This window comes from Dermacentor variabilis, chromosome 2 (assembly GCF_050947875.1).
Source record: "Dermacentor variabilis isolate Ectoservices chromosome 2, ASM5094787v1, whole genome shotgun sequence".
Lineage (NCBI taxonomy): Eukaryota > Metazoa > Arthropoda > Arachnida > Ixodida > Ixodidae > Dermacentor > Dermacentor variabilis.
The window spans coordinates 62,626,791-62,885,276 of record NC_134569.1 but is presented as its reverse complement, the minus strand read 5'-3'; the positions used below and the strand labels follow the sequence as shown (position 1 = coordinate 62,885,276).

At 47.3% G+C, this 258,486-nt stretch overlaps 4 protein-coding genes and 1 non-coding gene across 9 annotated transcripts; all 5 read left to right on the top strand.

Annotated features, from left to right (window-relative positions):
• Positions 1-11,328: 11,328 nt before the first annotated feature.
• Positions 11,329-115,087, top strand: kkv (hyaluronan synthase-like protein kkv). Of its 2 annotated transcripts, none has more exons than XM_075680785.1 (15): positions 11,329-11,488; positions 52,220-52,436; positions 94,708-94,946; positions 97,154-97,326; positions 99,061-100,031; positions 101,687-101,780; positions 102,645-102,850; positions 103,661-103,740; positions 103,922-104,030; positions 105,240-105,604; positions 107,379-107,579; positions 108,708-109,102; positions 109,731-110,439; positions 111,080-111,829; positions 112,963-115,087. In XM_075680785.1, the coding sequence occupies exons 2-15, from the start codon at positions 52,342-52,344 to the stop codon at positions 113,385-113,387; spliced, it is 4,812 nt and encodes a 1,603-aa protein (XP_075536900.1). In that variant the 5' UTR covers positions 11,329-11,488; positions 52,220-52,341; the 3' UTR covers positions 113,388-115,087. The 2 variants fall into 2 exon arrangements, with proteins under 2 accessions (XP_075536900.1, XP_075536901.1); XM_075680786.1 differs by lacking the exon at positions 11,329-11,488 and adding an exon at positions 17,995-18,237.
• A 15,778-nt stretch (positions 115,088-130,865) lies between these two features.
• Positions 130,866-220,394, top strand: LOC142572003 (chitin synthase chs-2-like). Of its 3 annotated transcripts, none has more exons than XM_075680784.1 (5): positions 130,866-131,099; positions 200,655-200,907; positions 210,216-210,388; positions 215,233-215,819; positions 219,842-220,394. In XM_075680784.1, the coding sequence occupies exons 1-5, from the start codon at positions 131,097-131,099 to the stop codon at positions 220,356-220,358; spliced, it is 1,533 nt and encodes a 510-aa protein (XP_075536899.1). In that variant the 5' UTR covers positions 130,866-131,096; the 3' UTR covers positions 220,359-220,394. The 3 variants fall into 3 exon arrangements, with proteins under 3 accessions (XP_075536899.1, XP_075536898.1, XP_075536897.1); XM_075680783.1 differs by having other exon boundaries at positions 200,655-200,911; XM_075680782.1 differs by lacking the exon at positions 130,866-131,099 and adding an exon at positions 185,798-185,941 and having other exon boundaries at positions 200,655-200,911.
• Positions 220,395-221,449: 1,055 nt separating this feature from the next.
• LOC142572002 (chitin synthase chs-2-like) lies at positions 221,450-244,532 on the top strand. 2 transcript variants are annotated; one of them, XM_075680780.1, is made up of 12 exons: positions 221,450-221,616; positions 222,724-222,808; positions 223,370-223,542; positions 224,696-224,775; positions 226,551-226,665; positions 229,982-230,349; positions 232,401-232,601; positions 233,563-233,957; positions 235,648-235,925; positions 236,620-236,930; positions 242,633-243,337; positions 243,998-244,532. In XM_075680780.1, exons 2-12 carry the CDS (start codon positions 222,806-222,808, stop codon positions 244,141-244,143), a joined length of 2,775 nt encoding a protein of 924 aa, XP_075536895.1. In that variant the 5' UTR covers positions 221,450-221,616; positions 222,724-222,805; the 3' UTR covers positions 244,144-244,532. The 2 variants fall into 2 exon arrangements, with proteins under 2 accessions (XP_075536895.1, XP_075536896.1); XM_075680781.1 differs by lacking the exons at positions 221,450-221,616; positions 222,724-222,808; positions 223,370-223,542 and having other exon boundaries at positions 229,977-230,349; positions 243,998-244,365.
• Positions 234,738-234,926, top strand: LOC142573511 (U2 spliceosomal RNA). Its single transcript, XR_012826347.1, has one exon. It is a non-coding gene; the product is annotated as a U2 spliceosomal RNA (small nuclear RNA).
• A 2,973-nt stretch (positions 244,533-247,505) lies between the features above and the next one.
• On the top strand, positions 247,506-256,957 carry LOC142572001 (uncharacterized). The gene is made up of 4 exons (XM_075680779.1): positions 247,506-247,886; positions 251,817-252,083; positions 254,208-254,434; positions 255,036-256,957. Exons 2-4 carry the CDS (start codon positions 251,826-251,828, stop codon positions 255,751-255,753), a joined length of 1,203 nt encoding a protein of 400 aa, XP_075536894.1. The 5' UTR covers positions 247,506-247,886; positions 251,817-251,825; the 3' UTR covers positions 255,754-256,957.
• Positions 256,958-258,486: the final 1,529 nt, after the last annotated feature.

Below are 258,486 nucleotides of genomic sequence, written 5' to 3'. Positions count from 1 at the left end.
AAAAAACAGGTTCGTGGCAAAAAATAAAATTGAAGTAAGCAGACCGGGGAGCGACTCGCATGTACTAGAGAGAAATTTATTTACAGAAAGGCAGAGAGGTCGGCCTGAGCTATAACTTGCTCTGGCCTGCTACTCTACTCTGGGGAAAAGGGACGGGGAGGGAAAGGGATGATGATGATGATGATGATGATGATGATGATGATGATGATGATGGAAAAAGCAAAACCAACCCGTTCAAGAAAGTAAATGTATCAAGTCCTATAAAGGAGCCGAATTGGCAATCGGGACGTCTGCACACACACACACACACACAAAAAAAAAAAGATCCACGCTGAACCTTCTATGAGATTTATCCGAAACATGCGTAAGCATTTCGCAGTACTGACGTGCTGTTAAGACATGACCGCGGGACTTGGCTGAGAAACCCGTCCATCACTCCTTCAAGGATTTCGTCCACGTAAATTAACGCTGTCCAGTCAGTATGTGATCGAAGTAGATGGAACCGACTATAGCACCGGCGTGAATTCCGAACCACACATTTAACGACCCCTGGTACTGGTGCCGAGTGCGCTTTACCCAGTGTGGATTGGAGTCACTTTAATAGCGTGCATTATGCGAATTTACCTGGGCGTTTCTGCAAAGGTTGGCTGCATCTGTGCACATGATGTTACTCAAAAACTGTGGTGGCTCGTCGGCTTTTGTGAGCAACCGATTAAAGAAATCTAGACGATCGCGCAGGTCCCTATCTCCCAAGCATTGGTGCTGGTTAGGGCGGTATGAGCGAAAAGCCGGGTCATTTAGAATCCTCCAAACTGATGACTTGGAAATTGGTACCTGGTCGGCCACGTACCGCACGCTAGCATGACGGTTCGAGGCCATAAATGCTAGAACATCCGTGCGTAGGCTCGTAGGTGCGTAGGTGCGTAGGACTAGAAGATGGAATCCTCCGTCGCTGTTTCTGGAAGCTGCCGGTTTGTCTCAGGTTTCCATAATTTCAGATTATAGTCGATGCGTTTGTTCTATGCCGCCACACTTCCATGACTGATATACCTTTGCAGCCTTCCTCTTGCTGCAATTTGCAGCTCCCAAGCTGTGCTCCCGAGGCAAGGATCATGTTTTCCTTCTGTTCATTAAGAAAGGCATGACAAAAGGCCCTTTTAAACGTTTTCTCTGACGTTATCAATTCGCTTTTGTGATGATAGGCTTTGTGGCAAAAAGAAAAAAAAAATCATCCGTGCGCTTTATCTACGCTAAGACAACAGCTACCACAGCTTGTTTCCAACTAACACCAAACGCGACATGTTACTTCAGCCAGGGCGCGGCAGATAAGGAACTAGCTAAATCACGATGTTTTTCCTTATTTCCTTTATTTCGTTCTGGCTAACGCAGAGGGAGTTCGTTCGAGGGCGCTGCTTTCCGATGCGGGTGGAAGCGCAGTCACGTGGTATTTTTCAGATTTCGCGCGGTTAATTTATCAGTCGGAATAAGTGAGCACACAATTAGCGCGTCGCTCAAAATACCACAATTAGATGTCCCTTGGCTGTGCCTACAAATACTACATTGACACTTTGATAATTACGATAGTACTTCTCGAGGAGGAGGAGGAAATAACTTTATTGTGCGCCCTGCGAGTTGGTGGGGAGGGCCAAAGGCCCCGCCTAGGTGACGGCCAGGAGTTCCTGGGTCCTGGCGGCATCCTCGGCCCGCTGGACGGCCCATAGTTGATCCTCAAGGGCGGGGCTGAGCAGCGCGGCTTCCCAGCGCGTGCGAAGGCTGCTGCTGAAGGCCGCACTCTCGTTATTGTTATGTATACCTCGGCATTCCCTTAATACATGCTCCGGAGTGGCTCTGGATTCACATGTTTTGCATTTGTCCGTTGGTTATACATCCGGATATATGATGTGCGAGAGCGCAGGATTCGGACACGTCCTAGTCTGTAACTGCCGCCATGCGACAGACTGTTTTTTTTTGTCAATTTTGCGTGAGGTCGCGGGAATATGCACCTCTGTAACCTATAGTGTTTCGTGATGTCATTATATGTGGTCATTTTGTCCTCCCATTCCCACTCATTTACTGCACCATCACGTCCGGAGGGTGTCGGGGCGTCACTTGCGACTGCGGCTCGTTCCGTAAGCCCTCGAGCCGCGTCGCGTGCCGCCTCGTTGTTTCCGTCCTCCGCGAGGGTGTGAGCGGGTGTCCAGGTGATGTATATCTTTCTTTTGAAATTTTGGCCTCCTGCAAGAAGAGAGCGTAGTGCCTCCTGGGAGATTCGGCCGTTGGCAAAGTTTCTTACTGCCGTCTGAGAGTCGCTGACTATCACGGTTGCGTTAGTCTGAGCTACTGCGAGCGCTATGGCTACTTCTTCCGCTATCGCGTTACTTATGTGGTGCGTATCGTCGCGCATGTCTTGCACCGTTTCTCCCTATCGATTACGGCTGCCGTAAACCCCCGTCTGCGACTGTATCGAGCCGCGTCAGCGAACACTGCGCCCTTGTCGCTGCCGAATTTCTTCTGTATTTGCTTCGCTCTGTTCTCTCGTCTGTCCTTATTGTGTTCTGGGTACATGTTCTTTGGTATGGGAGGTATTACCATTGTTTCCTTCGTTTCTCTTGGGATCTCCACCTTGACACCGTGCTGTGTGTGGTAATCTATGTCTAATCTCTATAGGATGTGTCTGCCTGCTCTAGTCTTAGAGAGTCGTTCATATTGTGCCGTACATTGCGCTTCAATGAGCTCGTCTACAGTGTTGTGTAGGCCTAATTGCAGCAACTTGTCCGTACTGGTGCTGATCGGTAGTGCTATGGCTAGTTTGTATATTTTCCGAATGGCATTCTAGTTTGATCTTTTCCGCGACCTGCCATTTTAAGTACGGCGCTACGTATACTATTCTACTTATTACGAAGGCCTGTATTAACCTGATCGTGTTTTCCTCTTTCATCCCGCTATGTTTGTTTGTTCCCTCCAGTCTTCTGAGGGTTTCTCCGTTGTTGCCCTTGGCTTCAATGAGGAGCCCCAATACCCTGATCATATCGACCCTGGGTATGGGTTTCCCATCGGCCGTCATCGGTGAGATTTTCCCTGTAGTTGCCTGGTTTGCGACCTCTGCGAGTCGGTCTGTACAGCAACAGCTCCGATTTCTCTGCCGAGCATGTTAGCTCTGTCCCCTCTAGATATTTTTCGATTGCTTCGACCGCTGTTTGAAGCGTTTGTACTATTTGCCCGTCACGTCCGTTTCTCACCCATAGGGGGATATCGTCAGCGTATAAGGTATGATTGAGACCCTCAATTTCTTGTAGCTTGGCTGGCAGCCCAATTAGCGCCACATTGAATAGCATCGGTGATAAGACCGAGCCCTGTGGCGTACCTGCGCTGCCTATCTCGATCTCCTCCGAAACTAGGTCCGCTATCGTGATCTTTGCTTTTCTGCCCGGTAGAAAATTGCGTACATAATCGTACGTCCGTTTTCCCAGTCCTAGTTCTCCTACTCTATTTAGTATCGTTGCACGTGTTACGCTATCGAAGGCCTTTATAGGTCCAACCCGAGAATTGCCTTTGTCGATCTGCCCTAATCGTATATGATCTGATGTTTTAGTTGTAATAGAGCGTCCTGCGCTGAGAGATTTCTCCTGAATCCTATTATCGTGGGTGGGAGCGCGTCCCAGTCTTCGAGTTAGGTGGTTATCCTCGCTAGGACCACGTGCTCCATGAATTTCCCCACGCAAGAAGTGAGAGATATGGGTCTCAAGTTCTCAATTTGCAGTCGCTTGCCCGGTTTAGGTATTAACACGGTTTGTGCCGTCTTCCATTGCTGCGGAATCTGCCCTGCCTCCCAGCATTCGTTGATATATTCGGTTAACTTAGCTATAGATTCATCGTCCAAATACCTTAGCGTTTTATTCGTTACCCCATCTAGTCCGGGTGCCGAATTGGTATTGAGTTTATGTAGGGCTGCCCTGACCGCTGACTCGCCGATTTTGTTGTCTAATTCGTCATTTACCTCCCCTGTGTAGTCAGGGTGTATGACGGGCAGCGCTTGCGAGATGTATCTTTTCTCGATTTCCTTGAAGAAGTCCTACTCTGTCCCTCGGTACGTTTGTATTAGCCGATTTATATTTTGCCTATGCGCCGACTTGGTCCCCTCCGGGTCTAACAAATATCGAAGGATGTTCCACGTTTTTGCCATTCCTATCTGGCTGTCCATGTTGTTGCATTTTTCCTCCCATTGTTGTCTGCATAGCTGCTGGGCGTACTGTTCTGTGTCCCTGTTCAAGTTGGCTATCTTTTTACGAAGCGTCCGATTGTGTTTTTGTTTTTTCCATCTCCGTTGCAACCCTGCCTTAGCTTCCCACATGTGTAGAAGCTTACTGTCTACGTTCTCTAAATGCGCCTCCGGCGGGACCATTTTCGTAGCTGCTGCCACATCTCCCTTTAGTTTTGCGGTCCATCCCTCAAGACCTTGTGTCGTGTCGTCGGCATCCTCCCTCATTTTCCTGAATTTGTCAAAGTCGACAATCTTAAGTGGTTTACCCTTTGTCTTGCGCGGTCCTGCCCTTACCGTTATTTCTAGTATATTGTGATCGATCCCAAAGTCGTGTTGCGTATTTGTCCACTGCGTGTCCCGTATGTTCTTGGTGAATGTTAAATCTGGCGTAGTATCCGCGCAAGCGCTGGTACCTATTCTCGTGGGAACCGATGGGTCGGTCACGAGGGTCAGGCCTTCCTGTTGCGCGTCTAGCCATAGGTTTCTGCCTTTTTGAGTTTCGATTTTTTAACCCCATGCCGCGTGTTGGGCGTTAAAATCGCCTCCGATCACTATCGCTCGGTTGGCCGCATATGGCTAGGGTGTTTTTAAAGAGCGATCGAAATTTATGGTGTCTGCACTTTGGACTGCTATAAATATTTGATACAAAGAGACTGTCCTTCGTTTTCCGCATGGGTATGAGTTCTAGAAGAGTGTGATCGATTGACTTAATCTCCGTGTCGTCTTATTATTCACCTGCACAAATAAATGAATGGTATGACATTGCAGACATGAATATTATATGCAAAGCATGCAAAAAGGAGATATGCACGCTTGAACATATGCTCTGGGAGTGTGGGTCGCTCGGCCCTGGCATTTCCCGGAATCGGTTTTTAGGAATGATAAGATCTCCAGATCATATCCCTCAAGTCCTGGCTGTCCAGTACGCCCGTGATAGGGCTAGGAGGCTTGACCTCCCGGTCCCAACATGGGACTAGCCAGGCGGGTGGCAACACCTTGTACAGGACAAGAATAAAGTTTTTTCCTCCTCCTCCTCCTCCTCCTCCTCCTCCTCCGTGTCGTGTTGAACGACCGCGTGATTTCGCTTTACCAACGTCGTTAGCGCCTTCGTCTCCCCTTTGGCAGTACCAAAGGACTTGTAACCCGACAATTTCGCCAGCCCGTTTGTTTCCTGCATCATTATAATATCTGGGTTTTCTTTGTCTTTAAGGTGTTGTTGCAAAATGTATCGTTTTCGATCGTATCCTCTACAATTCCATTGCCGAATCGTGTATCTAATTCGTCTGTCCATGGCGGCGTTACAGGTTCTCCAATCCCTCTGCGGGTACCGGGGGCCTAGTGTACGGCTTAATGGCCGTCTTAACCGGTCCCCCCCCCTACTTGTTTGCGGTCCCCATATTGCTAGTTTCGCTTCGAAGTCAGCCATCATTTGTTGCACTTGCTGTAGTATCGCCTTTCCTAGCGCCTCTATCTTTGCCTCTATCTTTGCCTCAAGCCTCACTTCCAGTTGTTCTAGTTTAGTTTCAAATTTGGTTACTCTCACCAAAGTACTCTAACTCGAGTACTTCTCGAGTTAGATAATTAATTACAATTGCCTAATTAAATCTAAGTAATGAAAAAAAATTACTGGCAGCTACACCACTGTACCGGAAACAATATCCACTCGGTTTTGTTAGAGTAACGCAATTGCCTGCATATATTTATGACCTCTGCGTGCAAGTGACAATGGTTCCATCTTTAATAAATATTGTACATTATTAGAAGCGTTTTTTTTTTCATGAGTCGTTAGCATTGCTTACTGGAAACAGACGCAATACAGAGACACATCTCATTCACGCGCATTTCACACGCCGTTGATAGAAGAGTCTGCTGAAGGGGTCACTGAAGTTTGCAGGTTTTCTTCAGGGTCAAAAAAAAGCACGGAAAGAGATCTGAAACGAGGTGAACATACAACAACATAATCATTCTCTAGGCATAGGCTGTCCATACCTTGAGAAATAATTTTCAATTGGCTACCTCCTTCTTTTAAGAAAACGTAATACTATTTGTAATGTGTGTATATTTAAATATAGTGTGCATGTGCATGGTGTTTACAGCGGAAATATAAAACAATGTTTAAATGAGAAAATACGGATGAGACAGCCGCCGCTGGTCCTTATAATGCGTTTGTCCTCCTATATTCAGGAATTGCAGAAATAAAGCGAAATTATGAATTAAAAGCCGCGCGCGTCCGCGCCAACAATAATGCAGTACGCTATTACGCACAATAAAATTTTAAGTGAGAAGGTCGAGGTAACTCAAAAGAAACCTCAAATGATGTGGGTGACAAGACCCTAGTATTGTCATTTTACGTATTTTAGGTATTTTTTAGGTATTGCCATATTTTAGGGAGGGGCTCTGCCCCCTTCGGAAAACTCGTGAGGGGGCCCGGGCCCCTCCGGAGTTTCTAATTAAGTTTCTTAAACTAATTAAATTTCTAACTAATTACACTATGGCCTATATTGCACTTTACAAATTGTAGCCGTGGAGTCCGCAAGTTCCAGTTAATTTGTTAACAAAACGTCGTTTCAAGCACTGACCAGTCACTGGAATGACAATGCATTTCTCCGCAAAGTTCGGGAATTGATACCTCGAAACTGGCGCCGTCCTCAGAATTCGTTCCTAGTGGATCCGCCATGCAAAGTCCACCGCTAGAATTCGTAAATTGCAATATGGATCATAAAATAATTAGCTAAAAAGGTAATTTGTAAATTATTGTTAATTAGTCCATTTTGCATTTCAATTTTTTGTGCAAGTAGTGTCCGCCACTTCGAGTACACCGGCTCATAGACTAGAATAGAGCTATCTGCTACAGGCAACCTTTTCAAAATTTTGAAAGTATGTTCGCTGAAACACCCTGTATATATGTGTACGTTTTTCAACAATGTATGTTCCGCTGTGACTTACTCCAGAGCGCGGCTCTAACTGCGTCAGAAACAAAAAATAATACCACTAAAAAGCAAAGGAGAGCCTACAAATGCATACATTCGGAATATGGCCTATTGATAGCCGAGTCCCGCGAAACAAGGTCTGGCTCTCCCTCTTGCATTTTTAAAAAGATATGCCATTGCCTGGGCTTGCCGTCGAAGATTTTCACGAAGCCCCAAACGCGCTGTAACTGCAACAGCAGTTACAGACGATGCACAGTATACAAAAAGCTACACGCGCGACCAGTGTATGCGATGCTGTGCCCAAACACCGCAGATGCTCAGAGCACAAATGCACGCTGACGGAGCAAACGCAATGCGATCCTCGTCGAATTGATGCCCTAGAATATTTCTGACCTCGGCGACCGATTGGAGGCGTGATGGGCAGCTGAACGTTTTCCGGGCTAGATGTTACCGAGACGAGGCCAGGCCCGGTGCGCTAAAACATTAGCTAAAGCGTTAGCGTCAATGCAATGGGAGACACGTTTAGGCGTTTTACAGTCTTCAGAAGGCCTAATTTCATTATTATGATGGCTTGTGCGTTTGTATTTGCTTAAACATAAATATGCGGCATGCATCATTACCACGAACTCGCTTTACTGTGACAGCAATTAAAAGCTCCAAATTCAGTTTGATATGTCCGTCCGTCCGTCCGTCTTTTCCGTGACACTGCTGATGACAGCAGCCGCAATCGCACACATCAAGCCGTCGTCGTTGGTCGCGTCGTTGTCAGGGCACCTCGTCATCCCCAGCTTCGCCGTGGTTATAAGACGAATGAAACACAGTCGCATGCAGTAAATGAGTTCCGCGCTATAGAAATCGTTCAGGTATGTGGATGCTATTTCATCAAATCAAGCAAGGAGTTCTCGGTCTCTGTGTCGTGTGATTGAGCAGTTGGATTCCAACACAACATTCAATGCCAAGGACAGCAAAGGTTGTTGCCAACGAAGGTCACGCACGCTCATCCAACCGTGGCCGAGGCGCTTCGACAGCATCTTGAAACGGGCCATCACCCACGAGGAACGTTACCTCATACAGCTTACATGTCAGACACCCATGACGCCTACTCGAGAAATTTGCATTTGGCGCTTCAATGAACATCAGTGTAGGAAATTCGGCTTTATAATGTTCCGTCGTACCTCTCGGCGCATTGATCAAGGCTGTGAGCGATCATGTCAATCATGGAAGTCTTAGTGATCGTGATACCCTGACAGTGCAGTCGTCGTCGTCGTCGTCGTCGTCGTCATTATCATCATCATAATGATCATATTTCTATGTCCCCTTCAGGACGAAGGCACCTCCCAGTGATGTCAAGTATATATCTCTGTCTTGCGCTAGCCGATTCCAACTTGCGCCTGCAAATTTTCGAATTTCATCAATCCACTTAATTTTATGCATCCTCGACTGTGCTTCGCTTCCCCTGGCAACCATTCTGTAACTCCTATGATCCACCGATTATCTGCCCTACGCATTACGTGGCCTGCCCAGCTCCATTTATTATCCTAATGTGATCTGGAATACCGGATATCGGTTTGCGCTTTGATCCACACCGCTCTCGTCATGTCTCTCAACGTCCCACCAAACATTTTTCGTTCCATCGCTCTTTGCGCGTACCGTAATATGTTCTCGAGCTTCTTCGTTAACTTCCAAGTTTCTGCTCCATATGTTGACATCGCAGTAGAACAAGTCAACTTCTCATGGCTACTCTCCTTTTCCCCTCCCCTTCTTTCTTTTTTTGACAATATACGGCTGTGCCTAACTTTCTGGACAGTTGAAGTGGAAATTATTTTATTGTAAACAAGTCGAAGCACACAAGATGTGTGCATGATTCGATCCAGTGCACATTAAGAATTTAGAAGATGTTAAGTCTTCGAGAAACATTGGTCCATTATGTACGCGTATGTTACGTCAAACACACTTCAGGTGCTTCATTAGGAACAGCTTCTGAAAAATGTGCATGGCTACCGCACTGAGAGTGCCATTAACATGAGAAAGTTGAAGTGGATTCTACGTGCGTAATCTATAGCGACGTGATGTAATATTACTCAAATTTATTTTGTGTTGTTCCACGTGTCGAATTTTATGTCATGAATGAGGAACGCAACTACTCTGATTCTTACACCACGTAGCCATAGATTAAGCACGTGGAATCCACTTCAGTATCCACTTCCACTTGACCTTAAGTATATATATATATATATATATATATATATATATATATATATATATATATATATATATATATATATATATATATATATAACGATACGTTCTTTCGAGCGGAGTTCCCGCTTTCCGCGTAAGCAAAGTTCATTTGTCTGATGAAAGGCTTTAAGTAAAGCTTCATCGGCCCGTTCAATACTTAAATGCTAGGCACTAAGAAATGTTACTTGAAAAGTAGCTTCACATCAGTGCCTCATTTAATATCACCGGTGTTGCAAATCCGAACCCTGTTGCCGAAAAATAAAATCTAATGAAGAAAAACGGAGACATGGCTGCTACGAAACAGGCCGTAAAAGCCAGCACGAGCTCATAGGCACTTCACAGGTGGCAAATATTCAACGAAGGCTTTCGCTGTCTCAGTTCTGCCGAAGGTCGCCAAGCGAGATATACAAAATCTTACTACAAAATAAATAAATAGATACGCGTGAAATAAATGGAAGAAAAAAAGATGAGAAAATGCAGTAAATGTGATTGCAGTCTATTTGAACAGGAACGGCTTTTTCCTCCTCCCTCCTAGCAAACCTGTTCGAGCTATTTCATAAATATCATTCTTTTTTTTCCCTTCCTTTTTTTTTATTGTCGTTTTCTTAAATAAATAGTGAAGTATATGCCGAGCACCGTATGACGCTTCGTTAGCCTCACATCACGTGGAAATTTTTATGAAAAGGTTAACAATTGAAGATCTTGAACTCGTTAACCAGACTGTACTATATCTTACATTTATTGTCTTCACTTTAACCCATGTGAAAATCGTAAAAAGCCTGCGCAACCTTGTCGCGTCAGTGGACTTTGTTTGATTCGATTTATTTGATGATACTGGACGTGTTTTACTAATGTGGTCTTCTTTTCACTCTTCTTTTAAGCGCCTTAAAACAGCAAAGCACTCTGGCGAGATTCAGCATGCGCGACATCAGTTTCGTAAGTGACAGTGAAGGCTCATTTTTGTCACTCTGCGCATTCTGATATGAGAATGCTTATAGTTTCGAAGGGCTCCGCATGTCAGTCTATATAACGGCATGCTTGGGCCATGTTCTGAATCAACTACTTTCGGGGATACTTTCACTTGCGCGGCGTATCGTCCAATGCGACGCCTCATTGAAGCGCCGAACACATGCACTACGAAACTCCATGATGAGAAAATAACGGTGATCAGAAGCGTGCTGCTTCTTTCGTCATATGCATTTTCACTGCCTTAGCCAACCAAAACGCACTGAAAGTGATGCGGCCAAAACTGATTCGTTGACAATACCGTCCCTGAGCAACAGATTAACTATATCCGCGCTTCCTTCATCTTCGCTTTCATACTTCTTGCAATATCGAAAAGAGTTTGCTAATTTGTTGACCGACGACCACAACGGATCCGCTCTCCTCTTCTCAGATGAACCCTGCTTTATCGCAGTGCCAGTTATAGTGAACGGCTCTGGCCCCCCACTGACAACAACCTTACAGTACGATCGCTTTCTCCGGCGGATACTAGAAGCGTTCGCGCATGTTCCACGCTGGCATCTCATCGAAGACATTCCCACAGTAGAACCACTTTCTCTCGCAGACCCCGAAGCTTTCGCGAGAGTCTTACCTTCGCGGCAGGCGTACCTTAGGGAGAGAGAGAGAGAGAAAAGCGGTGTAAACGCAGCAGTGGAACAGCCGCAGCTCGTTTATCGAGGCGGCTCTATCAGCGCTGGCGCTCCGCTCCGTAGCCCAGGCGCGCGTAGGAGCCGGTGCAACGACGTGGTCGCGCTTTCTCCACCGACCACCGGACCACCACACCGCCTCCTTCGCTATCGCGAGAAAGAAGTAGAAGGGGCCGCCTGTTGTCTCCCCCTCGCTGCACGCCTCGGTGACGTCACGAGCACTCCTCGCGGCGACCCCGATCTTCGAGTCGCCCAGTCGGTCATGAGCGCCCGTGGAGCAACCAGTTTGCCGAAGCATCCCTGAGTGCTCCCCCCTTCCTGCGCTCGCGCCGAGAAACCACTCTTTGGATTACCTTTCCGGAGCGGCTGGCCATCGCTCCTACTCCCGTGTCCAGCGCGAAAGCCAGGTGAGAGCTCATCTACGCGTGTGGACGCCGCCGAGGCGCGACTTTGTGGTCTCGCGGGTGTCCGTGCGCGAAACCTGCTGTCATGTGAATGCACAGCTGTCGCCGGTTTCTCAGTCAGTGTCAGTCGAAGCTATACGACTCGTTAGCACGGTGTCAGCCCGATGAGCACGGAGTACAGAGGGTGACAACCGCGCCTCCTTCAAAGTTGGAACCGGATGAAGGTACGGTCACCACCCTGCGGTGATCAGACGTCGCCGGTGTGCCGCCCGTCGTTGGGCTCAAGCGACGACCGCGTGACTGCGTCGTCCATGTGCGTACACTTCATGCATGGCCTGCCATTCTTGAATGTACCCTTTCGGCATTTGCTAGTCTTAAAAGCTCTCTGATTAATATTTCAGTAGTGATAGCTGCATACGCCGTCGAACTGCAGTGTGGGACGTGGAGCAGACCGACAGTCGCGTCTCCTTTGACGGATAAAAACGAAGCGAGCGTGCGCTAATGGTCACCGCACCACTTTCGTCGAGTGACAGGTGATCGCGAATTTGGCTTGGCCACTGACATCGAGGTGAAGTTCTTTTAGCATACAGCATGGGCCGAGGATTGCTCCTCACACGCCGATTATCGCTAGTACGGACCGGACGAGACCAACGCATATGCCATCATTGTCCTTTTCAGTCATTGAGTCGTACAGCCCTGTCATCTTTAACTAAGCAAATAAATAAACCTCGTCATATTGCACGACTTTCGGTATGTATAAGTAAGGGTTATTATGTATAGCACTATGGCCACAACGACAGAGCGACCATGTCAAAACGCATTTGTAAACGGTGACATGAATACCAGTTTTTTGGCCGCATACGGAAAGCGACGTCGAGCCGGAGCCATTGCCGGCATTTGCTACAATGCTAATTTCGTGTGCAGCTAGCCGTACCCCTCCGCCCGCGCTCCATCGTCGTTTCCCAAAGTTCAGGAGCCGATTTACGGCACACAACGCTAAGGAAAATAAAGCTTTTATATTTTTTTTTTTGGCTAACAGCGAGTGACAAGAGATTATACACTTACCGCTCGTGCACCTTGGACGTCAGAAATAAATTGAAGTTTGATAAGTGTACATTAAAACACATTTTCCGTAGTACTGTGCACACGCAGAACCTATCAACAGTCGGCTCAACTTCTTTTTTTTTTTTTTTTGATACTCGGGGTAGACAGTTACTGCTAAGTTTGGGCCCGCTATACATAACGCCCCTTATTGCGAATTGATTTAACTTGTAATTCCCTGTAAGCGGGTGGCAAATATGCAACGACCGGCGCTACACAGCCACCACAGCTGCCATACAAAGCGCTCACGAAATCTTCGAACCAGCGGAAATTCAGGGCCTGTATTTACAGAAAACATATCTTGTGTAAGAGCGCTTTCTTATTCGCCGGCACCCGTCGCCTTATGAAAGTGATCGAACAGATAACGATGCGATCGTGGCAGTGGTGGCCAATCGCGGGCGGCTGTTGTGCAAGAGAAGTTGCGTGGATATGGGACCCTCAATTTAGCTTATCTCGAGGAAGGAATGCACCTGTTGTGTGTGCTTCTAGTTGGGGAAACATCCTTATTGCGAGGTCTTGCACTATAATATAGTCTTTGCCTCTGACAGCCAGAAGTTACCGACAGCCAGAAGTTACCGAATTAACCGTCTCCCTAAGCGCGGAGCAGAGGACAATTGTGGCTTTTTCGCTTGTTGAAATAGAGAATTCAGCACGTATATTGAATTGAATAAAAGGCAACCGAAGCATGCAGTCAGGTTGACTCGATAAAGGCCCGCGCGTTCAGCTATAATCGATAGCTAGAAGGCAGTGCGACAATGACTGAGTATTAATTCTACCATTCAAACGCATGCGTCAAATATTTTATTTGTTAACAACGAGTCATTCCCACAGGCTCACAGGGTGAATTAACATTTTGTTTGGATTGCTGACATCGATTCTGAGACTCAATCCTCAGCCATCAGCGCACGTGGAATGTAGGGGGCTTTTTGCCTCTGTCGGCAAGCTTCGCATACCGCAGTAGCATAGAGAGAGCGCAAGTGAAAGACGGAGGGAGCAACAAGCGTAATGAATAGCTGTTCGTAAACTGGGAGAGGAACATTCAAGTAAAACGATTGCAATTTCGCTGGCATTTATACGCTAAGAGGCATTAGGTACGTATGCTGCTCGCCTCATTTCATGAATGAATAAATTTTGTTCTGTATGACAACGGCAGCACGGCTTCGCCAGCTTCGTCAAGCTGAAGCATCCATCGAGATATGTACCGATTCTTTGTAGGCTTAACTTCCCTTTTAACCTGGCCTACTTGCATTTAGCTAAAAGAAAGGCAACTAGAAAGAGCAAACTGGTACGTGTAAGTGAAATGTTGGCAGCGTAAGAAAGGAAGAAGCGGAGAAGGAAAGGCAGGGAGGTTAACCAGTTTAGCTCAACCGGTTTGCTACACTAAGCATGGGAGCGGGATGGGGGGATGAAAGATGGGGAGGAGAGAGAGAGAGAGAGAGCACATATTTATACGCAAAGTATACTTTGCGAATAAATGCCAGGAGACACACTTATTTCGATGCAGAGAACAATGCAGTATCAATATGAACAAAGTGACTGTCGAGCTAGAAGCCCAGCAGAGGAACTTAACTACGGCCGACGCGCATCAGTCTAGCTATTTCAAGCCGCGGCGATTGGTAAACGTAGAGCGTAATATGCTGCATAAAAAGAAAATATTGCTTTATAAAAGCGCCAGATGGGGAGATAAAACAACCAACGCCAAATGCAAACATACATAGCAGTTCCCTCCTGAAATGAAATAGTGTAGCAAGGTCTCACTTTTCGACCCTTACGACATGCGCTGAGTGGCATTTGAAGGATTCCTTGTCTAAGCGTTGCGTAGCCACGTAGATGGCAACTTAGCGCGCTCAGTCGATTTGGCTTCAATATACCTGCCGTCGCTGTCCTTTGTTTCAACACATTTATTTTTATTTGTAACCGTGGAGTCCGTCCTGTCGCGGCGGCAAATATCACTTACTCGAGACGACAAAAGGCTCAAAAGCAGGCCTGCCGACAAAGAATCCATTGTCACGGTATAGAAGGTTTACGCATGGCAAATGAGCGCCCGCTTCTAGTCTTGTATGCGACCCTTGTCACGATCTTCGCGCAGTCGGAGGGGGCGACAGTTTGCTCGGCAAGTCGGGCCGTAAAAATGCACGCGCCGGAACGGTGCTCGCATATATATGCAACAGAGCTCGCTCGCACGCGACCGCATTCTCTGACGCGAAGGACAAGGCTCGACCGACTGACTCCCCGAGGAAAGAAAAAGAAGCGACATACGGTCGCAATAAAGAAACAAAAGAACGAAAAAGGAAAGAATTCCGAGGAGTGCGCGATCCGGAGGCGCCACGGGTTTCGCATTCTCCGCGTTATGCGCAAGGCGGCATATATCTTTGGACCGAGGCGACAAACACAGCGCGTCAGAGTCCAGCAAAGGAGAAGCGCGATTATTCGCGCCCACAGCTATAAGCGTGCCGTGTTCGACGACACTGGCATCCGGGACTACGCGGTTGCCTCGGCGGCGTCGAGAACGACACGAGGAAAAGCGAAGCTAACGGTGTCGCATGCCGCGGGCCAGTTCGGGTTAGCGGATCAACCAGTTCACCTTGAAGGGTAGTCGTGGCTAGCCAAGAAGGGACACTGCACAGCTGGACTGTTCGCTACAGAGTGCGCATAGAAAGCAGGCTGCTCGAGAGAAGAAAAAAGAAAAAGAAGGCCTTTCACGTTGAGACTCTTGAGAGGCGAGAGGCACTGCGCACACGAGAGGCTGCAGCCATCCGGCAGGTACGAGACGACATTCCAAGAGGGACGCGTAATCCGGCGTCTGTGATTTTCGCCGGCTGTGCTGATTCGGGGGAGAGGGGGTGAGCGTCGCCACAAAGGCGCTGAACCAGAGCGAACGAGGCCGTTGCTGCGGCGTGCCGGGTGCGACGGTGATGACCCCATATACGATGATACACTCTATACGGTATACGTGTGCATGATGGTGGTGCTACTTGACTGTGCCCTTTGCGTTTACTTTCGCACTGAGGCCAGCACCGTGTCAAACCACACGTGCCCTTCCCTTCGCTTTTCCCCGCGGTTACTTGCGTTTTCGCAACATGTGTACGTACTTGTGCGCCCGGAACCTGCGTGGTGCAGGGTGCTTGCTTTTCTTTGCATTCCGGGCCTGTTTGGCAATGACGGTAGCCGCGACGCTGCCATTTATAGTGCCCAGGTGGCAATGTTGAGGTAATACTACACAACTTTATTCCCTTCGCCCTCTTTCCGCCATCCACGCTCTTCCCTGCAACTATAACTGCTACGCGCGCATCGCTCGAAATCACTGACTGCTTAGGGCCACTTATTTTCTGTATTACTAAAGTCATGTGGAAAGGCTACATGTGACTCCGTTTGTTGCGTCTTATACGGACTGATGTGTTGTGGGACAAGACGGCGCTGGAGAAATAGCGATAGAACGGTGTGGAAATATAACCCGCATATAACGCATGTGATAGAGTATACATATACTTAAATATACACGGAACCTCATGGCGACGGCAAAAATTTGCTTGTATTGTCCATATAATTGTTATCACAATAATAACAGCTCTAGATTTAACCGTCTATACGCTTACGTACTGTAGACGAACTGAAGACGGCACGGAGACTAGACCAAAGGTGACTGGTAGCGAGTCGCTGTGCTGAAAGCAATGTCACTCTGTCGATCAGCACACTCACTTTATTAATCTGGCCAATGTTATCCGTCTGTGAAATGCGTGACCCTCGGATACATCGCAAAAGCACGCCCGCACCGCGTGCATATATATATATATATATATATATATATATATATATATACAGATGGCACTATAGTGGACATCGAACTGTCTTCGAGCTCTTGCGTGCTTCATGTATAATATAGCGGCCTTCAAGTAACCTTTAAGACGAAAAAAAAAAATCTGCATATTATTTTTTAGGCACAAGCAAAACTTAGCGCAGCTCCTCAAACCGAGGGCGGCATAAAGGAAAGCAACTTTCCCTTCTCTGTGCAGTGCGGCATGGCAACCATTCCTGCTTCATCGCGCTTATTATGCCTCTCTCAAAAGCCACGCTGCTGTCGATACCAATAAGTATATCAGCTTATCGACAAAAAGCATGACGTAAAAAAAGAAGACGTGTTATCGGAGCGATTCACGTGATTTCCGCCCTTTCTATTCACAATTCAGAACTCAGTGACCGCATGCATTGACCATAGAAGAAAAAAAGAAAGACAGTCAGAATTCAGATAGCTACACACTTTAGTGCATCCTTCTCTCCCCTTCTCTGTGCCCTGCAGAAGAAGCCTATTAAACCCCCTATGATTTTCCTTGGTTAATGTTTACTCACAGCGAGGCTCTTGCACTCCAGAGACCCGTCGGCACGTTGTTTCCGATCTCTACCGGAAATAATCTGTTTTCAGAAGACCAAAGAAAACGCATGCGTGCATATTTAAAGTGGGTGCAGTCAGAATACTGCAGTGATCATGGGTTTTCATTTGGAAGCGAACGTCCCCTCAGGGTTCGGCTCAATACCGCTTGGTGTCGGCAACTGTTTCCGTGGCAACCGATATGAATACATTGTTACGTGCCTTTGTATATTTGTCCGACGTCAACCGGATTCCGAATTTCAGGAATCTCGTTTTTCAAGTAAAGACCGCAAGGAAAAAGGCCTGAAACATGTATGGCAAATTCTGTTGCTGATACTATAGTGCGTGTCATCGCGAACCCTGTAAGTAGACCGTCTAAGCCGTTAGCTATACCACATGGGGTCTAATTGTTTGATCATCCAAACTGCTGAATTAACGGCTTGGATATCATTATTTGATATCATTAGTTGATGTTCTAAATATAGAACTCTTATTGAACGTATAGCACGAAGAGTTTAGCTCACAAAGCAATGCGGATTTCGCGAATATCCTTGAACTTGCGGGCACTTACACCGTCAAGGAAGAACCCCACCTGCTACATTACGATGTAGCACTGCTCTGGCTGCGACCTTCGTCTCGCGTCAACTCGATTGCAATATTCGTCTTCCTTCTCGACAACGTCGCGACTAACACACCGCGGTCAGCAGACGTGAGAGATCATAACCAACCACACGCCTATATGCTTCCTCGCGCTTCCTCGTAGCGACACATCATGGCTTTCACGACCATTTCAGCCGCGGCTTCTCGTTTTCTCCCCGGCCTTCTCCCCCACTGCGAGCCCCCCACGCATTCCTATATTTCAGTTCTCTCTTCCTTTCAATCTGCGCGTCTCTCCTGGCACTTTCCCAGCCGGAGGCACGCGGGCGCATCGGCTGCTTGCGCATCGCGGCAAATGACATGGGCGACAATAGAAGAAAAGGCCGTTCGTTCTCCGCGGGCGTGTAACACATGGCGCGTCGCGTTATGCGGGGGTGCACCGCGTTGCCTCGCAAGGAAGGCGGCTTCCAGCGTGAGCGAAGTGTGCGGAGTGCATCCGACTCGGCCTCGTGACGGTGGCGGCGGGGGCGAACAAGCCCCGCACGCTGCCTGCACTGCTCGCGAAGAGACTCCGAGGCCTCGCCTCGTGTACACGATGCCGTGGGACGAGGCCCCGGCCGCCCGCGCTCGGTGGCTTCATCGCAGCATTCAGCCAGGCGTGCTACGTGGGCCCATTGCGTTTGTCTCAGTGAGTATACACACATATATAAGGAGACGGCGACTGGAGCTTACTGCGCAAGCCTGGTTGTTGCGCGCGCCGCGAAGCATTTGCCTGGCGCCGAGGCAGCTTAGCGCTCTTCCGTATGCGCCGTGTGGTGAGGGCCTTCGCGGATTGCTTGCCGCGTAGCTTCCTTTTTGACCCGGCAGACCGATAGCTTTGCAAGTGTCCTTGACACTTGCAGTAGGTTGATTAGGCTTTGTTACGGAGGACTGGTTGGGCGATTCTGAAGCTGCGCAGTGCTTGACTCGCTGGCTGCCGTTTCCTCAGTCGACTAATAGTTCTATGGGCGACTGTGTGTAAAGGTTCAGCAATTTCAGCATCACTTTTTCTTCGCGATCGAAGGTCCTGTTTACAATAATATATAATTGTTAAGTTCACTGATCAATCTTAAGGATTAGCCAGGGACGTGAGCGGTTATATATGATCCATCGTCCGAGACACCATTAACGGCTGAGTAGACCTAGGTGTATAGGTAGCATATGGCAGCTGTGATGACACCGGAAGCGTACAAGAAGGAGATAATGAGAAATAAAGGACACGTGAGAAGATAGAGAGAAAGAAAGTATGGCCCATTTCAAAGACTAGGCTTTAATGTAGCTGGCGCAAAACTACAGCTCTGCATCTACTGTATTTTTGGCGACCTCAGTCGATTGGTCCACGGCGTTTACGTGAAAAAGAAACCGAAAACCAGAAGTATATATAGCACACTCCAGTGGTCACCCGCAATCGAACGTGTAAGGAGTCACCGGAAAACCTTTGTCTCGCAGAGCGCCGTTTCCGAAGCACCTCTCGAAGGGCCTCTTTCAATGGGCTGATAGCGTTGCCGGAAGTGCCGGCGGAACGAGCCTTATGCCATTGCGGGAACCACGGCAGTCTCTCTCTCTCTCTCTCTTTTTTTTCTCCATCCGGAATAGCCGTTACTTCCCGACACTTTGAAACGCCTCGCGAGCTGCGGCACCGTATAGTCACAGCGCTTTAAGCTGCGTCGATGCTGCAGCGCTGCTTCGAGAAAGGAGGAGAGGGAAGGGGGGTAAAAGGGGTCGCCCAGATTCGTCATTGTGTTGCGCCAGGCGGTGTACCGGTGGAACGGTGCCTCTCTCGCACCGATGTGTATAGGATCGCGTGTAGGCGGACGTAGAAAGACAATTAATCCTCACTTGCACTCAATTATTAGAAAGCAAGAAAAAGAAGGGCTCCGAGTATGCTTCCTTCGGTGACTCGTGTCGGATGTCACAACAAGAAAAAACGGGATCACCGAACTTGCATTTGCTCGCACAACGTGTGTTGCTGCGTAGCTGTAGGTGATGAGCATGAGTTTGCAAGCAACGCAGTCATCTTGCTGGTGTCACAGAGACATTTTAAGAAGCCACTATTGCGTCAATTATTCCGTGATGGTTTGCCTGGCCGTTCTGTTTTTCGCCTGGCTTGCTTTCTCTTTTGATAGCTGTGCATACCTTTGGTAAACGTTGATTGGTGGAACTTCCACGTGACGTGTTACAACAGCGACATGTGCGCACGCGGGCATTGCACGAGCACAGATAGAAAAAGAAGGACGAAACATCACAACAATGTGTGGGACAGTTTGATGTTGCCAATACACGGTTGCTTTAAGCCCTATACAGGGTGTTTCTGGGAACGCTTTCAAAAATTTTCAGAGGTTGCCTGTGGCAGATATCATAATTCTATTTCATGAGCCGGTCTACTCGAAGCGCTTGCACACAAAAATTGAAATGCAAAATCGACTAATTAATAAAAATTGACTAATACAGTTTTTGTCTAATTACATTATGGCCCATATTGCAATTTACGAATTCTAGCCATGGAGTTCGCAAGGCGGATCCACATAGAACGAATTTTCAAGATGACACCCGTTTCGAGTTATAAATTCCCGAACTTTACGGAGAAATGCATTGGCGTTCGAGGTAATTTGTTAACAAAACGTCGCTTCATGCACTGAAGCACACAAGTAACTGGAACGCCAGTGCATTTCTCCGCAAAGTTCGGGAATTTATAACTCGAAACTGGTGCCGTCCTGAGAATTCGTTCCAAGTGGATCCGCTTTGCGAAGTCCACTGCTAGAATTTGTAAATTGCAATATGGTTCATAAAATAATGAGCTTAAAAGTTAATTAGTGAATTCTTGTTAATTAGCCAATTTTCCATATTATTTTTTTTGTATGTAGTGTCCGCTGCTTCGAGTAGACCGGCTCATGAAATAGAATTATGATATCTGCCACAGGCAACGTTTAAATATTGTTGAAAGTGTTCGCTGAAACAACCTGTATTACGTAGATGTTACGCCAATCAAGCAGGCTCGTTGTCGAGGATTGGTTTTGACTGACACATGATACGTTGCTCTTCACTGTAGAGAAATATTGTTTGAGTGCTCAGCCTACAAGTGCGAATATGCTTCACCGTAGTTGTTATTGCGAGCCGAGCACACGAGGGCTTCAAACGCAATATTACATTCATCAGTCGTGCAGCCTTGTTCGTAGCGATAAGCTTTGAGTGCCGCATGATATACGCCGCTGTTCGTCACAAAGAAAGACCGTTTGGAAGCTCAGCCTACAAGTACTGCTTCGCTTCAACGTTTATCGCAAGCTAAAAAAAATAATATTGATTGTGGAGTTTTGCTTTCCAAAGCACAATATGATTGTAAGGCACGCCGTAGTGAGGTAATTCGGATTATTCTGGCCATCTGGGGTTCTTGGTGCACCTAATCCGAGTACACGAGCGTTATTGCATTTGTTTGTTGCAAGCTGATCGCTCATGAGCTTCGTGCATGATTTTAAATTTCGCGCTTTATGACCGAGCAGACTCGCTCATAAGAATTGGCTTTGAGCGCAGCCGACAATACGCAGTATACCGGATGTCTTTCTTTTCCCTTAGCTGCACCAAGTTTTTAAAGATTGCCCGTAGCATACAACACAATTCCGACCCTTGCACTGAATTACTCATTGCGGCGGCCACTGCTTCTACGAGAAATCGAAATGCTTACCTAAATAATTAACACAAATACACTAACTATATTTTGAATTACTTACAATACGGCACATATTTCAATTAACTAATTGTAGCCAGTGACTTCGCAAGGTGTATTTTGGAACGAATTCTCAGGGCTGCGCTGTTTTCGAGATGTTAGTTTCAAGGTGTCCGACGAAATGCATACGCGTTCCAGTTACTTCTGTGCTTCAATGCACAAAACAGCGTTCCGCAAAAAAAAAAAAAAAAAAAAAGAAGAGAGAGAAAAAGTAAGTGGAACAACAGTACATTTTGCGGCAAAGTTTGATGACGCATATCTCGAAACCGATGTCATCCTCAGAATTCCTTCTAAGGCGATATGCCTTGCATACACCCTAGCTACGATTCGGAGATTGAAATATATGTCGTAAATAAATTAAATAAGAAAGTAAATTAACCTAACTATCATCATTATACAATTAACCATTCTCATTTCTCGCATAAGTGGTGGCGGCCTCATCGAGTAATTTAATCCAAGAGTTAGAATTGTGCTATCTGCCATGGGTAATTTTTAAATATTTGATGCAGCTATACGAAAGACACCCTGTATACTCCTCACTATAGATGCTGCTTGTGAATTCAACCTAGAAGTGCTCACATAGCTCACAACAGAGATAACTCGGAGCTGAAAGCAGAAGACTCATTGCTTCAAATATACGAACTAACGATTTCTAGTCATTACAGGTGAAACAATAATATGGACTGATGATAGAGCGCTGTGAGCGTCACAGCGGATAAATGTAATAATAGGTTTGTTATTACTGTTAAAAAAGAGGATAATAAATAAACGTAAGGCTAAGCGAATGTGGGAAACAATGTTGGTCCATGCTATATTTAAGGCGGCAATAACAATGTCGAACGAAGAAGTGATCTGCATTAAAGTAACACTCACGTCGTAAACGAACTAAAAATAAATTAAAATATTATTTTGCACTACATGTGCTGTATACCAATTTATGTAACAACAAAAGCGGCAACTGTAGGCATGCTTGCGACAAGGTTGTCACGAAGGCGTATAGTTTATTTCATTAGCCAGCCTTACGCGACAGCGCTAAGGTGACTGACTGTCTATACCAGGAAAAAAAATACAATGCGCGCATTCGTGCTTTACGGGAAAATGTGTGTTTCGGCTTGATACGAACAATTACCTATATCTCGCTGTCCTTACTATAATGGGAGGCATTTTCTCTCCTCGATTCGATGACTTACGGCTTTCACACGCACAAGGGACCATTATTACCGTCGACGCTTCTCCTTAACCATTTTTTTTCCCTTTAGCTAGAACTCCTCGCACAAGAAAGCGAGGTTGTTCCGGCGGCAGCTTTGCCCATCGAGTTTGACTTACTCATCGATCACAACGGCTTGGGTTTAGTGCCACGTTGGAATCTTAGACTCTCGCAGGAAACACATACAATGACGAGCCCTTGATCTTATCGTGTCGTGACTCTGTGGCATCAGCAAGCAATTTTTTTAATAACTGAAACTATGTTGATTGAAAGAGAGAGAGAGAGAGAGAGCAAGGATAGGAAAGGCAGGGAGGTCAACCAGAACAGCATCCGGTTTGCTACCCTACACTGGGGGTGGGGGAAAGGGGAATAGAAAGAGGAAGAAAGGGAGAGAGTAAGCACTGAGTACTTGTGGGAGGGACGCCATACACAAGGACACTATAAACGGCCTCTTAAGCCGGTGCACTTCAAGTACTGCACTAGTGCGCGAATCACTTTTCGAGCCAGTGACGGGTGTGGCCACGGTCCGAGTATCTTTGACTCGGTGAACGGTCTCGAGTCCAGTCGGCGTAAAGTTGCCCGCAGAGAGAGGCGTTGGACATCGTAGCGAGGGCAGGTACACAATAGTTGATTGAAATAATGTACCGGAATTGCATAAGGGAGAAGTGCGGTACAGGCAGGCACTACTTGAGAAAAAAGGAAAAAGAAAATGCGACGAGTGACTCCCATATTGAACAGCGGGAACCAAACGTCTTTGTTAACGCATCCCCTTTCTTCGAGTACTTCCAACCGGTACGAGTATACACGTGTCCCCCTGTCTGTTTGCGTGCGTGCATGTGTGTGTGTGCGCGCGCGCTGTGTGGTGGTGTGGACGGGGGAAAAGTGAATCGCCCCTTTGCTTCTCGAGCCTTCTGGAAGAAAGTTCCTTTCCAGAAAAAAAAAACCCGGTGACGGCTCCCTCGTTGATCGCTCTGAAGACGTGTTAGACACGGTGAGCGATTTTTAGCGTCAGAAGTTTAGCGACCCCGCAGGTCTAGTGTGGACTCAACAACGACGACTGACCTTGAAGTTGGTGGCATTGCTTCGCAAGGGAAAGTCAAGAGTCGATGCACGTCCGTTTTGAAAGTAAACACTCGCCTGCGTTGTTTTTTTTTTTATTTATTGATTTTTTGTGTTTGCTCTCCAGTCTACTCTTTCGTGTGTAAGCCTCGCAGCGCACGTTAGAGGTCATTACTCCACAGAAGCAAAAATAGTATGAAGAGTCGAGTGAAAAACGCGGCGATAACAAGTGTTGAGGCGAGGGAAGACGGTATACCGGTCGCCTCGTTGGAATGTTGCCATGTTCGGCTTAGCTTTGTTGAGAAACGCCAGGCGAAGGTAAATACGTTGACAAGCCACCGCGCGCGTATGAATGCCGTTCCGAAAGAAGAGTTTAAGGAGAGGGGGGGGACACGCCGAATGCACGCGACACTTGGCTTGCGCTAGGGCTGAAGAAGATAGCGCCAACCTTTCGTTTCTCACAACGAACCACTTCTCTATCCACTACGGAGGCAGTGCATGACGGAAGCTTCCGTTTAGCTGTGGGTACTTTGTGAGTCTGTCGTACTTTTCTGCTGCAAGGTTTTTAACACTGCCGCACTGTCGTATGAAAAGGCACTCTGTCGTGCGGCATACTGCAGCCTCACGCCCTGCTGCTTAACGCAAGGCGGAAATATTTATCGTACGGTGGTAGTAAGGCATGACGTAGCCCTGACCTTCTATATGGTTTAACTTTGCGTTGTCGGTGTGATAATCACACAGTTTGTTACGGGGTTTCACAAGGTGCTGATTCATAAGTGCCCAGTCAACCAGACCCGCGTGTGCATACGATATCACATGTCTTTGAAGGCCATCAACGTGACCCTCACTTTCTTCCCGTGTCTTCTTGCTTTCTGAAAATAGAAAGGAAATAAAGCAGCATTCGGGACAAGTTCTTTTTTTTTACAACATTTTTTCGCTAATATTTGTATTCGTCGACTTCACTCGAAATTTTGGCCATGCGCATCATCCTAGTTTTCAAGATGACGATGTTCATGGACGAAAACCAAAATAGACAATAGGAGCTCTAAGCTGTTGAGCCGGAAAGAAGTAAAGTTTTTCACTTCTTTTTTTTTCCTTTTTTCTTAATGCCAGCTATACCGAGAAGCTGTTCTAATAGAGAGAGGGGAGAAGAGAAAAATTATATGGGAGAGGTTGGAAGGTTAACTGAAAGATAAGTTCCTGGTTTGCTACCATGCGCTTGAGGAAGGATAATAGGGGAAATAGAAGCGGAAATACTCGACGAGAAAGAAAGCAAACGCGTGGAAAATAAATGTAGGGTGTGGTAAAAGCGTAGAAGTACATATCAACGCCTCTATAACAGGCCACTCGAACTTAGAAACTTCAACAGGGCCTTGACCGACTTCTGGTGTGACGACCGCATTGGGCAGTTTATAATGCCACTGAGAATCACCAAGGCTGAACGTTTGGCTAGTAGGTGCTGCATTACCAAAATTTCCTGACGCAAGAGACACGGACAGATCAGAATGGACACCCACAGCGCTGATTACCCTTATTTCCCTTCCCTTACCCAAGGCCAATGAGCCATCCTGTGCAATAAAATTTTACTCGCTAACTTACAGCGCCGAACTAGCAACTGAATTCCTATCGCGGATGTGCGGCGGGATGCTTGTACAGACTGCATTTTTGTGATTTGGTCATCATTAGGAAACTTTGGTCATTTAGGATGCTATAGAAAACTGTACTTTACAGTAAAATCACACAGACTTGAGTATGCACCGAGTCAATTTTATGGACAACTTTCAATCCTTAACCCGGCTAATTTTGGAAAGGGAGAACGAAGTGTCCTATCGAAAATTGACAGTGCATCGAGACAGAGGCGGCAATGACAGGACGCTTCAAAGCCTTTCGAGGGCCGCTAGGTGACACAATTTAGTGATACTAGATTAGTAAGTAGCGATATTTCAATGCTATAGCATTCGTTAAGTAGATAATAGGTCGATTTTATCGGGGGCGGAAACTTTCATGGCCCGCCGGAAAGCGTCGTAAACGTAAATTACACCTCAGCAACGTGTCGGACATATGAAATCGGGGTGTACCTCACTTTCACGTCACTAATTGTTGATGGCTGGCAGTAAATCATGAAAAATTAAATGAAAGTTAAGTTGACAACGATTCTGGTGACGTCATCGCGGACACAATTATGGCGAAAGAACTTTAAAAAGTCCCTCAGCGGCAATCTTCTCCACTAGACGGTTATGTTTGATTCCACGCATAAAGACTGACCATTTCAAAGGAGGAGCTTGCCAGCATAAGCTGACCTACGTTAGTTACACGAGCGCGTTAGCGATGATTCATTTGAACACCCGTCACGATCCATCGCTGTTGCTGTACTGCCAGGTACAAAAGATAAAAGAATGGCCTCGTCAAATTTTCAAAGGCGCTTACCGGGGTTAACAGACAAAGTTGTTAACCAACTAGCCCAGTTGTCTATTCTGTTACAAGATAAAATTGAGTTAATTCTTTTCCCTTTCTTTCTTTTGCGTGCGTATGTGCGAGAGAGAGAGAAGGGGGGGGGGAGCGCGTGTAGAGGAGCACGTTGGTTCAGCCTGAATGTGCCTGCAGGCCGCTTATTCCTTTCATTTAATTCTCATAAAATAAAATAAAGAGAATTTTAGCTTATATTATAGGAAGCCAGACCAAGCTCAGCAAGAATCATAGCAGGTCACATCCATTTGTAAAATGATTGAAAACACATTATGAACTTGTTTGGAGAGAGAGAGAGCACGCCTGCCACGAGCTTATTGTTGTAATGTACACTCGTGTATAAGTCACCGAACTGGCAAAGCTTTCCGTCCGTAAGAGCTGTTCCATTCTGACCGGCCGCATTCGCTAATAAGTGCAACATCGCGAATGGCTGGCACATGCTTTTACAGACAGTTCTAGCGTAAGAGCTCTTCTTCCTTTCTTTCTTTCTTTCTTTCTTTCTTTCTTTCTTTCTTTCTTTCTTTCTTTCTTTCCTTCTTTCTTTCTTTCTTCTTCTTTCTTTTTGTGAATACGGGCCCCAAAGTGCTAGCGCTCCTACTTAATATCCGTTTAACCAAGAAGCTCGCCAACTAAAGCTTACAGCGAGATTACACGTATATGCTACGCACGCCTTCCGCCCTTTCGCTGCCACCGAATCAGATCGGTTGTTGCTGCCCGCGACACAGCTTTGCGAACGAGACATCGGCACGGTGCATAGTGCACGCACTATAAGCTGGTGTGCACGGCTCCAGCGTTTATAACGAGAGAATGAAGCCTCGTGCCCGTAAGACACAAAGGGCTGCCCACCCCCCTTCCCCCCTTTCCGAGCAGCCAGGCAAGGCAGCCGGCTGGAAGAAAGACACAACCGGTTCGCCGCGGCGTGCCTTATTTCTCCGCTACAACGTCGCTCTCGCCAGCGCCGTTATCTCGTGCGCTGCGCTCGAGACGTTGTCCCTGTTTCCCGGTTGTTTTTTTCTCCACCCCGCTTGGCCCACATAGGCGCGTAGACGGCTGGATCGCTCCTCCTCCTCCGCTGGGAGAGGACAAGGCGCATGAAGGAGCATTCGGTTAAGAGGTGTGCGAACGATTTTGGTGAAGAATGAAAGGGTGGATGGGAACCAGACGGGCGCTCACTCCTGGGAGAGTTAGTTGGTTATGTACAGTGTACAGCGGAATTTCGATGATGTAATCGCGAAGGATGGAGCAAGGTCCTGTACTGAAGCACTCCGCATGGAGGCCAATAATTTTTATGCCTTTTCGTCATTGTCCTTGCGGAACTGATTGAATATGTCCTCCTGGGTCGTATATGAGTCAACCCAGAGAGCCATCCGCGCGCTGCATGAAATCTCTGAGCAAGGCAGGCTTAGATTAGCTGATGTAAATGTGTACTTACGATGTGCAGCAAACCGCAATTTCTTTTTCAAAGCGCGAACTTGAAGGGAAAAAGAAATTTTTTTTTCGTCACTATAGCTATTAATGACCTAGGTAAACGATCGTGCTACCATACGGGGAAAATAACCACAGCTACGTTTCAATGTAGAGGGCCGCAATATTTCGTTGATATATACTTGTCTCGCTGTATTAGTACTCCGAAAGCTTTCACGGTCGGTGATACTCACGTCCTATTGAATCTTAAATCTACGAATTTGTACGTACTAGGTTCCTAGAGTGGCTTTGCTGGTCCCCATACCACCAGTTTTCTTCTCCCTTTCCCCCTGAGAAGGGTACCAGCCTAGATGAGTTTTACTTCCGGTCGATCTCTCTTCGTTTCTTCAAATAAGTTTCCCCTTTCGCTCTACACAGAACTGTGGGATCCTTACTAATTTCGTAAGAGAGAGATGGGGGGGGGGGGGGGAGGGGGAAGGCAGGGAGGTGAACCAGACGAGTTTCTACCGAGTCGCCACGGCTGGTTCAGTGACAATGTCTGAGCGACTCCGCGTAAGGTATAGAGTCGAGGTGTCCTGAATCGTTCGCACTAGGTGGGTTCCGCAGCGGGCTCATAAGTCTCGTCGTACGAAATTTTAAGCATTACGCCGCCATTAAAAAGCGGCGGCCGTAATCGGACATCGAACCTGCGACCTCGTGTTGAGCAGAACGCCGGAGCTGCGGAGGCATTACGACGGGCCACGGACCGAAACTAAAGCCGTCCGTCGCCACCCTCGGCGTTCCACGTGGATCGGAGAGCGCCGCCCGTGCGCGGAGGGTAAACCGAAGTCGAGTCAACAGAGCTTCCTCGTGCTGGCAGCGGTTATAACGACTTCTGCCCTGCTCGAGGTTCGCAATGTAAACTATCAAGGAGCGCTCGTTTATCGCGACGAGCGTGCACGGCTATGTATGACGTCGGTGTGAACATTTTCAGAAACAGGACGCCGGAGAAAGAAGCGACAAAGCGCAGTCCCGTCTGGCGAGACGAATTTGTGTGTGGACATGAAGCAGTAAAAGAACACGGGACGCAGTAATACGCGGGAGACCACCCGCGAAACGGAGAGGTTAGCATGCAGGTTACGTAATGCTTTTGGGTCGGTTCGTTGTCAGCGCATTTCCGGTTGGATCTGGTGTTGTTGAGCCCGAGGTAAAGAAAGAAAGAAAGAAAGAAAGAAAGAAAGATGAAATAATAAGCGACATATTCAAGCAGGCGTGAAAGACAAGCCGATCCATCTCGTTGCTCCGCAGAACAAGCACGAGGGAGAATGTACAAAAATCACGTGCAATGTTTCGCAGCGAGAAACCATGCCGAATGTAGCAAGAAACGCGCGTGGCTTGACGAACCTGAGCTTTTCTTCGCGTTGGGATACTTATCTACAACATTTATTCTCGCTGCGTGCGCCCGTAATCCGCGAATGACAAAAGTTCGCACATTTAGCCTGAGTTCACGCGCACGAGAAGAAGGGCGACACAATCGTCGAACCACTGCCGCCGAGTCGGTTGACTTGCACCTAGCGACCTCCATTTTTTTTTATATCCTTTTACAATCCCCCACCTTACCAGACAAACGTTGAACGAACTATTGAATGCATTAATACCCTGCAGCAACAGGTCAAGAAGGTGCATTAGATTCACCCGGCACTTCTTGAACTCGGTTCGCGGAAGTTCAGTGCCAGTTCCATGCTCATGCATAACCAGACCCGGCATCTGTATACACGAGCTCTGCACTATACCTCTCCCGCCGAGTGCACAGAATAGAACTCGCTCTGCGCAAACCCTGCTGCACTGGGCGAAACGAATGGCGATGTGCAGACAACGACATGTCGTATGCTAGTGTAACGAATAGCGAGGCGCAGCACCTCTCGGGCTGTAGTTCTGGAAGTGGAGGCGAATCGAATGGACCCAATAAATGTAACGGATGCCCGCAGTATCGAGCTGGACCTGCTGAGACAGGCAGACCGCGAATGCCTGCAGGGTAATGTTTACGTGATGTGTTCTATAAGTCGATATCGACCGCTTGATAGACAGCTCAGCGGATAGCGACCATTTAGGCTTGTTTCAGTCTTACGAAGCCGCCAATAAAAGACATGTCCGCGACGACAGCATCGGAGAAACAATGCAAGCTGCGTTGGGCTGTCCAAACAAGATAGCGGCGCTGAACGTTGTGTATATGTTTACAAACTCGAAGTGAAATTTAGTCGCCTGCGTATAAGAGAACGCAGTCAGATTTTCTTATGCGTTTAATGTAAACTACGTTGTGTTTTCCATATGATTGCGCATGCAAAGCGTTAAAATACAGCGATCAATATATCCGCTTTTTTCTAGGTTTTTCTCGTCGACGCACGCAAATTGGCGTCAATCAAGTCCTGGAGACGTATACACCCAATCGCATGAGTCAGCAAATCATGCATTCTATTTTTTTTTCTTACCATAAAGTAAGACTAATAAATGAAGCTACGAATGAAGAGCTTGATAACGACTGCTGCACGGAACAGGCAGACAGAGGGACGGAAACAACGTCGTCTCGGCATATGGTCACGTGATGGGCGAGCGAGAGCTTGCGTGCTGCGCGTCACGTTTTACGCATCAGTCTTTCCTCTCGGCCCGGATGTGCATGCATTTGCGTTGTTTTGAGTTTATATACATACCCAGAGGGTCACTGATCTGTCTTAAATAGGAGGTAAGTGGCGATGTGCGGCCTGGAGGAATAGTACAGAGTGTACGGACACACGAAAACAACGTTGTAGTGCACACGACTATGAAGCGAAGCCAAGGCAGATCATTCGTTTAAAAGTATAAACCTCATACAAGCCATCTTGAGCCCGACAGCGACAAGCGACGCGACGGAGGTGGCTGTCGCGTTCGATCGCTCGTCGCGTATACAAGTCGAACCCCACGCGAGCGACGACATTGAGGGACGTCTCCCCGGTGCTGCCGGCATGATGGCAGCAAATACGCGCCGAAACTGGCGTGACGAGTGCTTTATCAATTTAAGTCGATGTGTTTTACCGTAAAGAGCAGCATAAAGTACTTCTGAAGGTCTTGCGAAGGTCTTGCACGTGTCCAAGTTTGGTAGATTGCTCGTTCCGTGCGACAGTCGGTAGTACCCGCCGTGGTTGCTCAGTGGCTATGGTGTTGGGCTGCTGAGCACAAAGTCGCGGGATCGTATCCCGGCCACGGCGGCCGCATTTCGATGAGGGCGAAAACACCCGTGTACTTAGATTTAGGAGCACGTTAAAGAACCCCAGGTGGTCAAAATTTCCGGAGTCCCTCGCTACGGCGTGCCTCATAATCAGAAAGTGTTTTGGGCACGTAAAACCCCATAATTTAATTTTTTTTAACAGTCGGTAGTACTTGACTGATGTACATCCAGTTCCGGCTTCGCGCTATTGACTAGTCGACGAGCGACGAATTCTAGGTTTCCAGAAACGAGCGATCGAGCGAGAAGAACGAGCGATCTGATCGCGCGACGGCCCTTTTCATCGCTCAAAACCGTCGCTTGTAGCCGTCACGCACAAAATCGCTCTCGTGGGGTGCACACGAGCACGCATAAATTCGTTCGCAATTACAATAATTTCTTATCGGGCTAGTCGGTGAAACATGGCTACAGAGGCGACATGAGTGAACAGGAATACATTTCCTTCACGTACATAGCGATCATTCGCATATAGTCTGTAGGTTCTAGGTTTCCCCCATCCAGTGGTTGCATGCATTCCTACATCGAAATATGCGCGTTGCATAGTAGAAGTTGAATTTAAAGCATATTGATCGACTCTATTGTGGACAAAATTTATCATACATGTACACAATAAATTAGGCGGATCTAGAGCAAAAATAAAAATTACATGGCGACCTCCTGTTACTAGTGTATTAAAATTCGTAACTTAATGCAGCAGGTAAGGGGGGTGAAAGCGTGCATAAGTAAAAAGACCGAATACAACAGGTTACATGGAAAGTACAGAACTGTGAAGTAAATCACAGCGTTGCTTCAAGTTCACACTGCGTCAACCGTGCGTCCGCAAACATCCCTATACCGATTAAGAAAACAGTATAGGTATACCAGTTTCTTTTTAATGTATAATAAGCCACAAATGCGTTGCTACTTCTTTTGAACTGAACGATGGGCACTCCGTAGCCCCGAACCCTGCGCAGTCCGTAGCCCCCCCCCCCCCCCCCTCCCGCTCCTCAGCATTTCTTTTATCACTTCTACCTATCTCTTATGCCTGATAGACCGCACCATTCACTGTGGTGTGTGATCAATCAATCAATCAATCAATCAATCAATCAATCAATCAATCAATCAATCAATCAATCAATCGATACATACATCCATAAATTTCTGCATGCGGTGCCTGACTTTTTTTTTACCAACGTCACAGAGCTTTTCATTTCGCCGTCAAGCAAGACTGAATTATTCTTCATGAAACCCTATCTGGCAACTCTCGCTCAGCTGGTCAAATCCTGCGGTGGACACAATAAAGACCAGCCGCTCCCCTGCGCCAAATCGTATAAGCGCCGAGTCCGCTCTCAGCCCGATAACGTAACTTTCCCGCGCCATTATGCTCGCATATACGCGTCTCGTGTTCCTTCCTAGCTTTCAATGGGGTCGTCCACCGCGATAAACAAAGGCTGCTGCGACCCGCGAGCCTTTCTCTCGGCCGGGGTGGGTCCGAAGGGTCGCCTTAATGCGCCACTCCCGCGTTGCGAAAGGGAGAGGCACAAAGACGCGCCTCTCGCGACGGCCGCACCTGCCCGGGCGCGCACGCATCGTGGCCACGCGGCAGCGGCACTGCATGGACCGTCGGAATGTGGGTGAGCCGAGAGCTAGCGCGGCACCTGTCAAGCATCTCGAAGTTCATCCCCCGTCGCGCGTGCGTTAAGCGTTCAAACACCCTACAGTGTTTGTAAGAGGGCGCTTGGTTTTTCATATGCATAGCACCCTCGCTATTAAAGGGTAAGGTCGAGTCGCTGATGGAGACGAATGGTTTCTTGTTTGGCGGCTTTTTTGAGGTGAGTGAACACTATGATAGCTGGGGCTGGCGACGCGAAAAAATGCATGAAATAAACTTGAACAGCTATTGCTGTCAAACGCTTTTGTCAGATATTTCAATGTGCATCAGTTAGTCCGAATTAATATAGTTTTCAGCTGCGGCTCCACGCATCGCAGGTGTGCAGTTCGAGCGCTTTGTCGTCGCAGTGATTGCGTGCATGTGCTCTAGTTATATCTTCCTCTCGATCGCTATTTATCTTCCCACATCCGCCACCCCGCCACAGCGTAGGGGTGGCAAACTGGATTTTTGTGCTGATTGACCTCCCTGCCCTTTTTTTATCCTCGATTTCTTTAACGGAGGACCAACATGACACTTTCAACTTTTTTTCGCATTTAATGAAGGTCCTGGATTTCGAATCCCAAGGAAATACACAGGCAAACCTCAGGACCTCTAAATAATTGAATAGATGACTTATCTAAGAATCAGTATCGATCTCGTTTCCCAGGAGGTTCTAGTACTTCCTGTAGTTCACTCGATTGTCTGATATGATGCTACATCAAGCAACGTAAGCGATGACCAAGCGAGCCGAAGATAGTGTACGCATGAAACATTAATTTGCAGGCTTTCTTTAGAATTTCAAGGTGACATGACGCCCACAACACTTACGAGACGTGTTCCCTATAATGTGGGGCTGCCCAGTGGACGCACTATTTCACAGCACACACACACACACGCACATATTCACATATTCTAACACACACGCGCTCTCATACACATGCAAACACACATATACTCACACCCATACATACATACATACATACATACATACATACATACATACATACATACATACATACATACATACATACATACATACATACATACATACATACATACATACATACATACATACATACATACATACATACATACACACGCGCACAGACGACCACGCACGCGCACACACACACGCGCACAAAACCTTCAGTTTAAACATGTATTTAACCGAACTATCGCTCAAGCAACACACGTCTACGTACAAGAAAAGAACACCTCTTCATCGGTGCGCGAAGTATCCAGCGCACAGCTGGGAGTCCGAGAAACCTCTCCTATATCCGGTGTGCAAATAATCCGCAGAAAAAGCCTGCTCTCCGCAACGCAAGTCATCATAAACGACGGAGCTGGGCTCACCATTTTATCGCGAAATTGTCGCAATATCTTTACGGCTATTCCAGGCTTCAGCCGCGGCCGTGAAGATGACGTCTCCGGTGACGTTGCTCATCGTTCAAAGTTCATTGCCGCCTTGTGGCCTCAAGCGTTGTTTCGCACCTAAGTCTCCGACCAATGATTTTGTCTCGGGGCAGATCGTATACAGCTCAAAATGCGGACCTGAGAAAACTTTCTGCACGGTAGTTGTACAGGCCGCCCGCGGAACTCAAGTTTGCGCATTATACTGTATCACGCGCTAAATAAGATAACTGTCGCTGTGTGAAGGCGTGGTAATCAATGCCTACGCAGACGTGCAGAGAAATGTGCCTGCACATCCCTAAGTAACGAAAGAAAAAGAAAAATAGCAATTCTGTCGAGCGATACGTATAAGCATAGATGTGAGAAGGAGGCATGTTCCCATTGCATAATAATTATGCGCATAACCACGTGTGCGCTTCCAAAGCATAATCATGTCAGTTCTCTTTCACCATCCTAAATTGTGCCTCTACGATTCGACACTTGCATAGGCTGTGGTCCTAAAGGAAACATTAGGCACATCATTTTGTAACATTGCCACATTAGGAACTAAAATGCGAGCAGAACGAAACAAATAGCAAAGCGGAAACAACGCGTAGCCAGCAGACGTGCAACTGTTTGGAAAGATCATTCGGTGGTTGCAGCACAAGGTGTATAGACATACGCAGGTTGGCACAGACTATGGACTGAAATTGATTGACGCATGCGTCGTTTTACTGCTTCTTCCCTTGACGTGCTTATCTGTTTCTCAGTGCTGTCATATCACCATGACAACCTCGAGGAGCCATATTGGTGTCATTTTCAATGAGCGCGCCATTATTCGGTCTTGCTTTTAGCATCTGTAATGATGTCTTACGACTGGCTTTTGGCAAACAGCGAATAAATTTGACCTCCAGAGAACTTTCGAAATCATTTCCTTCAGTTTCTCTATCTTATATTTAAGTCTAAACATAGCACCCACTCGACAACGAGTGTCAGGCGAACTAACAACTTTCATGTCTGACGGAGGCTGATGAGGTCACGAAACTCAGCGCAGTGACCGCTATCATGGCTTGGGAACCTCGTGCATGCCAGGAATGAGTCTCTATAGTAAGGAAAAGAACGTGTCTTGCGCCATTTTTTTTAGTTAATAACGAGAAAAAAAAAAGAAACAGCCTTCTACATCAAACAATCTGTCACCCACGAAAAAAAAGAAAGTGCCACGTGAGGGTCTCGGGACAGTGATTTGGCGGTTCATTAGACCCAGGGGTCCGAGCGACAGATGCGGAACGAACGCGAGGTAGAATGTAGGCCACCAAATTCTAGACTGCACTCCGCAGTGAAGAACAAGAAGCGAAATGAAGCCCTGGCAAGGCAGGTCAGCACGCGCAAGCCGGCGAAGAGGACCGTATCCACCTGCGCGTCGCGTTTACGAGGTCGTGAGCGCTTACGCCCGAATGCCATCACCGCGGCCATTTCTTTCCTCGTCCCAATAACGAGGCCGGAGTATCTGGAGAGATTTCAGCCAGGACGGTGCTGGGGGGCGCGCGATCTTTTCGACGACGGCGGACCGAACAAACACACAACACCGAAATAAAAGCAATGCACTTAAGCACCTGGGAAAAAGAAAACTCCGCGATCATCAACGACGAGCCTGGTTTAACTTTTTGTTTCCATTGTTTTCCTCCTTTATTTTCCTGTACCCGCAATGTCTATGACATACTCATTGTTTCGATTACTTTCTACTGAAGTACAGTTCCTTCTATGCATTACATTCCGTCTACGTGCAATATGGTGCATCTCACTGAATTTTATGTTCATGATGTGCGCGACGTTATATATTTAGTTCCAACTTTTTAAAGCTAATAGCGTAATTACGACAGCTCTTCTAACGAAAAACGCTTAGGATATTAAAAGACCCGCCGTGGTTGCTCAGTGGCTATGGTGTTGGGCTGCTGAGCACGAGGTCGCGGGATCGAATCCCGGCCACGGCGGCCGCATTTCGATGGGGGCGAAATGCGAAAACACCCGTGTGCTTAGATTTAGGTGCACGTTAAAGAACCCCAGGTGGTCGAAATTTCCGGAGTCCTCCACTACGGCGTGCCTCATAATCAGAAAGTGGTTTTGGCACGTAAAACCCCAAATATTATTATTATTATAGGATATTAAAGCTCCCAGAGCCCTTGTGCAGGCGAGTATTCAAGAATACTTTTCACCCTCTTTTCATTTTTCGACAAACCGAAGCGCGCTACTCTATGCGCAGAAACTTGCAGCAGGGCAAGTTCGTCGCAAGGCGCAATAAACGCGACGTATAATCTTTCGTGAAGCGTGGTCGGCAAAAAAAAAAAAAAAATAACGTTGTCTTCAATGCGCCGTACTCAATTTTTCAAGCACCACGAAACACGAAGGAGGAGTGCTGATTTCCCAATCTCCTCGGCGCGTTTCTCTGGCTTTACACCTTGCGAAAAACCCAAACTTCATTGCATTCGGTACGCATTCAAAGCCTCCAATGAAGACGGCTGCGTTCGCTCTTCCACGCTTCAATCGTGCAAATGCACTTCTTCAATTCACACCGCAGTATATTGAAGAAATGCTGAAACACGATTCGCTCAGAGTTAATGCATCGCTGTGTACAGGATGCATGGTCGGAATCAAGTGCGAACAAAAGGAAAAGAAAACGTGGAACACTTTTTGTGCGTAATTTTTCGGATGATTGCGATGTGGCATCTTGACAACAGGTCAGAATACATGTTGCAATGCTGCGAAACGCGCTGCAATACTGCTGCTTGCTTATACTGCAAGTGCTTTGTAATGTTGCTTCATATTGTTACTCCTGAAACCCTTTCTGTTGATACCAGCGGTTCATTTGACACCATGGTTCAACCGCTTACCGATTTCTGAGCAAAGAAGGGCATATTGGTGCCCAGACGAGTTGTGTACGTGACCGATGGAACAACGCCGTTGCGGGCCCTAAACTGTTCTGTCGTGCCCGTATACTACATCCGAAACACACAAAGCTCGCTGTCTTCGACGACGACACGTACAGTTCCATTACGGTCGTTAGCGACGAGACGAATTGCGGGAATGAACAACCCATCTGCCACCTTGAACCAAAAATTCAGAGCATGGTCAGCGAGTCTCTGTCTTCACGTCAACGTGACGCCTTAGTACAGGTGCTATCCCGACGTGCTTCCGCGTTTGACTTCTTCCAAGGTGAAAACCGTACCACTCCTCTATCTGCGCGCGCACGCCATCGGATTGACACCGCCTCAGCTCACCCTATCCGGCGGAAGCCTTATCGAGTGTCTTCATCGGAACGGAAGATTATTGTTGAGCAAATGCAAGATATGTTTAAAAAAAAAGGTCATCCAAGAGTCACCGAGTCCGTGGGCAGCGCCAGTTACCCTCGCGAAAAAAAAAAAAAGGCTCTTGGAGGTTTTGCATTGATTACAGGCGGCGAAACGCGGTAACAAAGACAGATGTGTACCCCGCACCTCCACCAAAACCGTTACGGATGATCGCGTGTTTATTTACAGATGAAGGCTGAGGGGGGGAGGGGGGAGGGCAGAGATGATGGATTGGGAAGATAGCCGTTGAAATACTGATGCTCGCCGCAGGGGTCGTCGTCCTCTTCTTCTTCAATCTCTTGTTCTCGCCGCGTTACAATATATTATGCGGCAGCGTCATTCCATATTGTATCAATGTTTTTGTTTGGACTGCTGCTTTGAGTGTTACCTTGAGTTATTTTAACGGTTGTTTCTTAATATCTCTTTGTGTGCACTCCGTGCTGCAAATTCGTTTCGCCGCAGAAATTAATTTATAGGCGTCTGTCCGTGCCTGACATTTCTTTTTGACCGCATTCTTCGCGCCGCTATACCATGGCATATATAAGCACCAGCTCTCCCAACAACTGCACACGTGTATAAGATACAATGTATAACAACAGCTATGTGTATAAGCGTCTAAAAGTTTACTTGAATGAGGACTCTTGCGATTAGGAAGCGTTATATACTTATACTGCTTCCTAATCACAAGAGTAGATCGCGCCGTACTCGCGCGCCACCATGTCGACAAAAAATGAAGAAGGAAGAAACAGACCATTACATCAACCGGCTCACCATCCGTGAATACGGGCGAATGTGGAAAAGTACGTGGTCTGGCTTCTTTTGTATCGCTTCTTGGGAGCTGGCTTGATTATACGGTAAACCGGGCGGCGTTTGCGCAGCCCGAAGTCTGCTTTTTGGACAATGGAAAAGAGATGATGCAGCTAAACGGCACTAACCGCGGACGACTGTTTGTACCTCTAAATGTAGGATAAGGAGGAGGCGGAGGAAATAAGGAAAGAAGGCAGGGATGATAACCAAGAATGCGTCTGGTTGGCTACCTTACTCTTGGGTACCGGAAAAAGGGAATTGAAATATGAGATAGAGGGCGGGGAGGGGGAGGAAAGCTGTGGTGAGCTCGCGCACGCACACGCAGGGCCTGGGCGAGTCAAAGGCGTTCATATAGGCCAGTTAAGAAAGATAAAAGTGCCTTCACAGCTTTGTGGGTCAACGAGCGATGGGGAGGGTCTTAAAGTAGTACCTGCACGGACAATGGACGATCGTCCAGTCATCGCCACAGAAATCTATGTTGTTCGATGTTCTCTTCGCCGCCCCAGACATCGCATGCAGCACTGTCGGTCATTCCAATCAAAGTATGTGCACGCCTTCGTGAAAGTCACTCCCCACCACAGCCGGTATAGAAGCGACGCCTCACGTCTGTGAAGTTCGGGTGCAGGTCGGAGTTGCAGTGAAGGATTCAGTTTGTGCAACCTGGGGCGCCTCAAATTTCGAGTGTTCCACTTTGTTAAATAGAGTTTGCGTGCCAGGTGACGAAGCTACCTTGCAGAGTCGGTCCTGGAAAGAGGAATTGGTCCGCTGTGTTGTTCATGACGCGCCTCTCGGGTAGCTTTGTCTGCTTGATCATTTCCACTGATACCGCAAAGGCCAGGTAGCCACTGAAAAATAATTTCGTGGCCTTTCTGTTTGACGTCACGGTGAGGTTTGACAATTTCGTATGTTAGCTGTTCGTGAGCTCCACGTCGGAGAACTGACTGCATACTGCGTAAAACCGGTCTCGAGTCGGAAAACACGGACTCCCCGAACTGACATAGTCACCTGTTACCCGTTGGAGGAATCGGTGGATGTGTACAGCTGAATAACCATTGCCCCGGACTCGGACGCAGAAGTAGTGTAAGCAAGCAGTGCTTCTGATATTGCAAGCGGGAAGTATATAGTCGCGAAAGCAACGAGCAAGAAAAAAATAAAAAAAATAAGAAGAAGAACTGGAGCTCACATGGCCAAAAAAAAGGAACTGACGTGTAAGAGGGCGCATTAATGTATCATGTATTCTCTGGGCACATGTTTCAGTGGCTGCCAAGTCACTGCTGCGTCACTGGAAACGAAGACTCCGATAATGCCGCTCGGGCAGCTCTTGAAGACGCACAAAAAGAGGCCATACCGCTTTCACGATCCCACGCAGCTAGCAGACTTCAAGTGCTTGCACAGGAGATCACGCTTTCTCTATGGTGCACAGCCAGACCAACCAGAGCAACCGTCAATACCGCCTTCCCTCTTTGATGCATCTCTATATGCCAACTGCACTCCGCCAAAGAGAGGCGACTCTGCTTTATCGCTTATGGCTAGGGGTGGCTTTCACGAAATCGCACTCATTTCTTATTGGAATGGCCGACAACGCTCTCTGCAATGCCTGTCTTTGCGAGGAGACGCTGGGACACATTCTGTGCGACTGTCCTGAATATAATGTTCAGCGACAGTCCCTGGCATCCGTTCTAGCGCACCTTGACACTAGACCATTGACCCTCGACACGATTTTCACATGCCGCCGACAGAAGACATAGCAGGTGAAGGCGACGAAGGGACTACTTCGGTTTTTGAAACAGACGGGATTGGACAAGCGGCTGTGACAGTGATATCACGTACCATGCCAGATTGATGGACTCTAACGGACGATGTGTGTGTGCTGTGCTATGTGCCCTCTCTCTCTCTTCCCCTTCCCCATCTTTCATCGCCCCCATCTCTCTCCCATGTGTAGGGTAGCAAACCGGTTAAGCTAAACTGGTTAACCTCCCTGCCTTTCCTTCTCCACTTTTTCCTTCCTTCCTCGTTCCTCCGGGCACATGCCTGCTTGGCACCACCAAAGACTTCCTCTACACAACTAGTAGGTGTTCAGGTTTCCATACCATAATTTGTTTCTTTATATCATATTATTTTTTTAATTATTATCTATGTCTGTAGGAGAGATTGGCATCATGGGCGATGCTTGCTACTCCTTCTCGCGGTACGTGGCAAACGGTACGCAGCAAATATAGGTCGGCTCAAACAAACAAAGAAGCAAACAACACAGAAACGTGCAGTACACTGTGCCATGCCTGCTATATACTACAGGGATCACAATCAAATTTACATAGATATGGCTCCTGTCAAGTGTTAAGTTCAACGTCCGCATTCTACACACCCTCTACCATCTTGTTCCAGTTTGTTGTAAGCCGAAGCTTAGTCCTTGCAATTGTTTTCCGTGTGAGCTTCTCCGTACCCGCCTTTGACGACAAGCAAATATTTTATTATTTTATAGGTATCTTAATGAAGATGTGTTTCTGTAGCGAATATAACTTATAATTTTGTCATCTGTTTCTTCTCTTAAGACGCGAAAAAGAAAAACGGCCATACAGTAGTAAATAAGTAGACAGACAATATCAATCAAGTTTTTTGTAGATTTTGCAAGCAAGCGCTGTAAGCTCACGACTACGCACACTGCGATAACAGTTCGTTCTGACACACGCGTTCCCGCATCAGAAAGAGCCAAAACACAGAGTGCATATGTTGTGACTGGTTGTAAAACATTTAGGCTTGTCATTTTAAAACATTTTTTTCGTTGTTCCTAGATTCATAGTCGCGGCAGTGGGTACAAACTTCAGGAGCCAGTCGTAACTCCCGCAAGTGGAGCAGAACACCTTCATTCGCGCATCTCTACGTGAAAAGTAGTAGCCGGCGCCAATTAAAGGCGCTAACATCTTCTAAGCATAAAATAATAATAATAATAATAATAATAATAATAATAATAATAATAATAATAATAATAATAATAATAATAATAATAATAATAATAATAATAATAAAACTCGTGTCAATGTTAGCACGACCAGAGGGTAATACTTATAAACCTTTTCTTGTGCAGGAGCTGCTGGTCACCATATCGTTAGCCTTAGCGAGCAATATGGTCGATATTACGATAGTACAGCATTTAGCTGTTCGTGTGAACCTCTCTAGCGTAAAATGAGTTTTGTATATCAGGATCCAGGACAGAAAGTGTTATAAACAGAAACAACTCGGCGGAAGCAGACCGAACGTTTCCTATATAAAGCATGTATCGATAAAGAACAAAAAAATGTGGCTGCCGGCGTACTATCTGCGAACCCAGACTGGTTGTATAACCAACCGAACCAAACCTAACTTCTGCTCATCCTATTTTTACATTCGCGCGCTAAGTGAGAACAGCGGAGCGGTACTGCATCATCACATTCTTCGTGAACCGCGCAATAGCGTGGCGCCGACGGACGCCTAAAGAAAGCAACGCAAACGTCTGATCGTCACGGCGGGACTTTCTTCTGTAGCGGCAACAAACACACGCGCCGGTCGGCTACAACGGCGCTTCGAAGTCGGCTGGCGGAAATAAAACTTGGCCAAGCCGTAAGGTGCGTAACGGGGGCTTACTGAATAGCTTTCCCCTTTCAGATTCGTTTTCCGTGTAAGCATGCACAATTGCGCCGACACGTAAGGCACGAAATTTGCATCCGCGCAGCCTCACGCACCCCGGATTTGACGAACCCATCCTTCGGATGGAGACAGAATTGCCGCACGCGAAAGTAGGTATTGCGAGGTGCGTTATTCACGGAAATTAGCGCGCTTATATATGGGCCAGAAAGCGCAAGAAAAATGAATAGAGAAAAAAAAAAGAAAGAACGGAAATAAGCCAAACAAGAACAAAGCGAACAAAGCGAATAAGCCAACAGCACAAAGCGAACAAACGTGACAACAAACAAAAGCGAAAATAAAAAGGTACAAAAGTTTAGCGTGCAAAGCGGCGAAACCTCGCACAAGACCCGTGCACGCTCGTCTTCGCTGCGCGTGGAGACGTAAAAAAATAGAGAGAGAGAGGCGGATGGGGCCGAAAAAAGTAGGCCTCGCTCGTCGCCGTCAGCGGCACAAGAAGGGGAGCTTGTTCGCGCAAAACGAGGGCCATAGCTGCGCGGGAGGCGTTACTTCTCTTTTCCTGCAAGTCGAAAAAAAAAAGAAAATGAGAAACAAGAAAGAGAAAAGAAGCGGGAGTGATTCTGGAAGTAGCATGCGCACCGCCGCCGCGACAGAGATGATGTCCTGGTCCGCGATGCGATGAAAGATGCTGCTATGGATGATCAAAGAAAGAAGTGAAAAAAAAAGAGGTCGAGACGGAATCGGGCTGAACAGAGAGGAAATCTTGTCGGGCGAGTCTGCGCCGTTCGAGAGCTTACGAGACACCCTACACGTAACCGCGTGCTGTAAGTTGCACTCGGAGCAGGGCGGAATAAATGAAAGAGCGTCTCCTTTTTTTATCTGCTCGGTTTCTTTTTTTGCTTCTTTTCATCTAGCTTAGCACATACGAGTAGCTTAGCACACACGAGTAACAGCTTCCTAGAAAGTCACAAAGGCGAGAACTAATGATGAACACAATCGACCCTGTGTGAAAGAGCTAATTGACTAATTGATTGATTGACATTTGTTACTTTGCGATAATCGTCTAACAACACTTGAGTTCCAGCCCACAGGTATGGTCGTGCTGACCCTTAAGATACCGTTACTCTCGACATTCAACGCAAAATCCGTATATATGTTTATCCACAAAGTGTACAACATGTCCATAAACAGTGCCTATATAGACGATCAACTCGTGAAGTCACGCAAATTAAGTAATGCAGAACAGTATTCTTGAGAATGTCACTAGGCAGCACAAACTGCACAGAAAGCCAACAGTCACTGTTGACAAGGAATGCGTATGGGATTTAGCGGGTAATATTGCAAAAAGGATATCGAAACCACGTTTTTAGTTATGTTTGCTTTAAAATTACATAAAGAAAATAATGAAGATGGCGCGATAGAAACGCGCCGATTGTTAATCAGCTCCCACTTGTGATTAGATATTGCCAATATGAAAGCTGCGCGGCACATATATAGTACTGCCGAAATGGAAAATCTTGAAGTGGGGCAGAATAACAGTTTATAAAGTGTCAGTCTGGGCTCTACCGTAACATTTCTACGGGTATATCCCATGGATTCATTTCTTAATGTGTCATGGCGTGAAGTTCTCCGACCTGTGTCTTCGCAGAACGCGTCTGCAGCCAAATTTGACCGCTGGCCAACTGACCTCAAGCAATGCATGCTGACCGTGTATCGTGAAAATGCATCACTGATAAGAGCCCTACGGCCATGTTCTTCGCTTCTGGTATATGAACGTCTAGCTCTTGCTGGGAGACCGAACAGTCTGCGGTGCACGTTAAGTTGCAACTACATAGAACGCATGGCCGACGTATCTTCAGTGGTGTGGCGTCTATCGGCGCGTCCATTGCACGCCACGCGATAGCCACGATGGCTTCACGACCGCGTTTACGAACGTGACCAAGACGAACCAACTTGCTGCAAGGACTGCAGCGGGATCATCGCGTAGCGCGAAAAATAGACGAGCCGATTTCAGGTCAAGTCTGTAGACGTCAGACGCACAGTCCCGCCGGAAATGCCGGCGCTTCTAAAAACACCGCTCACCAGATATAGACACCGTGGTCGTCTTACTTCCGATGGAATGCACACTGCCGCCAAGCGATGAAAGCTCAATCCGAACGTGCAACCGCGCCCGCTCCACGACGGATACAACCAGGACATTCTTGCTTCCTCGCCTCCGGCGTGACATTAAGGAACTATCATTGACAGCTGCCGTAGCCTGCACGCGGCGTGGTCTGGTCAGGGTTTTTTCTCACGCGTCACGCCACGCGGCCAGTTTGGCCACAGCGATTCGTGAATGTCTGCATCGGGTTCACGGTCCGTTAATTCCTGGGCGCACCGAGTCACACCACTGCAGTCGCATTTCGCACGCCGCACGCGAAAGAGCCCGCCGTGATGTCGGCTGGCTCGCCGGGTCCGCGCACATTAGCAAGGCCTCGCGGCAACGGGCGGCGCATTCAAAGAGGTCAGTCACGGTGTACCGCTATATGAACGCCCTTTCTTCCGGCTACACGAGAAAAAAAAAAGCGCCGTCGCTACGCCTAGACGGTAAGGTCGATCGCCGACGACGGCGAAATCGTTTATTGAGAACGATGCGAATTAGTCGCACAGCGTCGGCTCCATCGCAGCGCATGCTGCGCCGGCGGTGCCGTGCTCTCGGAACGGTGCGGCAACGCATCGCGGTCGATGGCGACATCAACCTCCACGCCGTAGTTGCACTCATGGGGACGCAGCTTAAGGAACGCTGAGGCGACCCATTGACTGCGCATGCATATTATGCTCCATGCCACCATCGCAGTGAAAGCAGTTCTGATATAAGAAAGCAATTGAACCTGGCCATGCGCTGCTGCCTTCTTTTCTGGGACGTGTGGACATTTGCTGCCTCTTCCTATTCTTCTCTAGATGTGACGTGTCCCTGCTCCCAGGAAGAAGGCCAGAGCTTGCGCTGAAGGCAATCTAATGCGAGCGCTTCCTTCTCGCTAATATCGCAGCCTTCTACATCCTTCGGGGTAATGAAAGGAAAATTTGGCGTATCGTTGTTTCCATAATACTCTATTGTTCTGCGCACAGTTGACTGAGTGCTGTATTAAAGTGGTAGCCGCACAAACTGATGTCGAAGGAGACCGGGCTGGCGAGCAGCAAAACAAGTTTAGATGTTATTCCATTGCGGGCATGTAACGACAACTGCACAGGTTGAGAGAGAGAGAAATTTTATTTCTTAACAACTCTTAGTCTGAATCTTTACCGTTGGAGTCTATCTGTGTACCCGGTCTTTGTGCTGAGTCCAATTGTCTGGACCCATTGACCTATTTTATGCGGGCCATCGGCAATATAACCACAGTGTGTGGAGCGTAGATGTTGCGATGGAGCGGTACAGCTTTCCCAAGCGTAGCGAAGAGAGGGTGAAGTGCTTCAGCGAGTCTAGTAAGAAGAAAGTGCTCCAGGCCTAATCTCAATGAGCACGACGTGCTTTGGGGTATTTACCACATATTAGGCACCCCAGTTTTCCAGGTCTGGTTGTAATCTGGCATTGTATATATCATCGTTGAGTAATCATGGACAAGCGAAAGTTGTAAACAGCAAGCCCGCTTGTTGAGCCGTCTTTTTTTTATTCTTAGCAAATCATGCGACTTTGCAAACTACTTGGTCAAAGACGAGTGAGGCTGTCACACTTTCCCGCCAAAGGAGACCATGCCACGGGAATGCACCGCGCTCTCTATGCTCACGTAAATCTCCTCTACCGCTGCCACAGCTGAGTGCACCCTATTCGGATCAACAAGCTGAATTAAATATTTCGGATTCCGTAAAATAATAACGGGATTCAGTTACACGCATGCAAAGTTTCCGTTCGAAATGGGTGCGCGACAACTTCATTGAATATCCTGCAAATTGATGGCCTGGGAATAGGCCGCGCCGGGCGCAGCAGAGGAATCCTGTCTGTCAGCGGCGCTCCACAGTTATTCTGTGCTTCTTCTGGCAGCCCCAGTCATGCCACATCTTTGTAATTTCTCCCGTATGTTTCAGACATTACACCCTTTGTCATCCTCAAAATTTTCCCCTCTTTCCGAATCTCGGTTCTCTCCCAGCAATTGTTTTTATTGACTAGGTTGCTGCTATTCGCAATCAGCGAGGTTTTATAATTTCCTGCGACACTACCTGTTACGCACTGCGTGGTAGTTTCACCTGCATATCAAGCGCGGAGTGTTCGGTATCCCTGCAATCTGTCGTCCCGACTTTCTTTTTTTCTCTGGGCGCGATCTGGAGCTCTGCCCACATACCTTTTGCAAGCGCTTTTCTTTTTTCCTGCGTACTTCTGGATAATACTATATTACTCCTAACAGTCTCACTCTAAAAGGTGTCTATGTAATTAAATTGCATGCGCTGTGTTTACGGTGTTTCTCAAGTTTCACGAAGGGGAAGCTAACCCAGGCCCTTATTCAGACACACAGAGAAATTGTTCTTTCGCTCAAACTGTTCTTAAGTGCAAATACCAGCGAACCGTGAAGTCAGACACATTATTAGTGAAGGCAGACGGCAAATCGCAAACAGCACTTACGAACGAAAATCTTTGTGACTTTGCCCTCCCCCTCCGCTCCTCAAAAAACAAAACAAAAAACATGTATTCACAATATTTTCTTACGTAACGTCCACGAATGTTTATCGGCGTGGCGACCTCCTCATTATCGCGCCGATCTCTGTCATGAGTTGCGGCCACCCACACGCGGTCCAATCCGCAAACTCTCTTACGTATTACATGCCTAATAAATAATGAAAGGCACACAGCTGTTGCTGACAGCATGGACTTCAAGCGTTTGAACCTGTGTATTGATGCACACATGCTACTTGCTTTCTTCTATGGACTAAAAAAAAGGAATGTGACAAACCGTCCATGAGACTCATACACGTGAGACAACAATTCAAAAATGTTCAATGCAACGGAATTTTATAGGAAGCAAGAAAATACATACGAAGCTAAAATACAGAAAGGAAACGAGGAAACATCTCCTGTTTATTAAGCGTACTAGGAACCTTCACTTTCAGCAGCTCTTAGTTCATAGCCAAAATGTCTGCCTAAAGTAGTCATTAGCACTGCGGGTATAAGCTCGAAATTTCTGTAGCTTGATGAATAAAGCAATGGTCCAATCATCATGAATGCAGTATGGTATTGTACGCACTGCGTACCATGTTACTATACCAAATCGCACTGGGCATGGTGTAGTGACACTTAAAGCAGTGACAGGCTTGCCATTTTACACAGGAAGTTATTACAAGTTGTACTCTGTGACATATACTCTTAGCAGTGCCAGAACGAGTATTTCGTAATATATGAAGAAGTTGCGTAGCCGCCCTTATGCGATAACCTTCGCTAGTTGAAGAAGCGGTCGAACGGTGAACAACAGCTCTTTAACTAAACAATTCCGAAACTATTCGTCTGGCCCGCCAACTCAGCGACGGCGTTATATGCATTCTGAACGCGATCCTTGAGAAATTAAGAATGCACAGCACAAGCCTGCGCATGCGCACGCTCCTGAAATATCGGTTACTTGAGCTCGTGCACACAATTTATTTACGGTGAACTTTCCGCTTGAGACGCTAATGTGAATCATTCAGAGATTAATAATTACGCAGAAAACCGCGCACCACATCACGCCCATTCATGCAGTAAGCAACGAACTTCCTCGTTCCTGCGAAAGGTACTTTTTTTTTTATCTTCTACATCCGAGCGAATGTGGGTTGCCTGGGCGCAAAAGCATCGCGGACTGACAGCGCGCCTGGGATTTAGAACTTCCCAGCTGGTCGAAAGACGATGATTTGGGAGAGCTGATGAAGAACGCCGCGAATCGAAATGCGCATTACAGAATGAACGTTCTAACATTGTCCTCGCATATATACTATAAGCGACCACTATGATGCTTTGATGGAAACAAGCGTCCGTTCGGAGCATAGCGAAACTAGCCAGAAAGAGAACAGTCTTGAAGAGAGAAAGACAGGCCGGGCCGAGGTGGGACGCCCGGTTTAGTACCGGCTTGGAAACATTCGTTCCCACTGCCTGCTCGAGCGTGGAGCACGCCGTTGGGACGGGCGCCGAGGTTTCCGGGTTGTGCGCGCCAACCGCTCTTTCTTTGCCGCCGCGTTTGTCGGAGAAATGCATCGAGAAAAACGTTTGCGCCTGTGTTGTGCGGCACAGAAGTGGTGGAGGACTTGGGCGAGTCACTGCTCTGTTTGAAAATGTAATTTAAAAGAAAGGAAAGCTGCCAGTGAAAAATGGAAAACACAAATATACTGCACCACCTCGCTATAACGAACCTCTAGAAAGATAAATTTTTCGCTATAACGAAACTGACTAGTAGGGTGGAAAGTCCGACGTAAGTAATAGGTGCTTTTGCTAAACACGCCAGAATGCGGCGTGCAACTGGCGACACACAAGGGGATTCTTCCTATAACCAATGCCGCCTATAGTGCGTTAGGATCCAGTTGTAATAAAATTTTTCATATCGAGAAGGGTATCTGCACAAATGCTGTTCAGGGTTTCAACTGCAAGGCGAACAGCCACGCACGTGAAAATACAGCACATTCTGTCTATATAGAAACTTGGTATAATGAAATCACAGTGACGTACAGTGAACGTAAACATAGTTCTGCGGTTGTTGCAAGCACGTGTAAGCAGTATGTAAATGAAGGCACAAAATAGTATCACGGAGGATAGAAATATTGATGCGTGCAACGTTACTCTATATGAGCTACTATGATGTATAGATGATGAGAGCGTATACGCTGGGAATAACGTTAACTCAATAATCATCTCGAATGCGGGCTGTAATAAAGCGTTAACTAAGCGACAAGCGTAAGTACTGCTAAAAAAATCTGACAGTCGGCAAACAGCACAACTACACATGATATATGACATTATTAAAGCATGCCTTGCGCCCGATTGCCTTTATACGCTGAATGGACGGTAACGCCCCTTCTGTGACTAACTCTACCTGTCGGATATCGATGTCAAGCCAAGTGAAATTTCTGAGGGTGTACTTGGAACGCAGTACTGTGATTATTATACGGCGAACCATGACGCAGTAGAAATAACAATCAAGAAAGGATATAGGCGTGTGCACACTAAAGTCGCTTTCATGCAACAAAATCCTCTGAGCGGAAAGACCACCTACTTCGCACTTAGCCCATGCGAAACCAACTCCACAAAAGCGGCGGCAAAACAATATCAGCCGCAACTGTCCAGGAGATTGCCAGTCATGATTATTATGCAGTCAAAATGCCACCGACAAATTGGCATACTTAACCTTTTATGTTCACAAGAAGTGTTCTGTCATTACGTGGGAGCGATATTCACTTGGTTTCAACAACGTCCTTGTCTCTCCTCTTTCCAAAATTTATAAGCTGTTAACAGACCTCAAATTAACAGACCGCAAGCACGACGACCGAAAAGGAAGCACAGTGTCCAAGTTCTTGACCAGACGGAGGGGCGCCACAAAGCCCAATCGGTGATCCGCAAATGCGCCGCGCACACACACACACACACACACACACACACACACACACACACACACACACACACACACACACACACACACACACACACACACTTGTGTGCGGGTTTGTGTTGGCGTGCGTGCGTGCGGGCAGGCGGGCGGGCGTGCCTGCATGCCATGTGCTATAGGGCATTATCGCTGTGCGAACAGCTGCCAGTCGCCGGAAGGAAACAAGAACGAAAACGCGCGAGGCACAGAACGCCTGCGCGCCGCCCAAGTTAAAGGCAGCCCAAGTGCGCCGGCACCGCCTCGCGTTGGGGGGAAACATGCCTGGGAATCGAGGTTAACCGCTCAACAAAGAAACTGGACTGCGCGGCGGCAAGGCTGCGCGCCGCCAGCCGCCGTCCACACCCTTCGACGTCGGCCGCGCCGGCCACAGTTGCTTTGCGCGCCTTGCGTCAGCGGCGCGCGTCTTGCTCGTCAAGCGCTTGCGCGCGTGCATGCATGCGGGGTATATACGTGCAGTGCACGATGGATTGTGATTGTGTGTCTACGCTCCTTCCTTTCCTTATCTCTACTTTGTTACCACTTTACCTCCCCCTCCCCTCTCTCCCCAGTGTAGGGTAGCCAACCGGATCTTTTTCTCTGGTTAACCTCCTTGCCTTCCCCTTTCCTCTCTCTCTCTCTCTCTGTGTCAGTGGCCTTCGCCCTCCGCTAAGGGATTCGAAGTTTCGAAACCGCTATACAGGTCATGGGCTAGGTTGTGTTTTGAAACTCTCTTCGCGCGGGGACTTTTTGTCCTTCGTTCGATGCAATAAAGTGTTTGACGCAAGCACGTCTGTAAGAATGACCGACAGCGGGGCGGACTTGATTGCGTGACTCCGGAACCAGCGCGGACACAACAACGCAAAAGAAAAGAATAGAATGACACAAGATCTTGATCGCTTTCTCTTGTCTTTCTTCTGGAAGAGAGGTTCGGTCATTGGACAAGTGTAACGCATACTTCAACGTTTTCTCCCGTGCTACAGTGCGGAGCGTCGAGTGCTGCTCACCTGTCTTTCCCTTTCGCTATTCATTTAGCCTTAACGCTGCCCATCCGGAGGTGGGTATGCAACCGTAGTTATCTCTTACTACCCTCTCCGATCTCCTTCCCTTTCTTCATACCGTCGGTTCCTCTGGCGGTGGCCCTTTTAGTATCGACTGAACCCGCCCAGCTTACTTTTTCGTCTCCTCCAATTATGCAGGAGATGCAAACTATAGAGTCAGATTCCAGCCACGTAAGCCCCGCGTCGACTGGGTCATTAACAGCCTCGCGGTTAATCTTCGAAAGCGAAACTACGGCCATCCGCCATAACTCGCAGCGACTAAGCGCGGCCGGCCAGGTTCTGTCTTTCCGCCCAGTCCGCGCGGACACATTGAAAGACGACCTCGCGGAGCCTTTCGCAATCTCTTATAACATGCAGAGCTCTCTCTCTAGCAGATCAAGAAACGCATATGTAAGACGTTAGTACCAAAACTATACGTTATCGCCACTACGGATCTCCTTTCTCGGTCTGTAGGTGCATCAAGCGCGGTGCACACATAGCCGGGACCGAGCGCACGGCAGCGTCGAAGCGATGGGGGTCGGGTGCTGCTCCTACAAGGACGCGGCGTTAGCACGAGCCTCACCCGCGTGTGCAACGGCGAAAGTTTTAAACGCAGAGCGAGTGGCGCAGTGCTGCGTGCAAGGTCTTTACAGAACCATACTCCGGCTGCCGCGCGTAGCCCCCGCGGCGGGATTTCCATCTCTCTCCTCCGCCCTTTTCCCATCTGCGTCGGGCTAAGCTGCTCGCTTATCCCTCGGCTACTGCAGGCACGAAGGACCTCTCGCCGTGCGCCGCTGTCTGACAGGGCGCCGCACGCTTTGCTTCCTTTTTCTTTGTTGCGTTTTGAAGCTGTTTCTTTTGTCTGGCTAGAAAAGCGCAACACCCTTGCGTCCCCTGCAGAGCTGTTGCGATAAACGCGTGCTTCGACTTCGGAAGAACTCGCGGCTCTCTGTTTTCCCCGTTTTCCTTTTCTCGCGCTTAAAACCAGCTCTCTCTTTTTTTTCGAATGTAAGAGGAAATTCTTGAAGTGTGAGTATAGAAAAATTAAGGCTCCGATGCTCCGATTCGAAGCCGGCTCAACACCATACACAAGCAGTCAGTATATATATATATATATGGAGCCGGCTCAACACTATACACAAGCAGTCAGTATATATATATATATATATATATATATATATATATATATATATATATATATATATATATATATACTGACTGCTTGTGTATAGTGTTGAGCCGGCTCCTAATCGGAGCATCGGAACCTTATATATATATATATATATATATATATATATATATATATATATATATATATATATATATATATATATATTCCGATGAGAATTCGGACATCCTGCAATATGTTTATAGTAAGGATGTGCGCCTGCCACAGGCGTGGTGCAGCAGCGCCTACTAAGGATGACCGACGTTTTATGCAGTGGTAGGGCCCCGCTGTTCCTTCTGCTCCCGACGCATACGACCAGGTGGAGGAAGTTCAAATAAAGGACTAGTCTGGCTGCGAATAAGGGTGAACCCAAAGCTGGCGTTTCTATACCAGAGACTCGTCGTTCTGCAAGACACGTGGTCTTGTCGGCGCGTTGGCGCCAGACTGAGGCTTCCCCCGCTTTTAGTTGTCATTGTGTTCTGTGACTATGAAAAAGATTACATCTGAAGGAGCAAGGAGAGGAGGAGGAGACAAAGGAGAGGAAAGACAGGGAGGTTAGCCAGTGTAAGTACCGGCTGGCTACCCTGTGCAGGGGAAAGGGGCAAAGGGAATAAAAGGAGAAAGAAGAAGAGGGGGGAAATGCAAAAAAAAAAGAGAAAATTCACACAGTAACGCGAAACTACGCGCTACAACGTTCAAAGGCGGTCGCACAATTCGCAGTTCCTTAAAAACTTCAACAAAGCCCTTAAGGCCTTGAGTGCCGAAGCCCGTCTGGACCAATGTCCTAGAGCTTTTTCCTCTGTAAAGGGGCGATTGTCCAGTTTTGCGAGAGCGGCAACTGGCCCATTAAGAGCCTATACGAAGGCAATTCCGCAGTGCCCCTGATTAAAAATGCCCACATGAACGCGTATAGTGACCACGTCTCGCGGTGCTCTTTTCCTGCTGCAGCGGGGAGACGGAAACACTCGTGATGCGGTGACATCGGCCCGAACCAAGGGGCGCCGGACCCCGCTATAACAACACCGTCGCAGGAGGGGTGGCAGCGGGCCGCCCTCCGACCAGGTGGCGCCATGAAGACCGGCACCAAGGACGGCCTGCTCTCGGACGAGGACAACTCCTTCGACGAAGACGACGAGACCACGCCGCTGAACGCTGCCTACGCCAGGTGAGCGCAGTGTTCGAACGCTTCGGGATTACCTTCGTCCGAGTGCGCACTGCGTGTTCGGAACGGTGCTGGGCAGAGATGCTTCGCAGAGTGCGATGACTGGATAAAAAGAGGTGCGCAAGACGCGCATCTAATCATTCTTTCTTCCATAATGTTTAAAACAAACGACACAAGACACAGAAAAGAGGATGGGACGCACACGGCGCTGACTTGCAACTGCGTTTGTTGGAAAAGCACGATTGCTTTATGAAGCCTTACATCAAGCGTGCGCGCATGCTCAATGTCGATAAAAGCACTTGTCATTCCCAAAACGTTTCCTCGTAGTCGCGGTGAAATCAACACCTTTGTTCACCCCAGTGCAATAAGCCCATCTCTTTCGAAGACAAAGGCTACGAAAGGCTGACTAACACAGCCACTACCTTTTATCATTATGTGAAATGTTTCCTCCTATTATTTTGTACTGCTATCAATATGCACAAACAGGATTTGTGTGTAATCAAAAACAGCTTACACTCAAAATTCGAAACAGTGCTTTGTCAGGTTTGTAGATTTCTTGTCAAAAGAATTCTGGTGCTCCGCTAGGCTCACATTAATGCATCGACCTGTCTGCCCAACCTACGTAAGGCCGCAGGACAAAGGGATTTGGTAGACAACGGCAATCCTACAGGGTACGGGCTTTTTTCCATGGTTCATTTTACAGCGTGTGTTCTTTCCTCTTCTCTCTTTCTTTGGACAGCTGATCCCACCTTGCCAACTTTATTAGTAGCTGAAAACAAAACTCTTACACTATATCTGGCCCCTACTTTCTTTATTTATTATTATTATTACCGTCCCTGTGTTTCTAAACTTGTTAGCTTGTTAGCTGTCACCATGGTGGTTAGTTAAACGGTTTATAAACAGTGTATAAACAAGAGAGAGAGAGAGAAAGAGAGGAAAGGGGAAAGGCAGGGAGGTTAAATTATCTACTATGACAGCCTAGGGGTTCGTGATCCGCGAGGCAAAGAGAAGCTGATCTCCCTGACTGTCGCGAAGTAAACCTCACTGCCCTCTGACCCTGACGTGTCGGGCAGGCCACCCTTCGCGCCATGAGGTTGGCGTTCCTTTGAATTACTGTGAACGTAGCTGAATGAGCGCATAAGCGGCTGACACGCTGAAAAAGAAATCACCCCTTTGCCTCTCACTAAAGCGCCGTAATGTGGCACAGTGATATAACCAGGAGTCTCCAGGCGTGTCTACAAGTTAATCACATTATTTATTTGAATCGCAATACTGATAGCATAAGATGCTGTTCTTGAGCATATGCCACGCGTCTGAGGTTTTAGAGAGCTTTCCAACATGGCGTAGCATTTTGTGATTATATACATCTCCCACACCATAAACTAATAAAATATATTGAGCTTGGAACACATGAGCCATAACTTTAGTTGAAGTCTTATATTATGCGAGGTACGGACAAAGAATTCCAAGACATGACGGGAAAAACAGAACGGGACAAAGTAACAGGAGCAAGTTTATTCGAGCGAGCACAAAGTGTTGAGTATCTGAATGCTGCTTCGCCTCACAACTTGCACGAATAGTTAAAACCGATATCTAGTCAGAACACATGTGTAATAGCATTGTCTGACATACATGACTGGCGCTTTGACTTCCTAAGCGATGGTACCGTTATGCGCGTAGAAAGAACTTATCCGTCAAAGTGGGAACACGAACACTTTGAACATGCATGAGCCACACTTCTTGCACTTGAATTTCAGCTACACTGTTTTCCCGAATTTACTTTGGATGTCCCGAAAAATTAAGAATTCTCGCTATTGCCCAGGTTTTCTATAATTATTTCAGCAATGTACGTGCTTGTACTCACTTTGCCATTCAACTGCAGATAATCTTCTAGTCTTGGCCGGCAGCACTAGTGGTTCCCTCTGACTATGAGCTCACGGCATCACAATCACTTGTGCTGCAAACTGTTTTTCATTCTTTCATTGTTCATTACTTCAACATTGCAAGAACTGTGAAATTAGCGAATTTATCGGATTCTCATCGTGTGTCATGCGGCGCCTGTCACAGTGGTTCATGACGGCTATGCGTCCGCTTTCAGAACAGCTCTAAACGGAAAGGTTGACCTTACCGCAACGATATAGTTTTATTTTCATTCCAGGTACTCACCTAAGAAATGTCAGACGTTTGCAATAAATTTCGTCTGATGATTGTTGCACCTTGACACGGAATACTAATAAAAAAAGGGATGACGCACGGAGTTCTACTGTACCACGCAGGGTGTGCCATTCAACAGCTATCGATGAGGTGGCTATCATGTCCCGCAGTGTTGCATACAGTAAGCCAATGTGAGGAACAAAAGCAACATCTCTTTAGGTTTTTTACACACTTCCTAGCTCGTTCACCCCGAGCATTATAGCGCCACCAGGTGTTCTGAGCTTTCGAAACACGACGAAGACGTGGGTACGTATGAAGCACGCTAGATTTGAGGCTGGTTGTTCGCTCCGCATAAATTGCTGACACTGGCACGCTATTGTATGCGCTTGTCGTGCGGGGACACACTCACGCAGCTTGAAAAACTAATGATACGTACGGGTTTATATCGAGTTCAACCCCGAGGCTGGAACACGCAGGCCGTGGTACAAATATCGGACGCTTCTGTTTAAGAAACAACTCGCGAAGAAACCTGACATTGAGTGTGCGCGTCCGCCAAGGGTAGCGAATAGCGATGACGACTTGGACGTAAAACCAGCGCTCAGCTCTTTACCTTTCACCTTTGTTGGAAGCGGAGCTCTTGTTCTCCGCCGACCTTAAGTTTATCTTGAACGAGAAGCGGCACAGGTTGAGCGGGCAGTCGCTTGAGGTGTTCTTGACAATTTGTTTCAATGGCAGCGAATAAAAAACAGCATGTGTTTTGTTGGCCAGAGCACGATGAATACCTAGATACCAATAAAAACAACTAGAACGTATATTTAGAAGCCAACAAACACTGACACCAAGGACAACATAGGGGAAATTACTTGTGCTTAATAAATGAAATAAGGAAACGATAAATTATTGGAAATGAAAGTGAATGAAAAAACAACTTGCCGCAGGTGGAGACCGAACCCACAACCTACGCAAATGTTGCTCACATAAAATCTGTTCTATGCCAAGGTTGTGGGTTCGGTCCCCACCTGCGGCAAGTTGTTTTTTCATTCACTTTCATTTCCATTAATTTATCGTTTCCTTATTTCATTTATTAAGCACAAGTAATTTCCCCTATGTTGTCCTTGGTGTCACTGTTGTTTGGCTTCTTATGATATGACTAATAAAATTCGGGCCCCTCGGTTAACCCCTTTTCTTCTCGTTTAAGATCGTATTTTGGTGCTTCATGCACTGCTCTGAAAAGTGTCCCGATTTTCTTGGAGTTCTACATCCAGACCTCATCCTCATTTTAGTAATGTTTGTGTCCAGGTTTTTCCAACTGCACAGGTTACCATTTCAGTGCGTGTTCTTGGGAAATATAACTTACGTAAAAATATGGCCCAAATTGTCGTACGTGTGTCCTCTGTAGTGCTTGATCACACCAGGACTGTCAGCTCCAATTTCACCCGCAGCTTCGCCGAATGACGCGAAGTCCGTCAAACTGAAACACGCGCGAAGCTGCGGGTTCGCTCGCCAATCGAAATACCAGATGCCTGCAGAGAAACCACCGCACTGCATTTCACCCACGGTGGGCAGACTCGATTGGCGATAGGGCGACCAAGTAAACAGTCGCCCAGGACAGCAAAACCGCGGCGCGCAGCGACGGGGATTGCACGAAACGACGGCGGCGGCACTACAGCGCGGGCAGCGCGGTTCGATTTGCCTCTCGGAGGTCATCACACTTGACACGCACATGCACGGCAGACAAAAGGCACTCTCGCTCGACCTGGCCTCCCGACTCAGTCCGCTGTCCGCGTGTTCGACAGGTCGAAGCATAATTTTTCGCGCTGCTGAATAATGACGTAACCTTCCGCTCGGAACGCGTCCTCGTAATAACCTCTCAACGACGACGACCCACCTTTTCCTGCTGCATCTTGACAGCCGGCCGTTCGCGGCGAGTCAGAGTGGCGATCGCGCCTGCCAGGCGACCGGAAAGGGTTGTCAGAAGAGTCCAGAGCAACAAGTGTGTGTGTGTGTGTGTGTGTGTGTGTGTGTGTGTGTGTGTGTGTGTGTGTGTGTGTGTGTGTGTGTGTGTGTGTGTGTGTGTGTGTGTGTGTGTGTGTGTGTGTGTGTGTGTGTGTGTGTGTGTGTGTGTGCGTGCGTGCGTGCGTGCGTGCGTGCGTGCGTGCGTGCGTGCGTGCGTGCGTGCGTGCGTGCGTGCGTGCGTGCGAGCGACAGAAACCGAGGTAGAGAGACAGTTGCGGGAACGCGCGTGGCGTTCCCGCAACTGTTGGGAGTCGCGGGAACGAGCAAAGGCGACCGCCTTGAAAGAAGACGGAAGGGCACCCGCCGAAGCGCGCGCACTTTCGCAAAGCCGCCGCCGCCGCCGTCTTTCGCGCTCATTTAGATTTCACTAACCCTCGGTGCCGACGGGTGATGGACGAAGAGCTGAGGCGGACGTTACCCACCGATCCACCCACACGAGGTCGTTCGTCATTTCGCACGCACAAAGACGCACGCGCGCACACGCACACACGGCGCGTTTGTACTGCACGACTAAGCAGGTAGCCTGGCTAAGAAACACTCGCGATAGGCCGCGCGGGTTTTTACCCCTCAGCGCATAAAAATGCGCGGCGCGACCGCGCTCGTGCTCGCGCTAATTGGGAGATTCCGTAAAACGCGTCAGTGATTTATACTGGTCGTTTCTACGCTTATATATGTGCGGGTAGACTCGCTGAGGATGAAACCGCAGGAACCTCTCGAGACGGCGGGTAAGCTTAAGGTCGCGTCCTAACTGAGTACTGCGAAGCTTGGGAGAGGTCGAGTGTTCCACTTGGTGGGCGGGTTAACGAGGGTCGGCGGGAATGGGCCTTGATGGGCTCTTTCTCGTTAGACCCCCACTGACCCTTTCAGGGATCAACAGCTCTCGAGGAGCCGTTGGCGCCAGCAAGATAGTGTAACCTGCCCACGTGTGGAAGATGACCTCTTGTAGCTCATATACTAATGCGGCTATAGTATAACGCGAACTCAACGCGCATTTGAAAGACCCCTTCACAGTGCGGAGATATATAGATTCTCCCATGACGACAGCAAACGCCGCCCGCATTCTCAGAGTATCTACCGTTGTCAGTACTTTATACCCGAATACAAAGCTGGCATGTGCCTGCATAGAGACTCACTCGGGAACCATGTACAGTTCCAGTAGGCAATTTCGCAAACGTAGATTCCAGTCGAGCGTGCACCGATGCGTCGATCTGCGTGGCATTTAAATGTCGAAATGAATGCCAACGTTTTCTATGACTCGATAAACCATAGTTAAGCACAACGTAAGAATAAGGCATAGCAGATATGAAAATACAGAAGAGAAAATTAAAGCAGGCGGAGGTGATGGTTGACTGCATGGCTACGTCTACGCAGAATTTGTTTCAACATAGAACTTACACGAAGAACAGGATGACCGTCGTGTATATGCTGTTCCTTGACAAGAAGTCATGATTATTTAGATGCAGTAAATTACATACGGCAAACACAAAGAAATAGAAAATAGAAGAAGTGCCTTTGTCGCCTTTGGTGGAAAAGTAATGTGGTGTTAATACGACCCGTGAAATAAAAGAAGCTTAGCATTATGAATCTTGCAAGTCACTAACAAATTACCTGGATCTTTTACCGCGCAATTCGTCCCGGTTGCCCAACCGCACTTGTACGGCTGCATTCAGCGTGAAACATTCTTTTCACAAGAAGCTCTAACAGTGCTGCAGGCACTGAAGTTGGGATTTTTTTTTTTTCTCGCGGTAAGTACTATCGGGCTTTGGCGCAGCCCGTCACTGAAAAAAAAAGTTTCGGCGCGCACTCTGAGCTTTGCGAACCAGGAAAGAACGAGAGAAAAAGAAACAGCTGTCCAGGAGGCTAATTTTTTCCTTGCAGAATGCACTGGCATTCGAAACTAGTTATAACGACTCAGGCAGAAACACCGTCGGTTGTCTTTACCCTCGTTTTAACCATACCGTTTCGGACAAAACTTTTCTTACTCGGTGACAACCTAAGAAATTTGCAGGAGCTCCGCCCACAAGGCGACGCTGTACCTTCTCCATATGTCTCCGCGCTCCATGCAAACCATTTCTGCCACTCTCCCGATTTTGACAGCAAAGCTGTTCATGGCTAAAGTTCCATGGATCTTTCATGTCCGTCAACAAGTCTGCGCGTGCAAAAAAAAAAAAAAAACTCAGCTCCAGAATTTGATGCAAAATCGCTTCATTCTATGCAAAAGCTTATATGTATGTCTCATCAATTCGGTATGCGTTTTCAGTAGGTTAGTTATCACTAGGCATCATTTTCAAGACCAGTGCTCTGATGTAGATAACATATTTTTTCACTTGTTTACGGGGGTGTGAGCCATACTGATCGTCTTGCAGAAGGTGGGAAAACGGTTACATACATACATACATACATACATACATACATACATACATACATACATACATACATACATACATACATACATACATACATACATACATACAAACATACATACATACATACATACATACATACATACATACATACATACATACATACATACATACATACATACATACATACATAAAGGTAGTGCAATACCGGGCCGATCAAAACCAGACAAGAAGTAATTCACTCACTTTGCGCTCAAAGAGTTTGGTTTGAAGTGCGACACCAATCCAAGTCCCTCAACTACCCAACAATTGATTTTATTCATTATAGATTACAGATTACAGGTTGTAAAAACAAATAATATACAGAAGGAGGTCCCATAGTCAATGACTGTATCGGGACCTCCTGTTATTTATAAAAATGCGCTTTCTAAAGCAACGAAGTGAACTACATTAAAATCATATATAAGCAAACATGGAAGAAAGTAAGTACTGGAGAATGCAAAACAAGATTACGAGTTAGTTACAAGAAATCTAACGAAGGAAATTATACAATTGCAAGGAGCAAATGCAGTAAAACCAAATGAGCTAAACGAATTGAACAGTAAAGGTAATTTTACCCAAACGTGCAAAGATTTAACTTTGGCCAAGATTCTCTCTATAAAGTTACAACTGAACCGATAAGCGTATATCGCAGTATTTACAAGGCTTCCGTCGCTAACATTACCAAATAACGGAAATAAATATATGTACACTCTTGTCCAACCATACGTGATGCGCTATAGATTCGCTGGTCATCCGCCTTCAGAGAGTGGTGCGGACCCTCTATTTTCGTAACGTTCAGGAATTTGAGCCCGTTCTACGATTTCACGAATATTCTCGTTTTATTCATTTGTACTATTTTCCGGTCTGTCATACTTGTGAAATTTACGAATCTTTAACTTCACAAATTGGCAGATATGCAGTTAGCGACAGATTCCAATATACAAAGTTGCTCGCCTCTACCGTGACGTCACGTCCATGAGCGGAGTTAAGTGGCTGGCGTACTTACGCAAATTCTGTTTGAGTTGGACAGCGGCGTGCCTGCCCTGTGCTGGATTCATAATTAAGTTGTAACATACTATAGAGAGAACCCTGGCGCCACGATCGTTCTTCTGCCATGAGAATAGTTATTTGGATTTGGTGCCTGTAGCATCAAAAAACATTGAGGTATTAGCTATTATGCTTGAAGGCTTCTAAATTTCCAATAAGTCGTGTTTTTACAAACGCATTAAGGCGATAAGCTTCTGCGCGCGCGCGTAATTATTGTAAAAAGTTGCATTTAAACACAACATTTTTTAAATCATCGTTTATCGTTTAAAGCATCGTTTCTCAAACACACCGAGCCATTTGAAGCCAGAATGACACACTTAAGGCAAAGGCGTGCGATACACCCATCATTCCCATTGCTGGCTGAACGGCCAGGCTTGCAGCTCCCGTAGACAGTGGCGTCGGAATTCACTCTTGTTATATTTTATGGAACGCTCTGCGGGCTCAAGCACTTCCGCTTCGTTCGAAAAAGGGCTTGACGCGCACGTGCTGATGCGGACACCCAGTCGACATCCTCACATCCCACGCGCTCGCGCTTTTACCTGCGCGTTGACCGCGAGAGCCCCGCCGCAGCGCACACGTGGCCGTGCACGCCGCACACGCAGCAAATTCTCCCTGCACTGCTCTCGCGCACGCGCGCACCTTGCCGGCAGGTGGGGCGCCGCGGCTCCTCGACGCCCTCGTGCAATTGCGGTTCACCACCCTTTCCGCGTTCGGCCGCACGTATGCTCTTAGCGGACTGAGGCCCGTCAAGTGCAGCGTGAAGCCTCCGGGAGGAAGGAAGGTTCACGTCGTTTCGCACTTGGCGATATCGGCGTCTTGATTCGGTGGGTGTTGCCCGGCAGGCGCGCGCACGTCCGTCCGTCCGTCCGTCACATCCTCGGCGTGCATGCATTCCGTTCGCTCGCCTCTTGATCGCGCCGCGGCTACCGCGCGCAGGGCCGTCTTTTGCTTCACTTCGGACTGCTCTCAATCTCTGTCGCCATCTCCGTATTCCCCCCATCTCGACTTGTTCTCGCCTTCTCCTCGCGTCCGCCAACAAGCCCGTCGGTCTCGAAAGAATTTGCGACCGACGCTACCCAGTGGCTCACTTCGCATCGCAGCGTCGTGTGCTTTTAGTTGCACCGTGCTCGACGTCGTCCCGCGGTCGTGATCGGCGCTCCTCTCCGAACACAATGGCGCCGACGAACGAGCGCGCAGAAGCAGACGACGCTCCGGTCAGTAACGCTGCCCTATACCTCGAGAGATTCGTGGCGAGATTCCCTGCGAGAAGTTTCGCATCGTGAGACGCGACAAATTATAGCGTTCACCCACTGGCGCCCCTTAGTGTTGTGGCGTGAAAGGGGAGTGAACGCGCGGAATCTGAGTGTTTGTCGGCGTGCCTCTAAATGTGGAGTAGCGAACGAAAGGCGCCCTGGTGACCATCGCGGTTCCAGACGAATTTCGCTCCGAGCGTTCTCCTTGACGCTTGCCCACTGCTTCTCTCGCAACGAGGCACGGCTACCCTCTTACCACCGAACGTCCATGCATAGAGACTATAAAAAGCGCCGGAAAGTGTGCCATTGTATTTGCGCCCCAAATTGGCACGTACCCACTATGAAAACGAGTTCGGTAGCGATGAGGTGGGAAAAGGAAAATGTTGTCCTCTTATATGTACGTTGGTGCTACGTATTGTTCTATTACACAGTCAAGTTTTCATATCATGTGCTCATCTCTGCAGATGCAAAGTTTGCCACGAGGTTTCGTAGACCTGTGGCCTCTTTCTTTCTTGCTTACTTTTTTTCCTTCGATTCGATGCAATTAAAGCTAAATTCTAGGGTTTTACCTGTGAAATGGCACATGCTGAGAGGCCCAGTGAGGTGACTTGTGTAGTCCCACTTCGTCTCGGCACCGTGACAATCATGTACTCGTGCATTGTGAAATAAATGCATTGTCACTGCGAAAACCCCGGTCTAATTGAGGCACGCCGTAGTGGAGAGCTCCGGATTAACTTCGACCGCCCGGGGTTCTTTAACGGGTAACTAAACTTAAGTTTCTGCATTTCCACTCCATCAAAATGCAGCCGCCGCGGTTGGGATTAAACCTAAGAACTCGAGCTAAGCAGTGCAATGCCATAACCACTAAGCTACCCCAGCGGCTCCCATTCGATGCTCTACGAATCACCCCGAGCTAACTTGTCACATGTGACGAAGGTTGTCATGCGAAGTGGAGGAAAGTCTGTCGTATGCAGAGATTTTACAAACAAAAGAATTGTGCACACTGTACTAGCGAAAGCGTGATTAATTGGACCCAGCCATGCAATCTCGTCGTGTTTGAGACAGATTTCAAGTGCAACAGAGTAGTGCTAATAAGCCTGTTTTCACTTTCACGTCTCCGGCGAAACTTTTTCTCCCTCTGAGTTGCGTTCCTGCAGATTTAGGTGTGTCTTTAAACGCATTTCGCAGTGATTATCCCATTAACGTTCACAACGGCCTGCCTTGAGCATGCTTCCGACTATAGACAAAGGCACATCACGTATGCCGGAAGGCATCCAACGCCTCACAAATTACTTTGTAAGTGCTCCTTCTTGTAAGCACATAACACCAATTAATCCGTCACTGTCACTGCCAATGCTCCGAACGCGCCTCACGACAAAAGATCAAAGGAGTTGAATGCTAGCGCAGCAAGGCAATTCATGACCTATGTAATAGACAACGTCGGCCTCTATAAACGCGCTTCAATCACTTTTGTTGCCGCTGTGCCTTACACCTACAGTAGGGCGGATCTAGCAATGAAAAATAGAGGCACTTCCGCGGCGTACTCAATCACTCTTTACAATGCTTGTACTACCTCGTCGAATGTGCATATATTTTTTTTCCTTTAGGTGTTCCAAGCACAGTACTACGTTTAGTTTCCCGAGAGGTCAACCCGGATATATTCAGTGCATCCAAAAGCTGCTGTACTAAAACTGGACGTTGTTTTTACCGACACTGTTCGTGAAGCGAACACTTAGTTTCATCTCTGGACTGGTATCGGTCTGTGGTACTGAAATCAAAAAGTTTACATGCGCTCCGTTTCGTAGACATACACAGGTTTGCTTATCGTGACTGTACAATTCCTACCACAATTTAATCCGCAGCCGATTATCGTTCATTATTCCTTCTCACGCATAATACGCAACAGACACCTGATGCTTTAGAGTTTCGACAAACAATTACGTATAACTTACATCTTACTCGAATTTGTGAAGGTAGAACACTGTGGCAGTGTAACGAGGCTAACGTTTTACCGCGTACAAACTTGAACGAAGACCCACACGGGCGAATCACGCTGCGCTCAGACATACGCCATCGTCCTACGATATCGAAAACAACACTCTCGAACGATGAATATACTTTCACTGTGCAGAGCAGGAAGACGGTGGAGCAAGACAATACCTCGTTCATGCATGCAGTCAACAACGAAAAGTAAAACGAGGGGGGGGGGGGGGGGGGGTCCGGAAACAAATTCAGACGAACGAAAGCGACGTCCAGCCCGCTTGTTCGCATGCTAGCCGCGCTGTAGCTCTGATGGATTACCCGTTGCTTGGCGCGTTTAAGAAAACTAATGACCTCTCTCTCCCCTTCCCCCATCTTCTCCAACATGTTCGCCGTTCTACATTATATTTTTTTTCTTTTGTAAAGTGTTTCTTTCTATTTCTTTGCTTCGTGGGATAGAGGAGTTGTCTGCGCACACGAATCGCATGATGCGAGTCCTGATAGATGGGGCAAAGGGGGGCGAAGTAGTCGATGAGAGGGAGGCGTGGAGGGGGAGGGGAGAGAGAGAGAGAGTACGCGGGCAGCACTCCTCAAGAGGCGGTTCCGCGGAGGCGCGGAGCGGCGAAGAAGCAACGCCGCGCTGCTGCCGACGACGACAGAGACGACAACGACGACGAACGAGGTCGCTCAATCTGGTCATCCGCGAGGCCGAGGAGGAGAAAAGGCGCCGGGAATCCGCGTTCAACGCCGCCTTCTCGGTCGCCGCACGCTCGGGCCGACACGAATTTCGACCGGCCCATCAGGGACGCCGCAGCAGCCGTACAAGGAGCGGCGAAGACGTGCGGGCTGGGCTGCTCGCCGCACGCATGCATCAGACACGGGTGCTCGCCGAGGCGCAACAACCTGTTCCTGCCGCAGCGTGTGCGTGTGCACCAGCACCGAGCCAGCGGATGAATCACAAAGGGCGCTGACTGGCGCTCTCTCGCCGTTCGAGGGCAAGTCAGTGCTGCTGCGAGATGTAATTGCTGAGGTAGATTAAAGAGAAAGTACAAGAAGAAGAAAGGTGATTGCTACGTCCGCACGAGAGCCCCTTGTGTTTAGAGAGGAAGTATAAGACGGGCATCAAAAGAAATACAGAAAGAGGGAGAGAGTGGCAGATATGCCTGCCGTCAAAGTTTGCGGCTGGTATTATCGATAGTGCTTGCAGCCGATGAATAATGACGGCCCACTCCCTAGCTTTGCCATACAGGACGAGTCGCCGAGAGATTGAAAGCAAAACAGAATGACAGCTAATTGCTTTTCTTTCTTTCTTTCTTTTTTTGACGCACACAGGAGCCCGGCTCCATGTGATGATTGTGATGATGCGTAGGCGCGCCGCAGTGACGCATGTCCGATTTGCAGCTCGTAATTCGATACGACGGCGTCGAGCTGGCTCGAAGTTCCTTCCCGAACCGGTGTTGTACGACGTTGGACCCTGTCGACACGTCACTCTGCGAAGGGCGAGTTAGAGACGGCTGTCCGCGGCAAGAAGGGCTGCGCACACGGGTGGCCGGGGAGCAGTACTTAAAGGGCTACAAGAGGAAAATGAGATGGGGGGGAGGGGGGGAGGACTTAGTTGAAGAGCCGCACCAGACGAGTGCGTCGCATGTATTAGTGCAATTGACTGAGCGTCATTCAACGTCCTATTCTCTCAATACAGAGGATCTGGGCTCAACATTTTACACACCCCATTTCTTTAACGCGCCCATTGTTTTACACCGATAGCTGTTCCACGGGCTTTGTGTCGGGTTTGGGCGCGTCCAGGACCAGGTGCATCGTGTCCAATGGTTGGGCTATACCACATATAAACCAGACTTCAGGCCAACGCCAGACTTCAGGGCAACAGCAATGCACGGACTGTTCGAGCGCCGCCGCGAACGTTTCTGCAACTCATGCATACGAAATATTCCGGTGTCACTGGTCTGAAATTTGGGCGCATCTGCATTTCTGCTTATTTGTTCTCGTCCTTTTCTGGAAAGGAAGGGTTCCTTTGACCCCTTTCCCCTACTTAGAGCCTATGCCTCACGTGCAGATTAGGCGTATGAAATCATCATCATCGTCATCATGAGTGTATCCCAGCAATATTCAATCAATCACCATTGTTTTGAGTAAGCCTACTCCATTCTTGGCCTGTAAATTTCCTAAAATCCCTGTTAATTATCTGCCACCCTCAACGGCGCGTTCCTTCCATTGACACTGATTCTGTTGTCTCCAATAGTATACATATGCTTGTTGTCTGCTCTACGCATTATTTTTTCCCCTCTTAATCTCAGCTAAAATATCAGATACATCAGATCTTCTCTCCAATCCGTAGCGCCGCCGTCCTCCTGCAGCTACACTTATCATTTTCAGTTACATCGCTGCTGCTTTATAGGTTATAGGTAGGAGTTCAGAGTCATTGTCCTGACTGGGCAGCCGACCGCAGGATGCATATGTGGACGAGGTGCGTGGCAGCTGGGCCCCTTTTACGGCTGCACCGTCCGGAAATATTTTTCATCCTTATCTCAAACTGTCTTATCTGCTTCCCGCGCTTGTTTCTTTGTCCGATCATGCTCTCCCTAGCGTGGTGCGCGACCTTGCCATATTTCTGAGAATAAAGTACGTGTGCCTTTCTCTTTCATACTTGCGTCCGACGCTCGTTCCGACAATCGCTGATAATAACCGCGTACGCGATTTGAAGCCAGCAAGCAAAGCCACGACAGGCTTTTATCGACGTCCGCGCATCGTACAATTCGTACGCCTAACCCATCAATGCTCTAATTATCCCGAGTTCAAGACCTTCGTGCAGTTTCAAACCCCAGGCTGTGCTGAGAGAGAGAGAGAGAGAGAGAGAGAGAGAGAGAGAGAGAGGAGAATTCAGGAAAGGCAGGGATGTTAACCAGTCAATAGTCTGGTTGGCTTCCCTACACTGGGGGATGGGAGAAGGGGAAGAGAAAGAAGGGAGAGAGAAGGTGTAGATACGTGTATACGGACAGCACTTCAGTTAGAGTCGCTCGAGCAAACCAGAAGTTCTGAGAAAACACAAAAGTGCCTTCACTGCCTTCTGAGCCGATGATCGGTCGGGACGGTGCTCTAATATGGTCTGTTCACTCAGAGGACGATCGTCTAGAAAACTTGACAAGCAAAGCATGACAAATCAATAGCTAAGGTTTATTTTATATAATTATGGTCATCTCAACAAAGGCCGCAATGCTACACATGATATATGTGTCCCGTAAGACTATGAGCACGGCGTATCTTGTTGAGTAGTTACATAGTATGTTATGCGAGTACGAGTACTTCCGTTCGTCCACTCATCTGTAGAACTGTGAACATTGTATGTGTTCTCGGCAGCTACCAAGTGATCTTACTTATTCATGCAACTATTCATATTTGTCACGAGGCTTCTTATCAGACTATTGCCTGAGACTCCCTCAACCCTCGTGCATAACTCTATGTGTTCATGCTCTCTGAATGTATTCAGTGTTTTTTTTTTAATTTTGTGATTTCATATTGTTTTGCACGTGAAGAAGCGCAGTCGGTGCCACTTAAAGGCGCCAACCTGTCCTGCGAAATTGTCATTGAAAAAATTTAAAGAAGAAGTTACCCTGTTGCTCTACACAACTAATACGGTCAGTGCGACAGGAATATTTCTCGCTCGCCTGCGGCTGATAATAATGCAAGAGTTAAAACACCGGCATTACCGGCTGTAATAAACCTCCTAACGAGACAACCAACGAACCAACACCGACACTGTCCATAACAAATAGGTTACGCCCGTGTCACACCACGCTTCGCAAGAAACGCTGTTGCGCGTCTTGATCAGAGGCTTTTCTTTATTGTTTTTTTCTAGACCTGCCAATTCTTTGAAGATAGCAGAATCAAAACAGACAGTTCACTCTTTTCTTCAGAGTTCAGTGGAACACATCTAGTGCACATTAAATCAATTACAAGGCCATTCGTGAGTTCAGGTCATGTAAGAAGTGGCCTTTCGTGATTGACACGTGGACCTGTTTATCTTTTTCGGGTGAGCGCTTTTCACCGTCTAACAAATGTTATCGCTCAGCGCGGGACGCGCCTGCATGTATCGGAAGTTTCTGGAATGCTATCGATGGTTCTATCCGCTGTCTGTTGTCACCGAACCTTGCGTAATCTGATTGCATCTGTGCGCGACGTGAATGGTGTAGAACTTTCTGGAGGACACGCGGCCACCAGCGATTTCTCCGGAACGTTCGGTGGCTCGTGTATAAAAGCCGACGCGCTTGACCGGCAGATCATATTTTCGACGATCGCCGACTCTGTTCGCCGCTACCGGTGTTTTTTGAGTGTATCCTGTTTTTGAGGGCGCAGGTTCGCCCAATAAAACGCTAGTTTCGCCATTCATAATTTTGCTGCTGTCTTCGCCGTCACTACCACGTGACTACATATATATATATATATATATATATATATATATATATATATATATATATATATATATATATATATATATATATATATATATATTCTGTTTATACTGTATGTACAGTAACTCTGCCCGATGATGATCATGATCATGATCATGATTTATTGGCATTCCCTCTGAAACGGGGCGGTGAAAAATAGTCACCTAGCCTGGTTGGTTTAATCAGGTATGCTATACGGGCTTTTATCTAACATTTTTGCATACATCTCCTTAATATTTTCCTTAAAAATCTACCTTGTACCGCTAGCTATGACGGTAAAAAGTCTGGTCGTACAAATCTCTTCCCTGCTTATTTTCCACCAATACTCTAAATGTCTCTTGCTTATCTATCCTGCTGACCGGTTGGCGCTTCCATCCACTTTAAACCCAAGCGCTTCTGGATGGTCTACGCTACCTACGGGTCTCACTGGATGAATGAATCCCTTCGCATTACATTAGGATGTGCAGAGTGGTCTCGGATTCTTGCTGCAGCGTACACGTGCCTCATCTAGTTCCGAATATTTACTCCGGTATGTTTTTGTTCTAAGGCAACCGGCTCGAACCTCAGATAGCAAGGCACTGCCCTTTGTGTTGTCGAACACAATTTCCCTTCTAATGTCTTTGTTCCCATTCTTGGAAATCTCCTTTTTGTTTCCATTCCTTGCATCCAGTTAAATGTCTCTGTTTGGCTACTTATAGAACTCCTGGCTGTCTGCAGATTAAATTACCTTGTACTCGGTCTCCAACTTTCTTGACCTCTTCCTCCATTCTGTGTCCGCGCTTTTCAAGTACAGATACTTGTGCACTTTAGCTGCCCATGTATGTTCATCCATGTTCCTGAACCCAGCCCTGGCTTGAAACGCCCCCTGGCCTCGAATGATCAAAACGTGCGATTAACTGGACTGACATATGTTCACGCCGACGAAACTAAATATCGCTCTTATCACTTTCAGATGACAGCCACATCATCATTTCGTGTATGTCTGGCGCATATCGTCGACACATTCACAGAGATGAAAATAAAGAAGAAAAAAGAAAAGAAGCGCGGGAATTTGCCAAGAGTGACAGAATATTTTATTGTTTCGATATAAGCCTGTGCTAAGCCGTGAGTACGAGGCTTGTGTCGAATAGTACCTGGCGGAAAACGTTAATACTGATAAGGAGCCTTCTTACAATAAAATTTGGAGAAAGACCTATTCTTGGTGGTGTCATTTATGCGTGAAGCTTGATTCGTGCCAGGGCAGGCTGTAAAACTGGGCACTAAGCCCTAAAGGATTAACCCAGGCGAATCTGTCATCGACACCTATCTGCGTGCATACGTGTGCAGTGCGTTTTCTTCATTTGTCCTCTTAGTGGGATTATTTACTAATTTGATGTGGTGACACGTTCCTCGACATTTCTGCCAATAATGAGGCCACAGAGCTAGCCAAGTTTCTTTTCTTATTTTTCTTTTTTCTTGTGTAAATGAAAATTTCCTTTTTCAACGAAATCGAGTAAAAACTATGAAGTAGTGGCGGCGAATAAAGACGTGTCAGCTTTTTACTCTTCAATCCTGCATCTGGGGGCAGACAGAACCTCAGGTAGGATACACGCTTGTCTTGCATTAGATTTTAGGCTAACGCAACTGCACAAACTGCGCAATTTGACTGGCAATAAAATGTTACTCGTATCCGCCAACACATCCGCAGTTTTCTCAAAAATTCCAACAGAGCTTAGAGAGAGAGAGAGAGAGAAACAGAGAGAGAAAGCAAGGAGAAGAAAGGCACGGAGGTCAATTAGACGAGCGATCGGTTTGCTACCGTGCACTGCAGAAAGTGAAAGTAGGAATAGAAAGAGGAAAACTTAAAGCGCAATGTAACCAACCCATATTTTCAGAGAAGCGCTCCTCAATAATACTGGTGTCACACGTACTTGTTCACTGCACGTTCACTCGTAGTGAGCGTGCAATGAACATTTGTTGAAGCCATTGTAGCGCAGTTAAGACAAACCAACATGCTCAACTAACCAACTTGCCCGAGAAGAAGTTATAGTGACTACATTAAACAGCGGGCAACAACAGTTGCTCGGTGGGCTACGTGGCAATGTGTAGTGCAGTACTACAACTAAGCTTTAGCCACTCGGCCTCTTTCATTTTTTAACGTGCACCTAATTCTAAATATACTGACGTTCTTGCATTCCGTTGGGTTCGGAATGCGATCGCCACGCTGCAACAAATCAATCATGTCAACTCATATACGAAGCATGCCATCCGGGAAATCTAACGCAACGTGGGCATACAACACAAGAACCTTACAAGCGCATATTATTACAGTACCATAAGAAACAACAATTAAAAAAAAATTGAAATTACAATGCGACCGCGGACGCACACTGCGAAATGTCACTTTCCGTAAGCCGTGTTGCGTTTCGCCTGCGACACGTGGTTTTGCCGGCGCGACTGCGGCGGGGCGGCAGACATTTTGGCCCGATCGTCGTCGCCGCAACACTCATCGCCAGGTGTTTCCAGGCGCGACTGCGGCGATGCGACCGCCTAAGGATCATCCTCGCATTCCAGTCATTGTGCCCGAAACAGGCGATGCCAAAGCAGGGATCTCATTCCAGTCATTGGGCCCGAAACAGGCGATGCCAAAGCAGGGATCTCGTTCCAGTCATTATGCCCGAAACAGGCGATGCCAAAGCAGGGACCATCCTCTCATTACAGTCATTGTGTCCGACCGGCAGCGCCACGACAGGGTGCTACGAGATCGTGCTCGACCAGGTGCGACGGCATCGCTACGACAGTGTGCGTCACCATTAGCCCATTGTACATTCACGTGCTCGTCTTTTGAGGGGTTCCTTCTTGCCCTCAACTGCGAGAGTATAAAAACAGCTGCCCCCGGACGCCAAAAGGGGGGCTCCGATTTCTTCTGTTGAGTGAAGTGCTCTCCCGTCTCTCTACTACGGTCAAACCTGACCGCCAACTCTTTGCGATGTTAAAATAAACAAGTTGTTTCGTTGTTACCAGTCGACTCTTGCTTTGCCGGGACCTTCGGATGCTTCCAGTTGTACCCCAGGCCGCCAGGCCAACGCTACCCTTGGGGCTTGCGACCCAGGTACAACCACGGGCGTCAGCGCCGAGTTCCCAACAGATCGTACCAGCAGTCGGATCCAAACATCTGGTTGGCAGCGGTGAGATCGCCTCCGACTTCAAACAACTGTCTGCCAGCGGTGAGATCGCGACAACGGAGGCCAGCAGCGAAGAGATGCAGTTGACTGTATGCTGAGCAGCTCAACGACGATCCGGGAGCAGTGCAACGAGCCCTGTGTGACGACTGGTTGCCTGCAGCGGAACGACTGCGTGGAATTCCTGGCTGCGAGGTTTGGTGAGTGCGGGACTTTCTTCTTCTGAGCTTTGCCAGGCTTTTGTTAGTGTCAGAAACAGAGCTGGTAATTGTGGTTGTCGTTGCTGCCGGGTTAGTTTGCGGCAAGACAATAGTAAGCAGTAGAGAAAGCAGCATTCAGAGCAGCCATGGATTTGAAGTCGTTGCGCAAACCGAAATTGTTGGAGCTTGCAAGAGAGTTGGGTCTGGATGTCTCAGACAAACTAAGAAAACCTGAACTGCTAAAGGCTATTCTTGAGTTAGAGGCTGAGGATGACGAGCTGTCGGAATGCCTTGAGACTATTGAGGAGAGGTCAAAAAGACAGGAGCGCGAACTTAAAGAGCAAAAAGAAAAAGAAGAGCGTGAACTTAAAGAACAGAAAGAAAAAGAAGAGCGTGAACGTAAAGAACAGAAAGAGCGAGAGCAACAAGAGAAAAAAGAAGAGCGCGAACACGCTTTGGAAATGAAGCGTCTCGAGGTAGAGATGGAACGCGCTCGTAATGGAAGTCAGGCACACGGTGCAGGAGAACGAGTATTGTTCAAAATGACTGACCTGATGCGGCCGTTTAAGCTTGGAGAGGACATTGGTTTGTTCCTGGTTAACTTTGAGCGAACGTGCGAGAAGCAGGGGTTCTCTCGGGAAACGTGGCCACAGCGCTTGCTCACTTTGTTACCCGGCGAGGCGGCCGACGTAGTCGCTCGCTTGGATAGAGAGAAGGCAGAGGATTTCGACACAGTGAAATCGAGTCTTCTAAAAAAGTACCGGCTGTCTGCGGAGGCGTTCCGTCGGAAGTTTCGGGAAAATGAGAAAGGCAGAAGTGAGTCATATACAGAGTTTGCGTATAGGCTTATGTCGAACATGCAGGAGTGGCTCAAAGAAGAGAAAGCGTTTGGTGACCACGATAAAGTTCTGCAGTGTTTCGGGCTAGAACAGTTTTATAGTCGGTTACCGGAGAACGTGCGATACTGGGTCTTGGATAGGCCAGACGTTTGTACGGTGGCTAAAGCCGCTGAGCTAGCCGAGGAGTTTGTGACGCGTCGGGCTCGCGGAGCTAAGGATGGTCAAAAGGGTGAATTTGGCTCGAAGTTCGAGAGGCCGAAGTTCACACCCATGAGAGCAAAGGGGAACACGCGTAGTGCGGATGCGAGTGGAAGCAGTGCGACCGAACCTAAGGAGACGGCGGCAGCCGAAGCCGAACGCAGAAAGCGGTTCGAGATGAGGCGAGCGGGCGTTTGTTATACGTGCCAGAAGCCGGGTCACTTTTCGGCGCAGTGTCCGGAAACAACACCAAAAGTTGTGTTTTTTTCAATAGGCAGCACTGACGAGAACATGAAGCTTCTCGAGCCTTACATGCGAGACCTCCTCGTGAACGGGAAAGAGTGCCGAGTGCTTCGCGATTCCGCAGCTACGATGGATGTAGTTCACCCGTCTTACGTAGAACCCCATATGTTCACGGGCGAGTGCGCATGGATCAAGCAAGCCGTGGAAGCTCATAGCGTGTGTCTGCCAGTAGCAAAGGTGCTTATTGAAGGACCTTTCGGAGCGCTTGAGACAGAGGCGGCAGTGTCATCTATGCTGCCACCCCAGTACCCGTACCTATTTTCAAACAGGTCCGATCACCTCCTGCGCGAGAAGGGGCTTTTGTTTGGTGAAGCTAGTGTTCAGGCCTTAACCAGATCGAAGGTTCGGGAGCTCGCTGCAAAGGCGGTAGTTGCGGGGCCGACGTTATCAAACAACGAAAAAGGGTCAGAGGCGCAGCAAGCTGATATTCAGAGCACGCCCGAACTGAATAAAATTGAGTCTGTAGCGTTGAAGGCGCCAGATACTGGAGAGGAAAATCCCGATTCGGGAAAGTTAGAAGAGCTATCTACTGATTTGCTCATCGCGCCTACGTCAGACGGACTTGATAGGTTGCTAAAAGTCAGCCGGTCGGCTTTGATAGCCGAGCAAAAAAAGGATGGCAGCCTGGAAAACGTGCGCTGCAATGTCAAAGAAGGTATCGCCAGGAAAACTGCGCGTTTTGTGGAAAGAGGTGGAGTCCTGTACCGGAAGTATCTAGACCGCCGAGGAGTGGAGTTCGATCAGCTGGTCGTGCCTCAATGCTATCGTCAGGATCTGTTGCGCTTGTCACACGGGGGTTCGTGGTCCGGACACCTAGGAGTTAAGAAAACTAAGGACCGTCTCTTGCAAGAGTACTATTGGCCAGGGTGTTTTCGGGACGCAGACCATTTCGTGAGGACATGTGACACTTGTCAGCGGGTGGGCAAACCAGGGGACAAATCAAGGGCGCCGTTGAAATTGGTACCTATCATAACGGAGCCTTTTAGACGGCTCGTTATTGATACAGTGGGACCTCTGCCGGTAACAGCCACGGGGTACAGACACATTTTGACTGTGATCTGCCCAGCGACAAAGTTCCCTGAAGCAGTGCCGCTTAAAGAACTCAGCTCAGTTGAGATAGTTAATGCACTTCTGTCCATATTTGCGCGAGTTGGTTTTCCTGCGGAAATCCAATCAGATCAGGGCACAGTGTTTACTAGCGCTTTGACGACAACTTTTCTCGAAAGGTGTGGGGTAAAGCTGTTACACAGCTCAGTGTACCACCCACAGTCGAATTCCGTTGAGAAGCTCCACTCCGTCATGAAGCGCGTGTTGAGAGCGTTGTGTTTTGAACATCGAACTGACTGGGAGCTGTGTCTGCCTGGGGTGATGTTTGCTTTAAGGACCGCGCCGCATGCGGCTACGGGGTTTTCGCCAGCTGAACTGGTGTACGCTTGTCCTTGTCTGTCTTCCTTGTGTCCGTGGTTTTATTTGCGCTAAGCTACCTCTTCAAATACGGTCGCTCGCTTCGATCTCCGCTTCGCAGGCTTAGAGAATCATGGGAAGGTAGGGGCGACGACCCAGTCGTGGTGGAGTACGTGCTTAAGCTCCTCGAACGCTTAAGAAGGGCACAGGAGTTGTCAGGTGAAGCAATGGCAAAGGCCCAGCAGAGGGCCAAGGTTTATTATGATCGGACAGCCAGGGCCCGTCGTTTTGAGGTTGGCGATGAGGTCATGATATTGCGCACATCGCTAAACAACAAACTAGACGTGCAGTGGGAGGGCCCAGCGCGAATTGTTCAGAAACTGTCGGACGTTAACTACGTGGTAAGTCTGCCAGGAAAGCGGAAAGCACAGCAAGTTTACCACTGTAATCTGCTCAAACCTTATAGACAAAGGGAAGCAGTGGTGTGCATGATGGTAAACGTTCCTGAAGAGCTTCCGGTCGAGCTTCCGGGACTAGGCTCAGTGACGAACAGGGAAGACAACGGTCAAGTCATTAGTGACCTTATCAGTAAAGCACCGCTGTCGCCTGAGCAGAAAACCGAACTACACCAGCTATTACAAGAGTTTCAAGGTCTGTTCTCTGAGAGGCCTGGTAGGACTTCGGTACTTACTCATGATATAGAACTTACCTCCCCAGAGCCAGTACGATCCAAGGCGTATCGGGTGTCACCCCGCCAGAGCGATATTATGGAGGCTGAGGTAAAGAAAATGCTACAGCTCGGTGTTATTGAGGCAGGTGAGAGTGATTATACCTCCCCTTTGATTTTAGTTGAGGTACCGGGCAAGGAACCTCGTCCTTGCGTCGACTACCGCAGGCTTAATTCCATCACTAAGGATCAAATTTATCCGATCCCTAACATCGAGGAGCGCCTTGAGAAAGTTAGTAGCGCTCAGTTTATTTCCACCCTAGATCTTGTCAGGGGTTATTGGCAGGTTCCACTTACAGAAGAGGCTAGTAGGTATGCGGCGTTCATTTCACCAATGGGAACATTCCGTCCTAAAGTGTTGAGTTTTGGTTTGAAGAACGCGCCATACTGTTTTTCAAGTCTCATGGATAAAGTGTTGCGGGGACAGCAAGAATTCGCTTTACCGTATCTAGACGACGTAGCGATATTCTCCGCATCCTGGTCTGAGCATATGACACACTTGCGGGCAGTGCTAACCCGCCTGCGCGAAGCGGGCTTGACAGTCAAGGCTCCTAAGTGCCAGTTAGCACAGGCCGAGGTTGTCTACCTCGGTCACGTGATTGGTCAGGGTCGTCGCCGCCCCTCTGAAATAAAAGTGGCCGCTGTGCGAGACTTTCCGCAACCGCGCACCAAGACCGATATTCGGTCGTTCTTGGGTGTCGCCGGCTACTATCAGAGGTACATCCCTAGGTACTCTGATATCGCGGCTCCCCTGACGGATGCTCTAAGAAAAACAGAGCCTCAAACAGTCGTCTGGGACGAGACAAAGGAAAGAGCTTTTAGCGCCCTAAAGAGTGCCCTAACAAGCCAGCCTGTGCTACGATCGCCAGACTATACAAAAGGGTTCATTGTTCAGTGCGATGCTAGTGAGCGAGGCATGGGCGTTGTACTGTGCCAACGGGAAAATGGAGAAGTAGAACACCCCGTCCTGTATGCTAGTCGTAAGCTGACCAGTCGTGAGCAGGCGTATAGCGCCACCGAGAAAGAGTGTGCGTGTCTCGTGTGGGCCGTTCAGAAATTGTCATGCTATCTAGCCGGCTCGAGGTTTATCATTGAGACGGATCACTGCCCTCTCCAATGGCTGCAGACCATCTCTCCCAAAAATGGCCGCCTCCTGCGCTGGAGCCTCGCTTTACAACAATATTCCTTTGAGGTGCGTTACAAAAAGGGGAGTCTCAACGGTAACGCCGATGGCTTAAGTCGAAGCCCCTAACGTAGGAATCAGCCTCAAAATTGTTTGTTACTGATGTTTTTCTTCCTGAGGCAGGATTTTTTTTTAACATATTGCTTTTGTTTAGTGTTTCAAAGTGATGATATGCTTTCTAGTGCAATTTTTCAATTTGTGGACGCGTTCTGAGTGATGCTAGACTACTGTAGGGAACTAGGCAGTGGTATAAAAAGGGGAAAGAGCCTGGCAGGGCTTAGTGAGGGTTGTGCCGTGCTTGCTGACTGAGCGGTTGAGTTTCAGCGTAGTTCTAACGCTTGCCGGGAACGAGAACAAAAATGTGAACTCTCCCGAAGTCACTTTGCAGTGTCCCGTGCGAACCTGAACGAGAGAACGAGGCCTTCTCTGTGCGCTGCGCTCAAGAAACGTCGAGGGACGCCCGACTTCGGTTATGAGCATCATCGAGCGACATCCCTCCGGACAGCGGATGCAGTCCCCTGTCCATCGGGATCTCCTTCCCCCGGCGGGGCGGTCTGTTGCGTTTCGCCTGCGACACGTGGTTTTGCCGGCGCGACTGCGGCGGGGCGGCAGACATTTTGGCCCGATCGTCGTCGCCGCAACACTCATCGCCAGGTGTTTCCAGGCGCGACTGCGGCGATGCGACCGCCTAGGGATCATCCTCGCATTCCAGTCATTGTGCCCGAAACAGGCGATGCCAAAGCAGGGATCTCATTCCAGTCATTGGGCCCGAAACAGGCGATGCCAAAGCAGGGATCTCGTTCCAGTCATTATGCCCGAAACAGGCGATGCCAAAGCAGGGACCATCCTCTCATTACAGTCATTGTGTCCGACCGGCAGCGCCACGACAGGGTGCTACGAGATCGTGCTCGACCAGGTGCGACGGCATCGCTACGACAGTGTGCGTCACCATTAGCCCATTGTACATTCACGTGCTCGTCTTTTGAGGGGTTCCTTCTTGCCCTCAACTGCGAGAGTATAAAAACAGCTGCCCCCGGACGCCAAAAGGGGGGCTCCGATTTCTTCTGTTGAGTGAAGTGCTCTCCCGTCTCTCTACTACGGTCAAACCTGACCGCCAACTCTTTGCGATGTTAAAATAAACAAGTTGTTTCGTTGTTACCAGTCGACTCTTGCTTTGCCGGGACCTTCGGATGCTTCCAGTTGTACCCCAGGCCGCCAGGCCAACGCTACCCTTGGGGCTTGCGACCCAGGTACAACCACGGGCGTCAGCGCCGAGTTCCCAACAGATCGTACCAGCAGTCCGATCCAAACAGCCGTGAGATCACAAGCAATCGTAAACCTGTCATGCATGTTTGTAGCGAGCGGTCTCGATTCCGGAGGGTTTGATGCTTCCTGGTTTATAGTCAGCTGCTTGCTCCTAAATTCACCTACTACGTGTCGCCATCGGTCAAAAGGATGTTCCGCATCCGCTGCCATAGTCATAAGCGGCTCCGGCTGACGCGTCTCAGGCTAGACCTAGTGCACATAGCATAAATACCCAAGGGTGTGGACATCGAAACAGCCGCCTTCGTAGCACAATTGGTAGTGCAGCACACACGTAATGCGGAGGTTGTGGGTTCGGCTCCCGCAGGCCGTAAGATGCTATATATATATATATATATATATATATATATATATATATATATATATATATATATATATATATATATATATAACGTGCACCCAATGCACGTTACACGAGCATACCGCACTCGTCAGAACGCGGCCGCCGCAACAGGGATCGACCCCGCGACCTCGAGCACAGCAACGTAACGCCATAGGCGCTGGGCTACCACGCCGGGTCATTTGACACCTTGCTCGCGCTGACGTCGCGCACATGGTGACCCCCCACAACCCCCGCCCCCCCACCCCAAAAAAAAAAGAAAGTAAAGAAAGCACCCGCTTGCGTGTCACGTGTGGCGCATGCCCTTTGGACGGTGCGTGTATACAGTCGTGCATGTCAAAAATATTTACAAGCAACAATGCAAGTAATGAGATTTAAAACTTGTTACGCACCCCTAACGGGAAAAAAAATAGTTCGTGGAGCGCATAATCGGAGAAAATGAGAAATTCCAGTACATCCAATGCACTCTCCCTCGAATTGAACGTGAAGAGCGTGTATACACCTCCTTGTGCCAATATGTCACTTACGTAAACCAGGATAGATGACGAAATCATGCGGAAATTTAAAACAAATTCATTATTTTCTTTTACAGATTTTACGCTTCAATACATTTGTCGGGAAGCGGGGCGTCTTAAGGCACTTTTGATTAAATATACGTTGCAATACTGCGCATAAAGCATTAGGCGAGTTAGGCAACAGAGCCCAACGATGGATGATCAAATATGTGCACTCATGTAGCCTGTTCTCTCCTTTTGTTCGCAACAATTTGATATCCGGCTAGTTTCTAAAGTGGGTGCAGGTTTTTTAAGTAAACAGAACATGAAAGTCTGCTTTTTGCTTCCGCACCTGTACAAAGAATTGTCTGAGTTCAGGCACATAGTCCATATGTGTAGACCGCAATGAATATGACAGAAATATGCAAAAACTTCGACCACTTTTCTAATCAGGCATCTTGAATATTCAAATGGTATGAGAAAGCTAAACAGTCGAAACAGATTATTTGGTGCCCGAAGGAGATATGGACGGCAGGCAGGCCTCGTTTATTGACCCCAGTCGGTGCTCATTGGCATCGAAACAGGGCAATCAGGAAAGCGACGACTCCAAACTGCGAGTTCATTGGAGGGGTCGCAGATTATGGATCACGTGGTCACCGGTCGACGATGGATGTTTCCGTTGCACGTTCCGCGTTAATGGGATGGCGACCGCGATCAAGAGGGCCATAATGTTCTAGTATATAAATGATTTACCCAGCAGAGGGTGCAAGACGGCAAACACAAACTCCATTCGAGTGGTCGACACTTTTCACATCACGCATTTTGTGTGGCAGTTTACATCGCAGCACGCAATAGCGTCATCTAAGAGTTCCGAAGTGCAGTGAGTGATCGTAATTGATTTCCAAACTACAGCAAATTATTTGTTCTCAGCGACCTGCTTTAAATTCCCTGCCCTGATTTGTCCGTTCACAAGCTGCATTATAATGATGCCGTCTGTAGAGAAGGAAGATTCAGGATTAGTGTTGATTGCTTGCTGGAGGTGCACCTATAGTCTGATAAAAGCTGCCGACAATTGCTCCACCCAAGCGCCAGTTATTAGATACAGCAGCGCCTGAAGCCCGCCACATTATACATGGTAACACAAGGGAATACTATAATGACGGTCGAAGTATTTCAACCGGCGTGAAACGGGCTGGGCACCATGCATTCCCCGTGCGTCCACGCGGCTCACCATTTACGCTGTCTTTACAGAACGACTGCAGCGGTTCGTTCTCTCTTTTCTTTTTTGACGCTGCAGGCAGATTCACGTACTGTGCCATCACCTCCTCCACTCCCTTCGTCGTTTCGCAATATAAGGCGACGATGACGACGATGACAATAACGGTGATGACGATGGCGACGAGTATTTACGGTTTTACCGTTTAAAAAAAAATATAGAGCTTAGGGTTCCGCTGTCTGTTTTATCACGTGCGGTATAGCGTCTGGCGGCAGCTGCCATATCTGGACCGTAAGATTGGCAGCGTAGCAAGCGCCGTACATAAACGAACCTTTATGCGAGTTCCACCGGGGCCCTCTCCTTCTTATTTTGCCGGTCAACACGCACGCCACATCGACAAAACGAGTGAATATCGCAACCGCCGCGCGCGCCCAGCTGGATTCAAGGACGCCTCTGCCACTCGGACCACCACGGCATGCGGCTTGTCCCGGCAAGGATGTCGTTCTTGCGTAATAAAAAATGAAGGAAGGAAATAAAGGAACGGGGCGACCGAGGCGCCTTGCCCACCACGTGTTTGTGCGTGCGTCTTCATAATGGCGGAGGACTGGAAAAGAAAGTAACGTGAACGGAATGAGCAATAGAGGAACGGCGAAGAGAGCCGAGCCGAGTGCCGATGTTAACGACGACAAGGAGGAAGACGAGTAATGAAACCGAAGACGCTGTACGGCAAAAAAGAAAGAAAAAAAAAAGCGGTTCCCGCTATACGTGGGCACGCGTGCGCGCGAAGCAATAGAGGGATGAGCGCAGCGCCGTTATAGGCACTTGTCCAACGAACGTGACGCCATGCGTCTCTAACGGAACGAGCTTTGCGCAGGCGGCAATTGTGGCGTCGTCGACGGAAAAACGGCACCGCCCGTGCTCGAGCATAAACGGGACGGAAATAAAGACGGCGCAGTTGTTTTATGACAGAGCTTTGTTTTGCGCTCCCTCTCTTTATCTCTCTCTCTCTCTCGTTAGTACTGGCAAGAGCTAGCTTATCGCGTATGCATGCAGGCGCCTATGCACGAAGGCAAAGTTCCACACTACGGCCAACGTTGTGTGAGAAAGCCACCTCCCGTTTCTGTCTTGCGAGGCCTATACGCCAGTCCTTGTCGCAGTGGCACGTAGGCAATGTGCCATCAGGCAATGACGAAGTTGTCCTCATTTTAATTTCCGGAATTTTCATTTGCCGGATGATCTATTACACGAATAACGTTTATTCATGTTCCTATCGTTCGGCGTCCCTCAACCTTCCAGCGCGCTCGTAGAAAAGGGGCGGGCGTCTCTTCAGCTATGGAACTACTTGCTTGAGCTGGCTTTTTGAGACAGTCTGTGATAGAGCGCTGAGCGAGTGAGAGAGAAACAGAAATGGGGTTGGAAAGGCAGGGAGGTTACCCGGAAGAGCTGAGAACTTTCATGAGTCTCCGACTAATTTCTTAAGTTATTCTCCTTGTCTTAATATTTTCCTCCCCTTCCCCGAGTACAGGGTAGCCAACCGGGCTTAATCCTGGTTTAGCATGTGAAACTACTGTCGTTACTACTTATAACGTAATAACTATGCCAATTTCACATGACATACCCCAGTGTGCATTGTTATGATTTGTGAATTATGACTTTTGATTTCTTTCCCTTTCTGATTCCATTTTTTGTGCCCAGAAAGAACAAAAAAGGAAATGCGAAAGGGAACTTTAAATTATCACTTTATTTCCTAAGCACACGCATAAATGGATAATGTCAAGTGACATGCTCCGTCTCTCGTAGCGGTTCTTCTGGTAATGAGTTTAACTTCTTGTATGGTTGTGGCCTTATGCACCGGTTATGTCTGCTCGCAGTGGTAAAGCTAGGACATCATTGCGCTATCTCCGACATACAGGATATAGACAACACCGCTAACCCGTCAATATGCAATATGCTCATTTAAGAACGTTTAGAGGTATTCCCGAATAAACGAATACATAAAAAATTTTTTGTTTGTTTATTTGTTTGTCATCTGTTGATGACTCATTATGGGAGATTGGCCAAAATTCAAATGGAATGAGAAGATCTCGATTTCAAGACTGTCGCTTCGTCGTTGTCATTACAAGATCTAAACAGGTTACTGGCGTCACCGCGAAATGCACCTTTCCATCAATGAAGCGTTCAAGCACAGGGTTCTACTCGATTTTACTTATCTTAAACGCTTTACAGCAGATATGCGTGGGCTTAGGAAATAAACTGATAATTTAAAGTTTTCTTTCTCATTTCCTTTTTTGTTCTATCTGGGCATAAAAATTGGAAACAGAAAGGAAAAAGAAATAAAGAGTCAGAATTCACAAATCGTAACAACGCACACTGGCGTATGTCATGTGAAATTGTCGTAGTTGTTACGTTATAAGTAGTAAGGACAGTAGTTTCACACGCTAAACGGGACATTGTCACTTCTCCTCTGCGGCACTGCGGGTCTGAATACGCTCTACGCAACGGCTCCCGTATGAACGTCACTCGCAGGTTCTTTTCACACCGCAATGCGCCATCGCCAATTATTCTCCCAGTATGACTCTTGAATCAGTCTAATTAATAAGTTTGTTAGCACCACATGCCACGAAAGTGCCCTCGCCGGTATCGTGCGTGCCGGCACGCTCGCAGCTAATTTGAACGACAAGAACGGGAACCGAGGAGCTCGACCTTTGTTAGCCACAACCATATGAAGTCAAAGACAACGAAGTCGAGGAAAGCACGGCGAAAATGGCTGCTTCTCTCTTTCTCTTCTAATGACATGCAGAAATAACGAGAAAAAGGGGAAACGGAAGTGGACTAGAAAGCGGTGGGAGCCAAGCCAACGCCTTCCGCGTTTATCGTGAAATGCCTCCTTCGTTATACGTGTACGTGGACGTACTAGACGTGCCCCAAGAAAGTTAGCCATCGCAGCTCACGGCGGCAGCGGTTTATGGAGACCATTTTAATAAGCTTAGGCGTCATGTAGTAGTTCGTGAACTTGGGAATTGTTTCTTTCCCGCGACCGATTTTGTTGTTCTTGTTGAATTGTTTCTTGACTCCCGCAATCCCCGCGATCCGCCATTCCAGAGACTTCAAAAGTGCGGCCTCCTGCCCGCCTCTTTCTCGTCGCGGCCGGAATGCGGACCGCGGCGTGTGAGCGCTCGGGATCGGAGGCAATCCCGTCGTTCGTGGGCCGCCACCTTTCAGCTCGAGCTCGGAGGCAGCGGCGACGTGGGCGTCCCGTCAACTCGACCGCAGCTCGTTAACACCGTTTGCTCCCGGTCTCTTAGCAAGGACGGGAACCCTCGGTGAATAAAGGTCCCGCAAAGGTTCGCGGTGCGGCCATCTTCGCAGACGAGCAAGCAGGAGCAAGTACATATTCGCACGAGCAAGCACGCAAACGCATACGTGGTAAAGAAGAAAAAAAAAAAGAAGAGGAGAAACGTTGCCCGAAGGCGCGTCGCGCGCGCTCGAAACGCGTGGGTTTGGACGGGTGACGGCCGACTCGGGAGAAAGTGCGCTCGCTCGCCGGCTGCTTCGCCGAGGCCGCACCCGGACGGTCCCCTCCACGCACAGCCACCGTGACCGCGTCAAACAACCGCGAAGGATCACTAATCTTTGACGGCACGGATGGCGAGGCGTGTGCGCACTGCCTAGGACATGTCCCTCTGTACTTTCTTTCATTCGTTTATTTTATTTATTTATTTTAATAATTTCTTTTCTGCTTTTCGCACTTCGCCCGCGACGGCACTGGTACGCAACATCCTCACTATTTTTTTTTTTTAGTGTTATTTACTGAATTTCTTTCCCCTGACCGCTCCCTTCGTGTATTGGCGGCTCTGGCCATACGCACTTTACACCACAGCTGAGCGGATGGTCTCAAACTTATCGGGGTCACAGTCGTGTTAGGTTACGTGACTCAGAAAACACTACTTCAACATGTGAGAATTGTCAGAACAAAACAGTGAACTTGGCGAGCAAGGAGGGCGCGAGAGGATGAGCGAGTGTGCGTATGCGCGAATTGTGAGCATCGAAGTGAGCACACAGAGCGAATTGAGCGAGCGACTGTGTTAATCCTGAACGCGCTCCTCAACGAGATATGAGAGAACGAGATAGCGACCAGCGACTTCCCCTGTGTTTTTTAAGGCAACGTCTTGCTTGGCGATCTACCGCTGCTTTTCCCTATCGGGTTCATATATAGCTTCTAGACTGTTTCGTGAGCCGATCTCGATAATAATAATAATAATAATAATAATAATAATAATAATAATAATAATGCGCTCCGGTGCGCTGCGCAGCGGTTCCCGAGTTAAAATGTCCGAACCTGCGCAGTCACGCCGTTCACCCAAAGGCACTGCAGCGAGTACGTGTGCACCCAGCGACTACTTATCCCAGGAATTTTCGAGGAACGCTACTGAAGCGCAGTGCCTCGAGGTCGGCGCTTTCCTACACTCGGAGAATAGATGATTGCCGGAGAACGGTGATATAGAGCAGACCAGTCAAGGCGAACAGAAAATGTGCGGCACGTGATTTACCCCGTTTGGCTGGCTTACAATTGTGGTCAGTGATATACACATGGGAATCAATCAATCAATCAATCAATCAGTCAGTCAGTCAGTCAATCAGTCAATCAATCATCAATCAATCATCAATCAAACAATCAATCAATCAATATGTCTGTCCGTCCGTCCGTCCGTCCGTCCGTCCGTCTGTCTGTGTCTCCACTGACCATTTATAGCAGCCTCGTGTGAATCACGCGTAATTAACATAGTTGGCTCTGATGCGCGACCTTGCATTTGTCGCACACGACCTGCATCTTCAGTTCAAGGTCGGTTGTGCTCTCGCAAGCTTATTATCGATTCCAAGCATGCTTGCTTTTCTCCTGGAAGAGTAAAATTGCTTCTGACTCGTCTTTGCAGACAAATGATCGCACTTTCCGACTTCGTGACGTGGCTTAAATGTCGAATTTAAACCGTCGTAATGACGCGGTTAGATTTAATGCAGGTGTCGTTAAACGTTCACATCCGATTCGCTTATTCTCGCGGCTCGTTCGACGTGTAATTTAGTTTCATGAGTGTTGCACTAAATTCGCGAACGTAATTACCGTGCATCCTTTACGGCCACTCCTTTACGCCACAGAGAAAGAATGCATAGGCGGGCATCCAGGAGCCTTTCTTTATGGCAGCGCAGAGTCCGTGTCGAATATACAAGGCCTGCGCGACCCATTGCGTCGCCCGCAGAGTTTGCTGCGGAAATATCACACACACACAAAAAAAAAAACCTTGCCTGCTGCTGACGTATGAAGGTCGACCCTCGCAGATATCTTTCTGCATTTAAATTTTATGTGCCCCCCCATCAAGACTGCGCGGCCGGTGCGAAACCCAGGCAACTGCAGGCGTTAAGCGTTCAGCGCAAGATGTTTACGACGCTCCTCGGAGCTGTGAACCCTACCGACAAAGGTCGGCGGAGTCGTATGCAGTCGAAAGAGGACGGCTCGATAAAATTCCTGAGAACACCGGCTGCCGCTTCCAAAGAGAGCCTTGAAGATTAGATAATGGGCGGCGGGCGCGCGATAGTATAAACTATCCTGAGAAAACTTTCGGCACGCCCCGCCTGCGCAAGTCGTTACACGAGCATCACTCGCCGCGCCGTGCATTGTCGCTCGGCAAACGACCGTTTCACGATTATAGACAGCGCGCCATCGGCGTCGCCGCGGGAACGACGCTCGTCGACCAACGCCGCCTCGGCAACGCTAAACGCCTAAAGAATGACGCGGCCGCTACGTGTCGTCGCTGCATTGTATATGCAATGCCGCGCGAAGCAAGCAATTGCAATTCGCCTAGTCCGTATATAGCCGCACGGTTTCCCGGTCACCGCGAAGGTCGCAGCGGCGCTCTTGCGATGGCATATCTCGTGAATAATAATAATAAAAAAAAAATCTTGCTCGGACTGCTTCACGGCAGCGCACGTGTGTTGCGCAGTGTTGAGCGAGCGAAAACGGTACGTCCGCGGTACAACGCGGCGACTGAAGATGTCGCACTGCAGCACAGGTTTAATCACCTTCAATAATGCGCGTCGTACAACAACAACAACAAAAACACCACCACCACCAACAACAACAACGACGACGACGACGACGACGACACTTTATTCGTATCCAGGAAAGGGGTGGTCAGGCATATTGGGGGCGAGGACTACCGTAGTCGCCATCCGTCGGAAGCGCTTCGCTTGCGTAGCATGAGGGATAATGCGGCGCGCCCCTGCGACAGGTGCGACCGTCGGCGCTCAATAGAAACACCAAGCGCGAGCCCTCCTGGACATTTCTGTAAGTACTCGCGAAACGAGGGAAGTTTTTCACTGTCAGAATAGTAATCTTGGACAAACAGAAAACACAGAATGGTTTACGGTTTAAAATTGCCGCGCGAGTGCCCGCTCGAGGCATTTTGCGTGCATTTGAGAGCTTCTTTCACGCTCGGAAAAAAAAAAGTGTTTTATGTAGCACGTATTGAGGAACAGAAAGCCGTATCGGGAGTTTTTTCACGTTCCTCCTCAATTTTCTCATTGACACTTTTCCTCTAAGTATAATATTTGAGAAGCTAGTTGAATAATTAATAAGGACTACTTATCTAATTAGGCAAAAGGAAAAAATATAATCGAAGTATTTCCAAGCGACGGCAAATAACATTGCCTTTGTTCTGTCTAGCTACGTGACATTCGCATATGTTTAAAGTTTGGCAACAGTTACGTGGGACACCCTGAACATATATATATATATATATATATATATATATATATAGAACAAACAGAGAGAGAGAGAGAGCAAATGATAAATGATAAGTAGGGAGGTTAACCGATTAACAGGACTGAGCCCGGTTGGCTGCCCTACAATGGGAAAAGGGAGAAGGGGACGCAAAGCTTAAAAGAAGAGAAAGTCCACTGGGGATATCATTCGGTCACTCAGTTCGGATCACAGACGCTGACTCAATCCGGTAGCTTTCAAATATCGCAGCAGCACTTTTGTGGCATTTTGTAGCTGCGATATGCGAGGCCACGGTCCCATCTTGTTCAAGGTGAATGGTTTTATATCTAACTGATTGAGAGCTGTGCAGATGTCATGTCTTTCATTTCTAAAAGATGGGTAGTAGCACAGTAGATGTTCTATAGTTCCCTCGACACCGCAGACATTGTACTAGGCGCTATCAGCCATTCCAATCAAAAACGTATATGCATTGGTGAATGCGACGCCCAAGCGTAAGCGGCACAGCATTGTTTCCTCATTATGCGGAAGCCCTGGTAACAGCCGCAGTTGCACAGATGGATCGAGGGAATGCAATCGATGTTGAGTGAATTAAGGTGTGTGCGACTTCTCCAATGTCATACGGTGCACTAGCTTGCTTAAGTGTTGGGCTGCGTCAGTCCGCGATAAAGGTTCAGAAACAAGAGTTGCTCCTTCGTGTGCTTTCTCAGCAGCTTCGTCAGCGAGGTCGTTGCCGGAGATACCGCAATGGCCAGGCAGCCACTGAAACACGACGTCGTGTCCTTTCGTGATTATGTGATGGTGCATTTCTCGTATCTCCGACACGAGTTGTTCACAGGACCCGCGACGAAGAGATGACAGAAGCTTTGAAAAATTTTGCCGACATGCCAGAAATAAGTTCCTTCTAGAGATATAACTTATCATGTTTTGACATTTCCTTGTTTGCGGAGATTGCTGCTACACGAGCAACAATGGTGTACGCTGCGTCACCGCCGGTCGTTGTCGTAGTAGCTGCCCGCTAACAATCACCGTTATGTCGTCGCCTCAACGATAAAATACCTACAAAAAATGAAAGAGTGCATTTCAGTGAGCGAAAGCACTTGGTACATTTTGCGAAAATTCGTTGATGATCCAACTAACTTCGCATCCAGCGAGACGTCGACAAACGCAACACACCGCTTCATCCATGCATCCAGCACGAGAAATAATATGGTGATAAGCCACTCCAGAAGTGAAGAAACGTTAAGCGAAGGCGGCAGTAAAGCGTCAAGCACAGCACATTCGAAGTACACGTGGATGCAGAAATCGTGTTCATACATTGCAAATTCCTCTCGCGACGTGGTGTCAAAAACATGGTACGTTAACTTAGACGCTAATGAATGGCTCGCATCACTGAGCCGTTCTGCCTGAAATTCAAAACACTAAAGCGGCACAATGGTGAAAATGTACAAGCAATGTTCCACTATAATTCATCTTCAGTGGGAAGGCTACCTTGTACACATATCCACATGTTACGTCCGTATGCGCCCATCAGGAGTAATCTCTGCTTGAAACCTATAACTCGATGTTGAACCCCGTATCAATCAGGAGTGCGCACAATGGGATTGACGCCACTTTGCTTCGTGCCGAATTCTGGACCCACGGGTGACGATAGCTAAAAGGTTGACGCAGGTGACACCGGTATTGACGCAAGCGGATAGAGATCTACGCAGGAGAGGACCCGATTTTATTTATATTATAATAAAAATCACCGCCCAAGCTCCCCGCCACATGGTTGCCCAGCGAAGCCGAAACATGCGGCCCCGGTGTTTGTCACTGGGTTAACCCTGGCGGTCATCATGCTAATCACAGTGTGCGGCATGTGAAATAAACGCTGTGATAAACCCAAGCCAAATGTTTGCGCAACCTCATTAAGAAACACAAAGACGTAACCAATAATTCTGAAAGACTTTAATGAACTGTCAGGGTTAACCCAGTTATAAACACCAGGACCGCACGTTTCAGCTTCGCTAGTTAATCGTGTGTCGAAATGCTTGGGCGGTGATTTGCTTTCTTTTTTGTTTTTTTCGCGCATGTACATGGGGTTACAGAGGAGTTTTCGGCGTACAAGCGACAGACGGACGGACGGATCGGTTAGCCACATGCAGCTTCGCTGTAATAGTAAAACGTGTATCGGTGCTTTTCGTGTTACGTGCGTTTCCCATCCTTGCCCTTCCGCGCGCCACAATTCCATATTCGCAAAAGTCTTCCGCGCTTCTGGCTGTAAACTGCAAATCGCTATGTTCGAACCTGTGTTATTTCTCGCCTTCTGCAATAATTTGCCGCTTCTCGACACACCGGTTTTACTCCCCACTACAAGCTCTTTACCTCGACAGGAGGCAGTCTGAAACTCTGAACCGGCTACGTGTTCCTTTATTTATTTATTTTTCTCGCCTTTTTCCATCGAGTAAAAACCGGAGCTCCAAGATCGTCGTCTTCTTTGGCGCCAAGGCGACGAGCGAAGCTCGCCGCGTCTATTGGAAGGCGCGAGGGCTCGGCTTCTCGACGACCAAGTGCCCGTCTCGTTCCATTCAACCAGGGCCTCGCTGTAACCCTTACAGACCGATGTAATCGAGTCTTCAGAGGATAGAAAAAGGAACAACTAAAGAGCCCGGCCGGCTGCTGGCATATACGACGGCGGCGGGCTTCTCAGTCGCTCTCAAGGTAACCCAGAAGGTCCGGCGAGGCGAACCGGTCGGCGAGCGATTCGAATCGAGGTCAGCCGATCCAGTCCGCTATGCGACGTCGCGACCTATGCGGCGGCGATTCGTGCGGGCGTGAAAGGGGGAGAGGGTGGCCGGGAGAGATCTTTGAAAGGAAGTAGAATATGGAGGAGAAGGAAAGTGGGGGGAGGAGGGAGAGAGAGAGGTATTCGCGCAAGTTGTAAGGACCGCGGGAAGCCAGCGTTGTAGTGAAGTGCGCAAGGCGCGTGGTATGCGCGGGAATAACTGGACACTGACGCGCCCATGTGGTGGCGGCGCCCAACCCATTCGCCTGTGCACTGTGCGTTACAGATAAAACTGCCGCTTGTCCGGTGTGTGTAATTCACGTATACCGGTCTCCATCCGGTTCGTCCGGGGCACGGCTCCCACGCGGAACCGTATACACATACTTCGCTCGCTCGCACGCTCCCTGCCCTCGATAGATCGACATGGTTATACAAGCTTCGGTTACGCGCTTGTCTTATTACACGCACGTCAGGTTCGTCCACGGTGGAAAACTTGGTAGAAGTCGATGAGGACCGCCATTAACATTCCGAGCAGTGGCAAAGGGAAAGTTTCCGCGTGGTAAATCTGCCTGGCAGCGATTACCATAAGCCGCCGAGAAAGAGAATTACTTCAGGACAGGAAGAAATGGGGACTGCATTTGCACGAATACAGGCTGGGCACTTTGTTCGTATGAAGGTATGATGAAGACAAAGATAAGTAAGGAGTGAAGGAGATAAGTGGAGCATAATTTAATGTAGTGCAATTTGACCTCTTGAGAGATTGGGGAGGGAAAGAGAGGGCAGCGGTAGTGTCGAAAAAGAAAAAAGGAAGAAAAGAAAGAAAAGAATGACGTGGCGCATCACGTTCACGCCAGTGGCGTCTGATAATTGGAATGGAAAGTCGGAGAGGTTCCCGTCCACATTCCGAGTGTTCTTTACATTGTATGCATATGTGCTAATATCTTCCACTCCTGTAGCGACCCTTCGACTGACAGTATTGATAAATTAAATAGTGTGAAACGAGAACGAAGGTGCACACAACAATAATTAAGGACTCATTACATCGTGCGTCATTAATGGAGATGAGAAAACTCACGTACTAAGTTATTTCCGCAGGTAAAAAATTTTGTTCCGTGTATAATGCTTCATTTGTCGCCCACCCACACTTTGTTTCTTACACTTATACCCACACTTTGTTATGGCAGTGCGATATCATGACATGCGAAAGCAAACGCTTTTAGTAAGTGTTTCTGTCCTCCAGCTGTTCACCTTCTCTGCATAAGCGGAATATATATATATATATATATATATATATATATATATAATGGAGCAACAACGACATGAGTTCGTAGATTCGCCGTAGGTACACTCAATAATGCGCGTGTCGTCTCTTAAATGTCCCGCTACCTCTCGACACTGCCACTGATTCATCAAGGAATGTCGCACGATCAAGGGCGCCAGGATGTGCGGACACCCACAGCGTTAAATTTCAGACTGTCTATATACGCTGTAAGACGGCGGCTCCAACTCGTCCAAGCCGCCGTCCTCCTCAGCTACCGAGTCACATTTGCGCGTCTCTCTTTCTGACGCTGGCTGCCTACTGAGATGACATGCTCGCCGTGCGCGGCCCTGTCTGGTCAGCGCTTCTGCAGCCGCCGTCGCTGATCGTGTCGTGACCCAGAGAAACACACACGTGTACGCGTGCAGCGCGGAGGTCTGTGCTCACGAAACTCTCGACGGGCGGTGCGTGAGGCAGCTGCCAAGCGCGGCTCGCCGCGGTCCGTAATTAGTGGCGCTAAAAAGAAGCCCGGTACCACGACACGACCGCCGCCACTATGGCCGACCACGAGACGTCTGCGCAGCGTGGTCGCACTGCGGGACCGTCGACGGTGCCGTTCCACTTCTCTCGTCCGCAGCCGAAACACGAAGCCCCGGCCGAAGGAGACCCGGCTACGCTGCTTCCTTTCGGAGATCTTTCTTTCTTTCCTTTCTTTCTTTTGTGCTCACGTGTTCCTCTCCTCGACAGAGCCTCCGGACCGCTTGTCCGCAGTGTCCCACTTCGCTCAAGCGGCGCGACACCGCCAGGAGGACCTGTCACAAAAGAACTCGCTGTCGTCGCCACCGTGCGAGTCGCGAGCGTGTTTCAAAGAACGCGCCGTGTTGTGGCGGCATAGCCGTAGCCAGTCCCGAGAGTGAAACTGGCGCGCTCATTGTTGTTTTGTGTCTCCCCAAGATAAAGCAGAGTCGTCGTCGTCGTCGTCGTCGTCTTTGAGGCACAACGCGGAACGAGCGAGAAAATGGCGCTATAAATGAGAGCGAAGGCTCTGTCGTCGAGTGCTCATCTAAACCCTTCCCTCCATTCCCCTCCCCTGGTGCTTTGCCTTGCCTGGGTTATTGCATTTGTCAGTATACGCTCTTGTATACGAAACAATCGGACAGTGACAGCCCCGTTATAGGAGCGGTGCCCGACACTGCCTACACAGTAGAGGAAGTGACAGGGAGCAAACTTTGTGCCTCGATAGCGCTCGAAGCCACGCCGCAAGGACAGGAGCGATAATCTCCCGTAAAGCATGCAAGCTGCAGGAAAGTCCCAGGGCTGGGAACAACGAGAACTGTTTGCACACGATCGTGTTAACATCATGTCTGATAAGAAAACATGAAGTGTTGTGACTTACTGTTGACAAATTCACGAGAGCGGAGAAGGGGTTAGAGACCTCCGTTTGTTTCTAAATCGAGTGAAGCATGTACGACCGCTCTTCCGCCATCCCGCAATGCGCTCAAAAATCGAGTAGATCGCTCGAGTCTGACTTGCGCTATGAGGGGTGCCAGAGCGTCATACACACGGAGCCAAGACGGTGTGTTGAAGTCCACTTAGCGTTTAATATGTGCACGTTTGTACGTGCAAAAGCGACGAGTGCCTTTTAAGGCTGAACTTTAGCTTACCTAAAACACCTCAACCATCACCACGCGGAAAATGGGGTTTGCGCGTATGTCACTGCAATATCCGACAAAAGCGCTTGCAAAAGTACCTCAACTCATAAAACGAGTTGAGATTACGGTGTTCTGACCTAACGTATTCAATTAAGCACAGATTCACAGTAATAAAGAAAGTGGCTGAATGAAACATATGCAGCTTATATCCTACTAAGCGCGGCAAAGCTAATGACGGCACGAACTGACTTACACGAGCGCTACACTACCCAAGAGAGGTTTTAGTAGTGCGTAATGCGAATATATGAAGACAACGATAACCGAAACCAAAAATTATACGCACGCATTCCAAAATGCACGAGAACTAGTGCAGGAAACAAATAGTACGATAAGAACGTGCTCACCCACATGTGATGAAAAACTGCTGCGCCGTCTCGCTACTAACGCTTACGTTGCTAAGTGTACAAGCGTATGCAAGTTTGCATATGCAAGTAAAATTTTTGCATGCCTTCCCTTCCCCTCCCCCTACACACCTCTCACGCGAACACCCTTTTGGGTGGACCTGTTCCCGAGTGCGACGCCCTGCAACTCAAGTCTCGAGAGTTTGATGGTAGATAGTTGCCCGCTTCAGGGGATAAGAGTTGCTTTCTCTACAAAGGCTGTACAGCCAAAATTGACAGAATCAGGTACGAGAACAATAGCCTCAGAAGTCTAACACTGAGAAAAGCCAGAAATGCACTTTCCTTGTTGTTTTTTCCGCGATACGTAAAGGCTTGCATACCTGTACGAACGATTGTAAAAGCGTTGTACACTTCCTGGTCTCTTTGTATTTCTTCATCACTTTGTTCTGCTCCACACTGCAAAAGGTAGGCAAAAGCGATTTAAACCTATTTAGTGTTCGCGCTTTCGATAATCGACGTTGTTCTCCCTGTTATTTTGGAATATTCCGCGGAGAAAAACTAAGTGTGGCTCAACTTTGCCCAGCGCCTATAGAGGGACCACGAAGTTGTCGTTGTTTCAAATCAAATCAAATCAAATCAGTTTATTTTCATCTCAAGGATGAGGGCAGGCTCGGGATAAAAGTGACATCAGTCACTTGAGGGGAACCCGAGCCTCCCTGATACATGGAATGCATTGAGGACAGACGAACAAAATTCGTTCATAGCAAGAAGGGGTTAATATTTACAGCTCGTAATACACATAGATTCATCATGAACTGAAAATATAGATATACAGATTCCTTTACGGTTAAATTATACAGTATAATACATGAAGACAAATTCCAATATACACTGAAAGTTTAGTTAGTGATAAACAATATTGCATTGATTTCATGATAAAAGGGCTTCCCTAATAACACGTATGCCACATTTTTCAATTATTATCTTTTCTTTAATTAATTTGTTTAATAAAACAGGAACAGTGAAGCGGAGCATTTGTCGGCCAAAGTGTGTTCTGCACAATGGAATGATCCAGTGTTGTTGGTGACGAGTAGGGTATGGGATAGTGTACGGTTCAAGTTGAAAAATATCCAAAAAAGCTTGATTGCTATTGAGCACGGATTTTTTATATCTTATTGCTAGGTAATACTCGTAAAGCTGATGAATTGGGATAATGTTAAACCGCTTAAATAATTCACCCGTATGTGCATAGTAGTCAACATTAGCAATGTGCCTAATCGCTTTTTTCTGTAGTTTGTATAGTCTATTAATGTTCGTTGCTGTTGTACTTCCCCATACCAAAAAACAATAACTGACATGCGATAAAAACAAGCTGTTATAAAGTGTTATCTTAACGGAAACTGGAAGCAAGGAACGCAGTCGTGCAAGTATGCCTACACATTTGGAAATATTAGTTATTAGTTTATTAATTTGTGGTTCCCATGACATTATACAATTAAAAAACACTCCTAAAGTTTTAACCGTCTCTACAATTTCAATCGTCGCGCTACCTAAGCGTAAGGCATCGCGTGGAGAAGTAAGCTGCATCCGCGAGTGAAAAATAACTGCTTTTGTTTTTGATGCGTTAATGACTAACGAATTTTGCTCACTCCATGCATACAGGTTCTCTAATGTAGTGTTGATAAGTGAAGTCAATGCACTCATATCATTACCGGTGAAGAAAATGCTAGTGTCATCGGCATAGATTATATATTTAGGTTTGTCATTAATTTTTACAATGTCGTTGATGTATAGGTTAAAAAGCAGCGGCCCTAAAATGCTACCTTGTGGCACCCCAGTGATTATCGGCTGAAGAGAAGAGCAGTAATTGTTAATTTTTACACATTGCGATCGGCACTTAAGATATGATTTCAAGAGTGAAAGTGGGACGCCACGAATACCATACATTTCTAGTTTTTCAATTAAAGTGTAGTGACAGAGACGATCAAAGGCCTTGGAAAAATCTATAAAGATTCCAATGCAGAGTTGCCTATCTTCAAAAGATTTTAGAATTATTTCTTTTTGGGCTAGTAAAGCAGTCTCAGTCGACCTGCCCTTCATGAAACCGTATTGCGATTTTGTTATTATGTGAAATTTGGTGCAAAAGTTTATAACTCTTTTAAAAATAATTTTTTCAAAGCCTTTTGAAAATATCGGTAATATGGAGATGGGTCGGTAGTTCCCAAGGTCATTTTTGTCTCCCTTTTTATGTAGCACAGTGACAACAGATGTTTGCATTTGTTTTGGAAAACAGCCTGTCGATAAAGACAGGTTATAAATGTGAGTGAGCACAGGAGCTATAATATGGATTACATGCTTGATCGGAGATATCTGAAAACCGTCTATGTCACGTGCGCTGGTGTTCTTTAGTGTAGAGAACGTTAACACTATTTCTTGATCGTCAGTTGGTGCGAAAAAGATGCTGTTCGTTTCTGTAGTCTGTGCACGAGTTACAGTAGGCTGTAATTGTTGCTTTGGCTGTCCAACGTTTATGAGAAAGTGGTTAAATTTTTCAGCAAGCTCTAGATCTTTAACAACGCGGCCATCTATTTCTATTTCCGTAATTCCTGGGCAAATAGGGGTCCTGTGAAGTAACGTATTAAGCTTCCTCCAGATGTTCGCGCTCCCATTGCATGATTCGGTCCTCTTCTAACGGCGCTTCGTCTTCCTTGTGCGCAGCCGCAGGAACAGCCAGGACAACAAAGGATGGGACGTGTTCGTGGTAACCCCGAACGCCGAGGAGGACGAGACCGTCAACTCCAAATGGGTGGACATCACGCTCAAGGTGCTCAAGGTGGTCACCTACTTCATCACCTTTGGCCTGGTGCTGTCCTCGGCCGCGGTCTCTAAGGGCACGTTGCTCTTCATCGTCTCCCACATCGCTAAGAGGACCGTGCCCGTCTGCAGAAGCGGCCTCGGTGAGCAACCCCGACGGCGTTGAACACGCAAACACAGCTCCCGACTCGAGACATTATGTAACGGCTAATGTCTTCATGATCACTGCAAAAATTTGCTCTATACAGAACAAGGGCTAAGGCGCGAGCAGTATCACGAGAGGGTCGGATATATCATGTCGTATATATCATATATCATGTTGGAGCCACGTTTGAGAGATAACAGGCAGCATTAACCTGACCGTCTAACCACTGACGGCTCCGCTTGCAGATCCTAGAAATAAACCTCTCGATGCTACCTTGATGAGCCCTTCGGTGAGTCCCTTGATGCTACCCTGGATCTACCGTTGTCGTATAATTAGTGTGAGCGCTTCATGTGCATTTCACCTTCCTCATCTGTACATACTCGTCATCACCACTTGGGGCCGTAATATTGGGTGACTCGCTCGCTGAAATAAAAGGAAGACCGGGGCCTAACCGTTGTCTCACAAGCGGTGGAGGAGCTGGGTATGTAGAGACGAGGAAGATGAAATGCACATGCGGCGCTCACAGTAGGGAGGGGGTCAAATGGGGGGGGGGGGCAGGGGGGAGTCAAGGGCATCGTCGATTCCCGGCACCGGGTATACACGCCTTCGCGCATGATCTCATTCAGTGCTCTACAAACGACGCAAAATTGTACAGAACCGTCCATCTTCTGGACTATCACAAAGACGACGACCAAGAGCTTGATGACAGCCAGATAATGTCGCGATTGAGCGTGTCGTTGACGTTTTACTCGATGATCTTCCGCTCCGCGGACGACGCGCGATCTGGGCGGCGGCGTACAATGAAGCTGCCGTCGGTTTCAATGCGATGCACTGCGACGGAAATGCAACCGAGAAGCTTTGAGTGGACGTCAAATAAACATGTGTGTTTCTGAAGCAGCACGAAAACGTCTTCTTTCTGCGCAACAGTGAGATCCTCGTCTACTGTGGCTGCTGAAGCTACCGTATCAGGAGGTGACGGCAAAGGCCTCGTTTCTATGTGAAGGGGAACAAGTGTAACAAGTTCGGCGTCCGTAAAACAACTAACAGCGGTGCCTTGGGGCATCGCGATCGGTGAAAGAGTTGGATTAAATGCCGTGACTAGCGCACTTCTGTCGTGAAACCTATCCTGTGAACCACCGTTTCACTCCCGTTGAAGTTCCATCTGACCATTGTTGCCGTGGTTCCGAGATTGTTCACGCTTCGCGTCCCAAAATGTTGCTCGGCGTTTCTTGCCAGCCTAATTTGCGGCCGGGCTGCCCGCTTCAGCGCGCGGGGGAAATTAGTGTGAGCGCTGCGTGTGTCTTTCGTCTTCCTCATGTCTGCATGACCACCACTTGGGGCCGTAATAATGTCTGGCTCACTCACTGAAATAAAAGGAAGACCTGCGGCCTAACCGTTGTCTCACAGTATTACCATTTCCGTATTGTCGGAACACCGAAAAGGCAACAGCGAGAATCGGCGCTTTGGGTGGCATCTTAAGAGTCTGAGCTGAAACAAAGCTCACAAAACTATAATTATTGCAATGACGGACTATCTGGTACTTAGCTGTTGTGGCAAAGGCGTCGGCAGCGATATAAAAAGTAATATGTAGTTTCTCTTTCCTTTGACGAGAGGAGTCGTGCAACAAAAAAACGTTTCCACAGCGCTGCAGTTGAACAAATTGGACATACGATCTCGCCACCGGCGCTGTTTCTGCCGCCCAATCGGCGCTCCCATATTTCGTAAACAGCAACACGTGTATGGGCAGGCTGAAACTCGACATGGTTATTTTACTCTCATAACTTCGGCGCGGTACCGAAATAAAAAAACCCTGGGTTACCAAAGCAAATATTACGCTAGTAAACGCTAATAATAAATTAGCTCAATATGTGGAAAAGGGGAGTGAGAAGAAAAGTTGATGTGAAGTCATGCTTATCCTAAAAGAAATCGTAGCATAATGCTACGCGAGAACGTTTTTCAACAATATTCTTTTACATGGGCAGCAAATAATATCAAGAAAGAACAGAACTCAATCATTTACTACGGTACTGGACGTTTAATGGGCGATCTTGGATTACAATAGAGAAATATTCAAAACAAGCTGCGGTACAAAAATACCTTCAATATTAAGGGAAGCTGCAGTTGCAATATATGTAAAGGAGACAATGCTGCTGAAGATTGTCTAATACGTGCAGATATAGCTCACCCATTCCATTTTTGTTACAGCCGTTGACCGCGACAAAGATCATGAAGCAACAATATCGGACATCGAAAAGATTGCCTGGCTGTGGGTGCTCTTCTTTATACTCATAATCCCGGAGCTGTTCACACTCTTCCGAAGCAGCAGGATATGCGTCTTCAAATCCTACCGGCGGCCGGACAAAAGCACATTTTTCACAGTAAGTAGCACGCGTGTCTGTCTTGGAAAACAAACGCGAAGTTGAGTGCATGCAATCCTGTCATATTTTTGAAAACATTGTCGTGGCTGCACGGTTTTAATCACTTTGTTTTTACCACTTTGTCGACGAGTGACGCTTCAAGGGAACATAGTTTGGTCACTCGCACGACGCAAGCTTTCTAAAATTGTCCTAGCATCTCTAATTGCAGTCACAGACCCTTCTTTACGGTGGCAAGCGCAAACTGGGCTTTCCCGCAGCTACACAAGAAGGAGACAGGCGGAACAGAAGGAACGACAGAGTGGTTAACTGAACTTTGTCCAGCATTAGAAAGAACTATATACACTAACGCGTAACTGTTGTGAACGCCATGAGAACAACGGTATACCTGTCATCCTCGATATGACGTCTGCCACATTTCTCTCTCTCTCTCTCTCTCTCTCTCTCTCTCTCTCTCTCTCTCTCTCTCTCTTGAGACCGGTTTAAGCTGGTTGAACTCAAGAACGTTTTCACTGGTAAAGCATCTGTGACCGTGGCGACCTCCATGACCGGCGCAAACCACAGTCGTAGAAGCGCACTGCAGTTCTTAAAGTGCGCCAGCCTGCCTGACCGTCTGTGCATTTCCACTGTGAATCATCATGTGTGAACGATGCGGCAATTCTCCCCCCTTTTCCTATCCACCATATATTTTCCATTGACCTCCGTGTAGCCTATAGCGAACCAGATATTAGTCCAATCGACCTTCTTATCTTCCTTTTATTTGCTTTCCTTCTCTATCCGAGTGGCCGGTATGTAGATTGATAACTCAGACACTCACAAAAATATATTTCGTTTCTCCGCTCCCACACCACTAGTGACATATTGCACATGCAAAGCTTGATTGTCACTTACGAGCTAAATACACTTAATTGAATATATGACTGTCAAGGAGATGGACTTCATGTTGACAGCTCGGTGCTCGGTGAAGGAGACAAAAGAGCTGCAATGAATGGAAAGGTTAATATGAATCTGTAGCATAAACACACTTTGCAGTAAAGGAGGCTCGTGGTGCAGTCAATAGAACTTTTCGCTCTCGAGTTATTTCGTTAATTATTTATGCTAATCGCGATTACTATCAGGCCATTTCTATCTCTAAAGTATGTATCAGGAAGAGCTATAGGTTTGGGCATGTTGGTATTCCATAACATTTAGGTTTTTAGCGCACAAAAAGGGACGAGAGACTGTGTCCTCGTCCCTTTGGCGTGGACACGTGGGGCTGTGTCTGCTTCGTACCTCTGTCTCTCGTCCATTTTTGTGCGCTAAAAACCTAAAAGTTAGGTATCAGGCTTACAAGTTGCCCAGTGGGTCACCAGTGCTTCGCTGATCTCAAAGAGCGCATGCTTATACAGCCTCACGACATTACGAAGTACCTGAAGAGGTCAATGTCAGCGACTTCAGCGCCACCAAATACTTCGCGCGCAACTTTGGCGAGATCTCAGCGGGCTACAGTATTTTGGAACAAAAGCACAAGACGTTTCCTTTTTCATGTTTAACTTACAATCCCGAAATGGTTCCTTCTTATCCACTTGTTGCAGTTTAGGTGTTAGGTGATTCGTGATTCTCGTTTAAGCCCCTGAGTGAATGGTTGCCATAGACTAGAGAACAAGAACGAACAAGGCATAACCTAGCCTAACGTACATCAATGGTCAATGAAAATTCGTGAGCACGTTCCCAAAAAATTTGTTTAACGCGCCGCAGGTGTTCCTCATGGAGACGTTGCACACGGTCGGGCTCTGTATGCTTGTCTTCGTCGTGCTGCCCGACCTTGATGTGGTCAAGGGCGCCATGCTCACCAACTGCGTCTGCTTCGTGCCGAGCTTCTTCAGCATGCTGTCGCACTACAAAGGCGAGAGCAAGCGCTTCGCCAAGCTCATCCTGGACGCGCTCAGCTTGCTCGCGCAGGCGACCGGCTTCGTAATCTGGCCCTGGGTGGTGACCGGACCGCGGACGTGGGCCGTGCCCATCGCCGTGTTTCTCACGTCGTTCCGCTGGTGGGAAAACTACGTGGATCGGCGTTCTCCCATCCGGTTCGTCTCCCGGCTGGCCGAGATGAAGGACGACTTACGGAAGAGCCGCTACTTCACCTACATCTTCGTCTCCTGCTGGAAGATTATGGTCATACTGGGCTGCATGACGGGCTTCATGAACCTGACCCTGGACAACGTGCTCACCATTTTCCGCAACTTCGCCTCCGGTTTTCGCACCCACAAGATTGACGTGGTACAGGTGCGGAGTCATACACTGGGTGACCTTCCCGACCTGCCGACTGCGAGCCCGCTGGACGACGACGTGACCATAGTGGCCAGCGAGTGGACGCCTATTTTTGTCGCGGCCATCCAGGTCTTGTCCAGCCTGCTCTGCTACGTGTCAGCCAAGTTCGCCTGCAAGATCTGCATTCAGGGCTTCAGCTTTGCCTTCCCCGTGAGCTTGACCATTCCAGTGTCCATATCGTTGCTCATCGCGGCCTGCGGCATGCGCACGGAAGACGTGTGCTTCTTCGAGAGCTACATCCCCAAGTACCTCTTCTGGAGGTGTCCCGCCGGAGAGTTCTTCCAAGAGTTCATCACCACTCAGCACGCCTGGATATGGCTCGCCTGGCTGTTGTCGCAGACCTGGATAGCGGTGCACATCTGGATGCCAAAGTGTGAGAGGCTCGCCAGCACTGAAAAGTGAGTCGTGTATCTCAAACGCTCTGTACGAGTGCTACAGGACCTGCTCGCAGCATTTTATGAATCGGTGCATACCTGAATATAATGTGTAAAACGACAGCGACACGAAAAGAAGGGCAAAGGACGAGCATGTGCCTCGTCTTCCGCATTATTTTCAAGTATGCATACATTCCAACAAGCCCAGCTGTCTTAATGTACAGTATTTAACTTCTTGTCCAACTGGCTCTGATTTGTGTCAACTCTTTAACAGCGTTCGTCCTGGTCCTTTCTATCGTGTTGCCGTCGTTTTCCAGGATGATTTCAATTACTTATCATTTCCAAGTGGCCCAGCATTCTGCTGCACTGAAATATTCGTGCAACAGTGCCAAATATGAGCAACCTCTGTGGCATGTGCCATCGCAATGGCCAAAGCTTTTGCTATAGTAGGAATTTTAATCACTAAGCGATAACATGTTAAACTGCATGCGCTGTAAAACATTTTACACCCTTAATGGAAGGATGCCGCATAAGACACCCACGACACACCCTTATTTTTTGCATTCTTTAAAAATGTAGGGCGAAACTCTGTCGTAAATAAAAGGTGTTACAGCGTGTATAAAGGGAATATTTCACAAGTTACATGTTATAAGGGTGTTAAGGGCATTTTATTCGGCAATGCGTAATATTGACGATGCCGTTACAGAATTATATCTGTCAATCTCTGTCCTGGGGCGATGTTGGATTAACAGTTATATGTTTCCCAATAGAACACGCAAGCGGGCACAATAGATTTATCAAATCTCCATGGATGACAGTATACTTATGCAACACAGCTCACCGTTCCGAATGATACCTTCCAATGTATGACTATATATGCCTATTGCATGACTTACTACGTCTCACGACATGATCTGCAACTTGTGCCACTAAGCTTCAGAACTATCTGTTCCTAGTTATGTGCATAGTTATGTGCTTAAAAACATTGTTGCCGTATCAAAAATTGGTGGATGCTACGAGTTTGCGCCAAAATACAAATATGACTGCAAAGTTCCCTTGCTTTCATTTCCTTTGACCAGTATTATATTCAGTCTGAGGATAGGTCTTTACTCACAAGAAAGGGGAAGAGGCTAGCTATCTGTGCATTATTTTGCTCCGTGCGTGTTGACGGTCATTTTGTTAAATTTTATACCATTCAACTTGAAGAACATGATTTTGCATTTGCACCTGTTAAAACCTGACGTTATGAAGGGTGTAATGAACGTAATTCCACCCTCGATAAGGATGTTCCTCAATGCGAAGCACTAATTTCGAGGTGTGTAGGGGTCTGAGTTATATACACATAAAAAAACACCGTTATGGGTGAACATTGACCTGCAGTGTCGGAACTCCGTTAATGTGATTATTAGGCAGAAGTTCGTGTCTCGCGAATGCGTATATCCGACAAATTTCACGTTTGGAACTGACCATTTCTAAGCAGTCCCTAAAGCCTTATGGACATCACAGTTGTGATAGGGAGCACGTAATGAAGAAATAGGTAATGTTACGCAGCGGAAAGATGTGTAACAAATCCTATCGTCTCCGTACAAAACGTAAAGAATGTAATTAGCAAACTTCCACGCGCGCGGTGACAATTGCGTTCCTAAGAAACTAACGATATGTGTTGCTTCTCCTCCCAGGCTCTTCGTGAACCCAATGTACTGTGGCGCCTTGATCGACCAGTCGCTGGCATTGAATAGGAGGAGGGACGACGAAGGTGAAATCAAGAGCGACGTAAGGAACACTTTTTGTCTGTATTCCTCATCTTCTATTAATTAACTTATTTATCTACTTGTTTGTTTGTTTGTTTGTTTGTTTGTTTGTTTGTTTGTTTGTTTGTTTGTTTGTTTGTTTGTTTGTTTGTTTGTTTGTTTGTTTGAATAATCACACTCGTCCTGAGGGGACTTTTGTAGGGGTAATTGAACATTTATGCACAACAATATTGCACTTAATATTACGCGCGTGATAGAATATTATAGCATCAAATGTACCAGGCGCTAGCTATACAGAGATCCTTATAACACGAAGGCACCAAAACAGCCACAAATACAAAAGAGCACTCAAGTACACGCACGAACTAAACAATGAGCGTATTGCTACAACTCATACATGGTTTCGCAAAACTGTGAAAATTTGTCGCCACAGAAAGGCATTTATGCACACAAATATTGCGCATGACATTGCATGGCGTGATAGAATGTTGTAGTGTCAAAAGTACACAACACTAGCTATGCAAAACCCCCTGTAACACAAATTTATAGACACAAATAGGAAAAGACAGTAAAGTACAGACACGAATACAAAGACATAAGGACAGATATAAATACAGAAGAACAGTCAAGTACACACATGAACTGAACATTGAGCATGCTGCCAGAACTCACAACTGGTTTCGCAGAGGTGTGAAAAATCGTCATCACTGACAACCTCAATGACCGCACGGAGGAGTCGATTTCGATAGCTTATGGTGCGGGGAAAGCCTGCATTCCTGAAAGTAAGCGTGCGAGATGGCATGGGGTATCGGTGGTAATTGTTTGCATTGTCATGTGTTGTGAAATCGCAGGCAAGAATAAACGTTAATTTGCACCTCTCTTGCAGGAACTTGCGCTGGACGCACACGACGACAACGACATCTCGCAGTACTACGAGACGATATCGATCCACACCGAATCCTCGAGCAACCAGAACGGCAGGACAGCGTCGTGCGCCAAGACTGCCGATCACATCATTCGAATCTACGCCTGCGCCACTATGTGGCACGAGACTGCCGAAGAAATGATACAGATGTTGAAGTCTGTCATAAGGTGTGTGCATGCGTGCGTGCGTGCGTGCGCGTGCGTGTGTGTGTGTGTGTGTGTGTGTGTGTGTGTGTGTGTGTGTGTGTGTGTGTGTGTGTGTGTGTGTGTGTGTGTGTGTGTGTGTGTGTGTGTGTGTGTGTGTGTGTGTGTGTGTGTGTGTGTGTGTGTGTGTGTTTGTGTGTGTGTGTGTGTGTGTGTGTGTGTGTGTGTGTGTGAGAGAGAGAGAGAGAGAGAGAGAGAGAGAGAGGGAGTGAGGGAGGGAGGGATGGAGGGAGGGAGGGGAGGGGTGTTGATTGAAGTGGCGCCGCTGGAAGGTTGAAAATCGACTCCTCAAGTACATGATTTGCGCCTGTATGTGGTATTTGTTTGCTCGTGTCCTTGTTCTATCCGCGCTGTTTAACCTCAGTTCTAAACCTCAGTTCTCTAAATGATTTCAGCCGTACGTGCGGAAAGCGCACGGTACTGGAAAGAATCGGATGTAAGGAATCGGAATCGGAAGTAGAACTGAAATTAACGAGTTTATGTAGAGACCGCTATCGCACTTGCTTCGTGCCCTAACGAAACTATGAACGAGGTAGTTTCGAGCGGTAGAATTGCTGTTGGTTTTAATTCTGCTGTTTTCTGAACTGCTCGAATCAACTAGGGATTTATAGAGAGATGAAGAAAGAAATAACCTTCATATAGTACAAAACCGTTTTGATTTCAAGAAAGAGCGGCTTTAACAGAGGAGAACTCAATGAAAATTAAGAGAAATTGATAAAGGCAGTACTGTTGTACCTACTATTTAAGAAAAAAAAAAACCTTAATTCTGCGCAGGATGGACGAAGATCAAAGTGCCAGAAGGAATGCTCAAAAGTACCTGCGCATCGTCGACCCAGATTATTACGAATTCGAAGGTATGCGTCTTTACTCCTCCTTATTGATGTCAGATGTGCCTATGTTTGTGAATGTGTGGACACTCTCTAAAAGAAAAAAGAAAATGAAACTCAGATGCTCAGCTTTTAGTCAAGTTTCACTGTATGATGCTTGTTCTGCTTTTCTGTTTTTTTTTTCACGCTCGTGTACTCTTTATTTCAGTCCACGTCTTCTTCGACGATGCCTTTGAATTGAGCGACGACAACGACGAAGAAATGGTGGTAAACCGATTCGTCAAGCAGATGGTGCGCGTGATCGACACAGCTGCTAGGTAAGCCAGATTCCTAAAGTCGGGGCGTTTCACTCCTTCATCCCACGAGTATTCCAGCGATGCGGACGCTAACACCTCGCATGATTAGTGCGGAGAATGTGCCGGCATCTCTCACTCTTTTGAGGAACGACTTTTTTTCTGAAGTATCAAAACAGGCAGACATTATTTCGGATTGCTGTCACTAAAGACTTGTTCTTTGTATTTGTTTACGTCGATGACGAAGTGAGCCCGCATTTATTTTGAATGTGGAAAGCGTCTTGCCTTAGTTCCTATTTATTGATCTTGCTTAAGCAAGGATTGTCCAAGTGAGAAAAATAAAAGCGACAAAGTCATGTTATTGAATATAATTATCAGGCTTGTTAAATGAGATCTTTTACATTCTAAGAGCCAACTCGAGACCTACACACCAGAAGACCATTTTTAAAGGTAAATTATGCCGAGTTGCGCCATCCACCTTTATAAAGAAACATATTCCACAACTGCACTTCGTTATTCACGCTTAGATCGTTGAGCTAAATTTAAATATCATGTAACTTTTTTCCTGTTTGAGTGAGGAAGCAAGCAGTTCGTTGAATCTATTTTTGTCAGCATGGATTAAGCAACGCTGCGTGTGTTCGGCAAAACTGTTGGCATTAAGCAAATGTAACTTAACTTTCCTTTTGCTTCATTATTACTGCTTCTTCATGCTTTCAGAACACCAAAGCAAGAAAAGGTGTCTTGAGCTTTCCTGCATTACTTAACCATGTGAAAATATTTTGTAATTTTGCGATGCGCTTCGTTTTTTCCGAGAGGAGCTGTCGGCGCCGGCTGCTGAAGCTGCTGCAAACGCAGCGTCGTTGTACCTTAATGGCCATCGGCAAACGCACATCACGAGCAATATGGGTGAACGAATCCTGAAAGCGCTTTAGCAGCGGTGATCTTTTCGGTTCGCAAATTACTCCATCGTTCAGCAAAGTACAATGCTGGGTTAGTTGGTGCATAGCTGTCGATGTTTGTGGCGCAAAAGGTGCCGGCAAAGGAAAGGAGAAACGGAGAGGAAAAGCGCTCGTTCTGTCCGTTCCTTTCATTCTTTTCTTTTGCTATAACATTCTGAGTCACAAACAACGACAGCTCACTCGTTCTTTACCATTATCATCATACAGCACTCTCCAACGCGCCTTTCTCCATCACTCTGTCGCTCGTTCGCTCACTCGTCGTTAACACACGCAGCAACGTCCACCAGTGCAACATCCGGCTGAAGCCCCCCAAGAAGCTGCCGACGCCGTACGGCGGCCGACTCGTGTGGCAGATGCCGGGCAAGAACAAGCTGATCGCCCACCTCAAGGACAAGGGCAAGATCAGGCACCGAAAGCGCTGGTCGCAGGTCATGTACATGTACTACCTGCTGGGCCACAAGCTCATGGAGCTGCCCATCGACGTGAGCCGCAAGGCGGTCATGGCCGAGAACACCTTCGTTCTGGCGCTGGACGGGGACATCAACTTCCGGCCGCACGCCGTGCAGCTGCTCGTGGACTTGATGAAGAAGAACCGCGGCCTGGGCGCCGCCTGCGGCCGCATCCACCCCGTCGGCACAGGTATATAGTGCACGCGCTATAGATTTGCAGCGACGTATAGAAGTGGGGCGAGCGGGTCGCTTCTATAGTCGCTTCCAAGTATCCGAGTTACAAGTATCCGAACTCGCTTCCGAGTTACGAGTATACACAAAACACGGGAAATGCGGACAGGAGCGCACTGTTACCTGAAATGTGTCTTTGTCAAACGTGCAGTGTGGCCAATAAAAAAAAATGAATGGTCGTGCCGCATTATAGACAGATGTGGAAATACTACATGTGTGTATCAGAGATTATAAACGCGCAGATCTTGAATGCCCCTCGAGAAACCTCCCGCGAGCTACTACTTATGTTGTGCGCGTGATATCATAACGGTGGGCCGGTGGGCACCCTAATTTGCGAAACCCAAACCCCTTGGTGACACTTCGGAAACGATAAGGCGGCAATGGGTCTTTCTTCCAATAGTTCCCATTACGCGTTTCACAAGTTCGTCAGCATTTGGAGCGCTGTGATGCAGCGAAAAGCCGGTTACTGAGAGCGTATATACTCAGGTTGCTGTGATAATTAGGTTCTTTAACCCCCGGTCACATGTTATCATCGCTGACTGACGTCAAGGCGCTGATAAGCAACAACGTGTTGTTTCTGCCGGACACAAGCGGATACTATTCATTCGAATACTGCACACGCTATGTCTCTCATAAAACGAAACGAGAAATGTTGAATCTTTCCTACGTTATTAGCAGACGAATAATAACAATTTAATTGATTGCAGACAACTAAGGAAAGCGAAAAAAGTAAAATTGCTGCACCTGTACCACTAACAGTGACACTAGCTCTTAGTCATAATTAGTTGCGAATATATATATTAATATACATATATATGATAGCCACGTGAAGAAAAGAAAAGTCTCGAAATGCATATTTGCGTTTGTTTTAATACAAGGAAGAGGTCAGTGATAATTTGCGTCAGCAAATTAGACCAAATAATGGAAGCGCTGTAGAATCCACCTAAAACTATACAGTGCATATATATATATATATATATATATATATATATATATATATATATATATATATATATATATATATATATATATATATATATATATATATATATATATATATGCAAGCACACTTGGTGTATCGGAAGCGAGAACTAGGCCCCTAATTTATAATGTTTATAATTTTTTATTCTACACCTCTTCATCAGCATCTTAATTTTGTATAGACTCTGATGCTTTCTGGCAGCTTTTATGATTTTTCAGATTTCAGAAAAGCGCAGTACAGCTATACACGGATAATAAGCGCAAAGCTTATTGTCATCTTGCTTGAGGGAAATTCGCCAAAAGATTCCCGACCACCACGATGTTAATACATCGCGCATGGCCTCGTCACCGGAACCTCCTGAGAATGCTTTCTTTTTTTCTGATGCACAATATACCGACTATTCCCCATGTCATACTTCACAAGCGGACCCAACACGATCTTCCCAATCGCTCGGGAATGACGAGAGTCGAAAATTGCACACGAGCACCCAATATGTCAATACTGTATATAGAATAGTCTACATGCATTTCTGCGGTCGACGCAGGTCTAATCCTTCAATATGGCCCATCCCATATCAAGGCAATCCTGGAGCCATAAAGAACAGGACTAGGCGCTAAATAAACATGTCGTTCTCTCTTCGAATAAATTTGTCTGTAACGCGCGCGAGGCGCTGAATGGGTAACACGAATTAATGACTTGGAATACTTCCGTACGCAAAGTTTAATCCCGTATACTCGCATGTTCCCTGCAGGCCCCATGGTGTGGTACCAGAAGTTCGAGTACGCCATCGGTCACTGGCTGCAGAAAGCCACCGAGCACATGATCGGCTGCGTGCTTTGTAGCCCCGGATGCTTCTCCCTCTTCCGTGCCAAGGCTCTGATGGACGACAACGTGATGCGTCGTTACACCACCCGCTCAGACGAGGCTCTGCACTACGTGCAGTACGATCAAGGTATACGCTACGCGCACATAGCCGTGTTAAGGCAACAGACAATGGAGCCAAGGCAAGCACGAGAGAAAGACGCTATTTTTTTTCCTTTTTTTACGTTGTTGTTGTTGTTGTTTAAATATGAGAAATAAGAGTGTAGATCGAAAAAATAAGGTAACTTGCTGCTGGTAAGGCCGACTCCACTTCTTCCGCATTACGCGTGTGATGCTGTACCGATTGAGCCAGGGTGGATCCTCCCGTTCACAATCTTGGGTACTCGTGTATGTGTACTACGTCTGTCCTAGAGTGGCGCTAGCCAACAGTCTCAGGGCCAGAAATGTATTGGGTTCCCTATTTCTCATTCATACGCGTACATGCGTGATGAAAACGCGAATCGAACATACGCAGAAACACATAAGTCGTTTACACAAAATGTGTCAATGCACTTTGCATTCAGTCGCTTACCTCTTCCGAAAGATGCTTAACGACCAAGCTCGCCAGCACGCGTGAAGATTAACAAAAACAAAAAGAAAACGAACGAACCAGCAACTATAATGAACCGGAGTATCACCTACGAAACGTAATCCGGCTCTGGGCGCCTGCATGCGCGGCACGTTAGACGGCAAATCACTTGACGTAAAGCAATGGAACGCGTAAGCGCCAGCAGCATAGCGCGTAATTCCAGAAATAATAACGAGAGAAGAGAAAACGCAGGGAGGTTAACCAATATCACACTCGGTTGGCTACCCTGCTCTTAGAGAGAGGATATATTGAGAGAAAGATAAGACGCAAGATTCAGTCAATGTGCACATTACGCCAGAAACAACAATATCGTCACATCTTGTAAGCATTTGACGAGCAGACAAAGCACCGTCATTTAATATTCCAAAGTTTTCTTTCAAATGACAGTTAATTGTGAAAAAAAAAAATAAAAAAGGCAAGGATTACAGCATCACTGAGGTCCTATAGCTCGGATCTCGAGAACTCTAAGTTATTCGTACGCTAATCTTGTAAAATAGCTCGTAATGTTTTCCATTCCAACCCAATATTTCGGGTCACGAACGACGGTTTCCGAGGCTTCCGTTGTATGCGAAGTGTAATCGTAGCGCGCCGCAGTATTGAACGAACGACGTCACATCTAACGTTTCGCAGGCGAGGACCGTTGGTTGTGCACGCTGCTGCTGCAGCGAGGATACAGGGTCGAGTACAGCGCCGCCTCGGACGCCTACACGCACTGTCCCGAAGGCTTCGGCGAGTTTTACACACAGCGGCGTCGCTGGGCGCCCTCGACCATGGCCAACATCATGGACTTGCTGGGAGACTACAAGCGTACCGTGGCCATCAACGACAACATCTCGTTTCCCTACATCATCTACCAGGGCATGCTCATGGTGGGCACCATTCTGGGTCCCGGGACCATCTTCCTCATGTTGGTCGGTGCCATGGTGGCTGCCTTCAAGATCTCCAACTGGATCTCCTTCTCGTACAACATCGTGCCCATCTTGCTCTTCATGTTCATCTGCTTTACCACCAAGAACGACATCCAGGTGCGCTGCTGGTGCTCCCTGAGCACTGTACTTCGAAACGTTGAATATTATGTGGCTGGAACACGAGGGCTCTGCACACAGGCTTCATCACTGGAACATGCACTCGTATACCGAGAAGCAGAAATTAGTCGCGATTTTTCCAGGAATCGAGTCTGTCTATTATGTGCTCGAATAACTTATGTGACGTATCTCGCAGGTGCACATGCTTATAGAAACGAAGTTTATAGAGCGAAAATAGTTTCTCCGAGACATTTTCGAGATTGTAAGTGGGAACCTAAAGACTAGGGCTATTAGCGTCCAGACACGGTACCATAGAGACATAATTGGGCATTCCGAAATGGGCCAATATAGTTCAACCATTCGTTAAAAACATTTATTAGTCCAAAAAATTAATGAATTGTTAATATACACGTCTGGTTTTCGGGAACATGAGAAAAAGAAAGAATTAGAGCAGCTTGCGATTGGGAAAGGAGACTATGAGTGCACAAATGTTGTACATGTTCTGACACGGCTCCAAATGCAAGCATAAAATTTGCGCTTAATTTTTATTGAATCGCACAAATGCCATGCAGAAAGTGTTAAGTGCCTGACGCATCCCTTTCTTTTTGTGCTCTCGTTTGCTCTGCAGATTATCGTGGCCCAAATAATGAGCGCCTCATATGCTCTGCTCATGATGGCCGTGCTCGTCGGTACGGCCATCCAGGTATCCGAAGACGGCGTCGGTTCCCCGTCGGCCATTTTCCTCATATCTTTATCGAGCAGCTTCTTCGTGGCCGCGCTAATGCACCCGCAGGAGTTTATGTGCATCGTACCGGGCCTGCTGTACTTCCTCAGCGTACCGTCCATGTACCTGCTTCTGATCCTGTACTCTCTGATCAACCTGAACGTCGTCACCTGGGGTACACGAGAGGTCCAGACCAAGAAGACCAAGAAGGAGATGGAGGAAGAGCGCAAGCTCGAGGAGGAGATGCAGAAGAAGAAGAAAAAAGGCGGTCTCTTGGGACTCCTGGACCTCAGCGGCAAAAGCAGCGACGAAGGAATGTTCGGACTTCAGGGGCTCTTCACGTGCATGCTGTGCTCGAACCCAAACAACCACGAGGAGAAGGTACACCTGGCTAGGATCAGCGACCAACTCGACAACCTGAGCAAGAAGATCAGCAGCATGGAGCGCCAGCTCGAGATCGTGCACGGAGTGCCGCCTCCGAGGCGCAAGCCAGCGGCTCACGGACGCAGCTCCCGGCAGTCGGACGGAGGCCTCTCGGTGCTCAACGAGGACGCGGAAGAGGACGGCAACGAGTACGGCAGCGACACGTGCGGATCGCTCAGCGAACAACTTGGTGAGTGCTTTTTGGCGCCAGCTGAACATGAAAGCGCGTGCGGTGAGCCGTCATAATTATAGCTGTCAATAACGTTATGAGAGAGCGACAGCAATTAGAAATATCGTATAGCTGATGTCACGTATAGAAATGTTACGCGTGTTTAAATACCACAGCCAGTAACTGTTCCCGCAAGTAGGCACTGCCACATCGAATCAATACATTCAGTTGCAGTGACCATATATATAAATACATACTTGCGCAATTCTAAAGTCGTTAATATGACAATTTCGCGCCCCCAAACTGCATGTTATAAGTCATATTATATTGCCTGTGTATAATGCATATAATGCATTATATATTGCCTGTGTATAGTGCTTAAGATGGCGGAGTTGGCTTGCTTGTCCTAAAGTTGCATATAAAGTGCAATAAGCAACCATAACTTCTTGTTGGTAATTACGAGATATATAGAGGTCACATTTCGCGTTACATGTGACAATGAAGGCAGCCTTACGAAGTCTTTTCTCCAACTGAAATGTTCTCTCCCTGTTGCGGGCAAACGAAGTAATTTGAATCGGAGATTGTTAATCGCCATAATGTTAATGCACACCAGGGCTTGACGAGATCGTCCGGATGCGTTTTTCTTTCGCTCTATATATAGAGCCTCGCCAGGAGAGAGATGACCTGATCAACCCCTATTGGATTGAGGACAAAGAGCTCAAGAGAGGTGAAGTGGAGTACTTGCCTGGGCCCGAGATCCAGTTCTGGAAGGACCTGATCGAGAAGTATTTGTACCCCATCGACGAGAACAAGGAGGAGCAGGCCCGGATCGCGTCCGACTTGAAGGAACTACGGAATCGAGTGGTCTTCGCCTTTTTCATGCTCAACGCACTGTTCATTCTCATCGTGTTCCTGTTGCAACTGAACAAAAAGCAACTGCACGTGAACTGGCCGCTGGGCGTCAAAACCAACATCACCTTCATTCCGGACACGTCTCAGGTGGTGATCGAGAAGGAACACCTGCAGCTCGAGCCCATCGGCCTCATTTTCGTGATCTTCTTCGCCGTCATCATGGTGATACAGTTCACGGGAATGTTGTTCCATCGTTTCGAGACTCTGTCGCACATCCTGGCGTCCATCGAGCTCTCCTGCTGCCACCAGAAGGTGGAGGACGTCAGCGACGACGCTTTCATCGACCGGAACGCCATACAAATTGCCAGGCAGCTACAGAGGCTCAAGGGTATCGACGAAGACGACGAGAACAGTGACGAGTACTTAGGTCCGGAACGACTAGAGCGCCGCAAGACGATACAGAACCTCGAGAAGCGCCGTCACCAGCGAGCCAGGACTGGAACATTGGATGTGGCGTTTCGGAAGAGGTTTATGAGCATCAACGCCGTCGATGCAGAAGGTGAGCGAACCTGGTAGTTTAAAAGTTACCACTTTCGTTTCTTTATACGCTACGTGCATCCCTTACAAGAGTCGCTTGCTTTTAATATTCCACTGCAGTTTAGTTTCGCAGACAGTGCTTTTATCAGCGCCAACTGAATCAGTGAAACCCACTTTTAAATTACTAGATTAAATTTGATAAACCAACACAACGGTACCAAACGATTCAATATATGAGGCACGTTGTAACATTTCCTGCTTTCTGGCATTTGTAAGCACTTTCATCTTTGCTCTGTTATAAATGGGTTGCTGTGGAGAGGTCGAAGTAGAAAATACAGCAGATATTTTATGGAGCTAACGGCAGAAAAAAAACTATTGACGTACAGCAAAGAAATTGAAGAAATGTTAAAGTGAGAAAAAGAAAGTGCGGCTATCACAACGCACATTATGATATACGTCACTGGCATCCGCATCATGGACAGCACAAATGTGGGTTGCACTTTAACTTTTCGTGAAACGGTCCTCCGTGTGGTTTGTGGCGGAAGGTCTAATTACGCAGCTTAACTAGAACATTTTCCACAGTACAGAACGCAAAAGGTGCCGATGCTTCACACCGCCATACAATCGCATTGCAAAGACTTACCGAACCCTGCAGTACACAGTACACGTCATATCTCAGTGCTTGCAGCGCACCGTCGCTGAGCAAAAGGCCAACGGTTCGCTTTCTCACCGTGGCCCCCGCTTTCCGATAAGGGCGGAATAGAATAACGTGTGGCTCTTGACTTTGCGTGCACATTAAACAACAGCAGCTGGTCAAAATTAACTCAGAGTCAACCACCATGGCTTTTTCGATGGTCCCGGAGTAATACTTCTGGATGTCAAAACCAAACCCAAATCCGTCAAAGAGATGTTATTCTTCTGCGGTGGATTCGCCATACTGCCGTCAGCCTTTCGTGTATCCCTTCATGTCTTGGTTCTAGCTATCCCTTTACCATCGCGTGAGACCAACCGGGATTTAGTCCGGTTAGGCTTTTTCACTGTTTCATTTGTTCGGCTTTCTTCTTTCCGCGACACTGGCGTACCTTTAAACGACAAGTTCTGCATAACCATCCCGGGAATTTTCCACTAATTTGAATTTCGCGCTCCCGCTTTCAGCTCACGCAGGGACGCCGGTGCTGAGCGGCCTGCGGCGCTTCAGCCGGAACCGGGACACCCTGCGCGCACTGGAGGTGCGGCGAAACACGGTGCTCGCCAACCACAGCAAGATGCAGACGCTGGGCGCAAAGAACCAATACTCGGCCGCTGCCGCCGCCGCCGCCGCTGGCACCGGCGGCGGCGCCCCGGGCGTGCGTACGCGCCACCGAAACAACAACGTCCCCGCCGACCGCGTGTTCGCGGGCGCCAACGGTGAGGGCTACACGAACGACGCGTACGAAACGACCACGCCCGACGAGGACGCGGCGGCGGCGGCGCGCCAGAGTCTACGGCTGCAGGTCTACAACGACCGCAGGAGCAGCGTGGCGAGCTACGCCGAGGACTCGGAGAGCGGGGTGCGCAAGCCGCGCCACAGCCACATGTGATCTTGGACTACGTCTAGAAGGGACTGTTTTCGTGTACTAATTATATGGCACCCGGCGGCGGGAGTCAATGCTCAGCGTCGAAAGTGCTCCGGCCGAGTGTCACGTGCTTCCGTCGTCGGAACTCGACGGACTTTCGAGGAGAGGACTCGGCCAACCGTGTACGCAGTGACTGCAGCGCACCAGTCACGTTGTGTTCAACCGCGTATTGCGACAAGTGTCACCTGCCAACAACTCGCGATGCTTTAACGTCTCGGCAGATAACCGGTGGCTGACCTCTCGTTCTGCTTGAGTGCACGCGCCGCTTGAAGAAGGCTTCACGATGGTGCACTCTCCGTTGTGTGCACCATCGGTGGTGCGCGAGGAGGCGAGATGGTCATCAGTGATTAAAATTACCCGCTTAGAATGCATGCCGAGCTTGTGAGCAGCACACCCTTAAATCGGGGCACAACAGGTTCAGAGGCTGGCCGAGAGATTCTCGCGTACAACTCCTGAGGAAAGTTCGTGTGCAACGAATGCATTTTGATATCCCAAGGAGAGTGAATGATGGTCGTCGGCCTTGTCGTGACTGCAGCAGCCATCAATACCCAAAACGATTTGAGACAAGCCACGAGAACATTAAGAAACATATCTAGATTGCTCAAAGCAAGCAAACAAAAACATCTCGGTGTACTTTTTTTTCCAAAACCGAGAAACGCATTCGGGCTGCCGAGCTTGAAGTGTCATACTTGTGACAAAAACAACTCGGAAGTTTAGTTCTTGAAAGCTTCCGCTGAAATGAGAAAGGTGAAATGCTCACGGCACGTTATAAATGAAGGAAAATGTGACCTACACCTCGGCACAGAACGAAAGGTTAATCTTACAATGTCTCTCAAAAACGTGATAACACCCGTATGTTGCGGCTATTCGCATTGTTTAAACGATAACTTTCAGCTTTCCGCCTTTCGTTTCAAGCAAATTTTCTCACTAAATTACGAATACATTCATCTTTCAAACGTAGCTCAGTCACCGGTTATGAAAAAAAGGCGTTCACGTGACCATGTGTTCCTTCGTGCCCTGCCCAACACACCGAGGAAAATAACGCATTTCAGGCATCGAAGTCGATGTCACAGTCGAATTCACATGCTCAGCTAGCTTTCAGTGCAAAGTTAGCCTTCGGTACGGCGCTGGAGCGCCGAATATGCTGCACCGGTGAGGAACCAACCTGCACTTGTGAGAATTCCTCCGGGCAAGGTCACAAAACATCAAGAGGCGTTTCGAAGCGCGCAGCGCAGAGAATGCAGCTTATAAGACTCGAGAAGACTTTTAACGTTCAAAGTCGTAGATTGTATAAGTCGAGGCTTAAAGGTAACGCTTCCGAATGTCAGCAGCTGTTTGCCATGTCTTTCTTGTTAGCTGCGAATGGCTCCGACTATTAACACAGCGCATAAACGCTAGTGCTGAAGTCTCTTGAAAAAAACACACATAGGAGCCTTCTTTTGGTTAAATTTAATGTGTAATCAATGTTTCGTCATAGAAAAACAAGAATTTAGTACGGTTATGTGTTGCCTTTCGAGGCATGTTGATCCGTGGTCATGCCTTGAACGACGCTCGTGTCCACACGCAGCCACTGTTAAATATTGCACCGAAACTCTGTTCATATCTTTTTTGCCTGCCCCGAAAGGCCCAGAAACACTGGGTGAATAAACTGATCACTGCCCTGACCTCAGATTATATCGCAAGCGTGATTCGTCCAGGTCGGGCCGACTCGGTCTGGACAGTGGGAAATAAATGGAAGTGGAGGGCATGCAAATATATCTTGCTTGGTCCAAATGGGTTCTTGCCCCACTTCTGCTGGCGTGCTGTCAACGTCAGCGGTATCAGATGCAGAAGCAGTCTACTCCACTGAAGTGATCTCCAATGTGTACTCCGTCTGGCGTGAATGGAAGCAATTACACGACTGCATAATTTAAATTTTATTTCGACTAGCGTTCTTGGGAAACTTCACTCAGTTTGCGATATGTTTGTCCGCGTCTCACTTCCTTCACATACCGCGTGTCCCAAGTTGGCCACCAACTTTGGCCTCTAGGTATGTACTGGCTGCTGCCTTACCGAGCAGACGTGAGCCAGCGGGAATGTGTCCGAATGGACACGTTCGGCACTGCGTACACGTCGTGACATTCGTGTGTGCCCGCTGTTGACCAATCCCGCCGAAATTAATGTTCCAAGTTGACACAACGGGTGTCAATTTGGTGCAGCAACGAAATTTTCTTGTTAGCAACCTTCAAACGGCAATCAAGCAGACGCAGCGCGCACCTGGTGGCTGTCGCTATGACGTATAAGTCTCAGCACGCCGCCTCCGAGATTTTTTACAGCGTGCCAAGGGCAGCCACGGGCCCCACCTCGTCTCGGAGGTCATGCTAGCTCATGCTAGCTCAGCTAGCTCACTAGCTCATGCTTCACTTCCGGTGAACGGTAAATGGTAGTGTTTCTTTTGTTTTTTGTATAAAAAATCAGCTGTCTTTGCGATCTTTTCGTGACTCTTCCGCTCGCATTTCAAACGTCAATTCTGGCACGAAGGCCTGTTCTATACCTACACTATATTAAACTATATACGCTCTTTACGCGATCCAACATTTCGTTGCAGTGGGCATTTAAATGTATTAAAACGATCGTGCCCAGTCCGCTTCGAGCGCGACCACTCAATGAATAGCTACAATGGCTACCCATAGAAGCGTCGCCGCTGGATGGAGCAGCGTGTTCAGAGGGGAAGCGCCGGTGAGGAGCCCGACGCCGATCCCCGTGCCTCTTTCGGTGAGCCTTCGTACCGTCTCCGTGTCTCGCCCAAGAAATCTGCTTATCCGCCCAGGAGTTCGAAGAACGCAAGCGCCGCCGAGTCGAAGCCGCTCTCCACCGCTATGCGGCGCAGCCGGTGGAGGCCTCCGCTCCGCACTATGGTGCAAATGCGGGCGACCAACAGCCAACGCCGCGCCGCCGAAACTGTCGGAGACCAAAGTAATCATCATAACATGTAAAACATACCATAACCAAATACGCACCCGTCATGAGAAATACTGCTAATCACATTAACATCTCCAATCATCCACAAAGAATGACTGCGTTGCTTTTTTTTTATTCACAATTATTAACCCTCGAGTGAATTTCGCTTGCCCTGGCACTATTTCAGCTAACACTAGAGCCTGCATTTTACAAACGCAGCCGTACAAAATTGCCGCATAATTGGAGGGAAGTTATACTGATCGGCAGAACTTGCATGCGGGCCATAGCACTGTGTCCCAGACACAAGTGGGGGGGGGGGAGGGGTTATCATAAAGAATATTTAAAAATCGCCTGTGGCAGAGTGGGTAATAGTACTCCTCTACCACTACCGCCTACCCCCCAAAGCAGCGGGAGACGCTGCTGTCCAGCTCTCGCCTCTCGTACCAGGCCGTGTTGGTTGAGAGGGCGGTCGCAGCCAAGACGGCGCATGGATCCTCGTGAAAGGGGAACACTCCTACAAATCAAGCCATCCTCGCGCTCATTAAAGTTGTTCTCTCTCTCTCTCTCTCTCTCTCTCTTTCCTTGAGCAGGATTGCTCGAAGCGGCAGACATTACTCGCCCGAGAAATCAAAATGCATTTACGAATAATTTCCCAAACAAATTCACAAAGTAACTATGAATTAGTTACTTTATGTCATATATTCAATTTACTAATTGTAGCTGGTGAGCTTGCAAGGCATATCCACTTAGAGCGAACAGTGAGGATCACACTGGCTTAGAGATATGAGCCGTCAAACTTGAGGTAAAAGTTTACTGTTGTTCCACTTACTTTTCAAAGAAAACCTCGTTTTAGGCATTGAAGCACGAATGTAACTACGCCAATGTATTTTGACTCCAACTTCTGTAATTGATTGAATTCTGAGACCTTACGTGCCAAAACTACGATGTGATTATGAGGCACGCCGTAGTGGGGCACTCCAGATTAATTTTGACCACCACGGGATCATTAATGTGCCCCCAATGAACGGCAAACGGGCGTTTTTGCATTTCGTCCCCATCGAAACGTGGCCGCCGCGTCCGGGATTTGATCCCGCCACGTCGTGCTTAGCACACAACACCATAGCCACTAAGCCACCGCGGCGGGTTACTTCTATAATTATTATTTCGAAACTGGTGTCATGTCATGTCATCATGAAAATTCGTTCCAAGCGGGAACGCCTAGCGAACTCACTGGCTACAATTCGTTGATCGCAATTTGCGCTGTACAGAAATTAATTTTAAAGTTAATTAGTGAGCTTTTCCTAATTAGTTGACTATGCATTTAGATTTCTCGTGAAAGTAATAACCAGCTCCTTGAGTAATACAGCTTAATGACTCGAATTATCGTATATGCCACAGGCGATTTTTCAAAAATATGTATGATCTAAAAAAGTTCACCGGCGATTACAATGCTCCCTAGTGCGAAATTTGAGCGCATATGTATAAGTGTTCTCAATTAGTTCTATATTAGCTGGCGCGGACAATCTGTCTCGTGTGGCACGTTGCAGACGGAGCGAAGTGTGACGCGACTGCATCGCTAATCGGGAGATCGCGAGAGGAAGCGCGTGGGCGCGATTCACAGCAGCCGCCGCAGACAACCTCCGCTCATGCAGCGCTTTGTCCCCATACAGAGGACGCGCGCTAGCCTGGCGCCATCTCGTAGCCATAGTCGCCGAAAAGCCCCTCGAGCGCGGCTCTAAGTTTTTCTTCTCACGCTTGCACCACACCTTCCTCTTTTACTTTCCTCCTCGCGCTCTGTTCGCTCTCGTCGCTTTCTTCATCCCCCGTTGCGTTCCGAGTTCGCTCTCATCTTTCACTGTGCTCGTTCGCTCGATTACGACGTAAGTACGCCGACGCTCGCCGCAGGAACGGACGCCTACGAGCTGTGCTCTAAAAAACAAACAACGGTATAACGTTCAAAGTTATAACATTCAAAGCTGGTTCATTCCCTACCAAGTGCCCCTACAAGTGGGCTCGATCATTTTTTAAGCTTCATTCAAGTAATATTAAGATGATTAGTACGACACAAAAAGAAAACTTTCCCAAAAATATTTGAGGTGAAAAAAAAGTTTGCACAACTGTGAGCCATTTGAATGTTTTCATACCGTGCCGAACCAAGAGGGAAAACAACAATTGTCAGAAGTCAAGTATTTTTTTTGTCACAACACTTACATTACCAGAGTGGGCAGATATGGGTTTATAAAAAACAATTTAGACATTGTTTTATTACTTTTTTTTCTGTAATTTACTCCTCAAAATGACAAACGTACAGCGCTTTTTAGAAGCTATGTGCCAGAAAATAGTTGTATACGGAAGCCCCAGAATACTTTCACACAATTTCCCACACAGAATACTATCTGCGAAATTTCGATGTGTGTCTCAATGGTGCGCAGTAGCTCCGCAAGACCATGCTGAACTTGGAAGACAGCCTTTTGGCCAATGTTTACGCGTCAATAGAACAGAGTAGCGCTTCTTGTAAAAATCAGACACATAGCCGCCATCATAAAAAAAGGACATCAAATATTTCAACAGAAATTTTTAAAAATGATATCTTTGTTTTACCGAAGAAAAATAACTCTGATGCTCAGACCCACATCGCAATTTGTTATTGTAAGTTGGGCTGCACTGCACACATTTATGATTAGAAAACCGAATCGGATTGAAGCACATGGCACTGAAATAGTGAAGCTGGACTCGCCGTTTCCGAAATAAGGACCAAAAGACACATTCCTTTTGCACATTGATGTTGTCTGGCTTAGAGTTCCCGTTTCCAGCAAAATTTTTGGTATACAGGATGTTTCAGAAGACGCGTTCGAAATTGCTTAGATAGGCAAGATGAGATTAGAAAGCAATTTCCTCGGCAATGTATTTATCACAGAGGCATACGTTCTGAAATAACGCAAGATCATAATTAAGAAAGCAATAATGTGAACTAGACTAACTTCATAATCGAGCAAGGGCATGGCTTGATAAGGACGCTCGATCTATGCTCGCCCGACGGTGAAGCGCACTCGGGTCATTCACGGTCGTCAACGAAGGGCATGACAGTTGCGATGTTCGTCATTATAATTCCGGTTTTGTGGGTATTATGGGCCGGAAATCCTTAAACTGCAAAAGTTCAGTGGTCCAACTCTTGTATGTCTGAAGGGGGCTATGAGCAGACCAGATCACGGGCTTCAACACTTGCGATCAGGACCAATCGTTTGGTTCTGCCGGATATAAAGTTTAATTGGTTTAATTCTCATTATTGCGTGTTTAATTATTGGGCCGAGTCATTTTGGAATGTATGCGTCTATGACAAAAACAATGAAGAAGTAGTCGCTTTCTTATGCATCTTGCCAATCTTTACAAAATTTCGGATGCGTTCTCTGGAACATCCACGGTATACAATATTGTGCTGGAAACGGGAACTCTAAACGAAATCAGACTATTGTGTGGCACAACCGTGTTGTTTGGCCCTTATTTCGGTGAACACGAATCCAGCTGTATGAGAGAGAGAGAGAGAGAGAAATTTATTTACAGAAAGGCAGAGAGGTCGGCCTGAGCTATAACTTGCTCTGGCCTGCTACTCTACTCTGGGGAAAAGGGACGGGGAGGGAAAGGGCTGATGAATGATGATGGTATAAGGAAGAGATGCGTATATACAAATTCACAGAGTTGTGGTATCTCTAAAGGCGTGCGTCCAACCCAGTGGCTTGGAGAAAAGCTACAGCGGCTCTTGTTACCAGGGCTGCGCTGGTTGCATTAGGCCAAGGACCTAAAAGAAACTCGTCCGATAGCGGTCTCTCATGGATGTTTGCTATGGAAGAGACAAGTTGCTGTCGTTCTTGCGCGTACGCGGGACACACGCAAAATATATGTTCAAGTGTTTCTGGCACCTCACAGCATTCACAGTTTCGGCTAGTATCACTGGCACCTATCATATTTCTATAACGGTTGGTGAATGCGACACCAAGGCGAATCCGGTGCACCATGCTCGTGTGGTTTCTATTGAACTTGTGAGGCATACGAAATCTCATTTCTTGGTCCCATTTGTGTAATCGCTTGTGTCGTCGATCTGGTTGGGCCCAGTGTTCCAACGTAGAGTTGTGGTTTACGCGACGAAGTAGGGCGTTTGTGTCTGTTCGTGAGAACGAAATACGTACTTCACAAGCATTATCTAAAGCAGTTATTGCTTCAGCGTCTGCCGGTTCGTTCCCTATCACGCCACAGTGTGATGGTATCCACTGAAAGGTGACATTGTGGCCATTTCTTGTTGCGTGGTCGAGATACTCTGTAATTTCTATAGCCATAGAATAATACGGGCCCCGTCTGAGGACACAGTCAATCGTTTGCAGAGCTGGCTTGCAATCGCAGAATATCGTCCATGCGTGAGGACGCTTCTCGGAGAGAAATCGAACTGCTTCCCGGATAGCAACAAGTTCTGCGGCAGTTGATGTTGAGCTATGGTCTAGTTTAAACCGGCGAGCGATGATCATATGTGGAATGACGAAGGCTGCAGTGGAGGCATATGGCGTGACAGAGCCATCGGTATACACATGTACAGTATCTCCGTACTCTAGAAATGTGCAACAGGGTGAGTTGCCTGAGGCCAATAGATGCAACGAAAGACTTTTTAGTAATTCCAGGGATCTGCAATGTAACGACAGGTTTAGGCAGAACCCACGGGGGTGTTCTCGGAATACAGTCGGGCGAGAATCTCGACGGCAAAACACTCTGATGCCGCGATATAGTCATTGAAAAGCTGGAACCTGGGTGTGTGGTAGGGAGCGACGACAGAGGATGGTGCCTGTGTCGGGTCAACACGCGGAGGTACATTCGAAGAGGCTCACAGAGCAAGTACACCCGAATAGGACAAGCACGAGCTTCCGCTATTGTTCCATTGGTTGACGTACATCGTGGGAGGCCCAAACATGTGCGCAATGCCTGAGCTTGAATGCTCTCCAGCGCGCGCACACAACTAGGTCCCATGCTTGAGAGCGCCGGCATGCTGTACCGTATATACCCTACGAATAGTGCTCGGTACAATTGGAGTAATGACGACTCCGAGGGGCCCCATCTTGTTGCTGCCACGACGCGAAGGACGTGAACAAAACTCTTCAGCTTTGACTTCAGTGCGGCGACGTGTCTTGACCAAGATAATCCCCGGTCTATGACTAAGCCAAGGAATCTGTGGTGTGTAACCGTAGGTATCGCTACGCCGTCAACAATGATCGGATACCTGGTCATTCGTTTTCGCGTGAACGTAATCACAGAACATTTTTCAGTTGAGAGTCGGAGGCCTTGACGCCGAAGATACTTAGCTGCGATTGTCACTGCACGTTGAAGCCTAGCACGCATTTGGGGACAGGTGGCTCCAGATGCCCACATGCATATGTCGTCGGCATATGTGCTAATCATTACCGTGCTAGGAAGTGATAGGAAAGTACCTTTGGTCTTTCCTATCTTACCATTGTTCGCATATGTCTTCTAAAAAATAGCATATCTTTGTCATTCAAGGAGCAAATTACATAAAGAAGAGTAATAAAATAGTGTCTAAACTATTTAAAGAAACACCTCTCTCAACTATTATATAGTAAGACTTGTGATAATAAAAAAATATTCAATTTTCGGCAATCGTTCTTCTCCCACCTGGTTTGGCACTGTTTGAGAAAATTCAAATGCCCCACAGATGTGCAAAAAGAAAAAAAAACCTTTTTCCCGTCAAGTATTTTAGAGAAAGCTTTTTATTACCGCAATAGACATTTTATATATTTCTTTTATAAAGCCAAAGATGGTCGAGAGCACCCGTTGGGACAGTTGACATGGTGTGGCCCAGGTTCATAATAAAATTAGTATGGGAGGACATTTTCTAGTGCATCCTGCTTTTTCTATCAATTTCTTTGTTCTTTTCACTGAACTGACCCACTTTGGCACAATTTTGGGGATCGGAATTTCCAAGAAAGTGATAAGGAAGCTAGTATTATTCGCACCACCACGAAGATAGCGCCACAGCACTTTCGAGTCCTGCTTTGTCCTTATCATCTTCAAACATGCCTGTTGGCCGTTGTACAACCTGACACCTACAACAATATATTTGCGCTGAGCTTATCTGCCACTCCTATACGATTCGAGCGACTCAACCACAACTGCTTGCATACGATTCCTGGAACAGTGGGGGCCTCGGCTATGAGATGAGGCTACTCCTTATCTCTTGAATTGCTCCATCATACAACAAACAGGGTGCAAGATTACATATCAAATAAGCTTTTCACACAAGCACCAGGACTTATTACGCAACGTTTTTGCAGGAAGACTATGACGTAAGAAACACATCTCACTTATTTGCGGCACACGGTTTTGGCTGATTTACCGTCGTAAGAGTTGGAGGACAATGCCACCGCTGGCGACGAGTTGAACGGTTTAGACGTAGTTGAAGGGAGGAATTACCCATCGCTGGCATCCAGTTGTAAGGGTTGTAGTCGGGCATGAACTATGTGGTAGCTGGCCCGTGCCGTCGTCCAACTCACCCACGCTTGGGACTTGGTTGTAGGGAGGAACTTTCGGGAAGTAGGAGCACAGGATTTATTTACATATTTACATTAAAACGTGAGATACATTTCAACAGTGTAGCATGACTCCCAAATGGAGCACGCAAGACGAAGCACACAGCACACGAGCTCCAAGCACCAAGCTAGCAGCCGACAAACTGCTGCTTAAAAAGACTCTGTCCTCCCTAGATCCCTAGGGGAGGGAAAACTGCTGTCCAACCTTCGTCCAATCGGACCGTCCACAGTCATTGGGGCGTAGTCAACCCGCCTTTGAGGGGGAGGGCTCACACACTCACATACGCGCTTTGGATTCCCAGAACCCACCAAGTTGAGCGGATCCTCGTAGCCAGATTGTCACGCTTGACCCCAGCCGGCGTCTCTTAAATGCAGAGCTTTCTCCGGCAGCCTCCACGACTGTCAGCAGACTGCGACTGCGCGAAAACGCGCCGCAAAACACCCCTTTCCGAGTAGCTCTCTTGCTGCAAATAGACCACGAAGGCGACAGCGAACCAGGTAACAATACACGGTCTGCCAAACGTGGCTTGATTTGCAGGCGCCGTCGACTCGATGAAGGAGGCGCATGGTTGATTAACTTTGCTGTGGTTTCCGGTTGTCCGAAGGAAGTGCGTGGTCGGTTGACGTTGCCGGCGTCGCCGGTTCTCTGAAGGACGCCACCCCCGCGGGTCGATCGAAACAACTGCAGCTGGCTAAGATAGGTTTGCAGAGCAGTACCCCTGCAGGCTGATCGTAACACCGTCTGCTTTACAAATCAGTTAACTTGTAAAAAACGCTTAGATACAGCAAACACGTTCGGCATTACCGTAATGCTCATTATACGGGGCTTCGACTGCATTGCAACATGCCGACTTGTTCTAAGCAATATATGACCTACTAAAGTGCATCTTTTCTTCATATCTCTAATAAAGTATGATGTATATGGTAATCCTATAACAAACGCGATAAATTTGATTTGAACGGATTCTGTTGTTTGTGCCCTAACGGTTCTGTTCCCTTCGTGCGTCCACCTGTGCATTCATAGTTTCTAAGAAACCCTTCGGGGTAAGCGGGCACTGTTCGTCACCAAGAGGTCAAGCCACGAAGCAAGGATCAAGCCAAAGACAGCAACCTCAAACATCTCCCCGTCGATACAGCACTGAGAGAGAGAGAGAGAGAGCAACGAGCGATATCAAAGCATGCCACGCTGTAAGTGATCTTGTTCTAAGAGCTCATTCATCGGTCACCACCTTCCTGCTAACGGTTTGGTTGAGAAGGTGGCAAGCTCCACTCACCACAAGTGGATCGTGGGCGAGTGATTACTAGGCACAATGATAGCGCTGTTCATGAACAACCGCTGTTGCACAGCGACGTTAGATTACGTGGCCAGTTTTCTAAACCTCAGCCTAGAAAGAAGTGGTAACATCATCGCCGCCTACAGTAGTGCGCGTTACCGCAGTCCTTAAGTGCGCGAGGCGGGTTTTTATGGGGAAATTTTGACGGTGAACGCCAGCGTACTTCGCAGCACATTTTCGGGAACGTTCTCACGCATCTGATGCTGTGTATATTATGTATTCCTGCTACATGCGCTTTCAGAACAGATAGTCTTGTAATGCCGACATGAACTGTCGTCGCACAGATAGTCGGTCAAGGATTTGTTGACCTTTTTACGTGGCAGTGGCCTATTAGAAATACTATAATGATCCCGTCCAGTCCCCTCCTTTCTTTCTTTTTTTCACGGCTTTCTTCTTGTCCCCGCTTTTCTTTGAATGAGGTTTTATTATTAATAGACAAGATATAGTACAAGGCAATAATATACAGGAGGAGGTCCCGAGGTCAACGACTGTAATGGGACCTCCTGTACAGTGTATTAGTAAAAATATAAACAACAGTTGCAACAAATAGTGTAAAATATTCAAAAAGATAGCAAACTTAGTATTGCTTTAGGTTTGGCAGAAAGCAGTAATCCGTCTTTACTTCCCCTTTCCCTTCCCTTAGTGCAGGGTAGCAAACCGGAGGCTTTAACTCTGGTTAACCTCCCTGTCTTTCTCTCATTGGCATCCCTCTCTCTCTCTCTCTCTCTCTCTCTCTCTCTCTCTCTCTGGTTATTGGGCATTGCTTCATTACTGGACGCCGCAAAATTCCACAACCTTAATCATTCGCCGTAAAGAGAAAAAACAAACAAACAAAAAAGTCAGTTAGGGGAGCTTGCTAATTGCCTAGGTGAACTAAGCTATGTTTTGTGCAAGTTTGCCGTTCATGCGACCACAACAGTTCTTCAACAAAATGTTAGCACTGCACCATAGCACATATCTCATGGCAAATTCACTGGTGTGCCCTTCTTCACATTCGGGACTCATGTATTTATTCCAGTGTAGATTAGGCTCTAAACGAATAATTTCGCTTTCGATAAATTATTGCACACAGTACCGCAGTCCATATATTTACACCTCAAATGAGTTTAGTAATGGAGATACAAAACATTCGTGCAACTATTTACAAAGAAACAGCTGCCTTATTCCGCAGAATTCCAGCTTATCTCTTATATGCCTTAGCATTGGCACCCAAATTCTGTAACTGATCTTGCGGAAACATTAACGCATGATTTTTCGGCCCCGATTTGCAATTGCTCCAGCAATTGGGCACAATTGGGCACGCAGCATTTATTAGGCATATCCTGGCATGAACGTAATCCACATTCCGCGGCAATGAAGGCTTGCCGGACACACAACCGCAATCGCAGCACAATCGCAGAGACTACATGCACGGTTCACGTCCAGAAAAAAAGTGCGCAGGGAAGCATGTCGCAGCAAGCCAGGACCTTTCTAACCCCGAAGCTATTCAAGGAGCGGCAGGCTTCCCAGAACTAATCGAACTGTTATCGCCGTCGTCGCCCACTCGGTCTTCCGCGTCTCATTTTCAAAACAGGTGCGCCGCTCGTAGCATCGTATCACGCTGCACGGAACTTCTATGTAGGCCTCTTTTGCGTGACGTAGCTCAAGGGGAGAGGGTACAGCCAGAAGGCCTTGAATTCTTTAGAGGCTGTTGGCCGTATACGGCGCGCGGGCGGTTGGGTTTTGTATGTTGTTCAGCTTATTGTTAAATTAAGCCAGCCAAAACTTCATATCTTAAAGGCTTTGCTCATTAAAAACTAAAACCCTGTCCCAACTCATGCATTTAAGCTATGAAATGTTTACTGATCCCCTACAATGAACGGCTTCTAATACAAATTATTTCAGACAAAAGGATGCATAATTAATGAGTGCTACTGATATTGCATACCAAGGCTCTATCCCTCTTTAGAATAAACAATGGCGGACTTCAAGCACATGTTTCTTACAGATATGGGCTGATCGGTCAGCCTTTCTTTTTTTTTTCACCAGCAGCAGAAATTTTGTTATTAATAATCGTGCAATATAGTAAGACGCTGTGAAGTATGATATGATCTTGAGTTGAAAAGCGCAACATTTTTTGTGTGAGTTTGGCACCTAGGAATTAAAACTGAATATTTGCACCCAATGGCGTAGCAGCAAAGTAATTAAACATTAAACAAGTCGAGGCATCCAGTGCACAGAGGTGGCTGTTGAATAACAACACTGTACAAGCACCGACTATATAGATATAGCATAGTAGTTGCACGGGAGGTGCGTAGTGGCGGCCTCGGCAAAGAACACATGCACCGAGCGACCGTACGACCTATCGCCGGCAACGCTATCGCGTAAATTGATATATCTCGTCACGGCAACCGCATCATTTTGCGTCCGTCGAGGTGCCGACACCACTGGTACTCGCCTGCTCCGGCCGCCGAGGGTCAAGTGACGGCGTATCCAGTAATCTGAACCGAAGCAGAATACATGTTGCCGCCGAACAGTACGCAAACTATAGAGTTTCTTAAAGGGACACTGAAAAGAAAAACGATTTCTTCAGCATCAGTACATTACGTTTCTACAACACTAAAAACACCACTCTTACCACAATAAGACTCTCGGTAAGCCAGAAAAAACGCAGTAATAAAAGACGGGTGGCGACGCCTCCTTGAAGTTCCCGCAGCTGGTCGCTGTGACGTCATGGATTTTTACGGCATCTTCAAGGGCCTACTTAATTATATAGCGGTACAGATTGACTACATTGTGTTCTAAGGGAACCAAACATTAAACATGGCAAGTTTCGGGAACCCTCACTCAGCCAACGCAGTCCAAATGCGAAAACATGCTTTGGAATCCCTGATGTCACATTGACGTACCGGTGTCGGGGTTTCAGCGCGAAATTCAAATACTGGTGCTTCGACCTTCATTTTCTCATCTAATAAGCAAACTGTTATTTCGAAATGAATGCCTGCAGAGTTCTCAAACAATGCTTTATTAGTCTAAACTGATTTATTGTTTCGCTTTAGTGTCCCTTTAAAGACATAACACAACCATCTCAATTACTCTGATCGGCAGCTCGTGCGGCGTCGACCCGTAGTGCTGTTGGAAGCTCACGACACGCTTCCGATAACACGCACCGCCGTTATTCGTCGCCCGCAGACCAAAGTCGACGGTCGCAGGCACTCCAAGCTACGCACCGCAATCGCGCACTGCCTGCACAAACAGCGGCGGGTGAGCGAAGAGACACAGACGATAGCACGGAGCGTGCCGGCAAATCTGCTTAGTGCGCGCTTCGTAAGCGGCATGCACTGCACACAACCGTACGAGCTGCGGGATTGGCGCCACGTACGCGGTAGCTAGCAGATACCGCGCACAAAGAAGCGCCGCCGGTTCTCGCTCAAGTGATCGCTGTACAAACACGCACACACGCGCACCGTAGTAAATCACATTTTCAGGTCGCGTTTAGGCGGCGAAGCTTAGCTCACCTCGCACTGCACGTAACTTTTCTGGAAGTGGCTCGCGCTTCGGAGAACATTGTCGAACGCTCACAGCCATCCAATTAAAGACGCGGCAAAGTCCCTCATCATGTGAAATCGTGATTTTTACGTACTCTCGCTTCACTCTAAGCACTCAAGTCGCCTGGAATACGACGAAGCTCGAACGAACACAGTGATCATGCAAAATGGTTCTGGACGGCCAAATGTCGCGCCATGTTGCACTGCGGCCTTCAATAAGTCACACCAGCGCGTCGCCTCACTTAGAACACATGCACACTCGTAGAACGTGCAATGGTCGTTCAAGGTCGCTTACCGTGGAGCCTTGGGGGTTCAAAACTGGGAGAGACATCAACAACGGTAGAAGAAAGCACCGTTGCTGGTAATGGCTGCTGCTTGGGCGCTTTCGACGCGCGCGTGCGCGTTCCGAAGTCCTGTGCTCCTCCGCGCGTAGTTTCGACTTTCGGCGTCCTCTGCAGCGCCAAGGCGCGGCTACTCCGAACAGAAAAACAGTGCGGACACACATTGCGCGGGATATCTCGAATCACACTGTAGAAATAATTCTGCTGAAATTGTCGCTTGGGCTGACAGCGTTGTTGCTCACCGGTTGAGTTATTCTTTTCTCTATTTGGCTCACGTCATATATGGGCGTATTTCAACATTCCCAGTCCGCCGTACGCCACCGTTATTTTCTGAAAACCTCCATTTTACAACCACAATGCCCCTTCAAATGAGGTCGGGGGTAAAATAATGGTCCTAGCTTATTTTACTTCTTTTCGTGAGAGTACTTGCTTTAAGCTGGGGAGGAAAAATGGAATGTCAGCTGCTAAAACGCCCATATGGGCTAATTTGTGTCTACAGTTTATGCTGCTAGTACAACGGCAAGCATCAAGCGTGGTGGCTTGATGATCGCCTTGCTCCAGCGTGCCAAATATTGAAAGTCGCATGATCCAGCGCGCGCGGCGGCAGTAGAGCATGAGTCTCCTCCTTAAGCCAGCCCTGGCTGCACACGGCTGTTTGCGCGGCTGAACGTATGGCGGATGGTCTTTTTTTCCCCTAATTTTATGGCTGAGCGCTTACACAGCCCGCGTGCCGTAAGTTGGAAGTCCTCTGCGGCGGTTGCCAGAGCTATATAAGGGCGAGCCAAGATGGCTGGTGGCGTCATGCGCGCTGTCTTATCACTTGCCTAATGTCAGAGTTCGCGTAATCTGAGTTTTTGAGACGCTTCCCAGTTGATATGGTGAAGCGAGCGGCAGCACGGAGTGTTTGTTTTGGGACTCTCGTGTGCATTTCCCGCTGCCAGCTCGCCTCATCACGTGAGCGTTATGACCGTGGGTGCTCGTAGTCGTCGATCACGGGCCCCGCGAGAGGGTGCCCGTGGTGCTCATGTTCATCGGTGCGCGCAGGACAATGTGCTTGTTTAGTTAGCAGGCGAACGTTTACTGCAATTTACACGGCCTATAAAACTACAAACATTATTTCGCGTATTTGTCTAATACATTGCTATCGCTATGAGTTCTTCGCCTTTCGGATGAATCCGCCACATTTTATATAGCGGTGCGTCATTTTCCGTTTTTTTTTTCGACCTTCGGCATTAGCTCTGCGGTTATCGCCTGGAATGGGCAATCGGTGCGACGAATGATAGATCATGAAATTAATAATTGCAAATTATTGCCACTGTTTCTGTTCTCGGGAAGCGCTTCTTGGACGTACCGACGGTCCGCTGCTAGTGGACCCGCCTGTCGTGGCCAACGTCGACCGTGAGAGTAGGCAATCGTTATATTAAAGCAACGGATACAACGCATTGCGGCGCCCCCTTCAACTTCGTTACAGTGAGGTTTCACTGTATTATATAACAATTGAAATATTATGAGGAACTGCTACTCCTGCTTTAGCAAATGGCTATATGAGTAAAAAGAAAGTTATTGTTCCCATGAACAAACAACGGGAGCAATTTTTCCAGCTGTGTGGCTTTTTATTATCCCCTGCAGATATACAGCTTACAGAGTACTTTCGCTGTCCGTCGCTTATTCTCCAGCTCCCACAAGCGTTGTTCATACTGAAGCTTGTGTTCTGACTCACATACCTTAAATGTTTAGTAACGTTTGCTGTCCGACTAGGTGGTGCATGAATAGAAATGGTTTTACGCGCAAAATAAGGACAAAGAATAGACACGGACAGGCGCACTGTTGGCCCCTCCATGTTTCCTTACATCGCTTAATTTGTCGTGAACGCCTAAAGCTAGTCGCCAACAGGCCTCTACTTAATTTCAATGCCAAAATTAGTGTCTGATCAATAGTTTCCGAGAATATTGCTCGCTTCTAGAAAACTTTGAACGGCCAGTAACGCTCGTCTTTGCAATGAGACCTAGGACCTTAGATCTTTCCGAGGCTGAAGGGCCTGCGATCTAATACCACTAACCTACGTCCTAAGCGTTGTTTGTGTGTGTTGTGTCAAGGACATTCCATCAGAGAATGCTGTACAACTTCATCCGCGTGGCCCCAACTGCAATCTGGGCTGTCAGCTCTTGAAAGTTTATGTACGAAGTGTTTGGTGTACGCGATAGCAATCTGCATATGGTGAATGAGCGTTTCAAAAGTTCTGTTTGTATATGTAAGGAAGGGATCTTAAATTGAAGTGATGGGTCAATGTGAAATAAATGTGAAGATTTGGAGTTATCGGAAAATTAATCCTCGCGGTCGCACAATATGTCACGCTTTTTTTTCCCCACAGATAACGGACAGCCATAGTGATAAGCTAGACAAACTGCGGGACCATGGGCCAGGAGCAGCTGCAATGACAACTGTTCCACGTTTTATTTTGTGTCTGTGCGAGCCTGGGTGTCCGTGTGTTCGCGTCCACTAGCTGAGAGAGACTGCGGGCGGAATGCACCTCCAGACGCTTGCGTTTGAGTGCGAGGGTAAACTCTCAACCCAGCTCTAAAAAGGTGCTCAACGCGGAACCTCCGATATCTCTTTCATTTATCGAGTGCCGCCTCCTTGTGAGAGAGATAGCGACACAAGCAGAACAATGCTCGATGAAAGAGCGAAGAAATACCTTCACCCTTTACCTCGCTCGATGTACGAGTTTCACAACTCAAACGGCCTTCGAGCGGTAGAGGTGTAGTTTTTGGTTGAATCGGGGACATGCGCTTCGCCAATTTTCTGCGGACACATGCGCCGGCGCCACGTCTGTGTTCGAACATTGTGCTACAAAGACAAGGTGATGCGGTGAAATCCATTTGAACCCACCGGCGGGGCAGGTTCTAGTGATCACTGACGCATAATTTCGAGACATGACGGCTCCAGAATGGTGAGTGGCGCGCTGTTCATGCACGTCAGTTTCACGACCCCTTCCTTCGAAGTTCCTTGGTTTTGTTGTTCATCGCGGCCGGATTTACGCAGTACAGCCTCCGTGTCTCTACATGCCTGCGTTGAAAGCTAACAACGCAAGTCTGGAGGCAATGTAAAACTACGTTTAAAACTTGTATCGCTCATGCATTGAGAAGCCTCTGGTGGGATTTGCTGCGCAAAATTGCTTGTCGTACTTGAAGCTTGTTAGAAGAACGCGACGGACGTCGGTGGGCTCTCACTCTCTCTCACTCTTTTCAGAAGCTCGTCAGTTTCTCGTATACGTCTCCATGCATTTTATAAAGGTATTGCACTTTTAACAGGTGATTTCGTTCCGCCACTTGAAATATTTCTTCTCTGCGTAAATTTTTGGAGGCGTGGAGTCAGTATTTAGGGAAGCAATAAGAGCTGTTGCTGAATAGAATGCGGAATCGGTTGCCGCATTTTGCTGGTGCCTGCCTTTAAAGAAGGGCAGAGACCAAGATTATAGAGAGATCTAAATAGGTTAGACAGGAAAAAGAATTTGTATGCTATTTGAAATAATTAGGGTGCGCCATGAAAAGGAAGAAAAAAAATGGTAGGAAATAGTGAGCAAAATAAAAAAGAGTAAATATTTTTTTGAAAATCTGCAAATGCACGCGTTTATTAAAAAAAAAAAGGAAGAGAAAGACGCACGCTCTCAGCACTTAGACACGTGAGCACAGGAACTATGCAACGCTCGAGAAAATATTTTCGACGGCATCATCAAAGAGCTATACGGTTGTGAGATTATTTTTCTTGTTTAGATATTTAAATTTTATATATTTCCATATTATGTATTCTTTACATGTGCCTAAATGTAACTTGTCAATAAGTGGATGTTCTTACAATATATAACGATTTAAATGTCCCTCATGAGTAATCTCGTTCTACGGGCGTTTATTACTCTTTGTTTGTGTTCTTCTATTTTCTTCTCCCAGAACAAATCTAAATGTCTTGGGTTCGATCCCATTGCAATGTGCCGTGTACAGTCGGAAACGTTGCCTAGTTTTTATTTCGTTTATATTTGTACGATTTCCGCATCGCTTTGAGAACTGAGGTAACGCTATAATTCAACCGTCTGGTTGACTGAACTATGTCAGTCACTGTATGCTAAAAGCTACGTGACGTATGCTACGCGAAGTCGGAAATAAAACGAGTCTCACAGGTGCGGTGTGTGCGCGCGAATGTTCGGTGACGACTTTGGTTAGCATTTTTGTCCGCCTCACTATGTGTGACAGTTGACGTTCAGCATGCGAAATGTGGCACGGACGTCGGCGTAAGGGACGGCCATCAAAATAAAAAAAATGTCCCGATAAGCCTCCAAGATGTCTGTAGCGTGCGTAGGAAGAAGGTCAGGTGCGATCACCTTCCATAGTTCGTCTGGTGCAGGATTGGACTGATCATACTTGTCTGCGAATGATGGTGAAACTTCCGCGTCTAATACGGCTATCTCGCAATCATCGATAGGCGAGATGTCGGCCAGCGACACGCCTCTCGGTATAACCTGCGCGAAGTAGTTAAAAGTTTAGAAGCGGCAGCATGGTTCGGTTGTCTGCAACAGTGAGTAGGGTGTACGGAATGGCGACATTCCTTCAAGCGCTATGCGAGCACTCGGACACACCGCATAAACGCCGTCAGGAACAGGCGGAAATGACGTCACAGTAACGTACTTGGTGGCTTGCGGTGGCATGCGTATGTCATCGAGGAAATATAAGAGCGGTAATTTCTCTTGAGGAATGTCGCAGCTCTGGGACAGCTAAAGTTGAATCGCACTAGATGCGCAGTCAAAGAGGGCGGATTGAGATGGTAAGCCGTCTAATCCTAGTATCATATCGTGAGGGCACTGTTCCAAAACTGCAAGCAAAACAGTAGTAAGGTGCCCTGTAATTCCGAAGCCAACAGTGCACATGCGAGCACGGTTGGCCTTTCTGAATCGGTGACACGGAGGGTTCCTGATGCGGCAGGTGAAAGGCAGGCGGCGACAGAATTGGGGATTCATCCCAGGTATTTACTCACCAGAGCCGATAAACGCCGGAATGTATGACGATTAGTCAACTTTTGCCGGGTCGGTAAAGCGAGTGTAATATCTTTAGATCGAGTCGTAAGTGCAGCATCGCCTCCGGGAACTGCAGCAGTTAGGTTACCGGGAAAGAGCGTCGCAGTTTGATTGGGGATGGTGGGCGACGAGCCTGTGGCCATAGCGACGACGGCCGACGAGCTGGTGGCGAACGGGACTGATGACGGCGGAAATGACGGTAACGAACTGTTCCATGAAGCAGTAGCACCGGCGTTAGGCGGTTTCTGGTCAAGTGGAGGCTGGAAACGTCGTAGGCTCAGTGCGGAACGGTGGCAACCATAGGTCGGTCGTGGAAGTGAGTAAGATACGGTTGTGGCAATGGCGAGCAATGTGACCGCTGCGGTGGCAGGCAAAGCAGATCGATCAATCATCTGCAGTTCGCCACTCGGCCGAGTTTCAATAGCCTGGAGGGTACCGCTGGCTAGGCGAAGGATAAGGTTCATCAAGAAGTCGTGAAGTGGCAATAGAAGATACACAATGAACTCCGATATTTTGGAGTTCTTCGCGGACTGTTGTTTGAACAAGTGGTACTGCGGGCAAGATGTTGGGATCACTGACGCGTGGAAGAAGGGGTGGCAGGTGACATTGCTTCAATTTAATTCCGAACAATTCGTGTCACGTCTTCTGAAGTCGATTGTCGCTGCATTTTGCTGCCCTCGCATGAGGAGGCTGCAGCTGTGTGCGGCAAGCGGGCGAACGACGTTGCAATGCGGCCACTCTTTGCCTGCTGAAAAGCGTTGGCGCTCCTTGATAATATCGCCGACTGTCGCACAAATCTTACACATTAACAATTTGAAAGCATCGTTAGCGATATCCTTCAAAACAAAGCCGACCTTGTCCGACTCGCACATGTCACTGTCAGCCTTGCGGCATAGAGCGAGTGCGTCCTGAATGTAAGCGACGTATGATTCCATGGACTTTGGCGCGCGAGTGGCTAGGTCTTTCTTAGCGGTGTTCTTCCGCCCGAATGGATGGCCAAACAAGTCCTTCAGCTTCTGTTTACACGTTTCCCAGTGCGTAAGCTCATCTTAGTGGTTGTCAAACCACACCCTCGCCGTGCCTTGCAAGTAGAACCTTATGTTGCCCAACATTATGGTTGCATCCCATCTGTTGTGGGTGCTCACAGGCTTACAGCTGGCAATCCAATCTTCCACGTCAACTTGATCGGTGCTACGGAACGTTCCCGTATCTTTCGGGTGCGCCAGAACAACAGTTGGACTTGTCACCGCTGGAGCAGGCCCCGCCTCCTCCATCATAATGTCAATACCGAGGCACAGAAAGAACAATCCTTGCAAGTTAATCTGCTGCGGAGCTCCGTAGTCTTTTGGGGCTACGCATTGGCTTTTGTACCACGGGGCAGAATTAGTGAAGCGTATGTGTATTTACAGGCTAGTTACAAATTGCAACAACACTGCATTCACAAGATGACTGCCGCACGTTCTCCTCGCCAAATCGTCCTCTTTGTTCACAGCCACACCATATATATATATATATATATATATATATATATATATATATATATATATATATATATATATATATATATATATATATATAGCGCGTGTTACTCCCCTTTGTGGCTAGGAGCGCGCAATTATTGCTACATATAGCCGCAAGAAGTTTGGCATATCACATGTGCCTGAAAAATGTCTCGGCAACCATATCTATATGCAATAGTCGATGTACATCTTGAACTGTGTAACGAAGAAGAAGTGCGCCGTGCCGAGCTCCGCAGCCGGATCGCCAGCGCTACTGAAGTGGGGCTCGGGCTAGACGCTGTTCCTGGTGTGACTGGCTAAGCCTACGCCGTTGCGTCTTCCTGTCCGCGTCCTTCGTGTCGGCCACAGCCGTGTCGGACTTCTTTGCCATAATATATATATATATATATATATATATATATATATATATATATATATATATAGTGCAACTGACGATGGTCTGCTCTAGACCACCATCAGCTGCACTTCGCTCCTCGAAGAGGCAGCAAATGTGTTGTCCTGCATCAAGGGTTTAAACCCTTGATGCAGGAGCTCAAACAGGTGCGACGTAATGCTGACGCATTTCTTTGGCACTTACCGCTAAATTGCCACTTATTTCTTTTATATTTGTTTTTCTTCTAAGCAATGACACAGCATAAATGAACAGCTTCTAGGACCCGCCAATGTTCTTCAAAGATCTCAGAATACAACGGTACTGTTTAGTGTTGTTCTCTTTTTTTTCCAGCAAAATACTTCCAACTAAATCTAGTTCCAAGGAAATATATGAAGAAGCTCTGCTTCCCAATAGGTAACAATCAGTTTCATAGTGTGCGTATATGCTTTTGGGTACGTATAATCCTAGATAAGCAATTGTGGCCTTCGCTGATAGACGAATCGGGAATTAATTAAATACTGTGATTGACCTATTTGTTCGCTTTGCCGACACTGAATAACGTTTATCTCAGTCCTCGTCAATTGTATCTACACGAGGTTATCATCTCGAAAAGGGTCACCTGTTCTCCCCCAATCTTCTTAGTATATCGAATAAATCGGGGAAAAAATGATGTACCTATTCATATCTAGAAGTCTGCACATCCTGAGTCTATCACTGCTCATAAGTTTCGGCTTTTCTTCAGCGATCGAAAGGGAACGACAGGGACAGAATAATGCAACGGTCCATTCCATTTTCTGTTGCTTGCTTCTTATCATTCATTACGCCGAGCGGCCGAATCTGGTGATAACGATACAGTGGCGCCGTCCACGCCAGTAGAGCGGGAAATGGAATCCAAATGGACTCGCCAATAGAGCGGGAAATGGAATCCATCCATCACAAAGTCTATCCACAGCCTGTTTCAACAACGTTCATTGAATAATTAATTTCTATGAAACTCTCTTATCTCCTTTGCAAGCACAGTCACACTCATTTGCATGTCTATCACGCGCTGGGTGACCAAATGCCACGCGCGCCACGTCACAGTTGAATAATGAATTGACCTTCCTTCAGCGATGTGAGGCAGCTTGATACGTAATATTATTGCGATAGCAATCATATAGACGATAGAGGCGCATTCCCGCAGACTGCTTCCCAAGTCGTTGTGCCACTCCTGCTATCCATCAGACCCTCTACGCCCAGCCCACAGGTACACAAGTACACTTGTACGCAGGTACACTTGCCGACACGGTCAAGCTCACGTCAGCTTCCCTATATGCATGCACAGATGGTGCGGCACAGCACATTTATAGCTTTACAGTGCAGTGGACGGTATAGTCTGCTCCGGACCACCGCCTGTTGCACCTCGCTCCACCACAGAGCGTGTATTATGTGAGCTCCTGAACACCTTGCAATGTGGCGTACACGGCTTAAATCGTGGATTCGGGACCTCAAAGAGGTGTGACCTAATTAACGCTAACGCATTTTTCTCGCATGTGGGGCGTGCATTGTTATGTGGTGAATTTCATGTTGCGGATTCACCAAGATGGGACCGGGGTTGAATAATCGAGCGAACTTAGACTTATTAAATAGCGTCTAAGGGTCAATTTACGATCATATTCTTATCTTCCGTCCGCCTTGTGGCAGCGCATTGTGAAATGTTGACAATGTCCACCTAACATTATCTTTTAAAATGAACTCGAGCGGTTGACGGAATCCCGCCTGGTCGGGAAGAGGCACGACGAAAAAAGAGAATGCCCACCAAGAACTAAACATACATTTAGCGAAAAAAAAAATTAAAATATTTTCGGCTCCCACGTAGAAGCCTTGTTCACAATGAGGCAATTGTGATTGACCATATACCAATGCGACCAAGGTGTTCAAAGGGAACACCAAGGGAACAAGGGAACACCAAGGTGAACCAAGGGAACAAGGTGAACAAGGAACAAGGTCATTGTGAACAAGGTTTCCGTTTGAGAGCCGAACGCCTTTTTAATTTTTTTTCTCAGTAAATGTGTTTTCAGCTTTTTGGTCGGTGTTCTCTTTTTTCGAAATAAGTTATCTTTCGTACGAAATCTCTTTTCCGAAGCATCAGCGTTAAAACATCGCTTGTTTTCGTCAGTTTACGCTGTGCTTGGTGACCACCATTCGTGGTGTTTAACTTGCCAAAGCAACACTGCGGCTATGAGAGACACTGTCGTGGAAGGTGCCGGATAATATTTACACACCTCGGTTTATTCAACGTGCACGTAAATCTAAGTACACCGTTTTTTCTTAATTTCGCTTTAATATAATAAAACGAAATTTCGCTTTATTAAAGCTTTAATTTCGTTTTTTTTTTAATTTTTACACGATCTATGTTTACGCGTTTGCAAATTACGGGAAAGACCTACTGACGAAACAGAAAAAGAAAGAAGTCTTCACGATGCGATTTTAAAAGTCAGTAAAAACCACAAAATATAATTTGCTAGAAGCCCCCTCCAAAAATGCTGAATATGCTGAAATAGGACGAGCAGTTGCAAATGTCGGCGCATGAGTCCAGGAAGACACCGAGTATAGCACGAGTGTAGGTACAAACATACATGAGCACACTCATACATGCGCAAACAGTTCCATAAACAAGAGAAAGTACTGGAAAAGCTCGGAGAACACATACAGAAAGAAGTCACACTTTTGCAAAAGGGTGATCGAATCAAAGCAAATATACAAAATTACATAACATACCCCCTAATTGCATAACTACGTCCTTTATTGCAAATTATGTTGCTCGATAACTTCGCTGTGTCTGTAGTGTGCCCGCGTATAAGAAACTCAAACTTGCATGATATCGCATTCTCGGCCTTTTGGCTAAAATAAATTTTTATAGCCTTTCGGGCCCCTTTTTGTGCCTCAATTGTGAATTATGCAGCACTTCACTTTTGTAGCACTCTATAGGTGGTGTGCTACGATATAGTTTCAAGTACCTAGGGTAAAAGTGTGTTTTAAAAATAATTGCTGAATACTCGTCTTCGTCCAATTTTAGTACTCTACACACGACATGTAGTTGCTGTTTCCCGGTATTCTTGGTGAATTATGTGAAACACGGTGCATATATTTCGTTGAAGGAAGAAGCATGTACTTTGCGATGAACGAAGAATGTTTCATCTCTCTAGATGAATTACAGCCTTTGTAGATAATTCCTTATTCAAGCATTCAACGATGCCATGGTGCCGCTATTCGCCATATTTTTGAAAGAACTAAGAAAAATTCATAATACACAAACTTCAACTTCCACGAAACTAGTTGCAATGCTGAGTGCAATGTGTGGTGAAATTCTCATTTTTCTAGTTTAAGTAGAAGCGTTAGAAAGAATCACTGAACCTCGTTACTTTCGTGTGTTCTACCATGTTTGCAGTTGGCTTCACCGGTGTCCTTGGTAAACTACACAAGGCAACTTGTTTATATTTCATGAAAGTAAGGGGCATGTTATAGCTAATGTGTACGGAAAGTTGAAAACCTGTGGTTTAATTGCGACGTTTGCCATAAATTGCGTATGGAAGGGCTCCGGAGCATTATAAGCTCGTTTTTCGAGCGGCGCAAAATATGAATATACTCTCATTACTAAATGTTTACATTTTGCAAATATATGGGGCACGTTATGAGTATTACGTACGCTAAATTCACAGTATTTCGCTTGAATACGTCCTCTGCAGTAAATTGCGTAATCAGGTGCTCTAGAGAACATGTAGTGACTTTTAAGGAGAGCTGCAACATGTTGCAAGTAGCTATCGCCTAACTAGAAATCTCACCAAAATCAAATTTAGCATTAATAGGCGCACTATAATGAAAAAATAAATAAACTGTGTGCGAAGTTAAATGCGTTTGAATCAAATGTACCTATAGAAATAAAATGAGAAGGAAGTTTCAAAATGTCACACTGTGGCTCTTTGCTACGTTTCCCCAATGCCCGGAAAGAAATTCGTGAAAACGTCTTGCTATTTAAAAGAAAAAAGAGGTGTGTTAAGCGCAACATGTCCCGAAATTTCAAAGCTACTGGCTCAATTAGGTGCATTACAAAAATTCGTGAACCCTTGTTTTCACGGTATTTCCACGCATGGTACCATTTTAGTCCGCTGTCCCCGCTGAACTAAAGAACGTACCTTGTTTGTACTGGGTGAAAGTATAGTCCAGGCAATAGATAACGTTTAGGCAAAGTTAAAAGCGGATGGGTTCACTGCGGCATTTGCAATAAATTACTCATGCAAGTGCGCCTGAGAACTATAAGTCTTATAAACGAGCGCGCCGAATTTTGCCCGTTTGCCTGTCAGAACAGCACATTTCACCAAGATTGAACGTAGCGAAAATGGAAGGAAGGCTATCGCAAATTTTTGTGCCACGGTAAATGCGTGTGAAAGAAATACTGCCTTTGCAAAAAAAAAAAATGTATAAGCATTTGTTCGAAAATTTTATACTGCCGTTATCGGCAATGTTTCCCAATAACCCGAGATAACTATATTTTAGACCAAGTTTATGTTTACTGGAAACCGGGGTCATGTTCAGTGGAAGGCGTGACGAAGCGTTAACTTTCCTGGGCAAATTATAAGCGTCGCAAGTAATTACTGAACTCTCTTTTTTTTTTCGCTTAATTTTTCCGTGATATGAAGTGTGTGATTGATCTCTACGAACTGCAATGTGCAGTTTTTACACTTGTTTAAGATTAGAGGCGAGTTATAGGTGTGTGTAAACAAAGTTATAGGTGTGTAGGCGATTTGTAGGCCTTAGCAGCAAATTACTTATGCAGGATATCCGGCGCGTCATAACTATGTTTTAGGGACAACCCAGAATTTACCATGCTGCCCTGGGGGAACTGTAAGCTGCAACACGATCACATCTTCTGATAATACGGCGGTGGGGGGGGTGGAGGGTAGTATGACCGATATCCCCTTCCGTCACGGCGTACACGTTTGTGGACGCGGCTTAGTTTTGCCATTACTGTGCAGTGGTTGCAAGGAATGGACAACTAACATTAAGCTCTGAGTAAATCGAGAATTCTGCTTTGCTAATGTACCCTTCACTTCTGAGTGAAATATATAGGTTCAGAGGACCGCTTTGGCGAAGGCCCTACCTGTTTGGCGGGACGTTTGAAGTTCAGCGTTTCGGTAGTAATTGCGAAATATTTTTTCCGTTGTGATACTTGCACCCAATAATTAACCTGTCGATGTAACTCGAGCGGATGATTCAACATTTTTAATGAAGAAACGTAGCATGACTGACTGCATACTAAATGAATATTTAAGTGCTGTGTAATTATGATGCGTCTCTATAAAATGCTCAGAGCCATTCTCACCCCACCTTGACTCGCTTTTCATGGTGTCTCCAGCGCCTTGGCGTAAAATTATGCAAATTTTACGAATTTATCGACAGTCGATCGTAATTCAAGATTGAAGGGGATGTTCTCGCGAAGCCTGTGGATGAATTACTGCATCGTAAAATTTATTTGCCAAGTGCCGGAATAGCATTATACGTTGGAAAGTTTCAAAACGGCCCGCCATATAGGGGCACCGTTTTAAAGTGTGCGATTTAATTGAAGGCAACTGAAATTTTTATTGAAATGGCTCAAATTAAACAACTTCGCGGGAAATTAGGTTGTGATTCTGCGAGGTCACAGAACTCTGTAGTCATTTCATGCCAAGAGGGTCAAAAAGAGAAGGAAAAATTGTGCACATCCAACGCATATGTTGGAATCCTTGGAAATCGAAATTTGGTGATTGCTGATGCCTATTCGACGCAATACAAGAAACTCGTTGGTTTGGTTTGTTTTAATATGGTGAGTTTTGTGTAAGAATAATTGTGGGAAATATGCATTCTGGAAGATTGTCCAAGAACTGACACAGCCCCAGTGACCCATACTGAGTACCTGATTCAAAGAAAATGAAGTAAATCAGAGAATCAGTTAAATATAATTCACAATTCCATTAACAGATCAACGGTTTTTGGCGATGCCGGTGAGCCGACATGATAAACTAAGGTTTAATGTGGGAAGTTATATATTTTTTGGTTACGCAGGACACACGTGGCCACCCTTGGTCAGCATACAAGAATTATATAGGCCACTTCGCGGATACATTAATATAACCTTTGTATATATAGTATGCGCAAATATAACCGGTAACGTAGCGACCAACCTGACAGCCAGGCATCCACATCGAAGCCGGTAAAGCAGGCGAACATAACTTCGCTTAAGAAACATTTAAAAATTGATTGTTCTGTCTTTGTTTTTTTAGCTTTTTAGCACTGATATCTCCTACTTGGGTAACTAAACACAACGGAACATTCTGCGGCCTTCTTTCGCCGTGTCGCGACTGCAGCAAAGTGTTCATTTATATCTGCACAGACATCTTATATGTTTCCCATGTGGTGCAGCCCCGCGCTGCGAACATATACCCCAAGCTCAGAAACCGACCTCTACAGACCTCAGTGATGAAACGTGGTGTGGTAGGAAAAAATGTGGTGTGGTAGGTGTTCAGTAGGAAAAGGCTCCTGTTTCAGCAACCCTTACGGGAGCACGGCACAGCGCCTAGAAATCCAAAATGTGGCGTCGATGTGCATCTCCGGATGAAGCGCCACCTCAGTTTTTCTCTCTCTCTCTCTCCTTGCTTACCCTCTTGTTAATGCGTAAGCATTATTTAACGCGTACACCAGCAAAATCGGTCTGTCACGCGAAAAGTGTAATGCCTTGTGTCTGCACAAAAATGTGTGAATGTGAACTTAGGACATTTAATCATTATAATAGTGTAAATTTATATGGACGGTAGCTTTATACGCGATAAGGAAGAATTCAAAAGAAACAACAACAACAACAACAACAAAAAACCCAACAAAGTGACCTCAAAGAAAACAGTCTTTGGCAGGACTCCTTGGAAGCTTACTTTGCCGCATTACGTATGTGTGTGCAAAGAAGCCTGTCGTCGGGCTGCTGAATATAAAAATAACTTATTGTTACATGTGTTAATAGTTTAATAATAATAATAAATTATTGGTAGCGTTAAAAAGAATGTTGACGTTACCGTTGCCGAATCAAGGTCGTAACAAAAAAGAAAAAAGATAAAATAAAATATTCAGAGCTATTCTACTCTGTGAAGGTAAATGACCAGCGGAGCTCTATATAACTACAAATAAAGTAAAGTAAAACAACAAAACAATATTGCATAAGTATGCACTTTTTACGTTTATTTATATTAACGTTTATCTCGTGACTACAGTAACTATTACTTTGTGGTCATTATGATAGACGACCATGGGCTCTGTGACGACACTGGAGATCTCCTTAGCGAACGTTAGGTCTAGGCACGATCGATGGTGCATCGTGGAGACCTTGGTCTAGGCGCAACATTGAAGGACGAACCTTCCCACGAGAAACGCCAAGAACAATTTTCCGTCGGAGCGAGACACACCGACGTTAAAGTCACCCACAATTGCGATGGATTGGGATCTACGGGGAGGATCCACCCAAATGTGTCGTTCATAAATTCTTCAAATCCCTCTTTCACGTTCCGGCATGAACGTATACGATGGCGACGATGGCGTGCCAATATGCACGGTGACCGCACTAGCTTGAACCACCGGAAGCTGCCTTCGCGGTGACTCAGTTCAGTCTTTTTTATCCAGAGTGTGGGTGAAGATACGCAACTCGATGGGCACCCAATCGGCCATTATTTTGGTCCCCCGTCTCCGGACAGCATGTGTGAGATGCTTTGCTTTGATCTGACCCAGACGGCCAGTATGTGGCCCATCAAATTTCACCCAAATGCGCACTGCATCGCGCGCGTCGCCTTCACTGTAGTCGATCTCTCGAAGTACACCGACGGCACTGTTCACGAGTCCGTCCTTTACGTCGATGTTGAACGTGACCACGTAGGGCTTGCCCCGAGTGAGCAGTATCGTATGGGGTAAATTGTCCATTTCGACGTGCTTCATATCGGCCACCTTGGCCTGTGCGTGAACACACTCGACGTGGTACCTGTATCCGAGGTACGCATCAACTGCTCTAGCCTCGTGTACGTCTCATACATCCTGTAGGACAACATCGATGTTGAACGCATCAACGCCCTTATTGGAGTAGAAGAGCCGCACGTTACCGTGCGCAACGACAAAAGCTCGATCGGTGCTGACGAACCGACTCTCGACGAAGCGCCCCTATTCCGGTTGGAGGTCCTTCCCGTCTCCAATTTTTGTGACGATTGCCGAGAAGGTGGCGTCCTTTCGACGCACAACCTGCCGCAAAGGGAAGTGGGAGAGATAATGCCACTTCATCCTCCGGGCTGAACACCTTGTTGTGACTGCGTGCACCCCTAATGACCTAGTTAGCACGAACCGGAGACAGTTGTCGCAGATCGCCGCACATTAGGATAACATTATGATAACCGCCGAACGCCTCGTCGTAGTTGTACGTGACCTATACGTCGTTCGCCTATAGAGCCGTACCCCCTACAGGCTCATACCCCGTTAAGCAATGGTTCATACCCCCGTAAACGCGGTCCGCATGATGATAGCTTTTGCATACGCACGTCACGAAACGCTGAAAGCTAGCCTAAGACAGCTCCGCTGTAAAATAAAAAATGGGGAAAAACAGATGAGGTGAAACAGGTTGTGACGGCGTTCCGGCTCAGTTGATATCATGGCTTTGAACTGGTCATGCAGCTTCCTGGTAACTCATCTCCACATCGTTCAGTACACGGACTTCATTTCTTTGGCAGCGAAAATGCGATGGGTAGACATGCATAAGCAAGGGAAAACGAGTAAGCAAAGTCTAAGTAACAGTCGAGCCAAAGAATGCTTACGCAATAGTAGACAGTTGTTAGAATTTTTGTAGTATTTTATCCCTCAACACCCTTCTCCCCTCAGCTCCCTACCTTTCATTTCTCTCTCTCTCTCTCTCTCTCTCTCTCTCTCTCTCTCTCTCTCTTGCCCTCTTGAAAATATAAAGTTAGAGATGCAAGTATGAAGCAAAATATGCGACACCCTACGCCTCGGGTAGCGCAAAACGAGGTCGTAGGTAGCTAGATAACACTTGCACGCTTATATATAGACGACTACATAAAGAAACAAACACCGAGTCGAAGGGCTTCGTGGGCTCTTCCACACATAATTTGATCCAACCAAGACGGTGGACTTCGGACTAAAATCGTAACGAAGGCGTCAACATGTAGACTAGTGGTATCAATCCTGCCACACTCCGTTCCCCGCACCATTCAAGCTTTCGAAATGTGTGACTCACCTTTAAATTAAATTAAATTATAGGGTTTTACGCGCCAAAACCAGTTTCTGATTATGAGGCACGCCGTAGTGGAAAACTCCGGAAATTTCGACTACCAGGGGTTCTTTAACGTGCACCTAAATCTAAGCACACGGGTGTTTTCGCATTTCGCCCCCATCGAAATGCGGCCGCCGCGGCCGGGATTCGATCCCGCGACCTCGTGCTCAGCAGCCCAACACCATAGCCACTGAGCAACCACGGCGGGTGTGTCTCACCTTTAGAGGCCAACCGCAACTAAATTTCACTTTGGTTAAATTTGTTATAAATAAGCAGTTTTGGCAAAGCTGCGGGGCTCGTAATTGACGTAATAGTTCTGCGGAAACCCGCAAGGTGGAGAGAAGTAATTAATAAAGAGAAAATGAGACATCCACCCAATCACAGCACTTGCTACAAAGGAAAACCATACGAGTTCTTCGAAAGAGAAGCCTCGCATTTGAAGAAAAAATCATCCTAGTCCAGGACTCGAACCCGGGACCACCGTTTTTGCGAGACATTCGCTCTGCTCTCTGAGCTCACCAGGCGGCTAGCAGATGGCAGAACGAAGTCCAACTTATCAACAATTCGAAGCAAAGGCAAGATTTTGACGTAATAGTTCTGCGGAAACCATCAACGTGGATAACTATCCGGTCCAACTCTTATTATTATTGTTAGTTACGTCAAAGTCTAGTTCTAATTTCATAAAGGTACCTTCTCGGCACCCTATAGTAGGCAGTATGGAGAGCACAGCACTGCAAAGCATGATCACACAAAGCGTGACGGCGAAGTTGTCAGCTCCGGTGTAGGCAAAAAAAAAAAAAAAAAAAGCGACTATCCCCGCCACTTACAGTGATATGAGCGCGCGAGTTTCCTGCCGACGATTATAGTCTGAAGTGACTGATATATAAAAGAAGCCGTCAGTTCTCGTCCACTCATTCTGCGTGGACATATGTTTTACGTAACTGGGCGCTTCTCGACACTACGCAATCATGAAAAGCAACCTGGCAGATGTGATAAGGTAGTGTGACGGCCTCCACAATTTAGTAGCTGCCTTCGCAAGTAGACAAGCCGTACGTTCTGCACATACACGATGCTCAATTACGTGCATGTCTATATACTTACGGGTCCGGCCATTTCATTACAAGATTGTTTTAAGCAGTCTATGGACTATACCTGCAGACATTTCGTAGAATACTTTGCCTCATTATAGAGGATCATATTCTATTTGACTATACAAATTACGCAGAAAAGATGTGATGAGAACTTTAAAACTACACGTCTGTAGCATCGACGACCTATGTGCAGCAAACAGAGACAGTCAACAGGATCCTGTTAATTGTCCAGTCTGACAAATATAGTCTTATGTAATGTGCCTTCCCTCTAATGACATTAGGCGAACTTAATGTCCCTGCCTGCTGTCCCACGGCAAAAACAAATGTAATTTGAAAATGACGTCGACCAATACCTTGGGAAAAAAGAAGCTAACAAAGCTTGCATTTGCCACGTGTATATCTTCTAAATGAGACTTATTTAAAACAAAAAGCTTGTTCTAAAAACATGTGCTTGGCCATTTTATACCATTTCCCATAGCATGCACAACAGAAGCCAACTTAAGACAGGCATAGCCATGCCAAACGAAAAACAATACGGCCGGCGACATAGGCCTCCTAAATGGCCTTGCCATACTTCTATCAAAACGTACGTTTCAGCTTCGGTACACTGCGCGCAGCTTTTTGGCTGTGTGCACGCAACTCTTAACACATGTGCGCACGGAAGGACAGAACAGCCGGAATGAAACAAACATTGCTGTGACCAGCTTCCAGTCGCTGAAGTGAGGGTAGCTTTTTATTGATAAATTCTGACGCACTTGTACATGAATGAACTGGCACTTCCTTGATGAAACCAAATAACTCAAATATTTTTGATTAAAAGATGAGAAATTTGTAGAACGTCCCTGGCACTGAGATTGCGCATTCGGTCCCAAGTCGAATGGTAATGCGAGTTTCGTAAACTCATTCAGTTGAGAATGTCGTTTTGAACGAATATAAATGCGTTTCCCAACGTTACCGCAAACAAATGGCATTATGGACAAATGGCATTATGGACAAATGGCATTATGGACAAATGTCATTCGTTGTAAACGACATTAGATTTGCCTTATGAGATCTGCATTATAATGAGTAATTAAAATCGTCATTGTGGAAACTTTTTCAGCAATATGGGGGAAACACCCATATTGTTAAGGGTAATTAGACCAACTCAATAACGTTTCATTCCTAAGCGGAAGCGACCTACACAGGTTTGCTCCACAACTAAGTAGATCCCTGACGCGTGTTCATTATCAAACAAGGCACGGATAGAAACCTGAAGTGCTCAGCAGTGGTGGAACGACGGATGTCTCTGACCAGAACCAACGTGTCGACAAAGGCGTTCAGATTTCGTCAGGGCATGCCCTGACAAAGACAAGTCCCCTTGTCGAAACGTTGGCCTCCGGCGACATCCCTTGTTCGACCATTGTTGATTCCGTGCTCAGGTCGCATTTTAATAATAGCACACAATTGCCTATACGTTCGCAATTTTCGCCAGATATGCTGCGCAGTGGACGGCACGCGACAGCATATTAAACATCTGCGGATCAGTTGTTATAACGCCGCAAAAGAAGGAAAAGAAAGAAGTTCCATATTTGTTCATAACACAGTTGTTTCTGCGCTCACAAACACGTGACAGGAAAGGACATATGGCAGCAGTTGTACACAAGAAGCACCTAGTATGCCGCTACTGCATCGAAAGAAGCACGTAATGATATACGATAACATCATTTAGTAGCTAGGGGAAGCGATGGCCAAAGACACCTTGTTCATTGAAACTGCAGCGCACCCTGTTAATATGGACTTGTTTTTTTATAACGCGCTTTGTCGAGGCCTGCGCTGCAGAAATGAGAAAAAGACACAGTGTACAATTTCCAAGTTCACAAGGTGCTTCTCTGGAAAATAATTTTATGCGAAGTTCAGGTATTTTGAGTTTGCCTGTCTATCTGCCTAGCCTCCTACGTCGTGATGCCATCGTGCTCGTTTCTGCAACTGGATATATATCAGAATAGGCATGGGCGGCATGACATGCGTAGATACATAACATGAATGACATGATGTGTTTGTCATGGCATGTATGTCATGACATTAATCGTATGATTGACGTGACGTTGCCGTTTCTTCAAGTCCATATATATCTGGATATAAATGACATATGACATGCGTGCATGACCTGACATGAATGACATGACATAAATATCAACACATGAACGACAAGCGTGTTATGACATGCTCGCATATCCCGGCACACAAATCCTTATACATATCCAGCTAAAAATGACCACGACGCGATCACCTCATCCCATTTGTGTCATTCATGAAAATCACATGATGACACACAGACGTAATGTAACTCATGTAATGTATGTCATGTCATGTCATGTCATGCATGTTATGTATCTCCTGACATAAATCTTGTTAGAAAATGGAACCGACATGAATGACAATAATGTCATGACATGAATGTCCTAAATGGGAAGACTACGACGGATTGAATGACAAGGCGTGCTTTTTTTAACTGAGTATATTACAGATATGCGAGTCATGACATGCATGTCTGACATTTATGACATGTCATGCCATGTATGTTATAAAATGATTGGCATAAATACCGTAGTCTGTATGCCAAGCCCTGACATTCTTCCCGTGAGAATACCCTAAAAAGAATTATGCCGACCTAGTGGATCGAATTGACTGCTAACTTGGGTCGATAACTATATGCTCGTGCTCGCAATGTCATGATGGTCGTCACATGGTAATTTCAGCTTCGTAATCCGACCCTCGCCTCTGATTCTCGCTAGCCATCTGTACTCGAGACAGGTGGCAGCGTAGGAAGAGCCCGGTATTTCGGCAGCAGAACACTGGGTATAGTGGTTGCATTCTTTCGAACAGCAATTGAAAAGCAAGTTTCCCACGACTGTTGATTTCCGAGTGCCGGATAGCAGCTTGCCGCCTCCTCGTTCCTCGTTATCAAGATGCTGTTACGTCTCAATATGGCCATGATTATTCCTTGGACGTTTCCCACGATGCCGTCCATTCATCAGCGCGCTCTCCGACAGCGACAAGGCCCGACATACCCTGTGACGCGCAAGCAAAGGAGCTCACTTCGAGGCGACAACTGCCGCTCTCCGTGGAGACGGTACTTACGTCGAAGGCCCTTCTACCTGAACCTAACCTTCACAAGCAGAACTAATTGATGGAAGGGCCAACGTCGAAGGCTATCGTGAGGATAGCGTCGGCTGGAGTTCCCCAGATTGTGACGTGGTTGCCTCGTATGCAGGGGCGAGGGTGCAACATAGGAGGCGGAGTCCGGCGGAACGGTGCGTCAACACGGGATGGATATTTCGACTGATTCGACGATTGTGATTGGCGGAGATACAGTCATCATGTTCCCTAGTCTAGTCTCCTAGGGAAGACGACGGTTTCAACAGCCGACTCCTTTGGTACAGGAAGGAAGGTGGGCATATGTGTCCTTATGTGAACTGAGACGTTTAATACGCTCCTACGTGGAGTGGGCTTCCGTTTCTATAGTCAGTGTAAATGAAGCAAAATAAACCTTTTTTTCCTTCATTCCTACTACCGGACGTACTCATGCCTGTGCAGAGTGCATTCGTGGCATAAACGCCACCCCGGGCCGCAACACTGCTTAACCAAACATCGAGGCGTGCTCTTTCCTGCAGGGTGGTGTCCGAGTACGACGACGCTGCGTCAAATTCCACAATGGCAGCCTCATCACGGGTTGGTCAAGGCGAGCAGCTGCATACGTTTGAATGACGTGGCTGTAAAAGGACACGGGCTTAAAGTTGGTTACAGTATCGCCGTCAAATTGCCCGTTTGTGTCCTCTAAGCGATACTACGTGCTGCCGTCAGTGAACATTTATTTTCCGCGTTTCTTACCCATCTCGTACCTCCATGTCGCTCGTTTACTTCAATTCGATTGTTCATAGAAATCATGCAATCGTCATTACGGTCGTCGTCGTCTTGCTGCTGTCGTCACACGCACGCACTCGCGTTAATTCTGGTTCACTGTACTCGGGTCTCACAAACAAATACTGTATTTACACAGACGCACTTGACAACCTGGTAAAATTTTGCGGAACCGCAAACAATGCTGCATAGCCAGCTGCCTGCAAAGTGCTTCCTGGGATCAACACAATTTCTTTTTATTGATAGAATGTCTGCTGAACAAAATCAAATGCCTTTCCTCTCTAAAGCTCAAGAAATTGTGAAGTTAAGTTGATCTGACTACCAATGCGATTCTGAGTTAAATAGTAGGCCGTACTGCGCGTACCTATTGGCTATATTCAGTTGCTCAGAAAGTCTTAGCACTTCACAGTTTTCTACCAGAAAGACAGAAGGGTACTTCTATTTTTTATGGCAAATGGCTTCTATGGGCTATTTTCATTTCGTTAAGACCAATCTGCGCGATAGACAAAAGTAGGTACCGCGCATCACGCGACTCGGCACCGCTCCGAGTGGTCGTCGGCGCAGCATGGGTCGACTGCGGTCGACGTCGACGGGTAAAGAGCGGCCTTTTCACTGCCAGGGTCGGCGTCGTTTGCTATACTAATGTAACCGAACGGTTGGATAAGTGAAGAAGAAGCTCACTCGTATTTATTCGGACACCGAATAACGTTGAATTTCGAAATGTGGCCCGGAACTGCCGAGAGCAAGAGGAAAGAGAAAAGAAGAAAGACTGCGAGTTCCTTCGGTCACGTGGCTCCTGCAACTTCCATTGTTGGTGCGGCATCAGCCATAGCAATTCTAGCGAACTGTAAAACACCGGCGGCAATTATGCGTATGATAGCATATGGCTACCTATGCTGTATAACCGTCGTGTTTGTTAACAACAAAAACAATCATTGGCGTCTTCCAAATTCCGATCTCCGATTTGTCTGGCAAGCGGCTGAACGTTCGGTTTGGGCACGCTTTCACCTGGCTCCGATCTAGAGCGAGCTCCGTATCTTTGTGTTCCTAGTCAGAGCATGGTAAGAATCTCTAAAGCATAATATAATTCTAACTGGCTGTCACCAGTAAAAAATATACAGACTGTGCCCTGGCAGAGGGATAGGAAAAGTAACCTGTCATAGAAAGGCATACGCGCCTGACAAGTTATAGGGGCATCACGAATGCGATCGTGACAAGGCGATATGAGTGAATGAATGAAACTTTGATTTGCAGAAGGAATGGCTTCATGACTCGGATCGGAAAATTGGGATTTCTGTGCGGGGTTCTGGGGGAAAAATGAACGGCGACCTCTGACGTGCTTCGTGGGCAGTTTCAAAGAGAGAGTTCACTAACAAGCTTAACATACTTGCAATGCAAGGAAAGTCATTCGGTACATATACACGAAAAGAAGTGGCTGCACTACAGCTAAAGCATCTTTGAATAAAAATGAAGCCTATTGGAAAATAAAAAATGCTGTTCATTCACCAAGCTATGTACTTACTAAACGGAAATTGCTGCATTCTGTGGTGCTATAAATGAAATCATTTTGTCTGATAGGCATGAGTAACATTGGGAAACCGGTCACAGAGGCACACCAATGCTGCTATCTCATTCTCTCTTTCTCGTTACGGCGTTGTTTACCGGCGTTACTGCGTATACGTTATACGGGTTATACGGGATTTAATACTGCTGCAGCTGCGCCGGAAACGGAGGCAGAGCCTTCACATGATGTAGGTGTACGGTTGAAGGACGAAACTCCGCGGTCCACTGAAAAGCGTTATCGTTCAGCTCATCCGCAAGACCGGAAAAGGAAGACGCGTTGCGAGAACAGCTGTGAATGGCGACGCATAAACCAGCAGAGTCGGTTTGCGGAGGGGGTACTCACACGCATTGCTTATGCGGGAGTCAGCGGAGGAAGTCGTGGCCGTACAGGAGCAAAGACTCGCGAATCGGTGTGAACGGCGCAAATCCCGAGTTATCCAGATCAATAAGTCACCTTGGAAAGCGGTCACGGGCTGTGAACCATATCGATCCATGCCTCACTCACTGTTTTGGAGTTCAACCACGTCACTGTGCTGTTATAGATGTTCAGAAAACGGAGGCACCGCCTTCACCCGAGCCGGTACACGAACGCTGCGACGCTCTCGTGACGACCTCGTCCACGTGACCGAAGACACGATGCCGACAACACGCGTGAATGAGATCAACGCATGAACAAAAACAAAGTCCGTTGGTGGAGACATTCCTATGGAAACACACGGTTTGCGTTTAAAGGATTGGTGAGTTGACGGAGAAGCAGGTAACGAAAGGAGCAGACTTGCGGAAGAGTACACTATTCACTCGTTCGGAAAGCGCTCAGCGCTGGCTCGCAGAAGCGAGGTAACTAAGTGAAAAAAAATATTGCCTTTGAAAAGAATATTAGCCAAGAGAAGAAAATCTTTACTCTCTCAGTTTCAGATGTCAGTTCGTGATGTCGCACATTCCATGTTCGCAGAACGCGGTCTCTTTCTCTCTATGGCATACATTTTCTTATTTTGCGCGGGAAATGTTCGTATAAACTGCCACGCCGCATTAATTTTTGAACAGGGTTGTAATCCTTCGTTTTAAAAGACGAGATGCTTCTTCCTTCTGTGACGCCATCGGGAACTCGTTAGGAGATTTTCCAAAATGGTGCGCTCACCATGCAGCGTGCTTTCGAGTGCGTAATTTTCAGGCATCTACAAGCCTCTCAATAAAAGTGGCTTTTTCGCCATTACATTAAATGCTAAGCCGGCTGAGCTTAATAAAGTGTCTGTATTATACAGCTACACTGAAGCTATAGTTTCCGTTTAATATCCAGTCACGACTCAAGTGGCATCCAAAGTTTTGTACAGTCCTCTTGTAGTTTTGTACAGTCCTATTGTAAGTTGTACAGCCCTCACATTCCACTGTACCGGCTACTAATAGTAAGAAGAGCTCTGAAGGTTTGATAATGGACGCTGTCTCGCATTATATTATTTTCCACCCTATCTAACCCGTATCACAGGTGTATGGTTCCGAGGATCTCTCAGCGTCGCGGCGAGCCGTCACTCGAGCAAATAATGAAACAAAAAGAAGAGTTAAACGCAATTGGAACTTTCTCTGGGCGCAACTCGTTCCACGTGCGTACACACCAGCTGACCACGAACTGAATCCCTAATTTTAATTATGGGGTTTTGCGTGCCAAAACCACTTTCTGATTATGAGGCACGCCGTAGTGGAGGACTCCGGAAATTTCGACCACCTGGGGTTCTTTAACCCGCACCTAAATCTAAGTACGCGGGTGTTTTCGCATTTCGCCCCCATCGAAATGCGGCCGCCGTGGCCGGGATTCAATCCCGCGACCTCGTGCTCAGCAGTGCAACACCATAGCCACTGAGTAACCACGGCGGCTGAACTGAATCCCTTTCCTGGTCCCTGGATCAGTCTAAACGAAGAAGGTTGAACTAACGAAGCAACAACGGTGCGCGTGAGCGTTGAATAGACGGGGACAACTGAATGCATCTCGAGGTAATCGCGCGGGCACCGAATTGATGAAGAAACTGGCCTTCACATCCCAGGAGCCGCCGATAACTACCGTCATTCAAAAGGAGTGAAAAAGGCAGCGAAATGTTGACCGCCGAATAATTGTCAAGTCTCAACATTGATTTGGCGGCGCTTTAGGAATGTGTGTGTGAAGTGGTGGCTTGGGGTGGGGAGAGAGGGGGGGGCGCCCCCCCTTGGGTACGTGTCTGTATCAGCGCATAGCGCGTCCATTTTCTGAGATCATTCGGCGATTGTGGCGCCCGTAGGCCTAACGAGAGGCGTCCGCATTGCAACAGCAGGATGTTTGCTAATGGATCGTCTTGGCTTGGATACGTTTGGAACGAGGCAGCAGACGGCGCCCTGTTTTATAAAGCTTTATTTACGCTTGCGTTTCCATACGGTAAACTAAAAGACTTGAAAGGACACGAACCGTAACGTCCCGCAAAGGTGCTTACTTTTAACGTACGTAAGGCGACAAACTCTATTCTAAAGCTGCCTAATAAGTGGTGCTCTTCCAGACATAATCAGCCAGACGCGGATGTCTAGCGTAGCAGGCCGATCAATTGTTTCATCTCTAGCATTGACAAGGGATCTTTTTACCTTCGCCTCTGGGACACAAATTCCAGGATGCTTCGTTTCGCTGGTCCAATCGAAAGCTTTCGATCGTGTTGAGTATCGGTATCTATTCGGCGTGCTGGAAGCATTCGGTTTTCGCGCCGAATTCGCAGACAAGATCAGCCTCTTGTACTCGGGCTTATCGGCCAGGCTGCTCGTCAACGGTTGCCTAAGCGATTGTTTCCCGGTCACATCCAGCCTTAGGCAAGGGTGTTCACTGAGCCCTTACCTGTTCGTTCTATGCCTTGACCCAGGCACGTACCCAAGGGGGGGCACGCCCCCCCCTCCCCCGAACTTAAGGCGTTTACCTACCCCCGCCCCCAACTACCACTTGGTGATAAACTTTATTGAAAGGGGGAAGGGTAAAGAAGGACGTGACTGAGGGCTTGGGCTCAAGTAAGGACCTGGGCCTGCTTGGCCTTTTCCGCCCAGTCCACCAGTTCAAGTTGTCGGTCGACGTCCCCGGAACTGAGCCAGGCTGCCCAGCCATGGAGTCTCGCTGCTGACGGGGGGATGAGAGAACGGGAGCGCGTTGCATTCCCACATTATGTGTGTGAGTGTTCCTGTTTCTGAACAGAACCTACATTTGTCGCTTTCCTTGCCCCCTGTGATTTTGTTAATGTTAACACACACATTCCTAAAGCACCGCCAAATTAATGCTGAGGCTTGACAGCTATTCGGCGCTCAACGTTTTGCTACATTTTTCCCCCCTTTTGGGTGAAGGTAGTTATCGGCGTCTCCTGGGATGTGGAGGCCGGTTTCCTCGTATATTCGGTGCCCGCGCGATTAACTCGAGATCCATTCAGTTGTCACCGTCGATTAAACGGTCACGCGCATCGTTGTTGCTTTGTTAGTTCAACCTTCTTCGTTTAGACTGATCCAGGGACCAGGAAAGGGATTCAGTTCGTGGTCAGCTGGTCTGTATACACGTGGGACGAGTTGCGGCCAGATAAAATGCCAATTGTGTTTGACTTTTCTTTTTGTTTCATTATTTCCTCGAGTGACGGCTCACCGCGACGTTGACAGATCCTCGAAACCATATACCCGTGATATGGGTTAGATAAGGTGGAAAATAAAATCATGCGAGACAGCGTCCATCATCAAACCCTGCAATAACCCTTAAACTCATAGGCAATATGACTGTAACCCGTTAACTCGTCTGGTTTTGCCCTAATTGTACAGCTATTTGCCAACAGCAAAATTGCCAACTGGAAACTACAGTCGCAAGGATTTGAGAAATCAAGCGATCTACTAAGGGAGAGAGCCAAGGCAACAGCTAAACAGGAAGTAAAAGCGAAAATTAACAAATTTAACCGTTGTTTATGAAAATATTTATGGATCAACATCTTTTTATTTAAAAAGGTAGTAGCGAAAACGCCGCCGGAAGTGGAGGACAATCGCATGATGACGCTTCTACAGTTATCATTAGAGCTGTTTAACGTATCCGCTTCCGTGCTCTGCTTATGTAGGTGTTTTTCTAACCTTCCGCGGTGGCCGCAGTACGTCTAGAATCGTAGCTTCCTGCGCCATACGCGGTTGCACGCGACTGGCGGCCACGCATCGTTACGTAACTTCCCAAATAACAATACGAGTCAGTTATGGCACTTGTTAGAGCAGTAAACGAGGGATCCAAAAGAACTGTGATTATTCCGCAAATGTATATTTTTGTATAATTCTTCCAGAGCTAATTAAAAAAAAACGCTGCTATAGCTGGATACAACTTAAGTCTGCAATGAAGCTCCGCTCACACCCTCACAACCGCCATCCACCGTACCTCCACGAGGCTGCAAATAATTCGTACTTCAAACTTTTTCTGTTACCCAAATAGGGCGGTAACTACAAAAATAAAATTATTAGCGCATAATTTTACACGTTTTCCCTCGCCTATTATAGTGGTATGGCGAATGCCTAATTCTTTATTGAAGTGAAATAACATGCTTGCTTCGCTGCAACTATTTATTGTGAAGTTTCACTTCTGTTGGCAGCGAAGTTTCATGAGTAAAACGGGGGCAGCAGTGAAATGAACTGCACCGCACAGTTTGGAAGACCCCATACAATTTGTCCATGTCTGTTGCACACCTCATTGCTTTTGCCGATGAAAAGACTGTTCAAGAACAGCAGACGCTCCGGAGGTATCAAGTACGACGACATTTTGAAAAGGCCGCATGACGACGATTTTGTTTGCTTCTGTGATTGGCTGGCGCAGTAGCCTAACTCCGCGCGGTCCGTGTGCCTTTGTTGCCAACTTCTCTTCTGTTAAGTTCTATTCTACTAAAGTAATCTTTATTTTACACTTTCGCTTCTTTACTTGTTCTTGGCAGAGTTCTTTCTGCGCTTCTTTCCTGCGCGAGTTCGTTTGACGTGCTTCTTCGTTTGCCTAGCAAAGGAGAGGTATATCGCACAGGCGTACCTGTAATATACACCTTATTTCAGTTCTATTTTGTGGGTTTACGCGTATTGATGGCGAATAGTGGGCGATATTCACATTTGTACTAATAAAGCTACCCCCTCATTTGCATATAAACGTTACCTTGGGTTGCCCCCCCCCCCCCCCCCGAGTTGGAGAATCTTGGGTACGTGCCTGTCTTCACCCTTTGCTGCACCGCATTTCCCTTTGCCCAGCGATACGTAGATTTCCCTTGCCAGGCCAAGGAGAGATAAAGGTCTCTGCATATGCAGACGACGTGTTCCTGTTTTTAAGAAACAAAGACAGCTACTTTGCCTTCTTACATTTGTTTAAGGATTACTCCGAAGTATCCGGAGCCCTTCTGAACAAAGACAAAAGTAAGGAGATGGCCTTTGGCAACATTACATCTGCCCTTGACGGAGAAGTTGAGTGGGTAGCAGGGATTAAAGTCCTGGGAGTAGTTTTCTTCACGTCTGGCAAAGTGGCGCAGGAGACGGGGTCAGACTTGCGTAAGAGGGCAGAAAAGAAGCTGTCAGTGGCATCAATGTTCTCGTTGACGCTAGCCGAGCGCAGCTACATTATAAAAACCAGCATTTGTGCGGATTTTTACTACGTTGCACGCAGAGCGCGCCCACCACGCAAGGCTTCACAGAGTGTAGCTACACTGTGGTTCTTTCCTCTGGGAAGACAAAAGAGAATTAATGGCACATCTGCTCCTTCGGCTTCCAACGCGCCTGGGTGGACTTAGCATGCCGTGTATCAGAACAACGAGCTCCATCCTCGCATTGCGAGGTTTCTATGACCTCGTGAACAATCCTGCATATCCAGGCAGGAAACTTGTCGACTATTTCCTAGACACGTCCACGAAGCTCTTTTTATCAGGAATAAGAAGAGGACCTGAGGCGGAACAGGCACCGCCATATTACAAATATTTATGCAGCAGTCTTCAATCAATTAGACTAACTTTACCAGATGTAGACACAGTTTCATTTCATTTCATTTGTGCCCATTTACAAGCAAATGGTCCCAAATAAAAAGCAAACTTGACACACCGGCAACGGAGGTGTGCGAATTACTAGCAATAGAGCACTTGACAGGGACTGGCGCGTTTTGGATACGCGGAACCGCACTGCAGCGTGGGGAATAACCGCTGCCCTCAGTGCAGACAGAAAGAAACGTTACGGCACGCTCTCTTTGATTCTACTCTTGCAAAAACATTTGGCACTTACTGTGGCGCATGTTCGGTGTACACATGGATCCGAGAAAGCAACCGCGAAGTCTCTTCGAAGTTGTCTTGTAGTGCGTGGGCACATTCGTGTTGTGGCAACAAAGAGGTGCTGCAGCAGTACAGGGACGGCCAAAGAGAGCTATGTACCCGTTTAGTATACGCTGCTTACGCAAGCACATGTATGAACAGGCTTGCGTGGACCTGATCAATCTAAATGAAGACCAAATCCTGCGGAAATAGTCGACACGCTTCATAAACTGAAGCAAGGCTTGGGTACGGGCTAGTTGGTATTCCACGGTATCAATCGTCACTCACAGCGCATACATAGACGAGGGACAAAATGGACGACGAAGACAAGCGCTGACTTCCAACTGATTTTTATTTTCATAAACAAACGTTTATATTCTGAGACACCAAGACAAAAGCGCCACCTACAAAGCGTCAACCCTTTGTCTTTTGTCTTCGTGTCTCAGGATATATACGTTTGTTTCTGAAAATAAAAATCACTTGAAAGTCAGCGCTTGTCTTCGTCGTCCTTTGTCCCTCGTCTATGTATGCGCTTTAAGTGAGGCTTCATAAAACTCCGTAATGTTACCTTCAACATCATCATTACCATCATCATCATCATCAACAACAACATCATCATCATCATCATCATAATGGTTAAGCCCACTGCAGGGCAAATGCCTCTCCCATACTTCTCCAACTACCCCGGTCATGTACAAATTGTGGCCATGTCGTCCCTGCAAACTTCTTAATCTCATCCGCCCAACTAACTTTCTGCCGCTATCTGCTACGCTTCCCTTCCCTTGGAATCCAGTCCGTAACCCTTAATGACCAGCGATTATCTTCCTTCTTCATTACATGTCCTGCCCATGCCCCCCCCATTTCTTTTTCTTGATTTCAATTAAGATATCATTAACTCACGTTTGTTCCCTCACCCAATCTGCCGTTTTCTTATCCCTTAATGTTACACCCATCATTCTTCTTTCCATAGCTCGTAGCGTCGTCCTCAATTTAAGTAGAACCCCTTTAGTAAGTCTCCAGGCTTCTGCCCCGTACGTGAGTACTGGTAAGACACAGCTGTTATACACTTTCTCTTGAGGGATAATGGCAAGCTGCTGTTCATGATCTGGGAATGCCTGCCAAACGCACCCCAGCCAATTCTTATTCTTCTGATTATTTGAGCCTCATGATCCGGATCCGCGGTCACTACCTGCCCTAAGTAGATGCATTCCCTTACCCCTTCCAGTGCCTCGCCCACCTATCGTAAACTGCTGTTCTCTTCAGAAACTGTTAAACATTACTTTAGTTTTCTGCAGATTAATTTTTAGACCCACCCTTCTTTGCCTCTCCAGGTCAGTGAGCGAGCCTTGCAGTTGGTCCCCTGAGTTACTAAGCAAGGCAATCTCATCAGGGAATCGCAAGTTACTAAGCTATTCTCCATTAATTCTTATCCCCAATTCTTCCCAATCCAGGTCTCTGAATACCTCCTGTAAACACGCTGTGAATAGCATTGGAGCGATCGTATCTCCCTGCCTGACGCCTTTCTTTATTGGGATTTTGTTGCTTTCTTTATGGAGGACTACGGTGGCTGTGGAGCCGCTATACATATCTTTCAGTATTTTTACATATTGCTCGTCTACACCCTGATTCCGTAATGCCTCCATGACTGTTGAGGTTTCGACTGAATCAAACGCCTTCTCGTAATCAATGAAAGCTATATATAAGGGTTGGTTATATTCCGCACATTTCTCTATCACTTGATTGATAGTGTGAATATTGTCTATTGTTGAGTAGCCTTTACGGAATCCTGCCTGGTCCTTTGGTTGACAGAAGACTAAGGTGTTCCTGATTCTATTTGCGATTACCTTAGTAAATACTATGTAGGCAACGGACAGTAAGCTGATCGGTCTATAATTTTTCAAGTCTTTGGCGTCCCCTTTCTTATGGCTTAGGATTATGTTAGCATTCTTCCAATATTCCGGTACGCTCGAGGTCATGAGGCATTGCTTATACAGGGTGGCCAGTTTTTCTAGAACAATCTGCCCACCATCCTTCAACAAATATGCTGTTACCTGATCCTCACCAGCTGCCTTCCCCCTTTGCATAGCTCCCAAAGCTTTCTTTACTTCCTCCGTCGTTACTTGTGGGATTTCAAATTCCGCTAGACTATTCTCTCTTCCATTATCGTCGTGGGTGCCACTGATACTGTGTAAATCTCTATAGAACTCCTCAGCCACTTGAGCTATCTCATTCATATTAGTAATGATATTGCCGGCTTTGTCTCTTAACGCATACATCTGATTCTTGCGAATTCCTAGTTTCTCCTTCACTGCTTTTAGGCTTCCTCCGTTCCTGAGAGCATGTCCAATTCTATCCATATTATACTTCCTTATGTCAGCTGTCATATTCTTGTTGATTACCTTCGAAAGTTCTGCCAGTTCTATTCTAGCTGTAGGTTTAGAGGCTTTCATACATTGGCGTTTCTTGATCAGATCTTTCGTCTCCTGCGATAGTTTGCTCGTATCCTGCCTAACAGAGTTATCACCGACTTCCATTGCACACTCCTTAATGATGCCCACAAGATTGTCGTTCATTGCTTCAACACTAAGGTCCTCTTCCTGAATGAAAGCCTAATACCTGTTTGGTAGCTTGATCCGGAATTCCTCTATTTTCCCTTTTACCGTGTGGGGATGCGCGACTCTCGCGCGTCCCCTGATTTTTTTCCCGCACAGCGCGCCTCCTGTAGTGCGGCTTCGCCGCGTCGCGTGCGTGATGCCCGCGGCGGTCGATGTGGTTGGGGCGCGGTGCGAGAGATGGCGCGAGTGTTGCGCTGCTAACGCCGCCGATAGGCGGGGCTACTTGCGCGCCGGAAGACAAGGCGCTCTCTCTTTGGGACGGGACCGCAAGCGGGACGGACGTGCCGTGCCGCGCTTGCGCCGACCCATGCTTCTGCGAGACCGTCTCGCGTGGCCGCCTTGGAATGCGCCACCGTTCGCGTGACAGTACGCGCGAACGACCAGGCGGTGGGATCCAGCATGGGGCGAACATATTCGCTCGCGGTGAGTCGGACTTCTAGATTTGTCGCGCGCCCATCGGCATGTTTTGTGGATAGCAACTCGGCTAGCAGGCATTGATCTATGAAAGGTGGAATAAATGCCCTTGTAATTGTTTGCACTACTGTGTTGTCGTTCCTTTGTTCCAAGAGCACGGGTGTGAGGGATCCCACAACCGCTAACTCATTGATCGGCTTCTTATATACCAGTTTCTTCCGTTCTCTCCTCAAGTCTAGGCTAATTCGAGTTCTTACCATCCTATGGTCAGTGCAGCGCACCTTCCCGCGCACGTCGACATCTTGTATGATGCCAAGGTTAGCGCAGAGTATAAGGTCTATATCATTTCTAGTCTCGTCATTCGGGCTTTTCCACATCCACTTTCGGCTATCCCGCTTGCGGAAGAAGGTATTCATGATCCACATATTATTCTGTTCTGCAAAGTCTACTAATAACTCTCCCCTGCTATCCCTAGTGCCTATGCCATATTCCCCCACTGCCTTGTCTCCAGCTTGCTTCTTGCCTACCTTGGCATTGAAGACGCCCATCCATACAGTGTATTTTGTTTTGACTTTACCCATCGCCGATCCCACGTCTTTATAGAAGCTTTCGACTTCCTGGTCATCAACGCCTGTACGACCTTCAATCTGTGCCTCTTATTAATTTTCACGACAAGGCCTGCCACCCTCTCGCTAATGCTATAGAATTCCTGTATATGTTATCAGCTATATCCTCATTAATCAGGAATCCGTCTCCTAGTTCTCGTCTCTCCACTAAGTTACGGTAGCACAGGACGTGCCCGCTTTTTAGCACTGTATACGCTTCATTTGTCCTCCTAACTTCACTGAGCCCTATTATATCCCATTTAGTGCCCTCTTATTCCTCCAATAGCACTGCTAGACTCGCCTCACTAGATGACGTTCTAGCGTTGAACGTTGCCAGGTTCAGATTCCAATGGCGGCCTCTCCGGATCCAGGGATTCTTAGCACCCTCTGCTGTGTCACAGGTCTGACCGCCGCCGTGGTCAGTTGCTTTGCAGCTGCTGGGGACTGAGGGCCGGCGTTTTATTTTTGTATTCATATAGGAGGTTGTGGCCAAGTACTGCACCAGGGTGGCCAATCCTGCTCTGGTGAGGGAGTATGTTACCAGTTCTCGTCACCGGGATCAGGCCACACTTCAGGCCTGTTTGTGCAATTTTATCAACACGCGGATTTATTTTTTTTAATCTGGTGGAAAATTGCGCTGCACCGGGATTCGAGCCACGATCCTCTTGCACGCGAGCCGGATGCTCTACCTCTACGCCACCGCTACCTCTACGGCGGGGCATTTGAATATATAGCTCCAAAAGCAGGCCAACAAAACAAATTTAGCGCCTTCGAAAACAAAATGACGTCACTTCTGCTTTTAACGGACATGGCGTCACATTTTTTCTTCCGCCGGAAGTGTTCCCACCACATACCGATGGCGCTAAGCCCCCTGAACCGCTGATGGACCGCCATGTTTTGAACGTATGGGCTCCTATGGAAGCTTCGCTACCAGGTACATTTATCTTGCCATACCCGTTGAAAACAGAAGCAACGTCATCTTGTTCTCGAGGACTTGAAATTTGTTTTGGTAGCCTGTCATTAGAGCTGCATATTCAAATGACCCGCCATTCAATTTTATGGGTGTTTCGAGTTCTCACCGCGGAAAGCGATGCAGGAAAAGGCGAGACGTACAGGTGTAGAAATAGCACTCTTGCACAGAACATACTTTCTTTGGAAGCCGACGAAAGCTTCAGGTGTAGAGTGGCAGTCCTATTGTCGGACGCCAAGCCCATCGGCCAGCGCAGTTGCGGGAGAACAACTAAAGTAACCAACTATCTGGCGGTCGTCACTCACTACTTTTGACTTAACAGGTTAAGCAACGATGAAGCTACCCGCGTCACTGAATTCAGATAAATGTCGACGAGCAAAACAGCACAACGTGTTAGGGGGGCGTATTGTAACAGGTGAACTTTACGAGCGCGCCTTTCTGCCCGCTACAAGAGCTGCATTGCATTGCAAATGATAGCGGCGTCAACGCCCTCTCTTACGATGGGCGCTGAAAAATGTGTATTTATTGATGATAACAAAATAAACTTGTATTTTCTTTACTCGCCATGCATATATAAAATTGACCATGAATTTTATTTTCATTGAATGGATCTAAATGTGTCTCGTTTTAATTAAAAAACTCTTTCTTTCCCAATGTTTGTCCCCTCCAAACTTAGTTGCGCTTCAATCGCTGCTCCCACAACCCCCCTTGCTGATCTCGGCGACAATTTGTTCTGAATCGCTTTCGCCCGAAGCTTCGCGACCTATTTGGATCGACCTTGGAATACATCGTACGCAGGATAGCGCTACCATCTTTACTACCCGTATGTTTGTACAAGCTGTTGGCCTTGTTTTCTACAACATTACACAACGGCAAACATATGACACCTAACTATATTCATTGCAACAAATATACGCCATCAAGAACACAATTACTTTAATAAAGCAAACCTTTCTAACATTTCTATGCTTCTTTCCCTCATATATAGGCTACGATCGAGCACATACTACGATGGTGCCAACGCCAACTACCTTTTTGGTATTATCGCCGCGTGTTGTTGTTATTGGTGGTGGTGGTGGTGGTGGTGGTGATGACAATTAGGATGATGATGATGATTTTCATACAGTTGCACATACTTCCCCCCTTCCTATGGGCGACTGGACAATAAGCGGGCGGCATATTTAAAATAAATCAGACTAAATGAAGAAATACAAGCCAGTATCACACTGCTTAGCACAGGTGCACGAAAGCAGATCCACGCTCACCAGTTTTCTTTACACCAAAGGCGCTGAAATGAAATGGGCAAGTTTATGTGGTTGCATTAACCACTTCACGAAAGCTCCGCTTGCCACAGATTCCAACGTATGCATTCCAACGTGTGATTTCAACCTGCTTAGTCGTTCTACCTTGAAATGCTCGAGGAAGAATGCATTCTTTTATGCTGAAATAGCAGGACCGAAAGTTGCTGGTGGGGAAGAAGGGAGATACGAAGCAGACGTAGACATCCGCTAAATCGCGCAAGCCAGGCTACTATAGTCGCGTACAACTTTCTGTGGTTATGAAGGGAAGACTGTGGGTGCGTGGCTGCTGCACATGTGTTGCTGCTGTTGTGAGCGGCCGTTCACCCCGCGACATCCGGTCGCGGCTAGCGCTATTATGGGGAACGGTCAGACGACCTAGTCAAAACCGTTCTCAAAACAGACGATTTATTGGTAGCACGGAAGTATCTCGGTCAGGAGAAGTTTGGGCAAATAGCAAGGATACGGTCCGTCACCGGCCAGTCGCCCAAATTGGCACGTCCACGCCGGAGTCAGTGTACGATTCTCCCATCCCCTGTTTGTGCCCAGTGATGTGCGTGTGTTTCCGACAAAGCTCCCTTCGGAGCGCGAAAGGGCAACAAAGCTCCGGATTGGTGGGACCTGAGGTCATCGCGGTCTCCTGACGTCCCATTGGGGGAGGCGACTGAGCAATGACTACGCAGAGGATAAAAAGAGCATCGGACAACTGGAGAGATCTGCTGCTACAACTTCTTCATGAATTTTTTCTGCACTACTTTGAATTTTCTTATAAATATGTGAGTATAAACTTGTTTGTAAGACGTCCTGGATATCGGGCCCAGCCCCCCATTCGCTTACTCCTCCACGAGCAAAGTACATTCCCCGTCTTCGGACCCCCAGTCGCAACACTAGATGGCAGCAGCGAGATATTCTGCGCGGCGCTTCGACTTCGGCATGGTGAGTGCACGACCTTTTCTCCTTGAGAGTTGCCAGGCTTAACGTGGTTCTTCATGGTAACAAGGGTGTTAGTAGCCTTGTTGAAAGATACCTTGCTTCTACACTTAATTCCTTGAGAAATTTGCCGGCAAAATAAAGGTAGCCATGGATTGGAGGAAGTTGCGCAGAACGGATGTAAACGCGATATGCGGGAAATTCGGTATTGATTGTGGGAAGCAACTAAAGAAGGCGGAGGTCATCGATGCGATAGAGGCAAGCGGCAGAGATGACGAGGAGATCGTGGAGGCTTGGGAGGATATTCAGGGCCAGAGGGAACGCGAACGCGAGAAAGAAGAACGCGAAAGGCAAGGTTATGAGCGAAAGCGACAGCACAGAATACGGATGGACAAAATTAATAGGGAAATCCAGCATCTCAGAGGGCTGCATACACGCTGTAGGCTGCACGTATTTGAGAACGGCGAAAACATGGAAATTTTTTCGAGGATGCTTGCGCGGAGGTACAGCTGGACCATGACTTTTGGCCTGTATGATTGTTGGGGGTACTTTCCTGTGACGTGTTCTGTTGCTTGGCTCGCTTTTCGGATTTCGACTTCAACAAGTACGATCTGGCTAAACAGGTATTGTTGCGCCATTTCGGTATTTCTGTAGAGAGCGAGAGAGAAGATCAAAGTGACCAGTGAAAAGCTTGTACTTTCGAAAAAACGGAGGTTGCGCCAGTGAATGAAGAGCATGGAAAGTGTGAAGGGGTGAAACCCTCAGAGTCTGAGCGTGGGAAAAGCGAGGCCGTCTCCGGTCTAAAAAGAGGGGCCATTTCGGAGGGTGTCCCTTGTGGATACGAGGCTTGTTCCAGTAGCGATGAGAAGGTTAATGAGGCGCTGGAGACCTTCTTCGTATCAGACCCCATGGGCGACTTTCCGGAATCGTCTAGGTTAGACCAGGATACGGTAGTGGCCGAGCCAAGAAAAGACCCGACGCGGCAGAACGGGGTGGAGATCGCTCAGGGCTCTAGCATCGGTGACTGCGCAGTGCAGCCGTACGCCGAAAACGAGCCAGCGGTCATCCCGGAGAGCCCTCCTTGCGGGGACGAGGCTTGTTCCAGCAACCCATGAGGGTCAGTGTACGGCTGGATACCTTCTTTGTGCCTCAGCACTTCAGTGCATGGCTTTCTCGCATTGCCGAGAACAGAGAGCGAAGTGGAGACAGTGGCGATTCCGAAAGGCATTTCCTGCGGGGACGAGGCTTACTTCAGTAGCCCCAACAGTGGAAAGGAGACGCTGAAAACCTTCCTAGTACCTCCGTACTTGAGCGACGTTGCGGAATCGCCAACGGAGTGAATGCCATGGCGGCCAGGCAGAGCAGGAACCCGACGCTCAGGGTTTCTAGCGGCACTTTCGATAACCACCAGGCAAAGCAAATTTTTTTTTTTTTCAGACGGCGCAGGGTCCAAGGAGCGAAGTATTCGGCGTATTGAAAACTTGCGAAAGTCGCCAGATCGCAGCGCGTGAGACAGAGGAACAGGCCATCACGCAGAAACGAAAAGGGTTCAGTGTGGCAATTCAGAAAACGGAGGCGTCGCGAAAGCCTGATTACGACAGGAGAGGGCGCGTCTCTGCGAGTAAGGGTGCGGCCGAGATGTTCAACCTGGCTTATGGCGTTTTTCACTGATCGAACTGGATCGGCCGCCGAAATCCTTGAGCGAACGCTCCGGTTTCACAAATCCGAATCGGCTAGCGGAGCGCAAAGACGCCCCGCGGGGGATCACACAGGAAGTCTGCGTACACGTCGCACAAACCGGTTCCGGAAACTATGCCAGACTTCTGCTCTGTACGTTTCCACGGCAACCAAACTCGCCGTCCCCCGTGCCAACGTTACTACACTAGCTCCAGTTTTCAAACTCGGCGCCGTTGCGCGGAACCGCCACCCGCCCGCGCCTTCCTGGCGCTGCAGTCGCGCCCAGCTTCACTTCCTCACTAGCCGGCCAAGCGGGTAGGCTGACTAAGCACGCGGTGCAGCATTGGTGTATTGTGTGGTCGTTGTTGACGGCGAATTTCAGCAAGCATGTCATCCGCGAAACTGTTACCTTCGCCGAGTTTGTTAAGAATATCAGCAGACGATGCCGACGTGCTGCGTACCTGGCTGCTATGCGGCTATGGGAACGATGTCGACAGTTCGGCGCGCCACTTTTTCTGCGCTCCCAGCAATGCGACGCTTCGCTCGGGCGTGGAACAGAGCGATTCCTGGTACCGACCGGGAACTCTCTGCGAAATCCACGGCACGCGCTCGTGCCACTGTCCCGCGTTCGTCGTCGTCTTTCACAGCTTGCTGCGTTGCCGTTCATCATTCCAGCGTCGAATTTCACTTCTCTTCTGTCGTCGTAATGTGGAGGCCGCGTTTATGGGGTATGAGCCATTAATTAAGGGAGTATGAGCCACTCATTGTCTTACGTAACGGACAGATTTAATTTGGAAGACCACGAACTGCGGACGTGTTTTGTGCCGGCTCTACTATTTTCCTGTGCTTTGGCGGACTATCGAACTTTTCCTGGAAATTCTTCATACAAGCGATCGACGGAACCTACAAGAAACATGGGGATACCGGATTTCTGGCGGTAGGCCCATTTTTCGACTTTTACGGACATTTGAAATTCTAACTCGGCCAGCTGAGCGCTAGGCCTAACCGAGCTCCACGCGCGAAGGGGCCGAGCCGAAGCCTAGGCGAGGCCGTGCGGCGCTCGCAAGCTAACAGGAGCCTGGAAATGGAGACCGTGGACGATGCTACTCCCCCGGACGAGCTCTCAAGCGGGGGAACGTGGTTTCTTCGGAGAAAAGGCCGTTTCACGCCCGAGCAAAGCGACGCATCCGCCGTGCGCGAGCCGACGGGGAGCGGTACGAGGCCCAACCCCCGGCTGGGGAAGAAGCTGGCTGCAAGATCGGTCGACAAGCAGCACACGGAGGTTCCGGAAGGTGCTGAGAAAATTATTATTCGCCCGAAAGGAGGTATCAATCGCATCCTGGAGGAAGTTGGAAGATTGCGCATGCACGTCTACCTGGCCCAGGCAGCCGGGGTCGACCCGGAGGCTGCAGACGAAGACGTAGCATCACCAAACCTGACGCAGCAGTCGATCATGATAGCTACGCTAGATGCGGCACGGGCAAGCAAGTACGCTGCGATCACGGCCCTTCGCATCGGTGGATCGATGGTCGAGACGAAGGCGTATATTGCCATGCCGGAAAGCGGAGGGAAAGGAGTGATCCACGACATCCCGCTGGATGCAACTCACGAGGAAATCCTCGATGCACTTAGAAGAAATAAGAAAAAATCCATCGATCATTGGAGTCAGAAGACTTGGGGCGAAATCCAAATCTGTATTGATCCTGTTTGAAGACTGGAAAGTGCCGATGCAAGTTTACCTCCGATGCTTCCCCACACGCTGCTACCTATACAAGAAAAAATATGAAGTATGCGTCACCTGCGGAAAACTTCGACATCTGGCGGATGTTTGCCCGAACCCCAACGACGTCAGATGTCGGCGGTGCGGAGCCGAAAACCCCGAACCAAATCACAGCTGCGAGCCTCGATGCTTGCTATGCAAGAAAGCCCACCTCCTACGCGACAACAAGTGCCAGGAGATATATCGCATGCCGTACATCATCAAGAAAAAATTATGGGAGAAGAAGATAGAACAAGAGAAGCTCCAGGTGCAAGCCCCAACTCAAGGCAAGCCCCAGGCCACCACCTCGGCACCTAGAGAGGAGCACCGAGGCAGAGCAAGGGATGCTACCAGAGACCAGACGGGGCAGCAGTCGAGAGCGAGATCTAGCTCGAGACCCGGAAGGAGGTCCAATTCGTGGTCCGGAGGAGGCCGCCAGCAGACTTCAGCCAAGTGGCCTGCTGACCAGGGCCGGGGACCCAGCTTGCCGCCCAGGAACCCCAAGGACCCGTGGGGAAAAAAATAAGAAAGAATAAAATACCCACTTGGTAAGCTTTGGTAGCAAGGGCTACCAGGCTGAAAAAGATGAGATTAGCTTACTTAAGAAAGAAATAGAGGAGCAGAAGAAAGCAAACATGAGGTTAGAACGATTGCTGAGGGAAACCCAAAATCAGCTGAGCGCGCTAAAAACAGAGAAGATACCTGCAGAGGCTCCCAGAAAATGCAGCACCCACATCACTCCTCCTGCTCCTGTGCCAGCTGCATCTGGTCAGGAGGAAGAGGATATGAATGTGGATTTTACGAGACAACCCCCTTCCAAACGTAAGGCGGGGGAGACCGACCCGCTGGCGAGCTGGCAAAAGAAAATTGAAATGTGGCTGATGAAAATGGACAAGGAGAACGAAACCATGAAAGCAGGACAGCTACAGAACGGAGGAGCAATTGCGCTATTACAGGCGCAAGTGAACCAACAATCTTGCAAGATAGACGCCGTAAGCACGTCTATGGATACCTTAGGCACGACAATAGCTAGGCTGTGCGAGAAAATCGGCGCCATAGAAGCGATTCTTAATAGAAATGGATAAAAATTCGGTCAAAAAAAAAATGCGTCCACATTCTGGCAGTGGAATTGTAGGGGGTACAAGAGGAAAAGAGCGTTGCTGCAACAATACCTCGAGCTGCAACAGGAAGCACCCGTAGCCATAGTCGTGCAGGAAACGGGAAATGCCCGTGTTAGATTATCGGGTTACCAAAGCTTTGACAGCGGCAAGGGGGATAAATGCCGAGTCGCCACCTTCGTAAAGCGAAACATTGCAACCATTGTCCATGATGTCTCCCCCAGCGAGGCAGAGGCTGTTCTCGTTGAGATTATCACAGGGAAGAAAAATGGAGATAGCATATTCCTGCTGAATGTGTACAGCACACCCAAGAAAAAGAAAATTAGATTCATTACTTTATTCCACAAAGCACTCAAAGCCGCAGATGGGAGACCTCTCATCATTATGGGAGACTTCAACGCGGCTCATGAGGAATGGGGTATACATACAGGGACCCCAAAGGTAGACGAATATGGGAAGATATACAAACGCTAGCGCTTAATATACATACTGACCCATGCGTCCCTACGCGCACAGGCAACAGTATAACCAGGGACACAGCACCCGACCTCACGATAAGCCATATGGCGGGAACAGTAACATGGAAAATCACAGGACAAAATCTAGGCAGCGAACACTTTATTATTTCGCTCACGCTAGGAAAAGGCGTCAAAACACGCCTCATCAAACAACCGAAATTAACGGAGTGGGATAAATTCAGAGAGATAAGAAAGGAGGCCTCACTGCCGGACGATATCTACAATATCGACGAGTGGGCACACCTCCTTAAAACGCATATAGGGGAAGCGACTACGACTATAGAGGATGAGGACGCACCCCCAGCGCTAGACAGCAACCTGCTGAACATGTGGAGTAGAAAGAATAACCTGGAGAAAAGACTCAAGGCACAAAGATGGAACAGGAATATCCGGCGCGAACTAGCCAGACTCAACAAAGAAATAGAAACATATGCGATTAAGCTCAACGAGCAGAATTGGTACAGCAAGTGCGATGAGATGGAAGCCAATATGAGTCTCTCCAAAACATGGAGCCTTCTCACACATCTAATCGACCCTAGTAAATCAAAAATGCAAGCTAGTACAAACCAGATGAGAGCAAGGCATGGCTTTGTTGGCACAGATGACGAGCTCATTAGCGAGCTCCAAGAGACATATCTTGGAAAAGCAGAGAGCGAGGTGTTTAGGGACTACGAGGGACCTCCCAATCCAGATCTCGATGCTCCCATCACCACGACAGACGTTAGAGCAGAGATTAATAACCTCAGAAAGAGATCGGCCCCCGGTCCGGACGGGATAACAAACACAGCTCTTAGGAATCTAGACGATGAGTCCATCATTGCATTAACCAAATTCATGAACCAAGTGCGGGAGAAAGGAGAACTCCCAAAAACATGGAAACAGGCGGACGTAGTCTTTATTCCCAAGCCAGGCAAAGTACCCGGCTTGAACAACATGCGACCAATCTCCCTCACCTCGTGTGTAGGGAAATTGATGGAGCATGTTGTTCAAACGAGACTGACCAGGTACATGGAGGAGAATGATCTCTGGCCGCATGAAATGGTTGGATTCAGGCCAGGGCTCAGTACACAAGATGTCATGCTCAGACTTAAGCATGATATCCTAGACCGATACGACTCAACTGACACCAGGCGATCCTAGGTCTCGACCTCACCAAGGCATTTGACAACCTTAGCCATAAGGCTATCTTGGTAGGCCTCGAAGAGGTAGGTGTGGGACACAGGGTATATGCATACATCAAAGACTTTCTGTCAGAGAGGGAGGCGAATATAAAATTTCTGGATGCAAAATCCCCTCCCATCACACTTGGGAGCAAGGGAACCCCGCAATGGTCGGTGCTCTCACCCTTCCTATTCAACATAGCGATGAGGGGTCTCCCGGCGGAACTCAATAAGATTAAATCGATTAAATTTAGCATGTACGCGGATGATATCAACATCTGGGTTAACAGTGGGAGTGACGCAGCCATCGAACTTAAAACTACAGATAGCGGCGAATATGGTGGAAGAGTATGCGGCCAGCAGAGGCTTGGCGTGCTCGCCACAGAAATCGGAGCTGTTAATCATTGAGCCAAAACATCAAAGGAGACACGCTGGAAGCAGCAGACCCATCACTGTTTTCGTAAACGGAAATGAGGTTCCCAAGGTGGAGGAAATAAGAATTCTGGGCATGTCTATCCATAGAAATGGATGCAACCTCACGACAATCAAAAAGCTAGAAGGATACGCGGCGCAGGTCACGGGGATCTTTAGGAGAGTTTCACTCAAAGGAAGGGGCCTCAAAGAGAACAGCCTCCTCAGACTCATGCAAGCCTTCATTACCAGCCGTATAGCGTATGCCACACCGTATCTTGTGTTTAAACGAGAAGAAAAGGATAAAATAGATGCGATCATTAGGAAGAGCGTTAAGAGAGCCCTAGGGCTCCCAGACTTGACCTCGACAGACCTCCTCCTCAAAATGGGGGTTCACAACACGCTAGTTGAACTCACTGAGGCAGTACGAGTGTCTCAGTTGGAAAGATTAGGCCAGTCTAAAACAGGGAAAAAAATCATGGAATGGGTAGGAATTCAGTGCGACAGGGGTGTCCCGACTGACAAGAAAGACATTCCGTTGGACGTGCGTAAACGCTTCCGAATCGCCCTCCTACCTAAAAATATGCATCTCATCTACAACAAAGAGAGGAGAGCTCACAGGGCTAAGGCTCTAGTAAATAAACTTAAAAACACACTGGCGCATAGCGTAGCGTACGTGGACGCCGCTTGCGGTAGAGACGGGGCTGCGGTATCGACGGTGGTTGATGGCGACGAGTGCGTTAAGATAGCGTGCTCCACGCGCACGAGGGACGCCTGTACAGCCGAGGAGGTTGCAGTAGCGCTCGCTTGTGCGGGTACAAAAGCGGGAGTAATATTATGCGATAACAAGTTAGCTATCCGAAATTTTAACAAAGGGAGAATCTCGGAAGAAGCCCTCCACATTCTGCTCAAAAAACCTCCCAGGAGGGACATAACCTTTATTTGGGTACCGGCGCACGAAGAAGTCCAAGGCAGCGAAGCCGCTCACGAGCTCGCCGGAGCACTCTACCACCTGGAAACTCTAGAGCAGCCGGTTCCAGGGATAAAAGATAGCATGATCACGTACAGGGAAATTGTCGATCACTATAAAGCCGACAGAAGAATCTTTCCGCCTCCGCATCGGCCTCTCTCTCTGGAGGACGCTCGCATTTGGCGACGCCTCCAGGGAAACAATTATACATCACCACATTGGATCTATACTTAACACAGACGAGGGACTATAACGACGCCCTCTGCAAAATTTGTAAGCAAAAAGGTACGCTCGACCATATAATATGGGAGTGTGCTGGCTCCCCAGGGGCCAAGGAAAACATTGACAGTAGAGAAGCCTGGGAGGCCTTGCTCCAGAGCGAGGCTGAAGACGACCAGCGTCGAGCAATCCGCCTGGCCGTTGAGGCCGTGAGGACTCACCGTCCTCAACGCGCGGGGACTGCTTCGTCCTCCCCCACTACCTACGTGTAGGTTAAGAGGCGGGCACCCCAGCTCGGTGGAACAATAAAGTTTTCAATCAATCAATCTAATTTGGAAGAAATTTAATTTCGAAGGATCACAAGCGGCATATGATGGGCGAAGGCTGCTAACCAAGCCGCCGAGCAAACTCGATACATCGAACGGAAGCGACAACGGTGGACTGCGGGCATACCGTCAGTGACGTCGTTCTCTCCGTCGCAGCAAATTGTGTGTGTAACCTCATAATTGAGAAATACTTTAATGAACCCTCAGGATTAAACCAGTGATAAACACAGGGGCCGCACGTTTCAGTTTCGCTGGTTAACCGTCTTCACGGAGTGAAAGAGCCGTCGATTTTTTTTGCTTGCGTGTTCAAAGACTGATCTCATCTTACTTCTTGTAGCGCTTCTTTGGCGTGGTGAGAAGCTTCTGTGGGGATGAAGATCATCCTACAATCGCGCACTTTGGCCAGATCTTCAGGCTCCTGAGCCTAAACTTCGCGAAACGTTAAGACGACAGGAAGAAACACACGACATTTAGAAACGCAGCTTCTGCTCTTCGCTGTATGCGTTTCTTCCTTTCGTGCAGTTTACCCTTCTTTCAGCATGAACCAACTGGCCCGACAAATCTTATTGCTGTAGGTGAATACCGCTTTCTCATGGTATCACTAATTCGGACAAAGGAGAACGCCAGCGAGCGTGAAACACGCGCAAACTGCCCGTCCGCATGAGCTCAAGGCTGCGGCGAGTCGTCTGCAGTAGAGCTCGATGGAACGGCGCTGCCATCTGGCGGCTGCCACAGTAGTGGCGACAGCGGCTGTAAGCGCGCGGGCGGAGAGTTTTACATATGGAGGTTTTACAACTGAAGCTAGTCTAGTAACGTTGCCCCGTGCGTAATTTGACTGCGGCAGTCGCAGAGGCCGTCATTTCCATGTCGCGCCCGCAAGGATTGTGCATGGACCACGTGCATAGAAGGCTTCGTACAGCGCCTGCGTCACCTAGTAATCGCTGTCGTCTGAGCTCTCATCGCTAAACGCGACCTCTGCAGCAGTACTGAACGCAGCCATTTTGCGAAGCAACACAATGTTGTGCGTACCAATTGGGTGCCGATTTCGCTTGATGACGGAAGTGACGCGAGCTATTTCCGCCCGAATCCGCGCCTCGGCGGCGGAGCAAGTGAGAGCGTTCCGGCGCGGAGCGAGTTGATCCGAAAGGACCAGTGGAACGCGCGAACCCGCTCCAAAACGTCCAGTGAAATTCGCATTCGTTGCCGCGGAGCAGGAAATCCTGCTCCGAATCGACCAGTGAAAAACGTCATTAGACATGCGCGTCGGAACCGGATCAGTCGAACAGTCAGTGAAGCAGAATGCGCCACGAGAGCGAGGACAAAGGGAGAATAGCTATTCTTCCCTCGTCTACGGCCTCCCCTTCAGGGACGTGACAGCTAGCCACGAGCAGACGGAGTGGCAGGTGCAGGCAGAGAGCAATGTGGCTCTTGCACCTCTTGTGCTCAGCGTGGCCCAATGGCTGTCAGTCGGCGACCCAATCGAGCGCGCATTAAGAAGAGTAATTGTAAAATTGGGGGGGGGGGGGGGGCGCATCCATAAGTTTTCTTTTGCTGTTGTTGTTGTTTCTTTTTCTAATTAGTACGCGATGCATTTTTTTTTAGTTATTGGGAACATGTTACTTTTCATTTTAATAGTTTCGCGTTAGGAAAGCAATTTTCTTTTCAAAGGTTCTTGCGCGCAGATAGAGTGTACCTTTTGTTTTTTGTTTTTTAGTTTTTAAATACCACTCTATGAATTAATTTAGAGTAAAGCGGTCAGCAGAGCCCAGTACGTTTCGCATTAGAGGCGCTGGTACTGGCTGGTGGCATTGACCGAACGGGCAACTCAGCACTGTCCCCTTTTGACCATTTCGATCATTGTGACGAATCCCGTGGTTCAAAAGGGCGCCTTTTTCTTTCGCTTTGGCGTCTTGTGAAACACGTGCCACGTGGAATTTTTAGCTTTAGTTTTAGAGTTGAGGACACGGGACACGTTGCCAGCATAGGGTCCCAATTATTTCTTCGAATTTCGACCTAGCAGTACCGCGACCGCTTTGGCGACTTGTGAAACAAGTCGCCAAAAAATTGACAGCGGTCACGGAGCCGTTTCGAGGGGGAGAAACAAAGGTGGCTGAAAGTAGGCTACTCATGAGCTTGCCCGCTCCTCGGCTGACACGCGTTTCAAATAATTGCCCGTTTTTACAGCTGTAAAGTATGTCTCCTAGATGGTCGCCTACTGCGACAGGGTGACCCATGCAGTTGAGCATATTTTCGAACTTCACTGCACATCGTGGCAATGAATTAACCAAAACGTGGTTGTCCTTAGCTGAGGCGCTTCAGTTATTAGCAGGGCTGACTTGATTCAGACCCTTCATTTATTCTTTTTCTTTTCCTTCTTTTTTGTAATTTTCATGAGCAATGTCTTTTGTTAAGTGTTTATGCCTCGATAGGGAATAAAGTTGTGTTTTAAACGATCGCCCTTTGTCGATTGCCTCAGAGCTGCGTGAGTTGCGCCTTCCTTGAGACACGATTGAAACCGAATTGATCAAAACGTTAGTCACGCTACCATTTGAATTTTGTTTAGGGTCGTTTGTGCGGCGCTCCTCTATGGCTGCCTTTCTGGCGCTCGCTGGCTCTAACCTCGAAATTCGTTATGGGAGAGGGTATGATTACCTGGCATATCTCGGACGGGGTTTGTGTGCTTGCCTTGTCGCTGCTCGCGCGCCGTGCGGATTTTATCGCTAAATACCAGTTCCCAGCCTGCGACCTGCAGCCAACCCTCCCTACAAGCTGTACATTGCCCCTGGAAGTGGCCCTCCCGGTGAACCCGGGGCTTCGAGCAGGAGCTGAGCCTGATGAGCAGCCAAGGCATTTTCAAGGGGCATCGATGAGCTGTCCCCTTGTGAGCCCTCTTCCTGGCGGTGGACGGGCTGTTGTGATCGGCCGTTCACCCCATGACAGCATCCGGTCACGGTTAGCGCGATTATGGGTAACGGGCCGACGACCTCGTCAAATGGTTCTCAAAGCGGACGATTTACGGCCAGCTCCGGAGCACCTCGGTCAGGAGAGGTTTGGGCAATTAGCAAGGATACGGTCCTTCTCCTGTCAGCCACACAAATTGGCACGTCCACGCCGGAGACGCGTTCAGTGCAACGATACGGTCCATCACCGGTCAGCCGCCCAAATTGGCACGTCCACGCCGGAGTCAGTGTACAATCCCCCTTCCCCTGTTTGTTCCCAGTGATGTGCGTGTGTTTCCGACAAAGCTCCCTTGGGAGGAAAAGGGCAACAAACCTCCGGATTGGTGGGACCTGAGGTCATCGCGGTCTCCTGACGCCGGATTAGGGGAGGAGACTGAACATGACGACGCAGGGGATAAAAAGAGCGACGGACGCCTGGAGAGATAGACTGCTACAACTTCTTCATGAACTTTTTCTGTACTACTCTTAATTTCTTGTAAATATGTAAATATAAACTTGTTTGTAAAATGTCCTGGATATCGGGCACAGCTCCACGTTCCCTTACTACTTCACGAGCAAAGTACATTCCACCTCTTCGGACCCGGCCCAGTCGCAACACCGCGCCAACTAGTCCGGCAGCGATTGACGGTGCTTTTGGTTGCTCGGAACAGACGCTGAATCGACGCAGCTTCCATGTGCGATGGTTTCGCGTTTCCCGAGACCGAGGAATAGGAAAGCCACAAAATAAGCAAACCTTTACACTGAGTGGTGTGTTCTGTCTTACTTAACTGTTGCTAATAAGGCGTTTGTGTTTTGTCTTCACCACCCTAAAGGAACGTCGATTAAAACGCGAAAATCTTTTCAGAAACGATCTCACTCGTGCGCGCTTTGCCTCCGTAGCTTTCCCTTCATAGCCACAGGAAGTTGTCCACGAGTAAAGCAACCCGGAAGTTACTAGGTGATAGGCATTTTCAAGAATGTCGTTCTGTAAGGCTTCAACAGGCCGGTGCAGAAAAAAGAATATTAGCGTCTCAATAAAGAACAAATTGCGGCAAGGAATCAAGCCCGCGACGATGTGCTCAGTGGTAGAACGTCATAAACACTGAGCCACTACGGTGAATGAAAAGCGGACGCGTTGTTAAAATATCAACTGCACTCGCTATGAACGCTACACTGATGATGTTTGTTACGACAAACGTCACAAACTGTATGAATTCAAGAGAAGGAAATACACGGAACTTAAACAATTGCGACGTTGTTCGTCCTAGTTCCAATTTAAAGAAATACGAGAGCTTGCCACGCGCGAGCTTTAAAGCGGGGGGCCTGAACTCACATCAAGCCTCGGGTCGCGTACGCAGACAACAGCCTCAAGCAGAAAGCACCAGGGCATTTTTCGAAAAAGCAAGAGCTTTGATTTAGACATCACACCTTTAGGAGAGTGTGGATGGATTCTGAGGGAGGCGAGGGCCCGGGGGTGGAAGGCGAGAGGGCGGGGCGTGTAGGCAAAGTGGGACAAGTACACAGCCAACTTAGAGGACTATACATGCAGCCCGCAGGCCACGTGTCTGCGCTCCCTGCTCTTAAAGAGACAATATAAGAAGAAGCTGTAAATAAGCTTACCTTGATAAAGCACCATTTAGAAACTCGATTTTCGTTACTTTTACTGAAATGCGTTGTTTACTAGATGAGGAAATGAAGGTCAATGAGTCGTGACGAATTCTAAAGTGCTTTTTTTTTTTCTTTTTTGGACGTTGTGGATCAGTAAACGTTCTGAAACTTGCTAAGTTCACACTCACGCTTCCTTAGAAAGCAATTTAGCCCATATTTACCGATCAAAAGTTAACAGGGCTCGAGTAGACGTTTCCGAAATTCGTGACGTCACCCTGAGCTAGTGCGCGAACCTCAAGGCGGCGTCGCAACCCGCCTTTCGTTTCTGCGTTTTTTCATGTTTACCAGGGATCTTCTCAGGTAAAAGAGGCGTTTTTGTTATTGTAGAAGGGTAACCTACTACTACAGCTCAACTTAGTTTCTTTTTCTCTGTCCCTCTCTCTCTAGTGTCCCTCTATGCCAAGGCAGAAAAATAATATAGTTAGCGATGACAAGTAGAAGTAGCCACGTGGCAATAATTTCAGAGATCTATATGAGCAGTACGTCACTTAAAAAGCTTTGATAATGTGTGGCTCTCTCCACGTGTCACTTTCTATAACACGGCACGAGGCAATCAGAAACGTAGCGCCGCGATGCTACAGATTCACTGCGTCAGTACCCAGAGTGCGTAAGACAAATGAACCTGCGTGCATCTGATGTTAATGCTTGCAGCCCGTGCGACTCAGCCGCGCAGCCTGCGCGAATTTAGGGAGGGTTGCAGCGTGCAGCTGAGGAGGAGGAGAGGCCGCGAGCCGGCATGTGGAGCAACGCAGATGACGCGAAAAGCAACGCCCGCGCATTGTCAGTGCCCGGAAGGTATCATTTTAAACGACAGTTTTACAGCGCTGAACACAAGTCAGAGGAGCAGGGACAACGCGATCCGGTACGTATTACACTCATTCCTTTACTATGGTATTAAACCTATCGTGCATGAACTTCGCTTTTAACGACTCAGTTGCGTTTTCGCGAGGAGTGCAAGAAAAATTGGAGACAGAAATCCTTACTCGATGTCAGTTCCAACGGGATCCGTCGCGATGGCTCAGTGGCTGTGACGCTATGTTGAACAAGGTCGCAGTTCGATTCCCCGTTGCCACGGCCGCTTTCCTATGGGGGCGGTATGCAAAATATCCTGGCAGTTTCATCCGACGGGCGAAAGCGATAGCAAGTTGTAGCGTTGCGCACGAACTTCTCAGACGGTGTTATAAATTCCAACCACACGCGAGTGTTACAAGCTAGTGCCACGCAGCACCCGAGGCCACTGCTGCTGCAGAAGAAACAGTGCCCTGCCAGCTGCAGAGAATCTCGGAACGCTGTCTCGATGAGAAGCACTGCACATGGTGTCGTCGCACCTCGACGGCGCATGAATTATGAGACCGACGGGAAGCAGCGTTGGCACAGCGAAACATTATATAGCGTTAGCTTTTCGCTTACTGCCCGTACCGCTCAGACTATAGTGCGTACACGCAGCAGTTCAGCAAGAACGCTATACGCGTATTGGATGTATGGATGTATGTATGTACGGATGGATGGATGGAAGGTAGGAGCGTCCCCTTTGAAATGGGGTGATGGCAGTTGCAACCATGCTCAGCTTTCTATTTTTGTTTAACTGTGTTGGAAGTTATTAAAATTCGCCATTTTCTTTAAATAAGTCTTCCTACACCTTTTAACCTCATGTCACCTCTCTGCTTTTGAGCCACCAATCCTCCAATCGCTTTTTGCCAATTTCCACCGCATATTTATTTACATGACTATTGTTATCTCTGAACCCTAGGGCCTCAGGAAGCGTGACTGTGCCCGCATCGACGTCGGGATGGATACCATCACATTTTAGTATGATGTGTCCTATTGTTTCTACAGATTTACTACGCAGAGTACATGTGTCTTCTTCTTCGTTAAATTTCTTTTTAGAGCTCCGCATTCTAAGACATCCTGACCTAGCTTCAAAGAATAGAGCACTGCCTCTTGAGTTAGCATAAAATGCGTCCTTCTTGATCTGCTGTTTCCAGTCTCGATATAGTTCAACACTATGCTTCTTTTCCATTGAATTTATCCAATTTTTACCTTCCGCGCTTTTAACCTGTCGTTTAATGCTCTGTCTTTCTTCGTCCTCGTGTTTGGCATACTTACTGGTTATCTTCCTAGTTATTTTCCGCCATTGTGAGTCAACGCTCTTTCTGTATAGGTATTTAAATACCTTACCTGCCCACCTGTTATCGTCCAATTTGCTCAGGCGTTTTTCGAATAGGATTTTACTCTGAGCTTCCCGTGCTTCGAACGATGCCCAGCCCATATCCCCCTGTACTGCTTCGCTTGTGGTTTTCCCGTAGGCACCTAGTGCTAATCTTCCAACAGCTCTCTGATTTACTTCTAGTCTCGACTGAACTTCTGCCCTTAAGCACAGGACCGCATTCCCGAAAGTAATCCCTGGCACCATTACTCCCTTCCAAGTACCTCTCTTTACCTCATATCTGTTGTACCGCCACAATACCCCATGTTTCCTTATCCCGCCATCACTTCGCCTTCGCACTTCATACCTCTGCCCTTTGTTTATCCATACCCCGAGATATTTGTACTCGGCCACTTGGGGCATAGAGACGCCTATAGAGGCACCCTCTGATGGCCACCTAACGGGCGCTTTCAAAAATACGCACAGGAGCAGTAGAAGACGTACGATAACCCTTTGTAGCAACGATGGCTGAAGTTCGCGAATGTGATTTCTCCATTGTTGCGGTGCCAGACTGCTTCTTCTGCGGTGACAGCTGCAGGAAAGGCGCGGGCCTCTGCAATGAGAGCAGACATGTACATGACGTTACCGGAGTTTGGGATAACCCAGTCCGTATACGCGCAAGGTGCGCCACGCAGATAAGGGCAATGAAGCCCAGTTATACAAAGTGGAGCTCATGTTAAGTGGCCGTTTCGTTTTGTTGACTAATGCGATGTCTCCATCTTATTTTTTTAATTCTACCCTTACCGTAATACAGTATAGACACACCTCGCTGGTGCGGACTTATATCTCCAACGACTCCGCACGGCGGGATGCATGCACACATTATAGTGATCTTTCCGCCACTGAATACATGTGATATCGCCGAATAAGTGCCATAAAAGTCCCCTCAAGTAGAGTAATTGCGAATTTGTTAAACGGAAATGCTTACACTACCCAACGAAATCACCAAACGCACGGGTGAATAAAAGGGCGCTGCACCATTGATGCAATCCGTTGCATACGTCGACGAATTGCCCTTCATGCTGCAGTTATCGCAATCTGAAAGTCCCTTAAGGCTCATTCACACTAGGTCAACCCAACACATCGATTTCGCCCTGCCGACTGTCGGCGACAGCTTTTTTTTTTCTTTTTCCTTCGTGTCGGCGCCTTTATGCCACTGTACCGACGCCAAGTTCTCCGCCGACCATCGGCAAATTGTTGGCGTCGGTACATTGTGACAGAGGCTCCGACACGAAGGAAGAAACGCTGTCGCCGACAGCCGGCAGGCCGAAAACGGTGTCGCACGCGTTGGCGTAGTGTGAATAAGCTTTTAGTAACTTGCTTGGAAAAATACAAAGCTAAATTCCTACCAACGTTTCAGTGTTTTTTTTTTTTCAGATGTTACGGAATAGAGATGCCACACGATATATTTAAAAGCGCAGCAGCGCCGCCCAATGTGGATGGCCGCTTGCGGCAAGGCCGGGTTTATTCCTTTGCGGCGTAGACATTGCACTCCTACGCCACAAAAGATAGTAAGCGAGAATTCAATTGAGTATGAAATACGCAGAAAGCGACTACGCTGCGTAAGATACAAAGCGCTCTGCGCGGCAAGTCTGTTCAGACAGCATCAAGGCGTAAAGATTTCCCAAACATGACTTTTCAGCGAGAATCAAACAATTCTCGCGCTGAGCTACCGGTCTTCTAACACATTTCCCACGAAACCACAATATCGATGATGTCCTATAGGGCGAAAAGAATAAAAGCTGTCAAAGAACCACTTGCCTGTAGTCATTCAGATAAAACACAGCGTGATTCAAGCTCTTTACAAACGAGGTGAGGCAACAACCTCGCACTTAAAAAAAGAAGAAAACAAGCTCCACAGTCCTGCATGGAGCAACTAGCAAAAGCTCAACATGCGCGAAGCCACGCATAAACCAAGTCCAGATAGATGAACTGCGTGATAGCTGGTGTGACGATTTAGCAGGCTGCACAAAACCAGCAAAATCAGTCGTTCCAAGCCTCAGCTGATTTAACACACAACACGGTGGCACGCAATCGTGCACCCTAGCTAGAGTAACACGGTAAAGAAGCGGCAAGTGGCATTCAGAATCTAAACGAAATGCATTTAACGCGCATGCTGCACAGTGAACAAACAGAATAAAACATGGGTAACCCATTATTAACTCGCTGACCCGTGTAAGCATGATCGAGTGCAAAGAACTACGTGTATAGTGTGATTGCAGTATGCGTGCCAGCTGCGGAAGGCAGAACGCTGTCGTGGCGCTGAGCCGATTGAGTGGAGCGTCGACGGTGCGTCGCTTCTGCAGTCAAATGAGCTCTGCATCTGATAAAGACCCTCCAGCACGACAACGACAACGACGGCACGAATACGCCTCCAGTGTTCGTATATAATTTCTATCAGAATGATACGCTCGCGTACCGCGCATTGTGGGCACTGTGAACGAGCGCAGGTTGTTATATGCCCTGTCACACGTCAAACGCCGTGTCATTTCCAGTGGATGACAATAAGTGACCTTAATGTCATTTTTTCTGCGTGCTGTCACGCCGGCGAACGCAAGAAAACAAAATGATGACTATGGCCTCAGGAGAAAAAATGAAGCTAACAAATCTTGCATTAAACGCTTGTACGTCTTTTTAATAACTTTTTTAGTAACACAAAGCTGATTTTAAAAAAATGCTTCGTCATTTTCGACAATCTGTGATAGCTACACAACAGAAAGCAAGTCAAATCAAGCTTAGCGAAGGCAAACAAAAACAACGCTGCCGACAACGCAGGTATTTTCATGGCCTTGCCATACTTTTATCAAAACGTATATTGTATGTTTCCGCTTCGGTCTCCTGCGGGCAACTTTCTGGCTCCGCAACACGCGCTCCTCGACACACCTGCGCCCCGAACACGGGCGTCCAGCCAAAATTGTGGAGCACTTTTACGTTAGTAAACTGGCACTTACGTAGTAAACCACTTAATAAAAAAACTATCGTTTAATTACAAAGATAAGAAAAAAAGTCGAAGTTCCGCCCGAAAGGCGAAGCATCGATTGCGATAGCAAATTAGTGGACAGCTGTGCAAGGTAAGCATAGTAGATTAATCGGCCGCATGAACTTGGAAACATTCGCTGCTGATTGAATTAACAGGCACGGTGTCAGTGCGCACAAGCGAATACGAACACATCACGCTCGATGAGCCTGGACACTCGCTGTTAAAACGGTGGTTGGAGCAAGCGCGGCAGCAGCAGCGAGCGAAGCGACTTTCGTCTATCGCTTCAACGCAAGAGCAGCGAGAACACAGCGCACAGGAAAGTATGAGCCGTCTGAAGATGCCTTCTAAGATACGGCGCGCGCGACCACGCGTGGCCGTGCACAGTATGCGCGCACTTGGCGGAGCCGCCCTGCCTCCCCGCTTTCCTCCATATAAGGCGCGCGAGACGCGTCAGTTCCTTTTGCGCCCGGTCGCGAAATGCGCAGTTGCTGCCGGAGAACAACGCCGCTCCTCCTCCCTGATTTCCATCCCCCCACGGCCTTCCGCTTCCTTCCTTCGCGCGCGGCAGAATGAGTCATGATCGTCGGCTTCCCTCGCGTGCTTTCACTCGCATGTGCACATACGACGCGCGGCGACAGTGCTGTCGCTCTTGAACTTTATACGGAACATCACGGCGACGGCGACGGCAAAGATAAAAAGTCACTGGCCTGCGCGGCACACGCAGCACAGTCACACCGTAAAAACGCCCTTATAGGGCATTTTCCCCTGCAAGATAGCAAGCGCTGGCCTGACTCAGTAGTAGTGTAGCTGACTCCCTCGAAAAGGTCCCGGGTTTGATCCCGGCGGGAACTAAGCATTTTTCTCATTTCTGGCGATAGCTGCGACCGACACCAGACATTGGCGGTGGCAGCAGACACAATCGCCAACTGAAACAGCTATTGGAATAAGTTCATAACAACATACGCTGTAAAACATGTCATTATAGCGATCGTTTTAGAATGCCCTGGCGCCGAATCTAGAAATTCGGTCCCAGATCAAATGTGAATGAGCTTGGCTGAAAATGTTTTTTGAACAAATTTAGTTATGCTTTTCCGTCTGACAGCAAACAAATGGCATTATGAACGAATGTCATTCGTTGTACAAGACATCTAATTTTAGTACGACCAATTCTCTGCTGTTCTTTCTTCTACTTCTAGCTAAATTGACTGCAGGGGTAAGTACCCAAACATGCTACGGAGAAGGAATAGTCAAGTCAGTTGTGTGACAAGCGTCATTGGGAAAGAGCACTGCCCGTATGCGGTCGCTTGCGCATGTGCGCGCAGGTTCAGACGCCGCGTTGTAGTAGAAAGCATAGTCGAAAAATTGCACGCGTCAGAGTCGGCCGGAAATTAGGGATCGACTGGAGGATGTAAGCAGTTTCCTGGCTTAGCGTCCGGGAATGGTAGATGAGGCAGCAGGACGGGCCCGATAGCGTTTTCGGAGTGCGACACAAGACGAGCATTTCGCGTAGAAATGTATTTGGAAATGGCACACAAAACATCATTGCTGCCTACAACACTAGAAGCGACATAGAAGGCAAAAAAAAAAGAGGTGATACTCTGAGCATGTACGCAGCATGTGTATGAGACGCCTATTTCTGCATACGCATGAGGAAACGGAATGGACATGCGCACTGTATACCTCTAAGACCATACAACGCCTTTGTTTTTTCGGTGTTGTAATGGTTGCGTGCCTTCGACAAAACAACCGCTCCATATACGTAATCTGCATGTCTCTGGCTAGACACAAAGATAGCCCCGAACATGAAGGTGTGCGAGGGGTTCACGTGGGCGTCGTTAAAGCCGCCGGTCGAGCAAACAGTGTAATGGCGACGGCATTTTCCGCAGAGTTTTGTCCAATCTACTTCAGTCCGAATAATGCGAACAAGCCGACTTAGCCCTTTTAACATTTACTGGAAACGCGGAAGCGGAGCTTTGTCGAATGCAAAGTAATATAGAAACTCGCCATCAGTAGTGCAATTGCTGACACGTCCAAGCGTAAGAAAGTAAATGACGCTCAAAAAGGAAAAAAAAATGTACGAACGATTACGATACTACCTAATGCGAAATTTGAGCGCAGCTGTATATGTGTTTTCATTTTGCGATATATTGGCTGGCGTGGACAATCTACCTCGTGCGGCATATTGCAAACGAGCGAAGTGCGGCGCGACTGCCTCGCTAATCGGGAGAACGCGAGAGGCAGCGCGCGGGTGACGCGTGGGCGCGATTCAGAGCAGCCGCCGCAGACAGAGTTTCGCTCATGCAGCGCTTTTTGACGCGCTCGCCGCATGCCTTATCGATGGCGCGCGGTCCATATTATACACACTAGCGGTAAAACGTGCGCGGCGCGCCGCCGGCGTTAAAACGCAGCTGCGGCTGAGCAGCCACACCAACTGGCAGCGAGCCGCTGCGGCAGTCACGTGACCGCATAAAAATCTCGTATCCTCTCTGTAGGTGCGAGATGTCGCGTGCTTTTTCTTTCGTCTGCTGACAGGTTGGCGCTGCGCTTACGTTCTTCGTCCTTCGTTCTTAACGCGAGTCATGAAGATGACGACGTTGTTGCAACTGATCATGATCGCGTTGGCGTGCTCTCTTCTGTTGCGGCGTCACCGCGTTCAAAAGACAAGGGAAACTATGTACCGGGCCTCACCTCCGTGTACAGAATCGAATATGGCGCAATGTCTTCCAAAACCTTTCCGTCAGGACGTCTCGGTTTAGACTCATCATTGTTAAAAACACTCAAACCATGACAAACCAAACAAGCGCGAGCGAGAGCTGACGCGCGATGGAGCAACCGCAGGAAAGCTATTGCACTGAACATGCAACTTGATGCAGCCGGCAGTACTCTTCCATGGGAGTAATGGACAGTTCAACATCAAACATATTTCAGGTAGGCAAGCGTAATAGCCGACAAAAAAGGCGAGATATATTACAGGCTTACATGGACACATATATCAGTACACAAGAAGAAAATTAAGAAGGACACACATAAAGCTAAAATCTACACATGGTTATTGTTCATAGTGCTACCATACATTGAAAATATAACGAAAAATTAGGAAAACCAATAATCGTGCACACAATGCGTAGCGCACGCCGCAACACGAAAACGCAAGAACAATTGGCAATAAAAAAAACGAATAAAAAAAGCTGCATCGACTGCTAAGGCATACTGATGTGGGCCTGTATTCATAAAAAGTTTTGCGCTAGAATTGTTCGTAAGAGCAAATTTCAGCCACTATATAGATGCTGCACATGTCCTTAGAAAAAGCGGCCGGCCAATATGAAAAAGCTCTTACGGACGAAAATCTTTGTCAACTAAGCCCATGGTCCCTTTTTGTTTTCGCTTTCACCGTGTACTCAACTCAAACGTCTCTAGCATCCGGACGTGTGTCAGCATTGCACTCGCATGCAGCGCAACAATTCCTTTCGATATATTTCCGATATATATATATATATATATATATATATATATATATATATATATATATATATATATATATATATAATCTGTTTCAGCATTTCATGTACCACAAAAATGAGGCAATGAGCCAGGGGCAGTTTGACAGATTAATAGGTATAGGCCGAAATGCTTGTATCCTGCGACAGCTTATTATCTGGACGAAAATGACGCGCGTCCCAGCACTATGTAGGAAGTAAAATCAAGAGACCGCAGCATACGTGCATTTTTTTTTTTACAGTTCAACATCGGCGATAGAAAAAGCTACAGAGAAATTTTTCACTTCTGAGTATCCACTTGAATAGAGGAATTGTCTGCACGGAACATACCGGCAGGAGCAGCCGCGACCGACCAGCGGCGAATGGAGCAAGAACAGCATTGCCGCCGCCGGTAAGCCATGCTTGCACATTTCATTTTCCAGTTTCGAGGGGGAAACGGAAAGTGAACGTGTGATTTCGAATTAGTTCGAATAAGACAAGTTTCCCCTTCCATATAGCCTTCACGGCAAACATTTTTTAATCTGTAATCTCTGGTAACCTAGACAACCAGCCATGGAACGCACATTGAGTTCACGGTATCTTCGTCAAACCTGTTTATTGTGCAGATTGTTTCAGACTACAATGCATCTGTCTCCTCCCCTCAAATGAGGCCGATGGTCTTCTCATTCTTCAACGCATATCCCTGCTCTTGTCCTGTTGGTGTGCGGTGACATTTTGACAATGATGACAATTAGTGACATGTTGGGGAGTTCTTTCAAAGTAATTGTAGTTTGCGGTCGTTTACACTAACTTTCTTTTTTTTTTTTCGTGAGACGAAAAGGGACAAAACCGTACAGCACTATTTCTTCAAGTTTTCTTTTTTTTTTGCAATTTCTTTTTTTTACTTTTTTTCAGCGTGGCTTTATTATTGATGTTACGATAGCTCAGTCTTCGGTATATTAATTTTAGTTATCTCGTCAATATAAAAAACTATAGAGGTTGACGAATATCAGCTTTTTCGAATACATATAGTAAGCATCGAATATAGAATTGAATAGCAAATAGTGAAACGTAGATGCAAATACGTACTTATACCTGGAGTATTTATTTAGCTATAGTTAGGTACCGCGCCTGTACTAACTTGTGCAAGAAGACAGGTATAGACAGGTAGACAGCGACAAAGGATCAGTTTTAAACACAGGATCACTAAATGCTATAAAAACAATGCGCGAATAGCCTCTCATCATCTTTGCAAACTGGTTGAAAACAAGCTTTCCAAGAATGAATCGATGCTCTGTGGAACGTAGCTTTCCAAAAACGCAAATTAAAAGGTTGTCGAGAACAGATCAGAAGTTGCAATAAAGAAAATGAAAAGTAAAGAAAAGAGGCGGTATAGAGGAGGCAAGTCTGTATTTTTTTACACAATATGACAGTTTGCCGCAGTGTTTCTAGCTGTTCACAGTATTGCCATTGTTCTGCATATTGAGTTGGCAACAGTAGATGTATCCTCCTTCGGTGTTTGGAACGCGTTGGATTGCAACAATCTGAGTGTTTTCTCTTGTGTCTTCGTGAGCTGTTGGTGCGGTGGTGGGAGACTTCTGCGATTGATTTTGCAGTATTGAGTGAGACCCAGGTAGGTTGTCAGTAGAGCGAGCTCTTCCTTGTCCTCCGTGGCCTGATGTTTCTCGGGAGATGCATTGGGCGAGTTCATTGCACTCCAGGGAGGCGTGAGCGGGCGTCCATATTATTTCAACAATTCCTTCTGGCAGCTTGGCGGTTAGTGTGCGGTGAGTAGTCGGTGCCACACCGCCCGACGTAACGCTCCTGCACACTTCTTGAGTCAGTTACAATGACTGTTGCTTTAGTCTGTGTGAGGGCTACGGCTAGTTCCTCTGCCTCCTGAGTTGTTGCATCTGGCATGGCGGCACCGACGAGAAGTTCCGTCTTTGTCGTCACCACGACGGCTTTGGTTCTTCTGCCACGGTACGCGGCTGCATCTGTGTGGACCGCTTCCTGGAGGGACCCGTAAGTCTTGCCCAGAGCCTTCACTCTTGCTTCGCGCCGCCCTTAAAGAAAGGCAAAGTGCATATTTTCCGGTAAGAAGTGAAGCATGACGTCAAGTAGCGAAACTTCTGGAAGTTGTCTGGGTGGTTTAGCGTCTGTAGGGAAGTTCCACTTGATTTGCTTAAGAACTTTCTGGCCTGTTTGGGTCACGGCAAGGCGCATTTTCTGACTGGAGAGCTGGCCCTCTATTATTTCTTCAGCCGTGTTATGCAGACCCGTGCGGATAAGTCTGTCTGTGGATCTGCTCATAAGGGGATATAGGGCTTGCTTTGTGGCTTTTCGAATAAGGGTGTTTGTCTGTTTTTGTCAACGCCACGTACGTCGCTGTATAACGTAATTCTAAAAACGATGAAAATTTGAACGCGGCAGAAAGTGTCGTTCTCGTTCATGCCTCGGTATCTGTTTGCCATTCTTCGAATAATGTGTAAGACCTGCTCCGTCGTCCTGGAGAAGCGTTCGAGCATCTGGTCGGATTGCGCGCCAGCTGGTATGAGGAATCTCAGAATTATGAGGGTATTGCAGGGGTTTATAATTTGTCCCTCTAAGGTGACCCGCATGTTATCTTCATCCTCCTTGGTGCGGCGCCGCCGGACCACAAGGAACTCTGACCTCTGAGGCGAGCAGGCAAGTCCGCTCTCATTTGCTTATTGGTTTACCGTGCCCGCTGCCAATGGCAGCAAGTCCGTACCGGTCCAGATTGCCACATCATCTGCGTATAGTTTATGGCGTAGGTTGAGTATACTCCCCAGCCGTCCCGGCGCACCCTGGAGCGCGATGTTAAAGAGGAGCGGGGAGAGGACCGAACCACATTGCCTGTCGCAAACCCTAGGAGACAGTGCATCACTAAACAGAAGGAGAACCAGCAGCACCGCAGAAGGGCACAACAGCTATTCTTTGCTCTCATTTCTACGTCACACTTACTAGCCGCCTCTCAAGGCCGACGGATCATACTGATAACAAGACTGCGAGCACAAATTTCTTGGAGCATACCTTGACTAAAAGTTAACGTTTATCTCCCACACTAAGTAACTCAATGCAAAGTGCCTAAAAGCAGCCAATATATTAAAGATATTGTCACACACTACTTAGGGCACGGACAGGAGATGCTTAATGAATCTTTATGGGAATCTCATATGTTCTCGCCTGGACCATGGGTCAGTCGTATATCAATCTGCAACACCAAGCGCACTCAAGATGCTTGATACTGTCCGTCACTTAGGGCCCCGCTTAGCGACTGAGGCTTTTAGAACAAGCCCCGTTTCCCGCCTCTGTGTTGAGGAAACAAGTGGCCACTCAATCTGTGTAGATCATATTGCAACTTCATGTACTTCTCGAGGGTCACTTCAGAGGGGCCTAAACATCCCTCTCACCACGGGATTAATGACCTTTCTTCCGCTCCCCTGTTTTTGAGGCGATAAACAGCAACAGTTCTTCCCTCACTGCATATCAGAAAGCTGGCTGACAACCATGGCATCCCACTTTATGACAATCGAATTAATGTGACCGATACGCCCAACACCACCATGACTGTGGCAGCACATTGAATGTGACACGTTTTTTCTTACAATACTTCGACACGCTCCCAAGGCATTAATACGATACGTATCCTTTTCCTAAAATTACAAGGAAAATACTCGTGCCCTGAATTTTATACGGACGCTTCTAAATCTCCTGTAAAAGTTTCCTTTGCCGCTGTTGGGTCATCTTTTGAGTGGTCAGGGGTTATTAATCTACAAATGAGTATTTTTTCTGCTGAAGCGTTTGCGATAATGTCGACTGTGAAATACATAAAAAAAAACAAAGGCTTAACAGAGCTGTAATATATACAGATTCGCTAAGCGTAGTAAAAACAGTCAAATCATTGAAGAAGCACTAAAACCATGTACTTAATGAGCTGTACTCTGAGCTTTGCATGGCATATCTATCCAACCATCACATAACAATACGTTGGGTGTCTGGACATAGATGCATTGAAGGCAATGTGCTCGCTGACCATAATGCAGCATCCGTCAACCCTGAAGCCGCGGGCAGCAACGTAGCAGTGCCAGTCCTCGATCTAAAACCTTTCCTGCGTATTAGGCTGAAAGAATACTGGCAACAATAGGGAAACAAAGAAACGCAAAATAAACTATGTTTGGTAAAGCTCCGAATAAGTAACTGGGTCAGTGGAAAGACACCAAGGAAACGGATGTGGCATTGACCTTACTGAGAATAGGACACACATTTGGGACGCATTCTTACCACCTTCTCACAGGTAATGAATCCCCCACCAGCGGCTGGTGTGGGGAAATGCTCACTGTAGTACATGTCCTAATAGAATCTAAGCACTTAGAAACTCACAGAAACATTTTCCCCAAATTTACATGTGTATTCCACTACATCCTGCGTTATTCCTTGGAACAGAACCACTTCTTAAAACCGGCACACTGATGGCATTCTTCAGTGATGTTGGTAAATTGTAAATTATATCTACACATAGCTACTAACTAATGGCAGGTTTGCAGCCCTCTCTGTTGCATGAAAGAGAGGGAGTGCTATCGTCTCATAGTTGTCGCTGCGATCTCACTGCACCTGCTTCAGCAGGTGTATGACTATTCTGGAGGCCAAGCGATATCCTCCAGTCTTGCATATATAGACACCAATTTAGACTATCGGATGGCCATTCACAGGCACTGTTCCCATCTTGTTTATCTCCGAACACTGTCAACTCTTAAACATTTAGCGCCTCAATATGTACATGCCCATACATCTATTGCATAGTTTTTAGACATTTTGTGGTAATTTTAGGCCCATTTACAGCCATGCTACATACACCATCTTACAGAGCACCATCTCGCAGCTATAACAACATTGTTCTGGCACTCTTTGACCACAATTGGCCCTTGAGCCGTTAAACACCCCACATCATCGTCGTCATCATCATCATCATCGTGATAACAAAACTCCCTTGATAACACCACTGAAGCGCCGCTCTGATCTCGCGCGAAACGTGAAAAGCAATATAATAGGCACAAATGTTTCAAAATCCCGGATTTGCTCGCACCGCATCGAGCGTGCGCGCAGCTGTATTTCGCACCAGAAACTTCCTTCGGACCAAGGCCAAATTAAAGTGACGCTTCTGTTTTTCGCGATAGTGTGCACGTGCTGCAAAAACTGCTTCGTGGCAAATAATAAAAGCGAAATAAACAGACCGACTCACATGTAGAGGAAAGGCAAAGCCGATGCGTTCAAAATAAGTAACCATACCACTTCTAAATGAATCCGATTGGCAGTCGGGACGTCTGCACAAAAAACAAAACAAGAACGTCAGAATACAGTGTGTCCTTGTTACCTGTGAATTTGAAAGCGCCGTTAAACACCACCTTCTGCCTACAGGAGGTAAAGGAGTAGGTGTCCTTCTGCAGCTACGCAGTACTGAGTCCTCTTTATCACGTGTTCAGTGGCTTTCTTGATGAGCGACGCTGGAGTTCTACGGCAGACACCCGTTATCCTTGCCTTCGGCTAATCTGACGCCCGTCTCGATCATGTAAGCATAATATTTCATATAACCCCAAAGAAATAAATCGAGTGGAGAGAGTTCAGGTGACCTAGCCAGCCGATTTAGAGACACGTGCCTTCCAAATAGCTTTTTTTTTTCTTAATTATGGGGCTTTACGTGCCAAAACCGCTTTCTGATTATGAGGCACGCCGTAGTGGAGGACTCCGGAAATTTTGACCACCTGGGGTTTTTTAACGTGCACCTAAATCTAAGTACACGGGTGTTTTCGCATTTCGCCTCCATTGAAATGCGGCCGCCGTGGCCGGGATTCGATCCCGCGACCTCGTGCGCAGCAGCCCAACACCATAGCCACTGAGCAACCACGGCGGGTTTTCCAATTTGTTGATCATGAAAAGTCGCATGCAGCCAGTTTCGTGCTCAGCAGCTGCTGTGTGCTGGTGGCCCACCTTGCTGATAACACAGAAGTGGAAGACGTGACAGCGGGACTTCGCTGAGAAATTCATCCACCACACCTTCAAGCATTTCGTCCACGTAACACTGTCCAGTCAGTGTATGATCGAAGAAGATGCGACTGATTATAGCACCGGCGTAAATTCCGCACCACACAATGAACGACCACTGGTGCTGGTGCCGATTGCGCTTTACCCAGTGAAGATTGGAGTCACTCCAATAGTGTGCATTACACAAACTTACGTGGGCGTTCCTGCGAAAAGCGGCTTCATCTGTGCACATGATGCTGCTCAAAAAAAGTCGGATGACTCATCGGCTTTTGTGGGGACCCAATTCAAGAAATTTAGGCAATTCTGCAAGTCCCTATCTCCCAAGCATTCGTGAAGGTTAAGGGTATACGGCTGAAAGGCCGAGTGATTTAGAATCCTGCAAACTGATGACATGGAAACTGGTACCTGGGCGGCCACGTCCCGCACGCTATAGTCTGAAAATTTGAGGCCATAAATGCTGGAACATCCATGCATAGGACTCAAAGGAGTCCTCCCCCACTGTTTCTGGAAGCTGCCGGTTTCTCTCAGGTTTTCATCATTTCTGTTGATCGTCGATGCGTTTGGTCTACCACCACACTTTCATGACTGATATATTTTTGCTGCCTTCCTCTTGTTGCCATTTGCAGCTCCCAAGGCAAGGATCATGTTTTCCTTCTGCTCATTTGAGAAAGACATGGCGACTGGGACGAAACAAAACGAACCTTTAAACGTTTGCACTGACATGGTCAATTCGCTTTTGTGATCTTAGGTTCTGTGGCGAAAAAAAAAATGAGAAAGAACCATCCGAGCACTTTATCTACGCTAAGACAGCAGCTATCACAGCTTGTTTCCGACTAATACCAAACGTGGCGTGTTACTTCAGCCGGGGCGCGGCAGATAAAGAACTAGATTGCGATATTTTTTTTATTTCCTTTATTTCGTCCTGGCTAACTCGGAGGGAGGTTGTTCGAGGGCGCTGCTTTATGATGCGGTGGAAGCGCAATCACGTGGTATTTTCATATTTCGCGGCTTTAGTTATCAGTCAGAAAAAAATAGTACGCAATTAGTACGTCGCTGAAAACACCGCAGTTAGATGCCTCTTGGCTGTGCTTACAAATGCCTCATGCCGAAAATTCCGCTGATGCTTTTAATGGATTTGTCCTCCTATTGTCAGGATTTGCAGAAATAATGCGTAAGTATGAATTAAAAGCTGTGCACGTCCGCCCCAATAATGAAGCAGTAAGCTATTAGCCGCAATAAAAATTTTAAGTGAAAACGTCCAGGCAACTCAAGAGAAACCTCAGATGATGTGGGTGACAAAACTCTAGCAATGACACTTGGATGGGGGGAGGGGGGCTATGGAGGGGGGGAGGGCCCCGGAGCCCCCCCCTGTAGTCGGCACCTATGCTTCACTTAGCTGAAGCCCGTCTTGTAGTGACTTGGGTGATGTCCGTCTTGTGGTGTCAGCACAAGCTTAAAATCATCCCTTATGCGGTGTGCAGGGCCGAGGTACAGGCCTGTGACCGGGCTGGTTGACTTTGGATACGGGCAGGGCAGGCGTCAGGCTTAGTTCACGATCGGTTTTGCGCTGTCGGCGTCGCTGAGCCCTGTATACGACGCTGGCCCACTGCGTATTGTCTTCCGGTGTCAGTGCTGCGTAATCCTCGTCGCTTGCTTCATGGCGCATCACGTTGGCTTCCTCCACGTTTGGGTTAGGACTAGGAGTAGCCGAATTGCGGTCACCGTCGTTAGCGCAGGAGCCTTGCACTTGCAGTAGTACTGCCAGGCCTACCTACTGGAGCTAGGCTTAGCACGCTCGCTCGAAGAAAGGACCTCAAATTGTCCAAAACTGCACCAAACGGCCTGGCGGAAGTGCCCACAGGTGAACAACGTCGAACGGAACCTATGGTGGTCTCGGAATTCGGCCGGGATGGGTTATTCTGCAGAATTGGAAGAAAACCATAGGCCATGTGAGGCGCGTCCGCTCTCTGCGAACGCACCGTAGCGTCCCCTGCTTCGGACAAAAATAAACGTGTAATTTCGTTGCCGATGGACGAGTCCGTAACTTTTCAAACCGAAAAATCGACGATTCTTGTAAGATGGACAAATATATACCATATTCGCAAACACGGCTCAATTGGACGCTCTATGCCCACTACAAGTTTTGATGATGACGACGACGACGACGACGATGATGATGATGATGATGATGATGATGATGATGATGATGACGCGAGCCTTCCATTTGAAACGAGGTGATGGTACGAACGAAGCTCGTACATTAAAACCATCTCGATGCATTAATTTTTTAAATACCTTTTTTAAGCCAAGCTACATTATTGTCAAAAGAAAGTTCTCTTCATTCCATGCTTTCTAATCATTTGGGTAACCCATATTCCATTCGTCTGTTACTAGCCCCCAGATCGGCTTCATTTATGCTGTCCCTACTGTCTAAAATCTGATGCCTCGGTCAAGCCGACAATTTCCACATTTATCGTTGGATGGACAGTCTGGCGTTTCACCACAATATACCAGTCACTACGCCTCACTATCACTCCTGGGTGATTCCTGCTAACTATACATTGTAATAAAGCAATTTCAGACTTTAATCGAAGGCACTGTAGTGAAATGGGTGTTTCTCAAGCAACTCCTGAGCGTAGTGCCTACTTCGATAGATGGAGCTCAACCCTCTCCTTGCACTCAGCGGAGTCCATCGAGAGCGTCGGGTTGGATCTAATTTGTGAATGCACGAGTTAGAACGCACTGAAACTTGCTCGAATCGATGAAGGACGAGACACAACGAGACAAACCAGTTCAGCCGCTCTGTCGCCGCGTTAAGCGATTCTGGCGTGTCAGATCTTACAAAAACGTGATTATCAGTTTTATTAGTACAATAGATATTATGCATACAAGTCTCACTAAGTATTTTTTTTTTCAGAATGTCTGCCACGGGATACAAATATATCGTGCAGATTTTAACAATAGGCTCGCACTTACTTACCTATAGTACTTTAACTCGAATATGAGACCTGTTGGTATCTGTATAGAGATAGCGCACCGGAGAGCCTTATTTCCCAGCAGCATGTTTCTTTACCGTGGCCACTGTGGAGCGAATTCTGCCTCTCGCCCTATCCTTTCACTTTGATTTAGAGCGATGACCGCGACGGGCTCTTAACTGACTTGGACGTGCCCGGAGTCACCACTGTGGTCCTTATCGATCGTCGTCATCGTCAGTGCCATCTGTCTTACCACACTGAACTAAATTTTAGCGGAAGCCACAGCGGTTTCGCGGGAAAATAGCTACCCAATACACGTAACGATGCGCGCGCGTAGTGTTTACAGGGAAACCTTTTACGTATGCTTTATGCACCGTAAGCACATCGCTCTAGAGCCATCAAAATTGGCGTGTTAACGTATCCAAATTTAGAGAATACGCGTAATTTAGGGCCCCATGCGTACAGTGTAACAATACGTATTGTTTTAGTGGTGTTTGTTGTACTATTTGTTTCATATTAGCCAAATAATGTGTAGTATACATATTATTTGGCTAATAGCCAAATAATAGCGTCGTCAAATCACGCTACGATAAAAGGAAGCAGCCCGCCTGGTTTCGCTCCAGAACGCTGTTGATTTTCGGTTTTGTTTTCTTTCTTTTTTTCCTTGTCCGTTGACTCATTGTTTGGTGTAAGTTTTCCCGCACAAGTGTCGCATGTATAAGTATCCCAACTGCGCATTGCCAAACGTTTACCTATGGTGCGAAAAAAGAATGCGAAACCGTACGAAACCATATGAAGGAATTAACTATACCGGACAAGAAAGAGCGTCGTTTCTTCACACGGTTTCACGTCTTTTGCATCATAAGTGCGAACCAAATAGCAACAAGTAGTGAAACGTCCGTCTTTTTATAAGAATCACATCGCCGCCGGCACAATTTCAGTCGTCTTGCGATTTTAGGTTGCTGCACTCAAATTACCAGCACGTGTTCTGAATATGGTTGCGGCAAATGCAGCTTCTGCCTTCACAAGGTTTCATATTGAAGTCAAACATCCGTGAACGTGTTCCTCTACTTTGCGGGAACACTTGCGTATCTTAAATAAGCTGACACCTGTATGCCGCAAACTGCTGCGGCCAGATCACCTGCAGTCAAGCCCGCATGTGTTCCGCGTGTTGTCTGTCACTGCCACTTTTACCCCAGTCAGGCGGGCAAATTCACTGGCACTTCCGAGCCAGTGCACTTCGCATTTAGTTTCACTCGCAGGCTGTCAGGCGGACAGGTCTAGTGACACTTGCTGCGGAGTGCACTTGCCAGCTATAGTGCGTTCAGCGAATTCGCTTGGCTGCGATGAAGCGCGTTTGCTTGAGAGCGATGATGTCTTGTCTTGGCTCGTGACGATTGCAACCAGCTTGCATCGCGTAGGTTGCACGGCGCAGGAGCATCCATGCTGCCTGCAAGAGAGAAGGCGGTTTTGCTTCGTACGAACGCTCGACGGTGTCAGTAAGCCTCTAAATTAACCGCCTTCTCGTTAAAACCATTCCCGCCGTTCGCGGCGTTTCACCTGGACGCGGAATTTTTTCTCTCCATGCGTTTCCGCTCCAAGTACGTTCAGCGAGCCCACCGGCGCCGTCACCATGTTACCACCATTTACCATGTTACCACCATTGGTATCGTCTCCCGTTCACCCATAGGCACGGCGTGCCGTGCCTATGGGTGAACGCCTATGGGTGAACGCCTATGGGTATGCCGTATGCCGCTGGGCATACGCCGTATGCCGCTGGGCATACGGCGCGCCGTGTACCCTTCTGCATTTCATTAGGACTATGCCTCATTATAGTTCCAATTGTCCCTCTGCGTGCTATCTTCGCGAGTGTCGCCTTTTCTTCAAAGACGCCGAAAGCCGTACGTGGAAGCTGCAACGCGGAAGTTGGCGGTTTGTGAAATATCTTCGGTACGCGCATTCTTCCTTTTTCGGCTGCTGTTGTAAGTTTACTTTCTCTTCTCGTTTATGTACCCCGTCTTTTTTGGAAACAAAGCTGAACTTTTCAGTGAGTGCTCGTCTTGCGGCCTGTCTCGGCAAAATCAAAAGTTAAACGCAACTGGCGTTTTCTCCGGCCGCAAGTCGTTATGATTATTTTTTTTTATTGCAAAACATTGTCTTAATAAGCATTTCTTTCTGCAATGTAAGAGTAAGCGCCTCTAAAACTCAACATTCTGTCATTAATATCAAGCTCTACCAATGACTCTACAATACTAAATCTCCGTTGTCATCAATACCGAATGACACTTCGTTTTGCCGTTTAGCACCACGCCGCCATAACTACGTTGAAGTGACACCCGGCGGGGCACGGTGCACTCGGTCAAAATGTCACTAAATCTGCCCGTCTGACTTGGGCATTACACAACGATCGGATCTACTAGTGTATAATTAAAGTTTCATTTGCGAGAAGTCAAACGAGGAATCCAATCAGAGTGAAACTTCAAACGAGGTACCCGCGCACAGAGCATACGATGCTGCAAATTCGTTGCTATGCAATACGGCACTGACAGACGCTAACGGAAGGTTCGCGCAGATGAATTTGCATGCAGCGTTATACAGAGAACATAGCATTTGGCATATAACAGAAATCCACTTCTTGATCTAGACTACTCGAAGAGATCGACATCACTTACAGTGGGAATCAGTATGCGTATTTCACAATTAACAAAATTTCACTAACCAACTTGTTTAATCAGCTAGATTAGCGCACATATTGCAATACACGAAGTGAAGCCCGGCAATGATTTCACAATGATTGCACTTTTTTTTTTTCCATCCCAATCGCGCGATATACAGCGCCGCACTCACCGGCTAGCAAGTCAGGTCAATGAACACCCACGGGGCTGTTTCTATGAGACGAATATGCTCGTCGACGAGTCCTATCTGTGCATGATCAGGGCACAAATGTCGGCCTGCAAGTTTAAACAGCATGGCAGTCAATTTCAGCTCTTCTTTTTCTTTCTTTGCTTCTTTCTTCCTCTTTCTTTCTTTTCTGTCTTTTTTAGAGAGAGAGAGAGAGAGCACAATCCCATCAGCAATTCCCACATCTGGGCAAATGTCATTACTTGAGCTGTAGGCCCGCCGTAATGTCATTATACGCAGACACGTTGCAATGATGTTTTCTTTAATAGATTACACGCGACAGACACGCGATCGAGTAAATTAGGGTTAGTAACTTCGCACATGTGGAGGATGGTACATAGCTTCGAAATCACACAGTTAAGAAATCTTTAAAAAATGCTGAAAGTGCTTTCATTTTATACGCTTGAGACACCAAAAATGCCTTCAACAACATTTTTGTCTGTTACTTTCGTTCTTGCTTTCTTATTCTGTGACACCACGATACAGCCATGTCTGAACTCAACGACTTCAAGCTTGTAACTGCGTTATTAGGCGTGATGACTCTCTCTACTATGACGGCAAGAGTAGAAAAGTTCACTCAGTGATGGCTAGTGGTAAAATACACTTGAGGAAGCTCTTAATGTCAGAAAGAAAAAAGAAAATCTGAGGACAACTAAGAACTTCTTATGAGTTGTGAATGCGAAAACATTAATGTCCAATTGAACGCCGTTAAGCGGTCCTTCGAGTTATGAACTTCTCGGGGGCAAGCGAGAAAGTCGAGACGCTTGTCCGGCTTAGCCCAGTGGGTAAGACACTCGGAAACTCACTACCGCCAACGTTTTGCTTTTGAACTTATTCTGGTTTTCTTTTTATGCAATTTCTCTATAGCGATTACCGAGGCGAAGTTAGAACGCAGGCGAGAGCTTGCGCGGACAAGGACGCGCGGATAACACAGGCTTCCGAGAGAGAGAGAGAGAGAGAGAGAGAGAGAGAGAGAGAGAGAGAGAGAGAGAGAGAGAGAGAGGGGGTTGACGTGGCATCGCGGCAGTGCCCTCTGCCCTCACACAACAGCTGGCGCGCCAGCATCGTTGCAGGTCCCCTTTCACTCACTCTGCCCCGTCGAGGCGCGCACGTAACGTGACCTAGCAGCCAATGCGAGTTTAGGTGCGGCTCCGCTGCTACGGACGCCGGTTTTTTCGCTCAATGGGCCATTTGATGCTTTCGCATCAAAAGCTCAGCAGGTAGTGAGTGTAGTATAAAGGATGAAGCGTAGAAACTCGTGAAAAAATCAGGGAGTCGATGGCTCTCCACTTTTCAGGCAGAGGCCACGGAGCAACTACGCTCCATATGTTACTCTTTGTCTTCCTTATCAATGAAAAATACATCAGGCTTCTTGTTTGTTTGTCTATTGGCTACTCGTATTTTGGAATGTTGGTGTCTTGATGATGGTGTCGGGGCTGATGTTTTCGAGCGGTTGGTGTAAGTTTGTGGTTCAGATGACCACAATTACCGTAGTCGCGGTTCTCTCAAGGATAAGTGACGCCTTACAAAAAGCTTTGCAGCTACCTCAACGAAGGTGAAGGCTGATGAATGGCCGTACATGAGTACATGGTTGTATTCTGAAATGTATTTAAGGAAACGGAAACTGAGTGAAGTAAAATTACCGCCGCTTCTGTTAGAAACGTCATAGGCAATATCGAAGGGCCGTTAAGATTGGTCTCGGTGTCGAATGCGTCATTAAGAAATCTCGAAGGAACATCGTAATGGCGCTGAGACTTAGCACGTGACCAGTCTTAAAGGGGCCCTGAACCACTTTTTATCAAAGTAGAGAAATATATTTGAAGTGCATTTCAATTCATTTCCAATTCAAGTGTGGACCGGCTTTGCCCAACACCAGCTTGACCGACGGATAGTATACTATTGGACGTGGTTATAGCCACGTCCAACTTGCGCATTTTGAAGCGCTGTCAATAGCTCAATACGAAGCGAAGTATCCCGAGGCGTCTAACCAGGAGTGGCCAAATGTTTGTAGGCGCGCATTAGTAAATGTGCCTGTGGTCTGACCTTAAGGTTCGCGTGGTTCGAGGCTCGTTGAGTGTTCAAAACTAGCCGAAACTAGCCAGACCCGACGGCTACGACACCGATAAGCAGGGTGGCCAAATTTTATTGCCTATGCGTGCAGGCGGCCGAGCGTGAACAGACGATAGTCGGCTTCTTCCGGAAGTACGTAATTATTATCGAAATTCGAAAGCAGATTTTCGAGTGCTTCTTTGTCAATAAATACACACAGCAACAGTAGGAAGAAGTGTACTGATCCAAACACCCTACTTGATTCATATCAGCTATTTACACGCCGTGGTTGCTTAGTGGCTATGGTGTTGGGCTGCTATATGCACGAGGTCGCGGTATCAAATCCCGGCCACGGCGGCCGCATTTTGATGGGGGCGAAATGCGAAAACACCCGCGTACTTAGATTTAGGTGCACGTTAAAGATCTCCAGGTGGTCTAAATTTCCGGAGTCCCCCACTACGGCGTGCCTCAAAATCAGAAAGTGGTTTTGGCACGTAGAATCCCATAATTAAAACAAAAATGTCAGCTATTGGCCAATGGCAGCCGCATATGGGAATCTGCTATACGACGAAGTAAAGCGCCCAGAAAAGAGTGAGGAGCAGGCTTCTGTTGAAAAGAGAGCGTTTGAGAGAAAGGTGACTTCGCGCTCCGCTTGCGAGCTCCGCGCACGACTGCAAGACATGACTGAAATGTACACAGCAGCGCATGCAAACCGCGGACTATGTTTTTTTCACCAAGCCCGAAAGGTGGTTCAGGACCCCTTTAAGAGCTATCCAATAAACGTAATGGTGGCGTGCACACACCAAGCCTCCTGGGACCTCCAAGAATGTATAATTGCGTTAGGAGCGTGCCTATGATAACTCTTGAAGAACCGTTCAAGAGTTGTGTGCTTCCAACAATATCGCCTTGCAGGATTTTCTGACCGGATGTGTCTGCGTGGCACTTAGTTCAAGAAGAGAAATAATAACGTCAGAATTTGGGTTTGCTGATTGATCATCCTGAATTTATAAGAGCGCAACACGGAATAGGGTACGTTCCTTTCTGTCCCCGTCCCACGTTGCGTTGTTCTAAATTCAGGCGAAATGAACACGGCCGAGATGCGTTTCATGTGGTTGCACCTGATGTTGGCGTACGCAGCACCGGCCGGCCTGGCACAATTATGCAGCTGTTCAAGGAGTCGCCTTCAGAAGGCACGGACGAAACGGTGACGTCGTTCGCGACGGCGATCTTCCTCAAGGGTTCCAAAGTGCTCGCATACGTGATCACCTTCGCCGTTGTGCTCTGCGGCTCGGTGCTTTCCAAGGCCACACTTCTGGTGATGACGTCGCAGATCCAAGGCCTGCGCAGCGGAAGGGGTCTCAACCGCACACGAACGGTCTGCAATCGCGAAGTGTGTGAGTCTTCCTGACAAAGTTTGCGGTTGTAACGCTGAAGGATTATGAAACACCTAATGAAGGTGACAAGTTTGACCAAGGCTGAGATGCCTTTGGTACAGACTTCGTACAGCCGCGTCCCCCTATGAAAAGCTCCTTCGTCTGATAAAATGTGTTCGCTGTAAGATATAAATTTTAATTGTACTCTTCCTTAATTTATTAATTCTAGGTGTAGCCAAGTTTGCATGATCTACGTTTTATGTGTAAGGACGGGCACATAAAGTTGCATATTTATTTTTCTTAACAGGGGTGGTGCTGTTGTGGCGCAGGTACCCACTTCTCGTGTACTAAAGGTTCGCCAATATAAGCACGTAATCACCGCACGTATCGCCTAACGGCACGAAAGCAAGAGGCAAAGAGAGATGAACGAAAGGAGAAAGACAGAGAGCTTAACAAGAACAGAAAATATTATTCGCTGCCCTACACTGGGGAGCGAGGGAGGCGGAGGCACAAAAACAAGAATGTATAGAGATGGACAGAGAGCGCAAGCATAACTATCACAGCCGGTGACGTTTACCGCGCATTAACACAACACCGGACCCAGCGCAGCAACATGAGCACGAATTCACGCTCAAGGCGCTTGTGCGTTTATGCTATCTTTAAAAAATTCACCGATGGTTACGATACTCCCTAACGCAAAATTTGAGCGCAGCTGTTTAGGTTTTCTGAATTCGCGATATATTGAGGCAAATAATTTGAATCTGAACGACAGGATACTCCCGGTGGCGGCGCTGAGCCTCTGCCCGGGCAGCTCGTTTAGCAGCGCAGCGGCAGACGAAGCACTTCCACCAGTTGCATCACTCACTTTTCAGAAAGAAAGCGTGAACACGGGAATGCGTGGCTCGCGCGGAGCTCATTCACAGAGCACCTAGATTACTGCTCTCGCGGCGGCAGCGCAGGCGAAGTAGCACATGCGTAGTGGATCTGAACCCACGCCAGCGCTTCGTCTCCATATGTGGCATCGGTGGACGCGCTCGCAGCATGCCTCAGTAATGACGTCATCGGCGACCAGCTGACGGCGCGCGCCATGTCGTAGCGGGTCGCCGCCGTGGAGCACGCCTTGTGCGGCACTCTGCTTTCCGCATGCTTCCGCTGTACTCTCCTCCTCCGCTTGCTTCCTCGACCTCTCTTCGCTATCGCTGTCTTTCATCCTCCGCCGCGCTCCGCGTCGACTCTTTTTTTATACTTTGGTGGTGGAGCAAGTCTCGTACGCCACTTCGCCTTCCTTCTCCCCTATTTTACCGTACTCTCCTCCTCCGCATTTCTCCTCATGCTTCCACTGTACTTTCCTCCTCCGGTTTCCTCATCGCGTTCTCTTCGCTATTGCAGTCTTCCATCCTTCGGGAGGCTCATTCGTTCCGCCGGTTACGTCGACGCCCAACGCAGGAACAAGAGCAGACACTCCCATAGAGCCCAGCAGCCGAATTGACTGTAGCGCACCAAGCGGCTGCTATTAAAACCTGAACTACACTTCTGGTTTCGATTTTGGGCGCGCGCGGTTTTTCAACGCTATACCTAGTACGCGGTAACCGGCCGCGCTGGTCGGCGCAGCTTTTCTTTTTGCTTCTACTGCTCAACCGTGCGCTGTCTTGGTGAGGCATCGTTTTACATTTAGTAAATATGACTGCGAGCGATCTTTACAAGCCTTCTTCGAATCTGTTCTCTGTGCACCGTGCAATTTCATAAAGTAGACGCAAGACACTTTGTGAAATGGGGAAATGTTTATTTTGCTCTACATAAAGGCTCGTCCCGGGCTTTTGCTGCGTTCATTCAGTGTTGTGGCACCAGGTAAGCAGCAGCAGTTCCCGTACGAATCTCCACCGGACGGCATCAGCTGAAAAAAAAAAGTGAATTACAAGCACGTGTCATTTTGGTATTTAAGACCTTAGGAAACTGCGTGTAGAGTCGAAGCGTACGATAGTGTTGAGTGGGCGACATTACAAATAAAATCAATTCGCTTTTACAAACATGACGTAGCTAGAAAATGCCCGACACATCCCAAACAATACTATATATAGCCCCTACAGTCACAAATTATTATATTCTGGAGGCAAACATTTATAAAACTTACAGGTATTGATGTTTTAGGTGCCCAGAGTGCGAAGGAAAAATACATTCGCCTCTCTGGGACAGTTATTAGGCAAACTCGGTTCGCGTCCTCATATGAAGACATCGTAACTCAGTGGTATTTTTTTTCGCAAGCACGCTTTGTTGGTGTACAGAAAGGAGGGAAATTTTTGATCGAAGGTTTTGCGAATGTTACACCAACGGGTTCACGGGCTGTGACATTGGAAGTGACAGTCCTTCTCAACTGCGATGCGCAGGAAAGCATCCCATTTCCGGCAGCGAACCCTGGTCTTCGCTCACACACTTTTTCTTACTCGCACCGCACGACGAGTGGTCCTTCGCATTGTACCTGACATATAAATGATGCCTATGAGTTTAGAGCAAGGACGGCGAATTGAAATTAGGTATTGAGGAAGGACATTAAAAGAAGTAATGCTAAATTGCAGCGCGGACGAAAATTCTCGAATACAAAAAAAGAAAGACAGTACGGGCTGGTTCTGCGGGTCTTCTTCGCCCGAACAAAATCCTGCTGATCCGGCGTCAAACTGGGAATCACTGATAGCCAGACAACCACTCGAAGACGCGACATAATTGTCAAACCGACGTCATTCGCTCAATGGTCCGGAAACGAGAACGTCTACCGCCTTCACAATCAAACAGTGCACACTGCGATCTTTTTTTCCACATTTAAACATTGCCGTCACTCGAAAATGAAAGTAATACAAACAAAACAAAAATGTAATTTTCTGATAGTGAACTAGACGGCGAAACAAGTTCACAAAGGCGTCGGTAGGTTTAAATTTTCGCGCAGTGCGTATGGGCCGCCGGCGTGGAAAAGAAAGAGTGAGTAAGTCACTGTGTCTTATATGGAGACGCGGACCAAAACAGGGCCAATCAATTGAATAACAAACCCTGAGTTTTGAGTACCTGTTTCTCATAAAACGTAAATCTTTGTTTACATAAAGCAGCGGGTTTTCTGTTCTGAATGATTTAGGCTGCGATAAAAGAGAAACTTGAACAGCCACTCATCGGAGCTCCCGTAAAACGTGGAAGCGTTCATCTTGAAACATCTTTTTCTGCAGTAGTGTTTCGCCGCTTTATATCGGATGGCACTCATTACGTATATTTGCGTCTCGAATATTAGCCGCACCAGTGTGCAGCGTGACTCATTTGCCCTTCTGATGAGAAAGACAACCAAGAAACTCGCATCTCGATATGGAGACATCGTGGCTGAAAGGGATAAAATTTGATGAAAACATCTGATTGAAAACCCAGTAAGATTCAGTACACGCGAAAGTGCGTCACAATGGCCGAGTTGCTTTTCGCTAATCGCGTCACAATGCCCGGTGCGGCCAACGTGCTCCAAAGGTACCCTAAATAGTACCAAACTAAGTTATAACTATGTGGGGAGTCAAAGAAAAAGTCACAAACTTGTCCCAGTAAGATTCAGTACACGCGAAACTAACTGCGTCACAACGCTCGGTGCCGTGCCGTGAGCCTAAATTGCTTGAAATGGAGCGCAGAGTGTCAAACAAAATTTCTCACCTTGTCGAGGTCCAATACCGCAGTGGTACCGTGTCGAAGTGCAGAAGGAACGCAAAAATACGCCGGAAGCCCAAGAAACGAGGGTATCCCCCCCCTCCCCCCCAAAAAAAGTTCATCAGCCCTTCCACACTGTGAAGAAGAACGAGCAGTGAAGCTGTGTTGTGTTTTACCTCAATATACGGACATCTATGTGTACATACGTATTATTATTATTAGTAGTAGTAGTAGTAGTAGTAGTAGTAGTAGTAGTAGTAGTAGTAGTAGTAGTAGTAGTACTGAAGGACACAGACAACGAATACATCTTTTGACTGCGGAGTGACTTATTCTTATTCTTCTATGAAGCAGTGACGTGTGCAAGTACCGCCGCATGGCAGACGGAAATTCCACAATATTTACAACTTCCCTGTGAACTACACAATTATGAAAAGTAGATGAAACTCGGCGTAGTGTTAGTCGTCTTAGCGGCTAATGGTCATATAATTTGCTTCGGGATAGTTTAGATAAAGCAAGTTACAGCCGTTTTCTGTAACCATATACTCCCTCCGCAGACGGCCATGTATTGACAGCAGACGGGAATTCTGTAACGTTTGCAACTTCACTGTGAACTAATTATGACAAGTAAATGAAACTCGGCGTAATGATAGAGTCGTCTTAGCGGCCAATTTCAGTAGGATTTTTCCAAGATACCTACATTATAGATTGAGAGCTAGAGCATTCGCGAGAAACCGGAGACGAAATTTTTTTTTTTCGTGTCGACGCGACGCGTAGACGGAAGGACATCAACCCCCGCCCACAGGGTAACTAATATACAGCTTCGCTGTAAAAAAGACAGACGGGTCGCCGAAGAGGCGAACGCTCACATGCGCAGCCGGCCTCGCTCGCTTCGGTGACTTGTCTTGCGCACGGCGGATGCATCTGGCACGTCTGGCGTGTCATTGGCTTGTCGCTATGTAACGCAAGAAAAATAATTCATAAAGTTAATTTATACGCAAAACTTTTTCTTTAGTTTTGGCGGGAAAGAATAAAAAAAACCTGAAACGGTGTCTGCCAACTCACAATCTTTTTTTCCCGATGTTCGCGTCAGCTAACACCTGACACGAGCATCCGTGTCGGTCTCTGTTTGCTGCCATAAAGAGTTTGCCAAGCAGCGTCGCTGGCGTACTCATCAACTATGACACTGCAGTGGTCAGTAGGAACAATCCGTATCGCAATAAGCCCAGAAAAGAGGCCCTGCGCAATTGCAACACTGCGCGTACTGACACACCCCAAGTTTTACCGCCCAGAAACTTGGAACGGCTGGGTAGTAGCGGTCATGCGCTGAATCATATAGGCCCCGTAAGGGCTCCATGAGAGGCCTCTGTCAACAACAACAACAAAAAAACTCTGTACTCTCATGTAAAGTTATCTGTCCGCTGATAGAGACGGTGTAGGGTGCCAAACAAGTGACACACGCAGCGAATATGGGGTGGCACGCCAGCAGATTTATTATTTTTTTTCTATTTCGCGCGAACTTCTCTTTACTTTCTTCAACATTTCACTTTTTAGTTTCTTTGAACTTGGGACTGCCTTCGACAGCAGGGTGCAGGTGGCCGCACAGTCTCTCTGCGTGTGTACAGTCGGCGTCAAAAGTTTACAGGGCTAAGGTTCCGCGAGAAATCTGCATTTGCGAAGACACTGTTTTCGCAGCCTGCAAAAGCGCGAAGCACATTGAAAGACAAGGTCCAAATACCAGGCTGCGCGCACAGGCTGCGGAAACATTCACCCTTTCTTTCTCAAATTTCGTGCCCCGTAACCTTTTGGCGGTGGCGTACTTGAACATGGCACGAAGCGACTATAAACGTTAGAGCAGAGCGTAGGGTCGTATTTATCTATTCACGCCTACACACTGTGCATACGAGCATGCTCTTCTGCCAATTTTCGCGAGTGCAGTCCGGTAAAACTTCCTTTGGCGCCTCTCAGTTGGCGCGTCAGCTATTCCCGTGGCCCTGCAGTTTAATTCGCTCGCTCTGTAGCTGAACTGGCGCGGTAACACGCTTCTTTCAAACTTGGACGCAAAAAGAATCTAGTTGAATGCCCTAAGATTGTGGCAGCCCCCATTCGGTACTTGAACGGAAGAACAGAACAATATTGCTTTAAGAAATACCCTAAGATTGCCTCCCCCCCCCCCTTCCGCCATATTTCGACGGCGTAGGAAGACACACAAGCCCTGCAGTTGTTTACGTAGCCGACTACCCTCAGTTGCCTCTAGCACATAGACCATATAGTGTGATACGCTGCGCTGTGTGTGCGCACATTCAATTCTCTCTCCCCTGTTTCTGTTCCTACGCATCCCGAGTCCCCGTTGTATAGGTAGCAAACCGCACGCGAGCTTCGCTGTGCTCGCTGCACTGAGTACCTCTGTCGACTTGCTAAAGGTGAAGGTTCCCCTTAAGCGGGGCCTTTATAAGTGCGCTCGACCGCATCCTTATTTAACTTCTACGCACTGCAGAACATCTTCGCAATCCCACTCGGAAAGGTAACGCTTGCGCCTTTCTGCGCGTGTCTGAAAACTCCGCTGTCCCCTAAAATTTTGCGTGGTACGTCATTTTGGCTGCACGTGCATCGCAAGGTAACGACGGTTGTCATCGGTTCGCTTCCTCCAACGTCACTGCCGACAGAAGATGCAACAGAGAGGGCAAACCGAACAAATGCAGGGAGATGACAGAAAAAAAAGGGAAAAAAAAAGAACAAATTTCTTTGGACAGGAACTTTCGCTACAATCGAACCTCGTTGTAACAAAATCGCAGCTGCCACTGAAATTGCTTCGTTCTATCTGATATTCGTTATAAATGCACACAGTAATACAGATGAAAAAGAAAAATCAAGATTGCGCGTACGTGGGGGAATTAAGCGCAGTCGTGACGCCTTGTGCTGGCACTGCAAGGCATGGACCTAGCGAGGGCCAATAGGCCGATCCCAGCGTTCCTTGCTCTGTTGGAAGGCCCTGCTGTATTGTCAGCCATGCACCTTTTCTCTGGCTGTGCAACCAGCGCACCGTTGAATTACTTGCCGTCGAAAGGGCCATCGCTCCTGATGGAGGCATAAAATTTAGCCACGAGAAGCTCACTCATGTAGAATCCATTAAGAATTCATGAAATATAATAGCGAATGAAGCTTTATTAGCCTCTCCCTGCGGTTAGAGGTATCTAACCTCTATCGAATGCGCAGGCGCACAGTGACGTAAAAATGCCGCGCTCCCACAACTCATGGAAATCGTGCCACAAGATTATATATATATATATATATATATATATATATATATATATATATATATATAGTCTGATAAAGAGCGAAATTACATTTTCGATGGTTGGTTTCTGGGCCCGCGGTGCCCCCAGCACCCTAGCCCGATGTCATTAGGCCACGGACGCATGTCTAAAAAAATGTAGCATGAAACACCCTTGCGAATTTCCCTCGTGCAAACCATACTACATGGTGCAAACCACAGCTTCGAGACGCTTGGAGCGTTAGCCGCGTCGCCTAGCAACAATTTACCTCTAAAAAGAGCGCGCGCATCTTCCAGTCGACGAAGAAGTTGCGGGCCGCGTCTGTCGCCGAAATTAGCTGCGCGTCTCTCATACTACGCTGCGGCGTTATGTCTCCTTTCTACCGGGTCGATAACCTAGTTTCTTTTGTTTGAACGCGTTTTCATGCTGTGTAAAACTTCCGCTTGCTCCAACATAGTTTTTATTAAACGGGCAACTTCCGCTTGCCCATATTTAATAAAAAAATTGACGACCTAAATCGAAAATTCGAAACGAACAGTAACTAGATTTTAAGTTTTTTCTTTTAGATGCAACAAATCTCGTCAAATTTGGTGCAATGGTTGCCGAGAAAAACGAATTCTCCTTTTACATGTATTTGGATAGGAGCACCCGAGCTAAAGCTTCCTCTTAAAATCTTTACGCGAACACCATTATTCTATAAAAATATGTTGTATCGTTGCACAAGCTTTAAATTGAAGAGCAAATATAGAGAAGCGTGGACGCTTTCTTCTAATTTTGTTTACTAAAGTTAAAAAAAGAAGCGCATTACAGTGCAAAATTTGATGTTCTCCATCAACGCTGGCACGCCGGCGTCGTGCAACGCCTTGCAACGCCTAGCAACGCTTTCATGCCGCACGCGTTACTGAAACGAACATGCCTGGCAAGACGTACCGTGCTCGCGCTTCTCCGCAGGTGGGCGACAGCGCGCATGCGCAAGCAAACGTCACGTGTTTAAGCAGTGAGGTGACGCGCTCGTTCAGGGCCAGGAGCGGCGTAAGAACGCATGAAGGTAGCTTTGGAGCTACCTTAGAGGAAGCACCAAGGAAGCCTTCACCGAGGGCCCCTCAGTAAGGAAGCTTTCAGAGTGACATAAGGTAGCCTCACCGCAATGAAGGCTTCCTTACTGAGATAAGGAAGATTTCATTGTTTGGCCCTAAGCTTCACTTTCATGAACAGGCATCAGAGATGTGTCCTGCATAATTTTGAAAACTTATTGGATGCGTCCGAGCGTTGATGCACGAGCGAAGGGAGCATATGTGCTGTCGTATGCTGATGGCAAGTGCGTGTCCGCTCAATAGATAGCAATTTCTCTGCAACGATGGCGCCATCTACCACCGCGCGGCGTGTCTCGCCGTTTTCTTTCCATAGCGACGACAGATGGCGCCACTGTTTTGTTGCAGCGACATCGCGAGCCGCCTGTGAATGACCATAAGCTAGGCCCTCATCCCTCGATATCGAGAACCATCCTCAAAAACGCCACAGAAATAACGCCTGAACTTTGCTACCGAGGTGAGATAAAGGGTAGCGAAAGTCTAACACCATTCACTTCGCGTGAAGGGTCAAGAAAATTAGAAACAGCTACCTGCTCGGCCTGACGTGGGCGAAATGCCGCCATGTCAGGCGATGACGTAATTTGCCTTGCGTCTGGAAGCCTGCGGCAAACCTCGAGATAAACCGCTTCAAAGGTATGAATAAGACTGGTGGAGACACTCTGCATCATTTCCCGCAACCGCTTCCTTCTGTACGGATTTTGACCACGTCTGCTCTGTTCCAGATAAGTGCTTCTAAGAAAAAAAAAAGAAATATAAGAAAGAGATTGTCGTGCGTACAAAAAGTAAGCAAAATACTCAATCCGACAATCTTCGGGAACTTTTCGACGCGCGAAAACGGGAGAAGCACGCGGAGGTGCAGCGAAATCCAAGACGTCACTGTGACATCGATGGTCACTTTAAGGTCACCATCGACACGATATTTGTTGACGAATTCAAAACAGGAAACTACATTACTTTCAATTTCTCCACTAAGAGCAACATTTTACGGTCATATGAGCATAAATATCTTTTTTCAAAGAACACCTGATATAGTATTTCTCTTTAGCGCCCGTTCTAGCATGCACGTTGATTTTCCGAGTGCCTTCTAGGATGTCCGGCCAAAAAATGTATAATTTGTAGTCGCGTTGTACCACTCTGGATCAAACGTCTCGAGGCTCTCAAAAAAAGATAACGATTACTACTGAAAGCCTTTAAAGCAGCGTCGTTTCACATTGCTTATGTGCACGTTGCGACAACCAACAAACCACGAATTCCAATAAACTCGCAAAAAAAAAATACTCTTCTGTGTCTTATCAGTTTTAGACGACGACGGCGAGTACGTGACTGGCATCGACCGGATGGAGCAGATCGCCTGGATGTGGGCAATCCTGTTCGCCATGTTCGTTCCGGAAGCGCTGGACTTTATAAGGTCCGTACGGATATCGATGTTCCAGCCCATGCGGATACCTCGTGCAAGGACGTTCTTTCTCGTAAGTACCCCATCATGAAAATTTCGAGAAAGTTTGCACAAATTCCACAGATACTTTTCAACATAAAGTATTTTAATGACTAGTTAATAAATATACAGACTGTAATGGTAAAGCTCCTTAATGAGGTTTATTATGCTAGAATACGAATGAACGGGTAGCGGTAACAGGTGTGCCCAATCACAACAACCACGAGCTCTTCATAGGGGCAATGCCGCTTGCACGCACTGACGGTCAGGTTGGCGGCGTTATTTGTAATGTGTATATATAGCGAACGTTTGTACAATATGTATGCTGTGTACTGCCGCATTTGTATAATGTGGTCGGAAGGCCTGTCAAGCACCCAGTGTCTTTAGTCAATGCTTGCTCTTGAAACTTAATATCTTCAATAAAATAAAATTCATTTCAGTTGCTGCAAAAGCTGGAGATGTTAGCCTGACCGAAAGCCATGCACTCTCCAACTTTCTGTCTATAACTCGCTTCCTTTTGTAAAAAGTCACTTGTGTCACATTGTGTAATTCCGTCCCTTAGGAGCACTACTCGAATAGGCCGACATCACGGGCAAGAATAATCACATTATATAACTAGCTAACTCTAAGTGCACTGATTAACCTTCTTAATGTAGTAACGTCAGCGCACATCTCTCTAACTCTGCACTAATGTGGAGTTATAAGCCTCTGTCGCTCAGAACATGTGCATTTAGTACGAATTCTGAGACCACCAGCGCAGAGTCATACACTCTTGTCACACTACGCCAATTTTGGCACATACCAAGATGTAGGCGGCTGTTTCATGAACTACATGACACACCATGTCATGACCTATCATTTATCTTCATCATACACTCCTGTCATACAATGTCAATTTTGGTACCTACCGACTTAACGAAACGACCATGAGAGCAGCAAGACGTAGGCGGCTAGATAGATACTGTCAAAGTGGCACATGTTCGTCAAGAGATGCTTCGCATTTAAAAGATGAAAAAATAAAGCTTTCGTAAATAGCCGGCCTACACATTTCACACAGACCAAGGAACAAATTTACAGGAAGGTTGGAAGATGTCGATGGAGAGTATACTCACTGTATAATCAGTTTATCTCGGTACTTAGCCGTGACGACAGCTGCCTCATGAGAGAAGTTCGCATTGCAGCTTGGGTTCGTCGCTTGTTTCGGCAATCACTTCTCGCGAGGGAGGCGCAAGGAAGAGATTTGCGTGAAAGAAACGCGTGATCTCATTCACTGTAAAGCGAGGGTGTCGCCTCTGTCAGCTTTTATGCCATGAGGTAGTTAGCATACGGGGGTTTATTGATCGCTTCACGTTTAAGCACTACTGGCGGCTCCACATACACCGGCGTGGCAGTCAGTGGCACCGGCTAACACTCCTATGACTTGATTTGCTGCACTTGTTTTGTTGCACAGATACCAGAGACAGTGGGCTGGAGGGCGGCCTCAGCCTTACTGGTCAAATGGTAGAGCATCGCATGCGTTATGTGTAGATTGGCTGTTCGGCTGCCAATTACGGCAAGTTGTCTTTTCTACTACATTAATTTCCTTTCGCTGTTTATTCACTCACTCCTTAGTATTTCAATTAAACAACATTGTGTGTGTGTGTTTTTTTTTTTTTTTTTACAGTGTGATTCCTTAAGCTTCGTTGCATGTTGGCTTCATGTGCGTGGTACTATAAGATATCGAGTCTCTTGGTTCACCTGATTATTGGCGATGTCCCTCTGAAATTTGAAAGAAACCATTCAAAACTTCGCGCCGCCAATGCCGGTAGTGTCCAAACAGCTCATATCATGTAAGGCAGATGGCGCCATAGACCCGTAGGTAATAAGGTCCCTGAATTTAGTACGTAATGCAATCATGCAGTGGTCTACTAGGCAGATAGGTCGTTATTCGAAATATTTCGATTGTATACTGCATTAGCGCGTTTCACATAAGCGTAAAATGAGTATTTTAATTAGACATAAATAGAACGAATGCGCATGCACTAAAGCAAGCGAAATTCTGAGAGCGTCTAGTAATGCTTCGCACGAGCCGCATTTGAAACTGCGCAAAATTCAAAAAGACAAGCTTAGCGGATTGTGGAATTGTCGATCTCGCATAAATCAAGACCAGTCGTAATAATATTACGTAGACGTTTACTAAAAATGGTTGCGAAAACGAAATATCATTATAACGTTAACCCCCACGTAGAAATGAATTATAGTATCTGCCCGCAGTACAGAACAGCTGCGCATAGCTCATCCTTAGGACGTCGCCCCGAGGACGTCGGAAATGATAGCTAGCAATGAGAGGGTAGGATGAGGGAGGTGGTGGAAGAAATGGCGCGGGTGCGTGCGGCCCCTGAGCTGCCTGGCCGAGATCTGCGCTAGGAGTCATGCCTAAGTCATATCAGGAAGCAGATGGAGGCTGATTGATTGATTGATTGATTGATTGATTGATTGATTGATTGATTGATTGATTGATTGATTGATTGATTGATTGATTGATTGATTGATTGATTGATTGATTGATTGATTGATACAACTTTCGCCACCGGCTTTTTCACAACATCTGATTATCTAATGAACAGACTGAAATTACATGAAGAAATGAGAAAAGAGCAAACGCACGCACACACTGACCAGCACTTAGCGTGGACATGCATATAGCAGGCGTACTAGGACACTAATAATAATAATAGTAATAGTAATAGTAATAATAGTAATAGGGTTGAGGATTGGGCGAGTTGGTATTACATTCTAAAACTGGTACAGCGCAACATAGAAAGGAAGAAACAAGCCGAGGAACAAGGAACAGAGCGCTTTTTTTTCTGTTCCTTTATCTGGCCGACTCGGCTTGTTTCTTCCTTTCTATGTTGCGCTGTACCAGCTTTAGAACATTTGGTACATTGCGCACGTAAATGTTTCGCAAAAAAAAAATTCGACTGAAATCAACGATGAAACATACAAAATAGGCACCAGTCACAAAGGAAGGGAAGTTTATAGACACTTGCACAAAAGATACAGTAAATGTGAATTAAGACAAGGCATACACACTGGTCTGCATCATAAGTTAGTAAATGGACAAGAAAGTAAGCAAGTAAATGGGTTCACGAACATAGAAAACAGAGAACAAAATAAAATTACGTGTCAATAAGTGGATGAAATGCCAGCGCTCTTTAAAAAATAACGTATTAAAGTCTCAGGGATCTAGTTCGCGCTTACGGATCGTTTCACGGTTCGAACACTTATGCTACCGTTCATCGTTGATCTCAAGACAGTCCCTTGTCATTCATGGAAAGGGCAATTCATAAGAACATGCTCACAGTTCTCTGATAGGTGACCACATTTGCAACAAGACAGTTTTACACGACATATCCTATAAAGAAAGCTGCCTGTGCATGCAACTTACGATATAAGTCGGTGAATTAAAGAAGCCATGGCACAGCCAGCGCCGGCATGCACCCGATCCCCTCAGTAACGCTACCCCTAGATTCCGCCTTCATCGCCCATGTGTAAGAATTGCTTTTTGCTTCAACCACTAGCAACGCAACAAACGAACAGTAATACACCGACACTAGTGTGGTTCGCTCTACCGGCTTAGTGGGAAAGTTACCCCCAGCTGTTTTGTTAGCCATGTGTGACTGCCCACGCAAAAAAGAAGAAAAAAAACAAAACAAATTAGAACAAACATCAGGAGATTTACACAAGCTGGTCCCTCAACGGAATGTTCCCGCAAAAAGTGAAATGTTAACACACAGGCTTACTATCCAAGCACGAGGCTTTGTACAAGGAACAAGAAAGTGAACAGGGAAGTGCGTTCACATGATGTACGAACAAGTATAAATCCAGCCAGATTATCTTTGCAACTGAAGTAGATCGTAACAAAGATCCAGTTCAACCGTGGACGCGCTTTTTCGTGACTATGTATAAGTCAGGATAGACTGGCGTCATGCAATGGTTACACAGTACATTTTCTTTTACACTTCTTTTTGGGTGGCATTGAAAGCTGGGGATGTCGGGGAGGGTCTACAGGGGATTCTGCGCGTTGCCCTCCCCTCACTTCTTTCCCTCTGGCCCATGCAGAGTGGTCGCAATTGAAAAAAAAAATTCGGCACAGACACTTACGACTGCTTACGTGCGGGAATGCGAATGCATTATACCGTTCGTAGACCTTGTAACGTCATGAACGCGCTTATTACACGCATGAACGCGCTCACAAACGGAGGCGGTAGGCACACCTATCTGTCAAAACTGTGCACGCGACGTGGCGTGGGAGAAGCGTGCTCGTCTCAGGCCCCGGAGGCCCAGGCTTGATGCCATCCAGACCGAAATGTACCAACTTTTCTTTTCAAAGGCATTAAGTTACTTTGTTTACAGGAACCTCCCTGACAAGTCTGACCTCAATGCAAGCATTTTTTATGTGTTCTTACTCTTTGCGCCGTCGGCCATTTTTGGCACCATCGATCGGTCGCGCCAACGGATTTTCGCGTAATGGGGCACGTAATGCTTTCGCGTCAAACATATCCGTCAGTAACTTCTATAATGGCAGACTGAGGAAGCGACTACGTTGGTCTGCGTGAATGATGAACCCCGGTTCAAGTATGTCCTCGCCGTTAGTCCCCCTTGTATTCGTTCTTGCGGGTTCTACCTCCCTTGGTAAATGGCGCTCAGGTGGAGCAATTTCTGGACGCATTGCCGGCAGCGTTTGCAAGGCTACATGGGCCTCTAGCTAGCGACACTGTTCCTCCTTTTCAGCCTAGGTTGGCTCCGCAGTTTCGGTTCCACAGAGTTTTCGTTTCAGATCTTATATACTGTTTGTGGTGTGTTCCCATATGTCTCTGAGCGCATTTGCTTGCGCAGGTCTTCGCCCTGCAGAGCCTGCACGTGGTCGGCCTTGGCTTCCTGGTCTTCGCAGCGCTACCAGAACTGGACGCACTGCGCGCCACCATGGTCTGCAGCAGTGCGGCCTTCGTCCCGGCATTGCTCAAGGCGCTCTCTCAGAAGGACACGTCGCCGCCAGCGGTGGTACTCAACGTCTCGACTCTGCTCGCGCAGTGTTCGGGCCTGGTGCTGTGGTCTGTGGGAGCCGGCGCAACGCCGACCCTCGCCGTGGCGCTGCTTCTGTCGTCTTGCGCCTGGTGGCAGTGCTTCGCGGACGAGAACTCGCCCGTGTTTCGCCTCGCGAGACTCCGTTCTCTGAAGCGCGACCTCGATCAGTGCTCCGTGTTTGTGACCCTGGTCCTGGTGCCCTGGAGGATGCTGCTCACATTCGCGACCATGCTGGCGCTGGCGGGTAGCTCGTTCGACGGGGTGGCTGACGTCATAGGCAAGTTCCACGAGTCTTTCCAGGCGCACGAATTCCCGCTCCTTCGAGCGCGTACGGACGTCAACAGCGGGGTGCAGCTGGAAGAGCTGGTCGGCACGAATTACGTCATCTGGACCCCACGGTGAGTGTGGATATTACAGAGAATGGCTGTACACGCGAAGATCCCTGCGTTTATTTACTCATTTGTTTATTTTACATGGAACGTGTCCACACTCGAGGTACGAGTCGGCCGGGCTTTGTGTGTGTAATTACGTCGTCTTGTCAGAAGTCATACGAATATCGGGCGAAGTTGACTCTGCATTAGTGATCGTATACGAGGAAGCGTGAGCTTTCGGTAAACAACGGAATTTCGCACTTGCTTGTGCATTGTCGAATCTGCATCTGCTCTCCGCGACTTCAGTGGATCAGTTAGGATTCTGGACATAAGCAACGATTTCAATGCCAGAGACCCGATGGAAGCGCTTTATATCTCCTCTGCAGCTATACGCAAGCGTGAGCGATACGCCAATTTATTCTTTCTTTTTTTTTCTTTTTTGGCAGGTAAGATTCTCGCGAGGCAGGCTTGAAGTGACGCATTCATTTTGCACATACTTCACTGTTGTTATGCGTGTATACGCGCAACCGAGCGTTGTCACGCAGCCCACAGAGAGAGAGAGAGAGAGAGAGAGAGAGAGAGAGAGAGAGAGAGAGAGAGAGAGATAATTTAATTGAAGGAAGGCTGGTCTGCTATAGCTAGCGCGCTCCAGCCTGCTAATTAAACGTACGCGCTGTAGTCATTGTGACAAAGAAGAAAAAATAAACAGCGGTAATTTAGTTCGAATACTGAGTTCACAGGGCGGTTTCATAGCGACTATACTCGTTGTTTCAATACAGCAACTATACCGGACATGACCGGATATCACTTCATTTCGCATACCGTTTATGGGCTGCTGATATATACGAGGGCGTGCTGATAAGTATTGATTCATTGATTTGTAGAGTTTATTGGCGCAAGGGCTGCTGATAAGTATTGAGCCTTACCCAGAAAAAAATTTAGTTATAGGAAGCTGTAACCACCCCACTATTCTACGTACTGTCCCCGAAAGGCAATGCACTTGCGACATCTGTCCTGCACCTTCTCAAGTCTCTCCAAATAAAATTCTTCTGTGTGCTGGTGTAGCCACTCATTCGCAGCATTAATTGCCTCCACAACACTCCCGAATGGTTGCCACTTTAGAACGTTTTTTGAGATTTGGGAAAAGGCGATACTCAGATGCAGCCAGGTCGCGTGATTAGGTTGGATGGGGTGCCACTTTAAATCCTAAAGAGGTCTGCTTTGCCATTATTTGAGACGCAGTGTGTGACGAGGCATTGTCATGCTGTTGCATGACATCTTAAGACAGACTTCCTCAACGTTTTTTTCTTCTTCTTTTTTTATGTCTTGCTTCAACTTTGTCAATGAAACACAGTAATATTCAGCATTATTGGTTGAACCCTGTTGGAGGTAGCCCACTAGCAAAAATTTCATCTTAAAACCTGTTGCCATTTGTTTCTGCACCAACCTTTGCACACGGAGCTTTTTTTGGTCTGGAGAAACCAATGTGCCTTCATTATTATTATTATTATTATTATTATTATTATTATTATTATTATTATTATTATTATTATTATTATTATTATTATTGACACAATATAAGGAGATGCTGGCGCACGAATACGGCGCTGGGTACTTCTGCTCTTGAATAGTTGGTACATACAAAATACAGTTGCAACATAATACATACAATATACAACATAGTTAAAACATAGTTGTATTGTTGCATACAAGTCTAAATAACAAGACGAGATTACAAAGACTCGCTTAAAGCGATAATGCCAGCAACAACGTCACATAAAAAATAAACGCTCAAGCAATGATTCTAACCGCAATAATATCACACATACACCTTGACAATAAAAATAAAGATTTCTCCTGTAAATAGCTTGTTTTTTTTTTTCTCGTCTGTTGAGAGCAGCCAATAATGGCGCTGTCTCCCAAAATAGTTCTCAATGTTATTAAGGCTCACTTTGAATTGCTCTTTTTTGGCCACCGCCCTAATAATTTCTACAAACTGAAATATACGGTCTAAAGCCGTTCATGATGATTTAAGTCGGCATCTTGGTGTATCATGGCGCAGGCATTCTAGAAGAAGGTGATATGTGTCTTCATCAACAAAACCACACTCAGATTGCGGAGTTTCAGCTTGGCAAATTCAGTGTAAAAAAGTATTTTGTGTAGGCGGTGCCCAGCCGTAAATGATGAATAAGGGTTTCTACGTTTCTGTTTAAAGGTAATTGAACGTTCAGTTCAATAAGCGGATCAATGTAAATTAAATCGAAATTCTTGAAATTTTGGTCGAACCAACTCTTTCATACTTTGAATAATATTACTTTCAAAATGCAGTGCAATTCACTTTCTCAGATTTGGAAGGAAATCGCATCATCGTAGCAACGTAGTTATGGTGCTGCATCTACCGAAATAACATTTCGTGCTGCGCTTGGCTTGCCTTTGTGAGCTATTTGAGTGCCTCATAACTTATAACAACGATATGTTTTCATTTTCTTGATGTAAAGCAATGTGAGTGTTGCCTGGAAGTCGCTTTTCAGCCTCTCTTACGGAAGCTATAAATTTTATCGCACACAGAAAAGCGGATAGGTCAGCCGTTGCTGGGGATGTTGCACGAGGTGACCTAAATGATTCTCGTTTATTGAAGTGTGGTATAACAAATGTTGTAGAATGTCTTAACCTGGAGCCATCGTATTGACATGTATGTATCCTGGGACACCACATACGTATGTTTGATATAGTGGTAGTCGTTGAGTAGCTCTTATGAACGTGTCTCGTTTTCTAAATACACCATCTACCGCCATCTCTATTTTTTGGGAGTGTAAGCATCCATGGAGGGTATTCTACGTCTGATTTTCAAAACTCATTTTGCGGAAGGATGTATAGACGGTCGTAAATTTCTTTATGTACATGACTTTTGTACCTTTTCGATATGTTTAAAGACAATGGGTGATTTTCATGCTGGGTTTGAAGCGAAAAAATATCGCTATATGTTTCTGAAATTTTCAGAACTGGAAACGATGATTGGCGAGCCTCAACAATAACAAGGCAGCTAGAAGTCGTGCGCAAAACTCCTAGGAATTTGCGAAGACCTCTCGCTAAGAGCCTTTGGAGTCGCTCTTACGACGACCATTCCTTAGACTGTTACGTTGTTTCGGGATCATAACAGTACGCTCATTAGCTATATGTCATCACCGGTTACCCGTTTTATCAGGAAACCTGAATAATTTTTTTGGCAATATGTTCCAAAAACAGCCACCTATGTCTCCGCACGTTTGCTCTTCTTTTTCAGTCGTCAAAGGTTTCGGGATCCCCTTTGCTGCAGGCTTTCTAATTTCCAAGTCGTCGTGGATAATGGCACCAACTCTCCCACGTAATATTCCCAGATATGTGGCAATACATTTGGGGGATATTCGATAGTTGTTCATGATCATGTCATGAATCGCCTTCATATTTTCAGGCACAGAGATAGAAACAGGCTTTATGTTCCACTGGTTCTTTCTTTTTTTCCCCTTTCAACATAAGAAATCACCGTTTCTAAGATTGACAGCCCAACGTTTAACGGCAGAGTATTAAGGGACACTATCGCGCAAAGTTTGTCACAATTTATCATAGATATGCTTCTCACATTTCCTCTTGGAAAAACAGGAACTTCATTATGGTCCTATGTTCTTTATCACTGAACTTTTCCGCGGGTGCTGGCATGCTCACTTCGGACTAGAAAAAGAAAGATAATCTGAAAACACAGCTGATTTTGCATCACTGAATGTAGACGAATTGGCCAATACACCGTACAATCTACAGATAGCTAGCTTAATTTATTTGGGTAAGGCTCAATACTTATACTCATCACTCATACTCTCTCTCTCGCCCTCTCTCCCCCTCTCATCTTCATCTTGTTTTGTTGTCCATTCTTCCGTGGGAGAAAGAAAGTACCCAGTGCCTCTGACAGGAGCGAATATCTCCTTATGCGATTGTACGAATATTTCATATTACTGATGATGATAAAGGAATAGCAAACAACGGCGTGTATTGTGCCCGCACGTCCTTTGCAACAGGCTAGTCCCGGTGGCCGTCGGCGCAGTCCACGCCGCTGCAAGCTACGTCACCTACCGGGCCTGTGTCTTCGCCTGCAGAATCAGGATTCAGGGCTTCTCGATGGCGCTGCCGTTGACGCTGAGCGGGCCCGTCACCATGCTCGTCCTGGCTGCTACCTGCGCCCAGCGCCGCTTGGAGCCGTGCTTGCTGAGTGGCGTCTTGCCGTCCTACGTGTTTCTTAACTGCTACGAAGGAACCTTCATGCAGTTACTCGCGGAAGAACACGCCTGGGTTTGGATCGCCTGGCTCCTCAGCCTTGGTTGCGTAACGGCCCACGTGTGGAAGTCCAAAGGTCAAAGGATGGCGAGTGAAGAAAGGCAGGGAAACAACTCTTTCTACTTGCTTGTCGGTGATACGGAACGTGATTTGCGCAGCGTCATTTTTGAGCTAATCTTGACAACCTGCTCCAATGCAAGAACTTGTGCGAAGCATTATAAAACCGCGTTAACGTTCTCGTGTGTACTGAATGGCCGATAAGCAAAGGAACCATACGAAAAAATACCTGTTTTCGTTCTATTGCAAACTGCTTACATTAACTATGGAGAAGCGTAAACTTGCGCTTATCTTCACGTTCGTGATTAAGGGATCGGAAATAATAGTGGCATATTAGACAACACAATTACCATTCAGCTTAGAAATTGTCTGCGCGTTTCTCAGTGCGTACATTGGCTAGCTAAACATTCACCCGCGGCGCAGTGGCATTTTGCTCGTGCCAGATGACACGTTGGACAGCTGTAGCGACAGTCAATATAAGATGTTCTCATGGTCGAAAAATTGCCCCATTCTGCACACCTCGACCGCCTTGACTTCCGTATGCTCTTCGATATGAAAATAGCCGTGTAATAGCCGCGTTTAAAGAAAACTGAATGCGTCAAGAGAGCTGCGAATGCCCAAACCAAGTAAGTCCCTGCAAACGAGTTTAAAAATGTCTTTGTCACCCGACACATTGACCATTACTTTGCGTACCGAAGAAGAAAGAACTGCTTTGCGTAGATAATTCATATTGCTTCAGCATGTGCTGCTTTTCCCGTGGCAGCCGTCGTCCTCAAACTTTGTCAAATGGCGGAAACCTCTGCTGCCGGTTCATGCAACCTCCCGCCAGTACGTTGCCAACTGTGCAGAACATAAATCAAGTGCGCAAACACCTCCACTATAAAAGATCAATTCCGGTAACTAATTTTCTCTCTTTGTCAGAAACTTACAGCAAGCAGAAAAGAAAACTGTCTTCCGTGAGCAGGCAACTGCGCTATTAGTGAAAGTGAACAAAATGTCTATCATGATATGTGAAATCAGAGCGAAAAATCGCTCTAGGTGTTTTATTTTGTCCATGGGGCGCAGAGATTGTTAACAGCTTTCGCACTCTAAGAAAACGTGGTCGACGAATTTTCCCGCCGTGTAGTTACAACGGGGTTCAGTGCCGCTTTCTCCTGAGGGAACCAACAAGTGCCGTAACGGCATTGCATATATTCGTGGTACGCAGCAGCAACCGCTGGCGTAGGTAACGCCAGAAGCGAAACCGAAACCGAAAGATAGATTAATTGAGCCGGATGTATCGAGGGTAGCGGTATAGAGGTGCGAAGGCTGCGTAGGTATAGTTAACTTCATTCAAAGTCGTCAGCCTGGTTGCTCTGTCCTACCATACGGCTCACGGTACCACAATCAATTCCACTGTATAAACGAACTACTGTATTCTGTACTTTCACCAGGCACGCCAGGTGCTTCGTCGTCGTCAAGTGTAAGGCTATTTCCTTTTCTATAAGCTTGGCTTTACGCAAGCACGGCCTCGGCGCCTCCTGCCCCTCCGCAGGTAGAAGTAGCGTTGAACTTCGACTTCGTACGGCTTTTCCCCGCGGACGAACGTTTCCCTGCAATGCCAGCGCGCAGCCTAATGCCTGAAACTGCCAGTCCAGTAGACGTATATCATTCGGCGCGAACAATATGCATACGTGTCAGCGTGAATCCCAACGCTGCCATCGGCGGATAGCGCGCGAAGTGCAACCTTGCCAGTTGGCACCTCTACGGACTGCGTTCAAGGACGGCCTGTGAAACACGCGGAAGCTTGAGCGATTGCCGGCTGGCGGCGATGACGGCTGTGGCTTCTTCTTAATTCGTACAGCGGTAGTGTCTTTGCGCGGGAAGACGGCGCCAAGTGTAACACGCGCTGTTGTCGGAAGGGGTCCAACGGAGAATAAAGACAACTATGCCTCCGATATCCGTAACTTCCATTGTCTTTTTATAGCAGCAACGAACCTGCCGTAGACCACGTGTACGTTGCGCTCACGAACCCTAACGGCCGCACCCACAGAAAAGGACATCTCCTCTCGCAGACTGATTCAAACGCAATAAATATAATACCGCCGACAGAGCGACACGATAACGTTGGTTCAGTGGCAGCAATTCCTCTAAAACAGAGTTTAACGACATAAATGTTTTTTTTTTTTTTGAGCCCTCGAATTTTTCACGTCAATATGTCTTCCTTACAATTTTGACTGCGCAAAACACTGGACGATAAAACACTGCTGCACACTGAGGCGCATAGATGAGATGCATACTTGGCGCGTGGATTTCCCATGTCGGCTGTAGCATCAAATATAAGTCGACCCACTATGTAGTTCCCTCTTGCACAAGAGTTTAGCATGAAGGTTGTTCATGAACAAAAAAAAAAAGCTGCAGCAGGTTAGTTCGCACACGTTGTGGCGCAGTATTTAACAGGTGCGCCACGTGTGCATATTTTTTTTCGTGGCATAATGGCGATGCAGTAGTACTTGCAGCATAACCAGTAACAGTCCATTTTTGCTTTGCTTTCGTTATTTATTTATTTTTTCAATTGCACTCAATGCAGCCTCTTTGCACGGCCCACGTACGCAAGCGCCTTACTGGAACAGTCCGTGACCCTGAACATCCGGAGGCTCAGCCGACATGAAATGGTGACGTTTATCAGCCATAAGGTCTTTCACTGAAAAACTAGTCATTAGACAAAGCAATGAGCATAATGAGCTGCTCTGCTTGTTTTAGTTTTCAACGACACATCAGTCACAAATCGTACGATAGTCACTGTTTGACTTCCTTATTAACTAAACTTTGCTCATGTATTAAAACGTGATGGCAGACGGCACAGCGTTGGTTGTCTCGCACTAAGTCGGCCGGCGATTATGACACACCAAAGCGATTAACTTTTGCAATTGCCAACTTTGCAAATAGGCGATTTAGTTGAGTTACCAGCTTAAAAAGGGCAGTGCGGACACACGCACAACAATAAAACAAAAAGACAGCCGCAACACTAATGCTGTGCTTTCTTTTCTGTTCTACGTGCGTGCGCGCACACACAGAATAAGAAGCTTCTTCTTCTTGTAATTGTAGTTTAAATTAAATATAATTTCGCGGTGGGGGCAGGATGTAAGGTGGAGATGCATTGTAATTCATTGAAAACTCGTTGCTTTCGTTCGCCCTCGGCACTGTGCTTTCTAAACTTTTTTTAACGTGAACAGCTGCAGGCTAACATGGAGAGTTTTCGGGAGGCGGTCGAGACAAGGCTCCGCACTCCCAAGTCGTCCCAGCATCAGCTGGAAGATGAGGATGACGTCACGAGGATCTACGCATGCGCCACCATGTGGCACGAAACCAAGGAAGAGATGCTCCAGCTCCTGAAATCAGTGCTCAGGTAAGGACACAAATTTATAACGAAATTACGAGTCTCAAAAAGAATAATACAAGCGCGAAGACAGTGCTAAAATCTCACGGGCTGTTGCCGCAGGTAATGCCGATTGTTTCTTTTTGTTTTTTTTTTTCTGTGAAAAATACCGTCGAGAGATACATTTGACATCCTCTATAATCAGTTCGAAATATAAGTGAATCAGCTAAGAATCTGCTGTAAGAAAATTTAAGCAAAATATCAGGGTTTTAAGATCAGACGTGCTACACAAGCATTTTAAGGCCTGCAAATATCAATCATCATGGCAGCGACACCGCAATTACAAAAAAAAAAAATTGCACCAATTACATTGGTTAACGTCAACGAAAAAAAAATTTTGTTGAACACATATCAAGGAAATAAAATGTTACATAATTTACTGTATATAAACTGTGCCAATAAAGCGTATGAGCAGTCATTTTATCGTCACTTCTGTGGTATCAAAAAACAGGCGCCATTATGCCAAATGAAATATTTCGCATATGCGTTAATATAGCACAAATGTAGGAGCGGGACAGCGGAAGATAAAATGATCCATGCAAACGGCCCCTGTATAACCTCATTGTTGTGGTGACAATACGAGTTGACCGCACGACAATGCGATGCCGAAATTTAAAAGAGCCAGCTCAGAGGTAGCCATTTTGAAACCAATGCTTAAATCAAGCTCGAATCGCATAAGGGTGCTCGGCTCTTTCCGGTAAGAAGACGTCCACGACATACTCGCAAAGTGGCAGGAACGCTGGCAGCACGGCACTGCTGCGCAAGGGGTCTATTTCATAGCGGACAGTGTTTGAATGCACATGAATTACTTTCTTCAAAACAGAGCCAGTCTCGAAATTGCTCGGTACCGCCTCGTATAGCACGATGCCTACACTTGTCGACTCCGCATACATTGCTCTCGCTGTAACACTTTCCATAACGAAACAGCGACGACTCGCGCCACGGTACACAAGCCTCGTGCTTAATACCTATTACCTATTATTGCCTATTAGGGCCTATTACCGCGACTACGCCTGCCCGCTGCGCCCGGGTGATTGGGAAAGCCCCTTCGCCTGCACGGTGCAGCACTGAGATCAGTCATATTTGTTTTATTTATTTTTTTCTTCCCGTCGTCGTTGCACAGGATGGACTGCGACCAGAGCGCGCGCCGGCTCTCAAGGCTACACCTGGGCTTAAAGGACAAGCTGTATTACGTCTTCGAAAGTGAGTTTGAACGATGGGCTTAGCCCGTGCACGCCGTCTGCATCCCGTGCATCATGCGGGCATGCTGCGTGCGCGAACCGCACAAGGTGACACGGCAAGATCGTGTTACGTTGTTTGTAGAGTGGCGCGTACGGTTTCGACGAAATGCGGGGTGCACTGGGCTAGCTCAAAACGCGATCATAATCGACAAGAACAGCTAGAAACCGGCCAGTGAGTGCCATTATAGTAACGGCAGAGCGTCTTTGTGTGCATCCGCATTTGACGGGCAAATGCCACTGCCTTCTCAAGTCATACCCGGCTATAGGTATATTTGTTCTGCCTTGGGCGTAGTCACTATACTCGCGATTTTGGTTCATGAAACCACAATAAAAAATAAAAAAATAAAAAAAAACCCGCACTGAAATCTCCGCATAGTTCACGGACCAAATTATGAACCGCTTCTCACCTATAACCAGGATTGCCTTGAGGACGCGTTGTATCAATTCTGAAAACTTCCTTAATGAAGACACCTTCGGTGCCTCCTTTCTTCCTGAGGGAGTGCTTCTCAGCACTACTATTTCGCGTTAATCAATAGCATTGTCTACTCCTGCCCGCGTAGTGGAGCTAGTGGTACCGAGATAAAACGTTGAAAAACTTTGGTGCGAATAGAAAACGCTACAAAGTAAGGGGGACTCTGAGCCACATCTGCTCAGGAAAGAATGACTGATGGCAAATAGACGTATGGCTGGATTATTTAGTTACCTTCACCAGAAAAACGTTGATTCACAGTGTATCAATATAACCACTAAACTAACGAGAAAGCATTACGCTAACAACGAGGATAGCGGCAAAGAAAATGGCTTAAGCTTATAAGTCAGGGATGCGGAAAAAGTATACCGGATAGACGTGACTGGCAGAAAGTCGGCTAAACTATAACTATATACTAAATAGTGGCGAATGGAGTCAAGACACTCTCATGAAAATTCAAAGGCCAGTGAACTACCGTTCGAAGACACGTCAGGATGTCTGGGAACGCGCAGTTGTAGGAATGAAAAAAACCATAGGCCTCGCCACACGACCTGTCTACCTCACGCCCACTTTTCCAGCGCCCTTTCCCTCTTTCGGCAACTGCATCGTTCAGCGCAGCCAGGGGAATTCCCCGGCTCCTGCCATGGCGCCTTTGACGCCACAAACCACGGTTTGGCAGCATAGGTGGGGATTGTTACGGTGGGACGAAGAAAACCTATGCCCAGCCTTTCAGCAAAAGTCAGCCTATTTTCCAGCTCAGTACTGTTGTTCGCTGTAAACGTAGACAACGTAATCAAACAACGTGCCGTACAGGTCTATCTCGGGAGGTGGAAGAGTGAGGGGATCCGAGGGGCTCGATGTTTCGACAAGTATAGCCACATGAAGCTAACACAAAGCGAATCCAAGCAAATCATGGGGGTAATTAACCGTTTCTCTTTCACTGAAATTTAGAAATAATCATGAGAGATGAAATCAAAGTAAACGAAAAGACAACCTTCCGCCGGTGGGAACCCAACCTGCATCTTTCGCCTTACGCTTGCGACCGCTATCCTTAATTGGCTTAATTGTCTCTTGGCTTCGTGTGGTTGTACCTCACGAGCTAGCGTCTAAAAAAGTTACGACCGGAAAAGAGCGGAGTGAAAATACAGCTGGATGCTAGAACAGACAGTTCGTCAGTGTGTGTTTGTTTGCCAACGTCGAATTCCACATGTCTTGACCGTTGAAACGAAGGACATCGTTTAATTATTTCCTTCTGTTTCGTTTTTCAGCCCACATTATTTTTGATGACGCCTTCAAAGATGCCCAAGACGCGTCTGGTCGCAAATGTCGCGTGATCAACGACTACGTTCAAACTCTAATCAGCACTGTGAACGACGCCGCTTGGTTAGTATATCCCCTTCATTCAAACGAGAAACGCAAGAAAAAATATGCGTCACCCACTTTTTGCTCTGATGTTATGTGCGCACCTTTGCACATCCAAAAGTAGCAAACCAAGTTTGGCAGCACCTGTGGGTATCGCCTTCTCGTCCTCGTCATTACGCGCTGTTATTCGTTCAATACGAATCAGAGGCAGCAGCCCACCTATAAGTCTAAACAGTGTGATCCAGTACTGATCGCACGACTTGCGATAGTCCTTCTCGTGCTATTTAGTTTCTTTTGATCGTGTTTATTTCTTTCATCAACTCTTTCTGATTGAACATTTTGCCCTCGACAAATGTGATCGACTACACATAAAATCTAGCGCGCGTATATTTTAGACAACGCTATACGGTGCCATTCTAACGTTTTTTTAAATCTTCTATAAAGACGTCGCAAAAAAGAAACAACCACTTCGCGCACGACTGTAGCCAACACCGAGACGTCTAGCCGACCGCACTGCTCGAAATGTCTGGGAACGGAGGCGAACTCTTATCTTCGCGCTCAAGATTTCTCGCAACAGCCGTTCAACGAATCCGACAAGTCGCAGCCCTCTCAGGCGGCGTTTCTTTTTTTTCTTTTGGCAGAGGCTGTACGTGTTCAATAAATTTGGGCAGAATATGGAAAGCTCATGATTTAAGTAGAAAACGAGTTTGACCATACGCGCCCATAACAGATGCGAGCGACAGAAAAATGTGCGACAAATTAGGCTGGCCTGGCACCTTAAAGCGGCCTCTACAGGGAGCGCATTCACCACGTACACATACCTTATAATCTCTTTTTTTTTACTATAACAATGAAAACACAACGCTACAAGACTACCGTATACGTAAAGAAGCACACAGACACGTTTTTGGTGCGTTTTCGGAGCGTTTTCGGAGCGGCGCCTGCGTCCGTCTCGCGCTGAGCAATTCCCGCACTCTGTTACGGGGTGAATTATTTTGCATGGCGGGCTCACGTGAAGCGGGAACCAGCGTTTCAGTGCGATAACAGTGTGAGAATTGCGCGGCACAGACCAACGTGTAGACACAGCGGCGAAAACATGTCGCAAATACGCTCCAAATACGCCCTTCTGAACGATCCACGTAGTTTGCCGCATCTCCTTCGGAGTTAGTGCGGCGGCGAAAGGAGAGAAGAAAAAAAATGTCTGTTGGAAGCCGAGCTGCGCTTGCCACATTTATCTTTTAACTGCGACACAGCAGCTCCGGAAGCCAAACTAGAAATGATGTCGTCGCCTGCAAGTCACAGAAACTAGTCTTTAAATAAAGTACTGTAACGGGTCGGTAAAGTGACCAGCTCGAAATGGCAGGAGTGAAGTGCACCAACCTATAGCCATAATAGCACCATGGCGCATTATAAACTTAGCAGAAATAGCAGAGGACAGCCACGCGTTTCATGAAATTATTTTCCATAATAGCCAAGGTGGAGGTCATCACGTGTCATGTACGTCTTATTTCTGCCAGCCTTCGCCCGGGAAAAAGGTCGCGAGTTCGATCCCAGACAGCGGCATTCCAGTCGGGTGGCATGGGAAAAAAAAATCAAAAGTTTGCACCTGCTTCAACTACACGCGGTAAAAATTAATGCGGAGCGCCCACTTCGGCGTCTCACATATAGCCGAGGCAATAGATTGGGTCAATAAATCAATTATGTAATCATAATACGTAATCATTCCGCTAACTCCCACATTGCAATCACCGGTGCGGCTACACTTCGCATTCCCCGTTATAGTGTCCTTCAAGAATGAATGCGACAAGACGGCAAGGCGGGACGCCAGGCCTGTGACGCATTTTACTGTTGGCTCGGCGCAATACGGTAACTCGACACTACAGGAAGCGAACGTGCACACGCTGATGCGAGAGCTGATAGCTCTGAAGAGCAGTTCCTTTCAAAACGCATGCTGCCGCTCTCGTAGCTCACTCCGTCCTGCTTTCTCCAAAGCAAAAAAAAAAAAAAAAGGCGACTGGCTGGCACTGTTAGCTGCTCTTGCGTGCAGCACTCAGAAAACAAGTCGTGCCTCTTGTTTCACTACATGATTACGCGCAGTGCTGCGAAATTTCCGATGCATGCTGCAGCCTATCGAGACTCGAAGTGCGTTCGAAGAGCCTGTTGTCCTTTCAGAAGCCCGGGAGATGGAGGGTAAAATCTCCTGACATCATTTGGCCTGGCAAGATTCTAATTTTTTTGTAATTTCCTATTTGTTATTTATGTCGCATCAATGGGCGTATCGATTCTAATGGCATATTCGGGTGGTTGTTTAATAGTGCTTGTCTTGTGTGTTCTTTCTTAGTTGCTTCAGTTGGTCCTTCTGCGTGCTCCTTACAGTGGATTATTTCCAACTGTGTACATTGTAATTACAGTGGATCACCCTATCTACCATCATCAACTTTATCAACATCTACGCTCCCTAACTCAGAATTATTGCTCAACGGGTCGATATGAGAGGACGGCATGAAACAATAGGCTCCATGTAAAATTGCACGAAAACAGAGGCATTACAGGAGACCTAACAAGTGACTACATTGGTCGATCGATAGATTTCATTAATTCATTCATTCATTCATTCATTCATTCATTCATTCATTCATTCATTCATCCATTCATTCATTCATTGTCGTTGAGAAATGAGGTTGCAGAAAATGCAAGCGATGACTCGCCTACGCAACTGACTCAAAGAAACATTTTCTAAGGAAAGAAATTATATATATATATATATATATATATATATATATATATATATATATGAGTGAAATCTACAAGCGCCGACCCCAGCTGTCACTCTTATGTATCATTTTTGTCCAATTTTGCGATGTTGTGCGTTATGCATCTCCCCTATAAAATCATAACCACCTACACAGCCCACGTATACAACAATGTTTGCGTGCCTTCTTATTTTCCTTTATCTCATTCTTCTTCTGCTATTGTAGCGCCAATTGTGGTGTGAAATCTCCGGTACGGTGCAACTCAAAAGCGGCGGCGTTGTGCTGCTGAGCACAAGGTCGCGAGTTCGATTCCTCTCCGCTACGAGTCACCATCACATCACCAGAGTGTTGAGCCGGGCTAGCTTTTATATCCATATCTCTCTAACCCTTTCCCACGATTGCAGGTTAACAAACCGGATATTCGCATCTGGTTTAACCTTTTTGCATTTCCTCTTGTGTCCTTCCCTCTCTCTCACTCTCTTGTCCTCGTCTTTTCGCACTCAAGTTGAATCGTAGACGAACTAGCACGAACTACTCTTTCTGGCCTCCCCTCCCCCTTTCTCTCTCTCTGATCGCAAGAGCAGCAGCGTGTACGGGCTGAACGACATCTGCCTGCGCCCTCCGCGCGTGCTGGACACGCCGTACGGTGGCCGGCTCGTGTGGACCATGCCGGGCCGCAACGGGCTCGTTGTGCACCTCAAAGACCGCAGCCGCATCCGGAACAAGAAGCGCTGGTCTCAAGTCATGTACATGTACTACCTGCTGGGCCACCAGCTCGCCGAGTCGAACCTCGAGCCCCATCGCAAGGAGGTGCGCAAGCAGAACACCTACATCCTGGCCCTCGACGGCGACATCAGCTTCCGGCCGGAGGCCGTGCTCTACCTCCTCGACCACATGAAGAACAACTCGGCGCTCGGTGCCGCTTGCGGGAGGATACACCCCATCGGATCCGGTGCGTTGGCATTTTACGGCGAGTGGCGGTGAAAGGCCGGTGTGCTCGATATCAAATGCTATTAATCAAAGAGCAGCCAGATGGTCCCGAATATATGCTTTGAAGCGTAATTATCAGTGACTGCAAAGTAAATTTTGCCTCGGGTATACCTCATTCGAATAGGCAGAAACTTATTTGGGCGGTGTTTTGAGCCAGTAATCCGTACATATAGATATATATATATATATATATATATATATATATATATATATATATATATATATATATATATATATATATATATTCTCACGTCACATATCCCCGGCTCCACATTGGAGCTCAGCTAGGAATTTGTACGGCTGTGGCGGTGAAAATGGCCGGCGTGGGAGCCGCCACTAAGAAGGGCCAGCAAACAGAACCGCCAGTACACAGACCCCCGATACACAGTTTCGCTGTCTTTGGTGTATCAGTAGCTCAGATTGGCACACGGCAGAAAAGGTGGCAGCTGATAAGCACTCTTCGAGGCTCTGTTCGGTCCACCTCCCTCCCGGTTCAATCGGGCGAACATATTGCACGGTAGAGCAACGCAGAGACCGATACAATCGACGACTATTTATATGGCGTTTATGTCGCGCTTCAAAAGTATGACAATCTATCCGCGTGTGCGTACGCACAAGAGTACATAGCTCCTTCGAACGCGCCCGCCAAAGGTGGCTTTCCCATATCAAGAAGCAGCATAGCGAGAAGCGAGCTTCCGTGACTCAGGCGCCATGGAGCCAATATATTGCAAAGTGCACGTGATAGCTCACGGAGGTGCGTAACACACGATATAACTACAAGGGCGATAGCTGTTATAATGCATAACGACAGGATCGAATCTGGTATCTCGATTTCGAGGTTGGCGCTCAGAGAACCCAATGTCATGCAACGATACTTGCTGCTTATGTTCCGCTAGCTAGCTGGAAGCATAGCGCCCCTGTAGCGGGGTGGTAATATGGCATTTGATTACGGCCGCTCTTGTGACAGATAAGCGCGTCAGCACGCGCGACTTATTGTCCGTAACACATCCGATGCAAGTCTCGACAACGAACCTCGGAATTTACTGCGCACAGTGTATGGGGACCTTTCCGAAGAATAGTTTCGAGAAAAAAAATGGCTAGGGTTCAACGTGGCTTGAACATATATAGTTATACGAGCGAAAGCACTGGTATGCATGGTTAGACACGGTCCTTCAGTACATCTTCCTGACGAGCCATATCGGCAGGGTGCTCAGACTCAGCCTGGATCCTGCGGCGAAGAGTTGACGCGCTCGCACCGGCGCGTGCTTCATCCATGGCGAGAATGAGCGACCAAATGTCTGCGTATGCGGCTCGCAATGTTTGGCACCGCGATGGCGGCGGAAGCAAAAGAAAAAAAAAACGCGGGAGAGCATGCGACGGCGTTGGGCCAATGGGAGGGCCGAGCGTCGAGGGAAAGCGCAGTGGAGGAGGACAGTCGCAATCTTCAAAGGATGGCGCTACTTTTGATTTTTACTGAGGAGTTTTACCACCAGTGCAGCACAACTCCACCCTTCGACTTAGGAAGGCACTATGTTTCTCGTGAACTGTTGTGGAATGTCATTGAAACGCAGAGACTTCTGTCGAAGGGTGGCTTTACAATCCACTTTCTCGAGTCGAGGTGAAATGTCGAGTGGAGGGATGTTCTGGAATACAGGGTTAGCCCCGTGTTCTAGAATGTTCCTCCACTCAACACTCCATCTCAAGAAAGTTGATGCCAACGCCTCCCCTCGACAAAAGTGTCACTACGCTTCGTTGACACACCGCGTTAACTCTTGAGAAGCGTAACGTCTTCTTCACTCGAGTCGAGGAGGATGGTCGGTGAATACGGGGGTAAGTATTGCATTCATCCCACAAGCATCACGACTTCAATGTCTCTTGAAACAAGTTCGGAAATGACGTGTGCATTCGACAAATGACCAACAAAACCGCGCAGCGCATTATTTTTTACTGACGTATCAGCCGCCATCTGATTAACTGACCACAGTCGCATGGACACTTATGCACGGGGCGCAGGTCCCATGGTGTGGTACCAGGAGTTCGAGTACGCCGTCGGCCACTGGCTGCAGAAGGCTACCGAGCACGTGCTGGGCTGTGTGCTGTGCAGCCCGGGCTGCTTCTCGCTGTTCCGCAGCGAGGCCTTGATGGCCGACAACGTGCTCAAGACATACACCACCAAGTCCACGGAGGCGGTGCACTTCGTTCAGTACGACCAAGGTGCGTTCTATTTTTCTATCGAGGAGAAATACATTGAATAATGAATCACTCCCCATTCTTTCGAATGTAAGCCATATTTTACATGTAATCGCTGTACTTTTAAGTGTACGCTCTTTATCGTACTTTCTTTTACGTTTTGCATTTGCTCACTAATTTATCACTGTGATACTGTCATTAATGGTGTCATGGTACCCAACTCTCTCATGTATTCATTTTGACTGTTTGATTCGGTTCGAGCTAGCGACCGACCGACTGACTGAATGAGTGAGGATTGATAGTAGTGGTTGGACGACTATCCTGGAAACAAGAAACTCGGGCCACATTTCTAAGACTTAGTTACGGTACAACTACATGCAACGTTTACTGTGCCTCGTCAAAACCTGTTCCGTTCCCATTTTTCCTTGGAACAGTATCACTCACACAGTATTTGCTTATTCCCCAGTGGTTTCCTTTTTTTTTTCTCCTTTCTTTCAAAGTTTCCCTAGTCTTCTTGCGCAATCTGAAATCTAGAGGGCTGTATCATCCCTCGGCGCTTTTGCAGAAATACAACATCTTTAAGAAGAATATACACGTTGGGACTATACTTTTCGGGGGTGAACAACATCTCGGGATGTTACGGTACTTCGCGGTGTCGGGCATAACCGACAATTGCGCTTCTCGTACCAAAGTTTCACAATATTTTGCCTCCGTCGGCACTGTCGGTAAGTCGAATTCCTGACTTCGCTCGCCTCGATCAGCCGAATGTCATACAATCGAAGGGCACGTTTCTCGCTCTAAAACGGCGAACAAACCGGCAAGGAGCACGAACGACGACACAGGCAGGACGTGACGTATGTTCGTCCTCCTTCTAGCGGCGGGCGTGTTCTTCGACAGTGTTGCCCGGGAGTCATTGCGGCGTGTAACCGTTGAAGTGCCGCTGCAGCACAACGCTTCTCGCTGTGCCGTCGTCTCCGCGTCGCAGGCGAAGATCGTTGGCTCTGCACCCTGCTGCTCAAGCAGGGATACCAGGTCGAGTACAGCGCCGCCTCGGACGCCTACACCCGCTGCCCCGAGACGTTCGAGGAGTTCTTCACGCAGCGCCGCCGCTGGACTCCCTCCACCATGGCCAACATCATCGACATCCTGATGAGCGCCCGAAAGATGGCGCGCAACAACAGCGGCATCTCGAACTTCTACATGGCCTACCAGGGCATGCTGCTCGTGGGCACCATCCTCGGGCCGGGCACCATCTTCCTCATGCTGGTCGGCGCGTTCGTCAACTGCTTCAGGATGACCATGATGACGGCGTTTGCCTTCAACGCCGCGCCGGTTTTGGGCTTCGTCGCCGTCTGCTTCCTGTGCTCACACCAGATTCAGGCACGTCAACTGCGCTCCACACGGCGCTCAATTCGACGCGTGTACTGTAGCGATTGCGCGACCCGCGGAACAGTTTTCGCACAGAATTTCGCGTAGTAGCGCCAGGTATACGTGCTTCTTCAGGCTGAAGCACTGGCTCGTTCGTATTCGAACTTCGCACAGAGGTGGCATTTCGCCGCGTATGCAGTTCAATATAACACATTTTAGTTCACTACTTACTTGTTTCGTACAAAATAAATTAGAAGTACGCAATGCATGCGACGCTGCCAGACAAAAATGTACTACTCGCGTTCGTCGTGAGGTACTCGGCTAACTTTCACGCCTCCTCGTTAACCTCCAACTTTCTAAGCCATAAGGTTAGTATTAATGACAACACGGTGAGACGTGTTTCGAATTACAGCAATGTAATTGACGGCGCTTATTGTTATGAAAGGAGAAAATAGTCATCCACTCAAGAGTAGCGCGAAGCTGTACAAAAGAAACTCATTGGAGTTTTTTTTTTTTTAAGAAGTCTGTCGAAGAAAAAAATCATGAGCCATTCCACTCATGTGAATGACCAGCGAAGCTGTTCAGCACACGACAAAGAGGTGGCACAGAATTTAGAACAAAGGTAACAGCTCATTTACCGTGATTTTCATGTACATTCGCATGGACGACGGGACCGCAGCACCGAGGAGCCGGGGGAAACTATGCACGCGTGACTTTTCGAAGGGACCGCCACCACGGGAGAGCCGGAAAGTAGATAAGCGCTTGGAACGCCAACAAAGAGAGGGAAATGCGAACGTAGACATGGCCGGCGTGGGTCAAGGTTTAGTGTCTCTTCTTATAAGCTTAATATCTGATACGGGTTGTATTTGGACCCAAGATATTAAACTTATTTTTGCAATTCGGCGGAATGCTTGAAGCCTGCTTCACCTCCGCCGCATGTCGGTCCGGTATTTCGCTATCTTCGGGATCGGCCCACGGTTATAGCACACGCAGGAGGAAAATGCAAGGAACCCTAGCCATAAACAGCTTCGCTGTAAAAGTTCTTCCTGTCATTGCGAGTGAAGCGTAAGAAACAAGAACAGAAGGAGAGTACAAGACACACACTCCAACACATGCACCTTCCTTCTGTCTCTCTTTTATTTTTTTGCGCTTCACTTGCGGCATATATGTCGTACCAACAAGGCCGAATTTACACCCTTCTCTTCCTGTTCCAGGGATCGAACCCCTAGACCAACGCCTTTCCTGGGCTGTCGCTCTACCATCTGAGCTAACTAGAGGGCTCGAAGACCGCAGGGCGAGGGCGAATTGGATCTGTCCCTGCGCTTCGAGTCGCCGATTAATTCGCCCTCGTCCTGCGATGTGACAGCCTCCTAGTTAGCTCAGATCGCAGAGCGCCAGCGCCGAAAACGCGTTACATCCCGGGTTCTATTCCTGAACCAGGTCGAATTTTTCTTCAAACTGCCACGCCACGTTTCTAAGAAATCCGCGTGGGTTTTTCCTCGTAGGTTTATGTTGCTCTCGGATGAATGACTTCTTTTTTGCTATCGTGGAACTTCATCTTGCTTGTCGATCTCTGAAAAGAAAAAAGGAACTCACTTGCCAATGTTTATCCTAAGTGCATGTCCCTTAAGCTTCCTGTCAAAGAATGTGCATGACTCCTTGACGCAACATGCTTGTCTCAGCAGCGGACATTCTATTCCAGATCGCGGTGGCGCAGGCGCTGTCGGCAGCCTACGCCCTGCTCATGGCCGCCGTGATTGTGGGCACGGCGCTGCAGATGCAAGAGGACGGCATCTCGTCGCCCTCGTCCATCTTCCTAGTGGGCACGGCGCTCGTGTTCTTCTTCGCAGCTCTTGTGCACCCGCAGGAGTTCCGGTGCCTGATGCACGGCCTGCTATACGTCGTGCTCGTGCCCTCCATGTACCTCATCCTGGCTCTCTACTCGGTCATCAACCTCAACGTCGTCTCCTGGGGCACCAGGTACGTATGGAAGACACGCGCGCACGCGCGCACGGATTTGACTTCATGTGGCACTCACGTCAGAGGAAGTTATGCAGTTTTTTTTTTTATTCGTGCACGCGTCCACAGCATATGTGCCTTCATTTGCGCGTTTTGAGAAGCATGCGCGTGTTTTGTGAACTTGTTGTCTTCCCGTCGCGGACTCGTTTCGCCAACAAGTCCTCAGAAATCTTCGAATTGGGTTGGTAAGCACGACAATTTGCTCGTGCAGAACCGGTATACCGAAGTGGTGCGAACACATACACCAAGTACAGTTTTACCGCGTCACCATTTGTATTGCTTGTGGTTCGTTTGCGGACGCGCACGGCTCCGTGCGCTGGAGAAGCTCCCTTCGAAGTTGCACGTCACAACTCCCCAAGTGCGCTCGGTAAAAGGTTCTCCATAATCGCTTCCGTATTTTCTCGTCCACCTAATTGGAGCAGTGCGCGAATGACAGCACCAAGAACGATTGCGCAATATTAGTGGTGTAATACACTAATAACAAAGCCGAAATATGGTATCGTTATTCGTTCATTTCTTTGTCAGTGCTGACTCATTAAGTCCGAACACGGATTAAGTAAACATATTAAGTAATGCCGATAATGCTGCCCAGTACATGCACCAGCTGAAGTGGGGTCACCGTTTTTAACGCCTCTCTGTGTCACACCGCATGCAGGGAGACCCCCGCTGCCAACACAACGCAAGGCGGAGCGGATCACGCACCATCCAACACCGACCGGTACAGGCCAATGGCACAGGCGATGATGACGTGCCGCCTCGGCGACATACTCACTTGCCTCTGGTGCACAAAGTCCCACAGCGGAACCACGTGGGGAGACTTCTCCCTGAACACGGCCAGCAGGGGCGACTCAAGACCGGAGAGCCTCGAGCCCTTGTTGAAAGAGTGTGCAAACAAGATGCCCGTCTTGAACGAAGAAGAGGAAGGCGAGAACAAAAGTGGCCAGCACAAGGAACTTAAGCCGAATGGTACGGTATCTTCCGGTCATTGTGTTGAAGTCGTCCTTTATCTCGAAACACCAGCCGCACCCCCCCCCCCTCCATGGTATATAGTATAAATGTTGCTTTATAGGTTGTGGGTTCGGTCGTCGGCAGCGTCGAGACAGTGGCGGAACGCAAGAACCCCCACGTGCTGAGGTTTCGGCAGGCATCAAAGAAATACAAACGGTCAAAGTCTGGTCCATAAGCCTTCGCTATACGAGCTCTTTCGCACCCTATATACTGGCCGATTTGACAAAGCACTTTACCTTGGCTAATCACGCTGCTACAAGGCTTCGCAAAGGTTACTGTGTGTTGCCGCGCGTAAGCTGTCGAAAGTAGTGAAACTTGGACGAAACTTTTCACTTTTGTCACTCGACAACTGCGCAGAAATTTAATTTCACTTGCGTGAAGCCTTCCAACAGAGCAAATTTGTCCACCGGTGAAATTTATGGTGCAAACGGCCCTGGCAAACGCTGCTTTCGAATATATTCGGGAAACCCTATGAACCATCACCACTGCGTAATAGTACCGAAAACACAACATCCTGTCACGACGAAAAGGACGCACAGGCGAACCGAATATTACAGTCGTATACAATCATGCATGTACGAACTCGCAACCCTTGCCTGCATACATCTTAGAATTTCTGAGACACTTGCGGAATACAACGTTACCTTCATTCAACGCCTTCCTTCCTGCTTCCCTACGGGAAGCAGGAAGAAATACGGGAGCGTGGCCAACCAAATTTTTCAAGAAAAGGACATTGAATTCCAAATGTTTTCATTGCTTTCGGCAACGTTGAATGTCCGTGGCATCAGAAGTGAAGCTTGGCGTATACCCTTCCGTCAGCTTTCCCTCGCAGCTGTAGCACTCACCCGGACTTCTAGCCTGCAAGCGTGCACAGATAAAAGAGCGGCTCGTCGCGTGCCGTCCAAAATGCTGCCCCCCTTTGTCAACGACCACGCGACCGGGATCGGCAAACTGTCCTGTCGCAAACGGTCGCATACGCCGTCTGGTCCACGCACCGTTGCCCAGTGCCAGCTCCGCGAGTACGCAGCGAGCACTTGGCACAGGCGGTAACGATACACTAAAACGCCCTATAGATAAGAGGTTTAGCTTCCTCGGTATTCCGGTAAAACGCAGGCGGACGGGGCGTTCGGGCGTTGGAGTGGAGGCGTAAAAGCACGGAGGACATGCGTAAACGTGAGCGGTCTGCATGGTGCAGCCACCTGGTGGCGCAGTACTCAAACGCACAGAAACAGCTAATATTGTAGTAACCCATTGTACTTTACTTTGTTGCGGGTGTAAATCTCTGGCAGCAACACGACTACGCCAGTGCCGAAAATTTACACAAGCAGTGAAGAAGAATACGCTCGGTTAATGCAATATTAGCTGTTTCTGTCTGAGCACTGCGCCACATGGCGCCACAGAACACCTATACCGACTGCGCCACCAAGTGGCTGCACCATGCAGACAGCTCATGTTTACGCCTCCGCCCCAACGCCCCGTCCGCCTGCGTTTTACCGGAATACCGGACAAGCAAACCTCTCTAATGACGAGAACTGGGGCATCTGCAGGCGTCGGGAAAAGGAGTGGAGGACAGGGTGCAGCATGCACGTCTTGTCTACATTGCAGCGACGGCTGATCGATCGTTAACGATCATGCGCAACAGTGAAAGTTCACGCTTTCGCTTGGGCGCTTCCGACAGTCTGCATTGATCGCGAAGAAAAAAATTGGAGGACGCTTAAGCTTCGCCTTCAAGAGTGGAACGCGACAGCGTTCCCGTCGACCCGCCAAGGGGTATTGGGCTACGGCGCAGCGACAACGCGCCCCGCATCGGACGCGGTGAGCTTCAAGCAACGCAGCGTTCGGCGCGACAGCGAAATGCGCGCCTCAGCAAGCGACGCACGCCTGAGCCTTCTAAGGTAACACCGCGTTCACTAGAGGCGCTTTTGTACCGCTTGGAAGCATCGAACTCGTGGCTCAGTGGTAACGTCTCCGTCTCACACTCCGGAGACCCTGGTTCGATTCCCACCCAGCCCATCTTGGAAGTTGCTTTTAACGCGATAGCGTTAAGGAGCTCGTGTCGCAGAAAAGCCGGTGTCGTCGGTGTCGGCGTCGGCGTCCGCGGCGTTGGCCGTGAGCGATAAATCACGGCAGGCACTCCATAAATAAAAAGCAACTTCCAAGATGGGCTGGGTGGGAATCGAACCAGGGTCTCCGGAGTGTGAGACGGAGACGTTACCACTGAGCCACGAGTTTTTTTTTTTTTTTTTTTTTTTTTTTTCTTTATTGCCGGAAGTTTCACCAAGCTAACAAAAAGGGCATCATTTCTTGAAATAAGGTAAGCGATACATAAATATACACTCACACACATTCAACTTTGTGCGCATGCATATTGTGCGGTCAGTCACATTGTGGCTGTCCATGTCAAGTTTAAAATTCCTTTAATGTGGCGAGGGGCTCAATCCTCGCCAGCCAATCCGGAGGACATTCTTGTTCTTTAATTACATCAATGAACTTGGAAATAACTTCCCGGAAGAGCAGCCGTGCAGGCCGGCTGTCAGGCTCACAAAAGAAACCGGCCATTCGAGCCCTCCATAAACAGTGGAGGCCCATTAGCATGATTAAGTCCAATGGCATGCCATCCTCATTTTCTACCGTCAAAAATCTAATACCTAATGGGCTTAAAGGCAATTCTTTCTGTAGTGTTCTTTGAAGAACGTCCCAAAAGAAAACCCCTGCCCAACAATGCAAAAAAACATGGTCAATTGTTTCTAATTGTTTACATATAAGACAGTTTGCTCCCCATGGTAAATAAAAACCCTTCTCTTGTAAAAAGGCCCGTACCGGCAAAGTTCCGGTATGCAACTTAAAGAAAAAGGATTTAGTGCTTGGCTGCACCTGCATTTTCTTGACACGCTTTAACACGTCGTTTCCCTGTCCTCCACTGTTTATGGCTCTGTACATCGGAACCGGCATAATCATGTCAACTACATCCCTGTACAATTTCTTCCGCGACACCGAAAAGAGATAATCATTAGAAAAACGTACGGACAGAAAACGGACACTGTCAACGACTTCCCTTAGGTACCCTCGAAGAGCACCAGGCATACTTAAATTGCAGACCACGTACATCGGCAGATGCTTGCTCAGTCGTAACTGGCACATTGTGCGCAGAAAGGGGTCATGCACGTCTCGAAAGAAAGAAAACCGGTTTACTAGCTGCTTCGCAAAAAGATGTGACAGGCCTAAGCCCCCGTCCTTGACTCTCCTAAACAAGTTCGTGCGGCTACACCTCTCCCATTCTGATGCCCAAATGAACACAGCAAAAACTCTGTGGAACCTTTGCACATTTAAACGAGAGCAACAGAAAACTTGCATAACGTACCATATTTTGCTTATTAAAAACAAGTTACATACAGTAGCTCTCGCAAACATCGAGAGATGAGCACCTTTCCAATCTGTTGTTTTTTCCTTGAGTCGTTTGGCCTCTTCTAGCCAATAGTCCTCATTCCGCCGGTAATGTTCGAGCGGAACGCCCAAGTATTTAGCTGGCGCTTTAATCCATCTAATGTTGGCGAACATTTCCGGTGTTGACTGCCATTCACCATGCCAAAAACCGAGACACTTATTCCAATTTGCAAAGCTCCCTGTTGTGTTTCCGAAATGTTTAACAATGGTTGTTACCTCTGTAATGCTTTCTTTAGTTATACAGCACACCGCTACATCGTCTGCATATGCCAGGAGTTTCACTTCGGCTTCCATGAGTTTGAAGCCCTTTATGCTACTGTTTTGAATAATTGCCAAACATAAGCTTTCTAGATAGATGGCAAACAAAAGCGGGCTGAGAGGACACCCCTGGCGCACGGAACGCTCTATCTTAATGGGGGCCCCCAGTGTCTTGTTAATTATCAGCCGTGTTGAGCAGTTCCGGTACGCCAGAGCTACCCCATCAGCGATGATTGATCCTACATTCACGTACTCAAGAACTAATAACAAAATTTCATGTGGGACAAAATCAAAGGCTTTTTCTAAATCTATCTGCAGGATGGCAACGGCATATTGAAAATCGTCACAGCATTCCAAGACCCCTCTCATCGTGTGTACATTTGTCGCAATAGTGCGTCCCTTTATACCACAAGTCTGGTGTGGTCCTACAAGATCCTTAATTATTGACTGTAATCGGCTTGCAAGAACTTTCATTAAAACTTTGTAATCCGTGTTGGTCAATGATGCTTCAAAGCGGTACAAAAGCGCCTCTAGTGAACGCGGTGTTACCTTAGAAGGCTCAGGCGTGCGTCGCTTGCTGAGGCGCGCATTTCGCTGTCGCGCCGAACGCTGCGTTGCTTGACGCTCACCGCGTCCGATGCGGGGCGCGTTGTCGCTGCGCCGTAGCCCAATACCCCTTGGCGGGTCGACGGGAACGCTGTCGCGTTCCACTCTTGAAGGCGAAGCTTAAGAGTCCTCCAATTTTTTATTTATGAAGTGCCTGCCGTGATTTATCGCTCACGGCCAACGCCGCGGACGCCGACGCCGACACCGACGCCGACGCCGACGACACCGGCTTTTCTGCGACACGAGCTCCTTAACGCTATCGCGTTAAAATACAGCAGGAAGGAGAAATCCGGTGTTCCATAGCGGGTCAATCGCGGCGACGGGCCTGGCAGGTGACGGCGCTATAGAGTTGCCCTCGTGCGAGCGCGCGCGCTCTCTCGCATACGTTTTTCTCGCAGACCGACAGTTACACCGAACGCACGCGGGCACCCGGCGGGCCGAACGTGACCGCGAGCAGGTGTCCGCGGGCGGGGGAACGGCGAACAAAGAAAGCCGACAAACGACCCACTTGCGAAGAAGGCCGGAAGAGACGCCTTCTGTGGCTTGGGCAACACCTTCCACGGCACGCAGTGCAGTGTCCCCCTTGCGCGTAAGGGGGCAAAATAAACCGACGCGCGGAAAGACAGAAAAAATGCTCTTCCCTCGGAGTAGTGCGCGTATCTTGCGCGGTTGCCTGACAATGAAAGTCCCTGGGAATAATGTCACGCAATAATGGTATAGTAGTGTCGTAGAACGTTGCACTCACGCGCGTCGGATCAGCGCGCGCTCGACCGCGCAATCAACGGAGACGGGTTTCCCGCGCGGCGCACCGCGATGGGCCGTTCGATCGGCAGCGCAGCGCGGGTTCGATTACCAGTCATGGAATGACTGCGCATTTCGAAGGGAGCGCGGTGGGCACGCAAGGACGCCCGTGTATGCACACTGGGCGCACTTTGCATAACCTCGGGTGGTGAATAATAATGGACTTGGAAGATACCACGTGGTGTGCAGCCCGTAATTATAAGTCGAAGAGACTTCTTACGGCTCGCTCACACTAGGCCGACACGACATCGATTTCCATCTGCCGACTGTCGGCGACAGCGTTTTTTTCCTTCGTGTCGGCGCCTCTATCACACTGTGCCGACGACTTGATCAGCGTAAGCGACACTTTTTCCGTCGTATACGGTAGTACACAGTAAACCACTGCCAAAAGATTGAAACGATGCCTTCCTTCAGAATTCCGCGAATGTGCTAAAGCATCTTGGTTTGGTCTTTTACCGATGAGCCGTCGGAGTTCACAATAGTAGACACGACCGGGCAAAATCCCTATTATCTGAGCAAAATAAATAATTCGGATATCTTCGCATACGCAGGTGCTTTACCGGGACCCCAGGGCGCGGTACCAGAGTGCGATCACTCGGTCTGGCGCACTCATCCGACGCTAAGGCATTGCACCCATGACGCTTTGGAGCCAGAGGAAGACAGATTCTGGAATTCCCTCATAACGGCATTATTGGAGCCCGAGAAAGCGAAAGACGCGTCCAAGGTACACGAGATGCAGGGAAAGCTAGATGCACTCCGGAACCGCGTCGTATCTGCGCTGCTGTTCTGCAACGCCATGTACGTTCTCGTCATTGTGCTCCTCCAACACCACAGGAGCACGTTGTACATCGAGTGGCCCCTGGCAGCCAACGTGACCATAGGCTACGTGCCGTCCGCCGAGTTCGTCGTCGTGCAATCGAACTACCAGCACCTCGAACCCCTGGGCATGGTGTTCGTCGCCTTCTTCGCCTTCATCCTGCTCTTGCAAGTGTGCGGCATGATGATCCACCGCTTTCACACTTTCTCGCACATGCTAGCCTCCATTTCCATCCTGGACTCGACCGAGCCTAGCGAGGGCTACATGACTTACCTGTCCGCACTGAAGGAACTCCAGACGCCCGAAACCATCGAAGACCTGCCTCCGGCGAACGCCTCCGCTTCTGGCGAGGAGACGTGGCGAAGACCCAGGGCAGTGGACCTGGAATTCGTCCTCACCCGCAACCTGATGAACATGAATAACGGACACGAGGTCGAATGTAAGTATAGTGACCGCTGAGGCGACCGCCTTCCGGTGTTGCTCAAGTACTTAACTCAGGCAGAGTGAACGCTCTCAGCAGCGGCGGCAATATTCGTTATTGCCGGCGCAATAACGGCGCAGCGGCGCAATACGTCGTTAGGCAAAGCAGTGGATAAGCTGCGAGGGCCTTTGGGCTGCTCTCACTTGCTCGTCAAAACATGTTCTGGCTGTTCCTTCCGCAAGATGTGTGCAAGGCCACCATTCCGCAGATATAAGAGAGAAGGGAATGAGAAATGAAGTAAAACCGGAAGGTTCCTAACACTTACCTGCATGCTCTCCACGGTGAAATGGGGACTCGTAGAAGCCTCCAATGAAACGCGATTTGTTTATAGCGCGGAGCAGGCGAACAGACAGTAACCCAGCCTTCTGTTGCCTGAAAAAAAAAAAGATACGAGGTGTTTAGAAGGATAACTAAACTTCCCTGTCATGACTAATACGTTGCGAAGTGCGATGCCCATGGATCAGTGACTTCGTTCTCGAGTTAAGCGGTAGATCTCACGAAACAACCTTCTGTCTTACCTGCGTGTTTTAAGGATTGAAAGGTCAGATCGGACTTGATAGCGCTTGTGTGACAGAAAGAACAATGATATATACGTAACATTTCATTATTTTTATGCAGTGATTCCTGAGACGAACACGAGCTGCCTCAAACAAGCTCTGAGTCGACAAGCTGTGGCCGATATGCTGCGTCGTCGCCGTAGCGACCCATCGCTTTCTCGCCGGTCAAGAAGAAAGCCGCTGCGCTCTGCCTCGTCATACAGATGACAAGAACTGAGCGGGCACAAATGAGGACGTGTTTGCAACGTAGACAGACTGTTTTACTAAATAAAGCGTGAAGACGTTGACGTAGCAGCAGGTGCTGCTCAAACCGCACACAATGTACTCTGTGGTGTCGGGAATTAAGCGGGCTTGCCGCCAATATCAGGGAGCTAAATTTAGCATAAACTTATACCATTCGACCATTACTGTTTCAGCCACCTGCCAGCTATGCACTTGCCGTAGCATGCATGCACCTAGCGTGGCCTAGCTAGCACGTGCAATCCTGGTAATTCGGTGTGGTGTCTCTGTATATGCATATACAGGAACACTAAATTGTTGGTGATGGTGTCGCTATACTGCATAACTCGATATTATCGCCATTTCACTGTGTGATTGGTGCACGGTTTTGGTATTCTGAGCTGAATGACATTTCTGCGGAAAGATGGGGAAATATACGGAAATGCGAAAGAGGAGAGTGAGGTCGGCATCCTGGGCTGTGGCGAAGATTTCCCGTGCAGGTGTTTTGGTCCAAACCAAATGGCTGTTGCTCACCCTTCTACGAGCCAACCGTTAACAACATACCCTTGGGACACCGATCCATGATGCTTATACTTCGTGTCACTAACTACGCGCAGTGCAACAAAGGCTATGAATCGTCTCAGCCAATCGCAGACAGGAGCGCTACACAACCCTTCCGTTTAAGCTTCCATTCTGTCGACGTAGCACGAAGGGCGATCAGAGGCGAGCACTGGAGGAGCCCTTTTTCTAGTTCTCTTTACTGGTGTACTATTCTGGACATTGTCGAATTGCGTCATGTTGTCGACTACGCCATCTTATCAGCTCTGATTGGCCCCGAGGGCTGCTACGGCCTCTCTGACTGGCTCCAAATGCCGCCCTTGCAGAATTTGGCAATTTCGCGGAATTTCACAATGCCCAGAATAGTACCCGTGGTTGGCTAACGCAACCCATGAATTTCGCTGCCCTGCACAGAGTTGCTGAGCTGGAGTGTAGCTAATCACAACCCATGAATGTCGCTGCCCTGCACGGAGTTGCTGAGCTGGAGTGTAGCTAATTACAAGAATACGTAACATTCAGGACATGCACAATCACAAGATAGACACCTCCGGGATGGTGCAAAAGACATATATTTCCAATCGGAAATAGAAAACGGCAAGAAAGTGGCCCGGGGTGCCTTCCTGATTATCACTATATACCGACACTAATATTTGTCGCGCCTGTCTAGGAAAAGGTGTGATGAAAATACTTGAACCAGTTGCGTATAAAAAGGAAACAATAGAATTAGACTGGCACCAGCGGTGCGTGTAACCATATTACACCTTACTGCATGAATTTTTATTTACTGTCGTAAAAATTAGCCAAGCCTTTATCTAGGAAATATATACCGACGCACACTGTTGTGCCTGGCGATCTCTCGGCGCCAAGGACATTTCACCGGTAGACGTGCAGCTGTCTCGGGTGTTGTTCACACTTCATCGTTTACTCAAGACGAATAAATTTTACCTTTACAGCGCTTCTTTTCCTATACTTTGCGTAGTCTTCAAGATTGTCATGCAGAAGAATGTCTTTTTCTCTTCCTCCACGACTTTTTTGTTGCTCATATCGTCATTATATTTTGGGACATGGCAGGCCCCAAGCTAAGTTTGTCGTAACACTGCTACAGCATTTTCATGTTCTGTTACATTCATAAATATAATGGTGCTAAGAAACAATATAGCCTGTGAAAAGCATTATATTCTGGGACATTGCAGCCCCCAAACTAAGTTTGTCGTAACACTGCTATAGCATTTTCATGTTCTGTTACATTCATAAATATAATGGTGCTAAGAAACAATATAGCCTGTGAAAAGCATTATATTCTGCCGCCAAATTTGCTCTCTCGCAAGGAAGCAAATATGTTAGGAAGACTTGCTGTTGGGCTATATTTGGTTCATACGATATGGAGTAAAATTGAAAGAGAGCAAGAAGAGGACGTACAGGACTGGGCAGCACAAGCGCTTGCGCTGTTAAAACTTTTCCGGGTCATTGTTGCGCTCTTTCAGTTGTGCTCCAAGCAAATATCTGCTCTGCTCCACAATACAACCCGTAACTGCATGCTGTATCATAAATTAATGCTTGCATCACAGAACAACCCGAATGCCTTTCTCGTTCAAGACATTACGCTACGATTAAAAACAGCAAGAAAACACTCTGGAACTATTTACATGTTGACACTTTGTGTGCTGGCAACCTTATCTCTTATTCTCAGGAGAAAAATGAACAAATTGACGAAGTAAATGATGTCACTCAGTGACATCGTCGGCGCCACTGTTCTTATATGTGAAAGAAACTGCGGAAATGAAGCTAACTTTTCACCTGCTGCAGAAACACTAATCTATCAATCTAGCCTCGTTTAGTGGTTGTCTTTAGCTTCCCGTTAAGGCTCTTCCCAGCTTACCGAAAACTCCAATTTAGAGAATCGACCATTACGCCTACGATTTGGAGTCACACAGTTATGACGCTTTACAAGCAAAAAAGCGTTGCCAACGGTAATATATCGCGCTATTACAGCGTCTACAGCTTACAAGGATTGACAGAACAAGTAAACATGGAAAAGTGCACAGAGCGATATGAGGATGGTCGAAAACACCGCTACTCAGCCCTAGAAACTACAATGCATGTAACCCTCCCAAAAAACGAGGCACGCACTGCAGTAGTTGCCCATTCCAACGATGAAAGCCCGCGATGCCTCGCACAAAGTGTTACACACGTATAAGTTTACTCAATAAGGGACGGGAGGTTGCCCCACTGTAATTTATCGAGAGGCAATGGTAAAATTCCGCGCAAGTGTCACTCGTTGCTTATTACTACTTAGCCTGTAGAAACTTGCGGTGGATATGTACCCGCGGGTAAAATGGTTTCTAAATTTCCAAACAGCACCAGGAAACGGGACTTTCTTGTCCCGTTTTCTGGCGCTGTTTTGAAATTTAGAAACGTGTATACCAGCTATCCCGGCAGCAAACTCTTCGAAACTATAATGCTTCTTGCTGGCGGCGCCAGATTTTTGAACCTACCATGTTTCAATAACTTCCGTAGCTACTAACCGCATAGCTGCACCAACGGACCCTCCCGCTATCGAGTCCAAAGGCCACGTGCACACGCCATGTGTCAACTGTGGTTTCCGCGCAGCCAAGATGCCAAAACGCTGGTCGCCCGCAGAGATGCGGCAACCCCTGGGCGAGGGTGAACAACTCCCTTCGCCGCTCTTCACTAGGCGTCTCGCTCGTACACAAATAGATGGCAGCACTCGGCTGAAGACCCCGTCTTGAGTCTTCGTGATCTTTTTTTTTTTTTTTAATCTATCTTTTTCACTCCCTTTAACTTTGAACGACCGGCTGGCCTGGCGGCGGGAGAGGATGCCGGCGGCGGCACTTAGCGCTCACGATCTAGCTGCTGCCGTCGCTGCGGGCTCGAGAGGCACAACGCTCTCAAAACCAGTTTGTCTCTATACCCCCGCCGAACAACGGCGTACCTGACGGCGCAAACCTGAGACGAAGTCTGCGCGATCCGCGCTGACCGAGACAGCTTCGGGTTTCAGACCATGGAACGCATGGAATCGCCGAGTGGCTGAGGGCCTTGACGACTAACCACGCTGGAGAGCGAGGTTCATCCTTCGGTTCTCGCTCGGAGTTCAAAGCTCCGGGAGCGGTGGCCCCCTCCGCGAACATCTCTGCCACGTTTGTTGACGTCCGGTAAGCGTTAATTCTTTTCTGTCACTCGACTCCATGTGCGTCTTCCGTCTGTGCTAAGTGGCTTGGCGGTCGCCTTCGCTCGCTCGGTTTCTCATTGCAGATGCTCTGCAAATTCAGTTGCCGTCATACGTGCTTCTTCCATCGTCACGCTCAAAGCGAAACGCAGAAGCGACTGGTGGCTAGTCACGCCAAGTAGATTCGCTTCCCGTTCCGCAAAGCCTCGTGTTGATGACTCATGGGAAGTGCACTAACTCAGATAGGAAGCATTGCTTAAAGAATATATCCACTTGGGGATTTGTCGGTTACTCAGCGAGCGCATTAAGTGCAGCTTGTATATTTTATGTCGCTAGCGCACTTGACCCGCAACCGGTCAAGACGGGGTCACCAAATGAAGCGCGACTGGCTGCTCTCGGGCGGCGTCTTGTCATTTGCGTGGCCTCCTTACTCGCGTCGTTAAAAGCACCACTTTTATTTAGACTCATGTTCATAAATTGCTACTTTTTTTTTCTGCTTCTGTAAAGGTGGAAGGAGTAGCCCAGTATCACGAGCATTCATGTGGTGCTATAAGTTAGTAGGCATGGTCCACATCGTTGTCGCAGGGGGCTTATCAGCCGCTTTCCACATGTGGCACAAATCACTCTAGTCGATCGTTACCAGCGGCGCTTGTTATCGCGGAAACAGCAGTGTCACTTTGTCGCTCTGGAATTTCCTACTTGTTTTCGTTTTCCACTTTGATGCTTTCATTCTTCACGCCCGACTGCCGTGTTCTCCCCCAACTCCGACCGACGGCAGGGGAACTATTTTCGATCGCGCTAGTGTCATAGATCACGAGAGAGACAGGCCCGAGTGCGAAGTTTCTCGACATGAGAAAACGGCGGTTTCGGTTGCTTGAAGGCGCGCTCCGGCGTGAAACAAAGACACTGATAAACACAAGAGCGCGCTAAATAAAAAAATAATAACAAAAAAGAAGGCGATCTGGCTCGCGGAGCATGGAGCACACACACGCTGCTAGCCTGCCACGGGCAACGGGGGCCCGTGGTGGGGCCTAGAGCGAGTTATTTTCGGTTCGGAACCTCCGAGAAGAATACATGGTTGATTGGGTTGAATAAAGGGTGAATGGCCGTCGCGGCGATTGCCACAAGAGACACATGATGCCGGGACCCATTGTGTGCATATGGCGAGAGAATGCTGTCGAAATATCCAGCTGTAGGAGGCTCACAGGCTAAAGATTTCACTTTGTTCAGTTCAGTTTAGCCTAGCGCAGCAACTGCTGCTACTAGGCCCTGCAAGAAAAAGTCGCAGACCCAAAGCTTATGTAGTGACATAATTTCTAGATGTGACGTGCCCCATCAGCACAACTGTGTGAAGTTTATATTCTTGTGGCCCAATTTCGTTCTGCCAAGGACTAAAGGCGTGCAAATATTGAAACTTTTCTTTTTTGACAGGGCATCAAGAAAGATATCAAGGATTATTGCCCTTTCTGTCTTTCTTAAATGAAATAAAGATAACTGATACTATACAAAATGCATATCGGCATTAATGAGGTGTAAATAAATTAAATTCATAATAACAATAATACTTTATTCGTATTCAGGAAGGGTGTGGCCAGGCATGCAGGGCCACAAAAGGCAGAACTACCCACACCAGGGGAGCTTGCATGCTCACCTGGTACCTGACAGTGCAATAAGACATCCAAGGGAAAGAGATGAACATCATGAAAATATTGTGTGATAATGAGGGCAAAACAAAGTGATGCGTATGAGAATTGCAGGGTTCAGTTGATTGTACACTAATGTAAGATTGAAAACTGTAATACTGCATGTTGTCCATAGATGCAAGCGTCATGAGCTCCACTAGGGAAAGCAGTTGTGTGATTGCATATTGAAGTAACCTTGTAGGCAGTCTAAAATGGATGCATCCATTCATAGTTCATTGATATTCACTGTGTGAAACAATTAACTGCTAGTTGCTCCCTATCTGAAGTTTTCTTTTGCAGTTGAAAAAAAAAGAAACGTTTTCACTAGGACAGGATATTGCAGCAATAGCTGACCATTGCTAGCTTATAGTATAACATTTGAGAGTATTATTTAACACATTCTTGAATACAAATCAAATAACCTACTGCTATTTGAAATCGCCAGTATCTTCAAAAAAAAAATAAAGAAATAAAGCACCCTGCACTTCAGATATGCACAAAACTCATAAATAACCATACTCTGAATTACATTACTCATAAAGAGGATGTGCAGGAAAACATAGTGGGAAATTATATACAAGTTAGTTTTTTTGAAATATGGCATATAATTTTTTTTCTCCATGCAAAATTGAGGCATATAAATGCATATAATTTGTTCTTAAGCAAGTTCATCTTTTTTTTGGCATATTGACTATTACAGTAATTTGAATGTCACTCTTGCTTTCTTGTACTGAGCAAACTTAAGTTGCTTCTAATTAAGCATTAAGTTCAGCCCAGTTTTCAGTATGTAAAGTCAGATATTAAGAATGATAACTGTAATTATGGTATGTTGTTGCACTCCATGTCTTACTAGAAAATTGAAATCGTGGCTTAAAATATTCAGAGTAAATTCAGTATGACACATTGGGAGCAAATATACTAAAATTATTGCGATAGAAACTCGCAAGGATTACAATAGACCAGGGCAGGTATAATGTAAAACTATTCCAATCTTTCCTTATTCCAAATCTGCTATTTTCCCTTGTCGGAGTGGCTAGAGCACAGCCCATATGTGCGGGTGCCATGCTCACATGGGTGGAGCCTGAGTGAGCCCTTTTGACCTATCACGAAAGGCTAATGGCAGATTTGGAATAAAAACAGATTGGAATAGTTTTATGTTATGCCGGCCCAGAGTCGCGAAACGTCAGCTCGGAACTCTGGCACCTGTACCGCCTCCCCCATATTTCTGCCTCTAAAGACCAGCTTCCTGTGGGTTCTAGAAGAACTTTAAGGTGCTTGCTTTACGAACGAGGAAGCACAATCTAGGGGCATAATGAGGAAACACTGCACGAGTGGCATGCTCTGTGGCCATCAGCTGCGTTGGACAATAATAAATAACAAATTGCCGCACTCCCCTTTCTAAAAAGATTGTTTTTATGGCTCTTTGCATATGCCTGTCTGGCCGCCCCTGCAATAGACCTTTTCTATAATTTCAAAGCTAGCTTTCCTGCCAGGCAGTTTGCACAGCTAATGGCAATACAGTCATTTTTGCGTTCCATACAAATGTGCACAGTTTGCTTGTCCTCAGACATAGAAAATGTAAGTGTGGCTCTCACGATAAAACCATGCACAAGAGACAAGCCCCACAATGTGCAGCTTACTACTTGATCTTCATTTGAACCATGACTGGTGTCACCATCAGTTGGGCAAATAAGCAGTGCAGAGAAGCACACTTGTGAATTTGGAAAATGGTCTATTGTTGTAGGAGCACTGGTACAATTTAAGCGGCAACACATCACTAAGTACAGCAGTCAGCCATCTCTGTAACAGAAAGCAGGTACAATGTTATGCTCATATACAGACTTATACAAACAAAGTAAGAAAGCAAGTAGCAAAGTGAACTTGTAACATATACCCAGCATACAAAAAAATCAATAAATCATTTGAATTTGCTTTAAGCAAACGTAAGAGTACATGTAGTGGTAAAGATGGTTTAATTCTCAATGAAACACTATCTCAATGCATTATACCCATGACATTGGCTGTTAATTAAATAACCATAGCTGCTTATTTTATATAAATATTTGCTGATTTAATATATATATATATATATATATATATATATATATATATATATATATATATATATATATATATATATATATATATATATATATATATATATATAGTAAGTAGCGGTGGAATGAGTTGAGATGTACCTGGAATTTAGGAAGGCCATTTGCTTCAAACTACAGGTGCCCACCATGCCTTCAAGGGAGCAGCCCAGGACCAGTTCATTTTCCTGCAGCAGTCCAAACTGCACCGGTCTTATGCTGGGTTCTGTGGCATCGGTCCTGGTGATTGGAGGCATCTTCTTGGCCTTCCATAACTGGGACTACAACTGGCTTCTGGTGACTGGCATTGGGTCGCTACTAGTCCTTATTGCGGCTGCGGTGCCTTTCTGCAGTCGGGAGAGCGGCAGACCAGTTCACAGCAAGCGAAGAAATGGTAGTTTGCACATGGTGAGACTGCAGTCATTAGTGCCATTGTTGTTTTAGTATTGCTCATGTCAAAGAGGACAACTGCTCTGGTTAAAAAGCAAGTTGGATAAGAAGGACATTTTAAGGACATGGTTTCCAATATAACTTGAGTTGGTATGTAGGGACCATTCCAGAGTACAATATTTGATTGGTTACTGGCCTATTAAAAAAAACAAGAAGCTAGGTGAGACAAATGTAGTGACCTATCTCAAGATGCATTCTTCATACAGATTGAGATTAAATTGAATACAAAAAAACTAAAGGCTGCAGCTGAAAACTGCAATTAGAATGACTTGTGATATGAAGTTCAGCTCTAAATTACATGTGGTGCTGTTGATGTATGTGTCCCTGATCGTCAACTGTCGTTTCAGCTGCACATTGATGAACTTGCACTAGCAAGGCACAGATAGTACATATCTTGGTGAAGTCTGCGTTTCCTGTTGCGTGGCATTGCGGCGCCATACAGGGTGCACGCCGCCAACGACTATTGCTTCCAAGATTTCGGTGCACACCTTGTTGCCTTTTCCCACCTTTCTTGTTGGACATTTGACACACAAGCAGCTTCAGACTGCATAACACGAACAACTCGTTGTATCCTCAGTCAATATTTTCAGAGATCCTTGTACATGATCGAACGTCCAACGCAATGCTACATTAGAGTAACATGTACCTTGTCAGCTTGCTTAACGAATGAATGCATACGGAAAGTGATATACCCAAAGTAATATACTGAGAATACAACCCCCACGCAAACACTAACTGTAACTTGCTATTACAAGAAAATTTTGCTTGATTAGGCATCTCGGAGGCATATATGACACACTGAGCTTCAGACAATAGGCTTTGTGAAACAGGGCAAACACTAAGTATCCTAAGTAAAACATGGCAGACATTCAACAATAATGTAAAAAAAATCAAGATGCTGCTTTCGTTGGTTCATGAAACAAAACGAACAAGATTGATGATTTTGGCTGTCTTATAGAAGGGCCTAGGGCCTGCAACCATTTTCGGGCACGGTAAGTAAACTTGTGTAATTGCTAGATGCTAGATGATACTGACATAAATATCTTAGCCAAATACCCTGTACATGCAGCTGGGAGCCCTCAATTTCACTCGAAAAAGCTGCCTACCTTTGAGCCTTTTCAAAACCCTTGCCATTTTCTTCAGTGGCGTCATTCGAGGGGGTGGAGTGACAAGAAAATTATTTGTCAATATGAAAAGGCGCCAGGTGCACTTTGCTGAGTAGAACAATGGCACTATGTGCTGTATACAGAAAACAAAAAGGAATGGAAATTTGTAGGAGGGCGCCCTTAGCAAAGATTAATGACTTAGGGTGCTGCTGACTCTAGTGACACCACCGATTTTCTTTATTCTTACACTAGCATAAACATTATGACTATTGGGAGGATTTCTCAAATGCTGTGATGTATAGCAGTGCCATGTGGCTGTCACTGTGCCAACCCTGCGGCCTCTGAGATGGGCAACACAGCATGATAGTTTACACTATCTTGGAAGTCATGCCGATGTAAAAGCTTGACCTAATGTTGGTTAGAGCATGATGAGTGGAGCATTTGATTGCCTTCAGCTCTGTTACTGAAGGTGCATTCAAAATCTTTGCAGTCTTTACCGAAAAGAATTCAGGAGGCGATCGCTTATTTCTTATGAGGCATGCTCCACATTTTCCGTTACGATGTCGTAGGGCTACATTTATTCAAGCGAATGTCAGTGCCCTCATTTTTGACATGCAGTAGCACTGTACACATGAAATATATAGCCACAACTGACATACATACATAAATTGTTAATGACATAATGCCATGTGTCTTGCAGGAGCAAGTTTAAAGTGTTCCAGACACGTTTTTTTTCCTGTGCCTGCCTTAACATTTTGGAAACTTGGTTAAAAGGTTCTTCAGATGACCTGTGTGGGAGAGCTTTGAAGTGTCAGCAGGGGATAACTGTTTATGAATGATAAATGCATTAACGAATGTTGTGCTCTGTTTTGAACAAACACAAACACTTAGCAAGTATTTGCAACAACTTGCATGAGGTAACCATCACGTACTAATTGACACCACGTAGGGACATTCATTTTCGTGTTGTTTACAGGCCAACAGCGAAGCACTCCCGTCAGCTCCTCCACTAAGCGCCACATACTCTGTCAGTCAACTGTCACTGAATATCCTGCCTCCATTGTATCCTGGATGTGATGAACTACCACCATGTCCACAAAACAGCCCACCGAACGGTGTTCCTGTCAACCACATCATGAACATCAATGGACAGAGCTACCTTCTATTGCCCATTGTATCGCCTACAGCACAGACTAGTACCAAGTAGGTCAACCTTGCATGGTACATTTTAGCAGCTAGAACAACAAAAATGTCTTGCTAAGCTCGCATGTTTTGCTTCTAAAGAAAGGACAATTTCGTTCACCATTATTGATGCCCTAATTGGCTTTGCAAACAAAAGACGAATTCGCACTAGACTAGTAGAATATCCTGGAGTAGAAAATTATAAAGGATTGCATGGCCTAAAGTGCAGTGCCCATAATGTTTTGGTGATGCCATAGATTTATGATGTTCTCTCTTCTTTGATTCTTCCCTGTGCAAGTGAAGTCCATAAAAGTGACCAGTCTGAGTTATTTTTCAGTGCAATGCAATCTTCCTTTATTAATAAAGAATTGGTTAGACTCAGCCAGGCGCCGTCAGAAAATCTAGGGAGTTACTGTAGTACAATTTCATCATGGCTTCGTCTTCTGTTTGTTCTTATTTACACAATTTTTAACATAAGGAGGGGGGGGGGGGTCTCTATTAACGGCAGTAGAGTGTAGTCTATCAGTCCGGAGTAACCAATTATCTCTAGTGTAATTTTAATCCAGCCACTACGACTACAGCAAGCCTTTATATAAATTACTTATTGCTTTTTCTTTCACAGCACCACTATAGAGGCACAGAATCCATGCTATTCAGCTGCCCTCTCCTGCCTTCAGGTTGAGCTGCCAACAAAACAAGAAAGCGAGCGGCAGAATGAACGCGACCCTGTGCTTGAGGCGAATGTTGTATCAGAAGAACCAGTCACAAACTCTTCAATATCGACAACACCGAGGGACCTCCTTTGCGAATCTCCGCCAGCAGAAGACACCACATCTCCACTGGCCACATCACCACTGCCAACAAGTGTGTCCAGTGCACCTGCCATCCAAGTGTTTGATGCAATTCCACTGACAACGCCAACAGCCGAACGCCGCGAACCAGGCACTCCTACAATAACACACAGTTCGGAAATAGCCAATTGCAACAGCAATCGAGCCAGTCGAACAAACTCCGTCAGTGAGAGGACAACAGTTGTTCTGCCAGATGATCTTCTTGGTGCCTCAGAGACTGATGTTGCCATCAGTGACCAATTGCCGCTTATTGTCATCGACCCTGAGAACTCCGAAACAGTTCTTGAAAATGCTCAGAACAACATTGCACCAAGCACAAATGCATCGCAAGCAGAGAACGACACAGACTTTTTGCTGACAGTGGGAGCAGATGCCAGTGATGTGGATGATGATGACAGGCTCGTTGGGGCCACACCCCCGCCCAGCTATGACGAAGTGGCAAGTGAAAGGAACCCAAGTGCATTTGAAAGTTCTTTTGGAACACTGTGATTGCCACTGTGATTCTGGACTATAACTGTCATAGTGAAGTCATGTCAATTTGCCTTGAGGAAGTGTTACAACATTTCAGCTTCTTCCGGACAGCAGCAATGCTTTGGAAGCCCACTAGTGGAATGTTTGTGAAGCACTTACGAACTGGCATTTAGGAATGCAGCTGTCCGAAGTGATCTTTTAGTGCTCTGCTGGATCTGGAGTGCATTTTAAGGAAAGGAGGGTTAGTCGAGGCACTTTGCTGGGCGGGGTGCTCTTGAATGTGTCTGTACTAGTGGACAGGCAACAGGGTCGTTGCCCTCAGTGCAGAAAAAAAGTTTTTGGTGAACACGGTATGTGAATATGCATAGCTATAGACAGGGTGTTAAGGAAAAGATGCTGTATGGTGAAAAAAAAATGCAATGATGTGAAAATATGCATGAAATCTTCTTTTAAGCCTGTTCAGTTCTCATTATGCTTGCAACCTGTTAAATAATCTTTAATCAAGAGACATAGAAAGTTAAGTAAGGTCACCTGGTAAAATTAACATTCTTGGTTTGGTATTGAAAGTATCTCTTGCTGACATCACGGTGCAGTTTCTTTTCGGTGCCAATGGTTGAGAGATGGTGAATGAGTGATCTGACAGTACATTTATGTAAGGCAGCTAATTTTATAAAAAGCAGTGATCAAAATATAGACATAATATACACTGCCAGCAAACAGAATTGTTGATGTACTTGAGTTGACTACAACTTGAATGTGCAGAGAAGATCTCGCTCTGGAAAAGTAACTTTTTAGGTTTATGACAAAACTAGGTGTGTCTGTACTGCGCTTACAATGCGTATTTAGACATGCTGTGGCAATATGACTTCTGTGGATAGTTGCTCAATATTGCAGCCCCTGTCACAGAATATTTTAGGGCAGCAAAACATTCCTTTTATGACTGGCTTTTCTGTCGCATTGTAGTTACTTCATGGTTGCGCATGAAGCTAATGATAAAATATTGTGTTCTCAAGTTATTTTATCATATGTTGCTCGACTTTACATTTTGAAATCTTCCAGCGCATCTCCTCTGGTTGCAAGAAAGCTGAATCTTATTTTTTATGTGGTACTTTGACAGCATATATGTAAGAAGACGACTTGCTGACTGAGTCAGAAACCAGGGTCCAAGCAACTGTTGTTCCTTTCGCACTGCCTTTGAGAAAAATAAATCTTGCAAAACGTGTGTGTGCTTGAATGTGACACACAAGCATATACCAAGTTTATCAGCGATGTTAATTATTCAAAACAGAAGGTTACGAGATTAAACAATTTTTTTAGGGCCAGAATACATAGCAGTGATGAGCATCACTACACGAGAATCGACAATAAGCCCATTTAGTAAGAAACGTTCAGTAATTGACTTAAATTAATCATTTCAAATTGTGGATTTTGCAGCTAAGTGGTGAAAGCATGTTCTCTTTGTAGAAATCCCAAGGCTAGCACCAGTTTTAAGTTGTCTGTACAGAGACCAAAATCCGTTGTGATATATATATATATATATATATATCCCACCATGCTGGCATTGAACAGCAATGAGTGATGCCTGGTCCACTATGGTTGGGATGACATAAATTTTCTAAGTAAGAAGTAGTGGGTATTCCTCTTTCTTGCCAAGAAAAATCTGGTGAGGAAACAATCGAGGCTATTTCATTTTCCATTTCTGGGCATGAAAAACCAAGGGCACATTGGAACCAACTATATATGGTGGGTTTGCAACTGCTGCTAGCTTTAGTGGCAGCTGCTTTCCTAGTCTCTTCATACACCTCTTCTCCACCTTGCGGGTTTCCGCTAAACTACTACGTCAAACACTTTGCAACGCAAGAATGTAATAGTAACGACTTCAGTGGCCATTGCACATACTCGACGAGCTCACTGCTGACAATGGGCCCTCTGGCCGCGCTATTGTACGGTGCAAATGACTGCATACAGGCATGGCCATGTCTACCGAACGCATTTCATATTGAGAGAACATTTTGTGAGTCTTCCTATTTGCTGGCACAACTAATATCTTGGCAAGCAAAATAACACAATTGAGTTCCTTCCATTTACCTATGCTTGTTGAAGCAGTTCTTGAAAGTACTGTGCATATATAGTTAAACCTCGATATAGCGAACTTTAACATAACAAAACTTGATATAACGATTTACGTTTCCATAACCTCTTGTCCTTAGAACACTACGTACTTAGAAGCTCAATATAACAAAGTGTATTTTTATGCGACTTCAATAGAACGACATTTCGCTTTTGCCGCAAAGGAATGCCGAGACAATAGAGAGTTTTAGTTCGGCGTCCGCAGCAGCTCTGCGCACGTAGAAAACCTGCGGAGGCGTCAGCGTGCATGCGCAGTACGCAGGAGCACGCACGGTATCTTGCGTGCACCTGCAGCTTTTCAAAAGCTGCATAGCGTCCGCTGTGGGCTTTGCGAGACGTTCTCGCGTGTCCACAAGAGCGCATTTTCGATATCGCTTTTGCCGAAAATGACTCCGCGGCTTGTGGTTTGACTTCGTGGCGGCTGATAATATGGCTACACGGTTTCATAAGGTAGCATATAGGGCGGCGCTGAGTAGCACACTACTGGTTCCTACGCATGCAGACCGGCAAGCCCCTTCTCAACTTTTGCATCCGCCCTCCTACTGCCATATCGTGCGCTCACGCTTCGGTACGTACGCACAACCTCGCACGCTGCATACGGGGGTGGTTGCGGACGCCTAA

What these genes read in the sequence shown, in the direction of transcription:
- kkv (XM_075680785.1), top strand. Translation starts at nt 52,342, where the DNA reads ATGAAGACCGGCACCAAGGACGGCCTGCTCTCGGACGAGGACAACTCC. An exon ending in CGTCTGCAGAAGCGGCCTCG is followed by an intron (nt 94,947 to 97,153) that starts GTGAGCAACCCC and finishes TTTTTGTTACAG; the next exon opens with CCGTTGACCGCGACAAAGAT. An exon ending in CATCCACCCCGTCGGCACAG is followed by an intron (nt 105,605 to 107,378) that starts GTATATAGTGCA and finishes TGTTCCCTGCAG; the next exon opens with GCCCCATGGTGTGGTACCAG.
- LOC142572003 (XM_075680782.1), top strand. Translation starts at nt 185,913, where the DNA reads ATGGAGCAAGAACAGCATTGCCGCCGCCG. An exon ending in GAACAGCATTGCCGCCGCCG is followed by an intron (nt 185,942 to 200,654) that starts GTAAGCCATGCT and finishes TGGCGTACGCAG; the next exon opens with CACCGGCCGGCCTGGCACAA. An exon ending in TACGTCATCTGGACCCCACG is followed by an intron (nt 215,820 to 219,841) that starts GTGAGTGTGGAT and finishes CCTTTGCAACAG; the next exon opens with GCTAGTCCCGGTGGCCGTCG.
- LOC142572002 (XM_075680780.1), top strand. An exon ending in GATACACCCCATCGGATCCG is followed by an intron (nt 230,350 to 232,400) that starts GTGCGTTGGCAT and finishes CACGGGGCGCAG; the next exon opens with GTCCCATGGTGTGGTACCAG. An exon ending in GTCGTCTCCTGGGGCACCAG is followed by an intron (nt 235,926 to 236,619) that starts GTACGTATGGAA and finishes CACCGCATGCAG; the next exon opens with GGAGACCCCCGCTGCCAACA.
- LOC142572001 (XM_075680779.1), top strand. Translation starts at nt 251,826, where the DNA reads ATGCCTTCAAGGGAGCAGCCCAGGACCAGTTCATTTTCCTGCAGCAGT. An exon ending in GAAATGGTAGTTTGCACATG is followed by an intron (nt 252,084 to 254,207) that starts GTGAGACTGCAG and finishes TGTTGTTTACAG; the next exon opens with GCCAACAGCGAAGCACTCCC. An exon ending in ACAGCACAGACTAGTACCAA is followed by an intron (nt 254,435 to 255,035) that starts GTAGGTCAACCT and finishes TTTCTTTCACAG; the next exon opens with CACCACTATAGAGGCACAGA.